At 45.6% G+C, this 286,952-nt stretch overlaps 5 protein-coding genes, 1 non-coding gene and 1 pseudogene across 22 annotated transcripts in view; 5 read left to right on the forward strand and 2 right to left on the reverse strand.

Moving 5' to 3' along the window:
* Window positions 1–9,692: 9,692 nt before the first annotated feature.
* SHB (SH2 domain containing adaptor protein B) lies at window positions 9,693–147,073 on the forward strand. Its single transcript, XM_039234747.1, has 6 exons — window positions 9,693–10,974; window positions 61,077–61,197; window positions 99,329–99,544; window positions 117,177–117,348; window positions 122,387–122,506; window positions 146,214–147,073. The coding sequence occupies exons 1-6, from the start codon at window positions 10,261–10,263 to the stop codon at window positions 146,395–146,397; spliced, it is 1,527 nt and encodes a 508-aa protein (XP_039090678.1). The 5' UTR covers window positions 9,693–10,260; the 3' UTR covers window positions 146,398–147,073.
* Window positions 14,704–14,787, forward strand: TRNAR-UCU. The gene has a single exon. It is a non-coding gene; the product is annotated as a tRNA-Arg (tRNA).
* A 15,340-nt stretch (window positions 147,074–162,413) lies between the features above and the next one.
* On the forward strand, window positions 162,414–179,522 carry SLC25A51 (solute carrier family 25 member 51). Of its 11 annotated transcripts, none has more exons than XM_039234804.1 (5): window positions 162,420–163,086; window positions 166,184–166,267; window positions 167,227–167,352; window positions 167,450–167,507; window positions 175,282–179,522. In XM_039234804.1, exon 5 carries the CDS (start codon window positions 175,323–175,325, stop codon window positions 176,214–176,216), a length of 894 nt encoding a protein of 297 aa, XP_039090735.1. In that variant the 5' UTR covers window positions 162,420–163,086; window positions 166,184–166,267; window positions 167,227–167,352; window positions 167,450–167,507; window positions 175,282–175,322; the 3' UTR covers window positions 176,217–179,522. The 11 variants fall into 11 exon arrangements, with proteins under 11 accessions (XP_039090744.1, XP_039090735.1, XP_039090737.1 ...); XM_039234806.1 differs by lacking the exon at window positions 167,450–167,507 and adding an exon at window positions 170,934–170,978; XM_039234805.1 differs by lacking the exon at window positions 167,450–167,507 and adding an exon at window positions 170,937–170,978.
* Window positions 179,523–190,531: 11,009 nt separating this feature from the next.
* Window positions 190,532–233,497, reverse strand: DCAF10 (DDB1 and CUL4 associated factor 10). Its single transcript, XM_039234769.1, has 7 exons — window positions 232,896–233,497; window positions 222,141–222,254; window positions 209,701–209,898; window positions 200,694–200,896; window positions 198,082–198,192; window positions 195,254–195,399; window positions 190,532–194,517 (listed from the first exon to the last, which is right to left on the reverse strand). The coding sequence occupies exons 1-7, from the start codon at window positions 233,438–233,440 to the stop codon at window positions 194,149–194,151; spliced, it is 1,686 nt and encodes a 561-aa protein (XP_039090700.1). The 5' UTR covers window positions 233,441–233,497; the 3' UTR covers window positions 190,532–194,148.
* Window positions 233,498–234,414: 917 nt separating this feature from the next.
* LOC120233500 lies at window positions 234,415–236,087 on the forward strand (annotated as a pseudogene).
* Window positions 236,088–258,000: 21,913 nt separating this feature from the next.
* EXOSC3 (exosome component 3) lies at window positions 258,001–264,006 on the forward strand. The gene is made up of 4 exons (XM_039234824.1): window positions 258,001–258,719; window positions 259,450–259,599; window positions 262,035–262,186; window positions 263,255–264,006. The coding sequence occupies exons 1-4, from the start codon at window positions 258,390–258,392 to the stop codon at window positions 263,454–263,456; spliced, it is 834 nt and encodes a 277-aa protein (XP_039090755.1). The 5' UTR covers window positions 258,001–258,389; the 3' UTR covers window positions 263,457–264,006.
* A 1,043-nt stretch (window positions 264,007–265,049) lies between these two features.
* TRMT10B (tRNA methyltransferase 10B) overlaps window positions 265,050–286,952 on the reverse strand; it is a 27,841-nt gene continuing 5,938 nt past the window's right edge. For 3 of the 7 annotated variants that reach the window (XM_039234817.1, XM_039234820.1, XM_039234819.1), the window contains exons 2-9: window positions 275,366–275,568; window positions 274,596–274,704; window positions 273,864–273,988; window positions 271,865–272,017; window positions 270,657–270,735; window positions 269,950–270,017; window positions 266,297–266,420; window positions 265,050–265,511 (exon numbers count right to left, since the gene is read on the reverse strand). In XM_039234817.1, the coding sequence (XP_039090748.1) occupies window positions 265,405–265,511; window positions 266,297–266,420; window positions 269,950–270,017; window positions 270,657–270,735; window positions 271,865–272,017; window positions 273,864–273,988; window positions 274,596–274,704; window positions 275,366–275,551 (951 nt within the window). In that variant the 5' untranslated portion in view covers window positions 275,552–275,568 and the 3' untranslated portion in view covers window positions 265,050–265,404. The remainder of the gene's footprint in view (window positions 265,512–266,296; window positions 266,421–269,949; window positions 270,018–270,656; window positions 270,736–271,864; window positions 272,018–273,863; window positions 273,989–274,595; window positions 274,705–275,365; window positions 275,569–286,952) is intronic. The other 4 variants (XM_039234818.1, XM_039234821.1, XM_039234816.1 and 1 more) reach the window with 2 other exon arrangements.

Genomic DNA, 286,952 nt, shown 5'->3' on the forward strand with positions numbered 1-286,952 from the left:
TGTAGGAGAGAGAGAGAGAGAGACAGCGTGAGCAGGGGAGGGTCAGAGAGAGAGGGAGTCACAGACTGAAACAGGCTCCAGGCTCTGAGCTGGCAGTCAGCACAGAGCCCGACGCGGGGCTCGAACCCACGAACCGTGAGATCATGACCTAAGCGAAAGTCGGACGCTTAACCGACTAAGCCACCCAGGCGCCCCCAAAGCATACTTTTAAAAAATGTGGAAGGAAGTATGGAGACATATAGAATTTTCCCTTTTTTGATAACTGTACCTGGTTGTAAAAGGCCAATGGTTAGTTATGGATATTTTGAGGTGGGGGGCCTGATGAACCTGACTGTATTCAGCCAGGGGGTCACTGTGGGATCTTTTGCCTTGAACAAGTTTCCATTGTTCAAGCCTGTTGTCTAAAAGCAGCCTCTATAATGTGTTAATGTTAAACTTCCCAAGTATGATCATTTCATTGTGGTTTTATGGGAAAATGCCCTTTTTCTTCAGAGATGAGCTAAACTACTTAGGAGTAATTCAACACTATGCTTCAAAATTCTCAAATGGATTAGCACAATTAGATAAGAGTGCAGATGTGGAAAAATGCTAACAATTAAAGAATCTGGGATTGATTGTATTATTCTTGCAATTCTCTGGTAGTGTGCAATTTTTCAAAATAAAAAGGGAAAAATTATAAATGCTTCCATTCCTCCCAATCCCCAAGAAAAAGACAAGAAAAGAGGAAGGCCTTTAAGTTCAACATACCTGGGTCTACCACAACTAGCTGTGTGACCTCAGAGCCCTTGTCTCCTCAGTTGGAAAACGGCAGTGTTAATGCCCATCGTGAGTGTTTCTACAGGATGTTGGCAGATGTCATTGGTGTGAAGCCTGGAGCACAGTGGCAAATACACTGTCCTCTGTATTCTCAGTGTTCACATATGCCCTCCCTTCTTCCTCCAGCCTGGCCACTGAGGGAGATTTGCTCAGGATAAATAGGAGTGCACAACCGGAGGCTACATGGTGCCCTGCAGAGACACTTTCCACAGCCAACCTGCCTGCCTGAGTGAGATGCAGGCAGGCTGACCCTCTGAACAGCAGACCACAGGATGGAAAAGTCAGAAATGGCTCCATACACAACTTGTTGGCCCATGACATGGATTGGAGCTCAGAGATGAGCTGGAGCTTCTCAAAGTGGGGTTCTTGTCCCATCTGAGCAGAATCAGCTGTGGTTCATGTAAAAATGAAAATTCCTGGGCCCTAACCACTAGGATCTGAGTCAGCTTCCCTGCAGTGGTTGTGGGACTGTACATTCTGACACTGTTTTCTAGGTGCTTCTCAAGCCTGAGTTACCGGACCCACAGTGTGGCCATGGTGGATGTGCTATGTTATAGCAAAAGTGGTCCACTGGAGAAGGGAATTCCTATGGTGAGAGCCTAACAATAACATAAAAAGGTCATCCACCACAAAGATCTCCACAAATGGGAGCAAATGGAAATACAAAAAGAACTATAAAGATAAAAGCTGGAAACTCATGAAGAAAGCAACAGTTTTCTCTGGGTTTGCTACCTCCAGACCCAAAGTATATGAATGAAATGCTGCTCCAGCCTTGAGGGTGAGGTAAGCCCACAGTCTAGAGCCCCCAAATTCATCACTGTCTGAATATTAGGACCAAATAATCAGAGTGGGCCCTGAGGACTGGCCAGAAGGATCCCTTTCACTCACCATGACTCTGGGAAGCTGAAAACCAAAAGTTTCCTCCAATGAATATGTGTAATAAATAGTGATACTACAGCATCTTGTAAACTCCAAGAGCTCCAGAAATTCCAGTGACTTAGAGACTCACTGAGATTTTGGCCCCATCTGTCATGCCTCTCCAAGCTGTGCCCACTGGCCTTAAGGGACTCTATCTGAGTATGATCATTCTCTTGGATGCCAGCTGGGTGACAGAAGCTGATACCCGGGCTCCCTGTGACTTAGTAAGGACTGGTTAGTGGATGTTCAGTGTAGAAAGTGGCTGGGCTCCTCTCTCTTTTAGCCCAGATCAGATCTTTTGGCTTTGAAAGTTCCCTTCTGATCTAGAGAATCCCCTATTCCCAGCAGGCACTTACCCCCAGGGTCTGAGTTATTTTGGGAGACTCAACATCCTGCACTCAGCCCTTGGGAGGGAAAGAGAAGGATGTACAATTGGGCAGTCTCCACAACCCAACCCCCAAACTGAGACAGAAGACAGACTGCCATTTGCAACTTTAACTCTTTCCTGGGTTTGGCTAAGACCAATGTATTCCACTTAGGAAAGCCTCAGATGGCAGCATGGTAACCACTTTAATTCAAGAAAAAAATAAATAAATAAAGTGTAGTGGGAGAAAACTATGCATGGAAAATGACTTTCAAAAATTGTCTGTAGGGGCGCCTGGGTGGCTCAGTCAGTTGAGCATCCAACTTCAGCTCAGGTCATGATCTCATGGTTCTTGAGTTCAAGCCCCACATCGGGCTCACTGCTGTCACTCTTGTCAGCACAGAGCCCATTTTGGATCCTCTTTCCCCCCCCCCCCCCCGCCCCTTCCCTGCTCATGCTCTCTCAAAAAAGAAATAAAACATCAAAAAAAAATTGTCTTTAAATGTTACAGCCAGAGTGAGAGGATGGAAATTGCATCAAAAGAACATTTTTTTGCGCAGGTTATAAATCACTTTCCCAACTGTGGGGCTTAAAGCAATAAATTTCACCTTTTCAAGAACTCTGAAGTTTACTTTGGAGATGAGGAGAAGCAGATTAAACTCGTCAGATTTACAGTTGTACACACTAGCACAAAGTGATTCACATTAGAACCCAGGTAAGTGTGATCATGGAGGTTTCAATGTTTGCTGCCTCTTGCCTTCTTTTTTCAGTTGTTCCCTATAGAGCAAAAAGCCCTCATGGCAGAGCTGGTCAGTAACATCTGGCCTTGCACAGGGGAGGTGCTCAGTGGAAGGAAGGGAGAAAGGAAGGCAGCAAGGAGGAAAGTATGCAATGATTCTCCAAGGATGACAAGTGCCCTTTTGCATGTGGAATGTCTGGGCTCTCTCAGTGGTGTGGTTTATTAGGGCCTGAGGTGATAACTCATACTTAAGAACGGTGATTTGTTGGATCTCTGTTGGATTCGATTCCACACACAGTCATTCAGGGTCTAGCATTTGGCAGGCACTGAGCAAAACCTGGGGTAGACAGAAATGAATAATGCATAGTCCCTGCTACCTGCCCTCCAGATGTCTCTCAAGGACAAGAGAGTTACATATCCTGGGCACCTGGCATCCCAGAAGTAAATAAACCTGACTGTGAGACCCCCAGAGAAAACCTGGTATGCTAGTGGGCTTGCATTTAAGTCCTCCTCCACTGCAGCAAAAAATGCTGCTCTGTTCTTTAACACCACTTGCCTCTTAACACAGAACAAAACAAAACAAAGCAAGGATAGCCTCCCTTCTCCACTTCTGATATCCACCTGCTCCAGTCTGCATCAACTTTGCCCTGCCCTGGTGCTGGTTCCCCCCAGCAGCAGTGTGACTTGGCCTAACCAGCTCTGGAGATACTCTTGATGTTCACTCCTCCAGCCTTCTTGGGACCTGGGCTGACACCACCTGTGGTTTTTTTTCTGCCACACTTTCCACTTCCTCCTTGCCCAGGAGCTCCTCAGCCCTCTTCTGATGGGCCTTCAGGTTGCTGTACTCAGACTTTACGCCCTCAGACACTTATTTTTTTTTTAATGTTTTTTTTTTTTTAATTTATTTCTAGGAGAGAGAGAGAGAGAGACAGCGTGAGCAGGGGAGGGTCAGAGAGAGAGGGAGTCACAGACTCCAAAACAGGCTGCAGGCTCTGAGCTGGCAGTCAGCACAGAGCCCGACGCAGGGCTCGAACCCACGAACGGCGAGATCATGACCTAAGCAAAAGTCGGACGCTTAACCGACTAAGCCACCCAGGCGCCCCGCCCTCAGACACTTATAGTCCATTTCTGGCTCTTCCTGGCCTAACTTGTCCTACTGGCAATAAGCTCCAGGTGCCAATGGTAGCCTTCCCTTCAAGACTGCCATCAGACTGATGGTTGGGACTGAAAAAGCTATTGTACCCAGTGGGTTTGCAACCTCTATAATTTATCCTATAATTGCCAGAAGACAGGCAGTTTGACCATTAGGATGCATCACGGCAAAGCAATTCAACTAATTTGCTTTCCTAGCACCCACATGCAGATCAGGCCCCAGAAGACAGGGTCCTGCTGTTATCTAAGGAACTTTCAAACTGGTTCTCAATCTTTAGCTACAGCAGAATTACCTGGAGGGCTTGCTGGGCTACAAGGCCTAGCTTCTAATTCTGAAGGTCTGGAAGTCAGAATGACAATTTGTATTTCCTTGTATTTTTTCTTTTTTCCCTCCCCTCCCCTCCCCTCCCCTCCCCTCCCCTTCCCTTCCCTCCCCTCTTTCTTCTCCCCCTTTCCTGCTAATAATTTGTATTACCAACAAGTTCTCAGGTGAAACTGATGCTATGGCCCAGGGACCTCACTTTGAGAATCCCTGCTCCAGTCCAGTGGTTTTCAAACTTGGCTGCACATTGAACCCACTGAGGGAGGTTTTTGTTTTTGTTTTATTAAAAAAATACAATGTCTGAATCCACCACCAGAAATTCTGATTTAACTGGTCTGGAATATAGTCTGGTCACGGGTACTATATAAGCTGTGTAGGTGATTATAATGTTCATCCAGAGTTAAGAACATCTGCTCTTGTCCATTTCATTAGTAGAGGCTGGGCTAGGGGTTGGGAGCCTTTTTTATCTCCCACATGGACAGATAAATATAGGACACCAGTTAAATTTGAATTTCAGATAAACAATGAATAATATTTCACAGTAAGTATGTCCCAAATATTGCATGGATGTCCTTTTTTGCTACTGTTTTGTTTTTTCTAAATTTGGCAACCCTACCCTTAGACATTTCCATAACACAGAATGAGAAACAATGATCTGCCAGCTCCTATTTTATAAATAGTAACAGCAGGCCTCACAGGTCACATAGGAAGTCAGAAGACAGCCAGGATAAGAACCCAGGAGTCTTGACCTCAGTCCAGAGCTCTTTTCCTTCCATCACACTTAACCGTGCTAAAGACACTTGTACCTTTTCTTGTTAGGAGGTCATTGTCAGTTGCCTGGAGGTGACTTCAAAGGAATCAGTATGATTTATGTTCTCTTTGTTCCCATGCCAATCCTCACCTCCACCCCCTTTCCACTGCTGCAGGTATCACAGAGGCTATCCTAGGATGTGGCCATTCTCAGAGTTCTATCTTTAATGGCCACCTCAGGGAGGAAGTAGACTGGAAGTGGTACCGGCGGAGATAGTCGTGAGCAAGAGTCTATAATTGGGTAACACAAGGACAAGTGGGATTTGGCACGGGGAAACTACGGGCAAAGCATGTTGGGAGAGGCCCACTTAATTCGCAGAGACACTCAGAATTAGTTGTAAATTCTCTGGGAAGAGATCAAGGCAGCGGCATAAACAGTTCAATTAAACTGTCGGCTCAGTGCTCAATGTGCAGTAATGGTCAAAACACAGCCTTTAATCTAGATATAGAGGATTATCTTTCGACCCATAATGAGATTCCTAAGATTAGTTGTACCCGAGGTGGAGAGAATAGAGCTGGCTCAGTGACATGCAGACAGGCTTGTATTTCAGCATGACTGGGACTCTTGTGGAAGAGGGCTACCTGGATGCCACAACCTTCTTGGAACCCCCTTCAGATGCTGGAAGACAGGCATAAACCTCATTCTGCTTCCTCCGCTTCAGAGACACAGCCTGGGAACAGAACACAAGAACACACCAGTTTCAAAAACGCAGCAAATCTGATATGCTCCCACCTCCAGGTCAAAGTTAATAGCCTCTAGCACCAGGTCAGAGACGTCAAGCTTCAGCTCTGCCATTCTACCCTTAGTGATCCCTCACTCACATTCATTTGTTCACTTGAACGAATATTCATTGTGTACCTACTAGGTGTCAGGCAGTGTCCTAGACACTGGAGATATGCAGCAAATAAAAGATCCCTTTCCCATTGTGGGGCAAGACAAAGAATAAACAAACAAAAATAAGTAAAATACACTGTGTATGAAATGGAGTTGAGTGATTATTGGAAAAATAAAGCAGGGAAGGATAGGAAGTGTTGAGTGGGGAGACAATTCTAGAAATGGTGCCCATGGGAGGCCTCACTGAGCATGTGACATTTAAATACAGACCTGAAGGGAATGAAGGATGACCCATGTGGACAGCTGGGAGAAAGCATTCCAGGCAGAGGAGATGTAGTAGGAAGGTTCCAAGGTGAGAGAGTGTTCAAGAAACACCAGCAAGAGGCAGCCTGATTGGAGCAGGAGAGAGGACAGTACAAAATGAAGTCAGGAATTTCAGGGGACTAGGTCATATAAGGCCTTGTGGGCCCCTATAAGAATTCTGGCATTTACTTTCAGAGACATGGGGATTTAATGAGAGATTTGAGAAGAGGAGGGACATAACTCAGATTCAGTTTTAATAGGATCACTGGCTGCTGTGTTGAGACAGAAGCAGGGAAATGGGTAACAGATGCCTCTGAAGATCCAGGCAAGAGATGGAGTGTTGGACTGGGGTGGAAGCAGTGGAGGATATTCCTGGCTGAAGGTTTGGATGGAGCAGGGATGAAAGGAGGTGTCAAGGATGACTGAAGGTTTTGCCTCAGGTCTTCTCAGAGCACTACTGGCTCCCAAATTTATGCTTCCAGGCCAGACTCCTGCCCTGGGGCCTGGCTCACAGCAGGAGACTGACATTAACATTTGATGGCCTGAACTGAAAGAAGTAGAGGAGTCTGTTGGGTTGGTGGCATCATTTTTTCCAGGCCTCTATCAACGACATTGCTACTTCCAGATACCAGAAGGAGGATGAAAAGAGCTGCCACGTCCCCAATTTGGCCTGAAGTGAGAAGTTGAGACAGGGCAGAAACAAAAACAGGATCATATCCAACCCTTCCATTAAGTAAATCGGGAATAAGTGTTGGTGGGGATGGGAGAGCTAAAAGTAAAAAATGTCAATGACAGGCATAGTGTTGGGTTTGTGATATCAAGAGACTGGGTACCAACCCCAGATGTGCCTCTGAATTCAATGGCTTCCCTTCAGTCATTTGTTTTCCCTCTGTGAAATGGGGTGGCTGGCTCTCTGAAAGAAGAGTCTGTTTAGCTCTAACCCCCTATAGTGCTCTGATCCTTTCCCTACAAGTTCCTGTCTCCTTGAACCATTTGACATACTACTTCCCCAACATCGTGTTTAGGAAACTTCTCTTTCCTTTCAGAATGATTATTTCTGACTCTGTCCTTTAAGTTGTGTCTACATTAGTTCTCAAAAGAAAACACTTATATGTTTTTGAGTGCTTAAAGTAAATACTACCTTAGTCCAGTTACCCCATCTGTAAACTGGGAATAACACCAACTTGCAGGGCTGATGACTAGGGTTAATTATATACAGAATGTGTTGGGGTTGAGCAGATACACAAGTGCTCTGGAAGTTCTTGGCATAATACTATAGCATTACAATAATTTTTGGCTTGCAAATTATACCCCAGCAGAGGCATCACATGGAAAAGCGGGTCTAACCCCATGGTCTGCTGAAAGTGAAATGGAAAAAATAAGTTGTGAAATATAACTTCTCTTCCTAAACCTAAAGGCAGAGATAATTTTTCCATGTGCAACCCACATGTAGGCAACAAGTTTCCAGATCCTGGAGAGGACTTTCTTGTCCTGAGTGGCTTGGCCCGTTGCCAGAATCTGGCTGCTCCTCCCTTCTGAGCCTACAAGCCATTTAAATGAGAGGGGGAGGGAGCCAGAGAGGATTTGTGTTTGGTTGAAAGGTGGGACTTATAAGAAGGATGTCCTTGCCTTTCGGGGTTTCTTTGTGTGGGCCTCCCTTACTTGCACAATAATTAAGTGTTTATACAGCAGATATAGCAGAGGAGTGATTTAAAGGATAATTTGAGATATTTAAGTTTAGGGTTACCCAAAATAAACATCTTAGCCCAAGTCAATGTCTGGGTCTTCCGCCATCCCCCAGACACATCACAAACATACACACACATTCACAGATTATTTCCTGAGAAATTTCAAGTAGGTACATCTCGGGCAATGAAGGGGCTGCATAGGTGGTGTTTATGACTGGGGGTGCGGGGTGGGTTATAATGGTGGGTTTAAAAAATTTAACTGGCTCATAGAGGATGACGGTCCTGTCTGACCAAAAAGGGAAAGAGCAAATGGCTTGATCCTGAAGGGATGATTTGCAGTCAATTGCATTACATCCCTGTGTGCGGCTGAGTGGCCAGAGCACAGCCTTTAGGGGATCCAAGTTGGAGTGTCGGTTCTGCCACTGTCCTATTGTGGCCTCAGGCAGCGAGCAGGCGACAGCTCTCAGACTGCCAATGGGACCTCCACCTCCTGCACGACCAGGGCTGTGACCTGGCCAAAAAAGCCTCTGGCCTTCCACCTGCCCTAACAGGTCCCACTTTTCCTATAGGATATAGAAAAAAACAAAAAACAAAAAACTCTCCCAAAGTCCATCTAGTCGTACAGAGGTAGCAAGTAGAGATGATTAATAATTTGGGCTATTGTCCTAATAAGTCAGCTTTCCTAGAGAATTCCTCCGACTTCGGGTCTCAGTCCTCACACCTCAGAGTTAATCATACTCTGGGGCTTGGCGGCCAAACTCAAAGGACCACCGGCTCTTGGGGCAGTTACCTCGTTTCCAGGCAGCTCCTCTGGCGCCTCTCAGAAGCTTCACCGGGCAAGCTGGTCCCCTCCCTCGGCCTCAGTTTCCTCGGCTTTAGTCAATAATCAAAGGACGATCTTAAATTGCAAAGTAGAGACTAGTGGAGATGACACCAGACTGGGAGGTGGCAGTCAAGCCCACCTGGGTGGCCCTCCTTTGGTCCTCAGGTTGGCAGGGCGCGGGGTTAAAGCCCAGACTTCCTCAGAGGTGAGAAGGTAAACCAACGTCCGGCGTCCCCTGGGCCTGGCGCCGCGATTGGTGCCGCGCCAGCCCGCCGCCCCTCCCGGCCGCAGCCGTCACCCGGAGTGCTAACAAGCTCCTTAGCATAGAGACTCCTCCGAAGATGTGGCGCGTGGGGGCTGAACCGGAGTGTCTGTCCCTTCAAGAAGGGGATTGGGGACCCTGTCCCAAGGGGTCCCGGGCTGCACTTCCCTCGTGCGGGTCATGCTGTAAACTAGAAATGTCCGGGGATAATTCACCCCCAGCGGTCCCCCCAACAGTGGGTCTCTGAGGTGCGCAGCGCGCCGGCACCCGGAGAAGCCAGCGGTCTGGCCTCTGAGCGCGGCGGGCCCCGGCTGGCAACCTCACGCCCCAGGCGGCGGCGGGCCGCGAGCGAGGCGGAGCCGTCAGCGCCGCGGGACCCCGGTGCCCTCAGGCGCCACCCCGGGGCTGGCGCCTAAGCGGCCGCGGGTGGCGGCGCGTGCTGAGGTGGAGAGTTGCGCCTGCCGAAGACCCGGGCACGAGGAGGGCGGGGCTTGGGCTCGCGGTCCGGCGGCCTGGCTCGTGGGGGTGGGCGGGGCGGGGCCTGCGGGGGCCGGGCGCGCGCAGGCCCGGGGAGGGCGGGGCCGCGGCGCGGGGCGGGCTCTGGCGGCCGGGGTGTCACACACGCGGCGGTTCGGGAGGCGGCGGAGGCAGCAGCGGCAGGCGCCGCCGGGACGGGCACCGGCGCGCGGCTCGGGCGGGCGCTGGCTGCCTTCCTCCGTCGCTCGTCCGCTCTCCCTCCCGCTTGCTCGCCGGCTGTGGGGCCGGGCTTCCCCCAGCGCTCTTGGGAAGGAAGAAGGGGGGCTGAGGACGCCGACAAGTTCCCGCAGCAGCCGCAGATCCCGGCCCAGGCGGAGGCTGCGGCTCCGACCCGGCAGGAGCGCGCTCCGCGGCGGAGCGCACAGCCAGAGTGTCCCAGACGGGGCGCCCGGGCCTTTCGCTCTCTGCGGGGCGGCGGGCCGGGATCCCATGAGACGCGCCCGTGAGGGGCGAGAGATCCGAAGCCGGGGCGGCGCACGGCAGAGGCGGAGGGCGGTGCTGCAGCTGCTGGAGGCCAGGATCCGCCGGCAGGAGGCGGCGGAGAGAACTTGAACTTGGCGTCGGGAGCGGGCGCCCCGGACGCCCCCCGCCGGGGCCGGGGCGCCGAGGGACCTGGGCCGCAGCGCTGCTCTCCGAATGGCCGCGGCGGCGGACCGGGCTCCCGCGCCGCGGCCCTAGGCGGCCTCTCGCCATGGCCAAGTGGCTGAACAAGTACTTCAGCTTGGGCAACAGCAAGACCAAGAGCCCCCCGCAGCCGCCGCGGCCGGACTACCGCGAGCAGCGGCGCCGGGGCGAGCGGCCCTCGCAGCCCCCCCAGGCCGTGCCGCAAGCCTCCGCGGGCGCCTCGGCGTCCTGCGGTCCGGCTGCCGCCTCTTGCTTCTCTACCTCGTCGGGATCGCTGCCCGACGACAGCGGCAGCACGAGCGACCTCATCCGCGCCTACCGCGCACAGAAGGAGCGTGACTTCGAGGACCCCTACAACGGGCCCGGCTCTTCGCTGCGCAAACTGCGCGCCATGTGCCGCCTGGACTACTGCGGCGGCGGCGGGGAGCCGGGCGGGGGCCAGCGCGCCTTCTCAGCCTCGTCCGCGTCGGGCGCCGCAGGCTGCTGCTGTGCCTCCTCTGGCGCAGGCGCCGCCGCGTCCTCGTCCTCGTCCTCCGGCTCCCCGCACCTCTACCGCAGCAGCAGCGAGCGGCGGCCCGCCACCCCCGCCGAAGTGCGCTACATCTCCCCGAAGCACCGCCTCATCAAGGTGGAGAGCGCCGCGGGCGGTGCCGGAGACCTCCCGGGGGGGGCCTGCTCTGGCGGCCGCACCTGGAGCCCGACGGCCTGCGGTAGCAAGAAACTGCTCAACAAGTGTGCCGCCTCGACCGCGGAGGAGAGCGGGGCCGGCAAAAAGGACAAGGTAAGGGGTCCCTTGGTCTCACCCCAGGCTCCTGAGACACTGTGCGTACAGGGAAACGGAGGCAACGCTCTGGTTCCTACATCAGCTTGGGGCTAGGACCCTTAGGTCAGGGGTCCCACGCTATTGGCCTGTTCTGCCCCCTCGCACGCGCTTAATCCTGGATCCTCGGCCTCCTGACACAGTCTCTTTAGCTGCTGTTCCTAAAACGTTCTCTCTCTGGGCCCACAACCAGGTGACCCCTTCGGAAGTAGCCTGACGAGAGCATCCTACCAACCTAGACCAGGAAAGACCCAGCCAGCCCTTCCGTCCCCCAAGAACTGAAGTCTGAAAATCAGAGCTGGCACGGAGTTAGAAGAGCATTTATTCTTCTTTACCCCGCCCGCCCCCACTCCCCCATTCTGTGGATGGGAAACTGAGGTCCAGAGCTGGGAAGGGACTCGCCCGATACTAAACAGCTCTCTGGTGGCAGATCCGGACCGGCTGTCTTTAAACGTGTATCTGTAAATCACTCTAAAAGCCCTGCCCTCCCCACGCCTCGCGCCAGGTTGCCGAATCCGAGCGGCCTTTTGTACTGGTGCTGCACCGGGAACCCCCACGCGTGCTTTTCCTGTTGAAATGCGCTGCCTCCAGGATCTGTCCACTTCGACCCACCAGTTCCTCCCACCAGTTCCTTCCACCATGCACAGAAGGAGATCCTGTCAGTCAATCTGTCGGGCTGGAAGGAGGCTCACCTCTCCATTCCTCACCCCTTTCTGATTCCACCCCCACCCCCATGCTGTCCCAGGAATGAAGGGGATGCGTTTATGACAACTCCCCCTCCCTAACATACTAGGCCATTTTGATCCCTCTCTTTGAAGCAGATCAGTTACAGCCAGACTGGGCCCCTCTCCTTCCCCTTCACACTCCTGTGACACCCTCCCTTCCCCATAAAATAATACTTGTTCTGTCTACTTATGGTGGAAGGCAGTGTTTTGATTATATCTGAGGCCCAGTGCCCTGCTATGTCTGTCAGGCTGACGTCCCTCTTGTTCTCCTCATCACCCCCACATTTTCCCAAAGGTAAACTTTTGCCCAGGCGTGGGCTGGGGAAGACTGATAGAGAGTCTGAGCTCCTTTTAGGACTGGATGTCCAGACAGAAGGGAGACAGGCTCCTACCTGCCAGCTGGTGCTTGGAAAGGGATCTTTTTGTTTTCTAGGCGGGAGGACTAAAGAGATATCCCTCTTTTAATTTTTCTGTTTGGCTTCTTCTCTCTGAGGTCCCAGGTCCTGAGAGTCTCCCCTCCCACCTGGGTCTGCTAAAGGGATTCCACCTCCCCCTGGGACCACTTAGGGGGCACACTTCCACAGCATGAACTCTGGGCTTCCTACCAGAAGCTTGGAGCCAGGTGGTCTCCCCAGGTGCTGCCTTGGAGGAGGGGGAGGTTTCTCTAGAGCCCCCAGCATCAAAGGCTTATGGCTGATCTGTGAGGAAAACACCAAAGAGGCTCCCTGCTGCCTTATGTATGGCTTAGGCTTGGTTAGGTGCTAGCTTGGGAGACTGAAGTTCCTGGGTATGGTTGGTTTGAGCAAGGCCCCACCTATGAAGGTGGAGAGATTCCCAGCAAATAGTGCTGGACTCCTGTGTCCCCCTTGCTATTCCGTGACCACCTCCCAGGTGGGCAAATCTTTCTCTCCCACTGCTTGTGGTTCTGCTGCTTGCGAAAATCTTCTTTAATGGCTTTCAAAACTTTAGTAAGCATTTTTCCCCCTAATCACAATTAAGACTATTTCAAATACTGAGGGATAATGTGTTTTATAGCTGGAATGTCAAGTGTATTTAAGAGTTGGCTTCGTTCACCATCAAATATTTTTAATGGGTCTTTTCTGTGCCTTCCCCTACTGAGTGCTGAAGCAGCCCCCCCATGAATTTTATGGCCCAGGCTGCAGTGTGTATGATGAGTTCTGTGATGGGAGTGCTGTTATAGCAGGGGTGAAGTGGGGGTGGTCAGGGAGGGCCATTGTGTGTGGGAGGGGTGGTAACGATAGCTGGCTGCAGAAAGCCTGGCACTTTAAGGGATGCAGGTAAAGCTCTTGTGGCTGGCATTGAGGGGTTAGAATTGAGCAGGACCCCAGAGGGGCATCAGGGCCCAGTTAGGAAGGACCCTGTAAGCTGAGCACAGTGAGGACCCATGAAGGGATTTAGCTGTTAAGTGAGGTTAGCAGATAGTTGTTTTTTGTTGTTTTTTTTTAATCTCTCTTGGCTGCATTTCACCTACTAGGTTGTGACTTTGAGACCTTTGATCTTTTGAGAAATTGTTCCGATCCAGAGACAGGAATTTCAGCTACCAGATGTTCTTTTTATTTTCAACAAGAAAGAGAGGAGGCAGCCACAGAGGTCACTCTCCACAGTGGTTCTCAAACCAGAACTTGGAGGGCTCTCTAAAACACTGATTCATCAAGCCTGCTGTGGGTCCTGAGAATGTGCATTTCTAATGGGTTCCCAGGCGATCTTTGCTGCTGATCCTGGTGTCACACTTTTGAGCACCACTAATGTAAAGTGACTTCTTCCTAACCCTCCCCCTGGGTCTTCTGTTTGGAACTGCTTTGGGATGCAGAGACTCTAGATCCCCTTATCTCTGCCCTCTGTGTGGGGCTGTCTCCCCATCTGGGGCAACACCCCCCCCCCCCATTCCTGTCAGGCAGTCGGATTGCAGCCTGGTTTTGGCGTTATTTTCAGCCAGACAGCTTTCGGAAGGCTGGGTGTACTGTACATAAGCCCTGAACACCTCAAAGCCTTCCTTCTGCCTCTCCCCCATGGATCCAGGAAAACCCGCTTCTAGTGTCCCATTTAATCTCGGGCGCAGCTTCTTTTTATCAGTTGTTGGGGATAAGACATGAAACCATAAGGCTGTTGAATGCCTCCTCGCCCCCCCCCCCCCCCCCCCCCAATCTGCCAGGCCCTGTGTTTGTTTTTAACATCAGGTCTCAGTTGCGAGTTACTGTGGTGTGAAGTAGAAGCTGTTGGGACACAGATTCTCCTTTTTGGTGCCTCCAGTGCCACTTCCTACCATAGTTTATCTTTGGGGGCCCCACCTCCTGCCTCCCTCAGTACCAGCTCCCTGTGTCACACACTTAGGCATCATTTTATTCTCCCAGTGAGTTCTGTAGCACTCACGCACGCACACACACACACACACACACACACACACACACACACACACCTGGCCACACACACACCCCCCGCACCCCCCTTCCTGCCTAAGCATCCAGTCTTGGGCATTTTCCCTTTTAGAATCATGTGGAAAAGGGGAAAGAGTGAAGGCTGCAGAAGACTTGTCAGTAATCTCTAGCCTAAGTCTCTGGAGGAGATTGTCATACATTGTCTTCATCATTTGTTTCCTAGGGGTTTTCTTGGGGGAATTTCATGAGGACTTTTCCTAGGAAGTAGCTTTGAGCTCGATCTAGAGATAGAAATGGAATTTTCTGTGTAGGGGAGGGGGTGATTGCATCCTGCAGCACTTCTGTGTCAGTGCTGTGTGTACGCATGTGTGTGGAAGTTTGTATATATAAATGTGTATGAGTATATATGTGTGTACCTGTTCATACAGAATCTCAGCGTGGAGTATGTTCTTGAAAATCAAACCTTTCTTGCAGTGGGCCTCCCTTGGTGAATGGGAGATGATGTCACATGGGCCCGGAGCTGAGTTTGGACCCCGCAGGGAGTCCTTGAAACTGGTGAGCTAGGGGGCGCCTGGGTGGCTCAGTTGGTTAAGCGTCTGACTTCTGCTCAGGTCATGATCTCACGGTTGTGGGTTCGAGCCCCGTGTCGGGCTCTGTGCTGACAGCTAGCTCAGAGCCTGGAGCCTGTTTCGGATTCTGTGTCTCCCTCACTCTCCTTGACCTTCCCCTGTTCATGCTCTCTCTCTCTCAGAAATAAATAAAACATTAAAAAAAAAAAAAAAGAAAAGAAACTGGTGAGCCAGGAAAGGGACAGACTCAGAGCCATGATTGAGCTGCCACAATGGGGGTTGGGGGCAGGTGGGAGGGTGGGAGAGAGTGGGATCAGAGTTAAGGGACAATTATAGTCTGGGTGAGAGACAGTGAGGACCTGAGCTTCCTGGAAGAGAAACAAACTTTAATAGATAGAAATATTATTCCTTCAGGTTGTCTTTATTAAAAAATAACAATGACAGAAGAAGCCAGTAACTTGGTAGATCTCCCTTTGTGCACCCAAACAGGTCTCATCCCGTTATGTTTTCTGCTGAAGTCTTGTTTCTTTTATCATAATTAAGTAAATGTTTCCACCACAACTGAGAAAGTCAAGATGCACGATGACATCAGTTTCCCAAGTTTTAAGTACATGCTAATATGTACCAACACTTTATATTTTGTCAGCATCCACAGGGTTGAGTTAAATAACATGTTTCCTAAAGAATAATATCATGTCTGACCTTCTTCTTCTTCTTCTTCTTTTTTTTTTTTAAGATTCAGCAAACAGTTTCTGAATGGCCTGCTAGACAAGGGATAGTCAGAGAATAAATGATGGTCAGCTTTCCAAGAAGGAAGCTTCTCAGTTTGCAGTTGAATCCCAGCTTTGCAAAGGTCTAGTCTGGGAGACAGATACAGCTAGGGAGACCTGAAGAATGCCAAGACAGAGGTGTGTGCAAGGGACTGGTAGGGCCTCAAGTTCTGGGAAGTCAAAGAGAGCTTTCAGGAGGAGGTGACATTTGAGCTGACTCTGGAAGGATGAGCAGGAATTTCTTAGGCAGGGAATTGGGGAGGAGGGCTGTCCACAGAGAAGGGATAGAACCGCTTGTGCCAGAGCCTGAAGGCTTGGGAAAGAATGGATGGAAGCTCAGCAGGGCAGATGTTGTGGGGGATTGAAGAGGGGGATGGAGCCACAAAGAGAAGAGAGTGTCTCCTGTGCCTTGCTGGGGAGTTGTGACTTGTTTCTTTAGGCTTTTTCGCATGAAATCATTGATGTGTGGCTTGGCTGAAGCCAGAGTCACACATGAGTTGTCAGTTTCCATTTGGTTAACAAATACATTCTCCAGTTTTTAGAAATTAAGTGATGGAAAAGGTAAGAGCCAAAGTTAGTGTCTGTGGTTTGGCTTGGGATACTCTTTTCTTTTCTTTTAAATTTTTTTTCATGTTTATTTTTTATTTTATTTTTGAGAGAGAGAGAGTGTGTGTGTGTGTATGAGCAGGGGAGGGGCAGAGAGAGGGAGACATAGAATCTGAAGTAGACTCCAGGCTCTGAGCTGTCAACCCAGAGCCCAACGTAGGGCTCAAACTTAGGACTCATGAGATTGTGACCTGAGCCGAAGTTGGACATTTAACTGACTAAGCCACCCAGGTGCCCCAGGCTACCCTTTTCTTTGAAGTCCCATCCCTTGAAAGTAGTGTGAGAGAGATGATGCATATCAAACCCATTTTTCTCCATTGAGTCCCCAGAAGAGAAATCTGTTCTCTAGGCTTTGTGCTCACCATTTAATTGGTCATTTAATCCAATCACCTTATAAGAGGTTTAGATACTGTATCAGTTAGCTATTGCTGCATAACAAATCACCCCAAACTCAGTGATTTTAAAAACTAGGGGTGAGCAAACTTTTCTTAAAGAGCCAGAGGGTGAGGAATTTAGGCTTGAAAGCCAGACAGTCTCCCTTACAACTGTTCAACTCTGCCCTTGTAGCTGGAAAGCAACCATAGGTGATATAAAAAACAGCGTAACTGTGTTTCAGTAAAATTTTATTTACAGAAACAGGCAGCTGACCTATGGTTTGTAGTTTCCAACCCTCTCTTTAAATGATAAGCCTTTTTTATTGTCCACAAGCTCACATGTCAACTGAATAGTTTTTCTGGTCTCAGCTGGGCTTATGTAGGCATCTGTGGTCCTTTTGGGATGGACGTGCAGCCCTGCTGTTCCTTGCTAGTCTCTCTTACATGCTTAGGGGTAGCTAGTTTAAGATAATCTTGACTGAGGCACTCAGACTCTGTTCTATGTGGTCTTTCATCCTCCAGCAGGCTAGCCTTGTTCATACGATTGTGGCAGGGCTCAAAAAAAAAAAAAAAAATGGAAGCCTATGAGGTTTCTTAAGGTTGGAAACTGTCACACTGTTTCTTCTACTACATTCTGTTGACCAAAGCAAGTCACAGTGCCAGCCAGGATTCAAGGAGAGAGGAGGAGGGTGGCTCAGTTGGTTAAGTGTCCAACTTCGGCTCAGGTCATGATCTCACAGTTCATGGTTTCGAGTCCCGCGTCCAGCTCTGTGCTGACAGCTCAGAGCCTGGAGCTACTTTGGATTCTGTCTCCTTCTTTCTCTGCCCCTCCCCTGCTCGTGCTTGGTCTCTCAAAAATAAATAAACGTTAAAAATTAAAAAAAAAAAGAGAGGAGGATCTGCAAAGTCTCATGGCAAAGGGCAGTGATACAGGCAGTCATTAATTGAGGCCTTCAATGCTAATCCATCTGCTGCAGGTACTATTACTCTTATTTTATAGATAAAGAAACTGGAGGCTTCAAGGTTAATGACTTGCTTAGTGTTACGTAGCTACGAAGTGAATCAGGATTACATCTGTGCAATCTGAGTTCCAAGTTTATATGCTATTTATCAATTTGTTGTACTATTTTCTGTGATTTAAATGGAGATAGTAGGGCTCTGACATTTACTGAAATAGACGTTATGTGTCTCCTTCCTTCACTTAATGTTCCTTTCTCCCCTCTGCCCTAATTTCCACCCTGTTCAGTCTCGGCTTTGGTGGTCCCCAGAAGAGGCTCCAGAGCTGGCTTTTCTCTCTTCCTCCTGTATCTGCCTCCGAAGTCCATAAATGAGGTGTTAATACAGCCCTTGAATTATTTTATAGAGAAATTCTGTGCGCAGAATTGGTGCTTCTCAAGGGGTAGGTGCGCAAAACGTGTGTCTTGTAACTGTCATGACTTCTTGAATGAGAAGCACCAAGCATTCCTTTCCTCCAAGGATTGGTGAGGCTATATGTGCTATTTTATGGGGGAGTGAGGTGGGGGGAAACACGTACTGGTACCTTGTACTTATCAACACAGAAACTAAGTTTCCTTAAAGGAGATCAGATGATTGTCCTCTAATATGACAATCTCAGAACAGGAAGGATTTCCCCTGACTTAACCCCCCAAGACTTGACCTTGTCCTCTCCCTGCCCCCAAAGCATTTCTGACCCATAAAATAGATGTTAAAGGGCAAATTTGAAACACGTGTGGCTTCCTCTGGTCATTTAGAAAAGCTCAACTTGCCTGTGTCAAGGGTTCCCCTGGGCAGTTTATCTTGGGCTGACTTTTAGACCTTGCGCTGGCAGAGCCAAGAGGTAGTGGCCTATGGGGGGAGGAGGAGGAGGTCAGGCTTGGCCCTAGAAAATAAATTGGGGGGCACCTGGGTGGCTCAGTTGGTTAAGTGTCCGACTCCAGCTCAGGTCATAATCTCGTGGTCCATGAGTTTGAGCCCTGCATCGGGCTCTGTGCTGACAGCTCAGAGCCTGGAGCCTGCTTCAGATTCTGTGTCTCCCTCTCTCTCTGCCCCTCCCTCACTCATGCTCTGTCTCTCTCTGTCACTCAAAAATAAATAAACATTAAAATTAAAAAAAAAAAGAAATTGGGATTTATAACTTTGAAGCAGAGAACTGGGATGCTTGCTGGCCAATGGCAGCTCCTGTTGGCATTCTGAGTGGTTGTGGTGGGCTTCCTGCTGGATGGAGACAGGATGCAGTGGTCTTTGCCATCCTGACTTCATAACTTCTGTGTGGCCTATGTTAATGAAGGAATTGCCATATGCAGGCCACTGTAAGGAGCTTTGTGGCTACAGGGATAAGCCAGGGGGTATGTAGTGCCTGCCCATAAGGAGTTTCTAAGTGAGGACACAGAACTAGGTGAGAATACAGATCTGTGTGGCAGAATTTATCAATAAAGTGATGTGAGTGAGCTGAGAACTAGAATAGCCTCTGTGCCACAACCTTTGATTCCTTGGAGGCAAAGGAGAAGCAGGGTGAGGATGAGAGAAGTGGAGAAGTCTTCTTGGAGGAGGAGGCATTCAAGTAAAGAAAGAGTAGTCCCTTCAACTGAGGGAGCTTTCCGCAATAGTAGTATTAGCCAGTGCGTGTACTCTGAGCCGACACTGTTCAGTGTGCTTTATAGGAATTAACTCTTACTGCACACAAAATCTTCTGAGGTAGGTGCTACTGTCATTCCCATTTTACATATGAGAAAACTGAGGCACAGAGCTGTTAAATAACTTGTCTAAGGTCCTACCACCGGTAAGTGGCAGAGATGAGATTTGAAACGGGATCCAGTGTTTTTGTTTTTGGTCACTGTGCCTCCCTCAGGCTGCACAGTCTCACGTCTGAATTTCCTCTGCCATATTTGTGGATAGACTTTATAAAAAGCCCCTCTGTTAGCCTTGTAGGAGCAACTGATTCCTACGTTTATGTAAGTATTCCATAACTTAAGAGCGCTTTCATACCTGTAGTTAATTTGCTTCTTAGAATCAGTCTGTAAGGAAAGTACTATAACTCTCATTTTACATATGGAGAAACTGAGGCTCTGGGGAGGTGTGGAGGTACTTCACAGCAGGTACTGGCTGAGTCCCAGTGGCCAGGCTGTGGACCTTCTGTTCTGAGCCCAGTGCCCTTTGTGCTGCGGGTGTGGAGGTGGTTTGGCCAAAGTTCCAGTCCACAGGAAGGGTGACAGCCTGATTGATTTCCGGTTCTTTCCATGTTTTGATTCTGAAATACTTTACTGAGACCATTAAGGAGCATCGACAGAGGACCTTGCTTCCACAATGGAATTTTCCTTCTCTTCCTGTTTGGTATTTTCCAGTAATATTTCTATTAATGTTTCACTTTCAGAGGCACTAGCTTCCTGAGACTTTTTCGCTTTCTTAACCACTGAGCCAGGAAGAATTGAATTTTCCTCTAAATCATTCAGTTCCTTTCCATTTTCTCCAAGGGGAGCCCTCTCTGGATTTCCCATTATGCTGTAGAGGAAGGATCTTGGAGGTGGGTCCAAGGGATGGAGAGAGAATTAGTCAAGGCCCTGGGGAATGACTCACACCCTGTGTTTTCCAAGCAGGACTTAGGAGTAACGGTCAGAAAGGGGCTCTCTGAGGCCCACGAGGGGAGAAGAGACTTGACAGGTGGGTGGGGTGTGGGGAAGTGGATATCACTGGCGCACTGCTGGGCCTTCACTTACAGGCTGGACCCCGAGTCCTCAGCAGAGCCATGAGAGCTTATATCAAGATCTTTCTTCCCGTTCATTCATTCAACAGATATTGTTGAGCACTGCAATGTGCTGGGTATTGTTCTATTGAGGTGCTGGGGATAAAGCAATGAAAATACAGATAAAAATTTGTGCTTCCTGGGGTATATGTTTGGCTCAGTAGAGCATGTCTCTTGATCCTGGGATTGTAAGTTTGAGCCCCACATTATACAAAGCATTTACTGGAAAATTATGAATGAATGAATGAATGAATGAATGAATAATAAAATCTAAAAATAAAGTTTGTGCTTCCCTGAGTTTGTTCCCTCATGAGAAGAGTCAAGCAAATACAGTGTTTCAGGTGGAAAGTGTAGAAAAAGGTAAAGCAGGTTAAAGAGGCTAGGGTGGGCCAGAGTTTGGCATGTGGTACAGTTTTAGATGGATTCTCAGAGGGTTTTGCTGAGGATGGGAAGGCAGGATTCCCTGGCTCCGAGGGAAGGGCATTCTGCACAGAGGGAGCAGTCAGGGCAGGAGCCCAAGGCAGGAGCAGGCCCGGGGGCAGTCAGGGAAATGAGCATGACTGGGTGGAACAGGTGGGGAGAAGGGAGCCAGGAGGCTGAGTGTGGTGGGCCTTGGGGGCACTGGAAGGGTCTCTCACTTTCAGTCTGGATGAGACCATGAGACCAGAAGTGAGTGGAGGGTTCAGAGCAGAGGAGTGATGGGCTCTGACTTGCGTTTTGAGAGGATCACTCTGGCTGCCTAGTGGAGAACAGCCTGGCGAGGGGTGAGCCGAGAACAGCCTGGAGGGGGGTGAGCCCGAGGCCAGCTGGGGCACAGAGGTGCTAATGGTAGGTGAGGAGAAGACACCCAGCTCAGGACACATCCTTCAGGTAGAGCTGTGGGATTTCCTAACAGATGGATTCCATGTGAGGTGTGAGGGGGAGGAGAGTCAAGGGTGACCCCAAAGTTAAGGCCTGAGCAATAGGGAGGATGGTGACTTGCAGCAAGCTGAGATGGGGGCGGGGGAGACACCAGAGGAGCAGTCATAGTTCAGCTGTGAGGTTCCTGAGAACCTTGAGGAGGCACAAGTGACCTCTGATCTCTCCCCGCTGGGGAAAACCACCCTGTATGGGAGGGAGGTTCAGAGGAAGGTGCAGATGGGACATCCCAGACAGAAGGCATCCTGTCCACAGTGGTTAAGCTCAGACGGGGAGCACTGCTGGGTGCATACAGGTGTGGCCATAGCCTGGGGCTTGCCTTGGTAAGTGACTGTGAGTGCAGGTGATGGAGGAAGGTGGCAGGAGTTGTGTGTAAAGGGCCTCACCTGCCGCTGGTCTGAAATTGCCCCAGTTCTCCAAATTGAAAAGAAGCAACCTGCATGCCTGAGCTGGGCACTATGGAAGGGTAAAGATGAGTGCCATGGTTGTGTCTCCAAGGACAGGGCTGGAGCCTGCCTGCTTTGCTGAGCAGAGCATTTCATTGCTGAGCATTTGTGATTGTTGGGAAAATTCTCCCTTCTATGGGGCCCAGCGGAATGTGGGCCACAGGGAGGAGGCAAACAGAAGTAGGAGGAATGGGACTTTCCTGGTTTCTGCAGGCCATGCCTAAATACTGAAAATGAAAATGACTAGAAAATTCTTTACAGTGAAGCTTCACTTTTTTTTTAGATATGCACTCCCAGAAAGCCAGACAGCCCCATAATCCATCTGGTGCATTCCAAAGCCACGCATGTGACTTGGAGCTTGCGTGGCATCTGTGGAATGGTGCAGCCTCTACCTGCTCTCCTGCGGGGGCACACTTGTGAGTTGGCAGTGTGCTGAGGCAGTTCCTTAGAACCACAGCTTGGATTCTTAAATATGTTTCAATGTTTATAGCTGTGAACCTTTTCTCCCCCTTTAAACAAAACTAAGACAAGTTTGGTGTAGAAAATGCAGATAAGCAAACCTGAAATAGAAACCAACTCAAATTCTATAATTCAAAGACACCATCATTAGCATTTCACTATTTTTCAATTAGCCATTTTTCAGTGCATCTGTATGCATTTTTCCCACCACAAAAACGTATTTCTTTGCTTTTTGTTTAGAGACATGGAAAGATGTCTCCATTATCTTAAACATTCAACAACAGTAATTTAGTATCTGTATCGTATTCAGCTAGGCTTTCCATAGTCTTCCCTAATTTAATAGTGCCCTAACAACCATCTTTGTAACGGAATTCTTAAGTCTCTGATGATTTCCCTGGGACCGAGTACTAGAACGAGGATTGTTGGGTAAGAAGGGGAATTTTTTGATACGTGCTTTCAAACTGAATCCTAGAAAGATTTCACACATTTACGCCTGTTTTACTCTAATCCAATTTAGTTTCACTTGTAATTTTTTGGTTACTGGTACCCATGTGCTTTGACAATTTATGTTTCATTTCTAAAAGTTTATACTTATATCTTCTGTCTGTCCTTTCTACTGCAGGGTTTATCTTGATTTTGTTTTTGTTTTTGAGAGAGAAGGAGGGCAGAGAGAGAAGGAGATAGAATCCCAAGCAGGCTCTGATGCTGTCGGCACAGAGCCCAATGCAGGGCTTGAACCCACGAACCGTGACCTGAGCTGAAATCAAGAGTAAGCCACTTAACCAACTGAGCCACCCGGATGTCCTTATAGGGTCTATCTTTTTATTAACTTATAAGAGCTCTTTGTGGATGAAGGATGGCAGCCCCTTCCTTACCTGCCATTTGGGTTGTAGAATATTTTTTACAGATTTATAATTTGTGTTTCAGTTCTGTGTTTGGTGATTGCTGTTGCTTACACCAAATTGTTTTCTGTTGGTAAATAACTCTCAATGGTCTTCATGATTTCTGGAGTATGCTGCATAGAAAAGTCTTCCTTAGTCCAGTGTTAATCTATATTGTCTTCTAATAGTTTTTTGTTTTTGTTTTTTTTTAAATACTGAAGTCTTAATCTGTCTGGAGTGTGATTTCAGGGTATGAGGTAGGGTTTTAATTTTGTTTTTCTGAATGACCAGTCTGTGTCGGGGCATCTTCTCCTCGTTTCTTGCTCTATGATCTGTATTTCTTCAGGTGCCTTTTTAGGCTTAAATATTTTGACTGTCTCACTGTGACTGAGTTTAGGTCTGATCAGCTATTATGATAATGATGATTTCACCTTGTCTTCATAAAAATGACACCTTGTGCCTGCAGATACCCATGCGCTTATTACACATTCAATTCCTGACACCTGAGGGAAGTAACTGGGTATTAGTGCTTTGTCTTTGGATGCAAGTGTGACACTGAGGGTGGGATGAACCCAGGAAAGCCTCGACTGACCTCTTGTGGAGTCGGCATCCCCGTCCAGGATCAGGGGACTGGATGTTTGTATATATTTGGGGCGACCACTTTCTGTGTTCTGCCCTACCTGGCCTTATCTGGGTGTGTCTGCTTCAGCTTTCACATGGTGACTTGTGGAGAAAGGGATGCAAACTCAGTCATCTGTGCAGTAAACATACCTACCATGTTCCAGCACAAAGCTAAGCCCTGCGGACATTCGGAGATGAGTGAGTCCCATGCTCTCCCTCAAAGCCCAGGAGGGATATTGGAAAGGCCCAGGGCTCTCTCCAATGCAAGGCAGAGTTCAGTGCCAGGATAGAGAGAGAGGTGTAATGACTGCGTGCAGAGGAGAAGCATTGGAGCCCAAGGAGGGCATAGGCAGTATTGGAGCTCGCTGTGGGCAGAAGAGCTCAGATTTGGGGCCTGGCTAAGACTTGAAGGTGTGGCACATGAGGACTACATTATTTTGGTCACTTGGATGCTTTTCACACCCGCCAAAATCCAATTCAAGTGACACAAATTCACAGAGTTCTCCCTCATCCCCAACCTTTCCTGGCCTCCTTAGCCCAGGTGTCCTGTGTCTTTAATCAGCAAGAGACCCTTTCTGACCCCCTGCTGCACTTTTCTCTTTCTCTGGCTCAGGTTGTGTCAGGATAATCCATCTTGTAGTGTCCACTGTGAGGTTTGTGACATTAATGAATTGGTGCTGATGGCACAAATTAAGTCCAGGAGTATTCACTGGGAATAAACCAAGAAAAAAATGCAGATTTTTGAAGACTGGTGAACATGTTTATGGTCTTGAAAAGCTGAGGGTATCTACCTAGTTCACTATATTGTGTGCCATACAGCATCACTGAACCCTAGACCAACCCTCATAACACATGAGAATCACCTAGGGAGCATTTTTGAAAATTTTCAGTTCCCCAGGGTAACTACCATCACGGTTCCCTGGGCATCAGTATTTCGGGAAGCTCCCCAGATATTCTGATACTCAGCCAAGGTTGAAAGCTGCAGTCCTGGACCTTAGTTTAGAATTCCAGGGGAGCCTGGGGATGGCTCATCCAACCCTTTGGCATCCACGCCTGAAAACCTCCAGTGATGAAGAGATTTGTCACCTCCCAGGCCACAAAACTACCCACCCCTTTGCACAGCTGGGCTTGCAAGGTTTTGTTTTGGTTTTTGGCTTTTTTGTTGTTCACTCCAGTTTAGCACAGGTTTGTTGAGTACTTCAGTGTTACAGGAGCTCTGCTGGTTGACTTCTTTCTCTCTGTAGATGCTCCTGTTTTAGTTGGACTCTTTGAGGTCAAGTAGAACCAGTCTAACCTTACTTCTTCCACATGATGACCCTCAGATGTGTGAGACCCTCAGATGTCTGATCATATCTTCAAAGGCAGAAGGAAGCTGCAAGTTGCAGCAGTTCCCCATAGAGCCAGGTTCCAGGCAGCACACCCACTGCTAAGGGCAAGTACCCTCCAGTATTATAAGTGTGGAGGGTACTGATGGACCCCAAGTCCAGGACATCCCTGGGCAGGAAGTGGCAGGCTAGACCAGTTTCTGAGTGGGTGGGCTGAGGTTAGCACTGAGGGGTAAACAGTGCCAATGCATGACCCCATGGGGAGCAAGGTTGGAATTCCAGGTAGATTTGGGGGTCCAAAGCAAAGAGCAGAGGAGCAGTCAGGAGTAGATTCCAGGGTAGCAGGTAGGATCTTGCCACCAAGGACCTCCATCCCAAACACGTAGAAGTAGAGCGGAAGTTGCCCAGCTGAGAGTGACATTGTATAGGAGGCTAGGCATTCTCTGTCCTGGTTCTTCGTCCTTTGTGGGGGGTAGCCAGCAAGGCCACGAACCACAGGTGCCCAGAGCTGTTGATTTAAACACCGTGGAACCTTAATTGTGTCCAACCGTGGTGGCATGAAATGATACCAGCTTTAGGGTCAGAAGTCTGTATTCAAATCCTGGCCCTGATGCTTGAAAGCTTAGTAACTTGGAATAAGTGATTAAGTTCCAGGCCTGGAATGCCGCATCTGTCCTAATGGGAGTTTAACAATGATAGATGGCATTTCCTGACTGCTCACTCCATGCCTCGCAGCTATGTGACACTTCCCATGTATGGTCCTCACGGCAGGTCTTTGATGTGGTCCTGTTAGAATCCCCCTTTTTAATGTGAAACATTCTGGAGATGAGGTCCAGGGGCAGTACACGGGGTCATTGTGAGGCTTTAATAAAATCATTTGTTTAAATGGCTGTCCACAATGCCTGGCATGTAGGAAGAGCCTTATGACTGTTTTCATATTCTTTTGGCCATAGTCTATCCTAGGCCTCAGCCTAGAACTCTGGGCTTTCTATAGTCACAGTCAAGCCAGTGGGGCTGCCCTGTCTAGCTTGGTAATGGTGTCCTCAAAAAGTATCCCTGTCCTTATTTTGATGGTCAGTTTGTATTGATCCATGATTCCTTACAGTGGGAGAGTAAAAGTAAAAACTGTCCCTGAGTCATCATCCTTTTCTAAGTTCTTTATATAGATTCATTCACTGAATTTCCCTACAGCATTCCCTAGGATGTAAATTCTATTAACTGTCCCATTTTAAAAATGGGGAGACTGAGGCAAACAGGGCTTTGTTGTTTGTTTGTTTGTTTGTTTGTTTTTAGTACCTTATCAAAGGTGATGCAGCTAGGAAGAGCTGCAGATGAGGGGCCCCACGCAGTTAGTCCAGCTTCTGTCTACCCTTAATCTCTGTGCTACGCAGGTATAGGGCACACTGACAGAGGTGGTAGTTCTCTATCACCTGGCCTCAAAACCATGATATCAAATCCATTAAAAACTAGAAAGTTGATAAGCTTCTGGTTTGGACCAGGTACTCTTTCTATGTGTTCTCAGGATAATGCTGCTCAAGGAGAATCGAGAAGGCTTCATGGAGGAGGTAGCATAGCACTGGGCCTTCCTGGAAAAGGGAACATTTGGATATTTGGACATTGGTGGATGTGAGGAGGGTGTCAGGGTTGGGGGCACTGTGAGCAGTGTCAAGTGACAGAGGGAGAGGCTGTGAGAAAGTGCAAGGGGAAAGACAGCCAGAATGGGAGCTGAGGCCAGGTGTCCGAAGTCCTGAGGGCCAGATCACAGAGCGTAGTCTTTATTTTGTAATGGAAAGTGGTAGAGCCAGGGAGTAACAGGGTCAGATCTGTGCTTTGGGAAAACCTGTTTGTCTGCAGTTTAAGAGCATTGGTTGGAGAGGGTGGGAAGGCGGAGGCCTAAGCAGAGCTAAGAGGTGGGGACCCCAGTTAGGAGACCTCAGATACCTCAGGCAGAAGGAGTAAGAGCCTAACCCCATTCTGCATCCTTAAGCCACAAAATACCACTGTGACTGACTGCTCAGGCAGCCTGCGATGACACCGGTCAATGGAGGACAATTGAGCACTTGTGAAGCACGGGTTTTCTTGGATCATCTCGTCAGAGGCTGACATGCCTCCTATGAGAGTTTGTGAGTTACCCGCTCCACCAGGGCCTTTGCCTGCATTCCGTCCGTCAGACACATGTTGTGCCAGGGGGTCCCCTGGGCCTCGGCTGGAAATGGAGGTCCATCTCCACGCGTGGTCCTGCTGGTGGGAGAGTCAGGCAAGGGGGTCTTGTGTGAGTCCGGCAGCACCTTGGCTTGTTGTTGCTGCAGAGCAGGCAAGGGCAGAGCCACCATGTGGGCAGCCTATCCCTGAGGGAAGCTGTGCAGGTGATGGAGATGGGGAAGTGGGCAGTGTTTGTCCTGGGGGGTCACAGAGCTAGTCCCCCGGTCTTGGGCTGAGGCTTACTCTGCCATCGGATGGCAGCACCTCATGGAGCTCGATGTTGGGGCTGTCGATAGGAGGTAGGAGGCCACGATAAAGCTGCTCACTGCTTGTGGTGTAGCTGGAACCTTCAGAAGAAGGGAATGCAAAAGAGGGAAGAGAATGCTGGGGCTCTGGCCGATGCTGGGATGCTGACCTTTAGAGGACATCCTCTGTGGGGAGAAGTTCTTTGAGATGCAGTGAGTGCTTAGGAGCCATCAGGTCCCCTGAGGGGAAGAAACATTAGCCGTGATGAAGATGTTTGATGGGCTCCATCGAAGGGCCCCCTGAGGATTGCCAACCAGTTCCTTCCACTTTCAGTACTGAATCAGAGAGGCCCCTCTGGCCAGCAGAACGTGCTTTCTGAGCCCAGAAGAGATGCTTTATAAATAATGATCCAGGAGTAATGTGCCATCAGTCCAGCTCAGGGGGCCTGTGCTGCACACATGGGACACATGCTTGGGGAATTCAACTGTCAGTCAACCCCTGCTTGCTGAGCTTCTGTAGGGCTCAGGAGCCATCTGAAAGCCATCTGTGGTGTGACTGCCAAGTGACAAGATGGTAGGAATTGGTGTCATCACTTCCTAGTCACCCACAGGATGGCTGAGAACATTGTCAAGGCCCAGATCACACACATACACACAGGCCTTGGGCCTGAATGTTGTCAAAGTGCAGACACCAAACCCAGGCTTGCTACTGGGGTCTGCCTTCCTTTCCCTTGTCCCACCCCATCCTGATTTTTGTCTGCACCCTTGTTCTGATTCTTTATCACCCACACATGAGGACAGAAGTAGGCCTCCTCGTGAAAGAGCCGAGGAACTTATCTCTGTCCTTTGTTTTGAGAAGGCCTTAAAGATTATCAGACATGAAGTCCCCAGAGGAAGCAGAAATTGTTGAATGTGACAGCTCGCAGAGGGATGCTGATTAAGCAGCTTGGAAGTAAGAAGCTGGAGTCAATGGATAGGGTGAGGCCTCATTCTTGATTTTTTTTTTCGATTCCTCTCTTCTTAAATTAGAAATGCCCTTTTTACACCTGTCTGATCCTTTGGGGAATGGTTATCCCAGAAAATCTTGTAACCCTTTGCTCTTGATGGTTTCTTCTGCTTTTACCTATTTCTCCACAACCTCATAAGCACTTTATAGTATTGGATTCCTTCAAGTTCAACAGCTCGAGGCTCTGTTTGCACTCAAACATTTCTTACTCAGAGTAAATTTCAGTTGTACACTTAAAATTCAGAGTCATCTTATTTTGGACATTTCTGATGGCTGCCTTATAGTTATGGATGGGAAAAGGACTTTAGATCTGTAAAGGGTACTGAAACAAAAGAAGAAGTTTATAAATTCTTGTCTTCCCCCAACCTTTTTGTTTAAAAAATTCAAAAAGGGAACTCAGGGCTTCCCTTGTAGGAAGAAGTAAGGCTTCCTTAGAAGATCTGTGTATTTGAATTTCAAAGTCTTGTTTGAATGTGAAATTTAAGGACATCTTGCCTTCACAGTCTAAATATCAGAGACTACTGAGTTAGATTGTCATTATAAAGTTTATTCCTATAGCATTAGGGGCATGACCTGTTCTACTCTTTAGTTCTTTAGTTGTAAACGAGAATTGTCCCCATTGCTGAAATAAAGAGCCCTTTTGTTGAAGGACTGTGGCATTTCCCTGCATTGGTTCATGGCTGGATGGTCAAAACATTGACAAACATTCACAGGTGGATCCAAAGTCATGGGGTGTGTCTTGGGGATTTGTAACCAGCATGTGTGTTGCAGATTCATGCATTGATTTTAAAATACCCACATAGTACCTGTTCAAATGCTAGCCTAGGGGACTGTGAGAGAAGTCATATAGGACAGTGAAGGAACACTGCTCAGGCTTCGTCTGATTCGGAGTTGAGGGTCTATGACCTTGGGCAAGCTGCTTGACCTCTCTGTGCCAGTAGTCCCATCTTTAAAATAAGAGTGCTCATCCCTATCATGAGGTCAGCTGTTAAGGCTGCTGTGAAAGGACTTAATAAATCAAAATTACCCTAAAAATGTTGTATACTCAGTTCCAGGTCAGAAAGAGTGACAGCAAACAGTGAGGGCACAAGACAGAGAAGCTGAAAAGTGGCTGCTCCGTGACCCAGTGTGTGCCCTGGTAGGAATATATCCTGAGGATAGAGGAAAGAGATTCACATGATTTAGTTACTGGTAACCAACAGCAATTGGGAAAATGAAAACCTGGAAATCCCCTAAATACCCAGGCGTGAGAAATGGCTAGCATGCGGCACATGCCAGGGCAAAGGGCCGCAGCCAACCAAAGCGGAGCTGAGTGACTCAACTGCAGAATAGTCAAGAGGGGAAGGGGTCAGATATAAAAAATTATTTGTATTCTCCCCCTACCCCATTCATACATATTTATGTAGAAAAAAAGACTATAAGTAAATAGATCCAAATGTGAACAGGGGTTGCCACTGGAAGATTGGGTATTTTTCAGATTTTAAAAACAAACATTATTTAATGGCAGAGATACTTTGTTTTTTGTTTTTTTACAAGCTAATGATATCTCAAGTGCAAAAGAGAATGAGAAGGTAAGCCAGTGCAGGCTCTCTGCCTCTCAGCCCTGCCATCTGAATGAGTTGTTGAACTTCAAAGTCAGGGCTGAGAGTGTCTCATTGTGTTGGAATGTGGGCAATGAGGATCACAGGAAGTGGTGACAAGCCCTTTGTTATATAAGCTCACCAGGCTTGCTCGGTGCCAGCGCTGGCCCTGCTGGCCCTTGGTGTTCCATTGGGACATCATCTGTCTGTGTCCGTGGTCACAGCCAGAGCCTGGGCAGGGACCTGTATCAGAACTGTGCTGCCAGGCACAGGAAGCCACAACTGCACACCATCTCTCCCTTAACTGCCGCTGATGCGTTGGGCTATTATTCCATGAAAGGAGAATGACCATTGTGGAGGGATTTTACTGGCTTTATTCTAGACCTGTGAAGGTGTGAGGATTTTCCTTGCCCCTTTGGAAGGAATCTGCCCTGGCTGCCTCTAAAAGCCCAAACAACCTGCTTTTTTCATCTGCTTCTGTTTCCATGCTCCTATTTGTCTGTGCTGTGTTTACAACTGTGGTCAACTCAAGGAGTTAGCCGGGAGAGGGGACCGTTCCCTTGGGCTGGGAATGTTGCTGCTCCAAAGGCAGATTGCAGTTTTTCCCCTCTGTTAACTTCCCTGTAGGAGGCAGGCAGAAGCGGTCCTTGCACATGACAGGTGCCCAGTGAAGCCTTGCAGTCTTGAAGAGTTTCCTGTATAGAAGAGGGTGTGTGTGTGTGTGTGTGTGTGTGTGTGTGTGTGTGTGTGTGTATGCGCACCTGCACTTGTGGGTGAGGATTGCAGAATATTGCAACAAGAAAATATCTCACTCTTGTGCCTGAGATTATGAGCTGCTTTTTTTTTTTAAGACTTTATTTTTTAAGTAATCTCTACACCCAATGGGAGGCTCGAACTTACAACCCCGAGATCAAGAGCCTCATGTTCTAGCAACTGGAGCCTGCCAGGCAACCTAAGCTGCTTTGTTGTTGTTGTTGTTGTTGTTGTTGTTGTTGTTGTTTTTAATTTTTTTAATGTTTATTTTCAAGAGAGACAGAGCACCAGCGGGGGAGGGGCAGAAAGAGAGGGAGACCCAGAATCTGAAACAGGCTTCAGGCTTTGAGCTGTCAGCCCAAAGCCTGACATGGGGCTCGAACCCACAAACTGTGAGATCATGACCTGAGCCAAATTCAGATGCCTAACCAACTGAGCCACCCAGGCGCCTCCCCACAAGCTGCTTTTTATTGAACACTCATTGTATGCTATACTCTGTTGGGTGCTTTAGGTACATCAAATCACTAATCTTCCCAGGAGCTCTATAAGGAGGACATTATCTACTTTTCACATAAGGAAACAGATTTAGGTCAGGGGGACATGGCCAAGGCCTATCAAACTTTCTTGTTTTTATTGACATTCCCATCTTATTGTATACCAGGGACTCTGTTCCTGGAGAACATGTACTCATTTTTTTTTAATGTTTATTTAATTTTGAGAGGGAGCGTGCAAGCAGGGGAGAGGCGGGGGTGGGCGGGGGACAGAGGATCCGAAGCAGGCTCTGTGCTGACAGCAGACAGCTGGATGCCAGAGTGGAACTCACAAGCCATGAGATCATGACCTGAGCCAAAGTTGGATGCTTAACTGACTGAACCTCTGTACTCATTTTTGATGTATCCCTGAAGCTCCTGGCTCAGAACCTGGAACACTGTAGATAACTGAACCTCAAATTTCTATGGCTGAGTGACTTTGGACAAGTCCTAGCCCCTCTGTGGCCCACAGTGTCTCCATGTATAAAATAACCAGGTGTTCTTCTTTGTCACAAGGCCCTGTCTTTTTCAAAAACTTTCTAGGACAGCCATCCCCCCTGTAGGTTTCTGTGGAATGCGGTTGGTCTTGTAAGAAGTAGTCACAAGCAAATGAGGCTTTTTTACTTTCAGGCTCTGGCCCAAACATCAGATGACTGTTGTCCCCAATTAATAAGACACAAGGAATAAAGTTGCATAACTTTATAATGAAACCTCATTTCTCACTGTGGTTTCAGTTCATCCAGCGTCTAAGACACGCGTCCTGCCCCTGGCAAGCTTGCACGTTTCATTTCTTGGCACAAACGCCCACCTTTTCACCTGAATTAGTTTGGAAAAGCCTTGGGCAATTTCCAGAAATTAGATCTAGACAATGGGAGGTTTACCACCCCAAGATGTTCAAAGAAACGTATGGCCTCCTGTGGGGGCCTGACTCAGACAGGAGCCCAGAGGGGCTTTGGGAATACGTATGTTGCCTCCCAGGGTGGTCACTTGTTCTGATTGGGTAAATTCCCATGTGTGTCACATAGGAGCCAGTGAACTTTCTGTAGAGGGCCAGCTATTAAGTGTTTTAGGTTTTGGGGCAACGCAGTTTCTGTTGCAGCTACTCAGTTCTGAGACAATAGATAAATGACCAGTTGGGGCTGAGTTCCAATAAAACTTGACTACAGAAATAAAACTTTGCAGACCTCTGGTCCAAAACCTTAGACATGGGGCTTCTGACTGGCTTAGTCAGTAGAGCATGCATGTGATTCTTGATCTTGGGATTGTGAGTTTGAGCTCCAGGTTGGGTGTGGAGATTCATGAAATTGAGCCCTGTGTTGGGCTCTGTGCTGACAGCACGGAGCCTGCTTGGGATTCTCTCTCTCCCCCCCCTTCTCTGCACCTCCCCCACTCATACTCTCTCTCTCTCAAAATAAATAAATAAACTAAAAAAATAGTAAAATCTTTAAAAAAAATTAAAACTTCGGCACATATCTTCATAATCATAGCCTATGTTCACTTGTTCCCGTCTGTGTTTTATACAAACCTGTTTTGACCTTCTGATTGTGTGGAAGTCCCCTCCTACCGCCTTGCTCTTACAAGCCTTCTCTGACCTACACATGTCATGAGATCTTTGATCATTACTTAGTTGCACAGAGGTTGCCCACATTCTCATGTCAAAAAGTATGTCTTTTAAAGATGCACTGTATTTTCCTACAAGTGTGTTATCCTGTGTAGCATCTCTTTTTGTATAGTCTGGTTCATTATTAATGTTTAGGAGATTGATCTATTGTCGGATTGCTTACTACTACAGCTGTTTCAAATGCTGTCAGAAGAAAAACCTCATACCTGACGTCCCATAGTGCTTAAGTCTTGACTCTTGTGGTTGGTCCTTCATCTTCTGTCTTTCAAACGTGACTCTGGTCATGTCATTTCTTAAACACTCTTCATTGGCTTCTATCATGTCTAGATTCATAGCATGAAGTTCAAGCTGACCCTCATCTGTCTGAAAGGCTTCCCACTGCTCCCTATTTCCTGCCCCACCAGTTGGAAACCTCTTGCCTTCGCCAGGATTTTACCTACATGCCCCTCTATCTTTACATGTATTGTACCTTTATCCTCTTCATCCTCCCCAGTCCAGCTCAGCTGTCAAGCCATTCAGGAAGCTTCCTGATCTCCCACCCTTCCTTTCTCTATGTACCCATGTCCACGCCACTGGCAGGAGCTGTCACACATGTCATGGCTCCAGGAGAGCTGCCGTAAGAACACCCCACACAGCCTGGAGTGGGCCCAGGAATGCTCGTCAGATGAGCGGCCTCACAGAGGTTGACTGAAGGCCCAATGTGTCATGAAACCCCAGGTCCCAGACCTCTGGTAACTCCAGTGTAGGGTGGCTCCCCGAACCCCTGGGCCCTCCAGAGCAGCCAGCACACTCTAAATGATAGGCACCTGGTAGGCCTCCAACAAGCAGAATGGCTTTGGTGCCCACTTTTTTGGTGGAGTAGTAAGATTTATAGGTGAGTGGGCAGGTGGGCATCTGGGAAGAACAGCTTCCTCTGTCCTCAGGGGTGGGTGGGAGCCATAATAGCTACCAAGTATTGAGCACCTCCTGTATGCAGAGCTCTAAGCTAGAGGCTGGTGTGTGATCTGCACAGGCTTTGGGATGGTGGAACCCAGGGATTCTTCAGCATCATTCCCAGCACATAGTAGGTGCTCAACAGAGATTTTTTGTTTTAATTTTTTTATTCATTTTTTAATTCTTAATTAATTTATTTTTGAGAGAGAGAGAGAATGTAAGCAGGGGAGGGGCAGAGAGTGAGGGGGCAGAAGATCTGGTGCGGGCTCTGGGCTGACAGCAGAGAGCCTGATGTGGGACTTGAACTTATGAACCTTAAGAGCATGACCCGAGCTGAAGTCAGATGCTCAACCGGCTGAGCCACCCAGGTGCCCCACGACAAAGATTATTTGCATGAATACATGCATTAGACCAGAAGGAGGTTTTTCTGGGAAGATTTGTGGCCAGACTGAAGGGCCACAAATGTCCTACTAAGGAGTTAGTTGAGACTTCACCCCGTAAGGAGTGGGGACGCAAGGACAGGTTTGTGCAGGGAGGGACGGCTGCATAACATGTGTCGCGCTTACCCCATTATTTGCCCTTTCCGGTGTGGCTGAGATGCCAGATAATGAGTGTTGAGCCGCACAAAGCTTCCTTGTGCTGGAGAGAGGCAGGGCTGGCCTTGAAGCCAGTTGGCCACTGGCCTCCTCCCTATAATTTATGTGCAGTGGCAGGTAGGAGTGGGCTGCCAGGCAGGGCCGGGGCTTGCCTGCCTCTCCAGGTCGCCGCCTCAGCTTGCTGGCTGCAGCATAGGGGCCGGGGCCCTGACGCGAGGCCTGCCCCTCTGAGCTTTCCAGCTTTCCCTGCGGCCGGCTTGTTCTGGGAGGATTAAAGGCGCCGGCCCCAGCTCTCCCCAGGACTTGCTGACTCAGTTGACAGTTCCTGTGGCAGGAGAGTGGGGAGTACTATTGACCTTCGGTTTCTGTCCCCACCACATTCTCACTATACATTCCCAGGTTCTGTCACCTTGGGCTTCTCCTGCCTAAAGGCAGCTGTCCCCACAGCTAAGTGGTTTTGCCCGTCTGCCCTCAGAAACCACTTTTCCAGTGAGGATGCACCTCATTGTTTTCAGACTGGGAAATACACAGTGAAGATGTCAGTCCCTGGTCTAAGTATGTAGAACTGCTAACTCGTTCATGGGGGTGAGGGGCAGTTAGTAGTTCAGTTCCCTGCACATGTACTGAGGGAGCCCACTGGCCTGGGCAGTGGAGAATGCAGAAGAGGGCATTGTGGAGTAGGTGGAGAGAAGGAAGCTGGGGGGGCAGGGCAGCAGACATCTGGCTTTCCACTGCGTGGCAAAATGGTCACCATTACAGTGGCATCTGATTGATCGATTGATTCCGGGAGGGGGATCAGGGCAGGGTCCTTGGAAGAGGTGGGAGTAGGATTTAGTCTGGCCCTGGAAAGTGGCTGGGGAAAGAATGAGTACTCCAGGCAGAGGGCACAGCTTGTCCCAAATCACAGATGTACAGGTGGGGTCTGGTGGGAAAGGTGTGGGATTGGAACTCATAAGGAGAACAGGTGGGGACTCTGGGTGATCTGACAGAGGGAGGCATTTGAGTGGTTCCAGGGGCCTGGCCAAAGAGTGGTGTGGTTCTGTGACGTTAGTAATGGGTGTGAGGGGCCCCTGGCTGGGCCTCCATTACCACAGGGCTGCAGGGAAAACCTAGGGCCTGACCCATAATGGGAATTAAGAGGAATTTGATTTCTAGACTGGGCTATGTGTCACCCCAGGAAAGCCCATGCTTGGCCAGGCTGCATATGAGCTCCTGCTGTTCTGGCTGTGACATCTGTTTCCTTGGGCTGGCCTTCGAAGAGCCTGTCACAGTGATTTCTGAGGGAAGCCAACAGATGGGCAAGTTGGAAATGCCTCTCCCGCTGAGGCAGATCCCTTCTTAGACTCCCAGCTGAAGCTGGAGACAGGGGAGCAGTGGCCCCACACGTGGGTACTTTGTAGTTTGCCCTGGGTCCTCACATTTGTATTGTCTCAGCCACTCCAGGAGGCAGAGCGAGCGGGCCTCCTGGGGTAAAGAAGTGAATTGCTGGAAATCACCCAAAATCAGGGAGCCCCCCTGAGCAGGGCTGGGCCTCCCCACTCCCAGTCCAGTACATTAGTCATCACACAGCATAGTCCCTTTGTAATTAAAGGGCATTTGCACAGTTTGGAGTTGAGGTTTGCAGCTAAATGACAACTGGAGATAATGGATGATTTCACTAATACATACTAAGCTCCTGTTTTGTGCCAGGTGCTGTGCTAAGCTCTTCTTTGCTTCCTTCTTGCAACAATCCTTGTCATAGGTATTTTTATTATCCCCAGTGAGGAGACCCGGGCACGGGAATTATTAAGTAACATGTGCAGCACCCCAGCACAAGACAGGGCATTTGCTCCCATATGGTCCAACCATGGGCCTATTTAACCCAGTGCCCCAGTGTGTTTGTGAGGCCAGACATGGGCACCATCCCTCGTCTGCCTTGGCACTCCTAGCATGCTTTATAATTAGAACAGACTGCAGCTCCTGTTAATGACTTCCTCAGGAGAACCGTACTCAGAAACTCGGGAGAAAATTGAAGAATGAGATAGGAAATAGGTAGAGAATGAGGTTGTTTCCACCGAGGCCCAAAGCACTATTCATAAAAAGTGTGTTTGAAAGCCGGCTGCGGCTGGCTACGTCTTGGTGATCCACTGGCTTCCGCCCTCTTTCTCCTCTGCTGCGCTTTGTGCATTCAGTGCCGGCCCCACCTACGACCCTGTCCTGGAGGACAGCTGACATTACATGCCTCCAGTGAATGCACAGCTCTGCTCTGGTTACTTGGCATCTCGGAATCTCCAATGGCTTCCCACTGCCTTCTGGAATAATGCTGAGTTGCTATAACCTGGCATTCAAGGCCCCCCACAAGGTGGTCCCTGTCTCCTTTTCCTGCTATGCTGGAGAACATTCTTCCCTAAACTCATTGAATTTCGACTGCTCTGCAGCTTCGTCCATGTCCATTCCTGAGGCTGGCAAGCCTGTCCTCCCTCCCACCACCTCATCCCGCCTAGCAATTGCAGGTTTAGCTCAGACCCTGTCCCTCAGCAAAACTCAGACACAGTCAGTCTCTCCTGTCCCCCCGCCCACAGGTCATGCCTCTGGGCCTTGCTTGTGTCTGCCTGGCCCTCCTCATGTGTAATTGTGCCATGTCAAGGCCGTGCCCCACCCCCATACAGAGCTCCTCGCCTGGTGGTAGACGCACCTGTGTGTGTACGCAGTGGTGGGAAAGGCGACTGAGGCAGAGCCCTTACAAGCAAAGGTAACATGATTAGTGAAGAGGGCTTTTGGGTATCAGGCACAAAGGGCCTGTTTCTGATTGTGTAGAAAAAGAACAGAACACTTGGAGTGACTGCATTTTGGCCCTCCTTCCCCGGCTGGAAGAAATGACGCTGTGGCCTTTTAGTCCGGAGAAGAGAGGACTTGAACGAGGATAACTGTCCTAACACCTCATCTGTTCTAGCCTTCCCACCCCCCCCCCCCCAGGTACTGAATCTTCGAAGTTAACTAAGCTGTGAACATCTCTGGGGTGGTGGCTTCTTCTTTTCTCTCTTTTTTTAAGATTTTATTTATAAGTAATCTGTACTCCCAACGTGGAGCCCAAACAGCCCCAAGAGCAAGAGCCGCACGCAGACTGAGCCAGCCAGGCATGGGTCAGGTGTCTTCTAGATCAACCCTGTCACCTTTCCCAAGCATGGTTACATTTCCATCCCATCCCCCACTTCCCCCACCCCCCATACTCCATCCCCCCCTCTTCCTGCTGAGCACATGGTTCCCCTCCACTTCCGGACATTGACATGCTCTCCATTTCCAATAAAACCCCAAAGCAGAGCCCTCAGAATCCATCCCAAGCTCCGTTTCTGTGTGTCTTTGCTTTGTACCCACCACCCAGTCTCTCCAGCATTATTGCCTGATCTCTTTACTGCTCTGTCCCTCACTTCCACACCTACCTCCGGATACTTTACGCTGTTGCTCCCACCTGAGCCCAAGGGAGAGCTGCCCACCTGCCCACTCTCACTGGTGGAGAGCACAGTGGCCAGAACAGCTTTTCCAGAGGTTGTGTCTCATCCCCTTCAGCAGAGTGGTCAGGACCTGTGGACTTGTCCCCTCTCTGCATCTCCTCCTCCGTCTCACATGGCATACGTGCAATGCATGTCCAAGGAGGCACCCTTCTGCAGCCCAGCTTCAGTGATGATGGCCTCCTTGACCTTTGTGTGGATTCACACATGTTCTCATTACTTCCCGACAGCCCTCAGGTGACTGTCTGTCTGTCTGTCTTCCCCATGAGGCTGCAGAGATTTGCCCAGGGTCAGACAGGTTGCCAGCCAGTGGCCCAGGCAGGATCATAACCTAGTCTTCCCTGGCTCTCTCTGCCTCTCTGAAGCTGGAAGTTTGGCCACTGTTTGCATTTCTCTGAAGGAACTGAGGCTATAGGGAAGGACTGTAGAGGTGGTTTGTGAATTTCTGAGGACAAATAACAAGTCTTGCACTCTGGGAACAATTGCGCTGCAACAGCCTGGCTGCTCTCAACACCACTTTCTGTGGTGCAGCTCTAGAGGGTGGCCCCGGAACCCAGACCAGTGATTCTGGCTCAAAATAAAACTGTGGCCCAGGGATTTGTGGAGGGCAGGGCACAGGCTGCCAGACTCCTGTTAGGAGCCCTCTGGCAAAATTCTTCCTGCTCTCCCCTGGCCGATCAGAACCATGTCACCGTGCGCGGCCCCTGCCAGGGCTTGGGGTATCTTGGACTTACAAGGTAGTTGAGCTTCCCTGAGCTGTTTCTTACATCAGAGTTGTTTCCGGACAACTGTGGGTTGTGTGGTCAAATTAAAGAGGTTGTTCAGAAAGCCAGACCGGCATCTACAGGAAGTAGGATTACAAGGGGACCTTGTGGCTTTGTGACCTCTGCTCTGTAGATGGGGGAGGGCGCGGGTAGAGAGGGGCAGAGGGTTGTAAAATCAGAGTGCTTGAGCCAAGAAGCATGGAATCCATTCATTCATATACTCCTTTGCCACAAAATAGGATGCAGTCTTTGGCCCCAGGCCATGACCCCCTTTCTTTGGGTCTTGCAACCTTGAAATCTGCTGTAGCACAAACAGGCTGATGACAGAGTAATTCCCATACTGTAATAAAGTCTTACACTCAGCTTTCTCTTGGGATTATCATTCAAAGTGCATTTTTTGGTAAAAGAGTCCATTTTGTCATTTTTCTTCTGATGTAGATGCAAAGACAAATCAATCGTGTTTTGAATTCTTCTTCTTTTTTTTTTTTTTTAAAGATGCCAGTTGCTGGGTTTGGGTCAGTATTGGAGGCCTCAAGGCCCAACAGCAGCATTTGACAGAACACTTTATCTTAAGGATGCTTTTCATCATTCTAACAACAAATTATCTACATTTTTCAGGGAAGAAAACTATGGCAAACCCTTTCCTGCACTGCATTTCCCGGGCTGTCACACCCTTCCGTCAGCTGTGCCTGATAAGGTTCAGGAGTTTAGAAACCTGTTCTTCACAGGGGCCCCTGGGTGGCTCAGTCAGTTAAGCATCTGACTTCGGCTCAGATCATGATCTTGCAGTTCATGGGTTCGAGCCCTGCATTGAGCGGTCAGCACAGAGCCTGGAGCCTGCTACAGATTCTGTATTTCCCTCTCTCTCTCCCCTCCTCTGCTCATGCTCTCTCTCTCTCTCTCTCTCTCAAAATAAATAAACATTAAAAATAATAGTAATTAAAAAAAAAGAAACCTGTTCTTCACAGCTGATAGTCTGTGTCAAAAACTTCCATCTTCTCACTGCCTCCAGTCCTTCTCCAGCCAGCTCCCCCACCCCCAACCCCCACCTGTCTTTGTTCTGTCTTGGTCAAGCACTTCCTCCAGGGTTTCATCTGCCTTTCCTCCTTATCACCTTCCAGTCACCACTGCCCATGGCCTCTGCCCACTGTCACTCTCTACACCCCGCTTCTCCTTGTTCCCAAGCAGACCTGTGTTTCTCCTCATCTTGGGCAAGTTTCTTAATCTCTCTGAGCTAGTTTTCTCACCTGTAAAAAAAAAATTTTTTTTTCACTTACTGAGCACCTTATTGTTTGCCAGACCCTGCATTAGGCACAGGTACCAGAAAGATGCATGGATGTAGGCCTTGCCTTGGAGCCCCGGTTTAGGAAGACTTACTAACCATGATGACTTCGTGGGTTATTGAGAAGAGTAAGAGACACTCTAACCTGGAAAGAGTTTTGGTTACTGGAGCTCCTGGGTCCATTGCTTTTATGATAGAACAAGGCCTGCCTTGTGGCCTTATTCTGGAGGCTCTTATCCTTGCGGCTTTTAAGTCTGGAGATCCCTTCCAGCCTGGTGCCTGTGTACCCACCCTATTCTGTGGCTGCTGAGTTCTGATGTGCTTGGAACACATGAATGGGGTGCACATCTGTGGAAGTACAGGGTGGGAGAGAGTGGGAGCAGGACAGCAAAACCCAGACTGCAAAGTAAGGGAGGGAGAAAATTCTGGGAGCCTTTTGGAGCTCTCCAAATGTGGTTTGACCTGATTTTTAAAAACTCTTATATGACTTGTCAGGAGTTAGTGAAACTGACTGTAGTCAGGGGGAAAAGAGCCAGATTTTTAAAAAAATCTTGGGAGAGTGTGACAGGATATGAAATGTCACTTCTAAGCCCCTCACAGCTATTTGTGAACCTGTGTCTGCCCCCCTGGCTAGCCTGGAATTCCTGCAGGACCCCAGTAGTGTCTGGTTCTGCCTCATGTCCTGGAGCCCAGCACGGGATCTGCCCCAAGGACAACCCAGGGAGGCTGAGTGGAGGTGCAGACAGAACTAAGATAATACGCTGAGCCACTACTGTTGCCAGGCACTGAGGCAGGCTCTGTCTCTGTCCTCACTTTCTAGATGAAGACACGGAAGCCCAGAGAGGTTGAGCAAGTTTCCCAAGGTGGCACAGGCAGAATTTGAACTCAGATCTAAGTCCAGAGCTCATGTTCTCAAGCACTGTCCCTTAGAGACTGGGTGGAACTTGAATGTGCAGTGATTAAAGAAGGGAGCAGCCAGGGAGGGCGCGGCTGGGCAGAGACCCATGGTGGGGAAGCTGAGGGCCGGCAGCTCTGCATGTGAGCTGCAGGACTCTGGAAACAAAGCATACAGCCCACCCCAGAGGTGGCACGAGAGGTTCCTGAATGACAGGGAGTCTTCTGGTGCTGGTGGACAGAGCTGGCTCACTCTCCAGCTGACCAGGTCCTCAGCACCTTGTGCGAGCCCACCGCTATGTGTCGTCAGAGCTGGCAGGCCTCTTCTTGGTGAAGAGATGGCTCTCTGAGGGGTGGTACGTAGACTGGTTTTGCCCAGCCCCTGACTTTCGCTGGGTCTGTTTCACCATCCCTGCAGGGAGGCTGTGCATTGGTAGATTCACTTTGAAGTCCTTTGAGCCTGAATCTGGGACAGAGCAGCTGAGCTTAAATCCTGACTAACTCACTGACTCCCCTGCCACCGTGTGCGTCAGTTTGTTCATCTGTAAAACAGGGACAATATGAGAACCCACTCCATAGGGTTGTTGAAAGAACTGAACATAGCCCCTGGTAGCTGCTTATATTATTACAGTAATAATTAAGCCAAATGCTTGCTCTCTCCAGCCCCTGACTGTCCCCGTGGCTCCATGGAGAGGGGGGAGGGCCTGGGGCTCAGAGGCTCCCTGGCCACCCGCAGAGCTCCTGCAAGGCCAGGGGTGCCTGGGTTTGCCCTGTCTGCCTGAGTGCGTTTGCTCTGTAGATGTTGAGATCATCACTGCCAGTGGCTGCCCAGCCTCAGCCAAGCTCTTGCAACATTCCCCAGGGCTCTGGGGGTTCCTTGTGCCCAAATCCTGCGTGGGCAGAGCTCTGGGCAGGCGGCACGTTTTGGCAGGTCCTTAGTGGTGTCATTGGTAAAGAGTTTCCTGTAGCTGCACTTCTTAGGACTGAGGAAATACAGTTTTTACAGTCCTCTTTTTGTTCCTCCCAGATGCCAATAAACTGTTTAAACTTTGGTTAAAATGGTGTTTCTCAAAGGAAAGGGAGATGTTTTGAGAATTCTGCCCCCGAGTTAGTATGACGTCCCTGAGGTTCGACCTAGGGAGAGCATAGGTCCCATGCATTAGAGTGGGTTGGGTGAATGTGGTTGGTATTCCTCCTGGGTCCTCACGGTCCTGGAACGAGGAGGCCTGAGCTAGAATGCACCTGCATCCCAGGCTCTGGGATGGGAGTGTGAGCTCATCTCTATGTCTGCTGCGGTACAGGGGAATGTTCATGGGCTGGGAATCCTTGCCTCTTGACTCACTGTATGACCTTGAGCGAGTCACTTCCTCTGGGCTGGGTTTGTGAAATCCTGTGGATTATTGAGATAATAGTTGGATTACAAGTGCCTGTCTTCTGCTAGAGACCAGTGATTCTCAGTCTTGGCTCCATGTACAGTCACCTGGGGGAGCTTTAGAAAATGCAGATCTCAGACCCCTGCCTCTGACCACTTAAATTGGAATTTGGGGTGGAGCTCAGGCATTCCTGTTTGTGAGAAGTCCCGCAGGTAATTCTAATGTGCAGCATGTTGAGAACCATCAGACTAGACCAAAGGTGGGTGAACTGTGGCCGTTGGGCCAAATCCAGCTGCAGCCTGTTTTTGTAAATAAAGTTTTATTGCCACAGAGCCACACCCATTTATTTCATTGTGTGTATGGCTGCTTTTACATTACAGTAGCAGTTGAGTTTGAGTGGTTGCCATAGAGACTGCAAACCAAACTGTTTCCTATTTGGCTCTTTATAGAAGAAATTTGCTGACCTCTCTTACTAGACTCTCCCTTTCTTGAGGGCAGACATTGAGCTATATTTATTCTTCTGTCCCCAGTACCTAGCCACCATGGGCATTGCTGGATTCCAGTACGGAAGTGTTCTGAGTGTGATTCTGTGCCTCTCCCACAGTACCCACCCTATCAGATGTGGTTAGAGGAAGAACCTGTCTTGGCTTAGGCTGAGACCCTCCTTCCACTGAGTGGCCCAGGGGCCCCTGCCTGGGAGATCCCTAGAGATGCTGAGCTCATGCTCACCTCCTGTGTCTCCTCTTCACCTAGATGGTGATGCTGCCTCTTCGAAGACAGGCTTATCTAGCCTCCCACCCTCACATGCTTTGGGGGAATGAGCCAGTACAACTGGTACTGCAGAGCCAGAATGCTTGGGGGCTTTTTGTGGATGTGAGAAAGATACACTTTTATAAGGTTGGGTCAACCCCTTCAACACTGTCTCCCATGCCCTCAGTCTCATGCTTTGGGGGTACTATAAAAATCCCGGGTGGTGCATAGAGTTTCCAATGGTGAAGAATCTTAATCTAGGTCCTTCCCCTGGCTGAGTGCTCAACCGGGTTCTGCCTAGAGAGTCCTGTGGCTGGGAGCTTACTGTGTCTCAAAATACTCTGTTCCATTTTGATCAGCTCTGTCTGATCAAACATTCTTCCTAAAACTGAGTTGAAACCTTTTCCATAACCTCTGCTGTTCAGCCCTCATTCTGTCCTCTCTGACCCCACAGAACAAATCTACATCCTGTTCTAGGGATTAACTACCCATCTTGCACCGTGCACACATATCCCTGAATATTCTCTAAAAAAATGCGTGCTCCTTGGTCTCATCCACTATGCCCAGGACACATGGAGGCCAGGCTCCTTGTCCTCCCAGTGGCAGCTCTTGATCTGAAGTGCAGGGCCCAGAGCTGCATGTGATGATGAGTGGCTCTTGGTTTGTTCAGATTGAGGGAGACCATCTTCCTCCCCAGTAGCACAGGTCATACTGTCACACACCTGTCAACACAGCCAATGGGCAGGTTTTGCCTTTGGGAAACCATGTGAGCAAAGCATCACTTTAATAAAGGTCCCAGCCAAAGGACCTGGGTTCTTGCACACCTGTGGCAAGTTAAGGCATTATTTCTCCCTCCTGCCCACCTGCAGTTCTGTGGAGTCTCAGTGGCCTTTCCAAAGGGCTCTGTCCCTTTCCTGGCCTGCCCCGAGGGTGTACTCACCCCCCTCACCTGGCAGATGGGAAGTGTGGTCATGAAAGAGCTTTGTGGGCCCTAGTTTTATGAGTTTATCACTAGGCCAGGAACAAGGTTAATATTTTTAATGACAAAGGGTAAACCCCATTATTACCCCAGCTCATTAATCAATGGCGGAACCCGTTTTACCTGTCAGGTACCATTGGAATGGGTTCATGAATGGGAATCCAATTTCTCTTTAAATCCAAGCCACCTCTCCCCTTCTTAAATCTGGGAGGTGGTTCTGGGGAGGGTGTTGGTATTTTACAGCAAATTTTTCTTGGGTAGAAAAGGTTGGGGGCAGCCTTTGAGGACCCTCTCTGCCTTTCCATGCCAACTCTCCCAGCCAAGGGTTCAGGGAAGGTGTTGGGAGCTGTACAGCCTGCCCAAGCCAGTCCATATGCCCGTGACACTCCAGTTATGGGGTCCAGGATGGATGGGGATCTCAGGACCGTCTGTTTGGACCTGATGTCCACGGATCAGAGAATGGGCATGATGTTAATGTGGGGAGACAGGGAGTGTATCCAGACCACTTAGGTGGGCCCAGTCCTGGTCCTTTCAAAACTGCTAGTCAGCTGGAGCACTGGTTTAAATGTCTCCAGGAAGTGCATTCTTCTTGCGGGAGGGAGGGGGGTATTGAGAGGACACCCCCTCCCAGCCAGGTTGCCCACATCACCTGTGTTATCCCCAAGAAATGGGCATTATGGAGCTCCCATAAAGATGATGGGGTGCTCACTTTATTCCAGGGGAGTGCCACTTTAGTTATTCCTAGACTCCCTCTTAGGCACCATCTCGATCAACACCTCTGGGCTGCAGCAGCCAGTAGGGATTTCAGGCTGGCCACCTTGATCCCAGACCTCCATAGATGGAACACCTCCAGTTCCTCTGGTCCTCACGGTATGTGTGGACACTTGGTTTTTTCAAATACAGCTGGGCTTACCCTAACAAGATGAAAAATGAACCAACTCTACCATAAATTCCTTCCCACTTTACCAGGAGAACAATGAGGCTTACTTTACAGGCCTCTTTGAAAATAACAATAACTTAGTGCATGCTGGGCACTGTCCAGGTAGTAACTCTTATTAATGAAGCAAGAGGCGAGGTCACGTTCACCTTCTGGTTCTCCTTCCTCTCCTGTGCTGAGTGAGGCTTCCATATTTAGGGTTCGGGGACGTGGGGAGGGAGGCCCCAGGACCTTATTCCCTCTAATGTAAGGACTCCTGTGTTGTACTGTGCTATTTTTGGTATTGGTGGGGGGGGAGGGGAGGTGGGATCTTTCTGGCAGGAAGGATGAGGCAGAGGGATGGAGGTATGGAGGGAGGAAATTGCTGAAAGCAGAACGCAGAGTTCCAGGCTGCAGGCAGAAGCGGCTGCTTCCGCAGGTGTGGCTCAGGCAGGTTGCAGGTGTGCTCCAGTCAGTCATGGGGCGGCTGAGGAAGAGGAAGGGAGACTCCCGGCACTCAGCTGACTGAGGGAGTGTCAGGGGTGGCCCTTGCCCGAGGTTGGCACATCAGAGCCAAATTGGCAGAGCTTCCTCCTCTTCCTTTCAAACCTCCCTTCAGAGGTTTCCTCCTGCTACCGAGAAGGAATCCAGGATATTAGAAACTCCTGCAACAGGCCATGGGTGGCATAGAAGAGCCAAAGTTTTGGAGTGAAGCCTCTACCACCTTATGTGGTCTATGGCCTTGGGGAAACTACTAAACCTCTCTGAGCTTTGATTTTGTCATCTGGATGGTATAATTAGCAAGATGAAATAAGACCCTGTATGGAAAAGCACATAGACAAGTGCCTGGCACATAGTAGGTACTTTCATCAGCAACATCACCTCTGTAAGCCTCTTGCCAGTTCTAATGCTTTAGGATGCTCCAGCTTTTGGAGGGTCTAGTCTGAGGTTCTTAGGTCCTGGCACCAAAGGACCCTCATCTCCGGGAGTCAGTCAGTCCCTGTGAGTCATGCATGACTTTAACATGACTCTACAGAGAGATGTGTGAAGAGAGAAAGTAGAGGGTTGGGGATGCCTTGGGACAGGGACGTTATCAGCGAGGGGCTGGGCTGCCCCAATCACTCGATTAACACAGCAGCAGTGGATCAAAGTTCGCTCTTTTGAAATTGATAACTCTGGGATTCAGTTCAAGATACCTTTGCCTCCCTTTAAGGATAGGACATTTCCGGCCGCGGGTGATTTATGACATTCCATTTGGAAGGTAATTTTACCATGTGCACCAATAAATTAGGGCCAGTTCGTGCCTGATTCATGAGGCTACTGTCAAGCACTGTGTTGGTGTTTCAGAGGCTAGTCCTCAGTGGTGGTCTAGAATGTGCCATTGGATTGAGCCAGGGGCGGGGTGGGGGTGGGAACTAAGCAGGAAAAGCGTGTCCCCTTAAGTCATAGATATACACCAGACCTTTGTGTACTAAAGGAGGACTTGGCTTTCAAAATAATGTTGGAAGAACTGAAATGCCCATGTGGTCCAGTGCTTTCCCTGAAAGTAATTAGAAAAGTGAAACGTTTGGGAGTTTTTTTATGAAGTTAAATTCATTCTTTAAATAACTGTACTTTATTCTCAATTTCCTTTTTACTATTGTTGTTCTTTCCTTTAAATTTTTTTTAACGTTTGTTCATTTTTGAGAGACAGAGAGAGACAGAGCGCGAGTAGGGGAGGGGCAGAGAGAGAAGGAGACACAGAATCTGAAACAGGCCTCAGGCTCTGAGCCATCAGCGTAAACTGTGAGATCATGACCTGAGCCGAAGTCGGATGCTTAACCAACTAAGCCACACAGGCGCTCCTGTTGTTCTTTCCTTTAGAAAATGTCAGTGAGGACAGAGGGTAGTTGGGTTTTAGTGTTGTGATCCTGTGTCTTTCCCCCTCCCTCTTTGGTAATTATAGTGGTCTGTGAAATCCAGAATACTGGCCCTGAGGTTTGCTTTCTCCTTCCCATTTTACAGATGGGGAAACTAAGGTCCCAACAGGGAGTGTGACTTTGCCAATGGTGCCCAGTTGGAGAGAGGAAGGGATTAGAGTTTGGGTCTCACAATCCCCAGGGGAACTTCTGGATGTGGAAGACCCATCAGGATCAGCAACATAATTCGTGGGACCCACTCCACTAAAAAATAAGAATTCACATGGGCCTTCATTCAAAAATTATTGACAGTTTCAAGATGGCAACAGACTGTGAAACCAAGTACAGAGCCCTGTGTGATGGCAGAGGCCACACGTATGTGTAGCTGGCCCTGGGCACCATATATGTCAAACTCCTGAAGTACTAGCATGTAAAAATAAGAACCTGTCATACTAAGCCCAACAAATAGAGTGCTTTGGACTGGGCCTTTGAAACTCCCTGAAATCCTCACTTAGGGCATCTTCTCTGCTCTCCCCAGCCCTTTGCACAGAAGCTTGAGGTCAGATATAAAGAAGCCCATAGGGAGGATTATAGAGGTGAGGCCACCTATAAACCTACAGGAAGGAGGCAAGGCAGGCGGAGGTTATTTGGGCTTTCTGTGTGTTCTTGCCCGCCAGTGTTTGCTCTGGTAGCTCCATATCTCCAGGGAGAGATGTCGTGTGTGGCTGAGGTCCAGTGGGTCTGGGGCCACCTGTCACAGGGTTGGGTGGGGCAGGCGTTCTGACTGGAGCGGCACGCTGGTGTAGAAAAGCCTGGGCCAGGCGGATAACTGGATTGGTACAAATGTCCAGGTTTCTCAGTCATGGCTGTCAGTCAATACGCTAGCTAGACTTTGCTCAGTGGGTTATTTTTGTTTAGGGCAGGCTGTAACCCTTCTCTCTCTGCCCATTGGCTGTGGTAGAGTATACATATTTGACCTCGAAACATGTCTGGAAAAAGCAAATCAAAGACTGCTCTACTGGAGCACATGGAAGTGTGGGCATGTGTGTTTCTGGGGACATTTGTGTGCATGCATGTCTAGGTGCAGATGCACGTGCTAGGCATTTATCTGTATATCTACTAAATACTTCAGTGATGCTTACCTTTGCTGTGTGCATGGTTCTAAGCATCTGACAATTTTTTAAATGTTTTTATTTATTTTTGAGAGAGAGAAAGCGAAAGAGAGACAGAGTGCGAGTGGGGGAGGGGTAGAGAGAGGGGGAGACACAGAATCCAAAGCAGGCTCCAGGCTCTGAGCTGTCAGCATGGAGCCCGATGTAGGATTCAAACTCACAACCTGCAAGATCATAAGCCAAAGTCAGATGCTTAAGCGACTGAGTCACCCAGGTGCCCTAGCATTTTATAGCTACTGAAACAGTTTCCATAGTGAACTCCTAGGGGGACATCTTAGTATTATTCATGCTTTATCAATGAGGGAAACTAAAGACAGACAGGTCAGGTAAGTCATATGGTTTGCCTAAGGTCATGCAAGCCAGTAAGTGGCCAAGCCAGGAAGTGTGCTTGTTTATAGTGCCCTACTGTGAGAGGCCCCTTATGGACATGGACATTAGGCTTCCCTGTGGAGAGAAATGGCCTAGTAGACCCTCCCTGGATTCATTACCTCCCTGACTCATCTAGCATTTGCTCGAACCCCTTTTTGCTATGACTAGACAAGGGAAGGGTGGGGATGGAGAGAGCCAATCAGGCCACCTTGCTGTTGAAAGCTTCTGGCACTGTGGCAGCACTTGAGGGTTTTCAGGGCAAAGGCCACAACAGTCTGAAATCATCACATGTTCACAAATTAGGCATCTCTGGTTAGGATATAGCAGGGCGTCCAGGTCTACAGAGGGGAGACTCTGAGGCCATGGAGCATCTGTAGAACAATGTGTTCCCTGAGCGTGAAAAGCTCAGTGGTCCTGTGTCTTCTAGTGCATTGCCCAGGTCCTGGAGGGCTTGATCAGAGAGAAGCCTTGTGGACCAGCAGGTGACAGGTGCTGTGTTTTACTGTATTTTTCTAGTCCTTTTTCTATGCACATAAGCACATTTCTCTTTCTCCCTCTTTTTCTTTTTTTTTTTTTGGTGTTATATTTTAGAAAAATGGAATCCTCCTAAAAGTACTCTTTTGAAATCTGATTTTTGTCACTTGCTGAGATGCCAAAAAGAATTTTCTCTTAATCCATAAAGATTCCATAACTTCTTTGCTTGCTGCATAGTGGGTGTCCTCAGGTAACTCATTCCATCCTAGGATGGGCATTACCAGGTCAGAGTTTTTTCCCTTCTGCACTTCTGGTTGTGCCCTAAGCTATATATGTGTGCACACAGGAGGAGATTCATTTTTAGATTGTCTTACTGGAGGCCACTTCTCTGTCTATGGGTGGGAAGCCAGTACCCCGGCTGCGGGGTGAGAGATGCGGGCACGCTGTAGTGCTGTGATGCCCCATCAGCCAATCGTGAAGAACTGCGGCCTGTCCACACACGGGCTCACTGTGGTGCTGTTGCCCCGTGTGGCCTTCTCAGGTACTCATGTGGTTCACCAGCCTGCCCATTAGACAACAGCTTTTCATGGACAACAGCTGCCATGGCGGCATTTGGTTCCTCAAAACTGGTTTTGTCTGGGTGCTTCTTCGGGGAGCTGCCTGCTTGATCTCTGGCCCAGGAGAAAATGACCCATGGGACTTCATGTAGGGGGCTACCTGCACAGAGAAGGGCGGCTTGTGGGGATAGCCTGATTCCTAGATTCAGTAACAGTCCCCATTGTATTTGCAAAACTATTGTCTGCTCAGAATCCCCAGAGGGAGATGGAACAGGGTGATCCTTCTTCCCCATTACACAGATGAGGAAACTGAAACTCAGAGGAAAGCAGTGAGCTGGGCAGGTGAGGGGCCAAGTGGCATAGGAGCCTAGGTCCATCTGACTGGCCCTCCTATTACTTCAGTTGGGTGAACTTTCCAGGTGGGACCTCTCCTCTGATCTCACTCTTTCTCTATGAGGCTTTTCCCCAGCCGTAGGCAGCTAGCTGATACTGTCAGGCCGCACCAAGTCCCCCCAGCCCCTCCAGTCTGACCTTCTCCAGCGGGCTTGAACCCATATCTGCCCCAAGTCTTCATGCAGAAGCTGGGATGGGGATAGCCACCCTTCCCACACACACCAGAGGGGCCAGGGCCAGGGTCCCAAGAGCAGCCTCCAGTGGTGACTCCAGGAGTTAGTGGGTGTTGCCCCCCACCCCCCCCAAGCTCCCTCACTCTCGGTAAAGTAATTCTGAGGAATACCTTGTGCATGATTTCCTTGTTTCCCTGTTGGATGAAGTTCTAGTTGCCCACCTTGGTAGTTGGCTTGATTATCCAGCTTCTCTGCTGCCTTTCCTTCCCTGGCCCATTTCCATACCCGTCATAAGTTTCAGGTCCCAGATAAAGGGCTTGCACCAGAGTCCTGGCTTCAAGGTCTGTGTCTGGGGGAACCCAAACTAAGGAATGCGCCCTGTGGCATCTCAAAGGTGAGAACGGCATCCTTTTCATGTTCTCCATTGCCTCCCACCCTTGCCGACAAGATGTGCCAGCCATTATGTTACCGTTTGGTCCATCGACTCAATCTCCTCCTGCTCCAGGAGGAAGATGTTCTCCCAGGGAAGGAGGGTGAACTCAGTCTGGGAAAAGGTAGGCACCTGCCCAGAGCTGGTGAGAAGCCAGGAAGCACTGAAGCTCGAACCTCTGAATCCAGTACCTCCCTCAGCATCCCTGCCTGCCCTGGCTCCTGCCTGGCACACCTTGCAGGGGCCCTGCTGCACACCAGGGCTGACTGTGGTATAGAGGGAACCGGCTCCAGAACCTGCCTCCCAGGTTTGGCGAAGCAGACAGGTGTCTGCATAGCTGCAATTCAGGGCAGGCTATGAAGGGGCCTCACCCGTGCACATACTCATCTGCTTTGAACAAGCCTGCTGACTATCTCCTGCCCTCCCCAGGGAGGTAAACTGATTAGTACTGCCCTCCCTGGGAGATTGGAGGCTCCATGAGGCAGGGGTATAGGCCTGCCTTTGCCCCTTGCTGCATCCCAACTCAGGGTTCATTGCCTGGCAGATTGCGAGGATGGGGTAAATGTGACTGAATGAGCCCTTGACACCATTACAGACAGGTTTGTTGTTGTAAAGCTCTGTCCGCAATACCTTTCCTGTACATTGGAAAGTGCTGAGTACATATGAGAAGTGCTTTGGGGTTCAGGGACAGTTTCTTAGCCTAGAGGTCTGCATGTGAGAAAGAGTTAATTGAGGCTTGATGGCATCATTTTAAAAAGTGAATCACCATTTATTACTGAGCACCCACTATTAAGCGGAATATAATTGGGAACCCTCAAATCTGGTGGTGGTAATTACGGCCGAGGCAGCATGTCTTCAATAAAAAGGCGCTGACTTTTGGGGGAGGGCAGCTGTTTAGTGCTGCTTGTGTTTTAAGATGCTCTGGCCTGCCTTGTGGCTCTCGTGTTAGAAATGTGCATGCATCATCCTAATGGGATCCATTCAGAGAAAAGTGCCCCTTCATTTAGTATGGATCCTGAGGCCACTGTTGCCAATCATATGGGCTGCACCTGGCCTGAGCCCCTTCTCTGCTTAATCTCAGCTCTGGGAACGGAGCTCACACAGGCTGGAATGACACCCCGCCCCAGCCACTCCTGCTCATCTCTACGCCCTGCATGGCGTTTAAAGGTACCATAGCTCTTAGGAAGGCCTTTGGCTTCTAGGCTCTGCTGTTTTGCTTTACATACTTTTCCTGTGAGAACATTGGAGAAGTTGTTCTTAACTGTACAAAGTCTTCTGTTACCGTGAGAAAGCCTCACGGGCATTCCTGATCCTTTCTCAGGAAGGGAGCAGCAGAAGGGACGGACCTATCAGAAGTGGAAAAATAACTTAAATTCAGTTGTCCGAACCCATTTTAGAAGCAGATAGGTTATACGTACATAGGTCACCAACTGACAGGTTCTCCTGTGGTTAGAATTTGGCGGGAGTTTGGTTTTTGCTACTCCAGTAATGAGCATTCTCTTCCTGGATATCCAGGTGACCTCCATAAGCCCCTTCCCCTCTCCAGGCTCAGTTTCTCCCCCCATAAGATGAGGAGATCCATCAGGCTAGATGACGGTTGAGATGACAATAATCACACCTGACATTTCTTGAGCACTTGCTGTGTGCTGGCCCATTCTAAGTCCATCACTTAATACTGGTCCATTTAGTCCATATCCTGTTGTCAGTTTAGAAACAAGGCAGCTGAGGCATGGAGCGGCAAAGGACTTTCAGAGCCATCCCTGTGTCCCTGCTCCAGATGATATGTTCTCCTACCCTAAGTGTCCTGCAAAGGAAAGAAGAAACTCCTGCTCTTACCCCTCTTGACCCAGGGCTGGTCTGAGAGCATTTTCTAGGCAGTGACCCCAAACCCTAGGAGGAGCGCTTGTCCCACCTGAGCAAGAAACTTGCAAGAAAGGACTGTCTGGGAAGCTACGTGGAAGCTGATGGGGTTTGTCAGGGGGCTGGGAAGTGCTGAGCCAGAGCCTAGGGGAGGACAAAGGGAGGCTCAGTGGATGCTGCCCGCCTCCCACAGGGAGCTGTCTTGGAGGGGGGTAGGGAGATGATGGATGGATGACATGGGTGTTGGTCCTGGCAAGAGGCACTAAGCTTTTCCTGGGGGTGGGGAGAGTGATTGTGCAAATTGACAATGTTAGGAACGATTTTTTTAGTGTATTTATTTTTTTAGTCATCTCTATACCCAACATGGGGCTCAAACTCAAGACCCCGAGATCCAGAGTCATATGCTCTTCTGACTGAGCCAGCCAGCTGCCCCATATTAGGGATGATTTTAAGAGAAATGTTAGATAGCCGTATAGGTACTGCAGAAACAATGTGGACCTGTGTGTTAGGAAACGCTGGGTTGCCTGTTTGGGGCACTGACCTTTACCACCCCTTCTCCCCAGGGTCTCCTGCTCCCCAGTAAATTCAGTGTTTTTAGACTGTGGGTACTGATACATATTGGGATTCCATGTGAGGTTTCCCTTACACAGTTCCACACATACAAATTTGAAACCCATTGGACTTGGAATATCTCCCAGGGCTCTTTCCACTCTGACCTCACATGTAATGACACTGCAGACCCCTGGGTGCTTCTGTCCTCAGAAGGGATGCAGTGAATTCTCTGTCTCTGGCACTAGCTGAAAGCAATGAAGAAATTCTAGGATTGAGCTATTTCCGAGTTCAAAATAGAACCTTCCACTGCTGAGAGATGCTGAGAAGCCAGTCCCTAGCACTTATCAGCAAGCTTCTGAGGTAAACACAGGGCTGAGCTGGGCTTCACTCCAGCAGCCTCCCACCCGGGATGCAGAGCCTTCTCGACGGGGTTAAACCGAGGGAGGGTGAGGAGTGTGTATGTGACTGTGTGTGTGTGTGAGAGAGAGAGAGAGAGAGAGAGAGGGGCTGAGCAAGCAGGGCTGAGAGGAGCTGACAGAGGCTGTAATTTGAAATGCGTTTTTCCCAACAAGTTGGAGCCTGCAGGTGTCTAGGCAAGCAGCTGTGGCCGTGGGAGGGGCAGGACTGGAAAGACCAGTGGAGACCACTTGAAACACCCCTGGCCTCCTGACATGCGGTGCAGGTAACCAGCTGGTCCATAAAGAAGCGTGTATAATAGAACCCCCAAGGTTTGCACAAAGCAATGGGTGGCACCTGCTGGAGGAAGACTGCCCAAGTGACTGATTTATGAAGTCATGAACTCCCTGCCTCTGGAAGCACTTGACCTCCAGGCATGAAAAGAGGGGCTTAGAAGTTGGGGGTACTAACTCTGCATGGCTGAGTCGGACCTCAGAGGAAAGAAAGGGAGCCAGTCCTCGGTCGTTGTGAAAAAATGCTCCCCTCCATCTGACTTCCAGGAGTTGCTGCTGAGTACTAGAATGTAGCTAATTAATCTTCCTCAAATTAATTTCTTTACCATGTCAGAAATGATTTATTGGTACGTCTGTAAGGAGAGTTGTCTGTGATGGTCAAAGCCAGGGACCAGGAGAGGCGAGCAAGGGGATGCTTGCTTACGTCTCCACAGCCCCGTGTGTGTCCCAGTCTGGTTCTCTGGACCGCTCAGAACTCTGGACATGGTCTAGAGACAAGGAGCACATTCCTGCCTCCCAGCACACAGGTGGGGTGCCCCTGAGGGTCCCAAGAGGTTCTCTTCTTTATAGCCAAGTGCCACCAACCAGGAGGTACATCTTACCCAAAGCATAAAAGGAGAGAAAAGGATTGTTCACAAATATTTTTCTTTTTGTGGTTGAGAACTCTGACAGCTGTTGTCCTGCCTAATTGCAGCCAGTTTTCTCTGTCACCATTGGGGCCTTGACGGGTTCTTCTCAGGTCTCTGTTTTGTCGTCTTCCCTAAATCACCGCCGCTTGTGAGCGGAGACTCTGCCCAGCACTTAGCACCACCCTGGGCCCCCAGAAGGTGCCCCCATAGCCTTTTCTTTATAAACTGCTGACACATTCCCAAATCATCTTAGTGTTTTCTCTTCATAAACATTCGTGTGAAGCTGAGAAGGCAAACCATCTTGCTCAGTTCCACAGGTGAACTGCTGAAGCTGAGAAAGAGAAAGCAGGCTGCCCAGAGTTACCCAGCAAGGCTGTGGCTGAGCCAGCTCCACTCCAGAACTCTGTAGGGCCATCCCTGTTTGGTGGTGTCCTTCCTTTCTGAGGTGCCACTGCCTTGTCTGTATTTCCATAGCCCCAGGCAGCTGCCATTGGTTAGCCTGGAGCTTTGGAAATACCGCCTGTCTTGGTCATGGTGGGGGTTCTGTAAACAGCCACCTATCTAGGCGGTTCTGCAGCTGAACTTCTGTGGGACAGCTGAATCTGTGCTAAGAAAACAGAGCAGCTGAGCTCTACCCAAAGCAGACACCCACCTTGGCACCTCTGCTTGGACACTGATATGATAGGAAGTCTGGTTTTCCACGCAGCATGTCCCTTTATGGCTGTTAGATGTCCTTTCTGACTCCCTGAGCTTGCTTCTGTATAATTTCTGGGTCTCTGCAGAATTTGTCCACTGCCTCTTTCCTGGACAGCCTCCTGGTCATTTGAAGCCCTCTGCAGACCCCCACATTCCTGTTGCTTTACTGTCATCTCTTAGGTGGCATGGCAACAGAGCCTCCATCATGGGGGCATCATACCTGCCAGGGTCTGTGTCATGGTGAATCTCAAAGGGGAACCAGAACTACAGTCTGCCCTGTCCCCTACTGGGGGACAGAGGCATGGAGACTTCTGGCTGCTGCTACCATCTCATGTCCTACATTCCATTTGGTCACCTTCAAAGAGCCCTGATCTCCACAGTGAGAGAAGGAGCCAGGTTGCCTTGGGTGCTATGTGACTGTGAACCAAGACAAATGGCCTCAGGCTGTCCTTTCCTGTGCCCCCCACTCCTCACCCCCAAACGAATGGCAGGCCAGTCACACACCACATTGTCTTTTCAGCCAGGTGAATGATGTGTGTTGAATTTTGAGAGTCTGCACCCACTGCCTATAAAAGGCACAAGAGTATGTCTCCTCTTAGCTGTTCTTTAAAGTGGCTCAAATGCTCAGGGACTTGGTCTTAATATAGTACTCCTGACCTTTCTGATGCTGCCCTGCACTTTGCAGACATATATAAATGCGGTGGAGGGAGCCACAACTTCAGCCATCACATTTCCAAAGAGGTCTGTGGTCTCCCAAACTGTTAAGAAAATTTGTATAGTTTTAATGGCAAACTGATGAGGAAATGGTCCGACTGGGACCAAGGGAACCTGTAGAACATTCCCAGGTGTATTCAAATACACTTTGCTCTGGGGTAGAAGTCATGGGCCTGGAAAGGACCCAGGACCTCATGGGGTGCTGCCCCCCTCACTTCCCAGGCAGAGAAAAACCGCACAGAATGGGGGAGACTTACTTGCCTCATCCAACAAGTGGTTGAGCTGGGGCAGCCCAATGCCGCCAGTTCCCATAGGCAGCAGAGCTCGTGGAAATGACCATAGGCTCGGAGGAGGTGCCTATGGGGTAGAGGGGCAGCACAGGTCACCCCCTCTCAGAAGGTGGTGGCTATTCTGCCTCTCTTATCACTCCTTTCTGTTTGTTTGTTTTTAAGGCAGGGATGCCTCACACATTTCAGCAGTGGCTACTCTCCGCATCCAGTCAGCCTTTCCTGGGGTTGTGTGATCTCCTGGCAGAGTTTGCTGAGAACCATGTTGACGCAGCCTAAAAGGGTCTATTATGCTCTGAGACAGAGAACCTTGCACATCCTCATGACCCAATCTCCCCTCATGGGGTGGGGCAGGGCAGGGTCTTGCCTGGTAACCCTGCCCCCCAGGCTCTGTTGCTTAATCTGGGGCCAGCCCTCAGAATTACATGGGGAATGCCATTACCTATACGTCTTAGATTTTGGAGATGGACCAAGGCATGTTGGGTCATCTCTTACTCTGCTTAATCCCCAGGGAAGAAAGCAAGAGAGAGCTGCATTTAACATTGACTTTTTGCCTCAGTTTAATGAACAGGGCTGAGAAATACCTGGAGAAAGTGAAATTCCAGAGTAATATCTGGAGGTTTAGTTTTAAGTTGGTGGGGGAGGGGGCTGGCTCTAGCTTAAAGCCTCTCAAACATTCCTGGTAAGAATCACCTGGGTTACTTATTACATATACAAGATTATTGGGGCTAGGGATCTGTTTTTTTTTAACAAGCATTCCAGGCCATTCCTATCTCCAGGCAAGTTTGGGAAACAGTTTATCTACTGTACCAAAAATAGCCTATGAAAAGAGTGCTTTTTTTTTTAAGTTGAATTTTGCATATAACACATTAATAAGTTTTCCTTATTTGAAAAATACTTTAACGTTACAGACAAATCTCCTTTGATTTCCTCTAACCACTCAATCTCAGGCCTTCCCTGTCCCTAGAGGAGGTATCTGTTTAAAGTTTATATCTCCCTGGGGATGCCCAGCTGGCTCATTCCGTAGAGCACATGACTCTTGATCTCAGAGTTGTGAGTTCAAGCCCCAGGTTGGGTATACAGATTACTTAAAAAATAAATAAATAAAATCTTTAAAAAAAAAAGTTTATATCTCTCTGGATCTTTTCTTTACATCAACAGAGCTTTCTGTTTCATTTTTCATAAGCAGGTATCATGTTATATTTATCATTCTACAACCTGCTTTCTTTCCATTCAAAGCTATATCATAGAGAACTATGTTAGTGCATATAGAACAACTACTTTTTAAATTTTTTTATTTAAAAATTTTTTCAATGTTTTATTTCTGAGAGAGAGAGACAGCATGAGGAGGGGAGGGTCAGAGAGAGAGGGTGACACAGAATCTGAAACAGGCTCCAGGCTCTGAGCTAGCTGTCAGCACAGAGCCGGATGCGGGGCTCGAACCCATGAACCGTGAGATCATGGCCTGAGCCGAAGTTGGACGCTTAACCGACTGAGCCTCCCAGGCGCCCCGAACAACTACTTTTTTTAAAAAAAACCTGTTGCATAATATTTCATAGTATGGAACTAGCACAGTTTATTTAGCAATTCCCCTATTGATGGCTATTGCAAGTGCTTAGAGTTTCTCATTATTATGTGCTCCTGTGAGTGTTCTTGCCCAGCTCCTTGTGCACATTTGGGAATAAATGCCGAGAAGTGAAATTGCTGGGTCAATCCATGTGCAGTTTTGGATTTTCATGGGCTTTGTCAATAGCTGTCCCTTCAAAGAGGCTCTGCCAATTTACCTATCCATTGAGAGCCTGGGGAGAGGACCCAGCTCTCCCCACAGGTGTGGCTGTCTAAGCAAAGCATATGGCCATGTGTGGTCAAGTGGCAACACCCATCTTCCTCTAGTGTTTCCCTTTGGGTGTGAACAGGAAGACTACTTCCTATCACAAAGCAAAATTCCCAAGATAAAAACACCCAGGCCTCAGACTACTGGAAGGGAGGGACCAGTTTCACATAGCAGTGTGTGCAAACCAGAAAAGAGGCATGTGGAGCCAACTGCCAGTCTGCAACCAGCTCACAGAGCCTTGTCAGAAAGGCAGCAAGCATGGTGGGATTCTGAAACGCTCTGGGTTGCAGTGGGCTATTACAAAATGAGAGTTTAAAGCAGGTCTCTCAGGGACCCCCTTGACCCTGCTGCTTTATGAGCCTGTGAAAGTCCTTTGGGGCACTGGGCTGACCTGAGGTCTCTAGTTTTGTTTGAAAGCAAGAAAAGCCTTGCCTAGGGTTTAGCCATAACCCTCTTCCTTTTTCGGAGATGGACCAGTACACCCATCCCGGGAGGCCAAGAAAGCGAATGTGGCCTGCTGGTTGGACAGGCTCCAACAGCCAAGCCTTTCTGCTGCTACTCAGTGTGAGACCAGTAGGTTGGCCCCCTCTCAGCTCTGTGCCTGTGGGACCGTGAGCAGGCCACATGAAGGGGTCCGATGCCAGTCAGGCCTTTGCCAATCCAAGATCAAAATCAAGGAAAACTTCTCACGTGCCCAGGTGGCCTGACCTGCAGAGAAGTCCCGACTGGCTCCCTTTGAGTTGAATTGTTCTATTAGATTCAAGGACATTTTAAAGCAAAGTAGCATCAGCCCCAGTAGGAATCCAAGCCCACATCTGGGGCAACTCCTTCCCTTTTTTTTAAAAGAAAATCAGCAGCCTTCACCCAAGCCCCCTCCCCCCCCCCCCCCCCCCCCCCCCCGACTTGCAGTACATGGTGGTGGGCAGCTCAGACAGCAGTTACGGTGCCCAGGGCCTGTGGCAAGTCGCTCAGGCCCTCTGGGTAACTGCCTGCTCAGCTCTCCCAGCACCTGGTTAAACTTTTACTCCAAAAACCAGGACATGATTTTGCAAAAGGTCAGACAGCTCAGTTAAGTGTTTGCCAAGTTACAGGTTGCTCAAACCTCAAATTCCCTCCCCTCCACCATCCTCACTTTGAAGTTGGAAAGCAAATTGATTAAATATACATTTTAGGAACCTTCCGATTTGCTTCTTAAACTAACAGAATTCTAAACTTTTTTTTTCTAATGGAAGGATTTTCAACTGTCAGCAGGTATAACTGGAACCATATGTCAGCAGAGACCAGGGGCTTTTCCTGGTTTTAGGATTTGTAAATTCTTATTGAAACGGAAGTAAGCAGGGCAGGCAGCTGGGGGCCCCCTTGACAACCTGAGCTCAGATCTCATTTTAATTAGAAAATACAGATAGTGTCTGCTGAACTGAAGGCCTCCCAGAGCTCCTGTCCCTGGGCGAACAAAGATTTGGTTTATATCCTGCAAGCCTTCCCCGTTTGCAAATTACAGGGCACTTCCGAGAGGAGCTGGAATGTTGATTTCTAGATTACTGAGACTTGCAGCCCACCCCCTCCCCTGTCTTCCCCTTCCTCAGCTAATACCTCCAAAATGATTTGGTTTTCTTAGGGAAATATTTGCTTCCTTTCTGGACTAGACGGAGGATGTTCATGTTTAAAAGAGACAGCAAGGCCGTGTGGAATAGATGTCATCCACAGCAGGCTCATGGTTTTCTGCATTTGGACTTCTGGTCCCTTGAACTCTGAGACACAAATACCCTCCACCAGATCAGCCTCTGAGCTGTTCTATTTGACAGTGGTTCACGTGTATAATTTTCTCCCTAATGTATTCTGCAAATGGTAGAGTAGAAATATCAAATGAAAGACATTGCCAGACCCAGTGTTCTCCCCACCCCCATCTTTCCCCTGCCTGGTGTCATTTGAGCCCAGGGAGTCTCAAGAAAGGAAGGCCACGATTACAATGTCAGCATCTGGAAGTGTCCCCGCTGGGACTCTAAGCCTGCCCCACAGCCACAACGAAGTGGTGGCAGAGCAGTGGCAGTGGGGTCACATATACTCAGATGTCAGGCGCTCCAGCCCTGGGTCATTCACTGATAAGCTTGCTCTTGTTCAGGGAGCCGTGACTGCTGTGTGCCATGCCTCCCTTCAGCCCCCGGCCTCACGCCAGTGACAGTGCTGTTGCCTGCTGTCCCTCTGCGGGCATCACATTCCTGGCAGCCAAAGGTCACTTGCTCACTCTGCCAGGGCTGCTGCCACAAGCTGCCATTTACCAGGCAGACAAAGGGGGATTTTCCCTTCCCCTGGGTTTATAGGCCCCTCAAATGCCTTACATTCCAGGAGCCGGGAGAGAGAAGAGGCTCCTGTGGTTTCTAATTAAACCCACAATTTAAATAACAATTCATGTAACCCCAAGGGTTGAGAGAAATGCTAACTTATCCCCTCCCCAGAGGCAGCTGGGTGGCCCTGGCTGGGAGGCTGAGGACTCACCCTTTGCCAGATGTGACCAAAGGGGCAAAGAACTCCACGGAGGTCACAGCGAGTTTGCAGTGGGGCTAGAGTGCTGTGACAGGGAGTGGGTTTCCTCGCTAGTAAGTGTGCCCCTCCATGAAGCTTAGAAAGTAAGAAATAGGAGGGAAAACGGCTATGCTTACTTTTAGCCCAAGAATTTTTACCCTCCTCTGGGGAAAATATGGAACTTTGTCTCTGAAGTGTTCAAATCCCAGATTCTCATGTGCTCCTAGGACTCTCTTCCCTGCCCCCACTGCCTACCCCAAGGTGATTTTGTCTGTCTGTCTGTGATGGAACATTTATGTTTTCTGAAATGCTGACAAGTGAGGAGCCAAGAGAACAGACCTGGGAGGCAGAGGATGAGGTCAAGGGTCTTAGTCAAGCCCCTTCCCTTACTGGACCTCAGTTTCCCCGTCTGTTATAGAAGAGTCTCCCAGTTTATTGCTTCCAAGCCCCTTTCTGACCATGGCAGTCTCTGGGTCCTTGAGCTGCTTTTGTATTTTCTTTGGGTCCGCCTGGGGCCACGGTCATGTTTGCAGTGCGTTGATCTCACCAAATTGTTGTCTGATTACCCAAGGCATGCTTGTGTTCCAGATTTGGGGAAAATGGAACGCTGAACGTAATTATCTCTAGACAGGCTCTTCTAGGCCTCAGCCAGCACCAGGAGCATGTCAGCATCTCTAGGCTTTCTGCTATCTCATTTCCAACTTTCCTCCGCTTCCATTCCATTAAATTGAGCAACTCACATTCCCCAAAGACGCCCTCCAGGACCTTGCCTTTGTGCTTCTCTACGCAGATGCCCTTCTGTTCTCACAGCTGTGCCCGGAGTAGTGAGGCTGCCTGCTCAGAGGCCCCTCCCTTGTAAGGAGTACTGCCAGTGTGGGTCTCTTTGTTAGGGGTACCAAAATTGGAGCTCCCCAAGGGCAGACACCAGCTCGTTCCTGTCTCCACCTCCCCCCTTCCTTGCTGGTATGATGCAGGCTCCGTTTATGTGTGTTAGAGCAAAGCCTGGTTGTGAACAGAAGTGAAGCAGAAAGCCAGAGGTGGACTCATGTTCCTGCCATCTTACTCCCTGCAGGTGGCCATCGCTGATGACTATTCTGATCCCTTCGATGCCAAGAATGATCTCAAGAACAAAGCAGGAAAGGGAGAGAGTGCTGGCTACATGGAGCCCTATGAGGCCCAGAGGATCATGACAGGTAAGCAGAGCTGCTGGCATGGGGACTCAGCAGGGAGGCAGGGGGGCAGCTCCTGGGCGGTGCCCAGCCAGCCCTCCATAGGAGAAGGTTCATGCTTCCACCATGGTGGCTAGAGAATAGTGCTATGTTGAATCTTTACTACAGTTTGCCAGCTCATGTCTCACCTACATCTGGAAGAACCTGGCAAGGCACCGTGAAAGTCCCAATATAGGGCACCAAGTACACTTACCCAAGGTAAGAACTAAAAAATACATCGGGAATTTCTGCTGAACAAAACTACAGCACTTGAGATAGAAAACGTAGCCTGGAGCTTCCTAGCAGCCAGGGCAATCAAAGAAGCAAGCTGGGTCACCTTACTTTCAATACTTAGTAGAAGAAGGGGGTTAGATCGTTGGGGACAAAGTTATCCCTAGCCTCATACCAGGAAGTCTTTGGCTGGAAGCAGCAACAAGTCCCCTGGTCTGCATGGCAGGTTTATAGAAAATACAAAGACTTTCCCCCCTGTGGCTGTTTTCCTATTGGCCCCAGATGACAAAACTTTGTCCAAGTAGTTGTGTGGGGCCCAGAAGAAAGTGTTCATGTGTGTAGTTATCCTGCTTAGGGCATCTTTAAGGGTTGAATGGTTATGAGGTATCTGCCATCTCAGACAGACCCTTGGCATGAGCAGGCAGCGAGGAGAAACTACCCATGTGGGTCCTCCTGGCTCAGCAGGATGGTCCAGAGACAAAAGAACAGTCATGTGGGTTGGCCCCTCTGACCCCACACAAGGCAGGAACGCGAACAGGGCAACACGTGGGACCAGAGTGCAGGGGGTTGGCCAGGAGCAGGTTGGGAACCACTCTGACTTTTGAGACCTAGTGAATTGGTGCCCTGTGTGTCTTGGGACTTGGGATATAGATGCCACTTTCTCAAGTGGCCCTCTTATTGTTTTCTTGGTGTTCATGCCTTTGCACACGTTCTTTTGATTCCTCTTGAACTGGAAGAAGGAAGGGAAAGGAAGCAACAATGAGCACTTAGGGTATGCAGTGTCCATGCCAAGTGTCGCTCATAGGGCTGAGGAGATGGCATATGACAATTGCTGAAAGATATGGGTATAAATCCAGACCCTGCCTCTAAGACTCTGCCTCGTGCTCTCCCGTTCCTGGGTACTGATTCTCTGGCTGCCAGTGTGGCCTCCAGAATGTGTGGCCACTTTGCAAAAAGCTGAGGCAGGGAGTGACTAGGCCAGACTTCTCTAGGGCCCCCTGCTCTCTCCTGCTCTCTCTTGCTCTCTCCTGGCAGAGTGGCTGCAGGAGGCAGAGAGCTGCGACTGACACCTGATGAAGGGGTAGCCTGCTCTCCAACGACTCAGGGAAGCAGGTCTGCTGGTGGAGTCTTCCTCACCCCAGGACTGTAGTGATATCCACTCCCACTCACTGCCACAAGCCATCACCTCCACCGGGCTTGGTAAACTGTCAGCTCTGTGGGACAACTGGGGGCATGTTGGCCTGGGGTTAAAGGACTGGTGGTTACAGGAGAGCCTTTGGGACACTGCCACATTCGGAGGTCAGGCAGCAAAGGATCTTCAAGGTCACTGGAACCCAACAGCCTCATTTTATAGATGGCAAAACTGAGGCTACAGAGGGAGAGATACTTGCCTGAAGATACATAGTAAGTTGGTGGCAGAAGTGTGGCCTGTGCTTGGCAGGGCAGCCTGTGGGGTGGAGTCCTGGAGGAAGTGTATGTTTGTGCTTGACGCTGGGGTATCCGGGACACAAGGAAATGGCAGGAGCCATCTGAGGCTCGAGCCCCCACCAGACTCCAAGCTCTGCACTGGGCCCTTTGACATACATACTTTTAAGCCTCACTATGTCCCTGCAGAGGAAGTGGTGTCTCACTTTACAAGTGAGGGAAAGAGGACAAATGGCTTCCCTGGGTTCACAAAAGTACAAGTGAGGGGCTCAGACCTACATCTGCAGAGCATGGGACCGGGGTGGAAGGGGACATCTGGGAATCCAGACATTGTGGACACTGCTGTCTTTGGCATGGAGCCGGTTCCTCCTGGGCACATCCGTGGACCTCGGTGTCAAGTAGCTGCTTAGCTGGATAGAAGTGTCCTGTGGGACTTTAGCTTTTTAATGAGACACACCCAGGGCGGCCAAGTCCAAGGCAGGGCAGTTTGATTTAATTAGAGATCTGTTAAGATCTCATGCATTCTGTCTCCAAAGAGGCATGCTAGTATTTGCTGCTCTGGGCTTTCTTCCTGGCTTACAGGCTATGCCCAAATTTACCCACATTTTCGGTTTCTAAGGAAATAGGTGGTTAAACAGGACATTTTCTGGCTGTAACGACCTCGCTGCAGCTCCCTTTGACTCAGAATTCTTTGTGTGTAACGTCATCGCTCTGACTGATGGAAGGGATAGGGGGCTGGGGAGAGCCAGCGCCGTGTAAACATTCTAGGAAGCAGCTCCTCAGGGGAGAAGGGGGCAGTGGATCATGGGATGGCATGCTGTAACATTTATGTGTGCATGCAACTTCTAGGAATAGGACGAGTGCCTTTGGGAGATAAGACTAACGCTGCTGGGAAGAGCGTGCCCTCTCTGCCTGAGACAGCATACCTCTCTGTACTACAGAAGGAACCCACGTGGAATCAAGCAGATCTGAGATGGCCGCTTGCCACCTGAATGACCTTGGGCCTCAGGTTCCCCTGCAAAGCCTTCGAGCCTTAGAGCAGGCAGTTGGTCATACTTCTAGCTACTTTTGGTTGCAAAGTGGCCATTTGAGCTTCAGCAACACATTTTGTGCCTCTGTTTTTACCTATTTGCGGAGGTAGCTGCTAGGCTCTCGTACTTCTTTAGAGCACTTGATGTGAATTCTTGTTGGGTACTCACCATCAACCTTTATTTATTTTTAAAAAATGTTTCATGTTTGCTTATTTTTGAGAGAGAGAGCACAGACAAGTGGGGGAGGGAGAGAGACAGACAGACAGAATCTAAAGCGGGCTCCAGACTCCAAGCTGTCAGCTCAGAGCTCAACATGGGGCTTGAACCCACAAACCATGAGATCATGGCCTGAGCCGAAGTCAGATGCTTAACCTACTGAGCCACGCACGTGCTCCTCACCATCACCCTTTAAAGTGTAGCTGCCCGTTTTTACTAATGCAAAAACTGAGGCACAGAGAGGTTAAGTAAGTAGCTGGATAGTGAATTGTGGGGCTGACTATTGAGGCCCTATTTCAGCTACTGTGCAGGACATTCTGTCCAGGGCCTGTGTGGCCCTGGGGTGCTGCAGCTTGATTTTCAGAACCCACTCCCCCCCCCGTTTCCCAGGGGTGGCTGACATGACCTGTGATTAACTGATGAAGTTTTGTTCTTGCCTCCTTGACTCCATGCATCAGGTGGACAGAAGGAGGCTTTGGGGAGGTGTGCTTTTGTGAACAGAGAACTCAGCTCAGCCCCACAGGCTGTGGCTGCAAAGAAGGATGAGGAAAAGTGTACCTGTTTCCTCAGGGGCTCCTTTCACCTATTCCCTCTGTCTGCCTTAGTTTCCCTCTCCATAGATTCACCTTTGTGTCACCCATAGGAATTAGGTTCTGGTTCAAGATGGAGGTGAAGCTCTCCACAGAACTTCACAACCCAAATGCCCATGAATTGCCTGGGCCTTGCTCTCTGTCCCCCCCTTTACTTCTCTCATCCCAAAAGCAGCTTCAGGGTAGCTCCTGAAAACCCAAAGGCTCTGTGGAATCCAGTGGGGAAGCTAGTGACCCAGTTCAAGCTTTCCTTTTAATAGGTAGAAAAACTGGGGCTCAAAAAAGTCATAATCCTTTTGAGATGTTTTTGAACCCACTGATTAAATATGAAGCTGTCCTGTGAGGCAATGTGTTGCCCATCCCTAGAGGTATCTGGGCAGAGGTAAGACATCCCACATTGAGAGATGCCATAAAGATAGTCAAGTTGCAGATGGGCGGTTGGCTCAAGCCACCCCTGGAGTCTGTGTCAGCTGTGAGTTCGGAGGTGTCATGATTCACTGCATTGCGTCACCAGTAGACACCTAAGACCAGGCCCAAGAAGGGAGTCCCGGAGACCAGCCCTGAATAGGAAAGGATCTGGCAGCTTCCTTTATCAGTGCCAGCCTGGTGTGCGCTCACTGTTCAGTCCCAATGCCCCTTTTCATCTTGCATGGCCCCTCTCTCACGGTCAGATTCTGGTCTTGGCCTTCTCCATACCATCTGGGCCTCAGGTTCCTTCCTGCACCAACAATGTCTCTGGTGTCCCCAGGCCAACCCCTCTGTCCAAAGCCCTACCCAACAGCCCAGTCTTACCCTCTTCCTTGTGTCTTAATCCCAGGCTTGAGGGCCCCAGGCACGTAGAGCCTGCCGATTTGGTGAGAAGGGTGCTGAGCTCCCAGTCAGGCTGACTCAGGTGCCTGAGTCAAGATGCTTAGCCTCTTGAGGGCCACGGTGCCTTCACTGTAAAATAGGACACACAACACTGATGTGAGTCTCAGGTAGAAGACCATGCTTTGCACATGTGTATGAGAGTATTGTCATTGGGGAGCAAAGGGCCTATTTGGGCCTTCACTTGATATTATGTACTGTTGAGTTGTCTGGCCACTCCCTCTGGGGCCCCTGCCCACCTGGAGGTGGGTGGCCAAACCAGGACAGTGGAGCAGGTGGTTCTCAGGCTCTGCAATGCATTTGTTCAGCCAGGCCTGGTGCCCTTGCCCTGCCCTGTTGTGGTGGAGACTTGATCATGAAAACTAGGCAGATACTGTCACTGCCTTCAGGAATATCTATGAAGAAAGGAGACAGGCATGGACTCGAGTGGTCAGTGGTAGGTGCATGGGGATGAGTGGCTCAATCCCAGGAGCTCAGAGGAGGGGTGAAGGCTTCCGGTTTGGGCAATCCAAGTGAGGTGGGAGGGTAGAGGTGGAAGGAGGTAGTGATAAGAGCTGGGTCTGGCAGCCCAGGCAGAGGGAAGGGCTTGAGCCAAGGCATGGAGGCGTGGGATCTTTCTGCTGGAGAGGAGTGGCAGGAAATGAGGCTTTCGATAGGATAATGATAGGAAAAAGCACATGGAGCAGGAGCTTAGTATAAAGACTGAGTGGATTGTGAAACTCTAGTTGATCTAAAGGATCGGAATATTCTCAACTGGGACCCTTTCTCCCTAGGCCTTCAGCCCAAAAGTTCTCAGAGATACCCAAGGTAGTGTTGGTGATTGGGATAGATGGTGGCCATTTATTTTTAAGGAAAGGCTTCTCTGTGTGCCAGCCACTTCTCCAAGGACTTAACTATGATTAACTAATTTATTTATTTATTTTTAATATTTATTTTTGAGAGAGAGAGAGGCAGAGTGCTCCAGAGAGGGCAGAGAGAGGAGGTACAGAGGATCCAAAATGGCCTCTATGCTGACAGCAGAGAGCCCAATGTGGGGCTTGAACTCACAAACCATGAGATCATGACCAGAGCTGAAGTCAGATGCTTAACTGACTGAGCCACCCAGGTGCCCTCCTAACCATGATTAGCTCACAAGGAGCCTGTATTCTGGTATCCCCATTTTACAGACAAATCTACTGAGTCTCAGAAAGGTTGGGTAAGCAGCAAAAGTAGAGCTCTTAGCTGCAGCTAAAGCTCTCATTTCTGCCCTATACTCCCAAAGCATCTACAGAAATAACTGGGAATTGTACTGTTACTTAGGCCCCTTTTTTAGGTCTGATTCCCCCACCCCAACATCCTTTATAAAATTGTTCAAAGTATCATTTCACAGGATGAATCACATAAACATTACTTGAAAGCATTTTCCCATAATTTTTATTATTATAAGCAATTACACATTAAAAAGTCTTTAGCATGTTTTTATTATTAAATCAACTTTATAGCATAATAAGAGGAATTTAAAAGAAAACCATTTCACACAGAACCCTGCTGTCCTGAGGTGCCTGGGTGGCTCAGTCAGCTAAGCGTCCAACTTCGGCTCAGGTCATGGTCACACAGTTCGTGGGTTCGAGCCCTGTGTTGAGCTCTGTGCTGACAGCTAGCTCAGAGCCTGGAGCCTGCTTCAGATTCTGTATCTCCCTCTCTCTCTGACCCTCCCCTGCTCACACTGTCTCTCTCTCTCAGAAATAAATAAAACATTAAAAAAAAAAAAAAAAAAGAACCTGGCTGTCCTGACACAGCTGTTTTCCTTGCTCACAACTTGCCTTCTGCCCATTTTTCTCCTATGTGCTAGTAGGTACCTTCAGGTAAAGCTGGTCACAAATTTTAAAGGCAAGGGGGGTTGGGGGAAGGGACATCCTTTTGTATCTTCTCAGCCTCTGGTACAGTGTCTTCTAGTGGTAGCACACTTTCTGAGAATGGTGGTATGTACCAAGTTCAAGTGGCCTGTTTCAGGAGGAAGGAGGCAGACAATGTGCATCTGACTGCCCTGGTCTGCTGTGTGACCTGAGACAAGTTGCTTTCCCTCTCTGGGCCTCCATTCCTTCATCTGGAAAATCAGATTTTGCCTTCTTCCCTGAGTGTCGTGAGGGCCTTTATAAATTCTTAGGTTCCCTGCTCCTGTGGTTGAGCTGGGCTTCTCCATCTTGGTCAGGACTGTACGTCCTCTCACCCAACCCCCATTACTTCCACATGGCACCAGCCCAGATCTTGCCAGATCTGAGGAAGAGCTGGCCCTGACACACTCCCAGGAGCGTGCACACTTGCCCTCTCTGCTCTTGGGACAGACAGCTGAGAGCTACAGGTCTGCACCCTGAAAGACCAGCACACGCTTCTCAGACTCTTGCCTATGTGTCCATGAGGCCATTTCTGGCCACCCGACCTGAGATTTCCACCTTCCTCGTGTTTGACACCATCTCTGCCCCCTGGTTCCAGGCAGTGCTGTTCTCCGTCCCTGTCCTCCCAGTGGCTGAGAAAGCACAGGGCCTTTCTGTCTGGGCCCCTGAGTCCAGGCCCTTCCCAGCTCTACACCAGCTCTGCAGTTCCTGTGGACTCTGCTCCCAGAATGTCCGCGTCCTGTGTCTTCCTCACCTCACCTGCGCAGCTGCGCAGCTCTGCTCACCAAACCGTTCCCTTGGCCCCTCATTTTCACTCCCCTCTCACCCACCTTGCCCCCTGCAGGCCCTGTGCTTCACACCCCACCCCGCTGCCCTCTCCCCATGCTGCTCCAGTCTTCATCCTGCCCTGGTAGTCACAGCCATCCCTGAGCTGGGGACATGTCAGGATAGAACTTTCCTTGAAGATCAGTCCTTTCCACCCAGAATCCTTTTTCTGCTTGAGGCCCAGAGAGGTGCACAAGCTGGCCAAGGTCACACAGCAGCAGACTGCAGAGTGGGTCTCCTGACTTCTAACCTAGGGCTCCTGGGCCCTATTTTGAAATGTCTTAAAACCTGCCCTTCCACCCTCTTGCCTGGCTTGTCATGGATGGTGCAGAGTTCCCTGGCTGGTCTATCATTTACCAGAATGACTTACCTACCGGACAGGAAGGAGATAATCAAGTGTAAATAGATTTTGTATTAGTCACTCAATGACTTTCCTGTTGTTGAGAAACAGCCGGGCTCATACACCCAGCCCAGTGGTGCTCACCTGCAGAGCTCGAGCAGGGAGCTGGGGAGGAGAATGCTGAGCAGAGCTGAGAGCTGAGAGCAGGGAAGCCTGGGTTTCCATGGTGATCACTGGGCCCACTCCGGCAGCCACTTTCCTACCCAGCACCTCTCTCCCTTTTGGCACTCCTCCCCTACCTCCCAATCCCCTCACTCCCTAACCCCCTACCCAGAACTTGTCCATCTTTTCAGGAAAGTTGCAACAGGACTGGGACAGGCCTCAGAAAACTGACATTCATTGGTAGCACACCTGGTATGTGCCCGACATTTGTCCCTGGTGCCCCCTGTCACGGGGGGAGGTTGACAAGGATTGATATCTGTTGTATAAAACAGGCAGAGAAGAACATCACTGGTAAGAGACAAAGGAAGGGGTAGTACTGTCTCCTGAAGACCAGTATAGACCGTACAGAAAGGGTGGCATTGAGCATGGCCACACTTAAGGTCTTGACTCAAAATGACCTTTGCTGCAAGGCCTTCCCTGGCCACCTATCTTAAATTTCGACCCACCCTCAACATTTCCCACCCCCTTTCTCTGTTTTATTGTGTTCCTTTATGCTAGTTACCATTTAGCATACTACATATTTCACTTATCCCTCATCTTGTGTTTATAGTCTGTCTACCACTAAGATATGGGCTTAACGAGGGCAGAACTTTGTTCTCTGCTGGAACCTCAGGACTAAAGCAGTACCTGGCACAAGGTTGGTGCTCAGTAAATAGTTGTTGAATGGATGAGCATGTTAATTAATTCCAGGGACCCAGGACTGCTGTGAAGACATGCTGGGCACCCCCTCAGGATCCCAGAGACCTCCCATCCTCCTCTGAAGATTGCCAGATCTGCAAAGTCTGAGTTTAACCAGTTGCTAAATGGGTGGGGAGTTGGGGAAGAAGCTGGTTTGGCCTTTGGGTGGAAGTCAGGCAGGCAACCCTTGTGCCTTGCTCTGTCTTAGAGACCAGTTCTGTGTCCATGCTGGGGGACTGCACAGGGATGCCTGGTTGTGCCTCTTCTCCCCACCTCCCTCCCGGGCTGAGAGCTCCTTGAAAGAAGGGACTGACTCTCACCCATCTTCATTTGTCTTCTGGGCCCAGTGAACATTCACCAATAGAGTGACTGAGTGTAAGAATAAAAGTCTATATGGAGAATAAATGAAAGAAAAGGAAGCAAACAGTAAACAGTTACTTGCTATAAACAACCTTTCCCAATTTGCCGAGAACCGCTTGCCTAAAGTCACGGGACCTTAGGGACCAAAGTGTGATGCAATCAGTCACTGAATGGCTGCTTGTGAGTATTTGCTGTGTGCTGCTGTGTACATGCTCTGTGTTCTGGGGGCTGTGCAGTGAACAGAACAAAGTCCCTGTTCTCATGAAGCTTACACTTCAGCATCAAGGGGGAAGTGTTCTTGAACTGTAATTCCTATAAACTCATTTCTGGGAGTGCTGGGACAGGAAGGTCTGTATCCAAGACACTGCTGCCTCCTCTGATCACAGCAGCTCTAGGTTACTGAGGCCTAGAAGTTAGAGGCTTGCTTAAAGTCAAGTGCAGAGTAGACTGGTCTCCAGGGCCCTGGCCACCCTCAGGAGGCAGGATGGTCTCCATGCTGTCTTTGAGGGATGAGGGGCATAGCCTTGGCCCAATGGCTGGCAGCTGTATTCCTCTCTCTTCCTAACTTTGGTGCAGGCCAAGACTCTGGGGGTTGCCATGGAATTTTCTAGAGCAGTGAACGTCATCCTGTGCTGTGGCACCCAGCCTTGCAGGTGTGAGGGCCCACAATGCTAACTGCAGTATCCTGCTGGGCACTTGGCAGTGAGGGCCCAGACCCCCAGGAAATCAGCCCCGAACGCTTTTTCTTTCCTGGCAGCTCTGAAAGAAGCCAGCACTCTCCCAAAGGTAGAAATAAAGGAACAGGAACTGGAAATAGAGGCGCTCACCTCCCCACCTCTGCCCTTTGTCTTTCAGGATCCCGGAGAGACATTAAAGGATCTGAAGGCACAGAAACTGTTGATAATGCCTATCCAGAACTAGATTCAGGGGGACTCGTGTGGATCAGCAGCCTAGCTCCTGGCTTCTTCAGCCACCCTACAGCACCCTGTGCTGGGGCCAGACTCCGGAGGCTGTAGGCAAGCACCGCCTATTCCTGAGCAAAGGTGTGAAAGTGTTAGGAAGTTGTTCAGGAAGTCATGCCTGCTTGGGTGTGGAGGATGGGTTAGAGCCGAGAGAAGCAAGAGGCAGGGGGACTGGTTCTGAGGCTGTGTGGCTACAATAGTCATCTAGGCCAAGGGGTGGAGTGAAAGAGTTTGCCAGCCATTGAGGTGCAGTGGATGAGAGAGAGGGAGGATCCTGGTGAGTGATGAGAGTGTCAGTTACCCCAGAGGGGGAAGGACAGTTCCCGGGGAGAAGTCCGTGGTTCGTGGTTCGTGGTTCAGATGTGGGCACTTTTGCATTCAAATATTCAAGAGGCTCCTGGAGTCAGGTCAGAGGGGGGCCCTGGAGTGCTCCCAGTATCCTGGGGAGAGGAGCTGGTTTGCAAGGGCTGTCCAAGGAGATCACAGGCCACCGTTCCTGCCCCTTCAGAAGTCTGAAGAAGGAAATTCAGTGATTTGCCCCACACTCTATTATTTGACTAATTAATTAGTACCCTCCTCTAACTCAGGCTCTGCCTGGCTTTCTGGAAGCTTATAGGGATAACAGAGGGCTGTATTTAAGGGCGCTTTTGTAGATTATGCCAGGAATCTCCCTAAGGCTCTAGGAGGGAGCAGTATGATTATTTCCATTTTGCAGGTCAGAAAGCTGAGTCATGGAGGCTGATGGAACCGTGCCCCATTCTGGGCCCCCCTCTCCCTGCAGGGCTTCTGCCTGGATGATGAGGGAGGGATGCTAAGCAACAACATTTGCTGGGGGAGTTTTATACAGTCCTTCCACCTCTGGGGTAATTTGGCAGGTGTCTGAGGTTCATCCCCCCACCCCCGCCACCTCCTCCCTCTTCCCCTCCTCCTGCCTTTCAGCTCTCTCTCACCTGGCTTGGTCCAGGTGTTTTAATGTGGTACACTGCCTCAGGTCCTTTCCCCTAACAGGCAGCATGAGCATAAATAAGGAAAATGCCACTCTGTCCCTTCCAGAGCTCAGGCTTGTAATTACACCTGGCAACCTAAAAAAGGATGCTGCACTGGGAGAAGGTCATCTCCCGGGGCCCGAGCTTCATTGTGGGTCCTCCCTGTTGTAGCTACCACAATCGCTATCCACACAGTTACACTGATACAGCACTCTGTGTGCTGCATCATAATTCATCTGCCGGACGGGGGTCCCCTGGAGGGCAAGGACTACAGGGCTTAGAACTCTTGCCCCCAGACTGTCGGCGCCCAGTGTTTGAGATATTGGCCCGGACCTTTCCAGCAAAGAATGTCCCCAGGTCAGAACTTGCTGGTTCTGGTGGAGTGTTGTGTAAATGATCGTAAACTCTTCCCTGAAGATTAAAGGCTCTCCAGGACTTGAACTGGGTGTCATTGCCTCCCTACCCAGCTCACCTCCCAGCCCGTGCCAGCAGGTCCACATGCTCCTCCCTCGGGTCCTGGGCTCACCTGTGCCTCTGTAGGTTCTCACCTGTCACTGGGCCTCAGGTTCCCATGAGCGGACTGGCACATACCCACATGTCCCTGAGCCCCAACCACTGAGCCTTCCGCGAAGCCACCTTATCTAGCATCCCCTTACCAGATTGGGGGTCCTTTCAAGTCTTGGTTGCGATCCTCGTTGCCCTCCTGTGGCCCCCGGTGTCACCACCTTCCCCTCCATCTTCAGCTGTCTGAACCCTACTCATCTTCAGCTGTCACCACACCTTTCTTCAGACTAGCATCTTGCCTGCCAAAGCTGGGACAACCTCTGATCTGACCCCACGTAACCTTTCCAACCAACGGTCTTGGCACATAGTGGGGGTTGGGGAGAGTTTCTCCTGTTGATTTCTTCCTCTCTTGGCTCCATCTTAGTATCTTTGCTCACATTCTGCCCTTCCCTTCTAAAAACTGCCTGGCATGCCAGCTCTGGGTCACCTTTCCTTAAAGCCCTTCTGCATGCTTCTGTCCTCACAGCCGTGCTTCTTTTTATTATTATTATTATTATTATTATTATTATTATTATTTTAAATTTATATCCAAGTTAGTTAGCATATTGGGCAACAGTGATTTCAAGAGTAGATTCCTTAATGCCCCTTACCCATTTAGCCCACCCCCCTCCCATAATCCCCCCAGTAACCTTCTGTTTGTTCTCTATATTTAAGAGTCTCTTATGTTTTTGTCCCCCTCCCTGTTTTTATATTATTTTTGCTCCCCTTCCCTTATGTTCATCTGTTTTGTATCTTAAAGTCCTCATATGAGTGAAAGTCATATGATATTTGTCTTTCTCTGACTAATTTCACTTAGCATAATACCCTCTAGTCCATCCACATAGTTGCAAATGGCAAGATTTCATTCTTTTTGATTGCCAAGTAATACTCCATCATATATATATAGCACATCTTCTTTATCTATTCATCCGTCGATGGACATTTAGGCTCTAAATGTCCCTTTGAAACAGCATACCTGTATCCTTTGGATAAATACCTAGTAGTGCAATTGCTGGGTTGTAAGGTAGTTCTATTAATTTTTTGAGGAATCTCCATACTGTTTTCCAGAGTGGGCTCACAGCCCTGCTTCTTGCCGCTATGCTCCCGCAGTTCCAACCAGAACTGGACTGGTTAGCATTCAGTCATGAACCTGGCCTCCAGAGCACCGTCCTCAGCCTCCCCAAGGCCCAGGCAAGGCTGTTGCTGGAATTGTTAGCATTTCACCAATGAGAAAGTAGGATTAGAGGCCTGAGCAACTGTTCTGGTCACAAGGAAGGATTTCTGGCATCCTGGGAGCTGTGTTCCAAAAGCCAGGCAGGAGCAGGTCACGTGGTCAGTGGGGTAGGGAGGAGGATCCCGGGCTGAGGGAACTCCATGGGTCTGAGCATGGTGGAGACAAGGATAGGCAGCCATAGGGTCAGATGAGCTGCGTCTATGGGGGCCAGATCCTGCCCTCCCGAGTAACAAAGAGCAGAAGCCTAAAGTGGGACAGGCGCCACAGTGACAGTAACTTCACAACCTAGCTGAGTTGAAAAATAGCGAAAGTAGCTCTGCTCAGCATCTGTTGAGCCCCTGCTATGCCAGGAGGTGGAGCCCACCTGGACCTTGCGCCTAGGAGTGTCATTCTCATAGAAGGTGGCCATGTGATGTGTAGTGGTAGTCAGTCCCTGAGATATGTCGGGTGTGAGCATAGGAGCCTGTACCTGGGGACTGCAGGAGCGGGCATGGTCTGGGGTCATGGGTTAGAAGAAAACTTCATCTGGAGACTGGGCTGGTGAGGATGGTAGGAACAGAGGCAGTGAAGGGCGCGGCCCAGCCCCATGTTCTCAGGGTAGACCTGGAAGGAAGAGCTGATGGACTGGCCTCAAAAGGACCCAAGGGGGCCGGTGTTTTACTGAGGAGGCCTTATCATTGCGAAAATCTCCCACCTGGGACAGGTGCTTATGAGGCTGTTGGCTCATCCACCTCTGCTCCACCCCCAGCTCTGCCCAGGCTGCCATGGAAAGGAGCCTTGTCAAACTGAGTCTCAGAGGAAACTAGGTGATGTTTCCATTATTTTCATAATTTATACTCCGAGATTAGGAGTAAAGATTTGTTTGGTATTCTTGTACTCGGCCTGGTTACTTCCTAGGCTTGAAACCAATCATCTGGACCAAGATTTGCTGTAAATTCCCAAGGCTCCCAGTGCTAATGAAATGCTCTGGGCTGCCTTTTGGGCCCCAGCCCTATGCCCCATGCTCAGTCCCAAACATCGGCAGAGGTAGGGAGTCTTTGGCACTAAGGCTGAGGTGGAATTGCCTGTGGGTGGTTCTATCACACTTTCGGGCCTCACAGCCTCCACGGGGACTTAATGCCATGTCCTAGGGTCCCCCGAACTAGCGTTGCTGACTTTGGCCTGAACTGTGTGTGGTGCTGTTGGGAAAGCTTGCACTCAGGTGGTAAAACCTTTCCACTCTCCGGAAATCTTCCTTTATAGAGTGAAGAGTTTGGAGCCGGGACTATGTGGCCGCTCCCTTGTTTTATCGCTGAAGAAACAGAAGGCCTGGGGGTGTGGTGGGGGCTGCCTGGGCAGGAGTGGAGAGGGCAAGTCCTCACCCAGGCCTCTCTCTGGTCCTTACCACGTGGTTCATAACCGTTTAAGGCCTCCTGCAGCTGGTGTCCCCTTGCTTCTGGGGAGTTCATTACCTAGAAACAACCCATCTTCTCTCCTTTGTACACCCCTGGGGCTTTGCAGCGGCTCACACCCTTGGGAGTTGTCACCTCTGTCCAATCACATGGGAGCATGAAGCAGGCCCTCCACCTGCCTCCCCTCCATGGACGCCCCATCTCCGTGGGTCTCTCACTCTGGCGCCAGGGCCTCGTCTGCAGAGACTAATGTCTTTTCCCTCTCGAAGGCTTAAGAGTCCAAGGAAAGCATTTTAGTTTCAGGAAATCTGTTGGTCTGCACATATTTCTAATTAATATTGTAAAATTAGCTGGCCTTTCTCTAATTTTTCCAGGACTTCTGCTATCAGTTTTATGTGTGGAGTTATTGTCGTAACAGTTAATATTTACTTTTCCTTTTACCGAGTGCTTTCTTAGACATTATCTCATTTCATCCTCAGAACAACCCTGGAGGCAGCCCTGTTCTCCTTGATTTTAAGACAGATGAGAAACTACAAACCAGAGCAGCAGGGCAGCCCGCCCATGGTCACCTGGCAGCGGGGTCAGGGTGTGAGCTCCAGTCTTGGGACTCCCAAGTCCAGTGCTCGTTTGGTTGTATCACCTCGGTCTCTGAGCCAGATCTTGCAGGGAGGAGTCAAGGGAGATTAAAGACAGTCACAGAAGCTCCTGCCTGCCCTGCAGAGCTCACGGAATGGAAGGGAACCTCTTATCTACAGAGGCTTTGGTGCCTATGTGTGGGGGACTGCCAAGTGCTTGAGTCCTTGGTGGACCCTGGGAGAGAGAGCCCTGTGAGCCTGCCAGTCCTTTATCCTGCTCCCAGGTCAGAGACTATCTGTTGCCTCTGTGTCCCCAGCAGGGGAGGACTGCAGGGGACCCAGCTCAGAGACCGTCTAGCCCAATGCTCCTGGACAAGGCTTTCAGGTAAAGCATTCAAAGAGCTAGGCCCCCACAAGCCACCCTCTGCTACAGGATGGAGCTGTGCCGGCTCTTCCCGTCCACAAAGAGCCTTGTGTCTTTTCGCACACAGGGCAAGAAAGCCGCAGTCGTGTCTGGAAAGAGCCCCGGGTTTGACACTAGACGCGGAGCTATAATTATCATCTTTAATTACACGACAGAGCCTCTGCCAGGGAAACGTGCTTGACGATTATCTCCTCTCCTGACAAGGGTGGTTCCGTCTGCCTTTATAAGTACTGACATAAACATACATGCTCACTTGAGATTTCAGAATCATAAAGGGCCATTCAGAGTTGCCTGCCGAGGACCCCGGGTTTCTTTTCCAGGAGAATTGGATGAGCCAGGTATAAGCCGTGCAAGTGCTCTCTTGCCTACTGCTGAAAAATAGTGCCCGTTTGCCTCTGAGTTGACTTGATCTCTAAAACTGGAAGAAAAGAATAAACCTTTTCCTGAAGCCTTAAAAAAAAAAAAGGAGAGCAAAATCTGTGTAATAGCAATGCTGTGTTCACGTTGACACACTGAGTCAATCTGTGCTGCTTTGATTTTCACACCCCCTGGGAGGTAGACCAGGCATGTGGTACCATCCCTGTTCTGTAGGTGGGGAGAGGAAGGCTCAGAGAGGGTAAGGGACATCCCTTTAGTCCCTGTAAGCCAGGCTTCCATGCTCATGGGATGGTTTTTGTGGTTCATTTTTGAGCTCCCCCTACCCTCGACTTACTCTGGGGCCCAAGTATGTGAGTAAAGTTTGAAAGGCAAATGGCACTTGAGTCCCCAGGTGGACTGCACAAGTTAGCCACGAGTTGGTCTGCTGGGCTTCAGAGCAGGCCCACCAGGGCAGGGGACACAGTGCAGGGGATGTGGAGGCTCAGTGGGACACCTGCCTGTGCCGTCTGTCCCCGACTATTCTCCCAGAGGCTCCTCACCACAGCCAGTCTCTTAAAACTTATGGAGTGTCACCTGCCCACCACCCCAGATCAAGGTGAAAGGCAAGCTGCCCTCAAGACCCATGAGTACAGGACCTCCCAACATCCATTTGTAACATAGTCACATAGGGAAGTGCGGATGAGGTGGGTAGGTAATGTTGAGAATGCAGGTCCCTAGGCCCTGCCCCTTACAGGCCCTCAGTGGAGCCTAGGGACCTGCGCTTTAATACAGGGCTCCATGATTATGGGATGGATGGTCCCATGGTTTGAAAGGCCCTACTTTAGCCTGAGGTCTCCTTAAATTCTTGAAGCCCTGCTCCATCCTGCCAGCTGCATCATTCTCCCTGACTTCTTGGCTCATTCTCTTTCTGTCTCCATCACAAGGGCATGGACATCTGTTCTGGTGTCACCTTGACATTCTGCATGTACATCCTGAGCACCTGGGGCTGCAGAGAGGTGCAGAAACCCCTCACCCTGCGAGTGTGGGCCGGGAGTGCGGGAGTGAGGGCCCAGCTTTGCAAGATCATCTTGTTAGCTTCACAGAGCTGTGATCTTACAGCTAGAACCTTGTAAATCTTTGAATGTCAAACAGAGCAGGGCTGGGTGCAGGGTGTGGTATGGTTAGGGGTAAGAATCTCACCATCTCAGCAGCTCATCCCAACTCATCCACTGATTTCCTGGTTTGAGCGTGGGTAAGGCACTGCCCATCTTGGGCCTCAGTATCCCCATCTTTAAAGTCAAGGCTCCAACCTGATTCTGAGGTGACTTTAGTGCTCACTTATTCCAGTGGTGTCAGTAATAGCAATAAGACACACTGGAGCCCTCAGATCCTACTAGGCTCAGGGACGGGAACTCCCACAAACAAAAAGCCTGTCATGTTCTGACCATTGGGTTTGGCTAAGTCTATGGGTGTCTTTCTGATCAGACCTTTGCACAGGTGACACTTAGTATTGGCAGCTTCCACTCAGCACCCTAGAAACCTGTTTCTGAGCTAAAGTCACACTTGACTCCCTGGGGGACCTTTTCACAGAAGCCTGCTTCCAAATGGAATATAATTTCACTGTGCCTACTTAAACAATTTTTTAAACATATTTTAAAGAGCTGTCATTTTGCACGTGCACCATCCTAGTAAATAGGAGCAGCCCTTGAGCTCCCGGGTACCCCATTAAGTGCAGCACAGTGTCTTTCATCCTCATGGCGGGGGGCGGGGGACAGCTCTCAGAGAAGGGAGCAAAGCCAGATAGGGGAGGTTCAAGGACCAAGTAATGGGCCACGTGCCATTGCTTCCTCTCACTGTCACCAGATGATTTTCCCAGGCATGGTCTTCATTGTTTTCCTGCTCAGAGACCTTCAGTGGGTCCCACAGATCCAAGTGCAGACTTTCTTGACCTTGCTCAAGACTCACCTTGCTCTGCATCCCCGTTGGGGTGCCCCAGGCTCCAAGGTTCCTGGAGTACCTCCTGCTTCCTGCTCTCCTGGGTCAATTCTCAATGTCAGCTCCTCCCAGGAGCCTTCCCCAGACTCCTCACTCCCATCACTTGCTGAGTACTTTTCTTCCCTCTCTCTCGTTCTCATTCTTTATTCTGAGTCCTGAGCCAGCCTGTCTCCACCAGCAGCATGGGCAGAGCCTAAGTGACTCAATCGGCTCCTCAGAGCCCAGCACAGGGCTTGGCACTTGGGCAGAGCTCATTGAAACAGGATGAAATGAGCCTCTCCTCTGCATCCATCTTAGCCTTGCCTTTGAAGTTGATTTAATAGCTGCCAACATAATAATCAGTTGGATTGTTGGATCTCCTGTTTGTCCCTGAAAAATGAGCCCCTCCCCCTTCCAACACACACAAAAAGGAATGATTTTGAGGCTGTTGGAGCACGTGCTCTCCTGAATTTGAAAACAGTTAATGCAGTGATAGTTTGTCTTGTTCTGGGGAGAAATGTTGTGAGTCTTTAGGGCGCCTGTGGTTCTGGGAAGTTTACAGTTTATGGAGCTATTCGTGGTCGGGAAGCTCAGGCCAGCAGGGTAATAGTCTGGTCTGGCCCTGTCTCTAGTGCTTCCCTTTCCTCTTTCCCCCTCTCTCCCTCCCTCCTTTCTTTTTGCTCCTCCCTCCTGCCCTCCTTCCTTCCATCCCTCCTCCCCACTCCCTGCTTCCCTCCTCCCTCTTTTCTCCTCCCTCCTGCCCTTGTTCCGTCCTCTCTCCTCCCTTGAAGCTGGTCACTGGTGCCTTGGAATTATACTTCTGAGATCTTAGAGTGATAGGAATGCTGTAAATCCGCATCACCTTTCCCTTTACAAGAAGGCAGGTGAGCAGGGTGTTGCTTTACAAGGGAAAGAAGCTCTGCCACAGCAAAATGCAAAGTGCTTGTCACACAGCTTTCCTGCCTCCTGTTTCTCTTTGCTTTGTTGTATTCAGTGGTACCATGAGCCAGGAAGAAACATAGCTCATCTTTGTCCCCACCCTTGTTTTAGAGCCCTCTGTTCCTCAGCAGGGTCTCCGAGGCCATGCTCCCTCTTGCCCCTGTCACAGTGAGAAACTTCCGTCCACCATGGACTAACTGACCAGCAGCCTTGGGGTGAAGGAGCAGAGATGCCTCTTTCTCTCTGTGTGGAGTGAAAGGCACAGGACTTCAGGTACTAGACAAGAGGAGGATGGAGCTGGATATCACCTCTGGGGCTTCTCAGGCTGGTCACAAAGATAGACGATTTGGAGGTATCCTGGCAGTACTCCAGGTGAGCTGTGTCCATTCAGTGGTCATTTTACAGCCCCCCACCCCCACCCACACATGTGCCAGGCACCAAGGATGCCAACATAAATGAGACCCCAGGAGGTAGCCGTGAACTGGGTCAGGCACCGAGGTGTCTCAGACTTCACTTCATGGGGTGAAGGTCCCCACAGAGATGGCACGATCATACAGATTCCAAGAAAAGAGGCAGGAAAGGCTTCCCAGGAGTTGAAGCTTTCACCTAAGTCTTTAAAGACCAGCAGTCCAGGAGGAGGGTATCAACATGATGGCTCTGGCAACCCACCAGCAGGTTTCACAGGTGCTGAGCTGGGTCCTGAGGAAGCTCAGAGGTGGGTGCTGTGTGGCGAGGAGGTAAGGGATGACCTTGTGGGGGAGAGCGAGACAGCCTGTGCCATGCCCAGAAGGGAAGAGAACAACCCAGTAGCCAGTGTGGCTTCAGCATCAAGGTATGTGGGGAGATGAGCACCTGGCAGGTTGTTCGACGGCCAGCTCCTGGAGCCCTCTAAGTCCCTGGAAGGAGTTTGGGCTTTAACCTAAGGACTGTTAGGAGTTTTTGAATTATAGACTGCCCCCACCTACTTCCCATCTATCAGCTTATCTTTTCCCCAAATCAAATCATGGAGCTCCTTGAAACCTTGCTGGTACCACACAAGCACTGGGCCACTGGGGCACACAGATTGATCCCATTAGAGCCTCTGCTCTAAAACTGAGGTCAGGTTGGAAAGTTAGTCCAGGATGTGAAGTTGAAGAAACAGAGTCACATAGCAGTTAAAGCCAGCACTGAAAGAAATATCTTAAGACTTTGCATGATTAATTGCCGTATGAATTGGACAAATAATCAATGCAAGAATGGGGAGCAACAGGGGCAAAATGCCTCCCCAGGGTGGCTAGGGTCATTACTTAAAGGAGGTAAGATCTAAGCCTGGCCCTGAAGGCCTTTGGTGTCAAAAGGAGGAGCTAAAAAGAAAGGCCACTGCTGGTCAGGGGGGTGGGGAACAGGCTCTGACCTTGGCCAAGGGCCTGACACAGAGTGACGTGATGATGTTTATGACTCTGAACCTGTATAGCATTCAGGGTTTGGGGAGCTAGCCAGTGTTGGAGACATGAGGGTTTTAGACTCTCACCTAAGTGTTAGCTGAATTATTTAAGAACTGTTTAAGTACTTAAAATAAGTCTATGCAGTCAAGACACCGTGTGCATTAATCATAGATTCTGCACACAACCCAAGGCTTAGGATCTGGTTTAGGGACCCTGCATCCAATGACTGGCATCGTCCCAATATGCTGCTTCTGCCTCGTGAGCAGGCTTCTCCTGGGTGTCCCAACTGGGCTCAAAGGTTGTGGTGAGATCTCGCCTGGGACAGAGCGGGCCTTCAGATCCTCCTGCAAATCCAGATGCTCACCCAAGCCTATGGATGGGAGGCCGCCCCATGTCTGCTCCGGCGCCATCTGCAGACCATGGTTGGCTGTGGGCTCACAGAATGGCTGCAGCCATGGTCGCTTGGACGCTTTTCAAAACAGCCATTTTGCATTGTCTACCACAAAGAAAAATCTTCATAAAGCACCCCAGTATGTATTTAAAACAGCAGGAGCTTCCTGGTGAACTCTGTAAGAAGAATTAGTTGCAAATTAAACCCCCAGGAAACAGAATGATTTGACCTATTGTATGGAACTGTTGGATGTGAGCCAATTAGGTGTTGAAAGACAACTGCCTAAGATGATGATTTGGCTCTTGGAGTAACTGATCTTAAGCCATTCCTTCTGGTAGATGTAAGGGAGTGCAATTGAGGGTCCTAGCAACAGCCACCTTCTCCAGAGTAGATAAGAACGACAGGAAATTAGCCTGCCCCACTTTGGTGTATAACTAGGCCCCCTGCAGGTCCTGATGGGTTTTCTTAGTACACTTGTTCTCCTAGTTTTGAGCACCCCTCTTCTCTCTACTACCCCTGCCCTGTCCCCCACAACGTTACTCCTGCTATTAATTGTACTCGATGTTGTCCCTGAGGAAGACAAGATAGGCAGAGGGAGCCTTCTTCCAAGTGGAGATGGATGAGATTTTAATGGACTTCGTGACAGAAGGCTCCTCAGCAGGACCCCTGAGGTCCCATCCTGCCTCAGGCTTGGAGCACTCTGTGACCACTGCCTTTGGAGGGACGTTTTTACCGACCACAGCCAGCAGCCAGCCCCGCTGAGTTAGTCGTGAGGCTGAGCACAGCAGAGCCTTCTCCCAGGAGGCAGTGGGGCAGGTGGCTGACACATCAGGCCCAGAGGCCAGCAGGTGTAAACACCAGAGGAAACCTTGCATTAAAAGGGAGTTGAGAGATTCCTTGGGTGGGTGGGACATCGCTGGGGAGGCACAGCCTCTTTGTCTCACCAGGAAGGGCAAGTGTGGAGTCCCCAGTCATGTGGCCTGTGGCTGTGCCTCGTTAGGGGGACGTGAGTGAAATCTGAAGTGTGTGTCTGCGTGGTGCGGCTGTAACGTGACAGCTGCCACCCTCCCCCCACTCTTCCTTCTTCCCAGCTCTTGCCTCCCCCACCCCGTTTCCGAGCGAGGAAGCCTGTCTGGCAGCACCGACTCAGCTGTCATACCACATCAGTTTTTGTAGGTTCTCAGCTAGTGGAAAAGTGCCAAACACGAGCAGATGATCTACTTAATGAAACGCTCAGGAAGAAAGCTTCAGTTCCAGTTATTAGGGGGTTCACATATGACATAAAGGCAGTCCTTTTCCCAGAGCTTTACCGAATTGTTCATGCTAGATGCCACACAAAAACTATGTGATGTTTCTGAACCCTGGAATCCTATCGGGCCTTCCCAGAACCTTGTCACACATTGCAGCATCCTTCGCTTTGGGGGCAGGCATTGAAAATATTGAATAGTGAGAAGAAGAAGTTGATTCTATTTGTTCAGCATCAGTGAAAGGCACTGTACACCACTGATACCACAGAGGAAAAATGAAATGAGACATCTCCTCGTGGACATAAACCAATTGAACAGCGAGTCATTTATACCAGATGTCAGCTCGAAATCAGGTTGTGTATCTATCTGTGCACATGTATGCGTATGCCGCCCTAATCTGTAACATCTGCATAGGGTTTTATGGTTTACAAGGCTCTTTTATATCCTTTGTCTGGTTTTATTTTATAACAACTCCATGGAGTTGATATTAGTATTCTCCCCACCGCACAGCAGAGGCTGCCGAGGCTCTGCTGGGGCAAGTAACTCTCTCCAGGATGTGAGCTGGTAAATGGCAGGCAGGGCCTGAGCTTGAAGTGAAATCTCCCAAGTCCAGTTCCAAAATGTGCATACCAGTACCAGAGTTGCCAGTGTGTTTGGTGCTTGGAATCGAAGCACTGTGTTATTGGGAAAAGTAGGAAGTTAATCACTTGCATCACATTTGCATTTATTCCAAGGTAGTCAAGACCCGAAACCTACTGGAGTGAGGGGTGGGGCAGAGGACAGCATTCACATGCACAGTGCTCTTGGCTTGTTACTCATTGAGATCTAGTGATGTCATTTGGCTGGTGAGCTGGAGGCCCAAAGAGGTTGGAGGACTCACTGAGGTCACCCAGTTCAGAGGTAGCCATCTGGGGGTGCCTGGGTGGCTTAGTTGGTTATGCATCCAAATTCCGCTCAGGTCATGATTTTGCGGTTCTTGGGTTCAAGCCCCACATTGGGCTCTGTGTTGACAGCTCAGAGCCTGGGGCCTGCTTTGGATTCTGTGTCTCCCTCTCTCTCTGCTCCTCCCCTGCTCATGGTCTATCTGTCTGTCTCTCTCAAAAATAAATAAAAAACAAACATAAAATAATAATAAATGCTCTGTTTCCTAACTTCATGTTTAAAAAAAAAAAAAAAAAAAGAAGTGGCCTTCTGATCCCGCGGATACTTCTCCTCCCCTCTGGTAGTACTGGGTTATGAGAACCACATAGAAGTATAGAATGGAAATACATTTTATATGAAGAAACAAAATGAAAAAGAGGGATTCAGTAAATGAACGAATAGCTCAGATCAGTTGGCCACCTAACCTGGAGCCCCTTTGCGGATGAGGAAGCAGCAAGGAGAGGCCTGCTCAGGGTCTGCTAGCAGTAAGCTCAAGACAGGCACCTGACCCCCAACCCGAGTTTGGCCTGTTGACACCACCCCACCTGTGTCCCAGCTTCAGGCAAGCCGTTGGGTGCTGAGTTTTCCATCTGTCTTTGAGCTGGTGGTAGGAAGGGTCTTGGGGTTCCTCCAGTTCTCTGTCTCCAGCTCCATAGTTGGAAGTGAACCTTACGTTCCACGCTGCAGCAACCCTCCCTGACAGGTGAGATGGTAATCTCAGGCTCCCATCAAAAATTCCGTATTTCTCAATGGCGAGTCCACACTAGGACTCCTGGTTATTTTTAGACAGGAACTTGATATTTTCTGTTCTGTCCCACTTTGTTTTCCCGCCTAGCTGGGGTGATATTTTCTGTCTAGCAATAATTTGGAACTGCCTTATTTTTAGCTTTGCTTTTCTTCCTGCGACTTCCTTTCTCTTCCAATTTAATGTACACTCAAATAGGCTCCCTTTCCCACCCCACCTTCCCCCAGTCCTTGTTCCCTGGGTCACAAAACTTCATCCAAACGGCAGGTGCTCAGCCTCCTCTTGTCCTAGGCACAAGCAAGAGGGAGAGTCTTCCGCAAGCCCTGAGTAGCTACTTGTAACCTGGGCTGCTGCTTGTCACTTTATGAAAGCTTCGTCACCTGTCACTTACCCTGTGTGCCCCCAACTCCTTGCGTGGGTACATACCTGAGAAAAATATGCTTCTAACCCATGCACCCTGCCCACCTCCAGCCCACCTCCGCAGAAGAACTGGCAGACCAGGGGACCTGAGGGGCTCAGGCACTGGGCTGCTAGAGCGCCTAACACATGAACATACAACTCTGTGTATGTGTGTCCATATATAAATGCACACACACCCATGCACACATACTCTCGTGCTGCAGGGGACCCACGGTTGTTACAGAGCATTGCCGTGTTTACTTCATATACACTGCCCCACGTGCAGTGGCAAAGCAGCAGGGAAAATCTAGTTTAATACTTGAGGAAACAGGTCCCAGGGGACCTGACTAGACCAGCCCAGCCCCAGGCATAAGCTAAGGACCCGAGGCCCCTGAACACTAGTTAGCGTCCTCAGAAGCCTTTGATGGCTCCCTGTTGCGTCACCACTAAAATGTGAGCCTTTTAGGCTAGCAGTACTTGAGCAGATGACACACTTAGGTAAATAGCCCCAGAAAAGATTGTGTTTTAGGCTGTAAGCTGCTTCTTTAGGGAAGGGACCAGGTTTGATTGATCAACATGTTCCATCAACCAGCGGCACAAATGCTCAGTCAGGTGAGTGAGTAAAAGAATGAACTAGTTAAACTAGTTGCCATATCTGGCCTCCCTGTCTCATTCCCTCTTGCCGCAGGGATTTCCAGCGAATGGGCTCTCAGTCCATTTCCCAAAGTACACTTCTTATGTTGGAACCTAGAATCCTGTGAATAAGAATTTTTGTACAGTTTGTAATCCCTTCTGATCCCCTCGGCAAGGAGTCACCTTTCAGGAGGCAGCCACTTCTAGAACTAGGTGTCAAGGTGTAAACCCCATTCATCCCTGAGCACACCCCCTCCCCAAAGGGCAACCTGTTTGCTTATTGCCCATCTTAGGTTGATTTTGGTTCACGGCTTGCTGATCAACGTTGGTTGATGGGAAGTACCTTGACTTGTGACTTAGAAGAACAGATATGAAACTCCTGGGAGAGTGGGAACCCTTGGCAGTAAAACCATGAGCCCCCAAAAGTGATCGGGCTCCCCCCGCAGCTGTGTGTCTTGGGAAAGCCTTCATCATTTGTGGTGCCCAGATTGTAACTGCAAATCTTTCACATGTCTTTAACACTCCCTGGATGACCAGGGCTATGTTTGGGGGTCTTGTTATAATTAAAATGCACATCTTAGGGCTAAAAACCAAGACAGAATTTCTTCTGAACTCTGTTTCCTAAACTTCAAGTGTGTAAACATGACATGAAATGGAAATTGTTTAGAAACAGTTACAAAAGCAGAAGCTGTTGATCTAAAGCCTGTTCCACCGGAATGTTAAGTAGAAGATGAGGGAATTCCACAGCCGGTGCTTCCCGAAAGCAGCAGGGAGTGTGAGTGATAAGGACAGAGCGCATTGGCTCTGACAAAAGCAGATGGAAGCAGATGCGGCAAATCCCAGCTACCCAAGCAGCCTTAGTTTCCTCCCTCTCCTGACACAGCCTCCATTTCCTCATCTGTCCAGGGTTAATCTAAACTTCCTGGCACAGAGCCTAGTGTAAAGCAGACCCTCAACAAGTGCCATCACCACCATCACTAACAACAACAACAACAACAACAATAAAGAGGATGGTTTCATGTGACACATCTAAACATGAAACTTCTTTTTCTTAAAATTTTTTAACATTTATTCATTTTTCAGAGAGACTGACACAGTGGGAGCGGGGGAGACGGAGAGGGAGAGGGAGACAGACACAGAATATGAAGCAGGCTCCAGGCTCTGAGCTGTCAACACAGAGCCCGATGTGGGGCTTGAACTCACGGACTGTGAGATCATGACCTGAGCCAAAGTCAGACGCTTAACCGACTGAGCCACCCAGGTGCCATGAAACTTCTTTTTGAAGTTTTTTTTCCATTTTTTTTTAAATGTCCATTCTTGAGAGAGAGCATGCACGCAGGTGGAGGAGGAGAGAGGGCTTGAGCCACCCAGGCGCCCTCAGCTTTTAAAGAATTTTAAATTTAGAATCTTTTATTACATTAAAAAAAACACATGCTCTGTGCAAGAAGATTCAACATGCAGCAGCACAGAGGAAGTGAAAGGTGAAATCTCTCTCCAGAGATAAGGATTGTTAATAATTTGTGTATTCATTTGGCCTTTGCCCATTTGCTTAGAGAACTACACATCTCCACGTATTACAAGCATGTTTTCTACATAAACGCTCTCCTACTAAACATCCTTCTGTGTCACAGACCTTGTCCAAGGCTGCCCATTCTCTTGAACGGTTCTATCCTGGACTGTGGCACACTGTATTCTTCATCTCCCTTATTCATAGACTTTTAACTTGTTTTCGGTTTTTCCTTCTTACATTCCATAGCAACCATCCATGTACATATACTTCTCTACGAGGGTCTGGGCATTTCTGTAGGATCGATTCCCAGAAGTGGAACTTGAAGACGTAATACTTAATTCTTGTTAAGTCTACCAATTTTATCTCCGAGAAAGCCATTTCCCAGTTTCTGCTCCCTCTACCAGTCTATGAGTAACATTCCCTTCCTCGGGTAGACAGATATTTTTAAAATATTTTTTTCTGTGCTACTGTCTACATTTGCAAAAGCCTCTTTGTTTCTGTTCCTTCAACCAGTATTTACAGAGCATCTGCAGAGCCAGGTTCTGTGCTGGGAATTGCAGAGGTTGTGTCTGGATGGCTTGAAGTTGAACTTGGCTCTCAGAAGCTGGGTGATGAGGCACCTGGGTGGCTCAGTCAGTTGAGCATCCAACTTCCGCTCAGGTCATGATCTCAAAGTTCGTAAGGTCAAGCCCCCACGAGTCTCACTGCTCTCAGCTCAGAGCCTGGAGCCTGCTTCAGATTCTGTGACTCCCCCTCTCTCTTCTGCCTTCTCCCCACACCCCCACTTGTGCTCGCTCTCAAAAATAAATTAATAAACATTAAAAAAAAAAAAAAGAAGAAGAATAAGCTGGAGTAAGCCTGGGAGCTGAGCATGCAAATGGCTAGAGCTGTGGTAGAGAGGCCTGGGTCCCTGGGATGACTGCAAACATTGAGAAGGTGGGCAGCAGGAGGCAGCAGTGGGGGTGGGGAGAGAGTGGTAAGAGATGTCAGGACACCTTCCCGGCTTCTTGAAGGGAAGTGCTAGTAAGGGTGTCGGCTTTGTGCTTTAGCTGTTAAGCCACCACCGACATATTGACGGGGTTCAGTACATGGTGTCCCAAAGTGAACAGAAGCCTGAGACTTGGGGCTCTGGGACAGCAGTTGAGGCCTGTGTACCATGGAGGGAGCCGGGTGGAAGAGGCAGCAGTGGTGAGGTGGCTGTGTCCACCAAGAATTCGAGGTGCCTTTGCTTTTGTGTTCTAGGTGTTGATGACGCCTTTCGCCTGGCATGGAGTCTCTTTAGGACACCTTTTTAGGGTCCTGAAGAGGGGCTGTTTTTGTGTTTCTCAGCACAAAAATGTTCATCATCCAGATGTTTCTTTCCAAATACTTCTTGAGATGGTTGTATGGATGGTGTAATCTGTAATAGCTGCAAATGGGAAATTGCTGCTTGAAGGTAATTCTGAACAGTGGCAGTTTTCAGGTTCCTAATTCCTGTGCATAGCACCGCCTGCACATCTTCCCCTTCCCCACCCTTCTTTCAGACAAAACAAAAACTACTTCATTGGGTTTTTGTGTTGTGACACCAAGAAATACAAGATGTGACAGTAAAGTTGAAAAAACCAGTCGGGTGGCAATTGTGTCGATTTCTTATTCTGACTTTGGCAAAAACCTTTCTGTTCTGGGTTTACCATTTGCCCCCTTATGTGGGGGCCCTGTTACATGCCTATAGGATCTGTCTGCAGTCCAATGATTATAAGAATCAAGTAACACAGAGGGCTCTGATGACCAGAAAGTACTGTATGGAAGGAGGGAGTCTTGCTGTTGATCTTTTTATTAAATTTGGGTTGGTCCTTGGCAGATGGTCACTCCTGGGCCAGGTAGGGATACCTGCCAAAATTCCCAGTCTTGTGGTCCAGGATTCTCATTGTATATTGTGGTTGAATTGCTGAGGAATTTCTGGAAGTTAGTTAGGATGCCACGGTCTTGTATATGTCCCCTTCTTCTTCACATGCCAAAGCCACAGCACTGGAACAGGACGCACATGTGAACATCCACTCTTATAGAAGCAGATTGAGGGACTCTGGAGCCAAAAAGTCCTCCAAGGCCTCTGCTTCACCCCCTCCCACCTTACCTATAGGAATCTTAGCCCCCATGGTTCAGGCCGCTGGCCAGGATCACACAGCTGGTGAGCGGAGGGCCAGGCTGGTCCCAGGCCGGTTGCCTCGTCATCACCATCCAGAAAGCTGAGGTTGTCTACAAGTCCCCTGAGGGATCAGTCCCTCTTGAAGCAGTTCCAGATTGAGGAGGGCTGGGGCAGAGAGTTTGCCAGATCTCAGCAAGTTGCTTCCGGCCAGGCAGCTGCACTGGGCACAGGGCACAATGCCAGCAACACCCCTCAGCGTGAGGCAGTGACCCCATGACTGGCTTCAGGGCTGCCATCACCACCAGATGGGTCTGGGTGAGATTTGACCAATTTGGCTGCAAACCTGGCATGGGGCAAGGGTGCTGTCAGGTAGAGTGGAGGGAAGGGTGGTGCCTGGAAGATGTCCCCGCTCTGCTCTGGGAGGCTGGCACCCCATACCTGATGCCAGTTTGTAACCCCTTGTTTGTGGCCAGCCAGATCAGAACCAGCAATATGTGTTGGTTAATCAACCCACTAAAGATTAGAATGCGCCGGGGGCGCCTGGGTGGCTCAGTCGGTTAAGCATCAGACTTCAGCCCAGGTCATGATCTTGCGGTTCATGAGTTTGAGCCCTGCGTCAGGCTCTGTGCTGACAGCTCGGAGCCTGGAGCCTACTTTGGATTCTGTATGTCTCTCTCTCTGTTCCTTCCCCTGCTCATGTGACCTCTCTTTCTCTCTCCTCTCTCTTTCTCAAAAATAAAGATTAAAAAAGAAATTTTTTAAAGATTAGAATGTGCTGGAATACCTCTTTGATGGGCATTTCTCTTCCTCATGACACGTCCCTTTGCTTTCTTCCCAAAATGCCTGACCACAATGATTACTTTAGGGACCTGGGTGTGTGGTCCTAGTCAGATAAACCCTGCGATGACCTGAGTTACCTTTCCAAATGAACAAACTGATGACCAGAGAGAAGCAGTGACCCACTGGCATCACTTGGTACACCAGAGCCAGGAATCTGCGCTTCCAATCCTGGCTTCCTTTGCTGACCTGAACTCATTCATGCAATTGTGGTGCAGGGTGCACCGACCTGGGTTGGAAAAGCAGTGTAGACAGTCTACATGGTTAAGAACATGGGCTTTGGAGCCAGACTGTCTCCATCACTGGCTTGCTGTGTGACTTCATTTAAGGTGGCAATGCCATCACCACCCCCTAGTAGAGCTATTGTGGGAACTAAATGGGGAGCCAGGTGTAGCCCCACACAGAGTGTGCACCCGTCACTCAGCCACTAATAGAATGCATTATTAAGAGTGGAGCCTTTGTGACCATGGCTGAACCACTCAGCTTGTCTGACCTGCAGATTTTTCATCAGTCAGGTGGGGAGGGGGCTTGGGTTTGGTCATGGCCCTTCCAAGGCTTGCTCTGTGTGAGGTTCCATGAGAACGGGCCAGTGACGCTGCTCAGTGAGGGCTTATAACCATGACTGGTCTGGCATGAAAGTCTGTCCCCTGTGGCTTTATCACATTAGTGTGTGGCCAGAGGCCTCTGTGGAAGCTGGGACCACACTGTGCCCAGCGGAGTGGAAGACTGCACCAGGGGGCAACTGGTCCTCTTGTACAGTCCATCAATACTGGGAAGACACAAGATGGGACTTGCATTTGCCTCTATTTGCTGAGGCCCTAGGCAGTCCCTGCAGGGCCCTGGTCTCTGCAGCACAGGGGTCATGGGATACTTGCCCCTCTTAGGATTGACCAGAGGATCCTGGTGCCCCTTATCCTGATGGAAATGCTTACGTTTGGGTTGTTTGCTGGAGTGTATCTGTCTTTCTGGAGCACTGGGCATCCTCTGTCCACTTCTTGAAAGGGTGGAGCCCTAATTGTTTGGAGGGTCAGACCCTCAGATCATCAGCAGAACCCTGGTGGTTACCGTCAGTTTCTGAAAAAGGCTTTTTGGGTTAAAGTACAAACCTGATCAGAGCTCCTGAGCCACTTTTCCCGGTTTCCTCCCCTTTCAAGTCTGCACCCCTCCTCCTGACTTTCAGGGCCCTCCACAGCCCAGCTCCAGTCTCCTTATCCAGCCACTCCATGTCCCCTCTTCATGAACACCGAGCCCAAGGCAGCTCATGGTATTTGGTTTTATCTCGGGACCCCTCAAGCTTTCCTCTGTCCATGTCTTGGCTGCTGCTTGACCTGCCTGGGTTGTCCTTCTCCTGGTGCCCCTCATCTTTACCTGTCTGTTTTTTCCTTGACTGTATTCTACTCAGGGCCTGCCACCCACTGTGTGTGACACAAGGCAGGTCCCTGACCCTTGAGGGGCCTCCTTGCACTAGGACTTGAGATTCTGTGAAATGCCACCTCCCTGAAGTTTTTCAAATTCCCAGGGACAGCATTTGCTTTCTGCCCCCACTAAGCTGCCATTGTGTGTACCAGTTTAGGGTACTCGGGGCCAGTCAGAACTGGGTAAGTCCCAGCTAGGCCTCTGAACTCATCTAAGCCTCAGTTGCTGCACCATAAAATATAGTCACACTTGCTTGTTTGTGCGACTCATAGGGATGAGGAATGATATACAGCCAATACCCAGGTTAGTGCCTGGCATAGGCAAGTGCCCACTAACTTGTAGCTGTTATTATTAGCTCAGTGCTTATGGATGTTGGCATCTCGATTCTCCTGCTAAACCGTGAGGTCTCCTGGGGGCGGGAGCGTTGTCCAGTGCCATGTGAGTGCTCAGCATTTGGCCTGCAGCCCACCTTAGTAAAGTAAGGACTCAGTGGACATGCTTGAGAAAGAAAAGCAGGCAGACTCCTTGATTGCCTGTGAATTGGGGTCTTGCAGTTGACATGGAATCAGAAAGCTGTCTCTTGAGAAAGTTGCTGCTCTAGATGGAGACTTGGTTAGGCACGGCACTGAGTCCAAGGGCCGCCAAGATCCTGGAGCAGCAAGTTCGCCTCAGTGAGTCTCCACAGGGGATGGCGACAGAACTCTGGCCTGCAGCCTCTCAGAGGCCTCAGCACGCCAGAGTAGTCCCCTGGTGTCGAGTGACAGGCAGGGCTGATGGACTCGACCATAATTGCAGAGAGGGCCTGGGAGCTCTGTGAAGAGACCCGCATGGCTTCTTAAATCCTGAGGAAAGCATAGTTGGTGTCATCGGGTATGCGTGCTTGTCTCCCCTCTGGTGCCACAGAGCAGGGGGGCTCCAGGGAAGACGCCATCACTGCAGATGACGGAGGGAAGGGAGCACACTGGGCTCCCTGACTCGGACGTGGGCCTTTCCTTCGCCCTGGGGCTGAGCACAAAAGAGCAAGTGGTACAGGTTCTGCCGGCCAGTGACAGGCCCTTCTGCTCCCTCCAACATGACCATTGTTCTCGTTCCACACCCCCTGCTTCCGCAGATCTCACCCCCCGCTTCTTGGGTGTTTCTGTGCACGCCTGGAAAAGATGGTAAGAGAACTCCAATTAGTCAGTCTCCTGGCTTCTAGACAGCTCCGGAAACCAGACTAGATAGAGGAGGAGGTGGAGCCTCATGCTTGTGTTGCATTGAGTTTATCTCCAGGCTTTATCTTCAGATCTCCCTGCCCTGCCCTTGCTGGCCTGCAGTGTGCACCCAAGAAGTCCCCTGCAGCCCCGTGCCGCCATCTCGGCCTCTAAGGGATACCTGAATTCAGATGTCCGTTGAAACACCTCAGTCAGAAGTCGGGCCTTTTTCCAGGGAATGTTTTAACAGTTCAGATGGGGATGAACGTCCCCTGTCTTCCCTTTGATGTGGTGCCCTGGAAGTTGGCTGATTTTCAGCTGCATGCCTAATTAGGAACGGCCACCCGCCACTCCCATGCAGTTCCTCGCTTGCTCTGTGGTGCTGGGTGTGATTTTAACACCTCAGACCTGACTGAAATAGATGCCCCTGCCTCCAGAAGATTAAGAACTAGACAGTCTGATAAAAGAGATGTCAGGAAGCGTCTGGGAAAGGCAGGAGGAGGAGTCCCAGCCCAGGCGTGAGAGAACTCCAGGCCTCATCCCTGCTACTTTCCCCCCTTCCCCAGCTCTCCGGTTCCCTGATCTGTACAGTGTAATGACTCGCCTGCTGATCGTTGAGAGCTTCACGTTACACACAGGAGTTGATCCAGAGCAGGGCTCCCACGTGAAGGCATGAGACAGCCCAAGCAGCAGAAGGAATCAGAAGTCTGAGATCCAGAAATGAAAGTAGGTTGAGAGATTGGTGTTCAAACCCTCCATTGCGAATGCAGGGTTGGCCTGTCAGATTTCCATGAGCAGGCCTTTTGTGGCTCTGGGAAATGAAGGATCATCTCAGAGCAGGAAGGGTCTTAGGATGATGGTGTTCCCAGGAAGCCCAGCAGTGGCACCTGAAATGACAACAACGTCCACAGAGTGCTTTCTGTGCATCAGGCACTGTCCTAAACACGGAAGGTATATGAATTCATTTAACTCTCCTAAATGGCCTTCCAGGGTGGATACTGTTGATCCCCCATCCAGAGATTCGGAAACAGGGGCAACTTGCCCTGGGTCCTCGGCTGGAGCCAGTCCTGAGGCCCAAGCAGTCTGGCAGGACCTGTGTTTGCAGCTACCACATGGTGCTGCTGAACCTGTCACTCACTTGGACCCACAGATTTACCTCCCTCCAGGTGGGTGGTGCAGGGCAGCCCATCAGTGGAAGGTGCATTGACCTAGTAATGCAGTCCAAAGCTTCTGAGTCTAGTCTAGCCCCATCCCTGGCATCTCAGGCACGTCCACACTGGCTGAGTAGAGGTTTCTTGGCCTGGGAATGGAGACCTCCATGGGCCACATCCCTACTAGGCTCTGCCACCCTGTGATTTGGCATCTGGTGTGGATTCCCAGACAAGCCCAGCTGGGAAAATTAGAGGTGAGGGGCCTGCAGGCCAGCGTCTATCATTTCCAGCTAGGCTTCTGCACGTCTGTGCCAGCCTCTCCCTGCCCAGCTCCACCCTGCCCGGAGGTTTGGAGACACCTCTCCTTAGACACTCTTGGGGGGGACATCCAAGATCATCCAGAACCCACTTCCACCCGCCTCCAGCTTCCTCTTTCACCAGGCCCCCAGGATGGCCCACTTCTCCATGTATTACCTTGTGCATCCAGCCCCCGTGCCTTTGCTTCAGTCCTTCCTCCATCAAATGGCCATCTTCCTCACCACACCACTGTTCAATGACCTCATGTCTAAATTCCTTAAGTGTTCCCATGTTTTCTCCAACTGAGTTGTAGTATTATGTCTGCTCCCTGGTGAGGATCCTGAGCCATCTCTGTGCTGGAGACTCGGGCCCTCCCTCACCCAGGGTTTTTTAAAGACCAGGATCGCATCTCTGTCTGCCTCTTGTGCTGGGCATTCAGTAGATGCCTGGCCAGGTGTGGGAGGGGTGGATGCCAGTGCTGCTGGAGGAGGCTGGGTGGCCCAGGGGTGTACACGGATTTCCTCGGCCTCCGTCTCCCAGAGACCTCCTTCTCCTGTTCCTCAAAGGAAGGTAAAGAGGTATAGAATAGGTTTCTTTTCTTCTAGTCTTTTTATGAGTAAAAGATATTAACCGTAAAGTATGTTGCACTTTTTTTTTTTCATTTAGATGTGTATCCACCTGCTTTCAAACTAAAGGTTTGGGGCCACCTGGATGGCTCAGTCGGTTGAGTGTCCAACTCTTGATTTCAGCTCAGGTCATGATCTCAGTTTTTTAAGCTTGAGCCCTGCATTGGGCTCTGTGCTGACAGTCTGGAGACTGCTTGGGACTCTCTCCCTCTCTCTCTGCCCCTCCCCTGCTTGTGCTCTCTCTGTCTCTCTCAAAATAAATAAATAAACTTGAAAGTACAGATTTGAAGTTGTCTATAGTTTTTTAAAATGTGTATAATGAGGTCATTATTATGGAAATCAAAATCCATATGGAAGGAAGGGCGATACAATATCTAAGATAATATACTTATTGAAGTTGAGCATCAGAATTAACTCTCAGCTTCCTGGCAGCCAAACCAAAGAAAAGGGGGACGAGAGGGAAGCAGCACGAAGCTGGTAAAACCCTGGAGAAAAGTGTAGCTTGTTGCTTACGGGCTTGGGGAACTAACTCTAAACCCTCCTCGGATCCACTCAGGAGATTCTTGGTTTGCCCCAAGCTCTGTCCTGGTTTCCTCACTCAAGATGATACCCTGGCCCTTGCTCCTCTAAGCCGTAATCCTTGTGTAGCATGCCCGCCTCCCTCTCCTGGCTCTGTGTCTTTGGTGAGTGCTCCCAGGCTCCCTTCTGAGTCTTAAGTCTCTTAATTCTAGAGAAAGCACTGTTTTGATTGTTTGTTCTCTTTCTCTATATGTAGTTCCACGTGAAAACCTTTCTATTCCAGAGGTTAACAGAAATCCCCACCTGTCAATTTAATATTTCTGCTCCTGCCTAAGAGGCATGAAATCACAGCCTGCCACTAATATATTAAAGGTCATTTTCCATGAACTTATAGATGGTTAGGTCCAGATAACTTGTGACTTAAAACATATGGTCCCCTATTAGATCAGTCTCTGGACCATCAGAGATCAGTCTGGGTAATAAGAAGGATGGGCCTGGTCATAAGGCGGGAGACAGTGATGTCTGGTAAGCAAACCTGATGCAGTGGCCCTTGACTTCTGGAGCCCCTAGCGAACCTTTCCTGGGAGAGAAGGTGCTCCCTAACTGAGTATGTTCTCAGGGAAAGGCAGCTGCTTCCAAAATGCACATAGCTGCTGTAAGCCCAACTTGCTTAAAACTGTATTTACTTTCATGTTCTCCTGTCTTAATTACCTTTTTTCTTTATTGGCGTCCTTATTCATTATTTAAAACAACTTTCAAAAATAATTATGCAGTAACTCCTTCCTCCATGCACAGGAGCTGTTTACCTTCCTCTATCAGGTTTTCGGCCCTTTATTCATGTGTATCTGTAGTGACAACATTGCTGTCATCAGAGTCTAGATATTGTGGGCAAAGTGTGTGATGACAGTACTCAGCAATTCCTAAGCAAGGACTAGAATTCCCTTTGGGGCATCGTTCACATTGGCCAGGACTCGCTTAGAAAGCCCACATTATATGGTTTGCTCAGCACATAAACAATCTTGTTATTTTACTTTTTAACTTAGCATAATTTCATGCATGCTTTTCCATGTAGCTACATAATCTTCAGATTTATCATTTTAATGGCTGCTTAATATTCCATCCAGTTAGCGTGCCATAATTTACTTAACTGTTCTCAATTGTTACAGCCTTAATGAAAATTTGAATTCACCATGTACTACAGGGGGAAACTCGTTTTAATGATTACCATTATAACATCCCCTGCCCTAACTGCATGCCATTAGTAACCCAGCTTTAGGAAGGCACAGATGCTTTTGGAACAATAAATTCTGTAGGAGAGGTGTATGCACAAGTCCCTCTGATTTAATAGCTAATCTGTTCACTGCACATGTTTTCCTTTTATGCGGGTATTTGTGTAGAATATCCATCTCTTCTGCATATTGTGTAATAGTAAACTATATGCAGTTGGCATATTGCTCCAGATACTTTATCACTGCTGTCAAGGACTTCCATAAATTAACAAGAATTTGGGGATAAGGAGTGGTTTCTGGTTGTCGATTGTCATTCATTTATCCCACCCACACTCTTTGAAGATCTGTTTGTAGCCAGGCTCTGTGAGGGAGAGAGCAAAGGCACTCCTGATTATTGGAAGCTCACAAATGTGCCTCTGTAAATTGCTTTGTTGTATCCACGATTAAATGGCGATTCTCATGCAAAGTGCTTTGTAAACTGTACAGTGCATGAATGGTTGCTGGGCCTGCTGATAGTGTAGGGTGAAGAGGAAGGTGGTTTTCCTTGGTCAGTGCCCATCAGCTGTATCCCCAGTGTCCTCAGGCCTCAGAATTTTCCAAGGACAGGAGGCTAGACTGTGCTCCTCAGAACCAGTGAGAGGGACGCTGCTATGACAACCCCACAGAACAGATTAGATAGCTTGGTAGGTTACAGAGTTGTCTGTAGTACCTTACAGTTGGTGTTCACTTTAAAATGACCAAGTCCTACCTTTAAGTTTATTTATTTTGAGAGAGAGCACAAGCAAGGGAGGAGCAGAGAGAATGGGAGAGAGAAAATCCCAAGCAGGCTCCATGCTGTCAGTGCAGAGCCCAGCCCGGGGCTCAAACTCATGAACGGTGAGATCACGACCTGAGCTGAAATAAAGAGCTGAATCAGCTAAGCCACCCAGGCGCTCCCTGAGTCCTACCTTTTATAGCTCTTCTCTTTTCCTCTCCCTCCCCCATAAAGAGGGAAACATCATCCCTAAAACTAATAAACGATCCCAGTTTATTATCCCAGTTTACTCATGAGACCCAGTAAAGCCATGTTTTGCCAAGGTATGGGACATCTTCTCGGAGGGGACAGGATTTCCAGGGGCTTGAGAAGGTGAGAAGGTTTTTCCATATTCTTCCACTGTCCTTGTAAAAAGAGAAAGCGTTTGCCAAGAAAGTATCTCTGTGCACTGCCTGCTCCCTCACCGGCTCTCCAGCTCAGGTCTGTTTCCAGCAGAGAGAAAGCAAGCCTCGGGCTGGTACCTACCTACTTGGTTTTGTTCTCATTCATTCTTTTTATGTGTTATCAACTGTTTCTAGTAAAGGATAATGACTTCAGCATGGTGGTGTAAAATTTTTGTAATGAATTTACTAACTCTAAAAAGTGAGGCAGCATAAATAAAAATGGCAAGTAAGAACCCAGGTGGAACCTACAAACAACAGAATCAACAGAAGCTGGTGTGCGTGACTTAATGAAGTCTGGGAAACGCTACCGTAATGCTATTTAACATCAGCACTGGCACGGCATCAGCTGGCTTCTGTTGTATCAGGGCATGTGCACGCGGAGTTTTGCCATCCCCACGAGCTGGCCCTGGACCATGAAGCCCAGCCTAAAAACAATGCTCTTGCTTAGAAGGGCTGACGTCACCATGCGTTTTGTCTGCTGCTCTTCAAGGCACCTAAGTCCTGTGGGTTTCTGCCATGCCTTTATGCCATTGGAACTCCAATTTGGAGAATGTCTCTACAGTCCTTTTAAACAGCTTACTCTCAACGATCCTCACCCCTTTTATATCAAGCCTTACCTCTCCCCTCTCATCTCCTTGGACCCGACGCTCCAGCAAAAGTGGACAGTGGATAGGCCTATTCAGCCTTAAAAGAGATTCAACCTTAAAAGGAAAGGAAATTCTAACACACGTACAACCACATGGAAGAACCTTATAAACATTATGCTAAGTGAAATAAGCCCGTCACAGGAGGGGACAGTACCATATGATTCCCCTCCTATTGAAGTATCTAGGGTGGTAGAGTGGTGTCTCCCAGGGGGCGGGGGAGGGGAAGTGGGGAGTGGGTGTTTAATAGGTACAGAGTTTCTGTCTGGGAAGATGAAAACGTTCTGGAGGTAGATGGCGGTGATGGTCACACAACAGTGTGGATGTACTTAATGCCACTGAACTGCACGCATAAAAATGTTTAAAATGGCAAAGTTATGCGTGTTTTTTACCACATGAAACAGAAAGGCAGTGAGCTGGTCCTCTCCAGCCACGCTGCCTTGGCTCACCATGGTCCAACCACAGGGATCACTGACCCTCCTGTTCTCATTTCTCTCCCCCTACTCCCCTCCTCACAGGCCCTGCACTGAGCCCCTTTGCCACAGAGAATTAGGGCAATTTAGATGCATGTGTCTACCTCTTCGGGAAGCAGTGGGCTTCCTGAGAACAGCCTCTCCAGCAAACCCTCCCTTCCCTGTGTCCCATGCAGGCTCTTCACACGGGGAGTGTCTAGGATCAAAGCAAGCAAAGTGTCACCTCAGGTGTTTGGCTCAGAAGTACCTGATTCTAGCATCCTAGCATCCATCTTTGAGCCGCTACCGGCCTCTCAGAAATGAGCAGGAGCTGACATAGAAGCCCCTGTCTGGGGCCTGGTCTGAATAGGCAGTCACCCCTCAGCCCACAGAGGGCCAGGCCTTAGCCTCCCCTCCAGAGGATTTGGAGCTTTCCCCCCTTATTCAGAAGTGAAATTGGGGGCACCCAGGTGGCTCAATCAGTTAAGTGTCCAGCTCTTGATTTCAGCTCAGGTCATGTCTTGTGGTTCATGAATTCGAGACCCACGTTGGGGCTCGTGATTCATTCTCTCTCTCTCTCTCCCCCCCCCCCCCCCCCCCCCCCCCCCCCCCCCCCCCCCCCCCCCCCCCCCCCCCCCCTTGCCTGCTCTCTCTCAAAAATAAAGGAGTGAACCTAGACGTCTGCTCTCAAGTCCCTCGGATGTGCTATAGTGTGTTAGACGAGTCCTAGTGGGGAGGCCCCCTACTCCTCTGTAAAGCAAGGGGGCAAGGGCTCTTTGTGATGTGAGAACACACCTGCAACATCATGTGCACATCTGGACCTGCCCTCGCAGATGACAGTGCACAACCAGACGGCGGCAGTGAACCTTCTGGTTCCATCATTAGGTCCAAGAGCCTGAGATCTTTGTGAGGAAATCTTGCCCTGTGAGAACAGAGATCCTGCCTTCAAGGGGGTGGGGAGGAACAGGTAAATGCAGAAACAGGGGCCTATTCCTGTGGAGTCTTTCCTCCTTGGCTCGTGACTGAATTCCTGTGGGTGTCACCTGGCAGATACCAGGTGGGGAAGTACGTTCCGCACATCCATTACATCCCTGCCTCCTTCCTTTTTGCCTGCAGAATTTCAGAGGCAAGAAAGCGTACGGTCCCAGCACAAAGGCATCCAGTTATACGACACCCCTTATGAACCCGAGGGCCAAAGCGTCGACTCGGACTCAGAGAGCACGGTCAGCCCCCGACTACGGGAGAGCAAGCTGCCCCAGGATGATGACAGGCCCGCCGACGAGTACGACCAGCCATGGGAGTGGAACCGGGTCACCATCCCAGCCCTGGCAGGTAAGGAGCCGGTGGCCCTGCTCAGAGGACGCTGCTGGCCCGTGCTCAGTATTCAGCTTTGGTAAAGGGGATATGTGCACTGGTCCTTCTGCTCAGGTAAACCCGCAGGGCTTTGTTGGATAGTCTGGCTGGGCCCCTCAAAGATGATGAGGGTTCTGGAGGGAAGGGAGGCCAGGCCGGGTCTCCAGGCCCTCCGTTCCGGTCTTTCCTAGTCTTCACAGACAGCCCCGATGATCTCATTGTCTGACTGTGTCTTTCGTCCTGTTGGTAATGCTCTAGTTCACTGAAGCCAAGATTTCAGAAGGAATTTTCTTACAAACTAAAAGAAAACCAACCTGCAGAGTGGTTCCCACTAGGCCTAAGGGAGTTTCCCTCTAGTTGTGCGGCTGTGCTAGACCTGTGTGCACCTGGGGCCACCGCGTTTCCTGTTTCAGCTTTGGCACGAAGCCATTCACAGAGCATAGGCATGGGCGCATCCTGACCTCAAGCTGGCTCTCGCCCTGGCCGAGAATGACTCAGGTCCCCCCCCGCCCGCCTCTCTCTGACACTGGTTCTCTAGAATCTGGGTATCTGTCACAGCACTAAAACTCCTCTCCCACAGCCTTTTGCAAAGCTGCCTGCCACATGTGTCACAGGACTTGAACTTATGTGCTCACCCTCTGATTCTAATCCCAGCCTTTTGGATCCAAGCCAGGGCTATGATCTAAAACTCAGAAAAGGTATTGTTTATCATCATGAAAGGTGGCGAGCAACCTGAATGTCCAGCAAACAGGCATTGATTCAACAGAACACTGTACAGCCACTAGCAAGTGATATTGACAGAGTTTATAACAAACTCTGTTATAAAGTTATATGAGGGAAATGCTTATGTTTAATGTTAGGTGAAAAGGCAGATGCCAAAAATTTCTTATGCATCTAAGAGTTTAGGCATGTGAAAAAAGAGACATTGAATGACTCATTTAATTCTTGCCACACTGAAGGTCAAAAAGAGGGGGATGGCTTTAATTTTTCATTTAAGATTCATTTTTGCCTGAAATCTTTCTTTTTCATGCCCACTGGACCCTTCCTTTCTAGCCCCCAGCAGCGAGGCCTCTGCACTTCCCCCATGCTGATCCCCTCAACTGATGTTCTAGCTGCTTGAGCACATACTACTCACAGTTCCCTGGACATGGTGTGTGTCGTGCAAATTCCATTCTTTCTCCCTAAATGCCCTTCACTGCCATGGAAAAAAATCCTGTGCCTCCTTCCAGGCCCAGCTCACACGTCACCATCTCTGTGAGCCCTTCTTGGGACACAGCTGTGCATCCCAAGGGCTTTCCTACTGGGTCTCTGGGCCGGTTGAGCTTTTTTTTTTTTTTTTTTGACACTTTTAAAAAATATTTTATTTCTGAGAGAGAGAGAGAGAGAGAGACCGTGTGAGCAGGAAAGGGTCAGAGAAAGAGGAAGACACAGAATCCAAAGCAGGCTCCAAGCTCTGAGCTGTCAGCACAGACCCCAACACGGGGCTCAAACCCACGAACCATGAGATCGTGACCTGAGCTGAAGTCGGATGCTTAACTGAGCCACCCAGGCACCCTTGGGATGGTTGAGATTCTTGCACTCAACCCTGGCAGGACGTTTTCCTCATTGTATGGTTAGCCCTGTTGGTGGTGGTCTCCGCCTGTCAGGCCGGAGTGCCTGGCTGAGAGCCAGACACAAGAGTAGTCATGAGGTTGAAGGCCAGGTCACCCCCGTGCATTTTCACAGTCCCCTGTCTTCCCTTGGCAGAAAGGAATCCAAGGGCTCTCCCTATGCCCTGGCATGGCCAATAAGGGGCTGTGCTCCTCCTCCTGGCCATGAGAGGAGCTGGAATGGGGCCGTCGCCATCCAAGAGCTCACTCCCTGCAAACACCAGTTTGATTAAAGGGCTCGTGTGGCAGCTCTCCCAGACACCTGGGACCTATGGCATGAGATAGCACTGAGACAGGTGGAGGGTCTCACACTCTCCTGGACTGACCACCTGTAGGTCCCTCAAAGGTCGTGTTACCTTTGATGCTCTAGTCTGGTCTGGCACCGTGCTGATCACCATGAGTTTTCTGGACCAGCAGCATTGCATCCCCTAGGAGCTGGTGAGAAATGTGGGGTCTTGGGCCCCACCCCATACCTACAGAGTCAGATCTGTTTTAACAAGACCCCCGGGTGATTTGCGTGTGCGTTAAAGTGAAAAGCACTTAACCTATAGGACCTCAACTGTTCTTAAGAATCTCAGACCAGAACTTGCCCACTTCTGCCCAAAGGTGGTCTTAGAACTCCTGTACATTCTATACAAAAAGATCATAAGCTCTCAACTAGAACTATCTCCTGCTAAGTTTCTGGGCCGCAGGTGCCCATTCTGGACATGGCTTTATGTCACTGAGTTACTATCACAAGCGTCATTATAGGTCTACTTCTTAGGCTGCCGAGAGAAGACAGACTCAGAATCAGGTCCCTGTCTGTGTCTCATCAAGTCACTTATCTCCGCGTGGTCTGCCCCAGAGTTAAACCAGCTGTTGTCTACCAAAGAAGCTTTTGGCTTCATTCTGATTTCTAGGGCCTACTCAGAAAGCATTTTACTCAGGCAGGAGGGACGCTGGGACCCATCATTAGTCATGACCAGATGCCTCCCCGTGTCGCAGACAGAGCCCGTCAGGGCAGTGTTCATAGGTGAGGGGCACCCTCTGGTATCCTAGCCCAGAGTGAAGACGGAGTGAGATGTGGATGGGCCACTTTCCAGGTAATGAGGATAAGTTGAAATGGCTCGAGTAGGTAACTCAGGCGCTGCCATGGTCCCATGTGTACACCCAGAAGTGTGGCTGCCTAGGACTGAAGGCATTCCTGGGTGAGTCAATAGTGCACATGCATGGGTACGGCCAGGCACACACACTTTATCAAGTCATTGGTGTCGTTGGAGAGGAAGGCAGTGCTTGGCTAGGTCTTGTCCTCCTAACAACACGCATTTGAAATGGTTTCTCTAGACTCTCGGGAAGCTCTCTGACGCTCCCTGAAAGCCTGGGGTGCAGGAACTTGGGAGCATCTGTGTGCAGGATAGAGTTGGCTGGGAAAAATTGTTACCGTCTCTTTCCTCCCTTTGTGTTTTCTGGTTCTGTATTTTTGTCCTGGATGAGGGAATCTGGGCAGTGTTTTCAAATTTCCAAAGGGTATGGATTGTGAGGGAGCCCCAAGGGCTGAGTAGGGCCCACTGGGGAGTCACGGGCATTTTGGGTCCAAGTGAGTGGTAAGAATTTCATTTACACCTGGAAGTATATAATGAGCTTCCCCTCGCTGGGAATTTGCAGCCAGCAGCTCGGTTGAGGCAAGAATGATGATAGAGGCTTTGCCCAGCAGTGGGAGGTTGGTCTGTCACCTCAACGGCTGTGTCCATCCTTCAGCACCCCACCATGCTGATCAGAGACTGGGAGAAGGGAAGGCTTCCAAATGATCTCCATGATTCAACCTATGAAGCCAAAGTGCTTCCTGCCTTTCAGAGTGCTGTCCTGTGTTGCATTCATGGAAAGAGGCACTCTCAGAGGAGTCCTTTGGCATTCCCCAAGAAGTAAACCTTCTCAGCCGACAGCTCCAGATCAGCCTTTATGGAAGTCAGGCCCTTCCCAGCTCAGCCACACTCTGACAATCTGGGGGCTGCTGCCTCGGGAAGGCTCGATTATCACTGCCCAGTTGTCGTGAAAACAGCTATTGCAGGATGTGAGGTGGTCTTAGCTTCTTGGGAATGAAAGTCTTCCCTCCTAGAATTTTCTGGCCAGATGAGTGAGAAATACAAAGCTCTCCAGAAAGCCTTGGGCCTTCATTGCCTACTTTTCCTCCGGGAAGCTGACTACAGCCTCAGCCAGAGCCTCCACCCGCCCAGCACTGGAGTCCCTTCCCACATGTGTGGCCTTTGTTGATCCCAACCCCCAGGATAGATGCCCAGTCAGGCTTCTTGCACCACCAACTGCAGGGAACAGGCAGACTGCAGCTCTCCCTGCCCCTCCCATGCACGGAGAGATGGTGTGGCTTCCACCAAACCGGCAGCCCCCTTCACCCCTCCGCAGAGACACCTGCCTTCAGAGCTGGCTACAGTCAGTTCCCAGCTGGCTTTGACTCCCCACCTTGGGAGTCTTTACAGCAACAGATTGCAAGGTAGCAGGTGGGTCTAGAAATGGCCTGTGGAACTCCCTGCCCAGTGGGGCAGGAAAAGCAGCCTAGGGTGATTCCACAGTCTTGGGGTGGCATGGATTGGTCCGGAGGGTCTAATCAGCCCTGGGCCTTGTGGCAAGGATTGTGACATGGACAAATGGAGCCTGCACAGGAGGTGTCCACACAGGGGAGGGCAGAGGAGCTGAGAGGATAACCTAGAGAAACACATGGGCTCAGGGTGGCACAGATTAGGTGTCTTCACATATCTGAGTGGCCACTGGGAGGACGAGGATTGAACCCGTCTTAGGAGCCTCCGTTTTCTCACCCAGGAAATGTGTCTGCTGCAAAGGGTCCTAGTGAGGCTTAAGGGACACAGCGCCAGGAGAGTGCTGGCATCTACTGAGCACTTTCTGCCTGCATTATCTCCCCTAATCCTCGCAGCCACGCTCTGGGGGATTAGTTTCCTCATTTTACTGAGAAAAAAGACAGGCCCAAAGAGAATAGGCCCATAGCTAGTCAGCCACAGAGCTGGTATGTGAAGCCCACTTCCAGAGCCCTAGGCCTAACCCAGTGGATGTCTGGGCTCCCTGCTGCCATCAGAGATGCTGCCTAAAATATGGTTGGAGCCCATGGGGAATGTCACGTGCCTTTTGTTGCCCTTGTACAGATTTCTCCCTGTGTCTACATCTGGGAGGATACTCTGTTGGGGTGTGTGATCCCCTCTGGAGTGGTTCCACCTGAGGATTCTGTAGGAGCCCAAGTTCTGGAAGTTCGTGCCTGCATGGGGGCTGAGCAGAGCCATCCCACCGGCTGGCCGTGCTCTGCCACCTCTCAGCTCCCACACCATGGCATCCCACTCCCTCTTATCCAGCTGGGGAAATGAGGCCTGGAGAGGAGAAGAGAACCACCAGAGACCCCATAGCAGAGCTGGTCAGGCCATACACAGAGGATAGATCAACATTTCCTTTTAATCCAATGAGAACAGTTAACAGCTATATTCTTAGTGATTTGTAATTGCCTCTGAGAAGCAAATGATCAGAGTGCTTGCTCAAGGAGCCAGGTGGCAAGGAGTGTGAGAAGGGTGCCCTTGAGATCTTTTAAAGGAACAAAGTCATTTCATCTTTTCATTTCCGACTCATTGTCTAAAGATTTGTCTCCATTGAAGCTACTTTTTGGGCAGTGCCCTGGGTTCAGCCAGCAACAGGTCTGCCTCCCAGCAAAGGTAGAAGACAGACAAATGACTCAGTGCTTAACATAGTTATTTGGGTATTTGTCTGTCTTCTCCACTAGCTTCTCGGAGAGTTTCTCTGCTCTCAAAAGCTCAGGACAGTGTTTTGCATGTCAGGAGTCAGTGGGGCAGTAGAAGGAATCAGACAATCCCAGGCTCATATACCAGCTGCACCACTCACCAGCTGTGCGACCACAGACAGGCCGTTCAGTCCCCTCAGCCTTAGCTTTCCCATCTACAAAATGGGGATACTCACAACCCTTGTCACACTGGATCCCTATAATGATTAAGGGAAAAGATCTGGATAAAAAGACTTGTAAACCCTAAAGGGTCACACTTAAGAGCATGGTTATTGGTGTTCAGGGAAGGCTTACTGTACTAGACAAAATTCAATTTAATATTAAAATAGTACCCCATGAAGAGGTACTTGGAAGGCTCAGAGGCCCCACTTACAAAGCTCATTCCTCATTACACCCAGTAATGAGAAACATGGATGTTGTGGAAAGCAGTACTTCTATAGGAAACCCTAATCTCTAATCCTACAATAGTTCTAATGAGGAGCCACCCAGTTTTTCCATTCTTCAGTCCTTCCCAAGGATTGGACTGCTGGTCTCTGGGGGTGAGAGGGTCCCTGTTGCCTTTCTCCCCTCTGTCCCCCTCCCCATTATAGCCATGGCACACTTGTGGATTGGTTGGCTTGCCCAGAGCGAGCAGGGGAGTCACCCAGAGGAAGCATTAAATAGATTGTTGGGTTGCACTCCTGAGAGTTCCTGATACGGTAGGTTCTGGGGATGAGGCATGAGAATTTACATTTTTAACAGTGTCCAAGTATTACTGATGCCACTGACCTAAGGGCTTCACTTTGAGAACCTACAGTGTACCCTATATATGTTACATGTTAGGTACCAGGATCAGGAAGAGTTAGAGAGGGGATATCACAGCTCAGCTCAGTGGTAACAACACCACCTCCTCCAGGAAGCCCTTCCTGGACATGTACAGTCCCTTGCCCACCCTCATCCCAGGTTGGGCTGGAACCTCTGTGCTCCTACCACAGCCTATACGGGGTACATTGGTTTATTCTGGAGTAGCCAGATACACACTTGCAGGGGAGGTGCTAATGCTGTGTTGGTCACCCCACCCCAAAACCCAAGAGACACCCTCTTGAGTTCTGACACCTGCCCAGCCTCATCAAATAAGGCTGAAAGGGCAGAGAGAGGGCAGGTAAAGTCCTGGATAGGTCTATTTCCTCCACAATTCTGAGTCATCTCTGAACAAGCTCAGTTGGCCAATTTAAAATAATCCTATTAAGGTAAAGGGATAAATGGGGGAAGGACAGGAAATTCACATTTAGAGAGCACCACTTAAGAAGCCCTGCAAGGTAGGTGTGGTTTCCCTGTCCTCACACAGGTGATAGCACTCAAGCTCAAAGAGTAAGAGCAGCTTGCCCACAGTCGCACAGCAGATGAACCTAGGTCAGTCTCACTGCAAAACCTTTACTCTTTCCACCACTGCGCTGACCTCTCGAGTGAGGGAAAGGCAGGTCTGAACGTTCCCTTTACCTTGTGCTGGCGTGGTGTGCCTTTGGTTGCCGTGGAGCAGTTGCGCCCACTCCATGCTGACCTCCTGACTTGTCACTGTCAAGCGCAAACGCTCTGAGGCTGGTAACGCTGATATAATGTGGAGCAGACACTTCCTCTGGGCTTGCTGTTCCCACCAAGCCCCGTGACTCATCCTCATGCACTCAGAATAAACAGGCTCAGCCCCTGGAGAAGGTGCCTTGGGGAATCTTAGACCTGCCACCATCACCTGGCGCACCAAGACACATGCCACCTCCTGCTCACCGTGGGCCCCAGTGGGGCTCTTTTGATGCTTCCTGTGCCTTGCATAGCTTCCCAGAATACCTTGGGCCTGCGAGGAAATTAAATTTTGTTTGTATGGGGAGCTTTTTGCGATGTAATGAGTAACAGTTGTAATTAATGTTTAACACATATGAACAGCAGGTCTGCAGAGAAAAGGGGGGTTAAATGACGACAAAGAGACCTGGGATCACTCGCTTCCTTTGGCTAATATGTTACTGAAGGACAGGTTTTTCCAGTTGGTTTTTCTACTTGACATATGAATGAATTCATTTAGTCGCCAAAAAAAAAAAAAAAAAAAAGAAAGAAAGAAAGAAAGAAAGAAAGAAAGAAAGAAAGAAAAAGGAAAACACTATTGTTTAATAGCTTTGGTTTGTCTACTGATTATATTGATAGAAATGTTCCTTCTAGTGCCTTTGTCTCCTGTGTAACAAAAAACACAAAGATTTGATAGAGTCTTGCTCTTCTGTTTGGCAAGGCAGAAATCTTAATGTGGGTAGAGATTTTTGTAGTCTCTCTGAGGTCAGAGACTCTGCCTGCTTTGTTCACCCCTCTGGGGTCCCCACCTAGATCCATGCCTAGCACATAATGAACATACAGATATTTGTTAAATTACTGACTAAATCATGGCTCAGGAAAACCAACCCCATGATTTCTTCAGCTCGCTAGCATACCTAGGTGATCATGCAGCCTGCTCACACAGGGATGGTTTATTTTTGCGTCATTCTTTCATGCGGAGAGGCTGAGGGATCTGTACCTGGATAGGCAGTTTTTCCTGCTGTTAGCTGCCGCGGTTGCTACCTCTGGTCTGAATTCCTAGGAAGAAGCTGAGAGTGTGTCCCTGCCTGTCTGAGGATTGACCCAGGAGTTCCCTGACCAAGTTGGCAGGTTAAGAGAGTGATGTGCTAGTGGGTGGTACACAGCCCCCTGAGAGCCATGCAGCTGGCTTGTCCCCTCCTGTCACTCTTCCTTTTCCTCACTGCCGTCTGCAGAGGAACAGCAGCAGAGACATATAAACAGCTTGATGCAGGCTTTTGGGCTCCTGGATGGGGAGGCTTACTTCCACAGATGCCCACTCTGCAAGTCCTCTGAGGCTTGTGGATAGGGGAAATAGTCTCTTTGCCTGGCCCTAGGATTCCGCCTGAGCCTCTGTGGGTGTCTGTACATGTAAGCATCAAGGAACCTGCTGCATCAGACGAGAGTGGGCATTCTCCATCTGACAGGTAAGCCTGGCTCAGAACTAGTAGAGCACACATGACTTCAGACGCCAGAGCCATGGGGTTTGAATTTAAAGCCCTGTGCTGCCACTTGCTAACAGGGTGACCTGGGGCAAATTGCCTGTTTCCTCGTCTTTTTTTTTTTTTTAATGTTTTTTTATTTATTTCTGAGAGAGAGACACAGCATGAGCAGGGGAGGGTCAGAGAGAGAGGGAGACACAGAATCTGAAACAGGCTCCAGGCTCTGAGCTAGCTGTCAGCACAGAGCCTGACACGGGGCTTGAACCTACGAACTGTGAGATCATGTCCTGAGCCAAAGTTGGACACTTAACTGACTGAGCCACCCGGGCGCCCCTGTTTCCTCATCTTTAAATGGGGTGGCAGTTAGTGCTGAGAGTCAGAACACAGCGAGTGCTTGGTGGATGCCGGCTTTTGGTATCACTGTCATTGTTAACTACTGTTTTTGAGAACATATTACACTGTGGACAAGATTTGTGCTGACCTTGTTAGAGGCCTCTGGGATTGAGAAGACTTGGGTTGGAGTCCAAGTTCCAATCTAGCTATTGACTTGGGGCAAATCATTCTCATTTCCAGCCCTCCAATTCTCATGAATAAAATGAGTTACAAAAATAAAGATGGCTTGCTTCAGCAGCCATAAAGGCCTCTGCATTTGGGTCATTCCATCATTTTCATCAAGAGTTATCCTATTTCCCAGATAATTGCAAATGACATATCAGATAAAGGCTAGTATCCAAAATTTATAAGGAACTCACCAAGCTCCACACCCGAAAAACAAATAATTCAGTGAAGAAATGGGCAAAAAACATGAACAGACGCTCCTCCAAAGAGGACATCCAGATGGCCAACAGACACATGAAATGATGCTCAGCATCCCTCCTCATTAGGAAAATACAATCACAGCCACACTGAGATACCACCTCACATCGGTCAGAGTGGCTAAAATGAACAAATCAGGAGACTCTAGATGCTGGTGAGGATGTGGAGAAAAGGGCTCCCTCCTACACTGTTGGTGGGAATGTAAACTGGTGCAGCCCCTCTGGAAAACAGTGTGGAGGTTCCTCAGGAAACTAACAATAGAACTCCCCTATGACCCAGCAATAGCACTGCTAGGAATTTACCCAAGGGATACAGAAATGCTGAGGCATAGGAGCACATGTACCCCAATGTTCATAGCAGCACTCTCCACAATAGCTAAAACATGGAAAGAGCCTAAGTGTCCATCAACAGATGAATGGATCAAGAAGATGTGGTTTATCTATACCATGGAATACTACATGGCAATGAGAAACAATGAAATCTGGCCATGTGTAGCAACATGGATGGACCTTGAGGGTGTTATGCTGAGCGAAATAAGTCAGGCAGAGAAGGACAAATATCATATGTTTGCACGTATAGGAGGATTAGGAGGAACTTGACGGAGGAACAAGGGGGAGAAGAAGGGCGGAAATGGTGGGGGAAAGGGAGAGAGGCAAACCATGAGAGACTCTTGAATGCTGACAAAAACTGAGGACTGATGGATGTGGGGGGGAGGGGGGATGGGCATGGAGGAGGGCACTTTGGGGATGAGCACTGAGTGTTATGTAGAAATTAATTTGACAATAAACTATTTGTAAAAAAAAAAAAGAAGAAGATGTGGTTCATCTATACAATGGAATACTACATGGCAATGAGAAAGAATGAAATCTGGCCATTTGTAGCAATGTGGATGGAACTTGAGGGTGTTATACTGAGCAAAATAAGTCAGGCAGAGAAAGCTACCATATGCTTCTATTTATAGGAGGATTAGGAGAAACTTAGTGGAGGACTATGGAAAAGGAGAAGGGGAAAAATGGGGAGAGGGAGGGAGGCAAACAATGAGAGACTTTTGAATACTGAGAATAAACTGAGGTCTGATGGGGGTGGGGGAGAGGGGAAGGGGGGTGATGGGCATGGAGAGAGGCACTTGTTGGGATGAGCACTGGGTGTTATGTGGAATCCAACTTGACAATAAAGTATGCAAGAAAAAAAAAAAGATTTATCCTATTTCCCATAGCCGAGCAGCAGCCCTTGGGGTGGGGTCTTTACACCAGACAGTGGTGCCTATTTCCTATGGGGGATGCAGAGTAAGAGGACGAGGACCACCACCCCCACCCCCACCCGCCATGTTCCAGGCCCCTCCCCTCCAGCCCAGGCTTGGGTCTACATGCATGGACAGCATTCTGGAACCCAAGCAGCACCCCAGAGCCTGCCTCAAACCCATCCAATGCGCCGCTTCTTGGGGAGTCACCCCTGCCTCCCTTCACAATGGAGACTTCTGTTCTCAGGCGCTGCCCACGAGATGTGGCTGCGTGGTGCCCTGGGGCTTGCATGTGTCTGCCGAGGTGAACACAGAAGTCTCTTGTTGGCAGTCCTGGAACCCAAACCAAACATTTGCTGAGCCACCTGTTGTCTCACAATACCTGGAGTTGCAGCTCTCACGCACAAGGCAGGTGGGGGAGGGGGAGGCAGGGAGCCAGGCCTTCTCTTAAACTGGAAGGGGACGAGAGCCTCCTCATCTCTCTGGACTTTAGTTTCTCCGTTTGGGAAATGGGAATTCTAATACTGGTCTTGCCGGGAGGAGCAGATGAGGTAACCTAGAACGTGTGTTTAGAAAGTTGAAGCGGCAAAGACCATTGTCATGGGAACAGAGTTTCAGTCTGTTGCGAGTATTTACACATTGTGAAAGTCTAGGGTGTTTCTGGAGGCTCCAGGGGTCACGTGGTCCACCCCAGCTCCCCAGACCACTGCACTGCCTCTTCCTTGCCCCCTCTTGAGGGCTCACGTCTGCCTGGGAAGCAGCCCCTTGTATGCTTCTCCACCCCTGCCCTCCCTGCTCCCTTCTCCCCTCACACACACATATATTAGCATTGAGGCCCAGCTATTGGCAGAATGGAAGCATCAGTGCCAAGACTGTGCAGAAGGGGTGCCTTGGACACATTCATTCTATTCCCTGTGCCCTTGTGTTTTTAGGGCCCTGTATTTCCCTGAGCCCCTTGTGGTTTACAGAAATGACCCATATTCATTTCCCCTTCATCCACTGAAGGCCTAAAGATGCCTCTTCGGTGGGCTGAGAACTCCTCGCAAGGCCTTGTTTTCAGTTGTCTAATCCTCATTGCCTCTGCTTACCAGACTGTCCAGCATGGATAACTGGGAGGGTCAGAGACTGCTACTACTACTGACTACCTCCACAGTCCTTTACAGTATAGGTATTGTCAACCCTGTTTTACAGAAGAGATAGCTAAGGTTCAGAGAGGTTTAGAAACTTGCCCAACGTCACACAGTAAGGGCAGATTCAAACATGGGTCTTTCTAACTCCATAGTCCACGCTCTTTTCATGATGCCGAGCCGCTATCGTTCCTCCATTCCCTGGCCTTGGGGCAGCCCATCAGCCGTTCTTTAAAGTCAGCCGCCACATGCTGGCTGTGCAGAGGTCCAAAGGAGGCTGAGGTATGAGGCCCAATCTCCATCTGGTTCTGAAAAGACACCTACCCACCATACTACTAAGAGACTGGGGTGGGATTAGACAATGGCAGAGACTGGGGTTGCAGGGCACAGAAGAGGAGAAGGGAATACTACATGGAGGGTCTAGGTCAAAACCTCCCCTAGGAGGTAGCATTGGAGCTTTAAAGAATAGCTGGGATTTGTGCATCTCCAAATGGTGAAGAAAGGGATTCTAGAGGGCAGGCAAGGCAAGGCAAAGGTCTAGGGGCAGATGGTGGATTTGGGAATTGAGAGAGAGCAGGGGAGGGGCAGGGAGAGAGAATCCCAAGCAGGCTCTGCACTATCAGCACAAAGCCCAACATGGGGCTCAATCTCATGACCTGTGCCGAAACCAAGAGCCAGTCACTTAACTGACCAAGCCACCCAGGCAACTGTAGGGGACTAGCCTTTCTCTGTGACTGGAGCCAAGGGCTGGATGTGGATCCCAGAGGGAGTTTGTAGGGGGAAGATGGGTCCAGAAGGTTGGACTAAAGTCCAAGTCACTGAGGATCTTGAGCACTAGAGTGAAGTGTCTGCCCTCCATCCATGGGCACTGGGAGCCAGCAAGGGTTCGTGAGCCCGGCAGAGCTGCGCTTTAGAGACTTACTGGCTTTTTGGAACTTGTTTTCTTTCTCTGTCCAGCCCTGAAGGATAAACAAGAGGGAGCTGGACCCTGAAGGAGCACATTTATTTCATCTAAGCAAACATTTACTAAATACCATCTCCTTAACAAGCACTACCTTCGGGTTAGGGGCAAACGAGATTGGAGAGGGAAAAGAGAAAGAAAATAAATCCCAGGCGCTCCCCACAGAACACCCATGCTGACTGGGGAAGAGTGGGAGGGGTACCCATGGAGCTGTGCCAAGTGCTTCTGGGGAGGAAGGGTCTCCCAGCAGGCAGTATCACAGGAGGCTTTGTGGAGGGGTAACCTTTTGCCAGGTCTTGGAACCTTCTAGATGTCATAGAGATGGAGCAGGGGGGTGGTCATCCCAGACCTAGAAGTGGAAAGCACACCACAGACTCATTGAAGGAGGCACAGCCCCTGCCTGACCACAGGGAAGGAGGACTGAGGGGGCCAAGGAGGGGCTGACAGTCATGACTCAGAGGCCTGGGCTCAAGCCTTGCCTCCCCCAACCTCATCCCACCCTTTAGCTTTGAGACCCTTTTAGGTGAGTTCTTCCTCACCTCTGAGTCCCAATCCCTCACCCATCATCACACACAGGGTAGAGGGGCTATTGTGAGAGTCAGAGCCAACGGGGGTGCCTGGGACGCCATCTCGGTTATTGGCAGTGACCAAACACAGGACCAGTTGGCATAAAATCTGTAATGCAAATAGGAGGGGACCACCAGAGTTGGAGGCTAATGCAGAGGGAGGAAAGGCCTCCTGGAAGGGCAGTGCTGGGGGTACCTGAGCTGGGCCTTTAAAGACTGAGACCTGTTGTTAGACCGGAATTTTTGGAAGGGCATTTGGGGCCTCCTCAAATCTCCCACTGCCTCCCAGGGGCTGGTCGTGCCCACCTGAGCCTCCTCTGTCTCCTGCACAAGTCTGACTTCCATTTGTAATTGCCTATAGGTGCAATTAATTAGGTTCTGTCGTTCTAATGACTCACAGGAGTGGCATATTTTTCCTCTAAATGCAGATATTCTTTTGAGGGTTTGTGTCTTTATCTTTTGCAGAAAATCACTAAATTAAAAGAATTGCCATTTTAAATTGCAGATTAAAGAGAAACTTAATTAGAAGGAATGAAAGCAGTTGTGTTTGGAGCTTTTGTTCTTAACATTTTTTTCTTCTTTTGCTGCTGAATCACTGTACTTGCAGTTTGTGTATTTTATTTTAGGTGAAATGATTTGCCTAATTAAGCCTGTCATTTATCACCACCTGTTCCCTCTAAATATATGGCTATATTATTAAGCTTGCAGGCGAATGTATAAATTAATTCAGTGGGGAATTACAGTGTTGACTGGGATGTTATTAGGTTTTATCCAGTTTATCTGGTATGAAAACCAATATTTTTTTCCAATAAAGTGAAACAACAACTCATTAAGCTTCTTCATTCATTAATTGGGCACCGGTTATGTGGCAGGCATGTGTACGGGATAGGAAACAAGGGTAAATGTGGTACAGCCCCTGCCCTTGAGGGTCTGGACACCAGACCAGTAAACTGGCCAGTAGGATGCCATAGACTGAAATCAAGGTGAGTCTGGAGAGGGGATGAGGTCAGAGAAGGCTTCCTGGAAGAGGTGGTCTCTGAAGGCCAAATGGAGTCGGTTAGGTGGAGAGGCTGTAGAAGGTTGTGGGGTTGTGGCCATTTAGGCAGAAGAATGGCCTGGAAGTGGTCGTGGTGCAGACTGAAGCTGGACAGGCAGCCAAGTCAGTGGCTGTGCTGAAGGGCTGGGGTTCTTTCTGCGATCAGTGTTCCATACTCCATGCCTGTCCTCACTTTCTGTGCCAGGGGGTATGTGGTGGGATTTTATATTGACAGAAATCTCCGGATTCTAATTTTAGTCTGAGGTGAACATGTCTTAAAATTCATCGGGTCTCTCCTTCTCTTTAGCCTGTGGCAAAAGTAAACCTAGAGTGTCATCTTCCCCCCAACCTCTTCCCACATCATGCCACTTCCCTGCCCACCTCAGCACTCATAGCCCCCATGGGACAGAGGTCTGCTGTGCGGCCCCCTCTCCATTCCTGACAGTCTCAGTTAGCAGAGGGGAGGACCGTGGAAAAGGTCACACTGGTCCTGTGGTCCCTGGCCCCCCTCTCCTGCTGTGCCCCAGGTCTCCTGTCAGTGGAGCGTCAGAAAGAGGTCTTTGCTGGCTCAGCCCATGAGTAGTCAAGTCCTAATGGAGTCATCTCTTAACATCCCTCCCATCCCTGAGGTACTCAGCCTCCCTGACTTTCCCTAACTCATCTCCCTGCCTCCCTGTTTGCCCCCCACATCCCTTCTCTAAAACTCAATCTGAGAATGGCATTCCCTGATTGACACATCCATAGGATCAAGACCCAGCTCATTAGAAAAGGGCTGTGTGACCAGGTACTCACCCCTGCCCAAGGTCACCATCCAGAGCTCTGCAAGGCAAGTGGCTCACGTCTTCCTAACCCCTCCACCCAAGAACACATACACCATTTGACTAGTTGCCATGAGGGCTGGAGGGTTCAGCTAGAGCCCTGGTGGGAGAGCCAGGTGCCTGGAAAGCCAGGCAGAGGCCCATGGTGACATGTGCCAGGACCCCAGCTCTGGGCTTTCCCCGCTTTACTACCACTACCTGGGTGAAAGTCCAGGCTATTGGCCAGATGGAAGAGGATTCTCTCAGACACCCAGCCCCAGGACCTGTTCCTTAGAAGAGCCTTGTCATTGCTATCTGTCCCCTCCCCACACTGCCAGTCCTGGCCTCACAGCCTGTCAGTGTCTCTAGGTTAGAGTTTGGCCTCTGTCCTGCTTCACGAATTTTAATTATAATTTTCTGTGAGTCCTCACCTCCTGGAGAATGCCAGCCCTGTCCCTCTAGTGCTCAGCCCAAAAGCCTGTAGCCTGTCGGTCCTCTTTCCCCCACACTCCACTGGGAACACCACTGGGAACACACAGACAAGCCCTGCTGGCCTGGCCTGCAGTAGTGTCCTCAATGCTCTCCTTATGCACCTCTCTCTCTCATTTATAAACTTTTTAAAGAGCAGTTTTCGGTTCACAGCTAAATTGAGCAGAAAGTGCAGGGGGTTCCCACAAACCCCCGTCCTCCATCTCTTCAACACAGCAGTCCTATTCAAAAGTGCCAGGTCAAAACCCTCCCCATCAAAACATCAGAATGACTCTCCATTTCTCTCGGAATAAAACCAAAGTCCTTTGCAAGATGCCACCCTCCATTCCCGCTGGCCTGTGTTGTTTCTGTCGCCCATGGCATGTTCCCACCTCAGGGTCCTTGACCATGCTCTTCCCTCTGCCTGGAATGTCCTTCCCCCAGGCTTTCTTCATGCAGTTACAGCAGCTGGTAGGCATGCCGTAGCTCAGATGTAGCTCCCTTATCGTGTCTCTTTCTGCCGGGACTCTAAAATCCTCCGGGAGGGATTTCTGTCATTTGCTCACTGCTCCTTCTCCATCTCTGACCTTGCCTGGCACATGATAGTGAGTGTTGAGGAGTGGGGTCGGTTGATGGACAGGCTGCCGGCCTCCCCTGCAGTCATGATGTGAGTGAGCACGCACACATGGGTCCAGCATGTCCAGAGCCTTCCATAGGCAGGAACCTCCCTTCCCATTGTTTTCCATAGTGGTTAATGCAGAAAAGTGTCTTGGAGTGTTGGAAATGCTTTGCAGTCCTGATGGAGGATCTTGTGGAGACCTAGATCAAGTTCATCCACATTCCACGCCCCCACGGTCAGAGCTGGGGTTTCCCACCACCCCCTGTGAGTGATTGCCATGAGTCTGGCCAGGGCAGAGGATGGCTCACTACATCTGTGCTTGCTCTTTGGAGAGGAGGTTCCCCCACTGTGTGTCCGTGGGCCTGCGGCTTGTTCGCCAGGCCCTGGCCCAGGTCACTCAGCACTCTGTGTGCTAGGCCCTTAGGAGGTTATTCTGTCATCTGGTGTTCACAGTAATGTGGTGAGATGGGAAATGGGGCCTCAGAGAAGTTGAGTAACTTGGCCAAGTCACATAGCTAGCCACTGACAGTCTTGGGAGAGGAACTCAGTTCGATTTGGAAGCTTATGTGAAGTACCTGGTACGGTGTCCGCACTGAGCAGATGTGCTAATAATAAAAGTAAATATTTATAATAACATTGAGCATAACTACATGCCAGGTGCTGTGCTAAAATCTCAGTGATACCACCTGCTTGAACCCTCACAACAACCCCATGAGGTAGAGACAGTTACCATCCCCTTCAGAGAAGGAAACTGAAGTCCGGAGAGATAGCTTGCAAGGTGGACTAACTGATCTCTCGGAACACTTCTGGCAACTCCAGGTTCAACTCAGTTTTTTCTTCCCTTTGTGGGGTATCTCCAGGGTCCTGCGCTTGAGAGGCATCCTCCCCAAGCCTGTGAGGGTGCATGATGCTCCCACAAGGCCCAGAGCTGGGAGGAAGCATACGGCAAGGCTGGCCCCCGTGCTGTGTGCCTCTTCAGCCTCGCCTGGCTGCTGGGTGTGGGACAGGGCTCTCTGCGTGTGGGCCCCATGCAGAGGGCACTGAATGAAGAGGAGCAGACATGGGGGATGGTCCATGACCCTTGACTGGAACTCTGTAGGGTTATCCCGGGAGAAAGGGAACAGATGTGGCCAGTGTGCCCTGAAGGGGATGGGAGTATAGGAGAAGAGCCACTGGGAGGCAGAAATAAGGAACCCTGCCCCCCTGAGAACTATCCAGGGGACTGAGCCCTTGTGGGAGTGCCATGTCCTCTTTGCTGGGGATTGCAGGGATGTCCTTCGGGGATAAGGCTGAGCTCAGTGGCCTCTGGAGGGACACTCAGCCAGCCCCTTGAATGCACCATCTGGCTCTGACAACACCTGTTGTAGGAAAGTCAAGTCTCTTGAGCCATGTTCGTTCATTGCCTGGAGTTCTTCCCCCTGTGAATCGTAAAGCCCCAGTGAAAGCAGTAGACTATTAACCCACTGTGCACCTCCCAGTAAACTCGGATGGCACTCTGATGACCATGCACTTTCTTTCTCCCCCACAGCCCAGTTTAATGGCAACGAGAAACGGCAATCATCTCCCTCGCCTTCCCGGGACCGGCGGCGCCAGCTTCGAGCTCCTGGAGGGGGCTTTAAGCCCATCAAGCATGGGAGCCCTGAGTTTTGTGGGATCTTGGGCGAAAGAGTGGATCCTGCTGTCCCCCTGGAAAAGCAAATGTAAGTTCTAAGGGAGCAAGGCACAGCCTCAGTCATTGTTCATACAGTCATTGTTAAGGCTGAGAGAAGGTCAAGGCCACCATCAAGCCAGTGGCTGATGGGATTAGGATACAGGTCTCCTGATCCTTTAACCCATGCTTTTTCTCTTCATACCATATCACTACCTTTCCTTTGGATAATTATACATTAGATTCATTTTCTAGCTACGTTGATAGTTTTGCCTCACATCTGCTTGGCATTTGTTGGGCAAGGATTTCACACTCTAGATTTGGGTTTTCTCAGCCTCTTTGCCTTGAGATTTCCCACCTCATGACCCAGTCCCGTCCCTACTGACCCCTTCCCTCCCTGCTCTTCCCCAACACTGTTACCCCTCCCTCTGACCATGGTGATCACCTCCCTTCTCACTGTGTGCATGCCCCTGCTCTGCTCTGCTTTGCAACCTTCAGTGGCTCCCCCTCACCTCCAGGATAAAATCTCAGCTCCCTAGCCTGCCACTCACTCTGTGAATTGCCCCCAGACTGCTTCTTCAGTTGCTCGCCATTCCATATACCTGGACTAAAGCGAGTTTCTCCAGGTACTTGCTAAATCAGGTCCTGGATCTTGTGTTGATACCTTCAGGTGTATCATACTCTTAACCAACAAATGTGTGACAAAGGGGGTTATCCCCATTGCATAGATGGAAAGTCAGGACTCCAGGAGGTACATGGCCTTGTCTGGATGTCACAGCTCAACAGTGCAGAGGCAGGATTGGAACTCCAGCCCTGTAACTTGACCTCACACTCTCCCCTTACTCACCTCTCCTCGGACACAGACTCTTGTCCCTCAGCACAGCCTGCAGTGCGTCCCTCACAGGAAATGCTCACTTGGTGAGCAGGATTTTCCAAATGATGTCATGTGCCGTGCGCCCCCTTTTCAGCACATGTTGTCATCTGGGAGGAGGTGTGCAGCCTCCTCTGTGACCCCCCCCCATGCCTGCTGTACCGAGCACGTGAGGAAGCGCTCCCAGTGGGCATCTTTGCTAACTCTCACAGCCACCCAGATTGGGTGGTAGGTTTTGCTTATTTCTGATCACTGTGTACTTTTTAATCAACAAGCAAAATACTATTCAGAGATAGCTGGGCTCTATTCAGCCTGCATCCTGACCGTTTCCACCTAATGTCCCCTTCTAGCTCCCGCCCCTGTCGGAATATAAGCTCTGTGAGGGCACTGCATCCTCAGTGCTTTAGAACAGCACCTGGCACGTAATAGGTGCTCAAAAAATAGTTGTTCAGGAAATGGATGAAGTCCCCAAAGAGATGTCAGTGCTGTCTCTTTCCCTTCCATCACCTCCCATTCTCTCTCAACACAGTAGACGGCTCCCTCCTTTGAAGATAGGCTCTGCTCCTGGTTTTCCTCCTGCCTCCCCTGGCCACCTCTTCTGTCTCCCCAACCGGCTCCTCGCCTCACTCAGCTTGACCTGAGGGTGGGACGGTCTGGGGCTGGGTTTCCAGCTACATGTTCTCCCTGGGTAGTCTCCTCAGGATCCTGGTAGTGAGTCAGCAGTGCCACACACCTCCTGGAAGTCCCGACTCCTACATCCAGCTGCCATCTTGGCATCTCCACTTGGCTGACAAGTGGGCATCTCAAATTTAGTATGTTTAAAACTGGGCTCCTGATCTTCTCCGGACACTTGCTCCTCCCCCAGCTTCCCCACCTCCATAAACAGCATCATATCTACCTACTTCCTCGAGCCCCCAATCTGGAGTCCTCTTGGATTCCTTGTTTGGCCTTACGCCAGCATCTAATGCATTACTGAGTTCTGCTAGTTCTACACCCAGAATCACAGGCTGAATCCATCTGTTCCTCTTTGTCTCCGAGCCACCTCCCATCGGGACCACTGCGGAAGCCCCTACCTTGTCTCCCACTTCACTGCCCCTCTTGGCCCCTCTTCAGGGTAACCCGGTTGGCCTTTTGTAAGACCATCGAGAGCAAGTCTCAGCCTCTTTTTAAAACACATTGCCCTCTGCTATGCTTAGAATGAAATCAGACTTCTTCCCTTGTTCACAAGGCCTCGGGGAATTAGGCTCTGCCTCCCTTTACACTCTCATCCTGTACCACTCCCCATGCTCACAGTGCTGGGCTGGGCCATTCTTGCTGCCTTTCTGCTCTCTGAACTCCCCAAGCGCCTTCCTACATTAGGACCCTTGCACTTGCTGGTTCCTCTGCAGAGGACATGTTTTCTTTGGCTCCTTACGTGATTGGCTCCTTCTCACGATACAGATTCTCAGGTCAGATATCATCTCCTTGGGAGCCTCCCCTCTCTGTTCATTCTAACTTAGGCACTTCCCGTGCCCCGGTCACTGCCTATCACAAACTCAGGATTCCTACATAGCAGTTGTCACTTTCTGAAATTGTGTCCTTAATCTGTTTGTTGGCTCTCCCTCTTTCCTCCATCAGCCCCATGAGATCAAGGATGTAGTCAGTGGTGAGTAAATATTGGATGAGCTAATAGGTAATGCATAGGCTGAATGGCAGTGGTTGAGTCTTCTTAATCCCCCGGATTCTGGCATGACTGGCCAGCCCCGCAAAGTCCTGCACTTTATAGCCTCCTGCCTAGATCCTGTTTGCAATCCAAGCAGAGCCTGCTTGGGCCCAGCAGTTGGCCCTCAGCCCCCCATGGGACTACCCAGGCCCACCCTGTTTCCTGGTGGCCAACCTCATGCCAAAAAGGCTGGCCAGCGGCTGGCCCTGATCCCGATTGTGTCCTTTGGCCCTTCATTCCAAACTGCCTGGGTCTCCTTTGAATCTCGACCCGAGTCCCTGCCTTTCTCTCAGCGTGTGGTAGCTGGGGCAGCCGGGAAGGAGCCAGCAGCTCATCCTGTTTACCCACCAAGGATTACCTTTAACCAGGATCCCGAGTCCCCGGAGGCCCATCGGTTATCAGCTCAGCCCCTGTGCTCAGCCAGGGGCGGAGGGTGGGCGGCACTTCCCCGGAGACTTCATCTAGGCCTTTCCCTGAGGATGGCTCTGCTTCACGTGGCTGGAACTTGTTTTCCTACTAAAACAACATGTTTGTCAGATCACTGAGGGAGTGTTACACAGGTGAAATTTCCTGGAAAATGACTTTGCCAAGTCTGTTAACTCTTAGTTCTAAAGTCCATTCCATCCTTGTCTGGCCATTTCCCCAAGCTACAGTCATGTATCCCTTCCAACGTGTGGTTTCAGCCCTCACATCCCTGGACGTGCTCTAATTACGGGAGCCTGTATTCCTCTTCATTTCTCTTTACATCTAGAAAAGAAGGTGGATCTGTGCTTCCCCTGCCCCTTCCCTTGGTGAGTCTCCCCTGCAGATATCCAGCCCCAGAGCTGACCTGCTGTGAGTGATCGCCTCCTCAGTGGTCAGTGACTCACTCACATGCTCATTGGGCAGGGACACTCGGCATCTGCTCTCCCACCCTCGCTTTCCTGAAGCAGGTTGGGTCTTGAGGTTATAATTATGTCATCGCCACCACTGCAGCTAACCATTCAAAACTCTGCTTTGTAAATGGCAGAAAGTGTGCGGTGAAAGGCAGTGCCATGTTTTTCCCTCAGCACAATGCCTGTAACAGAACTCCAGAGGCACTGTTTGCAGGGCACCCCTGGGCCAGGACCAGGAGGCAGCAGCATCCCTGCTTACACCCGGGAATTTGAAATGCAGCCTACGGGTGGGCAGCAGCCTGAATAACAATAGTTGGGGGAGTTCCCCATGGCCAACTGCAAGTTCAGTCTCTTTCTGCAGATGCTGGAAACTGCCATTTATTGAGCCTCACCCCACACCAGCCTCTGCATAAGCCCTCCTATGCATCATCTCATTTAATCCTCACCCCCCAAGTGACCCTAACCCGATAGAGTAATGAGGTGCAGCCAGGTTTGGCCACTTGTCCCTGACTGCCCGACTGGCGAGTGGCAGAGTGGTCTGTGCCTCTGTGCCCATCCCGCACCTATGGTTCTCTTCCTGGTCCTGTCTCCCCACCTTCCCACTGCCCCTGCCCCTTAGAGACCGTGATGTAAGCAGAAGTGCATTCTGGGTAGACCCACTGACGACCCATCTTGTGATCTTCACTCTTCCTCTAAAATTTTATTTTCAAATCTCCCAATCTCGAAAATCAGTTGTTCGTCTTTTGTCCTGCAGCCAGGGGCCTTAGTCAGGTTGTCTGCCAGTCCACCCCTCCCTTCTGATTCTGCCCCTCACCATATGATGTCCAGAAGCAGTGATGCCAGGCTTCCCACTGCCCCAGCCGATGCCAGATTTGCTTGACAGGAACACTGGTGTGGCTTCCCCACCCAACTGTCTGCTGTCCTGAGTGACAAGCGCCCCCCACTTGTCCCGCAGATGCCACAGAGAGTCAGCATGTGTCCCTCCTGGCAGTATTCTCTGATGGTCTCCATGTCACTCAAGATGAAGAAAGCCAGGGTCCTCTCATTGCACACAGGCCCCAAGACCAGCCCTGCCTGGTGGCCTCGTGGGTCGCACTGCCCACCCCTCCCCTTTGGCTCTCTGCAGCTGTGCTGGCCTCCTTGCTGTTTCCCAAGCACATCGGGCATTCCTGCCTCGGGCCTTTGCCTTTGCCACCCCTCCCTCTGCCAGAAACTCTCTCTTCCAGTTACCATCCTTTGTGGCTTCCTCACTTACCTCCTTCAGGTCCACACTGAAAATGTTGCTCTCTCCGGAAAGCCTCCCTGTCTCCTGCTTAAAATAGCAGTCCCTACACAAGCTCCAAACCACACTGCCCTGCTTCATGTCCTCTGTAGCACCTATACTGTTGTGCAAGCCCCGTGAGGGAGGAGGCTGCAGGCTTGCTCACTGCTCTCTCCCCAGGGTCAGGCGTGTGGCACATACTCAGCGGTTCCGTACCGAATGACTAAATGCACAGTCACCTACCTGCCTTGTGACGAGGGGGCTGGGACATGCCAGCTGCCCTCTAACGGGGCTGAGCCTCCCCAAGGAGGAGTTTGCGACGGTGTCAGCTCTGGGGGGTCCCTGTCCTCGCTGGGTTCTGACCGTCTCTCTTCTCTCCAGCTGGTATCACGGAGCCATCAGCAGAGGAGACGCCGAGAACCTTCTGCGGCTCTGCAAAGAGTGCAGCTACCTTGTCCGGAACAGCCAGACCAGCAAACACGACTATTCCCTCTCCCTGAAGTGAGTACAGCCTCGCCCACCCCCCTCAGCCCTCCTCAGCAGCCTCGAGTGAAGCGCTGATTTGGGCGGGTCTGATTTTTACGTGTGTCACAAAGGTTGTGAGGAGTGCTGGGAAGAGCCAGGAAGAATCCCACCGGTGTTCTCATCTTTGGCTGCTCTGTAAACTGTTGGGCTTTCTGACCCATGAAACATCGCTGTTGAGATAGGCAGCCCCAAAACAAGAAAAGGGTTTTTTGCTCGAGTGCTTCCTCATTCAGTGCTGTTGCTGAATGGGACCCAACAGATTATCTAAAACCCATGTTACAGATAGGAAAACTGAGGCCTAGAGAGGGGAAGGATTTCTCAAGGAAATATAGAGAGCTAGTGATAGAATTGGGGTTTAAGAAACTCAGGCCCATTTGCCAGCACAGACCCCTGGGAACAGTGAAGCCCTCTGCGTGGCTGACTCTCTGCTCTGCTCACCGTTCTTAGAGCATGTGATAGAGAGAGGGCTTGCTGTGACGTGGCTGTCAGCCATGTGGACAGTAGCAGCAGTGCAGCCACAGAATGAGAATGAGAGACTGGCCTGCACTCTGCACTCAGGACGGAGCCTACCCTGTCTGCTGGGCTCTGCCCTGAGAGGGACCGTGACTGGATGCAGAGCACAGCAGCAAACAGAGGCACTGAAAGTCTGCCTGGGGAAAAAGGATATGTGGGCACATGGTGGGAATCACAAATCTCTCAAGGATTATCAGGGCAGAAGGAGCCGCTGTGGTTGGGGGCCCCCACATGGCAGTTATGGGCAGGCAGATTCCAGCTCAGCAAGAGGAAAAGGTTTCTAACCGTCAGAACTGATCAAGAATTAGATCCATCCAAAGCTGCCTCGAGAGGTAGTGCATGTCTCATCACTGAGGGTGTGCAAACAGAGCTGGATGACCCTCGTCAGGAAGAACATGGAGGGAATTTCTCACCAGCTGAGAGGGCACTTGGGACAAACAGCACCCACATACTTCACTGTCTACCATCAGATCTGTTGGCATAAAGAATCCGTTCAGTTATCTCAGCTGAGAAGATCTCAGTACTAAACTGCAGGGCTGGGAGGCTGGACTGGCAGTGAGCACAGTCAGAGACCCCTCTGCGGAGGGCAGGGGGGCAGGTGCACATCACCGGCCATTCTGACAGGGACCAGGGTCCTCACCTGTCTGCTGCTGCATGCAGCCCCACTCCCTCCCTCACTGTCCAAGGTAACTGAGCAACCCAGGTGCTCTTAAGTGATTCTTCCAGATCTCCACACCCCACCCCACTTCCTACCCCCTGCCTCAAGGTGAACTGTGCTTTTCTGGGCTTCGAGAGGTAAAGGTGGCAGGTGACATCAGAGATGGGATTCCCACGTCACTGCCCTTCCACGCTGACCGAGGCAGCCCACCCACCCCCTGTGCTTCCTCAGTGCAGCACTCATGGCGCTGCCAGTCTGCGTTCCTCTGTGAATCTCTTCCCTCCTGGAATCTGGGACCTGGCCAGAAGGGTGTTCCCAAAATCACTGATTGAGTGCAGCCAGGAAGGGGGGTGGGGTAGAGCACCCCATACCAGTCCCAGCTAAGCCTCTGCACTAGGCGGGCCGGACCCCTTGGGGACTCCAGCACAGCTCTGCCTACACAGGAACAGTAGCCTCCTGAGTGCCCAGGATGTGTCACAGCTGAGGCACCAACATGGGGCCATATAAGGAATCTCAAGCCAGTTGCAGAAGTAACCCTACCAACACCTGCAGGATCCAATTCTCAGTCTCCTGTGAAGTGTGCCCAGTTATGCAAACGGGCCTAAAATCCACCTCCTGGGTGGGTCTTTAGAAGAGTCCCTCACGGCCCCAAGAGTGCAATTCCTTGAGACCGTTAAGACCACTCCAGAGGGATGGACGGCCCCTCGCTTCTGTTTTCACAGGCTTATCGTCCTGTGTGCAGGGCTACGTGCAGTGGAGAGAGCAGGGGGCAGGCTTCCCCACTCCACAGCTTTATGGCCTGGGCAGTCGTGTCACTTTTTCAAGCGCTCTCTGTGCACAGGGGATGACGATGCTCTTCTTACAGAGGGGAAGCATCTCTAACCCAGCCAGTGCGGTGTCAACATCATCTTATATTATTCTCACCCTGCCCCTGCTTTCCCAGGCTGACCCCATGGTTTCATTGAAAGCTGCTTTTAAGGGCAGCGGAGAGAACCTGTTGTCCAGAGTTCTGGACAGGAGTCCTGACCTGCCACTCACTGTTCACTGTGTAACCTTGGACAAGTTCCTTCCTTCTGGGACCCAGCACCCACATCTTACAGTGGGATGATGTCTGATGGTTGCTGAGGACACCCCCACCTATTACACTGAAGTGTCTCTGACTCCCCGGATTTCCTGTTTCCATGGGCTCAGCCTCCCTTTGTCTTTGGAGCACTTTGGAGAGATCCCCTGCCCCTTTCAAGCCAGGGAGAAGGTGGAGGAGACTGAAAGCCAGGCCAGCACCCCACATAAGAACACTCTACCATCAGGTCTGAGGTAGGATGACTGGTCTCTGCCCACAGGTGCTGGAAGTTTAGCTTTGCATGCTTGTCTAGAACCGTAAGATCCCAAAGGCCAGATGAGTGGTCTCACTTGGCCAGATTTCCCTTGAAGAAGCCCAGAAATGAGGAGGTGAGCTGGGCTGTCCCGTGGCTGGGCAGGGCAGCCTGCTAAGGGGAAGTGAGCTTGTTTTCCAGAGTGGCCCTAGTTCACAATAACCAGTCCGGGAGCCAGCCAGGGGGTGACACCTGGCATTAAGCACCTTGACCACAAATTGAATGGCCCTGGTACTGAATGTCACTGCTGCTTGGGACAGGTGCCAGCTTTGCCAGCCACCACGTGAGGTGCCAAGTCTCTCAGATCCCCAAGGCCTGCCTCGTAGGGGCAGGGTAGGATAGGCCTTTCCCATGCATGGTGTTGTCAGGAGCATGGTGGAAATTGACTTTGGAATTCCAGCTATGTCTTCATGTGCACCTTGAGTCCTGCTGTGAGGATGTTCTAGTGTGGAGAAAGGTTTTGGGGGAATCCAGCCTCAGATGACAGCCCTCCACCTCTTCCATCCTTCTCTCAGCAGATATTTACCAGAACCCACTGTACCAGGCACTGGGCAGAGCAGCATAGAGAGCCGAAAGGAGAACAGCTCAGCTTAGGCCACAGGAGCTCACAGCCTGGGCCTTGTTACAGGCAGGTTTGCACAAAGGGCCTTGGGGACCTGGAGTTGGCACAGGGGTGGGCAGTCCTGCCGTGGAGGCGGTTAGGAGAAGCTGCAGGTGCACTTGAGCCTTAAAGAGAGGGTAAGTGGTCCCCAGGCAGGGGCGGCTAGGGGGATCTCAGGTGGCAGGGGCAGCCCAGGCAAAGCCCTAGAGATGCAGAAGGCAGCTATTGGCAGGCCTTGTGCCTGCCTCACAAAGGAGTTGAGACTTAATTTTTAGTGATGGAGTCACTAAAGTACAGAGTCCACTCTCAAGGACCTGCCTTTATGCTTTAACCTCATTTCTTGATCCTGTCTCCCTGCGTATCTGCAGCACCTTACATCTTAGTAGGCCTTCATATTTGCCTTAGAACAGCCCCACAGGTGGCTAGGGCAAACAGAGAGCATCATCCTTTTCATTTTAGGGTAAAGGCAGCTGAATGAACTTCCAAGACTAGAGGGGAGCCCACAGACCCCCAGTCCAGTCTCTTCCCACCCTTCTCAAGCAGTCCTTATACCAGGTCAGAGGTCGTCTGGAATTACCTTAGAGGCCTGTCTGGTCCAGCCTTTCCTTCATGGGTGGCGAGACTCAGACCCAGGGGGGGTTTGTGATTGACCTCAAGGCTACCGAGGTGGCAGTTGACCACACCGACAATCGAGACGGTGACTGTTTCCCACAGTGGGGACCGGCTCAAGCTGCCACCCATCTGCCCCTCAACCAAACGCTCCCTGTACTCACAGCGATCCAGAATGGCGCTTGTGCTCCCCACCTCACTGCCTGTAGATCCCCGGCCTGGCAGACATCCCCTACCTGTGGCACAGTCTTACAGAGATCCTGCCTAGCTGCTTTGGAGCACGGCCCTTATCCCCTCCTCCCAGCGGAGGCCTCCCTCTTCCCAGTCTCCAGCCTGACTTGGAGGCAGCGGGCCCTTAGGCTTCTTCCCAGCTGCTAGCAGACACATTGGCCTTTCAGAACACTCACTCCACCCTCAGGGAATCAAGAGGTTGAACGTTTAGATATTGGTAAGAAAACACCACACTCTAACAACTTCCTGTCTGGAAAGGCAAGCAGTGGGGGAAAGGGATGAAAAGTCAAAAAATCTCATTAAAAAGGTTCTTCAGGCACTTTGGACTACGAATGACTTTTTGCAAGTTCCAGTTTCATGAGTTTTTGCAAAGGAATCTGGACAAGATGAGGAAAATGGATCTTCAGAGACTGGAGGGCTTGCAGCCAGTGGGGGCAGGGAGGCAGGATGAGTACCAGGGCTCCCCTCCCCATGTGCTGGGCAGGTTCTGCCTGCACTGGGCCCATCCCTGGGAGCGGGCAGACTGGCATTTCAGGGCCTCACAGGGATGTCGCTACTCCTTTGGCAAGGCCCTGGCCCTGGCTTTCTATAGGCAGTGAAAGTCCCAACTCCAGTGGGGGACATGACCCCTAAAAACCCCCACAAGCAGATCATCAGCTTTCAACTCCCCAGAGGCAAACCTCACAGCACCCTTGTAAAAGTGGCCCAGATTCTGACCTCAGGAGACACTTCTGGGGTCTGGCTTATTTCCATCAGGTTGCAGCTCAGTCTTGATCGTTCAGGAGCCTTCCTCATCCCCTGTAAGTTCTGCCCCACTGAGCATCAGTTATGTACTGGACTCTAGCCCTCCAGGAGTTCATAGCCAGAGAGGACAAGATATTTACACCTATTGACTCATACACTCACGGGACTACTTGAGGGCCACCCAAGGCAGAAAATGCTCAGGGTTGTGAAAGGGAAGGCACCCAAAGAACGGGGTATTTGTAGGACGATCAGGTCATCCTACAGACGCGCAGAGAGGGCGGCCCAAGCAGAGGCTGGGAAGTGGAGACTTGTGTCAGAACAACAAATAACACTTCAGCGGGAGCTGAGAAGAGAGAGACACAGTCGTAGTCGCCAAGCTGAGGAATTTGAGTTCCATTCTCTAAGGTAGGGGGCATCATCCCTGAAGGTTTGGAGCAAGGTGCAGCCATGTCCTCAGCTTTATTCTAGAACCATTTGTGAACCGGGATGCACCATGAGCATTGTTCAGGAAGGGCCACCGCTTCTGCCTCCCTCGGCCCTCCTGAGCCCTCCTTTCCCTCCATGTCCCACACACATGCCACTCAAGCTAACATGATCCAGCTCTTTTCAAGATGTAGAGGGAAGAACATGGGCTCTGCAGTCAAAGAAACTGAACAGTTTAAAGATTCAAAGAGTTTGAATCCTGTCTCCATCTTTTACTTGCTGTGTGATGCTATGCACGTGACATTTACTTGTCTGATCACTGCTCAGAAAACCACGTGGGCCACTCTCATAAAGCTGTTGCAAGAAGTAATGTGGCTCTGCAGTTTCACCCTATGATGGCCCACAGCATGTATTCGTATATGTCTTCCTCCTGCCACCGCTAAACGAAGGACTGGGATTTGATTCGTACATTTGCTTCCAGGTTAAGGGCTCCACAGTTAGGGAGAAGTACCTTTCCCCTAGGTTCCAAGGATGATGGGAAGACTCAGCCCCATCTCCTTCTCCAAGGAGGAGAGGAGGAAGTGGGACAATTTATCAAGAACATACCTCTTGCGCTTATCGCTTAGGGACACCCGCCTGGTTCCTGCTTGGAGCGGCACGTTTGTGCCGATGGCTGGGCAGCCAGTCCTCACCACAAATGCTTCCTGGGGCTCTGGCGTGGGGTGTTGGGTTTAGCAGGGCCAGGAGGAGCCAATGGGTTGCATTTCAGGGGTGCTGGGGGCACATTGCTATTAGAGTTGTTTTTCTTTCTTCTCTCCTTTCATTGATTTATATAGTAAAGGAGAGAGTTTTCAAACAGTAGGCATGTCTGGGTCTGGGCAGGCAGGCGAGTGATTAATCTTCGTTTGTTGCTGCTGACAGCTAGGAGCAAGAAATAATAAAGGTTTGCAGGGTGAGGAGGGATGGGGGATGCGGAAAGGCTGCTAACTCTTTGGCCTTTGGCAGGGAGCACGGACTTCACTTCCCTCTACCATCAAAGCACCCCTTGTTGGTCAACATCTGAGGCTCCAGATACTTCAGGGTGGCTGCCTGCTCCCAAGGGCAAGGCCCAGGGCATTCCCCCACTACCACGGCAGGGCCTCCCCAGTGGCTATTAAGCTCTCCGTACTGGGTGACCTCCAGCCCCAGAATGCCTGGACTTCCTTCATCAATGGCCCTTTTCCCAGCCCTGCTTCTGAGGGTGAGGCCTTAAAGAAAGGACTGCCTGACTCTGATGTGAGGGACCCTCTGACTCCATGCCTCTCTGAGCTGCCGAGTGGGTGCAAGGGTTGCAGGAGGGGCTCACAGAAGGGAGGTGAGGGTGGGGCAGACCGTGACAGCAGGAGGTACTGGGGACCCTGAGGGTGGGAAGAAGGAGGGGCTTTGACATGGCCCGAGTAGGATTTAGGCAGTTGTGAGCGGGCAGGGTAAGGAGCTGCTCTTGCTGGGGAAACAGCAACACAGGAGTAGAAGCTTCCTACTGTCTAATCCACAGTTACCATCATGAGCATCCTCTCCACCCCCAAGGGAGGCAGCTCTGTGCAGCAGAACACATGGGCCTTTAAACCCAGTTCTGCCTCTTGATAGTAGGGTGGCCTTGGGCATAAGGATCTTAACATTTGTGAGCCTCAGTTTCCTCATCTATAAAATGGGTTTTACAGATGTATTAATGAAGAGACAATGTGTGAGGCGCTTATCATGTGCCCAGCATGCAGTAAGTGCTCGGTCAATAAGTGAGTGGTAGCTCACAGTCTTTGTTATAGACTTCGAAGAACTACAGGTTGTTGAGGAAAGAGCTCAGCATGGTCCAAAGCCTTGTGGATTATCTCTGGGTCTGGCTTAGAAGTCTCTGTCCATGCCCACATCTGCTCCCCGTTACTAGAGTGGGATTTTAGTTTATGCAGGCTGCAACTCGAAACCCTGCATTGACTTCGAATCACAGAGCTGGAGTCAAATTCAGACTGCCCTCTTCCTAGCTGTGTGACCTTGGGTAAGTCACTTAGCCATTGTGATCTCCCAGCTGAAAATAATGAGCACCCCAACAGGCATTTCCTCATGTTCTCACAGGGAAGCATTTTTGTGGCAAGCCTGGGCAGCAGCTCTGGGACACAGAGTATGCTAAGCAGAAATCTTGGGATTTAGGGAATGGAAGGCAATCTCTTAGATCACCTGGCCCAGTGCCACATACAGGTGGTGAAACGGGCCCAGAGGCAGCAAGAAGCTTGCTCCCTCCTGACTTCCCGGCCAGACCCTGTTTTCTGGCAGCATTTGAGTTGGGCTGAGACAGAGGGCAGGGAAGACAGGGCTGGAGCTGTGTCAGGTCCGTGTCTTTGCTCCCACCATGTGAAGGATTTCACATCCTTTCAGGGCTGATGGAGGAAAAATGAACTTTTTGCTCAATTAGCGTGCAGTGTGTTTCCTCCTTCTAAAAGGTTTAAAGGAAATGTCACAATTAGCTGCTGCTGTAGGCAAAAGGTTCCTCAAATGCTCTTCGCAGGGGACTAAACAACAGTGAACTTTAGAATGTGCAGATGCCTCGCAGGATGAAGGGACATGCCATCAAGAGGCAGTATGAGGAGTAATAGACACTTCCCTGTACTGAGAATTACTGAGAAAATATGCCCTGCCAGTGGTAAAACATTTCCAAGGATGCTGCCCTCACCACTAAAACAGGCTCTTCTCCTGCATTCCATACACGGTGCTTTGGTGATTCTGGCTTGGGCCCGGAAGACCTGGGTTCAAATTCTGGCCCTGCCTCTGTCTAGCTGTGGGGTTGCAGACCAATCATAAGCCCTTTCCTTTCATGAGGGGCACCTTGATTTGGGAGGATTCCCTGTTACAGTTGACATTTTCAGAGCTGTGAGGCCTAGGTTTGGGTTGCGGAAATGCTATAGTGAGGTGGTACGTGGCAGGGCACCTCGTGTGGTTGCTGATACTTACAAATATGGAGTCTTCCCATCCTGGTAGTCTAGTGTGTGGGGAGAAGGGAAGGAAGGATTACCTTTATCTTAACACATGCAGAAGCTGGGGCTCATGTCGCTGCAAATGAGTAGAGAGTTGGGCTTAAATGCAGCCCAGTTCCCCCCTTATGCCCTCTTGAGCCTCTCTGAGCAGAAACACCCCCAACCCTTCTCGTACAGCCGGGCCCAAGAAACCCAGCGAGGGCCCAGGGTGGTGTCTGGATAGTATAACCCCAGGACCACAGCCCGATTTTCTGAGCAGGACCTGGACCACAAGCCTTTTGCCAGGCACATGTCATCCCCGGGGTGACATGTAGAAGTCCAGAGACCCCAAAGCTCCTTCCCTCAGCTTGTAGGAGCCTAGAACATTGGGATTTTTCTGGCTCTAAAGTGACAGTATCAGGATACAGACCCAACTGTAGAATACACTTTTCTTCTCTGGGACCAGCCCTCAAGCAGCAGAAGCTGGGAGCATCTAGGGATCTGGTGGCAGAGAGGGAGGTTGAGGCAAGTTCAAAAGGGACAGTGGTGGCCTCCAAAGCTGGCAAGACAGGTTTTCAGGAGCCCCCCAACCATGGATGTGTCTGGAAGGCAGATCAGGGTTGCAGGCTGGCTGCTGAGGAGGCAGGATGAAAGGGAGGACATGGAGGACATGGGACTAATGAGGGCGAGAAGGGCGGAGGAGCCAGGACCTCATCCAGATTTCTGAATGACTGGTGAGTGGTGGCATCGCCAGCTGGTATGGACCTAGAATGGTCAGTTTTGAAAAGACTCAGGAAAACACGCTCTCCGTAACTCAACTGCCCTCTTTCCACTGGTGCCCAAAGCTCAGAGGCGACAGACACCTGCACTCACACTGCCAGCCCATTGTCCAGAGCACCCACTGGCCTGGCAGTGCCAACCATGCCCACTGACAGGCTGGGGTTTCCCTTTCCGACCTGCTGCATCTCCCCTCCCAGCCAAGCATGCAGGTTTTGCTCCCCTGAGAGCTTCCTGGTCCCCTCCAGCATCTTAGCCACCCCGATTACATTTCCAGCTGGTTTTTAATTATCTCCTATCAGCCCGCATAAATCTGCCTGTGTGGCACGCCCGCCAGGGGAGGTGTTCCAACTGCCCATGAGTCGCCAGGAAACCCCTCATGCCCCAGGACAGCTTCTCTTCGGAGGTCTCTTCGGAGGCCCTGGGTGGTCTCTCCAAATGAGAAAAACATTTCCAATCACATTTCTATCATCTTGTTAATAGGACTTATTTAATAATATTTTTGTGCAGAAGCCATCTGGGAATGGCTTGGTTGGGAACTTGGGGAGGGCATATGGGTGCTGCAGGACGGCCCTGGTGACCGATACAGACGCCGTTCTGCCGTCAGCACAGGGGTTAGAAACACGGAGAAGGATGCAGCCCATGGCCAGAGGACCAGGGCCTGAATCCCGCTGCTTCCCCCTACGTGAGGATCACCCAGCAGCTGGCTTCATCACATCTCTGAGCCTCTTAGCCTGGAGACTCAGGAATACAGTGAAAGGAAGGAAAGCCCTTTGTAAACTTGAAGAGGCTGTGCTAGTGCAGGTGGCGGTACTTGCTTGCCCCAGGGAAGTATTGTGGTCTTCCTCTGCTTCTAGCTAGGCAAATAACTCAAAGGCCCCCAGAGGAAATACTTTGAGCCCCCACCAGAAGCATTTGGCAGGGCTGGAAGCAAACAGCTTTGTACCGTGAAACCCTAAGATGCAGGATTGTTCTTCCCCAGACATTCAGGCTCTTAAAATCAGAAAACGTGTCTTGAATCGTCCCAGTCAAGACCCTGGCTTTGGGATGAGAGAAACAGGCACAGGAAGGGGAAAAGACCTCCCCAAGGTCCTGTGGCAAGTTGCTGACGGAGCCCCAACACTATTACCCTTCTGAGCCCCACAGCACTATATTTTCTTCTCCCATTTTCTGCATAAACCTTCTTAGAATTTGAGGCAGATTTATAAAATCGGATGTCAGAATTTATAGCTCTCATCTTTGCTCCCACAGTTCAGATGCTATAACCATAAAAATAATATTTTGCTGCCTATGAGTGTGTGTGTGTGTGTGTGTGTGCATGAGTGGTGTCACCCTCACACACATACACACCCTTCCACTTTGCTGGGGCAAGGGCTCCCTACTCCTGCTTGTTGGTACCTCAAACCTGCGTTTTCCTGGGCAGCTCCCCTAGTGAGGAGCCACCGCCGTCTTTCCAGACAGGGGTGATTTCTGCCATTTTTAATGCCTTTTTTTTTTTTTTTTAATAAGATTACTTTACCCAAGAGGAATATCAGAAACAATTGGCTTGGCAAAGCTGGCTTATTAGAAATGCTTTAATTAGAACTTTTTTTTTTTTTTTTTTGCTATTTTCCTTTTGAACATCCTCATGCTGCTCATGGTCCTAGCCAGCGTGGGAACCAGCCCACTCTCAGGGCAGGGCCGACAAACAAGTCAGCAGTGTGGCTATCACTGCTGTGTTCCTACTGTGTGCTAGGCCTTTAACTGGGCAGGGAGACAAAGACACGTCAGATTTTCAGCTGGTAGTCCCAGCAAGGGGACAAGCAGGTAGATGAGTACTGTGCTATAGGGAGATATAGCAGAGAATAAGCAAGGGAGGAGAGTTAAGTGACCAGGGGCATCTTGGAAGCCTTCCTGGAGGAGCTGGCATTTGAGCAGGGCTGGGGAGATGATAATTTATTGAGGAGTAATAGGAAGGTAGAAGGATAGTTAGTCTTGGGATTGAAACAGAGGTCTCTGCAGGATCCCTTCTTCCTCTGGTTCCAGCCAGAGTTTTCAGTTGTCCTAACACATAAGTTCCCCCCTTGGCCCAGGTGACCAATAATAATATGGACAGAGACATGCCTTAAAGACTCTGAAGTCCCAGTCAGCCCTCTCCGGCTCTTCACAGCATCCCTACTTCTCCCCCAAGGAAAAGGGCTCAGCAAGACATGCGCCTTACCTGTGGCCATGCCAGCACTCCACATTCCCAGCTCTTCATTCTTTTGGCCTCCCGCTTTGCCAAGGAGCAGGCCACGTGCCCTTCATTTCTACTTGACCCTCAAGGTGTATACCCCGCCCAGGCTGGACAGTGTCTCCCAGGGAGAAGTGCATTTATACAGTGCCCACCAGGGCTCTTTGCAGGTTACTGGGAGAAATTGATTGGAACAGGCCTCTGCAGAGTGTCTTGTGAGGTGGGTAGAATTATACCAAAAACAATGATTAAAAACATGGGGCGGTGTACAAGTGCAGGTAAAACCATTGAGGTGGCAAATGTAGGACATCGAGTGATCTGGGAACGCCGATTCAAATCCACAGTCTCCAAACGTTAGCATAATCTCACTTGGAGTTCATACTTGCAGGCCAGAAAAACACCTTTTCTGTCTTGAGTTCTTCTCATCTTAACCAAAAATATATTCTATGAAGAAACTGGGGTTGACTGTTTTACTTTTTGCGGGAGTTGTGCTTTTAAAAAGCAATCAGTTCCAATAGTAAGTTAACTTTTTGAAACTTAATTACTTGCAGCCATGCTGAAAAAAAAACTATAATTAATGTGGTCAAATCCTAGCCAAATAATAAAATGAAAGCTTTGTTGTGTATCAAGGCAGAAATCAATTTCATTAGGGAGCAGAGAGCTGGAGATTTAATTTTGAGGAAATTCTCCACCCTGTGGACAGAGGTTGTCAAGAAGCTGCCAGAATGAATGCCCAGCACAAAAGGACTTGCCCTCCAGAGCCCAGATTACAGAGGGCTGACTGACCTTTCAAATGGTATTTGCATACCTTCCAAGTGTGGCCTAAGCCAGTGGGCTTTTGCTCTTTAATGTTCTTGGACCTGGTGCCCCTTTTTGTTTTGGTCAAGAGGTGAATGTTATCCACACCCGATGACACTGGCATGTCAGTAAGATCCTGTTCTTTGGAACTTGGGTGGAGGTGTCCTCGGCAGGTCAATAGACACCAGAAAGGAGTTTAGCAAAGACTTAGGGTGTGCACATTGATGGTGGGGTCATTTCCAGACAGCAGGGCTGAGGGCAAAGCTGGATAGACCCACTAGGGACAATGCCCACTTGCACAACCCCAGTGCATGGGGGATAGTGAACAGCAGGTATGACCAGAATGGGAAAGGACAGGAAATTCTGCCCTATGAGGACATCTGAAGAAAGAACAGTCTAGGGTCCACTCCTGCTTCTGTCTTCTGGTCTTTATGAGACCTTTCCAGGGTGGAAGGAATGGGCTGTAGCCTGCAGGAACCAGAGCTTGGAGCTGAGGCTACTACCATCAGTGAGCTGTGCTGAGTCCAAGAAGGACTTCCCTATGATCAGAGCCATCAGAGTTTGGAAGGGGTTTTCCTGGCTAGGGAGTAAGCTCCCCCATGCTGGGGGTAGGCAACAAAAGCTGGACACCAAGTATTGTGAATATTACAAAGGTTTCCATCGTGGGACCACACTAGAATGGGGGTGCTCAGACATGCATGTGCATCGGAAGCTCTTGGAGAGCATCGTAACAGCAAATCTGATTCCAAAGAGGCCCAGGGAGCCCCAGGTTTGACAAATTTCAAGGGACTCTGATGTGGGCATTCTGAGGCACATTTGATGAAACTATTTTTGATGAAACTATTTTTGAGAACACGTACTCTTCTCCCGGCCCTGAGACACTGGGGCTCTGTAATGCAGGTTGAGTCCTTTTGTTTATAGCCAAGCAGTCATTCCTTCCTCGTCATGTGGTGTGAGCATCTCTTGTGTGACAAGCTTCAAAGGTTTACAGGTTTGCAGGATCTCAGGGGTCATCTAGTCATGTCCCTTTTTTTATAGGTAGGGGCACTGAGGCCTGAGAGGGCAGGAGCCAGGGCTGGGACCAGGCTCCTGATGTCCAGTGCAGAGCTCTTTTCACTTGCTTTCAGTGGACTTCAGGGAGCATCGAAGACTATTCCCATTTCACAGATGAAGAAATTGAGGACTAAATTCCAAGGACTGTTGGGAACTTTTCCACCAATAACCACTGTCATTCACATGATTTGCAAAGGCCCTTAGCTAGGGTGTTTGGGTGGCTTACAGTCAGCTGTGTTCCTTTGAAATTCCAAAGAGGGGAAAACTACCCTCGGGTTAGATACAGGGTCACTGAGCAGATAGATCTGTTTTAACCCAAAGTCTTTAAAGATCCCTGTGCATTTTCTTTCTCTACTTTTTTATTCTTTTTTGAAGCAAAAACCACGTTGGGTCAGGTGCTTTGTGGGCAAGTCCCTTCCTTGCTGTGTTAATGGATGCCCCCGTTCAGTTAGCAAAGGAAGCCTACTAGGACAGGAGTTAAGCGGGAGGCTAGGGGGGCAAGCCCTGTGATCTAAGGTGAAGGATGAGATTTGGGGTGTGGGAGATTGCTGCTCCCCTCCTCTCTGCACACCCCCCCCCCACCTTGTCGTAACCCATCCTTGCTAACGAGACCTTATAAAGACTACTGGTAGTGGCCAAGAATCCCCTACAACTGATAACATGGGGGGTAGGGGCACTCTGGCCCCTGATTCGCTGAGGAATTAGAACAAACCTCTACCCCCTTTCTGGGTCTCAGTGTCATCTGTAAAATAAGCAGGGAACCATATAGTCTCAAAAGCCTCTGCTTGGTATCTTAGCTGCCTCAGAAATGGTGAGTACAAGGGCACCTGGGTGGCTCAGCTAGTTAAGCATCCGACTCTTAGTTTCAGCCCAGGTCATGATCTCACAGTTTCATGGGTTTGAGCCCTGCATCGGGCTTTGCACACTGACTGCTTGGAGCCTGCTTGGAGCCTCTCTCACTGTCCTTCCCCCATTCACACTCTTTCTGTCTCTCTTAAAATAAATAAACTTTACAAAAAGGGCGGGGGGGGGCACCTGGGTGGCTCAGTTCGTTAAGTATCCGACTTCGGCTCAAGTCATGATCTTGCAGTTTGTGGGCTCAAGCCTCGAGTTGGGCTCTGCTGACAGCTGAGAGCTTGGAGCCTGTTTTGGATTCTCTGTTTCCCCCTCTCTGTCTGCCCTTCCCCTGCTCATGCTCTCTCTCTCTCTCAAAAATAAGAAACATTAAAAAAAATTTTTTTAATTGTTAAAGACATGGTGAATACAGAGCAGTATGCACAGTAGGTACTTAATAAATGCCATAGAATCATGTATGACCAGTATTTTTTAAGCAGAGAAGCTTCTTTCCTCCTCTTTCCTATTCTGTTTTCACGTGGAGCCCTATGTGTAACAATGTACTTTTAAGAGGATCCTGAAATACCGCTTGATGTTTGGGGAAATTTTTTTTTTAATGTTTTATTTATTTCTGAGAGAGAGAGACAAGGGTGAGCAGGGAAGGGTCAGAGAGAGAGGGAGACACAGAATCCGAAACAGGCTCCAGGCTCTGAGCTAGCTGTCAGCACAGAGCCCGACACAGGGCTTGAACCCACGAACTGTGAGATCATGACCTGAGCCAAAGTCAGACGCTTAACCGACTGAGCCACCCGGTGCCCCGATGTTTGGGGAAATTGATGTCAGGGAAGTAAACACGATTCCCAGTGTCACCCAGTGCCAGGGCTAGGGCCAGACCCTAGGCCTCCCTACCAGCCACGGGGACTGCCCAGCTGGAGGAGATGGTCCTACAGCAAGGAGTCTGCCTGGCCATTCATGGTTTCTAGGCTGCCCGCGTGGCCATGAATGACAGACCAGACAGACGGGAAGACACATTCACTGCTCAGCCCAGACTGCACGGAGGCAGCAAAACAGACCAGATGGGCAGCAACTTGTATGTGGGCTCCTGCAGAGGGCTGGAAACAAAGCCATGTCAGAACCCCAAGCCTCAGCACCCGCCAGACTTGCTCATGCGCTGCCCAGCTCAGACCTCAGACAGCCCCTGTGGGAGGGGAGGGGGATATGTGAAAGCTCCCTTCCCCAGATGAGGAAACTGAGGCTGAGGAAGCCACACCTCGATGTGGCAGAGCAGGGACTCAGACCCAGGTCTGAGGGACCCTGAGTCCACAGGCAGCGGTTCCTTTGGGAGTGTTTCTGCTTTCCTTGCCCAGGCACCCCCCTACCCCAGTCTCAGCCTCTCCTAGGTCAATCCTAGGTTTCCAGCTCCCCTATATCTATAAAAGCCATTCTGCCCCTCAGAGTCCTCTCAGCCACTGGTGCTTAGCACCACTGCCGCATCTGCCCGGCCTGTTCTGGAGCTTCCTTCAGTGTGGCCTGTCCCTCCCCCCCCCCCCCCCCCCCCCCCCCCCCCCCCCCCCCCCGCCATCTGCTGGTTGTGAGGAGGGTAGGAGGTTCGTCCTTAGAAACAGCCTGGAGCCCTTTGCAGCCAAGGGGTTTGGCAGATTCTTTGTGTCTCAAGCCCTTAAATGTGGAGCCAATGACCTAACCTTTATCGAGCATTCACACTTCATTCATTCACAACTACATTCTCACTTGCCATCATCACTACTGTGAGGGTGGGCTCTTGTTATTCCCGTTTCTTGGATGCAGATTTTTGGGCACTGGAGAATGTGAGTGTGTGACTTTAATGTCAGTGCCACTGGAAGTTGAGGCTAGATTATTCTTTGTCGTGGAGGCTATCCTATACATTGTAGGTTTGTTACACCCTTGGCTTCCACCTAGATGCAAGCAGCCCCTGAGTTCCCAGGCACTGCTGAAGACCCCCCAGAAGGGACTGACTCACCCCGAAGGGAACCACTGCTCCAAGGAGTGAATGGGCTGGGAAGGGCTTGGCCCAGTACGTGGAGACCACTCTGGGCCTGAATGCGTTTTGTCCATCTAATAGCACAAGTGTTAGGACTGCTCTTTTTTTTTTTTTTTTTAAGTGTTTTATTTGTTTTTGAGAGAGAGAGATAGAGACAGCATGAGCAGGGGAGGGTCAGAGAGAGAGGGAGTCATAGACTGAAACAGGCTCCAGGCTCTGAGCTAGCTGTCAGCACAGAGCCCGACGCGGGGTTCGAACCCATGAACCATGAGATCATGACCTGAGCCGAAGTCGGACACCCAACCGACTGAGCCACCCAGGTGCCCCAGAACTGCTTTTATCATTGTGCCGTCCCTAAGCCTGGGGATCTGCTATGCCCACTGCTCTACTTGTCGTTCTTCCTGCACTGAGGATAGCCATCCTGCCCTGCTCTCGTGCTCCTGGCTGGTGCTGGGGTGGCCCCTGCCCTCCTTGGGATGTCCTTCCTTGGCTTGAGAACTTTAGTGCTGGAAGGACCCCCTCCACCTTTCCCAAATGAGAGACACTGAGACCCTGGAAGAAGGTACTTGCCCCGCTAGTGACATCATCAGTGGGGTCAGAGTTTGAACTCAGGCATCTGACTTCAGTCCAGCCACCACCGCCAGCCCCCACCTGTCCTAAACACAAAAAACTCGCGTTCCCAGGAGAGTCCTTATTAGAAGTAAAGGGGGAAACAAAACAAAACACGCTAGACCCTCTTGACTCTTCCCAAAGCTCTGACATTTCACATGCCACCTCCACCCCTCCCCTTGCAGTTTTCGTGTGCACTGAGCCTGAGGACTGATGGGAATCCCAAACAAAGGGACTGCAAAAGTCATCCAGGCTGACCCCAAGCATCATTACCTTCTGCTTTCATGCTTCCAGTAATGGGAGGCTCACTCTGCTGTCAGCCTTAATCATTAAAATCCTCCTGTCTAAAAGTTTGTTAATCTTCCTGAGAAAATTGCCTAAAATAGACTCATTTTGACCTACCTGCTGCTCTATGCGACACAAAACAGACCTTATGCCTCTCCATGTTTGCTGGGAGAGGCATCTGCCAGCTCTCCTTCTACCTGGAAGATGGCTTTTTGTCGTGATTTACTGAAGGCCCCCACCCCAAGCCACCAGCTTAGAGCTTGAGAAATGCCCGAGCGTCTCAGGAAGGCTAATCGCTGCCGATGCGTTTATTGAAAGTCCAATTATTTGGTTGTAAATCAAGTCGTTTGGCTCAGCAGTGCTTACATGTAGACATTTGTTCGCAATAACTGGGCATATGCATCTTTGGTTTACCGCTGTGAAGGCCATTTCAGAAGGCAGTGGGCAGCATACAAGTTTTTGCCATGTGGACTTATGAGCCCCTTGGCCCAGCTCCCTGGAGTCCTGACCATCTCAGCCGAAGGAGGCCTCCGTACCTCCAGCTCTACGCATCACAGTTGCAGAAGCCCAGCACAAAGCTAGAACAAGTTGCCACTCCCTCCAGCCCCTGGTCCTCTCACCTGTGCCGTGGGTGCCTTGCCGATAACGTCAGCCCTCCCTGCGTCTTTGTGAAGCCACATGTCGGTCCGGTCGTGGGCCAAGGGTTGTGGCTGTCACTGTTGTATATCTTTAGGTCCCAGGTTCCTGGCCCCTTCTCGGGAAGTTCGCAGCATGTACAGCCTGCGTGCAAATAGGGCCTTGGGAGATGTCAACCAGGTTGACAGGTACCTGTCTCCTGAATGCCCCCGGCACTTGTTCTGGATATTTCTTCTCCCCTATCATGCTTCTTGCAGGGACTCGTGAATGTTTCCAGGGTACCTACGCATTGCTCACAGGTACGGTGAATTTCTCTGTAGACATACACCCAGCCTAATATCCCATCTCACTGGAGGTCAGAGTGAAGGGAGGAGGGGGTCAGACATTGTGAATCACAGAGCCATCCGCTTAAATGGGCGGTGTTGCCAACTGAGGGGCGGAGTTAGTCCGGAACAACATTTTTGGCGGGAACCTAGGTGGCCATGAATGTAGGAGGTGTCTTGCCACGGACACCTCCAGGCCGGCTCCCAGGGGGTGTCGGGTCCCAGGGTCATGACAGGTCAGAGTAAGGGCCAGGCCTAGAACTGCACCTACCCCCGCATTGACAGCACAAACATCCATGTCCATCTGCACTCCCACAGAGGGTTGGGCTCTCAGAGGGAGCACTGGGTGGTGTTCTTGTGTTCACGGAGGATGGAGGAACTGTGACACTTCGTCCCCTGAGAATCATCCTGCAGCCAGCTGCTGAGGGCACTTCAAATGCTCAGGAAGTCCATGGCTCTAGGAGGGAACCTGTCTCATATTTGTGTTTCATTTCTCTAGATCTGGGCAGGGGGTATTGACTGGCTCAGTCGCCCCACCAAGGATTTCTTCTAGAAATCTGAGGAAAGAGGGGCTTGACCCATTCTTCCTTGTGGTCTCTCTCAGGCAAGACTTCTCTTTCTGACTTGAGAGGTGCACAACTTTGTATCTCCTAAAGGAGTGACCCTCTGGGTGCTCCTCGTGACTCTGCCCCTCACTAAGCTTGCTCAGCTTGTCCTCACTGGCTGTCCTAGGACCAGGGCTATCCAGACAGAGCAGCTGCTGTATCTGGCCTTTGGAGGAGGTGGCTTCTACCCTGGCTGGGCCACACTAAGGGACAGGGTGCAACAGCCACCAGCCTGCCTTTAGGAGCTTATAGACCAGAGAGGAGGATGTGTGGGGCCTCAACTGCTGCTCAGGGCAGACCCTCACCAAATAGCTGATGGTTGGATGGATGGACGGATGATGGACAGATGGACCAAATGCCCAGCTTTGGGCCAGGCTTATGCTGAGGGCCCAGAGGAAATAAGGCTTGGCCTGCTGAGAAACGTCACAATTTAAGTTTATTTCTTTATTCTGAGAGACAGACAGCATGAGCAGGGGAGGGACAGAGAGAGAGAGAATCCTGAACAGGCTCCATACTGACATCGTGTAGGCTGATGCAGGGGAACTCAAGAACCCGTGCGATCATGACCAGAGCCGAGATCAAGAGCCAGACACTTAACTGACTGAGCCACCCAGGCACCCCTGAACAGGTAGGTTGCCTGAGCTCGGGAACTCACAGAGCTGCTAGGAAGCCACGGTCCCAGGACAGAAAGAGTCCAAAAGCCTACCTAGACACCTAGATCCATCAGGTTAAGTGGCTGAGCAGGGAAAAATGAAGCTGTGGAATCAGCCATAGTGAAATCCTAGCCCTGCCATGTACTATGAGACTTGGCACACAGCCTCCCTAGCATCAGTTTCCCATCCGTAATCAGTGGTAGTTATACCAACTTAGCTGCGCTGCTGTGGGCTTCCATGCGATAATATGTAGCAACAGCCCAGCTCCCTGCCTGGTGCACAGTGGGGTTTGAACAGTGCAGGTGTCATTCATTGTGCAGTGGTCACGGGGAGCCCTGGATGGTTTTGAGCTGAGAGACAGTGCTCTGGGGCATCTTGCCATCAAGAGAGCAGTTCCCTAACCACTTTTCAGTAGAGGCGGACCAGAGATCCTTGCTGTGTGTGGATTCCTGTAACCAGGTCCTACACGTTAGTCCCCAAAGGCAATTTCCTCGCCTTCTCCTGCATAAATATTATATGCAAGTATTTTTAAGTCATTTCATCATGAAAAGAAGCGATTTAACATAACTATTACCCAGGATTCTTCATGAAATATGCATCAAGCAATTAGGTCTAAAAGCGAGAGGTGAGGCCTTGTACCCTGCTTGGGCCGGCAGCTGCGGGCTGAGTGATGTTTTATTAAAGCCCATGATTATGAGACGAGGTAGGGCCTGTTATTAGGCCCGGCACGCCAGGCACGTTTGATAATCCTGGTGATGAGGAGGTGCTTTTTGTGATGATAATGAGCAATCTAAACGCAGTGACAACCCCAGCACCCCCAGCCTCCACCAGCCTTACATGACTCATTAGACAGGTCACCCACCGGAGACACCCTTAATTGTGACTTTGCTCTGGCAAGATGTCCTATCAAAGGAGACAGGGCTGACACAGGAGCCTGGCGGGCGACAGCAGTCTGTCCAAGCTTCCTGGGGACCAAGGCCCTCCCAAAAGTGATGATGGCGAGGCGGCGTGGCCTGGGACCTGGCCCACCTGGTTCTGGCTGCAGCCAAAGCCCACTTTGCCATGTGCCTTTGCCCAGAGTGTTGGTCTCTCCCACCTCAGTTCTCCAGGGCACCCCCAAGAGCAGCTCTGTCCAGAGCACCTGCAGCCCTCCCTGGGCATGCTGCTTATCTGAGGCACCCTCTTTTCTCGCTACATAGTCTTTTTTTTTTTTTTTTTTTTCCTCTTCTTAGGCTAGATATCTTCTGTATTGAGTTGGGAGTTATTAAAGCCATCCCTTCACAGCTATTTTTCAATCTTCAGCTGTTGGAAGGTAGCATCTCACTCATGGGGACCTTGTGACCACTCTGGATGTATTATTACAACACATCTCTTGGGTGTGTGTTGACAAGGTTTTACCTGACCTGTTTGTGAGTCAGAGTTTGGCAGATTATTTCAAAAAGCAAGCTCACCTCTCAGGGCCTGCTGACATGATAGGTCTCCATAGCTGGGGCCTTTGCCAGTCAGGACAGACCATCCCCAGTGCCTGAGATGAACTTTCCGTGCCAGCCCTGTGCTGTCTCTGGCCCACCGTCAGCCCTGTGGGGTAAGCACCTGGGGACTGAGGCCAGAGTCAAAGAATCACTTGCACACAGGGTCTAACATCTCTCCCCTGCCACCTTGCCTGGCCTCGTGGAGTGTTGAGGGCTAAGTCAGATTCTCTCCTGGAGCTGGCTGTCCTGAGATCAGGAGCATGGACCCTGGGAAAGGCCCACCAGGGAGGGAAGCAACACCACTGCCGATTGCTCTGTGACCCTGGGTCGGCCACCTGACTGAACCTCAGGGCTTGGCACACAGCCTGGATCACAGGAAGTACCTGGGAAACATTGGCCATGAAGACCATTATGGCCAGTGCCCCATGAGAATAAAGACTGGGGCTGTGGGTAGCAGTGGAATGGGGCATGAGTCTGCCTCCAGGCCTCTTCCTGCAGGAAGCCTTCACCAGTGGGCAACAGCATATGCTTATACACATAGAATCCAGGACCTTAGGCCCGGAAGCACCCTGAGGGGTCATCCACTTACCCTCCCCATAGATCCACTGGAGCCGAGGACAGAACCCAGCACAGCCAGAGGTCCGCCTCAGGTCCAGAGGACCACGTGCAGTGCTTGAGCCCGGGGGGAGGGCCACTCCCATAGGGGATTCCTGCTGTGGGAGCCAGCTCAAGGGCCTGTATCCCTCTGCCAGGGGATGGTCACACTGTGGACGGGGGGGGGGGGGGGGGGGGGGGGGGGGGGGGGGAGGGGGGGGGGGGGGGGGAGGGGGAGGGCCATAGGGCCTGAGTTCTCTGCCATAGTCTGGATTTTGTGACGCTCAGCCTAGCTCACAGTTATAACCCGCGTGTACTGAAATATGTGTGCCAGAGGCACTTCGGGGAGGTGCTAACAGCTGCCTGCCTCACCTGTGTCTGTTGAGGGGGAGGCATCAATGTGGAGTTTCTAATAAGCCGGTGTTGAGGGGAAGGCATCATTGTGGAGTTTCTAATAACCTGGTGGCTGTTCCGAGCCTGTGGCCTGGGAACAGAGGGGCCTTCTCTCCCTCTGGCCCTGTCAGCTGTTTTCACCATCCTGCCCACTTCCCTTGCTGGTTGTTTTAAGAACAGCCACTGTAAAAACGTCCCATTAAATCATATGAGTTACTTCTCTTCACCTCCTTAAATTAAATCAGCTCCTCCTGCAACTTCTTCCTGTGTTGCCAGCGCGGCTTTGACATTCTGGCCTGGCTCACAGCTATAGCTGCTGTGATCCAGTCTTCCACATCATACACTCTGCGCCCCAGGCGTGCATCCGTGACAGTCATTCAAGCCTGGGTGGTCTGGCACCCAAATCATCACCCCACCCCACTCACAAAGAGGGGCACAACTGTCCGAGGCTACGTGCCCTCTGCACCATCACTCACCTGCAGCTCCAGCCAGTGCTCTGCTGCCCCCTGCCCCCACACCCGCCTTGTCCAGGCAGAGCTTTTTAACTAGTCCCAGTTTCCTTAGCCATACAAGCTCAGCACTTCCTTCAAGCAGTTAGTACCCTATCCAGGCCGGCACAGATTCATGCTATCTCCAGTGTGGTGGGTAGCCAGTCTTCGCTTAAATGGGCTTGTACATTTTCTCACTCACTGCACACACTGTTCCCTTTCTAACAGCTTAAGCGAGTGCGCCTCCTGCTTCTCAGATGTGTCGAGGCAATTCTCCGATGAAATGACCCTTCACTGAGGAGCAGAACTTGCCACAGGCTCTGTAATTAGAACATTGTCAGCCTTAAAAAATCTTGATTTAAATTTTAGTTCTTTACAGGAATTATTCTCTCTAGAAACATAATTGCTCTCTGAACGATTTCCTTTAAGCTGAGGGTGACATCTCTAAATACATTATTATGAGCAGATATATTGCTCGGTGCCCGCACTTCATTAAGCATTTGCTCTGCCATTTGAAAATGGTCCTGGAGTCCAAATTGATGCATTAATAGAGTGGGTGTCAGTGAGCATGGGGAGCCCAGCCCTGACTGGGAGAGATGTGTTAAGTCCTCCAGTGCCCCTGTGGGAGCAGCTGGAGCGAGAGGAACTCAAGCTCACAGGCTGCAAGTTTGTGTTCACATGGAGCTTAGTCTCACCAGGGGCTGGGTCTTGGTCTCCTGGAAGCAAGGCCCCTAGGCTTGGTCACAAATTAACCAGTGCCAAGAGAAAGGCTCTAGAGAAGGCAGCAGGAGGTCAGAGTCCCAGCTTTCTCACTAAGTGGCAAACATGAGGGAAATTGGGCAGATTGACAGAGGAGTGAGTGATCTGATGTGGCCAGAGCCCTGGGTGGAAGGTGGGAGGGGTCTGCTAGGGCCAGGTGGAAGCAGCATGGCCATCACCATCTGAGAGCTGTGCCCCAGCCAGTGCATGCAGTGTAGCTTCTACTACACAGGCTTCTACTGTGACCTCTGAGGGCCCCACCCACTACCCTTTTCAGCAGAGGCCACGCATGGTGTACCTGGGGACTGGGCCCTGCTCTGTGGAGCTCCCTGGGGAATTGGGAAAGTAGAGAAGTAATTGCAATTCAAGGAAGCAAGTGTTGATGGAGATGTGAGTATCTCGGTACAGTCAGAGGACGGAAGGAGCTGTGCTTGTGGGAGCCTGGAAGACTTCCTGGCAGAAGAAACACTCAGGTTGGGCCTTAGAAGAGGAGGCAGAGTTCACTGAACAGAGGGAAGATGCACAGAGAAAAGAGTGCCTGCATGGGGGCAGAGCTGGGGAAGAGCACACATTTCTCCCCACGTTCCATTGGCTAAAACGAGTCACATGTTTACAGAGGTGGCAAGGGAGGCTGGGAAATGTAGTCCCTGGCTGGGCAGCCCCTTCCAGTGACAGTAAAGTAGTATGGAAGGGAGAGCATCAGGTTTTGGGAAAGAGCTCACTGTCATCCCTGCTACACTCTTTTTCCTCATCTGTAAACTGGGGGTGATAAGACCTGTCCTGCACACTTGTCACAACTTGTCTGTGTCAGCAATAGGAGGAGGAGCCAAGTCTGGGGGCTTGTTTTCCTGAGGAAGCCTCCAGAAGCTCTCAAGATCCAAAAGACTCTCCAGCAGTGTTTGCTGCTGGTTCCTGGTCTGTGCTGGGCTTGGGGGAGCCCTGGGGTGCAGCTGCATTTCAGTCAGGCCTGAGCAGCATGGCTGTTTCAGCCATTGTCACTCTGCATATCCTAATAGTAACCTCCATGTTTTGTTCACAGGAGCAATCAGGGCTTTATGCACATGAAACTGGCCAAAACCAAAGAGAAGTACGTTCTGGGTCAGAACAGCCCCCCATTCGACAGTGTCCCGGAAGTCATCCACTACTATACCACCAGAAAGCTGCCCATCAAAGGGGCTGAGCACCTGTCCCTCCTCTACCCGGTGGCTGTGCGGACCCTCTGAGCGGACAAGCGCCACCCTGCCCTGTGACAGGGCTCAGACTTGGAGGAGCCGGAGGGCCCCCCACCACCGCCCACCAGCCCGGCCGCTGTTGCAGGCCGGATCCAGTTTGTGTCGTGTGTATGGTACTAGCACACCACTGCATGTCTCTAGAATGCTGTCCACTTAACGGGGGCTGGAGAAAGCTTGGATAAAGACAGAAGGACAGCCATCACGCCACCCCAGCCCCCACTCCCACCCCATCCTTGAGTTTCTGTGAATTAAAATATTTGCAAATCCAAAGAGATGCCTTCCAGGATGAACAAAGGAGAGCAGCTCCGGAGGGGCGAGGGGCGGGGCGGGAGCTCCCTGGGTTGCAGTTCTTTGTTCTCCAGCTGTCATGAATTCACACCTGTGGGGGTGGAGTGGGGACACTGCAGCTTTCCACCAGGGCCCCCCGCTGGTGCGGGGAGACAGACGGGGATGCCCTGAGAGCCCAGAAGGCCCCAGGAGTCCGGCTTCCCCTCTGGTGTGCGTGTATGTGTGAGTGTGAGCACATACATGAGCGAACACAGTCACACACAGATGTGAATAAGCCCACTAACCCACTGTTAGTCACTCAGTGTAACCATTAGGAGATCTTCAAGGAATCATTGTGCAGTCACAAAGAGGATTCAATTATTTATGAATAGGGTGTGTAAATAAAATAGTCATTTAATATATATTCTTATCCCTTTTTTTATATATATACATATGTATACCACAGAGGGTCTCTGAGGAGGGCAGGGTTTACCTGCTGGTTTCATTCCCAGAGCAAGGTGTGTCCCTGGGCATGTGTGGTATGACAGGCCCCGGGGAGGGAAGGAAGCAGAGAGGGGTTTTCTTTGCCCCCTGAGGGCCAACCTCAGGACCGTGCAGCAAGGCCCTGCATTCAGGCTCCCGCAACAGTAGCCTCAAGTGTTGACCCACCAGCCAAGCTCTCCCCTTCTGCCTACAGCAGCCCAGTGATGGCAAGTCTGTGCACAGCACCCAGCAGTCTACAAAGGGTTCTCCCATTATCTGCTCGGTGCTGCCCTGTGAGGCATTTAATGTGGGGAAAGGGAACAGAGAGGGAAAGTAATCTGCGCAATGTCACATAGCTCCTAAGCAAAAGAGGCTCTTGGGTCCAGATTGGCAGGCTCCGCAGCCAGCGCTTTGGCTCTCCATGGCCTTGCTTTTACCTTCCTCCTGAGGGAAGACAAATCCTAACCTCCCGGGGGACACGGAGTTCTCGGTCATGAACACTGCTTCTCCACAGGTAACACACACGTTCCCACAGTTCACCTCCATCTTGCCTCTGACCTTGACTGGAGCAGGGATTTTCACCACCCCTTCAGGGCAGATTCCTAAGGCTGTGAGGTTGCTATTACTGGGTGCCCCCTCTGTACCTTCCCACTCACCCACCACAGCGCTGTGGTCAAATGCTGGCAGAAGACCTAGAAGAACACCCCCCAGCGGCAGGACAGATAACGGCTTCCATCTCCTGAAGGAGTTGCAAGGATCCAAATACGGCCCGAGTTTCGGTGCCTTCACCAAGCACTCGTCTTCCGGCCTGCCCCGCTGGCCTGAAGGGAGTGGAAGCTTGGTGACCGTCATCCCCAGTACAAGGGGCTGAGTTCCGACGTCACCAGCAGTTCAAGACATTCAGCATTACCCAGGCTCCAGAGATGCTTCAGGCTCAGAGGTGGTCTCAGAGGCTCAGCGAAGGAAAAGGACTTGCGGCTGCTGCCCGTCAAGCCTGGCAGAGCAGGACTGAAAGCCGTTGCACCTCTTTAGGGTGCTGCTGTGGATTTCCCAGGTTTGTGGCCAAAGCTGTTTCCTTGGCAACCGGTCTTTCTGCTCAGGCCATCTCGGTTCATCCTCCAGGGCCCCCTCCCCCCCCACCTCTCCCACCCGAGGATCCCACGGGCTGAGCTGCCTCATGATTACCACTTAGGCCATGGCCTGGGTCTGGTCTCCAAAGACACTGTCCTGACCTTTTGCCTGTTTTGCATTTCCCCAAATGTCCTTTGAGGCAAGAGATTACCTGAAGTGATTCACGTCCCGTCCCGTCCCCTCCCCCGCGCCTTTTTTTTTCTTGTGAATGAGAAAATGAGTGAGGAATTGGCACTTGTCCAAACAGAAGTGCCAAAGGAGACTGGATCCCAAGGATCAACTTGGGGGTGTGGGAGCAGCCCCCACCAGCAAGCCCAGATGCCCCCAGGGCGCTGCTGCTGCAGGCTGGGACGTCCAGGAGCTGTGTAAGCCTTCTCAGGAGACAATCTTCCACCACACGTTCCTCCTCAGGAAAGGCTCTGCCTGTCTGAGGAGGAACTAGGTTGCTTCCCTGTTGCCTTTGCTCTTTTAAGGGATTCCTGGGCCCTCCCTCCATCTTCCTGAAGTTTCCAGGGAGGCCCAACCTCCAGCTGCCCTTAGGGACAGAGGCCTGCCGAGGAGCCAGCTTACAGGATGGGAGCCGCTGAAAGGAATTTTTGCCTTAATTTTACGAACCTCTCCCTCTTCTTCCTCTAATTGTGACCGTTTCCTCTGTCGGTGTGTATTCATGTTTTCTTGGATATCTAACAATTGAAACGGCTTTTCCCTTTCACAAACACTTACATTCAGGTTACTGGCATTGGTTTGGTTTTTGTTTTGGCTTTTTTTTTTTTCATCTGCTGCCAATTAATGGAAAAAATGAGCTGGGTTTCTTTGAGGAAAAAAAAAAAAAGCTCCCTGCTGCACAATGTCTCGCCCTCAGCATTTTGTCTCCACACAGCCTCCAGCCACTAACAGGCCCCGTTGCTCAGAGCCACTGGACTGTTTTGTTGTGGGGTTTTTTTTCTTCCTTTCTTTCCCTTCTTTGCTGGCCTCATTATTGACCATAATGCCCCAACCACTTCAGCAGCTCTGTCCTTGAGCCTTGAAGAGTCAAGGACCTTTTTGGTAAACCCCCTCTCCCCAACAAGATGGTGGCCACAGAAAGAAAGGAGGCTTTGTGGGGAGAGAGGGCCCACCTGCCTGCAGGAGAAAGGTTCAGGGAGCAGCCTTTCTATGGAGAGTGGTGAAAGGGTCTGGGTCCTCAGGAAGGCTGGGCCAATTCAAGCAGAGGGCTTCCAGAGCGGCTTGGGGCTGGCGCCCCTCTGTGGCCAGTGAATGAGCAGAGAGAGATCCTGACCTAGCTTTCAGCAAGGACCTCATGTCAACAGGGAGACCCCGTGGCAGGCATTCTGCTTCTACTACAGTCACCGGACCTAGAGGTTCCCCTTTTAAGATTTAAAAAAAAATTCTTTTTAATGTTTGTTTATTCTTGAAATAAAGCAGGGGAGGGGCAAAGAGAGAGAGAGAGAGAAAGAATACCAGGCAGGCTCCATGCTGTCAGCACAGAGCCCAACGTGGGGCTTGAACTCAGGAACTGCAAGATCATGACCTGAGCAGAAATCAAGAGTTGGCCACTTAACTGACTGAGCCACCTAGGTCGCCCCCTGCCTTTTAAGATTTTAACCCCAAGCTCTGGCCGGCTCTCCAGGACACTATCTCAAAAGTGGTTGATGTCACTTGACCAAGGGCCTAGCAGGGACAGACGGTCTCTTACCATTTGCTCTCACAGACTTGAGGGACGGTGTGTGCAGAAAGCCGGCAGACGGGGCAGGCTGGCATTTGGAGTTGGTCCATGGGTGCCTACGAAGCATCCTGGCTGGATCAGGCGGCCAGCCAGCCAGCTGCCACGTCTGTCTCTTCACCCTTCGAGAATCACTTACCAGCAAAGACCACATGGGCCAAGTTGTCCAGAGGGAGCCAGCAGAGTCCAGAACCTTAGCTGTAGGAGCACCTTCCAGAACCCCACAGAGACCCATTCAACTGCCCCCTGGGCACAGGTGGCAGCCCCCAGCCTATCCTTCCCCTTGCTTCAGAGCTGTGTGTCACTGCCAAGAGCCCATGCCAGCCACCTACTGCTAGAAAAGTGTCCTGTAAAGCTTTGATTCTGTGATAAGCTGTTTGATAATGCATATTTAATGTGCAGCTTTTAACATGCAGTCGTCTTGTTTAAATGTACCTCATTGAGCACACACGTGGTATTTCTTTAAAATGTAACCGTGAAATCTAGTTTATTGCCTTTTGTTTACAGAGGCTGAGGTTCTGCCATCATCCCTCAACGGTGGATTGTTCCAGGAGAAACGGAACCTCCTGCTTCCTAATTAAGAGGAAGATAGAGCTCTAATGAGTTCGTTAAATGAAAACAAATTAATTTGTTCAGCAAACATTTGTTGGGTGCCTCCTGGTCCTCGGACCTGGTGGATACACAGGAGAATGAGACCCGCGTCCTGCCCTCAGGAAGTTTCCAGTGTGGGAGGAAACAAACAGGTAGCTACACATGGTGGAATGGGGGGGGGGGGGGGGGGGGGGGGGGGGGGCCCAGATGAGGGAGTTGAATCTGTCTGCTGTGCTCAGGAAAAGGGCCTTGAAGGATGAGGGCTGGGTGGTCCAGGCAGAGTAACAGGTGCTGGGTTCATCAGGGGGAGTGGCACAGGTGTGGCATGGTGGAAATGGCAAGGCTGCTGGGTCTCTAAGGGCTTCATCCCATGGAGGCAAAAGAACAGGATCACCATCACTTGCCCTCACTCTGTCATCGTGATGACGTCATCCTGCAGCCTGAGGTAGGAAGGGAGGGTCTGCAGCCCAAGCCCACCCTCACGCACAGATCAGCACCCCAGTTTGCACTGGGTCCCCTCAGCACTCCAGGAAGCCTGCTGTGGAGTGACCCCTGACCCCCACCTCACCATGGAGGAACTCCCTGCCTCTCCTCCTCTCTCCCAAGAGCACAGCCTTCTGCTCCCCCCGCTCCTCAGAGCACACCCCATGACCACATCACACACACATACCCAGGACTGGGGCAAGGGCAATGCCAAGTGCTTTGCAACTAGCAATTTCCTGTGGGGCAAGGAGAAAATGTCACTGGTGGTCGTCTCTAATCTGTTTTCTGTTCTAGGCAGGGTTTTATTTCTGTTTCAGTTCAACTTAACAAACATTGAGCATACAAAAGGGTCTATGTATGACAAGCTGGTGACCTGAAGCAGGAAGCTGGGCACAGGAAACATCTTCAACCATAGTCTACAGGAAGCAGTCAGTGAACAGCCAGATGCCTGCCCCACTGCATTCCCTGCACAGAAACCCAACAGTGCAGGCTGGAAACAGAGGCCCAGAGAGGGGCAGGGACTTGCTCAGAGTTACACAGCAATTCCATCTCAACATGCCTCAGGTGCTTGAGGGGGACCAGTTCAGAGAGTCACCTTGGCCAGTGTGGCTCTGGGAAGACTAGGGTGGGGGTGAGGATTCTTCTTGGACAGAGTTTCTAATCCAACTCTTCCTAGCTGGCTTCCTCCTGAGTGGGAGCATCCCAGACCCGCAGTGATTGGTGTCCTCTCTAACTCTTGGAGACAATTTTGAAGGGGCCTTGGACTGACTGGGTGGCAGGCTATCACCAGTGTGGTTCTGGCGCCCTCATGTGGTTCCCTTCAGCATTGCAGCCAGGCCCAGGGGGAGAGTAAGACTGCTCCAAGTCAGCGGGCTTATAGAAACAGAAAACAGGAACTTAACGAAGGACCATGCGGAGAAGAGGGGGGAAAATAGTGGGGGAGAGGGAGGGAGGCAAACCATGAGAGACTCTTGAATGCCAAGAACAAACTAAGGGCAGGTGGGGGAGGGAGGTGATGGGCATGGAGGAGGGCACTTGTGGGAAAGAGCACTGGGTGCTATATGGAAACCAACTTGACAATAAACTATTTAAAATAATAAAAAGAAAAAAGAAAAAAAACAGAAAACATGAGGGGTGACTGACTGGCTCAGTCAGTTAAGCGTCCGACTTCCGCTCAGGTCAAGATCTCACAGTTCGTGGGTTCGAGCCCTGTGTCAAGCTCTGTGCTGAACTCTTGTTCAGAGCCTGGAGCCTGCTTCAGATTCTCTGTCTTCTTCTCTCTCTGCCCCTCCCCGCTCACGCTCTGTCTCTCAAAAATAAATAAATATTAACAAAAAAAAACAGGCCCAGAAAAGGAATAGGCAGACATGTAAATAAACAGCAGGCCAGCAGAGTGGTGTGTGATGAGTGCTGTAGCAGAGGCATGGCCAGCAGAGGAAGTGACAATTGAGGCGGGCATTACATGTAGGGAGTAAGTACATCCCAAGGAGAGGAGCCAGGAGTAAACAAGAAATGGAAAGGAGGCTTCCTCTGACTCCCAATCCAGTGTTCTCTCAACTGCCTTCTACTCTAAATTCATGCTAACTGAGAAAGAAGGTCGGGCAGAGTTAGAACAGCTTAGTACAAAACAATTTTATGCAGTATTTTTTTTAATTACTGATTTTCCAATGATAATATTTACTCACTGAACTAGATTTGTATTTGAGGAAAATGTGAAGAGGAAAATTAAAATCACCCTAAAGGCAAAGAAAAGCACTGTGAACATTCTGAAGTATCTTCTCCGTCTTTTTTCTATGTGTACATATAATTTTTTCCAGCTTTATTGATGTACAGTTGACATACAATACTGTAATTTTAAAGTGTGCAAACGTGATGATTTGACATACGTATATATTGGTAAGTGATTACCACAATTAGATTAGTTAACACATCCATCACCTCATATAATGACAAATTTTGTCATCTGTGATAAAAAATATCATATATATGTGTAATAAGAACATTTAAGATCTACTCTCTTAGCTACTTTCAAGTATATTATACAGTATTGTTAACTATAGTCACTATGCTATTATATCCCCAGAACCTACTCATTTTACAACTGGAAATTTGTGCCCTTTGACCAACACCTCCACATTTTGCTTCATCTCCCAGCCCCTGGCAACTACCATCTACTCTCTGTTTCTAGGAGTTGGCTTATTTTAGTTTCCAAATATAAGTGAGGTCATGCGGCATTTGTCTTTTTCTGCCTGACAGTTCACTTAGCATAATGCCTTTAAGGTACATGCATGCTGTCAGAATGGCAGAATAGTTTCTTTTGATGGCTGAATAGTATTCCATTGTATTTATATACCACATTTTCTTTAATCATCCATCAAAGCATAAGTCTAAACTTAGATTGTAGACATTGTATTTTTTTAACTTTTTTGATTCATTAAGTAATCTCTACACCCAACATGGGGCTCAAACTCATGACCTAGAGATCAAGAGTTGCCTGCTCTTCCAACTGAGCCAGTCAAGTGCTTCATAAATAAAATTAGGTTCATGCCACATTTATATAGTTTCATGCTTCATTTTCTATTTAAAATAGTGTCTTCATGGGGTGCCTGGGTGGCTCAGTCAGTTAAACGTCTGACTTCGGCTCAGGTCATGATCTTGTGATCTGTGGGTCTGAGCCCCACGTCAGGCTCTGTGCTGATAGCTCGGAGCCTGGAGCCCGCTTCAGATTCTGTGGCTCCCTCTCTCTCCACCCCTCCCCCACTCGTGCTCTGTCTCTCTTTCAAAAATAAATAAACATTAAAGAAGTTTTATTTTTAAAAGTATAGTGTCTTCCTGTTATTAAATCTGTGATATGATTTTGTTTTCTTAGCTGAATGATATTCCATTTTCACTCATTCAAGTTTTTGTATAACCAGCTCTGCTGGGAAAATCTTTGTTCAGAAATCACTGTCAAATGAAAAATCCCTGTCCATGTCTCTGTCTTTTTTCTTAGGAGAAACTCGTAGAAGTGGCATTCCTGGTCAGAGGCTAGGTACATCTTGAAGGCTTCTTGTCTTCCAGAGAAACAAGTTTATCTCCCACTGGTGTGTCTGGGAGTGTCCTAAACCCTCCCAGTTACATTAGAGGACTTTAAGCAACTTAGACTTGCCTAAAATGTGAGACCTGAGCTAAGCAGTTACCTTTCATAAAAGACAGCCTGAGTTCTGGCATGAGGCCCACCAGGGGCAGGACAGGAGGCTGCCTGGGGTCTGCTTGTAGGTGACAATCATCCCCAGTGGCCAGGACTGTGAAGCTCTCCAGGATGCCAACACTGGGCAGACCAAAATGGTTGGTCACCCTAACTACCAGCTTCTGACATAACCCACAGCAAGCCCCTTACCCTCTGCCCCTGTGAAGGTGACTTCCTGGGCTGGGGGCCAGATGGGAGGCACTGAGAGGCTGAGAAGGAGCCCTGCCCTCCTGGAGTTTGGGGGGCAGACAACAAGAGGAATAGCTGTCACCCCTATGGAAGCACTGGGGGACCCAGGTTCACATCCTCCACTGTAAAATGGCATGAGGGATGCAGGTGTGTGGGTGGCTCAGTAATTTGAGTGTTCAACTTTAGCTCAGGTCATGATCTCAAGGTTCATGAGTTGGAGCTCGCTACTGTCAGCACATAGCCCATTTCTGATCCTCTGTCCCTCTCTCTCTGCTCCTCCTCGCTTGCGCTTTCTCTCCAAAAGAAGTAAACATTTGGGGGAAAAAAAGATGGCATGAGAAGTGACTTCCGGGGTTATTGCAGAGATTACAGCGTTAAATGAATACCCTTAGCTTCAACCCTCAGATCATGTCAGCCAGAGCAGGTGAATTTTCATGGGAAAGGCTGGGGCTGTTACAGCCACAGAATTTCAAAGGAAAGAGGGTCTGGGGTTCTGGGAGGGCCTCCTTTAGGAGGTGAGAATGGAGTACATTTTATAAATTAAAAAAGCCCTAGCTCTACATCTGCGAAGTAAGAGGCAGAACTCAAGCTCCTTTTCCTCTTCAGACTGAAGTCCAGGGTGGTACTTGTCACTCCCCTATCCAGGCATCTTTTTTTTAATTTTTTAATTTTTATTTGAGAGAGAGAGGAAGAGGGAGAAGGGTAGGAGGGTGGGAGAGAAAGGGTTGTGGCGGGGGAGAGAATCCCAAGCAGAGGCTCAATTCCATGACCCTGGGATCATGACCTAAGTAGAAATCAGGAATGGGATGCTCAATCAGCTGAGCCACCCAGGTGCCTGTACCCAGGTATCTTCTAACATCCCATCTTTGCTATTTTAACTAATGCTAACACACTGTCGTTGTCACTTAAACATTAAACATCTGTTGTGTTTACTATTTAAACAACTACCAGATTTGTTGTTGACTTCAATTCTACCTATTTATTGTCTTTGTTATTTATTTGTTTATTTATTTATTTATTTTTAATTAAGTAGGCTCCATGACCAACATGGGGCTTGAACTCAGGAGATCAAGAGTCACACACTCGGGGCACCTGGGTGGCTCAGTCGGTTGAGCAACCAACTTTGGCCCAGGTCATGATCTCACGGTTCATGGGTTCGAGCCCCGCGTTGGGGGCTCTGTACTGACAGCTCAGAGACTGGCACCTGCTTCAGATTCTGTCTCTCCCTCTCTCTCTGCCCCTCCCCCCCTCATGCTGTGTTTCTCTCTGTCTCAATAATAAAAAAAAACACTAAAAAATTTTTTAAAAAGTCACATACTTACTCTACCAACTGAGCCAGACAGGCACTCCTTGTCTTTGTTATTTAAATATCAAATCTATGCAGTGTTTTTACTGTTTTAATTTTTTTATTCTTTCTTTTATTTTTTTTAAATTGTTTAATTATTTCTGAGACAGAGAGAGACAGCATGAGCAGGGGAGGGTCAGAGAGAGAGAGAGGGAGACACAGAATCTGAAGCAGGCTCCAGGCTCTGAGCTGGCTGTCAGCACAGAGCCCGACACGGGGCTTGAACCCATGAACCGTGAGAGCATGACCTGAGCCAAAGTCAGACGCTTAACCAACCGAGCCAGCCAGGCGCCCCTCTTTATTTATTTATTTATTTATTGAGAAACAGAGAGAGTGCAACCAGAGGAGGAACAGAGAGAGGGAGACACAGAATCCAAAGCAGGCTCCAGGCTCTGAGCTCTCAGCACAGAGCCTGATGTGGGGTTCAAACTCACAAACCATGAGATCATAACCTGAGTTGAAGTCGGATGCTTAACCAATTGAGCCAACCAGGCACCCCTTGTTTTTACTGTTTAAATATCAAATATGTATCATGTTCATTATCTGTCCTTCTCTATCCACAAGATTGTACCTAGGATGTAGACTCCACACAAGCAGGGATCTAGGGGAGTCCCTGGCACATAGTAGGTGCTCAATAAGTATTTGGTAAATGATATAACAATGATAAAGTCCCCAAGGAAGGTGGACTTGCTTTATGTGCCCTTCATGTTGTGCACACGTTGGTTTCCCCTGATGAGATCCCCACCTTACAGATGAGAAACAGGAGAAACAGGTGAAGGGAATATTAGGAAACACAGACATTTGATTTAGCGGTGGCTGCCCAGAGCTCGTGCTCTGTACCTCTCACCCCACAGGAGGGTCATGACCCACAGTGAGCAGAATATAAAGGGAACCACATAATTCCTTCTTCTCAGGAGCAAGAGAAAAGGGTGACATTTTGAGCTTTGGGTGACCCAGTCCCTGAACTCCAGTGTTCCCCTTCCCCCCACCCTTGAGAATGAGCCATTCTGGGAAGCCTCCCTCAGGGACTCAGAGGTGGACACCAGCCAGGACCGTCATTTTGAAGAGGGATATTGAGGCTCAGAGATGGGGAGAACTTTGCCCCGGGTACGCAACCAGGAAGTGGTGGGTCTAGGATTGAAACTCAGGTATGCTGACCTTGCAACATGCTGCGTCTCCGGTAAAATACAATTCCTAAGTCCTTCCTCTTGGAAATCTTGATTCAATAGATCTTGGGTGGGTGCCGGAAACCTGTATTTGTGACAAGTTCCTCAGGGAAAACATATGATCAGAGAGTCCTGGGTAAAGGGCCAGTCTGCCAGTCACCATCCACAGATCTTTTTTCCAAATGCTAAGCACCAGCTGCTCAACTGTGCTTCTGTACTCAAAAATGGTGGAGGTGGTAGGGTCCCAGCCTCACTTTTCACTAGGTACTAAACTCAACCAGGTCACAGGGCTTTTCTGAGCACACAAATTATGTGAAAATCAGAAGAAATAACTATCATGTAACTGCTTGGAAAACCTAGAGAGTATTGTGCAAGTGTTTGATGTTATTTTATTGACTCTGTCCTTGCTAGATAAAAACGTGTTTGTATTGCACAAGTATGTGTCACTTAAATACCAAGTAAGGTGTCCCATGATCCCACGCAGAGGTCAGCAATCATTCTGAGCCCTGAGAGCTACCAGGGGGCATAAGCTCTGCCAATAGGTGTGTTTGGGACAAAGGCAAAGTTTGGGGATATGAGCAAGGTCAGGGAAAATGGGAAGCCTGGTGTCTCCTTCCTTACACACTCCCCCCCCCCCCCAAATCCTATGCTTATTCAGGAGCCTACCTTGTTTAAATCCTAATCATGATTTGTGGATCACCTCTTCCAGGTAGTTTTCCCTGATTGCAGCTAGTGCAATTTTTCTCTTCTATGGACACTCACTGCACTTGGTATGTGCCGGTCTCAAATGCTGTTGGTTTCTCCTTAGGGCCAGACCCCAGTTTCCCCCCTGGGATGCATGCTCTTTCACTCATACATTCTTGAGTCCTGCAGTCCCCTGTGTTTCAAACTTTAGGTCATTATCATGCGTTGGGATATCCATTTAGAGCTGTTATTTCCCAAAATTGCCTGAGAAAAATCATCTGGATCTTGTGTTAAATGTACACGGCCAACTGGCTTCTCACCTGGAGATTCTGATTTTGTAGTATGTCTGAGTTGGGACTGGGGATCTATGTACCAACCTTCGGGACCTAGAATCTAGCTTTTCCATCTGTAAAGTGCATACACATCACTTGATCTCGATAATACAGACCCTAGTTTAGTAGGTCTGGGGCAGGCTAAGAAGAATAATTTCTGGGGCACCTAAGTGTCTCAGTCAGGTAAGCATCTGACTCCGGCTCAGGTCATGAACTCACAGTTTGTGGGTTCAAGCCCCACATTGGGCTCTGTGCTGATAGCCTGGAGCCTGCTTCAGGTTCTGTATGTGTGTCTCTCTCTCTGCCCCTCCCCTGCTCATGCTCTGTCTCTCTTTCTCTCAAAAAAAAAATTTTAAATAATTTTTAAAAGGAAGAATAAGTTCTAACAAGACCCCAGGTGATGCCAATGCTGCAGATCCAGGATCATAGGCTGCTTGGCCAAGTTCAGGTGATTCTTATCTTTAGGCCCCACTGGAGAAGTCAGGATTTGGTGCTGGTCTCGACATGAGCACACCTGGCGAGATTTCAAAACACACTAAGGTCCAAAAACCAACCAACTAACCAACCAACCAACCAACCAAACATACTAAGGTCCAGATCCCACTAGAGGCCATTTTAAATCAGAATCCCTCAGGTTTTTTGGTTTGGTTTTTCAAGCTTCCCAGATAATTCTGATACGATGATACACGAATTATCAATTATCACTGATTTAGTGGGTCCCCATCAGCATGAAAATAAATTCATGAATAAATGGATAGAATAGACCATCTCATGGACTTGTGGGGTAAAACCTTTGACTTCATTATGTGCACGGTGTATGCAAATCACAAGAGTTGCTAGATCGATGTAGGTTTGAGAATGAGTGAAGGAGAAATGAGCACGTCCTGGAGTTCACAGACCAGCCACAGGGACAGACTGAATGAATTCAAGGACACCCAGGCTTCCCGCCACTACCACCCAGGGGGCCGACAGTGGGGAACAATGAAGCATCAGGCAGAGAGGTCACAGTCAGGGAAAGCAGCAAGAAGCCTCTGTGTAAGCTAAGCTAAGCTAAGCAGTGTAGGGTGAACAGGACTTCCCCATGAAGCAAGGCAGGGCCTTCAAGGCACAGAGGACAAAATGTACACAGTTTGGAGGTACGGAAGAGGACACAGCAGGTTCAGGGAAGGGAACTAGCAGCGGCTGGCTGTGTGTCTGGAACCTGGGGGTGTGAAGGGGAGGAGCAGAGATAGGCCCAGAGGATTGCAGAGGCCACCTGGGGAGTGTGAGCTGAAGAGAAAAGAAGGTCACTGACCCTTTGCTAGGGAATGACCACAGGTGACTTTTCTTGGCTCATAGCAGCCAAGACTCCACTGACAGATCGGGTAAAGCTGTTTTTGTGTGGGTATAAGGGCCCATGGAGACTGAGGGCCTTAGACAACTTTCTAGAAAGCATTTGGCAGGGGTGGGGGAGTCAGAGGTGCTTAAGCAATGATTCACCAGCGACATTCCTATGTCCCTTTTCCCAGACCCTCTTGGGCAAACACCCTTTTTGTCAAGCACTGAGTTGGAGCGTCAGAAACAAGGCAGGCAGTGCTGCCCTGGTGAAGCGGTGGTGAGAAAGTGATTCACCCTCATGAATTACTATAACATACGGCACGGATTTAGAACTGCCCCAGACTTTGTGCTATGGGGAAGCAACAGCAAGAGCCATCAATTTTGCCTGGGTTGGTCAGAGAAGGCTCTTCTGAGGAGGCAAAGAGCCTCGAAACGGTTAACATGTTTAATTGGAGAAGAGTCGATGGTGAAAGGGGGGAAGAGGCTTAAGGAACCAAGGATTTGCAAAACACTGAGAGACTGCACATGGCCGGAGCACAGAATGTCATTGGGCACGAGAGGGACAGTAAGGCAGAGCAGCCAGGACACAAATGGTCCTCATGCCAAGTTAAGAAGTTTGGACTGATTGGGGTGGCAAGAGAGAACCATTGGAGGTTTTTAACCTGAGAAGTTTTTAACCTGATTATCAAAGGTGGGTTCTAATACCTTCTAGGATATTATCTGACTGCTAATATGGAGGGTGGAGGTTTAAGGGCTGAAGAATGAATGAAAAAGTGGGTAGGTGAGGACCGAGGAATGAAACGCTAACTCTGTTTATTCACTTTTTTAATGTTTATTTTTGAGAGAGAGAGAGAGAGCGAGTATGAATCAGGGAAAGGCAGAGAAAAGAGGGAGACACAGAATCCAAAGACAGGCTCCAGGCTCAGAGCTGTCAGCACAGAGCCCGATGTGGGGCTTGAACTCACAGACCATGAGATCTTGACCCGAGCCCAAGTCAGACGCCTAACTGACTGAGCCACCCAGGCGCCCCCAAAGCATTAACTTTATGCTGAATCCTGAGAAAAGAAAGGGTTTGCAGTTCCAACCTTAATATGCCCCAAAAGAGCCAATCAAGGGCCTGGGGGCTTCTGACCAGGAACTAAGACCTGGAGGGGTAGAGGCCTGCGCTGTGGCCTGCAGCATGAAAGAAATACACCGGCACAACTCCAGACATGGGTGTTCTTGTCGGCCTGGGATTTCCTCTCTTTTGAGTCTGTCGTGCCCCAACTGTCCATTTAATTTCAATCTTTTTCCTACTCTCTAGGTTTTACCACAGGAGACTAACTCCATCCTAATCTGAAATGAATTATTTATGCTTCTGAAAATGCTGGATGCCTGCCTGATTTATTGATTTTTCAAATAATACATCTGAACAGAAATTCACGCAAGAGGGGATAAACAGAATTTTGAGTTGAATGCCCTGCCCCAACTGTTGCCTGATTTATCATTTCAAACCAGTGTGTGGCCTTGGGCGCCTGGGTGGCTCAGTCGGTTAAGCCTCCGACTTCGGCTCAGGTCATGATCTCACGGTTCGTGAGTTTGAGCCCTGCGTTCGGGCTCTGTGCTGACAGCTAGCCTGTTTCAGATTCTGTATCTCCCTCTCTCTCTGACCCTCCCCTGCTCTCGCTCTCTCTCAGAAATAAATAAAACATTAAAATTTAAAAAAACACACCAGTATGTGGCCTTGTCATCATCCCGTGGAGCCCCAAATCTACCCCTGTGCACTAATGAGATGCCAAGTGCCCGTGTCTGACAGTCAAGATTTGCCTATCAGACCCTGCCACCTGACCTTTATATCTTATCTTCTGCTACTACGACTTTCTCCACTAGTCCAAATTCCAGTCATTCAACCCAGGCCCAGTTCAAACACCTCCTACCCTCTGAAGCCATCCCTGGTTCTCTCCCAAGGGGAGAAGCCCCTCAGGCTTCTGAATTTCCAGACTCTTTTGTTTTTTATATCCTTCATTAGACTCTCAGCTCCCCCGGGGTAGCTTGGGCATGAACACTGGCACACAGCAGGTACCTCGGGAGAGTCTGCTGACATTAGGTGGCACGGTCTCCTACATCTGAAGCAGCAGTTAAACAGCCCGCCCAAGCGGACCAGACAAACTTTTGGAGTCTGTAGCTACAAAGCGCGCTCTGGACAAGTGGGCAGGGCAAGGCACCCACCTAGAGCCAATGCCTGACTGATGCTTCCATCCGGTGGCAGTTGCCTCTTGGACTAACCCACATCCTTCACACATATTTCAGCAGCCTCCTGAAGCGCTTCTCCTTTCCAGGCTGACCTTTCTCCTTTCCTTCAACCCCTCACACCTGTCGTGTTGCCTTCACGGTTTACAAGTTAGAGCCACGCATAATTCGTGGTGATTCCTACAAGAGCCAAAAGATGCACGCAAGGCTGGCATTACTTTTCACACAGGGATTGGGAGCTTAGGAACCAGTGACTTATCCAAGGTCACTCCCAGAAGTGTCAAGACTATTGATCTACTCAAGCCTCCTATCTCCAGGTGCCATAGAGTCCGAGACCTGCAGTTGTCTGAGGAAACCGTTTAAACGTGACTTGTATGTCCTAAAGCACACACAGGTGTTTCTCTGTGGCCTGCGGTATCGGTAGCTGACAAAAGGCCCCCCCGAGGGTGTCATGAAACCTGACAGAGGCTACAAAGGGGAGCCAGGCGGGCACTTTCAGCGCTTGCCTCTCACAACTGTCAATTCCCACTGATCCTCCCTTAGGCTGTACGCTGGAGAACGCGCTGGCTGCTTGTGGCACTGCAAGGCCACCGTATGGCGCCAAGGGAACGGGGTTCTCGCTAGGGGAGACCCAGTGCCTTACGACAGGTGTGGTGGATGACCCTACACCTGCCCGGCTGGTGCCAAGAGTACTTGCTTGGGGTCACCTGACTCTCCGCGGTTTTAGGGAGGAGCCGCGCGGCTGCGACTGCCTCACGTGACCTGACTCGGGCGGTGTCGAGCACGTCACGCCACGCCCCGCGCGCCGGGTCGGTCAAGGTCTGCGCCTGCGCGCCCGCTGGTTCGCAAGCTCGCCAAGCTGCGGGCTGGCGGCTACCGGGCGCGGAGCTGGATGCCCGCTGCAATGGGTGAGTGCCGGAGGCTGGCGAGTGGGCAGCACAGGCCTTCCTCCCGGCCTGTGGGTTGAAGGAGTGGAAGCACGAAGGACGGTCTGAGGAGGCCGCCCGGCCCCGGCCCTCTGGCGCAGCCGCTGGGGCCCACCCCTCTCCGCGCGCCTGGTCGGTCCCGCGCGCGCCCTCCCGGGTGGGGCCCGAAGCCGAAGGAGCCGGCGGAGGCGCCGCGCGCGCGCGCGCGCGCAGGGTCGGTTCCTCGCCCACTCGGCTCCCGGCTTTCCCGCGGGTCCCCAGACTTCCCGGGGCTTCGCGGGGCGGGGGGTGCTGTTTGGCTTCTGGAGCGAGCCTTTCTGACGGAGGAGACTGCGTTCTTTCGGACGCGCCCCGGCCAGGGAGGTGCCTCCAGCTGTAAAGCGGGGAGGAGCTGGGCTTTGCAGGGCCAGGGGAGAGCGGCGCTGGCGGCGCTAGGACGCCGGAAGGGCCCCTGCCTTTCGGGGTTTGGGATTCCGGACCGCCGGAGACTGTTGACTGTCGGAGACGGAAGGGCCTTCGGTGATCCTGCCCAGTCCCCAACCCTCCCCCTTATCCCGGATTGGGGATATGGACCCTCAGAGGGCGGTAAGTTCAGCCACAGGCAGTGCTTATTTTACGACTCCATGTTGCATCGTGTTGTTGTACAAGGCTTTTGGGGGGGTGGGGGGCGCTGGCAGGCGGGCGATGTTGTTCATTGTGAATCTCTGTACTGATTATTTAGCCCGGAGCTTAGCTAGGTGGAGCCTATCGGTGCCTCAGCTGTATTTACCCTTTGGACATAACCTTTATTTTGCCCCGTCAGCTATACACAGCTGGTCTTAATTCCCACCCTCTGTTTCTTTAACAGTCAGCAGTGAAACAGAAGCCCTGAAAGTATGAGCGTGATGACCTTGCGGGTTCGAGCCTCCTCTGCCCTTGCTTGCAAAGGGTTCAATAAAATTAAAAGGTGCCAGAACTGGTCAGGTTCCCTTGTGGTTTCAGAGCACAGGTTAGGCACTTTGGATCTGGAGTCACCCTTAGTGCATCTAAAGAAAAAAATCATAAGCTGTTACGCTGACTGAAGGGATTTGGTTTCTCCTTTGATAAAGTAAGACTAGAGAATTGGATTTTTAAATTAGGGACGTTGCTTTTTGTGTTGTAGCAAGATCTTGTCATGACTAGGACTGGAACCCAGACTGTTCTTGTTCTGAATGCTGACTCAGACCTGCTGACTTGTGGGAGTTCACATCCTTCGAGAATTACACTTGCCTTTCCCCCAGTTTTTGCACAGACTTTTGTGCTGGGATCACATCTGGGTCCTGCTTATCCATGTGGGCTGTAAATTACAGTAAGTGTTTACACTGCTGGATTCTGCAGCAGAAGTTTGACACTTGTAGTTGGCTTGAAAGTCAACTGTGCTTCCTGTTGATCAGATAGGTTAAGTGCTTTGGGTAGCAAATAGGATAACATTATGATAAATAAGTTTTACAGGAAATTGCACAGAATTATCCATGTTAAGGAACTGAAGTATAGAGATTAGTTTAAAGAAATTTGGCCATGTTTGCAATATAGATAAACATTGTAAAATTCTAAACTCCATTGCCACAGAATACTGTGTTCGCTATCCTTGCTTGTATTGCTAAATTAAGAACAACTTCATACCATCCTGGTGTGTAGGGTGAAACTAGAGGGAAAGCTTTAGTTTTATTATTTTTCTTTTCCCATGTACATCTGTGGTTTCTTTGAGGACATCATCAGTCTCAGGAGGTTAAAGTTTAGAATGAAAGTTTTAAATCTGTGAAGTCTAGGACACTTTCATTACCTTCCTTTTCCTTTTCCAGGTCTGCTCATTTGAGATTCTAAATGTACAGTGATGTTCTTAAAATAGTTTAAAATAGTGAAATACAGTGGTCAGTAAATGGCCAACTTCTGCGAGCCATAGTTAATAACAGTCTCCATTATTACAAAGAGCTGTGACAAACTAGATGACGTAACTGTAATTTGCAAAATTTTAAAAAGTAAATCATTCCAGGGGCACCTGGGTGGCTCAGGAGGTTAAGTGTCTGACTTGAGCTCAGGTCGTGATCTCGCAGGCTGTGGGTTCCAGCCCTTTGTAGGGCTCTGTGCTGACAGCTCAGCCGCTTTCGAATTCTGTGTCCCCTTCTTTCTCTCTGCCCCTCTCCTGCTCGCACTCTTATCTCTCTCTCACTCGAAAATAAACCAATGTTTTTTAAAAAAAAAAAAAAAAAAAAAGGCAAATCATTCTAGTAAAAATTAAAAGTGAATGTGGACAAAACTTGGTTAGTCAGGTGTACAAATAACTTGGTTTGTATTATTAAGAAACAGTAAATTGTTAAACAGCTTGTAGGTGGTGACTTTAGAATTTGAAATCTATTATTATATATATAGTATATAAATGAAATTTTTTACACTCATACATTGTCATAATATATAATCATATATGCATTAATCTGCATATTCTTGTTGATTTTATTTTGTTTAGTCCTGAGACTGAATAAGAGCAAGACATTATATGGATGTAAAAGCATTTATAGGCTAAGTTGTTTTTTAAAATGTTGGTTGATCTTAGATTGGCAAATGTAGTACTTACAAGTTTTTAAATTCACATCTGTCAGCTAAAACAGTAAGAAGTAAGGATGTAGAAGACTAAGTGATTAATAATTATGAAACTCTGTACCCTGGCAAACTTCTTCTCAAGCATCTTTAGACTTTAAAAAAATTTTTTTTAATGTTTTAATTTATTTTTGAGAGAGAGAGACAGTGTGAGCAGGGGAGGGTCAGGGAGAGAAGGAGTCACAGAATCTGAAGCAGGCTCCAGGCTCTGAGCTAGCTGTCGGCATAGAGCCCGACATGGGGCTCGAACCCACGAACTGTGAGATCATGACCTGAGCTGAGGTCAGTCGCTTAACCGACTGAGCCACCCAGGCGCCCCTAGACTTTTCTTTTTTTTTTTTTTTTTTTTAATAAAAATGCCATTGGTGATAAATAGAAATAGATTAAAATGCCATTGGTTTCTTTAACTGGTTAAGAGCATAAAATGTACAAGGCAGAAAGTGTGTTTTAAACAAATTAAAAGGCTGTGGGTTGTTTGCTTTTTTTCTTTTCAGTTCTCCCCAAGTCCTATAAGTACCTACAAAAATAATGCATGATGGAAAGCTGCCATATACAAGAAGTTGTGTCTTGAATTCAGGGAAACCGCTATTGAAACGGGAATTAGCATAATAAAGTCATCAACAGGTTAATAGTTTTAAAAATTGTCTTTGGGGCACCTGGCTGGCTCAATGAGTGGAGCATGAGACTCTTGATCTCAGGGTTATGGGTTCTAGCCCCACATTGGGTGTAGAGATTACTTTAAAAAAATAAAATAAAATCTTAAAAAAAGTTGATTCTTCAAATGCTGCATGGCACGATGCTATACTAAAGATTGATGTACTGCTACATAAGAAGGACAAAGTCTGGAAGGAGGAAGTCTGTATGGCTTTTAGCAAAAATGCTTTTCCAGAAAAGCAAATCGAAACAATGCAGTCATCAGATCAAGGAGGCTATAGTTAGATATCAGAGCTATGGCTAGATATGCTAGAAGATCCTATTTCTCCAGAATGTACCAAAACAGGGACTTTTAAAAAACATTTCTTTATCCATTTTAAGTTCTGTGTTTCTTTCCCCTTCCCCTGCATTTCAGCATGATCTAGCAGAAAGATGGATGCCAGTGGCTATTTTATTTTTCTTTCTTTGGCAAGATTGTCACGGAGCCTGGATATTTCAGGTTTGTATGTATCTCTTACCTTTGCCCTGCTGTGGTCAAAAAACTTAGTAATGGACTTCATATAGTCAGCTTGCCACCACTGCTGCTTTGTTCTCCCACCAATGAAGGTCAGCTTCAAGGGGTATTTATCATCGAATCTTTTGTGACTGGAGGACAGTTGCCAGATAGTGAGATCTATCCTTGTCTTTACTGTGGGCCACAAGAAAGATGCTCTTCTCCTGAGCATAAATACAGGATATCAGATGCCGCAGAGCTGAAACAGGCTTGGATTCTGGAGCTGGGTGTGTATAATCCCAAATCAAAGCCACTGTGTTGAAGAAACAGGACGTGATACAGATGAGGCAGCCATCAATTAGACCAAAATCCTCCACAGAGAATCTTAAAAAGTAATATTAGAAAGTTGTGCTCAAAGGAAAATGTGTCGCCTTAAACACCCAGATTATGAAACGAAGAAATAAAAATAAGCATCTAACTTGAGAGATTAGAATACAGTAAACCTAGACCAAACAAGAGAAAAGAGATAAAGAGGAGAAACATTTAAAACCTGAAAAATAGTAAAACTGGTACGTCTAAGAGCTTGTTTCTTGCTGGGATGGGAGGAATGTAAATTTGACAAACTGCATGCCCCGGTCAAGACTAGAAATATTTTTTAAAAACAGCAAGTACTAGTGGCACCTGGGTGGCTCAGTTGGTAAAGCGTCTGACTTCGGCTTAGGTCATCTCTCTCATAGAGAGATGTCATCATCTCTCTCTATGAGTTTGAGCCCCACATTGGGCTCTGTGCTGACAGCTCAGAGCCTGCAGCCTGCCTTGGACTCTGTGTCTCCCTCTCTCTCTGCCCCTCCACTGATCATGCTGTCTCTCTCTCAAAAATAAATAAACAGTAAACAAAAAATTTAAAAACAAAACAGTAAGTACTATATAAGATGATCTAAATAAACCAGAATTTTTTTTTAAAGGGAATCCAGTTACCAAAATTGACTCCAGAAGAAAGAACCTAACAGACCAGTAATAATGGAAGAAATTTGAGAAAGTTACCAAAAAGCTACCATCCCCCAAAACACCAAGCCCAGATGATGTTACAGGTGAATTCCTTTAACTTTGAAGGAAAAGGTAATTTTGATAAGATTTAAATTGTTCACCAGCATAAAGAAGGAAAAGTGACAGATTCTTTTTACAAAGCCAGTGGAACACTGACACCTGAACTTGGCATGAAGATGGCACTAAAATTGGAAACTTGGTATGTTCTAGTGATGTGAAATTTTAAAATATTAGTGGATGGTATCTAGTGATACATTTAAAGTATTTCATCATGTCCAAGGAGGATTCATTCCTCTATTAGAAGGGCAAGTAATTAACAAGAAATATACTAACATTTACACCAAATAAATCCATCAAAGAAGAACAATAATAATAGTTTATCCATGTTGAATACCTCTGGTGCTCTAGACTACTCTCCTGGATACTTTACATGCAGTAACTTAATTAATTGAGCCAACCTATAAGGTAGGTAACATCCTTATTTTATAAATGAGGAAGTTAAGTCATGGAGACATTGAGGAGCTTGCCGAAGGTCACACAGTAGGTACGTGGTTGAGCCAGGCTTTGAACCCAGGCAGTTAGCTGCAGCTCTTAAATGTTATACTGGCTATGTCTCTAGTATTCATATGATCATCTCAGTAGCTCCCAAAGTTCCTGATTTAGTGGTGTTGGGAGGGGTTGAGGGTGGTTGAATTTCAGTAAAACAGGAATAAATATATTCCTTTCCCATGTTTGAAAACCCTCTAAGCCCTTACCAGTTGATCATTAGTACCAGAAAAGTGGAATCCAGTTTTAATGGGAAACAATTTCCTAGTAAATAGTGGGGTAAAGGGGCTTATATAATTAAAGATCTACTAATTCTTAGGATGAATACAGGATGAAGTTTTGGGGTTTTTAATGTAATTTATCTGATGAAATGTGATAGTTGTTGGAAAGACCTGCTTCACTCATGTTTGCAGCACAATCCTAAAGGTGGTTGGGGAAAGAAGACAGAGAAGGTTACTTGAGTGGGTACAGGTTTTATAGGGGCTAGTTGGATCAGTAAACATTTTTGTGTCGTGGTGATCTGTTTCCCTGTAAACTGTTAGGACTTGGATTATGAATACTCTGATGACAACTTCTTGTGTCTCACACAAAAAACTAGTGTCGTGTTTAACATTAATTCCTAGCAAAGTTCCCAGAAATGTCAAGAAAAATATAAAGAGGGGGTGCCTGGGTGGCTCAGCTGCTTTAGCATCCAACTCTTGATTTCGGCTCAGGTCATGATCTCACAGTTCATGAGATAGACCTCTGCATTGGGCTCTGCACTGGCAGCACAGAACCTGCTTGGAATATTCCCTCTCCCCTCCCCCTCCTCCTTACCCCCTCACTTTCTCTCAAATGAACATTAAAAAAATATATGGGGCGCCTGGGTGGCTCCGTAGGTTAAGTGTCCGACTTCGGCTCAGGTCATAATCTCCTGGTTCTCAAGTCTAAGCCCCATGTCGGGGCTCTTTGCTGACAGCTCGGAGTCTGGAGCCTTCTTCAGGTTCTGTGTCTCCCTCTCTTTCTCTGCCCCTCCCCTGCTCACGCTTTGTCTGTCTCTCTCTCTCAAAAATAAACATTAAAAAAAAAAATGTAAGGACATTCACTATTATCATAACTTAATTTTGTTCAGGAAGTATTTGTGAATCTAATAAGATAGAAAAAAGTCACATAGAGGAGAAATAAAAATAATTTGTGGTATTTTATATAGTGGAAGCTGAATCAAATCCAGTCCAAAAAACTGAGAATTTGCAAGAGGATTCTGTAAATTGGCTGGTTCTGACCTTAATACACAAGAATTGGTAGCTTTTTCGTATGCAGACAAAAAGCAGTCTGAAAATTAATTGGAAGGAATCAGCCCATTCATAATAGCAACGAAAAAGATAAACTAGACCTCAAAAATATTCAGTATCTGTATAAAAAAGTGTAAATGCTAATAAGGTTTGTAAAAAGACACAAGTAAATAGGAAGACCTCATATTCCTGTAAAGTATAGTTTAATTTTGAAAAAGTGACAGTTCTTTAATCTGTAAAGTCACTTTCTCTGTAAAATACCAACAAGATTTTTGAGAGGAATGTGACAAACACTAAAGTTTACCAGGAAAAGCGTGAGAGCCAGGAAACTGAGAATTCTGAGAAGGGTATGAGCAAGTCCTACCAGATGGTGACACGTGTCCTGCCACCACTGTGGGTCACAGCAGGTTGGCACTAAAGAAGTGCTGGGCTGCTCCCGGGGCAGAGGTAGTGTGGCGGGAATGTGCACATGCCTGTGGGCATTTAGTTTCTGCTCCCCAGTCACTTCCAGAGGTATCTCTTCTCTGCCTCGAGCCTTACTCTGCCGTTCCACAGGTCACAGGATGGATGATAAAGCCAGGAGAGGGAAGCAGCGCATGGGTTACTCGTTCATAATTTTAGAGTAATGATGGCCTTCTGAGGGTATTACAAAGCCTAGAAGCCAAGATGAATAGATTTAATACCCAACTTGAGAATTTCAGTACCACAGAAATGATAAAGCAGAGAAAGTATTTGCCACAATTTGGTAAATATAACTAGGATTGATTTTTTTTTTAATATATAAAGATTTTACAAATCAGAAAAATTTTTGTGTACAGGAAAATGGATAACATGAAAATTTAGAGTAAAAGAAATCCAAATGGTCAAAAATGAAAAATGCTATATTTTAATCAGAAACTTTAAATGACAGGTGCCTGGGTGGCTCAGTTGGTTAAGCATCCACCTTTGGCTCAGGTCATGATCTCACGGTTTGTGAGTTCGAGCCTCACATCAAGCTCCCTGCTGTCAGCACAGGGCCCTCTTTGGATCCTCTGTTTCCCTCTCTCTCTGCCCCTTGCCTGCTCATGCACTTTCTTTTCTCTCGCTCCCAAAAATAAATAAAACATTAAAAAACTTTTAAATGACAAAATGAGATTTTTTTTTTTACCCAGCACATAGGCAGAAATTACAATTTAATACCTGCTACTGGAAATGGTATCAGAACTGGTACTGGCATACACATAATTTAAAGTGTAAATCATAATTTTTCTAGGGGCAATTTGGAGTAGCTGTCAAATTGAATTTGAGCCAGCAATCCCATTGTAAACATTTACCCTACAGATAAACTTGTAAGAGTTCACCCAAGCAGGGGGTATGTCCAAGGCTGCCCAATGCATCATTCTTAAAAAAAAGAAAAAAAGAAACCAAACCTAAACAAAAACCAGGGACTAAAATAGGAGATAGAATAAGTGATATGTAATACCTCCAAATGATAGAATACTGTACAATCATTCAAAATACTGGGGTATCTCTGTACTGTTGTTAGAAGATTCTAGAACGCATTGTGAGTATCACTAGTGGCAGGCTGACTGGTAAAGAGGCCCTCGCCTGAGTCAGACAAGACCTAAAGAGCCCTGAGCTAGGGCAGTGAGCCTGGAGCATGGATATGTCAATTTATTTAATTGACTTACAACTTTTTCTCTTAAAAAAATAAATATCCTTTTTTAAATGCTTAATTTCTAATGTGTACTTTTTTCCTAAAAAATTAATACGTGTTTCTTTTGTGAATTTTCATTTAAATGATTCATTTGTTTTATTGGATCTACAAGCAGCCCAACTCCAAGGAACCCAGCCTTTCTCAGTTGAGCATACAGGTGACTTCATAATTTAACTGTTTTATTACCTGCCAAAATTAGAAATATTCCTCTCTGAGCCAGGCTGTACCCTGACTACGTTGCAGTGGAACACATTTTCCTGCAGCGTTGAACCGATTGACCGTAGTGCTTAGCAGCGTTCACATGCGTTTCTGCTGCTTCCAGCGCCCCACCTGAGGGGGTAGTGTGGCTCCCCCGCTTGTGGGTGGACCGTGACGGTTGCGCCCCTGGCACTGTCAAGGAGGAGATTTTAATGGCAAGAAAAGTTTCCTGACCGCTTTTAGGACCTTCCTTAAGGGCAGAGTTTGGGCCTGCAGTGGTGTCTAGTCACCGTTTTTCTCGGCCGAGGGCAAGTTTATCTTTTCTAATAGAAACATGGAGCAGGCCAACTGGAACTCCAAAACAAAGAGACTTTAGGCCAAAGGTTGACTGTTACATATTCTTTTTAGTGTAGTCTGTCTTGTGGGGAGAGGACACACAGACCCTGGCAGCGAAGAAAAATAGCTTGTTTCCGTTTGCTTCACATGAGAAAGGGAAAAATAGTACTCCGTGTCAGAGGGTCTTGAGATCTTCCTGAGGGTCTCTCATAACACAGGTCCAAGCCTGTAAGCCCGCTTCCCCTTCCTCTGCCACCCACCCATCTTCCATCCACACGGTGATCTAGCAGAACGTCCTTGAATAATTTCTCCAGAATGTGATGCTGCTGCTCCTTTGACACAGGACCTACACCTTAGTCTGTGCTGCTTTCTTTTGCTGAATGTGCTTCACCCTATTTGCCCACATTTCCTGTCCTGCCCTGTCAGACCAGTAGTTAATGACCCCTTCCTCTGTTGGGCCTTTATATACCTTGTGCATATTTCTGTGCTTGACATTCATCACACTGTAGTCTAATGGTCTGCATGTCTTACCTGTCCTGGGGCCAGGGTTCTACCTATCTTTAGTCTCTCACATGTAGGGCAGTACCAGGAACATGGAAGGAGTTGAATAAGTTGGTTGAATTTAATTTTCTTAGTATGCTAAGAGGCCAATTTAAAATCAGGCAAAGAAAAACTTCCCAAAGAAAGTCATCTTGACAATGTTCTCCTAGAAGTCTGAATGAAACAAAATACATTCTTATTAAAAATGTAGGGAGGAGACCACTGGGAAGGCTGACATTTGTTTACTAGACCCTAAGTGCATTGCTCACAGTGCCCCCAGCATTGGGGTTAAGACTCTTTAGTTGACATTCACTTGGATTGTGCATGGTGGATGACACTGGCCTCAGTTTAAGTGTGGAAACTGAGCCTCAGAGAGATACTGTAATTTGCTTACTTTGAAACTTTGTCTTCTTGGTCTGTCACTGTTGGCCTTTTGTTATTCTGATTAGAGCTTTATTATTGTCATCTCATCTTTTGAAAACCGTTGAATAGATTGACACAAATTTAACTTGAAAAATATAGCAAAGAGGGGCACCTGCATGGCTCAGTTGGTTAGGTGTCTGACTTCGGCTCAGGTGGTGATCTCACGGTTCATGGGTTCAAGCCCCTTTGTTGGACTCTGTGCTGACAGTTCAGAGTCTGGAGCCTGCTTTGGATTTTCTGACTTCCTGTCTCTCTGCCCCTCATCCACTTGCACTGTTTTTCTCTCTCAAGAATAAATAAACATTAAAAAAAAAAAGAGAGAGACCTAAATGGTTTATCTAGCCAGTTTTTAAAAATTTATTTACCATTAAAATCCTTACATGTAGTATTTTTATGTGTGTGGTAAAAAAACACATTATGAAATTTACCATCCTAACCAATTTTAAGTGTACAGTTCAATAATGTTAAGTATTTTTATACTGTTAAAGAGCAAATCTCCAGAACTTTATTGTCTTCCACAACTGAACCTATACCCATTAAGTAGTAACTCCCTTTTCCCCCTTCCCCAAGCCCCTGTTGACCAACATTTAGTTTTCTGTCTCTCTGAATTTGACTACTTCTTTTAGGTGAAATCCTATAGTACTTGTCCTTTTCTGACTTTTTTTTTTCCAGTTAATATGTGGTAGCATGTGATAGAATTTCCTTCCATTTTAAGGCCACGTAGCGTTCCATCATATATATGCACCACATCTTGTTTACCATTCATCCGTCAGTGGATGTTGTGCTGCTTCCTCCTCTCGGCTGTTGTGAATAGCACTGCTGTGGGTGTGCGCACACCTCTCGGAACCTGCTTTCACTTCTTCGGGATTCATACCTAGAAGTGCGACTGCTGACTCCTGTGTTCTATTTTTACTTTTTTGAAGTTCTGCCCATGCTGTTTTCGTGGCTGCAGCATATTACATTCCCACCAACAGCGCATGGGGGTTCACATCTCTACCAACACTTGTTATTTTCTGGGGTTTTTTGAACAGTAACCATCCTAATGGGTGAAGTGATCTCATTGCTTTGATTTGCATTTCTCTGCTGATTTCGATGTTGAGCATCTTTTCCTATGCCTGCTGGCACCTGAGGATGTTCTACAGTTTTGTAGGTCTCTCATGTCTGGCTTAGAAGATGGATGGAGTCTCCTATCTTGTTTTATATCTCCTTTGGAGAAATGGCTGTTCAAGTCCTTTGCTCATTTTTTAATTGAGTTATTGTTGAGTAATTTCATAAGTGTGGTCTCATACTGTTGAGGAATCAAAATCAATTTAAAAGTATTTTGCCTTTGGAAGTGCCTGGCTGGCTCAGTTGGTGGAACATGCAACTCTTGATCTTGGGGTTGTGAGTTGAGCCCCGGGTTGGGTACAGAGATCACTTAAAAAAAATAAAATCTTAAAAAAAATTTTAGCCTGTTAATCTAAAATATAATAAAATTGCCATGTAGTCCCCCAGTCAAGATTATTTCTGGGCTGTAGGATTGTTCTGGATGATCCAAATATTCGAATCCTTTTGGGAAAATCAAACTTAGATGACTGGCAAGGCACATTTTAAGGAAGCAGGTGTGTTCTTGAGGGAGGGCCTTACCTTAGTTTTACTTAGTGGGCTAAGCCTGTATATTTAGGCTTCACATCTGCAGCAGTCTGATAGAGCCACTTTTTGTCCAGGGCAGCCTCCCAGAGTCCTTGTCATCCTGTGGTATGATAGCAGGCACATGAGCTCTGGAGTCAGACTTATGACACCAGCTCTACCAGTTACTTTCTGCACCTCAGACAAAAGAGAATATTGGTTATTTCATTGGTAAAACTGGGAAAGTAATGTTTACTTGCTGCAATTGTTTTGAGAATTAAATACACGAAAATGCAGTGTATAGTACATACCTGTGGGCCATCCATGACCCTGTTCTTCCAGCCTCTACCTCCCAAAGTGCATGCTCAGTGTCCCTTATCTAGAGCACCTTTTTATCATACAAGGTATTTATGCTATGATGTCTTTATTTTCCTTGGCAGTCTCTTGTTACATTGTGAGCTCCTTGCTTTTGTTTTCATTTTTTGGTTATGTTTTTGTTTAAGTTAGGCTCTATGCCCACTGTGGGGCTTGAACTCACCACACTGAGATCCAGAGTTAGATGCTCTACTGACTGAGCCAGGCAGGCACCCCATGAGTTCCTTGCTTTTGAATCTCTAGCAATTTGTACAGGGCTTAGTTCAGATTAGACACTAATTAAAGTGTTAGTGAACAGAAAGAATGAATGCATGCTTTGCTATTTTATTTCTCCGCGAAGGACTTTGAATGTTTTCAGAGGGATAATGGTATATTCCCTTATGTAGTTGACAGCACATATGAACTAGTCCAGGAGTTCTCAAACTTTCTGGTGTCTCAGGACCCTTTTATGCTTAAAAAGTATTGTGGGCCCTAAAGAGTGCTTATTTATGTAGATTAGTACTTACGGTCTTAGAAACAAAAAGAAAATTTTTAAATATTCACTTTAAAATATCAGTGATAAACCCATTGCACATTAATATAGACAACACGTTTTCGTGAAAAAATAACAATTTTTCAAAAAAAGTTAATGAGAAGAGTGTTTGACAGTTTCGTAGGTCTGTGTAAAAGGGCATAAAAGGTAGGTGGAGTCTTCTCTCTGCATCTGCTTTGCGTCTGTTGGGAGAAGTTCTGGTTGAAGTATAAGCAGAAAATCCCACTTCCCACAGATACGTGGCTGGAAAAGGAAGGACCTCCTGGACCCCTGCAAGGGTCTGTGGGACCTCCAGGGGCCCTTGGCAAGTACTGGACCAGCTACTCATCTGGCCTAAAAGGAGGGAAATGTAGTAGTGTTCAAGAAGTTAGAGAAAGGGTTATGGAAAAGTTCCACGTTTTTAGCCCTATGTATAATGGTTTACCTATTGTCATTTTGTTATTTGTAGGTTAAAAATATCCTTCATGAAGAAGAAAGATCTTAAGCAACATGGTGGATTCAGAAGCTCATGAAAAGAGGCCGCCCATCCTGCCATCTTCCAAACAAGACCTGTCACCTCACATTGCAAATGTGGGTGAAATGAAGCATTATCTGTGCGGCTGCTGTGCAGCTTTCAACAATGTAGCAATCACATTTCCCATTCAGAAGGTGCTCTTTCGGCAACAGCTGTACGGAATCAAAACCCGGGATGCAGTGCTTCAGCTGAGGAGGGATGGCTTTCGAAACTTGTACCGCGGCATCCTTCCCCCACTGATGCAGAAGACCACCACACTGGCGCTTATGTTCGGTCTGTATGAGGACTTATCCTGCCTTCTCCGGAAGCACGTCAGTCCCCCTGAGTTTGCAACTCGTAGCGTGGCAGCGGTACTTGCAGGGACAACAGAAGCAATTTTCACTCCATTGGAAAGAGTTCAGACATTGCTTCAAGACCACAGGCATCATGACAAATTTACAAACACTTACCAGGCTTTCAAGGCACTCAGATGCCATGGAATAAGAGAATATTATCGAGGCTTGGTACCTGTTCTTTTCCGTAATGGATTCAGCAATGTCCTTTTCTTTGGCCTTCGTGGCCCCATTAAGGAGCATCTGCCTACCGCAACCACCCACAGCGCTCATTTGGTCAATGATTTTATCTGCGGAGGTCTGTTGGGTGCCATGTTGGGAATCTTGTTTTTTCCAGTTAATGTTGTAAAAACTCGCATGCAGTCTCAGATTGGTGGGGAGTTTCAGTCTTCTCCCAAGGTGTTCCAAAAAATCTGGCTAGAACGGGACAGGAAGCTGACAAACCTTTTCAGAGGTGCTCACCTGAATTACCATCGGTCTCTCCTCTCTTGGGGTATAATCAATGCGACTTACGAGTTCTTGTTAAAGATTATATGAAAGAAACTGTCAGTTAAGTGCCATTTATTAACTGAATAGACCTAAGAAGAATGCAATTTGGCCTTGTTCCTAATTGGCCAAATACAGGTTGGTGTCACAAGTTCAGGGCGTGATGAATTATGGGCAGAGCTGTTCTCTTTCAGCAGCAACAAATTCAGAATAAAAGGTTCTAATAGGAAAATTTAAGGGTTTTTTTATTTTGTTTTGTAATCATTATCTAAGAACTTTAGGCTAGTTGCCTGGTTAATAGCCGTCTGTCTGATGGCTTTTGACAAGGAAAGCTAATAGCCAAGATAATGGTTCTTTTCCCCAAAAGTCTTTAAACCTTCTGTATTGAAACATCAGTGGCCATAACCAGCCAGAGAAAAGGCTCTTCTTAGAGCCCTGTGAATTCTCAGGCTTCCTTCTCTTACTCCATTTCTTGCTTCTCTGCTTTTAGGAGGAGCTGCAGAGGGTGGTCTTTGTTAAACATAAGCATAAACATGGTAGGACAGAGAGGAGCAAAACACCTTATGAGGTGTAGGCTTTTCATGATCCATGGCTTGTGTTAGTTTTGAAACTAAGTACCTGTTGGGATAGTCATCATCCAGACTGTTCAGGTGTGGTAGGGCAGACCCAAGTAGCTGGTGAAAGCTCCCATTTTGCTTTCTGAGTTGGAAAGTGTTATGTTCAGTTCTGAATGTGACCTTAAATCCTTTGAATGCCTTTATGTTAATTTCACTTACTTCATTGCCAAAAGATGGGGAGACTTACATTTCGTTACAGACGTTTCATCTTGTGAAGAAGTTTCACATTAATTGCATATGGATCAAACTCTGGCTAGTTCAGTTCTTTGATTAATTGTTGCCAACTTAGTGAAGAGCTTTGGGAGTTTGGAGAGTGTTTTCACTTTGAGTCCTAGTTTCACATATTGAAGTATCCTGTTCTCGAAACTGTCCTTTAAAAAAAAAAAAAAGATAAATACTTGCATAATACTGTATTTTTGAAGTCTGTTAATGGGATTCTGTAGACTTTTCCCTCCTGGTTTCTAAGTGTTAAAGAGAAAAAAAAAAAACCTCAGGATAGCTTTCACCCCACAGTGTTAGTTATCTTTTTTATTTAACTCTTGGAATGGAGACTTCTATTAGGATTTTTACATTTTGAGAACTCAGTTTTACATTTTATCATTAAAGCAGTTTGAGGTGATAAAATCTAAATCAAGATATTTAGAGGGTTAGTTTTAAATGCTAGAAGTTCGTAATAGCTGGATAGCATACTCCTCCCTTAAATAACAGAGAAAAACTTACTTGTCAAAGGAATCAGATTTTAAAATCTTTCGCCCTGATCAGTAAGGCAGAATGCCTCCTATTTACCAATTGAATAACTAATAAAACCTGAAACATCCTAGAAAAGTGGTTTATCAATCTTAAAAATTCCCGTCTGTAAATAATGTAGTTAAAATTGCTTGCCAACATCTGACACGGCAGAGTAGTTAGGTTTCTCATGACCAAGCTGTCCTCATTCTGGGTAACTGCATATGAATATGTGCATACACTGACTAAGACAAAATCTGCGTCTCCACTGGTAGTTTACTCAGTTTCCGGGCAGATAGTCCAAAAGAGATGTTTACCTCTCAATGCACTGTGGCTGGTCACATGAACATCTTCCACCCATAAAGGATTGGGAAGCATTATCAAGCATTTTCCAGGCAGTAATGAGGCCCAGTAGCTTTACAACAGCCCTGTTTGAAAATACTGTGTTGGAAATGGCAGTTTACTTTGAAAACCAAGATGCAGATGTGAGGATTTCAGAACACAAGGATTTGACATCGAATAAACGTGAGTAGCATCTTTGGCTTATTGAATAGAGTCTGGCTTTGAAGCGGGTTGAGTTTTGGGACATGAATGACAGGCACTGGTGCCTGAGCACCAACGGGTCTGTGTAGGTGCTCGGCATCCACCTACATGAGGCAGCTGGGGCCACGGCCTGGCAGCCGGCTTCCTGTTTGTACACTCCAGTCAGACCATAGATACCCACGTTCTGAAGCACTTTTGTGAAATACAAGTGAAGTGAGAATTTGAAAAGGGGATGCTTTGGTTTCTGCAGTCTCAAACTTGTGGCATTTAAAAACAATAAATATTTTTAATGATTTTAACTCATAGTACATTTGGATTTCTTTGTCACTTTTGAAGACCAAACTGCAAATACATTACCAGGGATGGTTTTGTGTTGTCCTGTAGACCTTTTAAATTTGACAAAGTTCAGCAGAACTTGCTTATGGTAGCCAACAGCTTTGAACCTTAAAAGAAGTCAAAGCGTGTTATTAATAAGAGATTCTAACTATTGTTTTTTTACCTTCAGTGTGAACTCATAGTAGTTTTGAAAAGGCAAACATGATTAAATAAGTTTATCCGAAGAGCTTTAAAAGTGGCCTTTTTGTTACATAGGTGGCACAGACGGCTTATGAGCACAGGGCCCTTCTGGTCCTGCCTCCCATACTTGAGCTCTGATGCCACCAGGAATATGTGATGGATTCTGTATTTAACATGCTTAGGAGCCCTCAGGACTGCATCACAGAGTAAACACAACCTTTCTATGGTGGCAGATTTGTGTGTCTTTGTTTCATTTGTGGTTGGAGACAGTTGATGTTTTTGTCTCAATAATCAATATTCTTACCTTATGGTTGGTTATGTAATCACCTGCTGTATATTGTAAACTGTGCAATAAAACAGAATTGTGTACATAGAATCATCTTTGGAGACCTGAGCTTTCCTATTTCCTAGCTCGATGACAGTGGTAATACTCCGCTCTAGTGCTGTGCAAACACATAAGGGAATCCTGGGTGGCAGACAGGATGTGTGCAATGGGTCACCTGATCACGCTGTGCTGGAAATGGCAGGTCAGTGCAGATAAAATTGTGTAGTGAGGAATATGCAGGCAAAATGAAGGCGAGACAGGCCATCACATGTGAAGAAAGGGTGAGCACTCAGATTTTATTTCCTTTAAGATACTGTTTTCTCATGTGCATATAAATACATATCAAAGACTTGAAAAGGCATTCTCTTTAAATTTGAGGACTTTTCATTTTTAATACTCTTTTTTGCTTAATAGTAAGTAATTGCTTGCCTGAGTGACTCCCAAATTGTGGGGGAGTCTCCACAGGCCTCTTAAAGTTTCATTATTAAAAGCGGTTAAGCACACAAAGCTGTTTTTGTTTGATATTTTGAGTTTTGTGACAGTTTAAATGAAATCTGTTAAATGTGTCAAAGTTAACATTCTTCTTTTGGTAATTCTGTTTGGAATAAAGTTGTTTGTTTTTTTTAAGTCCATTCAATTTGGTCTTCTGTTGTGGTTGGGTTAGGGTTACTGGCACAACTTTTTTGTGGTTCAGGCTTGTCTCTGTTGCTAACCATTTAGCGTACTGCTTTGACTAGCACCTTTACCTGTTAACTTTGTAGGTAGAACAGTCCTTCATTTATCCGTCTTTGGTCAAGAAGAGTTCCAGATAACTTAGTTTTCCAGATAACTTAATTGCAAAGCATTTTTTAAAATGGTTTTTCTCAAATAAACATTTCCCTACTGAGTATAAACTTAGTAAGTTCAGCGTATCAGTGATTTCTATGGTATAGCGTGCCTTCATGTCACACCTACCCCCATGCTAAGCAGTCTGGACCTTTGTACTGAGTTTTTTATATCTACTTTTGACTTCACAGCTACGCATTTCTGTTAGGAGATTGTGAAATTATTTTAGGTGCATTGTTTTTTTTTTTTTTTTTTTTTTTAAATTTTTTTTTTTAAATGTTTTATTTATTTCTAGGAGAGAGAGAGAGAGACAGTGTGAGCAGGGCAGGGTCAGAGAGAGAGGGAGTCACAGACTGAAACAGGCTCCAGGCTCTGAGCTGGCAGTCAGCACAGAGCCCGACGCGGGGCTCGAACCCACGAACCGCGAGATCATGACCCAAGCGAAAGTCGGACGCTTAACCGACTAAGCCACCCAGGCGCCCCTTAGGTGCATTGTTTACATGTTAAATTTTAAGGTCCCCTCCCCCCTGTCTCTGGGGACAGTTGAAACTGCCTGGCGAGGACCCCAAGGTAAGGGAGCAACTGCCATAATGCTTCTAAAACTCCAGTATAGGGTTGGAATTCATTATAAACGTGGATATTCTGAACTTGCGAACTGATAAAAGGGGAGTTGTGCCTGGCATCTGATGCGATGTTGTTTTAGCCTGGCCGCCAAGGCACTGTTGTAGACCACAGAGCAAGTTTCTCAGGGTGTGGTCGGGCGCGAGCAGGGCACTTTGGATCCCTAAGAGGTGGCTGCCCAACTTTGTTTAGCATCTGAAACTTCCAGTGGGGACCTTTTTTCTAGTGAGCATATCTGATTTTGAAGTAGAAAGTTTTTTGGGTGTATTTAATCCATTTACATTTATTTTTTTATTTTGTTTTATTTTTTTAAAATAGTTTATTGTCAAGTTGGTTTCCACATAACACCCAGTGCTCATCCCCACAAGTGCCCTCCTCCATACCCATCACTCCCCTTCCCTTCCCCGCCCCCCATCAGCCCTCAGTTTGTTCTTGGCGTTCAAGAGTCTATCATGGTTTGCCTCCCTCCCTCTCGCCCAGTATTTTCCCCCTTCTTCTCCCCCATGGTCTTCCGTTAAGTTTCTCCTAATCTTCCTATACATGCAAACATATGGTGTCTGTCCTTCTCTGCCTGACTTATTTCTCTCAGCATAACACCCTCAAGTTCCATCCACGTTGCTACACATGGCCAGATTTCATTCATTCTCATTGCCATGTAGTATTCCATTGTATAGATGAACCACATCTTCTTGATCCATTCGTCAGTTGATGGACACTTAGGCTCTTTCCATGATTTGGCTATTGTTGAGAGTGCTGCTGTGAACATTGGGGTGCATGTGCCCCTATCCATCAGCACTCCTGTATCCCTTGGGCAAATTCCTAGTAGTGCTATTGCTGGGTTATAGGGGAGTTCTATTGTTAATTTTTTGAGGAATTACCACACTATTTTCCAGAGGGGCTGCACCTGTTTACATTCCCACCAACAGTGTAGGAGGGTGCCCGTTTCTCCACATCCTCGCCAGCATCTAGAGCCCTTTTATTTGCTCATTTTAGCCACTCTGACCGACGTGAGGTGGTATCTCAGTGTGGTATTGATTTGTATTTCCCTGATGAGGAGGGATGCTGAGCATTGTTTCATGTGTCTGTTGGCCATCTGGATGTCCTCTTTGGAGAAGTGCCATGTCTTCTGCCCATTTCTTCACTGACGTAGAAACTGAGGATAAAATGGGATTTATCTAAATTATCTCCCTTCAATCCATTCTGCTTATTTCTTTAAGAGTAATTCTTTAGATGAATGGATCCAGGCCCCCCTTGCCTGCCTCCCTGTCTTCGCCAGCTAAAATGGTCCTACTCAGGGGTGCCTGGCTGGCTCAGTCGGTTAAGCGGCCAACTTCAGCTCAGGTCATGATCTCATGGTTCGTGGGTTCGAGCCCCGTGTCGAATTGGAGCCCTGTGTCAAATTGGAGCCTGCTTCGGATTCTGTGTCTCCCTCTCTCTCTGCCCCTCTGCCACTCATGCTCTGTTTCTCTCTGTCTCCAAAATAAACAAAAAATAAAATAAAATGGTCCTACCTAGTCCCCACCTTCTTCCACAGGAACTTTGCCCGGGCCATGTCCCCCTGCCCTGAGCACAGCACTCTTCCCTGATCGCTCAGTAACTCCTGCCGAGGACTTCAGATCTCCACTTGAGCGTCACTTCCTGAAAGAAGCTGGCTCCCACTTTCAGGACTAAGGTTCCCCTCCTCTATGTTCTTGTGCCACCACGCTCCTGTTTTTCATAGCACTTCCTTGTTTTAATTGGACTGTGATGATTGGATGTTTCCTGCCCCTTTTGCATGGCAGCTGCATGAGGCGGGGGCTCTGCTGTAGCTTCCCGTTTCAAGTGCCCAGCCCAGCGCCTGGCACCTGGTGGAGGTCTGATGAACATTAAAGAATCAGCCAAGAGAGTGAAAGGACATGTGGATATCCAGAATCATTGCATTCTGGAATATCCCGTCTGACCTTCCTTCCTTGATGGGTCATGGAGGTTGTATAAGTACAAACCTTTACACTGCTTGAGCTGCCACAGTGAAATACCACAGACGAAGTGGCTTAAACAAACATTTATTTCTCACAGTTCTGGAAGCTAGGAAGTCCAAAATCAAGGTACCAGCAGATTTGGTTCCTGGTGAGAAGCCTCTCCCTGGGGTGCAGACTTCTCACTGTGTCCTCACATGGCGGAAGGAACTTCAATGAGCTCATCTAAACCTAATCACCTCCTGAAAGCCCCACCTCCAGGTACTGTCACATTGGGGGGTTAGGCCTTTAACATACAATTTTGGGAGTGGGGTGACCCACAGACATTCAGTCCATAGCATGTATAAGCCTAAATGATGAGCCTAATGATTATTTCCTTAAAGTAATTAGTGTTGCTGACTGCTGCTTTGTTGCTCTCGAAGTGCCATGAAGGCAGTGACTTGTTTTAATTGAGAGCAGATCGCAAACCACTTCTATAGTTTCATCGCCAACAGAAATAAAAGTTTTGGGGCACCTGGGTGGCTCAGTTGGTTAAGCATCCGACTTCAGCTCAGGTCATGATCTCAGGTCCGTGGGCTTGAGCTCCACATCGGGCTCTGTGCTGACAGCTCGGATTCTGGAGCCTGCTTTGGATTCTGTGTGTCCCTCTCTGCCCCTCCCCCACTCACACTCTGTCTCTCAAAAATAAAAAAAAAGGAAGTTTCAGTTCAGGCCCTCTTTGGGGGCACCAGTCATTATTAGTTAGCAGTTGCTTGTGGGTAAGGCGATGACTTGCTCCTAATCTGAAGCACACCAAAAACTGGCGACCACATTTAGATACATGGAGATGCTACCTTTTTGTTTCATACGACACTAGGGGAGAACTTTGTCTTTCAAGGGTCATGATAGCTACAGTAGATAGGTGGCTCCTGGTATGTAGCTTCCTCCTTTCCCTTGGGCTAAAAGCAGCTTTGGAACTTTTACTCTTCTACAATAATTGAACAAGAAATTTCCAGGTTTTGGGCTCCTCACTCCCCACTAAAAAATAGCCATAGAATTTTGAGGACAGATGGTAGGGAAAAGTGTGTATGTATGGGAACCAAGTACTTTTCATTTGTAATGTTGTGCATAAACTATGAAGGTAAAGGGTAAAAAGGAGGCGAGGGCCTGAGTTTCGAGGTGTCCTAGGTTTCTTGGGCCTTGAGAAAGCGGAGGTGAAGTCCAAAACCAGAGGTTTGCTGGTTGTTTTGAGCTCTTCAAAGTTTCTGCTCCCTGTGGTCCGGGAACAGAAAAGCATGTTGTTTTTGTGGTTGAGGGCAGTACTACATGTATTTGATTTTGTGTCAACTCAAGCTAGAGAAGAACAGAAGTCCTAATAATTACAGTTTGTCTATTATAATTTTTCCCTTGTTTATTTTGTGGAGTAAATTTGCCATGCACCCATCTGCTCAGTACTGGAAAGCTACCCTTTTAAGGACAATCCTTTTGAGTTAGAAGATTCTAGACTTGTGGAAAATACAGAGCATTTTGGCTGCCTGAAACCAATTCCAAAGTAAAAATGTAAAGCCCCGTTGATTCCCTGCTGGCTCCCAAGCTGGATTAGGTCTCCTTCTGTGACCTGTGATGACTCTTTCACCCTGGTGCGCTCTCCATGGTGTGTGTGCTGTATCCTTCAACACAGCGTGAAGACTCACTGAGGGCAGGGACTCTGATCTTTGTATCCGTCCGTGGACTAGAGGTTCTCGTAATAAATACCTATTCAGTGAATGAATCCTCTGATCCCAGATATTGTCTTTATCACTATTGTTCTCCCTGTTTCAGAGACACTTTGAATTTCTTAGGAATATCTTTTAAAATCATCAAGGAAGAATGCATATTGTATGATTCCATTTATGTGAATTTCTAGAAGAGGCAAATCTGTGCTGGAAGAAAGAAAATAGTGGTTGCCTCTGGGAGGGAGGGAGGGGAAGTAGACTGGAAGGGATGATGGTAGTAACCTATATCGTGATAGGGGTTTGGGGTACACAGGTGTGTACATTTGCCTAAACTTCGTGAATGTACCATTATTGTGCACTTCGTCATGTGGAAGATTTAAGAACAAAAGAAAAAGATGCTAAATGTTAATGATAGGTATTGCTGAGGATTTTAGGAGGACGGGTACAGAGAGCTGCAATTTATTCAAAATACCTAAAAAATTAAGATGGATTGATAGAGTATTAGACAAAGCAATAAAACAGGAAAAGATTAATGGTAGAATTGTAGTAAACAGATGTTCACCGTAAAATTCTTTCAACTTTGCTATATATTGAACATTTTCTTTTTTTTTTTTAATTTTTTTTTAATGTTTTATTTATTTCTAGGAGAGAGAGAGAGAGAGAGAGACAGCGTGAGCAGGGGAGGGTCAGAGAGAGAGGGAGTCACAGACTCTGAAACAGGCTCCGGGCTCTGAGCTGGCAGTCAGCACAGAGCCCGACGCGGGGCTCAAACCCACGAACCGTGAGATCATGACCTAAGCGAAAGTCAGACACTTAACTGACTAAGCCACCCAGGCGCCCCTGAACATTTTCATAATAAAATGCTGAGACCTATCATTAGGGGCTTTATCACAGAATCTGCCATCCCCATTTATGGACTGTTTAGTTGTTTCTGCGTGTGTGTTCTCAGACTTCCATGAGGCCACAGGATTCTACAGCCCTCCTAGCTAGAGGGGAGCGGCGGCCTTTGGCAGTCCCCACTGATCAGAGTATGGTGGCCACCTTGTCCACTGCACACAGGTTGTGCCAGGGCCAATCATCTTACTTTTTTCTTAAGCCTGCCCCAGAGGGAGGGGTCTACTCACCCCTTTAAAGGATAAGCAGAAGGATCATGATATACTTGCCAATGCATTGTAACTTTCCATAAATGCCAGGAAATCCTTTTAAAAACATACACTTATTTTTTGTATTGTGTTTTCATTTTTTTTTAAATCTTAATTTTTGAGAGAGCGCACATGCACATAAGGAGGGGAAAGGCAGAGAGAGGGGAACAGAGGATCTGAGCAGGCTCTGTGTTGACAGCAGAGACCCTGATGCTGGGCTTGAACTCATGAGTCATGAGATAATGACCTGAGCCAAAGTCAGATGCCTAATCAACTGTGCCACCCAGGCCCCCCGTATATACACTTACTAAGTGTGCACCCAAGATTATGTAATAACTGCTTAAACATAAATGCATTTTCAGAATAGATCTGATACTTTGTATTTAACTTTTAAAAAGTAATCATTTAACAATAAAATTTGTATCTTTGATTTTACCCCAAAATGAATCTTTTGTCTGGTGAAGGACTTTTTGCAAATTAATGTCAGTGCAACAGTCTAGTGTACCTGTAATTTAAATGACTTTCTTAGAGAAAGACAGATATCATAGGACTTCACTCATATGTGGAATTTAAGATACAAAACAGATACAGAACATAAGGGAAGGAAAGCAAAAATAATATAAAAACAGGGAGGGGGACAAAACATAAGAGACTCAACATACAGAGAACAAACTGAGGGGTGCTGGAGGGACTGTTGGGGGGTGTTTCTAAACGTGAGGGGCATTAAGGAGGACACCTGTTGGGATGAGCACTGGGTGTTACACATAGGGGGATTCATCCCTGGAATCTACTCCTGAAATCATTATTGCACTATATGCTAACTAACTTGGATGTAAATTAAACAGTAAGTAAAATTTTAAAAAATTACGTGGCTTTAATTGGAGACTATTTAAAAAAACTTTAAAGATGTTTTGAGTGGTCTATGCCCTGGTTAGAGTTTCAGTTGTTCCTTTTCTGGATTGATAGCAACAGTTGCAGCCGTCTGTAGCTACACCAGAGAGTGCGTTTCTGTCCCAGAGCTCCTCTTTTTGAGTTAGAAGATAAGCCACACAGCACCGAGTCTGTTTCTGAGAAGGTAAGATGATGTTTAACTTACTGCCCAGTAACTTAAATATCGTGTTAAATTAGGGAAGTTGTAGCTCTCACTGGTGGAGCCAACCTGACAGTGTCCAGGAGAATGGCATAGCTGATGGGACAAACTGGTGTTCATAATATATACCAGTCTCCAAAGTCACAATGTGCTCTTTAAAAAAAAAAAAAAAAAAGGAATGGGGCGCCTGGGTGGCTCAGTCAGTTAAGCATCCAACTTCACCTCAGGTCATGATCTCACGGTCCATGGGTTCAAGCCCCACGTCGGCCTCCATGCTGACAGCTCAGAGCCTGGAGCCCACTTCAGATTCTGTGTCTCCCTCTCTCTCTACCCCTACCCCACTCACACTCTTGTCAAAAATGAATAAATGTTAAAATTTATTTGAAAAAAGTTCTCTAAACTGGCTTCCTTTATCTACATAGAGCTCCCTGGGATCTGTCATCCATGAAAAATTAAACCCTAACTACATTTTCTGTATTTGTAGTTCTCAAATTATGGTGTCCAGATAAACAGCATCAGTTGGGATTTGGTTAGAAATGCAAAATGGCAGCTCCAACCCTAGACCTATGAAATCAGAAACTCTGGGTGTGGACCCAGCAATCTGTGTTTTCACAAGCTGTCCAGGTGACTCCATGCCTGCTAGAGGCAGAGCACCACTTTTCATGTCCTCTGCCAGAAGGGAGGGGTTTGGAGGAAAGATCAGTGGACGCCAGTTTGTGTTTTATTTGATTTTTTAAAGTAAGCTCTATGCCCAACATGGGGCTGGAACTCATGACCCTGGAGATCAAGAGTTGCATGCTCCACCAACTGATGAGCCAGTCAAGTGCCCCAAATTTGTGTTTTAAATTTGTGGTATTTAATTTGTGGTAGGTAATTTGTTACATCAGTAATAGGAAACTAAAAGAAATAATTCATTAACATTAAAACATGCCAAATGTTTCCTTAAAAAAAAAAAAACCCACTTTTAAAATAGCCCAAACCATGACTGTCAGAGGAATAACTGAAAATAGTGGTAATTAATGCTATGCTTAGCTGCAAATCAGTTTATCCAATTTCACAAAACAATCTGAATTGAAAGAGATTCACTGTTTTTCTCTTCAATGAGTTATTTAAAAATGAGTGAGTGTCCTAAATATGATGGTCAGTTTTTTAGTAAGTTAAAATAGTGTGGTAAAATGACCCATCATACTGTTAAATGATAAAAAAAGGGCATTCAAGGTAACACTGAAAAAAGGCATGTTCTAAGTGTATCTATATGAAAACAAAGCACTGTATACAGTGTGACAAAAATTTATCAAGTAGTCTGCTTATTGGTAACACTATTTTCATGGAGTAAAGAATTTATAAAGCTCTGTAAAACTTGACTAGTACAGAATAAACTTGTAAACATCTAGCACATTAGTTAACAGATGTGAATGAATCAGCTCTTAGTAAATGTATTTTCAGTGTAAAATGTGAATTCTATGTTTTAGAATGGTGGCCTTCACGAAATGAAAGGTGCATATACCAGGGGAAGCATAAGGTGATCCCAGGAAGTATAGGAGGTAATGTAGAACTTTGATATTTAAAAGTCCTATCCTTTTAAAATACTCTTTTTCTCTTTGCATGTTTTATAATGTACATAATGGATCAGTACAGTGTTTTATATATATATATATATACACACACACACGTGTAACATATATAAATATATATACACTTATAATCAAAATTTGAAGTGTATTTAACTTTTTTCAGGTAAGGGTTATATGATTGAAAAAGTGTAGAAAATTCACTACAAGAATCATTATACCACTGCCCCTGTCACAGCCTTATGCTTCATTCCGGTCTAAAAATAAGCACCTAAGCAATTTAAACAAAATTTTCAATACTGCTGAATGCAAATTTGCCATTAACTTTTTCAGCAGGTTAACTGCACAAAAAGTGTGTCACATGTTTCAAAGCATCATTTATTTTGTAGAAGCACATTATGAGGTAGACTCACACCAGAACACTCAGTGCATATGTTAATAAACGATTTATTGAAACCTTAAAATTGCATGTAGGTATGTATGTATGTATGTATGTAGATAAAATCACCCACAACTCTACAGTCATCAGTGAAAACCTCAAAACAATTCAATTGAAATGGTAAAAAGCCAATACACTTGTAGAAAGCTTTCCTAATGCTGAAATGAAGATGTGTTCAGATGTTTGTGGGAGGGAGGTAGTTGTAATTTTAGATTTTAGAAATCATTGAACTAAATCATTCACTTTCTGGCTAGCTTTCAATGGATGGGAACATCTTTACTAGACAGTATGTAAAAGATACTATAATTCTTCTTGTTCCCACCATGTCACAATGATAGTATTGAAACTGGACCAGCTGTAGAATTTGGAAGCCCAGTGCAAAATACGGGCCCCTTGTTCAAAAAAATGCCTCCGGCAGCACATTACACCCACATGGGGCTTAGCGCAGGCCTCTGTAGAACCACCTTAGCTGTCTTTGTCCCTTGAGACCCTAGTACTGGACAAGGCATATAGATGGATTCAAATGTTTGTTGAAAAATTGAGTTTCGCAGTTTCCCAAATCAGTGAGAAAGTCTTACTCTGAATGAAAGTCTGTTCATTATAATAATAAATGATAGATTTCTCTGTTTGCACATCACATTCTGGCTTCATGGGAATTTGAGGCCACATATGGCTATGGTTCATTTGATTCATACAACAAATAAATTATTGAACAGCTACTCTGTCAGATCCTGTATGGGGTACTGGGGATAAAAGAAAAGTAAGACGGTCCCTGCCCTCGAGGAGCTTACAGTCTATTGTAAGAACTTAACAGAACCCAGTGAGAAACTTTCTGGTGTCTAGGATATTATCTGGAATATTTCCAACTCCCCAAAAAATGTGAATCTAAAATGAACAGAAAGCACATTTGAGAAATGAAGTGAAATTTAAAAGAAAATTCAAATATTCAACCATTAATGTAAAAACCATGAAATTAAAATGAGGAAGAAACTTAGGAAAGGTGAACATTCTACTTTAAATACTATGAACAAGATTTAAATTTTAAAATTATTTTATTGTCTCTGGGTGACATTTTCATTTATAGTGACATTCATATACACATACATATATGAGGTGTGCATATGTGAGATGTGTTCCTTGGAGCTTTTGATAAAACCCATATTTCCATTATTAATTCATTTACAACTAAAGAAGCAGCATACAGGTAAATCTGAGACATTCCTTTCAATAATTTCTGTTCTTATTTGAATGGGAGAAATTCTTAGGAATCACCCTAAAGATGTATAAATTCTGGTATGATCTTACTCTGCAATGAGACTAAAACTGTCTTTGTAACAATGTGTGATAATTTAAACAGGTATTTTAATGGTTATTGACAAAGCTTAATGGCATCAAAAATACTCAAGTCTATGTGGATTTTATTTTCATTGTTCCCCTACCCCCACCCCGGATTCTTCTTTTTTCTTAAAAGCATGAACGATCCCTGTACAAATACAGAGCCTTTGTTGTTACTTGGCTATACTTTGGTATGTTGCTTAATCTATTATTCCTTAATTTAGCAGCATCCTTAGTTTATAGTATTTTATTTAGCGGCAACGGAGAAAATACCTAGGCTAGGCTTTCACTGGGAACCTCTGTTATTGTTAATCTGTCAGAAAGCTGGTAAGCAACCAAAAGAGCTAGCTGTCTCGAAGCCTGTGCATCCAGGGCTTATGCAGCTCTTCAGACACCAAGCAAGCTTGGTCATCTCGTGTCCCAGCTCGTAACAGATGAACACAGCACGTTAGAGCAAGCCTGTTAGAGGCGGGCATGTGGATACTGTCATAGGAGACACAACAAACTATTCAGCAGATATAAAAATTTAAAAATGAAAAACTGCCCCCAAACACCAACAACCTGAGGCAAATGATTATATATACCTCAGGGCTGAGGGAATCGCCTTATAATAATTGATATTAACTCATATTTGTTATAGCCCTTTACATTTTATGAAGTATTTTACATATATCAGAGCTAATTGGATATTTGTGATAACACATGAATATAACTTTTACTTCATCATGAAAATGTGAATTATGCTGAGCATGCAGTTTAAGAAGGCAGGAAGGTATACTAACATCATCTGAAAGGCTTACATCAAAAATAATTATAAGTTTAAAATTTTGGCACTTAAGAGATAATGCATTAGTTATCCAAAAATTCATATACTGTATATGCTTTCTTTTATGACCAACATAAGCTATTACTGAGTGAATTTTCGTAACTCTTCATGGCTGCTAGTCATTACATGGGGATGATTGTCATTAGTTATCAGACTACGTCCCCTGCTAGACACAAGTTTTAACAGATACTTATGGATGCCAATACCATATATTCTAATAGCGGAAACACTAGGTTTCTAAAAGTTTCTCAGAGTGTTTTTCCTATATTGCACTTTCTAGAAAACAAAACTTTAGCCATGATATAATGTGATCTTGGTTCTAGACACAGTCGTAGGGAACCTTTTCCTTGCTTGTTTTCCTAAAATTTTTGGTATAGCCTCATCTCAGATGTTAACAAGGAGAAATAACAAAATACACATGTTCTTTGGGCTTCTGAGAAAAAAGGTCACACCTGTTCTCAAAAGATTAAGATAGAGGTCTCATTTGCTTTAGCCACTTCATTTTCCTAATTAAAGAAACTACTAAATATTTGAAGTTCCTAATTCAGCAGCACTGCCATTAATATACTGTTGTGTAGGAAACGTTTTCAAGACATTTTTAAAGTACAATCAACCCCCTCCCCCAAGGTGGGGCTCAAACTCTTGACCCTAAGATTACGAGTTGCATGCTCCACCCCTGAGCCAGTCAGGCACCCCTGTAGAAAGCTTTTTAAAACAAGTAATTTATACCATGTTTACCAACAATTATACCACATTACCAATGATAATACACTCACCAATTATCATGAATAAAAACGACTAGAATTTAAAGTAAAAAACACCAGATTGGATTTTATACTCTGAAGTGAAATGAGATCTTGAAATTGTACGCTGCAGTTTCCTCCAAGAGTCTAGCGTTCCTGATGCCCTGTAATTCCTGGATTAATATCCCCCTCATGATTTTTTGATCACGACTATAGCTCAAAGAAGATAAGGATTGTTTTGTTGAGTTTGCTGGCTAATTTTTAGTTCTCACCTTGTGGCTCTCTTTTTATACAAGGCTATATACATTTTCCTTTACTTCACAGATACTTATCATGTTTGCAGTTTTCCAGTTAGGAATGGACTGTATGTACGCCCTGCATTTTATGGTATTAATTCTAATGGAAATTTCCAGTCTTGTAGATGTTCTCGTACATGGTGCAGAAGGTAAGCCAGCTCTGTAATAAAGAATTTACAGAGGATGCTAAACATATTAACAGGCTAGTTTCCCATCCTTTACAAACAAAAGGGCAAAACGGTAGAGTAGTAGGCACAGGCTTTGGACTAAAACAAACCTAGGTTTGAATCCCAGCATTCCCACCCGCTGCCAGCTCTGTGACTTAAGGGAAATCACTTAACCTGACCCTCCATTTCCTCCAAAGTCAGTTGGTGATCATGTCACCTACCTTGCAAGGTAGTTTGTGGGGGTTAGTAGTAGAGTGTGGACATTATTTGACACCACAGAAACCCTACAGTGGTTAATGAATCCTGGACTGAAATTCAGAGCTGGGTGACCCGCATCTGACCTGCAACTCCCTCCAAAAGGGATGCAATTTATGGAACCTTTTTAAAAATATTAATTATTGTACTTAGTAGCTGATTTTTAATGTTAACATTGGGTGCTTTTATCTCTAAAACTTTAAATATGTGGATTCTTTAAAAAAAGTTTATGGCAAACCTGTTTTCATTACTTTGTGGTACTTTTCTTGCTGGCTAAAAAATTCCAATTTGTTTACCATCCATGGTGAAATGATCTAATTTTACAAATCTGTCCTAGAGTCGACCTTGTTCCAAGTGAGATGTAAGCTCTGTCCACGTGTGTACATGGCTGTCTGGTGGGTCCTACAAAGAAATGTCAGTTTTATTCATGTATTTGGGTTCATTTAGCATTTCTGTAAGATTTAAGATACTTTTCTTCTCACGGCTGTAATTCTCGGCATCTACTTCCACACTTTTTTCAAACTATTGGCCAGTTTAAGGGTAGTCAAAATAATACAACTTAAAGACAAAATAAAAGTGTTCATAAATCATTGATTTGACAGCCAGCAGAATACAGTAGAAATTGCCCTGAGCAAGGAATTAGGAGACTTGAATTCAAGTTCTGGCTCTGCCACTAATTTTTTAAGATGACTTTAGGCAAGTCACTTAACTTTTCTCATTCATCAAATGAGATCAAATAATGAGACTGATTGCATTTTCTACCTCTAAAATTGGTTTCATTTACTTTTTTTTTTTTTTTTTTTTTTAAATCAAAACACCTTCGGGAGTCAAGCACCTGAGAGGCACAGAAGTACTTACTTATGTTTCAGGTAGTGCTTTTCAAACTGTGACCCCGGGGACCACCTGACTAAAGATTACTTGAGGTTCTTGTTAAAAATACAGACTCCTATCCTCTCCCTGGCTGAATCAGAACCTCCTAAGGTAAGGGCCAGGTTTCTATGTTCTTCAGAAGCTCCTCAGTGACTGTAATGCACCCTGATGTTTGAGAACCACTGGCCTAAGAGAATGTGATCTGAGACGGAAAGGGCTAGTGTGTGGCTTCAATTACTCCACTTCTGGCAGATTTCTTCTAAGAGAATACTATCCAAAGTGGAGACCAGAAGAAAGCTGCTTACTTCATCAGAGCAACCGGCCCGGTGACTGTCCCCTGCTTGATGCCTTTTACTTGCTGTGTTCCATAACAAAACACAAGAGGTCTTTGTGTGGGCTCTTTGCTTTGACATCCAAGTTACTGACTACTGTAGTTAGGACACGGCTTGAGAGGACTACAGCTCTCTGCTCCCTGACGCTGGGGGGCTGCGCTCCTGCCACCTGCTTCAAGGAATAAAGAGTAAAACACAACCTCTTTAAGTCCCCCCACACCGATACCATCACGTGTCACCCTGTGTGAGTCCAACAGCCTGGCAGAGAACACAGAAACTCCGAGCCACGCTGTTCTCATCACTCTGACCAGATGGTGTACTAACCTAATGAATCCTCTTCAATGTAACCAAAATGACCAAAGCCCATTCCTTCTCTTTTCCTTTCTAAATCCTATTGACAGGAACAAAATACCACGTAAGGGCACATGCTAGCGATTTTTAAATTAATACAAGTAAATTACAAAGAGAGGTGGTAGTTATTTTTTCCAGCATTTCACAACAAAGTTCTCCTCACGGTGAATAAATATGTATCATTTTAACAGGAAACTTAAAAGACATTTTGTTGTAAGACTATCTAACAGTTAAGAGAATAATGCCATTATCTGTGCTCATTATAGAGAAACATAACAGCAACTTTAAAAGGCCAAAGTATACTAAGTGAAGATGGAATTCCTTTTTCAATGACCAGTATGCTGACATCAGACATCAGGGTTTTATTCAATACTAGTGCCACAGGTTTCTCCTAACCCAGCCAAAACTCCTGCCAGATGTCCACGAAATTCATCCCAAAATCAAAAAACAAAGAAAGAAACTTGACCAGAACTACCATGCAAAAGCAGAACGGAAGTTCGGGCGGCACAGATGAGCAGGACAGAGGAATGCGGCAAAAGATGCTGGGGCAGAGAGTGTACCTTGGTGAGGCCCCTGCGATGCTGGACGACCAAGTACTCAGGTCACAGGTGTGTTCATGGACCCATAAGAACTGGGATCTTGACCCAAACTTTTAAGATCTTCTAAAAAGAAAATACTTCACCTAAATTGAAGTAATTTATAAGTCAAACACCAGAAGAGTTCCTTATTTGATGTAGGTTGTGCCTAAAACTTTGGCTGATACAAGGAAACCCGTCCACTAAGGCACCCTGAGGCAATCTGACAATGTGTTGGAGAGAACTTTGTCGTCAGTACCACATCGTTATGAGAGTACAGAGAACGGATCACCCGCAGGGGACTGGCTTCTTTGGGCAAACAGTCAATAAGTTCACTGCACTGTTTGTCAAATCCCAACAAGCGGATCCCGTAGCCATGTGGGGAAGAAATCATTCGCCCGTCAGGGCTGAAGCAAAGTTCTTTGATATAACCCCTGCCTACATTGGCTTCTTCAATGTAATGAGTCAGTCGTAGAGAACAGCGAGGGGAGACTGGTCGCACGGGAGCTCCTTCTTGGAATTCATAGACACAAGTCCACTGGGGGAGAGAAGAGAGACAAACCAAAATTACAGAGGCCCAAACGATGCTAGATATTTCTTTTAGTAAAAAGCTCAAAAGACTGCCCAATTCACAAAATTGTTGCTACCGTTCTCCCAACTAATAAAATGTGCAGGCAGGCCCCATTCCTTCTTATCGTCATAAGCTAAAGTCATGTGACACGTTAAAGCCTGTTATCCTCTCAGGCTACTTTTGTAAAAGTAACAACAATCTTGACATTTAAAAAATTACAGAATTTAGACCCCTGAGCCCTAAAATACGTCTCATCCTACACACTTCAAAGGCTCTTCTCTCCTTTCCTTCAGTTGTGACTCCCACAGCTATTGAGACTCTCAAAAGGCTCCTGCTTTCCAGAGAGTCATAGGTCCTAAAAGGCCTTTTCCCTTAGTCATCGGTTTAGTCCTTTCCCAGTTTCCGCTGGTTTTTAAAAGAGCAAATTATAATACTCAATTGACTTAGCAAAATCTTACATTTAGCTAGCTTGGCTGACGCATCTCCATCTAATGTTTCCTATGTAAGGGGGTCTGTGACGAGATAAAGGCAAGAATTCACAAGCTGGCACAAGCTGAACTGATACTGCTTTAAAGCATTTCCCAGTCTGCCACACATACTGGAGAGAAGGGAGGGGTTCAAAGGACAAAGACACCACGGACACACATGGCCATGGCTGTTTGCTCAGGCAGCCCTGCTGAAGGCGACGTGCTGCTGCTCCTACCTCCTGATCATCAGTGTTGCTTGAGCACCGAAGGAGTGTGGCCCAGCCTTTTGGGTGCAGCTGTAAGGATGTGATGCAGTTTCCACGATCTCTTTCACCGGGAACTTCTGGGGTTAAGACTTCAAGACTATTTCGTGGTGAAACTCCTGGTAAGAAAATTAGGGTGTGGGATGTGTATTATCAAAGGACTGAGGCAGCTCATCAAAGCTTTGATTTCTGGCAGCCACCCCTGCCCCCGGTCTTCATTCCTTCATCAGTTCTGTGCGCTACTACATGTAAAAACAAAACAAAAAACAAACCTGTGGTGTCCCTCCGTGTATGGGGTGGAGGTATGACTAGAACTAAAGAATCTAAGTTACTGCAGCAAGAATCAGTGACCTAAGACTAAGGCCTTAAAGCTGACTAGAGGTCCTTTTCATTAGGATCTATATCTCAGAAAACTTTAAGAATCAAAGTTATGTTATCTGAAAGGAACCTGGAAAAGTAAAAGATAATTCTCTTCCTTAGAGGAACTGGTGCTCTCTAATCCAACAAAGGATCCAGAGAAGGAAATAATAGGAAGCTATGAAGACTGCCTTTAATATAAATAAAAGGCTATTATGTTTGCAAGGAGCAGGACTTCTGTCCCCAAGGACAGTACTCTAAATGACAAACAGACCTATAATTTTGGAGGTGAGGGAGGATATTTCACATAGAAGGGGCAGGGACACCCCGCCAGTCATACATATGCCTGGTACTCTGTTACGGCCCCTCATGTCCTTCTGCCCAACGCCTGATCAAAGTGACTGCTGTAGTCACTAACAGTTCTATCCTCTTCCTCAGGTATGTGGACAACCACTTTCATACACATTATAAAGCAGCAGTTTAGAAATTTAATATCAAGAGAACTATTTCAACACTTTTCTACCTGTGGAAGGAATTGCTTTGAAGATTATGAGCTCCCTGTCAGACCCTTTGTGAACTGTTTCTCAAACAGATGGGTTATCTTCCTTAAAAGATTCTCTTTAGATTGTTTCAGCATTGATGGAAACTGCGAAGCTCTAAATTACATTGTTACAACCAAACTATTCCTAAAATAATGATTTCACCTGTGACTGAACTTTAATAATTTTAGAGAAAAACCGCTATTCAAGAATCCATTTTGAAAATCTAACAAATGCAGAAAAGAAACCCATCTAAATAGGTAAGTAGTGGTTTTTGAGCTGTGCTCTTTGGAGGTTCCTCCGGAGCTGGCAAAAGGAGGGACCACGTGGGGAAGGGGTAGGGAAGACTGCTCAAGAACCTCCTTAATTTCACCAGAGTGTCTGCACTTTATCAGTGCTACACTCTACAGACTTCATGTCAAAAATAGAGTTCTTGGGGTGCCTGGCTGGCTCAGTTGATTGGCATCTGACTCTTGATCTCGGGGTCCTGAGTTCAAGCCCCACATTGGGTATAGAGATCACTTTAAAAAAAGAAAAAAGTTCTAATCCTGAATTGAGCCTGAGAGCCTCCGCTCCGTAAAGCTACTGTGTCGGCCAAAGTGTGGTGCTAACATATCCTGACACCCTGAAGACACAGGATTGCCAACATTCAGAGCACCCTTATGTATGAGCCCCACCTTCTTCTCTATACTGTGTCTAGGCTCTCTATACACTCGCTCTTCTCCAGATGCCAACTTTATATCATGAAACTGTTGTGTAGTTTGGTTTTGGAATTTACCACTGCAATAAACAAGCATGTTAACTATTCTTAAGTTTCTTTTTCTCATGGATGGTTTAATCAATAAAGATTTTTCTCAATGATTATTAAGAGCCTTTGCTCGTTTCCCATAGGCAAAGTAGAACAGGTAGAATTGATACAGTAAGTTTCAAATCAAAGGAAAAATATTTCACATCTGGGCATAAATCTCTAAATTTAACAGGAAGAATTTTTAACCTTAAACATCACAGTCTTGACTATCTGGAGAAGCAGATAGGCTACAGGTTAGTTTGGAAAGGGCTCTCAAACCATTCTACAAACAGAAGAAGTCGTGCAAAATAATCAAGTATGCAATTATCAGGCATTACCTGGTGAGGCTGCCCAGGGAAAACACAAAGTAGAAGTCTAATGAACAGTCCCTCCCCTAAAGATCTAGATAGAAGCCATGCTCTTCTCCAAAAGGTGACCCAAATTACAAAAAACAACAACAACAAACCACCCTCACATTTGGCCATCAGTCCACAAGGAGTAAGACAAACAAAAAGTGCTGTAAGAGCTTAGATGTGAACTGGTATGGAGAGGCAGGTGAAGTCTGCACAGGTAGTAGAAAGCATTTCCGTTAGTGGGTGGAATGAATATGTTATACAGCTAGTTCTGCCAGAGTGGTGGGGGGAAAACTGGCAAAAGCAGAGTGGGGATAGATTGTAGCTCACTTTATCCCGTACCCCCTCTCAGGCTATCAGGCACTGCTCAGATGAAGAAATGGCAGAGCAAAAAGCCTAGTGAGCTGGAACCAAGCAATTTTCACAAGCACCTGACAAACTCACTACTTCATATTTATACAAGACCATCACATACATAATCTCATTTAATTTCCATAACAACCTTGATTGGAATCTACATGTCCTATTTTTTCTCCACTTTAGACCAAACTAAGTCCAGTAAATAAAACCAAAGCTCAAATTCTAACAAAGGTTTAAGCCCAAGATATTCAACCCTAGAGACTCTGGTTAGACTTTTGAAAATTACTGAGGGGCAAAGAATAGCCTCCTCTTTATTGACTTTTATTTGTATGGATTAAAACTAAACCAAAGAAAGCTATTTGATAGAATCTGTTGTAAGATTATAAAATCCAACTGTTAACCTACCTTCTCTTTGTGAGGTTCGTGACATGTGTTTCTCAGAAGATGAATTAGAATCACTATGATGACAAGGTGAACCAGAAACTCTAGGACCAGATGAACTTGAAGTGGTCAGATCTTGAAAATACAAAAAGTTCTTACAATAAACTTAGCAAAACTTGAGTAGTGTCTCTTAACTTTTTAATCATTTAGTTGAAGCATACTGTTAAAAGTCCATCTGAAACAGATCAAGTACATGCCCACTTAACAGCTGGCCTATAACTAAGACTGAGGTAGGGAGGGCAGCTCTGAAGTGTTCTAAAGCCTAGCCCCTTTCTAAAATCTCTTCTGCCAGGGTGGCTGGAGGGCTCAAGTCAATTAAGCATCCAACTCTTGATTTCAGCTCAGGTCATGATTTCACAATGAGCACGGAACCTGCTTGGGATTCTCCCCCTCACTCTCTGTCCCTCCCCTGCTTGTGCATTTCCTCTTCCTCTCTCTCTCTCAAAATAAATAAATAAACATTAAAAAAATAAAATCTCAGGGGCACCTGGGTGGCTCGGTCGGTTAAGCGTCTGACTTCGGCTCAGGTCATGTTCTCATGGTTTGAGTTCGAGCCTCACATCGGGTTCTGTGCTGACAGCCTGGAGCTTGGAGCCTGCTTCGGATCCTCTGTCCCCCTCTCTCTGCCCTTACCCTGCTCACTTGCTCTTTCAAAAATAAAAACATTAAAAATTAATAAAAAAACAAAATCACTTCTACCAATGACTTAAGTGGAATAAAAATGACAGACCAAATAAACATAGGAGCATATCTGGGTTCCCCATCACTTCTGTAGTAAAATGGAACAAGAAAATTCAATAAACATGGGAACAGAGCAAGAGCAGTTCAACCTGGTTATTTAATCTTAGAATAGAGTCCAAACACGAGGTCCACTACTGAGAACATTAAATGATCCTTAAGCATGTCAAAAAATTCGATTATCATTCAGGAAATCATGTGATACTATCTATGAAATGCAATACAAACTTTATACTGAAATCTGTAGAAGAATCATCAGACAGTTGGGTTTCATGTATTACTCCAAATAGCAATGTCTACTTCATCACACTCTTTTACTGGCTCCCCACTTTTATGAGGACTTCTTAATCTTATTCCCTTTGATGTTATTATCAGAATTAAACTGAGAAGACAAAACATTCTTGGTTTTTTAATTTAAAAAATAACCAACTAGACCTTCTAAATCACTACTTCTCACTAAGCTGAAGTTGATTACTAATGTTTAACCTAAAAATAAATTTCTGAATGTAAGAGGACTCTACTCACATACTTAGGAAATGCCTTGCTTTGCAAATAAGTGGGTAAAAAAATTTCTACTTTTAGCAATAAATTGGGCAAATGAAGTATAAAGAGGCCCCATTTTCCCAAAGGAGTCTTCAAAAGTGTCTCTGTATATATAGACAGGAGAAAGAGTCCAACCATCTGAAGCTGATTTTAAAAAGCAATTTATAAACAGGTGTTCCAAATGCTTAAGGCTCGGTAAACACAAAATTATAAATAGGTATGTTCCTGGAACAGCCCCTTTTTTCCCCAAAGGTAGTAAAATATAGTCTCTATCATATAATGTAAATGAATTATGGTGCATAAGTTTTTCTGAGCCCCAATTTCACTGAAGTCTAAAGGAATCAGCAACAGGAAAAAGAACAGGCTTTAGCAATAAGATTTTTAGGGGCTCTGATTTAGGATGGCACCAGCTACCTGGGTATGGACATCTGGAAGCCTAGGATATAATAGAGACTTAAAGCTCTCTATTTTTTTAACGTTTACTTATTTTGGAGAGACAGAGTGCAAGCAGGGGAGTGGCAGAGAGGGAGACTCAGAATCTGGAGCAGGCTCTAGGCTCTGAGCTGTCAGCACAGAGCCCAACGCGGGGCTTGAACCCATGAACCGTGAGATCTGACCTGCGCTGACGTCGGATGCTCAACTGACTGAGCAATCCAGGCACCCCTTAAAGCTCTATATTGAATGCATCTTTTTCTTAATGTTTATTTATTAAATATCTTGAAAGAGAAAAACAGAGTGTAAGCAGGGGAGGAACAAAGAGAGAGGGAGACACAGGATCTGAAACAGGCTCCAAGCTCTGAGCTGTCAGCACAGAGCCTGATGTGGGGCTCAAACCCATGAACCATAAAATCATGACCTGAGCCAAAGTCAGATGCTTAACTGACTGAGCCACCCAGGCGCCCCATATATTGAATATAACTTAAAAGCTCTGCTGGGTTCCAGAAGAACTTAAAAAGATTGATACTACCTTGGGCTACCACTAATTTTTGAGATAGTGATGATTTAGAAATACTGATGAGAGATTTCTGGATAGCATAAAGAGCTAAAGAAATTATTTTTAGAGTTAGCAGTTCTTTGCCCTGGATCATTTGTGATACAGAAGCATTAATTTATGCTATGTCAGAGATTTATATAGGTCATACTTCCTTGGGAAAAAAGCTCTCACTGTGCTTTCCAAAGAATGTCTTCTAATTTTCTTCCCTTTCTGCTATCATTCTCAGAATGGAAACATATGCCATCCCTTTGTGTGAGATTCTTTGGAAAATTTTCTTTGATCAAAAAAAGGAAAAGCTTACCTGAACTTGATGTAGTTCTTCTTGCTCTCAAAATAGGATAGCTGCCTACTTCTAAAGACTTGGTTAAGTCAAGATCATGCAAAATCAAGAGATATCCAGAGGACGTGGAGATCAACATTTTGGAACAATCTGGTGTTAATCTCATTCTCATGAGAAAACGTGTATGAAAGAATTTCTTATGTGGACACCCATCTTCTGTACACCTACAAAAGAAATCAAACCAACAAAACCTAGAATTATCATACATAGAAGGATTTGGTTAATAGCTATAATTTTGACCGTCAAACTAGAATTTACAATTTGTACTTAGCTTTATAGACATAAACAATTAAAATTTTGGTTGTTTTGCTCACCATTCCTTATCTCCAACTTTCCATTTTATTCTTTCTTTCTGAAGTGTGTGTGTGTGTGTGTGTGTGTATATATATATTTAATTTTTTTGAGAGTGAGTGAGCAAGCCGAGAAGGGGAGGTGGGAGGGAGAGAGAGAATCTTAAGCAGGTTCCACATCCAGCATGGAGCCTGATGTGGGGGTTGAGCTCATGACTATGAGAGTATGACCTGAGCTGAAACCAAGAGTTGGACACTTAACCAAATGAACCAACCAGGCTCCCCCTCAAATTCACGAACTATGAGACCATGACCTGAGCTGAAATCAAGAGTTGGATACTTAACTGAGCCACCTAAGGCAACCCCTGCAGTATGTATTTTTAAGTAGGACTTTGGTGAGGTAAACTCTCACTTTATGTTGTTCTGAAAATCTTTATTTTCCTCTTTTGGGGGGAGGGAGTGGAAGAGAGAGGAAGAGGGAGAGAGCATCTCAAGCAGGTTCCTCACTCAGTACGCAGTCTGACACAGAGCTTGATCCCACAACCCTGGGATCATGACTTGAGCCAAAATCAGGAGTTGGCCACTCAATCAAACTGAACCACCCATGCTCCCCTACTCTTCTTTTATGATTAAAGATTTAGCTGAGTACATAACTTCAGGCTAATAGTTCTGACTATTGGGGATAATATTCCACTGAATTCTGGCTTCCTAACCCTAACCCCATTGTTAAGTCTGCTACTAGTCCAATTGTTTATTTGGATAATTCCCCCCCACCCCATCCCCCTTTGGGCTAACCTTCTCTTTGTCTTTGGAGTACTGGAGCTTCACTCTATTTAAATTTGGATTTCTTTCCACTTTATTAGGATTAATTTGATTTTCTAAATTGTAAGATTAATATTCATATATTCTGGGAAATTATCCATTATTATTCCAGTATTACCTCTCTCACTTATTTTCTCTATTCTTTTGGAGCTCCAAATAGATGTTCGAGACATTCACATTTGATTCTGTTTCATAACTGCTCTTTCATGTATTTTATCTCCTTTCTGTTGCATTCTGTATAGTTTTTTAGTATCTATCTTCCAATCTGTTTCTAAAGTTGTGTCTAATCTGCAACTTGACCATCCTGGTTTTTCAAATTCTTTTTAATTTCTGGAGCACCTGGGTGGCTCAGTCAATTAGGTGTCTGACTTCAACTCAAGTCATGATCTCACAGTTCACGAGTTCAAGCCCACCTTGGGCTCTCTGCTGTCAAAGCAGGGCCCGCTTTGGATCCTGTCTGTCTGCCCCTCCCCTTTTTGAGTATTTGGCTCTTTCTCTCAAAACTAAACATTTAAAAAATTTTTCTTAATTACTAAAAACTATATACTTAAATTTTTAAAAATATTTGTTGTGATGATTAGGAACACTACTGATTTTTACATTTTGAGCTTATGTCTTGCAATCTTGTTTAACTCTTATTAATTCTGATAATTTGTCAGAATTTTTAAGGTTTTCTATATAGACCAGGGGTCAGAAAACTGGTCTATGGGCCAAGTCTGAACTCTTGCTTGTTTTTATATAGAAAGTTTGATGGAACACAGCAATATCCATTTATGTAGTCTATGGCTGCTCAGAAATCATATAGCATACAAAACCTAAAATATTTATTTCACAATCCTTTACAGAAAGCTTACCAACCCTTCATACAGACAAATATCATCTGTGAATGCTATTTTTTCAGTTGTTCCTTTCCAAACCTTATATATTTATTATACTGCACCAAGTAGGATCCTGCCTTCTCCCCACCCCAAAACAATGGTAAACAATAGTAGTAACAGCAGACATGTTCCCCCTTCCTGATTTTATAAATTGTTTTTTTTTTTTTTTAAAGTAAGCTCTACATTCACATGAGGCTTGAACTCTCGACCCTGAGATCAAGAGTCGCATGCTCTACCAACTGAGCCAGCCTAATCCCCCTATAGAGAAAACTTATACAAGTTCTACCACTGAAAAATGTCATGTAGGTTTAGTATATACTTTTGAAGAGTTTCCTACTATTTCTAGTTAAGTTTTTTAACAGCTTTATTAAGATGTAATTTACATATCATAAAATTCACTCATTTTAAATTTACAGTTCATGATATTTAGTGCATTTGTGCAATCATCAAAACAATCCAATTTTAGAACATTTTCTTCATTCTAAAAACCCCACTCTGTCCATTAGCAATCATTTCCAGTTCCTACTCCCAGTTGCAGGCAACCACTAGCCTACTTCTGCCTCCGCAGATCTGCTTCTTGTGGACATTTAATAGTTACAGAAGCATACAATAAGTTGTCTTATTGTTTAGCTTTTTTTACTTTTTTTTGAGGTCCATCCATGTAGCACATTAGTACTCTGTTTCTTTTCATTACCAAATTGTTTTCTACTGTATAGATATACTACATTTTGTTTATTTACTTACTAGCTGATAGCTATTTGTATTTGTTCCATTTGGGGGATATTATGAATAATACTGTTACAAGCATTCATGTAGAAATCTTTGTATGGTGATATGTGTTTGTTTCCCTTGGGTACATACCCAGGAATGGAATGGCTGGTCAGATGATAACTCTATGCTTAACATTTTAAGAAACTACCAAACTGTTTTCTGAAGTGGTCGAACCATTTTACATCCCTACTACCAATCTAGGAGGATCCAGTTTCTCCACATTCTTGCCAATACTTGTTATGGTCTTTTTCCATTAAAGCCATCTTAGTGGATGTGAAATGATTCCTCATTTTGGTTTTGACTGGCATTTTCCTTATGACTAATGATGTTGAACATCTTTTCACATACCTATTAATCATTTGTATATCTTCCTTGGTGAAAGGCCTATGTAGCTATTTTGCCCATTTTTAAATTGGGTTACTGTGTACATAGAAGTTGCAAGAGTTCTTTATATATTCTGGGCACACATCCTTTATCAGATATATATATTCTCTCCCATCCAGTAGTCTTTCTTTTCACTTTCTTAATGGTGTCATTTGATACATGAAAGTTTTTAATTTTAATGAAGTCCATGTTACCAATTTTCAAAATCACTTGTACTCTGGTTTGCAAGAGACTTGCTCCCATGTTTTCTGAGTTACATGATTGTAGCTCTTACATTCAGACTGAAATCCATTTTGAATTCTTTTTTTTTTTAAATATAAGGGTCTAAATTCATCTTTCTGCATATGGATATCCAGTTGTGCAGACATCATTTTTTGAAAAAGTCTATCTTTTCCTGAACCATTGAATTACCTTGATAACTTTGTTGAATATAAGCTCATCAAAAATGCAAGGGTTTATTTCTGGACTCTCAATTCTGTCCTTTGATTTATGCCTGTCCCATGCCAGTTAAACACAGTCTTGATTACTATGGCTTTGTAGTAAGTTCTGAAATTGAGAAATGTATGAGTCTTCCAATTTTATTCTTCTTTTCAAGGTTGTTTTGGCTACTCTGGGTCATTTGTATTTCCATATAAATTTTAGGATCAGTTTGACTATCTGTCCAAAAAAGGCAGATGGAATCTTGATAGGGGTTGCACTGAATCTATAAATTAATCTGGAGAATTTCCATCTTTTAAAAAATTTGTATTTCTTTTTTTAATTGTCCTCTGTAATCTTATTTATTTAAATGTTTTATTTATTTTTGAGAGAGAGACAGAGAGAGAGTGTGAGCAGGGGAGGGTCAGAGAGAGGGAGTCAGAATCCGAAGACAGGCTCCAGGCCCTGAGCTAGCTGTCAGCACAGAGCCCAATGCGGGGCTTGAGCCCACAAACTATGAGATCATGACCTGAGCCGAAGTCAGACGCTTAACCGACTGAGCCACCCAGGGGCCCCTATTTTATTTATTCTTTAGGTAAGCCCTGCACCCAAAATGGGGCTTGAACCCTTGACCTCAAGATTAAGAATTCATGTCCTACTGACTGAGCCAGCCAGGTACGCCGGGAATTGCCATCTTAATGATGCCAAGTCTTCCAATCCATGAAGATGGAATATCTTTCCATTCATTTACATCTTCTTACATTTCTTTCAGCAAAGTTTTTTACAGTTACAATGTACAAATCTTATACATCTTTTGTTAAATCTACTTCTAAGTATTTTGTTTCTTTAGATACTATTAATGAATGGAATTTTCTTCATTCATTTTTGGATTTTTTATTGCTTATATGTAAAAATACACTTGATTTGTTACATTAGTCTTGTAAATCTTGTGACCTACAAGAAACAAAAAACAAAAAACAAAAACACAAAGAAAGATTTTCTATATACAAGATCACATTTACATATGAAGAGTTTTACTTCTTCCTTTCAAATCTGGATGCCTGTTATTTCTTTTTCTTGCCTGACTGCATTTCCAGTGCAATTTTACCTCTAGTACAATGTTAAACAAAAGTGGTGGGAGCAGACATACTTGCCTTGTTCCCAAACTTTGGGGGAATGTCTTTCAACATCATGATTTTAGCCACAGATTTCTCATAGATGTCCTATATCAGATGTCTAAGGAATAAAAGCGCCCTATTATTATTACCAGTTTTATCACAAATGGGTATTGGATTTTGTCAAGTGCTTTTCTGCCTTTCTTGAGGTGATTTTATGCATGGGTTTTGACCTTTATTAATATATTACATTAGTTGATTTTTGGATATTAAACCAACCCTGTGTTCCTGGGATAAATTCTACTCAGTCATGACATATAATCCTTAACGCATGCTATGTTTGATTTGCTAATATTGAGGATTATTCTGGTTTTTTTCTTTTTGTTTTTGAGGGATATTGGTCTGTAGTTTTTACTCTTATGATGCTTGTGTGGTTTGGTATCAGAGTAATAATACCAGCCTCATAAAATGAGTTGGGAAGTGTTCTCTATTTTCTGAAAGTTTGTGAAAAACTGGTATTATTTATTCTCTAAATGTTTAGTAAAACTCACCAGTTTTGGGACTGGGCTTTTCATTGTGGGAAGATGTTTAAATTACCATTTCGATTTTTAACTTGCTTTAGGTCCGTAGGTCTATAGATTTCTATTTGTTCTTGAGTCAGTTTAAATAATTTGGGACTCTCTAGCTATTTGTTTATCTAAGTTATCTAATTTGTTGCCATAAAGTTGTTCATTGTATCACTTTATAATCTTTTCAGTCTCTATAGTGCTGGTAATAATGGGGGCTCCTGGGTGGCTCAGTTGATTAAGCATCCAACTTTGGCTCAGGTCATGATCTCGTGGCTTGTGCGTTCAAGCCCCACGTTAGGCTCTGTGCTGACAGCTCGGAGCCTGGAGCCTGCTTCAAATTCTGTGTCTCTTCTCTCTGCCCCTCCCCTGCTCACTTGCTGTTGCTCTCTCTCTCTCTCTCTCAAAAATAAATGTTAAAAAAATTATTTTTTAAAGACTGGTAATAATGTCCTCTCTTGTTTTTCATTATGAATGAATGCTGAATTTGATTCCTTGATTAAAACAATCATATGGACTTTCTGTTTAACCTATCAATGTGATAAACTATATTAATAGAGTTTTAATATAATTTCTATTGATAGATTTTTTTTTTTAAAGATTTTAAGTAATCTCTACACCCAACGCAGGGCTCAAACTCATGACCCCAAGATCAAGAGTCACATGCTCTACTGACTAAGCCAGGCAGGCGCCCTGTACATATCATCTTTTCATGCCTTGAATAAACCCAACTTGATCATGATATTTTGATCATAGTATTTTGATTCCTTTTGTTTAGAATATTTGCATCTACATTCACATCGCAGACTGACCTTTCCATTTTTTTCTTCTAATATTACCTTTGTTGGGTTTAGGTATTAAGTTCATTCTAGCTTCATACATGAGGTAAGGAGAATTCCTCCTTTCTCTGGAATCTGAACAACTGAATAAAGTTGGGATGTTCTGTTTCTTATATTATCTGGTAAAAGTCACATATAAAACTGACAGGCCTGCTGTTTTATTAGTAAATTTTAATTGATACTTTCTTTAATGGCTGTGGCAGAGGCAATGTTCAGAATATTTAAATAACCAACAATGCATAAAAACTAGCCAGTCAGAATTGATGTGGTTGGCAGTGTTGAAACTGGGTCCTGGAATTACTCTACTATAATATCTTAAAATTCCCATTAGCAAAAGGTACCTCACAGCAGTCTATAAACCAGGGTTTGACTCTTGGCTCATATTTCACTGTCTTATTGACAGTCATGTGGGCAAGTTACCCAAATTCTCTGACCTTGTGGCTTCCTTAGCTTTAAAATGGGATAATAATAGCTATCTAATTCATGAGGCTGTTCTCAGAATTAAATAAGATGCTAAAAAAACCCTACCCCAAAGAGGGAGAGGTATTTTAAGGGGGACTTTAGCTACTAGATCATAGGAGGATCTTGAGGGAAGTGTCCCTAAAAGGGCCTGGGTAACCAGATTTGACAGATTTGAAAGTGACAGGATTTGACCACCTGGGGATAATTCAGGATAGTGGCTATTTATCATTTAATACAGAAGAAGTTTAATATTTTAACAACTACTTCAGCTAAATCAGTACATATTGGTTAAATATCAGTCCAGGTTATAGGTCTTGATTTTTCTTGGTCAGTTTTGCTAAAGATTTTGAGTAAACTGTCTATTTCAACAGTTTTCAAGTATATTGGCATAAAAGCGATCTTATTATCTTATTGTATACTTTTTATTGTCTCCGTTTTTAGGGTTAAGATTATCTTTGGTCTGATTTCTCTTGATGACTCTTATCAGATAATTGCATTTTCAATTGGCGTTTTCAAAAGGCAGGTTTTTAAAAACTTCATGTTCGTTTTCAATTTCATTAATTTCTGCTTTTATCATTTCCATAATCTACTTTAACTGGGTTTACTCTTTTTAATCTTTTCCCAGTTTTTTTTTGATAAAATGCTTAGTTCACTAATTTTTAGTCTATTGATTTCACTATGAATTCTTCTTCAATCCATGAGTTATTTAGGAAGTGAGTTTATAAATCTCCAAATATGGGAGTTTATACTTATCTATGTTAATTAAACTCTGAGGTCAGGGGAAATGATTTGTGTGATAACAAGTCTTTGGTATTGGTTGAAACTTACTTTGTAGTTTAGTACATGCTCTCCTTTTGTATATATTCAAGTTTGCTTCAGAGGATGTATTCACTCTGTGATGGGGGAATTCTAAATATGCCTAATCAAGTTTATTAACAGTAATATTTCCTATAGGCTTACTAATTTTTTGGTCTATTTTATCTATTAGTAAATGAGAGAATAATATTTTCCACTGATATGGAAAATATTTTTTTTGGAAAGCATTTTTTTAATAATCTGTCCATTTTTGGTTTTTATGGTTTGAGGCTACGTTATTAGATACATATAAGAATTTTATGTTCTAGTGAAATAAACCTTTTAATATAGTACCTTTTATCGCTAATTCTGCTTTATGCCTTAAGCTCTCTTTTTGTCTGCAATCAATGGAGCTATAACTGTTTTTCTTGGATTAGAATTTGCCTGTTATTTTTTCCCCATCCTTTTACTTTCAGATTTTTCCATTTGTATGTTTTAGGTGCATCTCTTACAAAGAACATATAGTTTGGCTTTCTTTTTTAATCCAGTCTAACCCTATCTGTCTTTTAACTGGCTACTTTAGTCCATATGTATTTATTGCAATTATTGGTATTTGGATTATCTGCCTAATATATTTTTGTGCTTCCTGATTTACCTTTCTTAAATGATTTTTCCCATTCTCTGCCTCTTTTGGATTTTAATAGCTTTTGTCCACTAATTTAGAAGTTCCATTCATATTTCTATTCAAGTTTTATTTCTAAATTAAAAAAATAAATTTTAACAGGTATGTGTGTCTCAAAGATAATCTGTATATCCTTTGCTCAAACAGTATGCATAGTTACAAATCTTTAAAAATATCCCCTTTTTACAGATGACCTCTGAAAAGAATTTTTCAGAAATGGTCCTGGTATATTACTATATTGTCATTTCACCACAGCTAGCAACAGGTATATTTTAATTATTTTAAAATAATTTTATTTTAAATTTTATTTAATATTTTAATTATTTCTCAAATTTCAACTCTTTAAATGATCCATTTCACTATAAGGAGATATTTCACTGAATATTTCACTGTGTAGACTGTCCCATGCAGGACGTTTAGATACTCTGATCCCTACTGATTAAATGCCAGTAGAAATCCTCTCTTCTCCCATAGTGACAGCTAACACTTCACCACACATTTACTTCCAAACATCCCCCTATGGATCAGTACTAGTCCAAATGAGAAACTAATCTTTAATGCATGAAAAAAAGGTACACAAATTACAAAATAAGTAGGTTTAGAATCAAAGGACCAAAAAATGAAAAACATTTCTGTTCCATAGAGGAAATAATAAAAATATTTTTCCTTGAAGTTCCTTTAGTAGGAAACTCAACTTGCAAACTAGTTTTCATCATTAACTATACTACTTTGGTCTCCTTTCCATTAGTTTCCTCCAAATTTTATAGTTACAACATATGACTAAATGCAAGTAACAAAAGATGGAATCATTTTTTGATTGTTTTCCCCAAAGGCAAGTTCTTCATCCTAAAGAGATAGAAAAGCTAGGACAAATCACTGAATTTAGTTACCATCATAAACAAATACTTTTTTGTTCACAATCCTAACATGGTCTCCTATTCACAAACCTGTTTGTGTCCCAAATAATGACATTTCCATCAAATCCTGATGTTACTAAGAGTCTTGTATTAGTATCATATTCGATGTTCTTCACCCAGCTAGTGTGACCATGTAAAGTGCATACTTTGGTGTTCAATTTTCTCAGATCCCACAGTGCTATTGTAGTGTCATCAGAGCAGGTAGCAAACAGCCGGTTATCAAGAAATCTACAAAGCAGAAAAGAAAAACTGGTTTATTTAATCTCTTGTTAAAGAAAATTTGAGAAATAGTCTATTATTACCTAATCAAGAAAACAAAAAAGGACTACAAACTTACTGGATAAACCCAGTGATTCTGATATAGAATAAATTGTAAGTATAATTCACATAATCACAGGGAAGGATACTATTATTTAATGAGGACCACAATGCAATTTTATCCACCTGCTTTGTATTACTGATTTTTATTTGGAAATGGAAATAGGGGTGGGTGTTTGGAGAACAGTGCTAGAGAGCAAGAACTTTAGAATCTGTATAATAGGAAACACAAATGGTGAGAAACAATAGGAGACAGAGATTTTAAAGACTTGATTGCAGAAGGAGATATGTTAAGCTATAAAAGGTTCATAATTGTAACAAATATTTACTCTGCTACAAGTAATGTCTTCCTGTTTAGAACACATATACATATAAGAACTGCAGTTAAAAATGCCGTATTTTTAATCTATTAATTCAAAGGCATCCTCCAAATAATCATACTTAGCAACACTTTATTAGGACTAGTTAAGATTACAAGGTAGATTATTAAAATACTCTATTATTCAGACTTTTAATTTTACACTGATTTCTCAATCCTTAGAATATATTTTATATAAATACTTAAAAAATAACAAACCTACCAATTACCCTTGAATTTCTTTTTTTTTTCCACTCTTGAATTTCTGCCTAATTCAACATTAAGGATGCTCTAGGTTTGCTGTTATATAAAACTTCCTAATCTCTTGCAGAAAGAAGAAATGAGTTCTGGAGCTTCTTCCAAGATAAAATTATATGTAATTATTTCTTATCAGAAATCAACCCCAGGATCCATAATATAATGACCTTCCTAAAATTTAACACGGTTTTAAAATTCCAGAATTTTGTATAAACTGTGTCTACTATTTGAAACCACCTTCCTTCTACCCCTTGACCTGGCTAACGCTTGTTTTCTTTTTATTATTCAGCTAATTCCTCCAGGAAGCCTTATCTCACTATCCAGCCTGGAGTAGATTTACCAATCTTCTCCTCTCCCAAAGTACTCTAAAATTCTATCATAGCACTTAATGTTACAGTGTAAGGAATAACTTCATATAAATTCATTGAAGGCAGGAGGAACTGTCTGCAGTTCATTGTTAGATCTGCAGTACCCAACACACACAGTGCCAGGCACAAAACAAGCACTCACAAATATTTATTATTAGTTAATGAGATAGGAGTTCACTGCCTAGGGGGAGGAATTATAAATACATAATTACACAAAATAATTGTGTGGAATAAGCAAAGAAAAGGGTAGTCAGCAAAGACCTCCTGGTGGTGTCATTTGAACCGACTTTAAAAGATGAGCAGGCAGGGGCACATGGGTGGCTCAGTCAGTTAAGTGGCTGACTCTTGATTTTGGCTCAGATCATGATCTTATGGTTCCTGAGATCAAGTCCTGTATCAAGAACCGGGTTCCCCCTCTCCCTCTCTCTTGTTCCTGTTCTCTCTCTCAAATAAAGATTAAAAAAAAAAAAAAAAAAAGATGAGCAGGCATTCCCTAAGTGGCCAAAGGGGTAAGCAAAGGTAAAGAGGCATGTAGGCAGATGGTATACTCTGAGAGGCAACAGTTAGTTAGGAGTGCTGTGTGTGGGAAAGTAGAGATAAATAGAGAATATATCATGGATTTATTCTATAATGATTCCCAATATTTTTAAAGTATAAATACATGCCCATTAAACATATTTTTTAAAGGGAAAAACATCCAGCATAAAGATAACCACGGTTATTGATATGTAGCCTAATTCTTACATTACAAGCCTAATATCATGTCATAATTATTTTGCCATGTTATTAAAGATTAACAAAATCTTTTTTTAACGTTTATGTATTTTGAGAGAGAGACAGAGGGAGGGAGGGAGGACGTACAAGCAGGGGAGGGACAGAAAGAGGGAGAGAGAAAATTCTAAGCAGGCTCTGCGCTGTCAGCACAGAGGCCAACATAGGGCTCAATTCCACAACCATGAAATCACGATTTAAGCCAAAATCAAGAGTTGGATGCTCAACCAACTGAGCCACCCAGGCACCCCAACAAAATCATTCTTAATGGCTGAACAGATTCACTGTGTGAATGAACCATTTATTTATTTACAAATGACACATTATCCTTAGTTTTATTTATTTTTAAATGTTTGTTTGTTTGTTTATTTATTTATTTATTTATTTTGAAAGAGTGAGAGGGTGAGCAGCAGAGGGGGAGAGACAGGAAGAAAGGGAGAGAGAGAATCTTTATTTATTTTGAAAGAGTGAGAGGGTGAGCAGCAGAGGGGGAGAGACAGGAAGAAAGGGAGAGAGAGAATCCCAAGCAGGCTCTGCACTGCTATTGCAGAAACCAATGCAGGGCTAGATCTCACTAACTGTGAGATCATGACCTAAGCTGAACTGACAGATCCACCAGGCCCCCGTTTTCTTTTTTTTTTTTAATATTTTTATTTATTTCTAGGAGAGAGAGAGAGACAGCGTGAGCAGGGGAGGGTCAGAGAGAGAGGGAGTCACAGACTCTGAAACAGGCTCCAGGCTCTGAGCTGGCAGTCAGCACAGAGCCCGACGCGGGGCTCGAACCCACAAACCGCGAGATCATGACCTAAGCGAAAGTCGGACGCTTAACCGACTAAGCCACCCAGGCGCCCCCCCCCCCCCATTTTCTTTTTTAAAAACCAACAGGGGTACGTGGGTGGCTGAGTCACGGTTAAGTGTCAGACTTTGGCTCAGGTCATGACCTCACAGTTCATGAGTTCAAGTCCTTCCCCCCCCCCCCCCATTAGGCTCTATGCCCACAGCTCAGACCCTGGAGCCTCTTTCCAATCCTGTTTCTCTCTCTGACCTTCCCCCACTCACACTCTCTCAAAAAAAAATAAATAAACTTTAAGAATATTTTTTTAAAACAAGCAATTGTTGGATATTTACATTGCTTCCAATGTTTTTACTATTAAAAAACGCTATGATGAGCACCCCAACGCTTATATTAATCACATCCTTAGTTATTTTTCTAAGTACATTCCCAGAAGTGTTATTGCTAAATAAAAAGGGATTTTAAAAATTATAAGGCTTTTTTTGATACATACAACCAAACTATCCTCAAAAGTACATAGCAATATATAGTTCCACCAGCAGTTAGGGGTATCCATTTCTCTAATTTTTAATTCTCTTAAGTGCCAGGGAAAAAAAATCTTAAGTTGAAACTTTTATTTTTAGTAAAGTTGAACATTTTGCACACTAACTGGAAGATTATATTTCTCTTATGAATTGCTATCCATGTTCTTTGCTGATTTTCCTATTGCTGTATTATTTTTTAGTTCTCTATAGTAAAGATAATATATCTCAGTTTTTCAAAGACAGTATGTTGAATACATTTTGCACATATACTTCTTTGAATTTTACAGCATTTTACTTTCTAGGTAGGCTCTATGCCCAATATGATCCTGAGATCAAGAGTTGTACAGACTATCGACTGAGCCAGCCAGGTGCCTCATCACATATATATCTATTTTTTTTTAAATGTTTTTTATTTATTTCTAGGAGACAGAGAGAGAGAGACAGCGTGAGCAGGGGAGGGTCAGAGAGAGAGGGAGTCACAGACTGAAACAGGCTCCAGGCTCTGAGCTGGCAATCAGCACAGAGCCCGACGCGGGGCTCGAACCCACGAACAGCGAGATCATGACCTAAGCGAAAGTCGGTCGCTTAACCGACTAAGCCACCCAGGCACCCCTATATATCTGTCTTTCTATGTGATTTATATAATTTCTGATTTTATCAAAATTTTAGTTTTTATATAATCAAGTCCTTTTTTTCCCCTATGATTTGATCTTTACTGATTAGGCTCTTTAAAGTAAAAATATTTTAATGACTTCTTGACAGGAATTAAATGATTGAAAAACCTACACAGTGACAAAAGGCTACTGGAGAGTCAAAATAAATTGATCATCATCATAGAGCATCTTCATACATTTAAAAAATTTATGGGATGGGGCACCTGGCTGGCTCAGTTGATTTAAGCACCTGACTCTTGCTTTCAGCTGGGGTCATGATCTCACAATTGGTGGATTAGAGCCCCACACATTGAGCTCTGCGCTGACAGTGCGGGGCCTGCTTTGAGATTCTCTCTGCCTCTCCCCCACTTGCACTCTATTTCTCTCTCAAAATAAATAAATAAAAAGTTTAAATAAGAAATAAGAAATGTAAGGAAAAGATATATTATTTTATTTAGTCTATAGAAAATACTTAAAGCACATATGTATTTAAAATCCCAGTGGGATGATACTGCCTTTGGCTACAGTGGTTCATTCACCCTGAAGGGTTTAGGCAAGAGAATGACACGATTAGTAAGAGTTTCAGAAAGATCTCTGGGGGGCTAGTTTTCAACTTGGATTTCCATAAAAAATGAAGTGGGGGATCAGTTTTAAAATTTTTATCAAGAAGACCACTGAAAAATTAGGCCCATGAAAAATTATCTACGTTATGTGAAAGATATTTTAATACCAAAGATGTACAAATAATATAATCTTGGAACAAAAGCTAACAATTTGAATTGAATAAATTTATCTTAATGAAAAATTGAACACTTTGACTTTAGTTTTCTCATTTTGTCTCAAAGTTTTACCTGTTAAAAATCTTGGTATTGAAGAATCATTGGTGAAGAGTATAGATAAATTATAGAAAATTAAGAATGTAGATTTGGAAGCCAGTTAAAGTACCCATAATTCTTATCCTTAAAGCAGGCAGATGCAGAGAATGTAAAGTATTAGACAAATCCTTGGAGATCTGGCTCAAACTTCTCAAATTAAAACTCCGTCTAGCCTAATAAGTTAAGAAGTATATTTTTAACTCCATAGTCCCTAAAGAATAGGAGACACTCCACACACTGAAACCTATGAATTTATGAGTCAGAAAACTGCCCCACATGTCCCCATCAAACACCAACATATGACTATAACAATTCTGGATAAACTGACATTTGGATAAATTGAAGTCTTCATTATCAGAGGTTAAATGGTAAAGGATAAGAGCAATTGAAATAGAATTTTCTTAAAACAGGTACCAGCATTTCATTGTACACAGGAAAGAAAGCGTTGTCTAAAAACCAAAAATCATAAAAATGTTTAATATTTATTTTACATTTATTCAATCAAGTGTAAATTCTTAGAATAAGAATAAATAAAATATTTGGGTTTTTTCTGCATAATCTTTCCAATGAAATTATGACAGCAAAATATGACACCTTACTTAAAATCTGAGTTTTCCCAAGGGTCTTTCCTTAGTCCTATGAGATATTCACATAATTCTCTGAAGTATCTACCATCATTTCCGTTATTTCCTTTTCTTTAATTGATAACTAGTCTAACTCTCTCAGATCCTCATTTGCCAATGATTTTATGTGTAATTGACCATTTTTCTAATACCACTCTCAGGGTTTTGTGCAATCCATATCCTTGGCAAGATAAGAAATTTCATGTTCCCAGTGATGAGCATTGCATTTATATTACAGTGTTTGAAATATACCAATCAGGAAAAGACCAACAAAGACAGTGGGAGGGAAAAAGTAGATCCTGGAATATTTAAATAGGTCCTAATTTTTTAACTGCAATACCACTAAGTGAATATTCTTATGATAATCTCAGTTGCCCTTGTAACCTCATAACTGGGGGGACCTTAATTATTAAACAGACTCTTAAATTGGCATACAGAGTCCTCATGAATAAGAAGTAAATCTGTATAATGGGATTAAGAATTTAAATTCAATACTTTTCTCCTAACTTTCCCTAAATATGAAGAGAAAATACTCTTTACAACTATCAATACTTTTGTTTTACAAGATAAGCAAACCTTAAAAAAACTAATGAATGAACTAGAAGACATTACTAAGTATATGCAAAATCACTATCTAGAACCAAACCAGGAAATGCATGCCCACATCTCTGAACAGTACTCAGAGGGTCTAACTGAACTGAGCATGAATTTCAGCTCTACCACTTGCTACATATAAAAGATATTGGACAAATGTCTTTAACTGAGTTGCAATTGCTTCATCCCTTATAATGGATACAGTATCTGTTCCAAATCAGTATGAAAAGTGTTTCACAAAGGTTTGGCACATGGTAGGCACTCAATAAAAATGGAAGTAAGTATTATTAATAAGTAATACACACTTAAGCTCGTGCCAGAGGACCCCTCAGATCCTCACGCAAAACTCTTAAGTGATACGTACTTCTAAAAAAACCTTCAAAATCTGTTTTTCTAACCAAGAGATAAACAAATTCAAATCTGTAGGTGTGGAGTACTTAAAGCAGATACACTGATAGCAGCTAATGAGAGCTGACATTGAAAAAGAACAAATTCTAATAGCAGATTAATCATTTTGAGTAGGGGCAAACAATTCAACACATCTTTCTTTTTGAGGTAAGAAACTTTTAAATTGTAAAATATTTAAAACATAGAGAAAATTATGAAGAATATAACAAAGACTTGTGATACCCACCACCCAGCTTTATCAAATTTTAACAATTTGTTATCTTTCAGATTTCTCTGAACATTAGAAACACAACTGAAGCACCCTGAATATCCCTCCCCAATCCCATTCCCCTCCCTCCCTCTCCAGAGGGAACCACTATCCAAAATTTGTTTGTCACTCCCCATGCCAAGATTTTCATACCATGAGTACCTAAGTATGTATCCATAAACAATGTATAGTTCTGTTTTGCATTCAATTTATTCTGTAAATATTTAATTTCTGTAAATATTTAATAGGCACAGTTCTAGGTGCTGGCAATAGAGCAGAGAACCAACAATATGCTTATGTTTGTATATTTCCAAACTTTACATAAATGGTATCACACTGTACAGCTCATTCTATAATTTGCTTTTCTGGCTCAACCTTGAATTTCTGAGATGTACCTCAGATGCTGATGCTTCTAGTTCATTTATTTTAACTGATGTATAGTATTCCATTATGAGTATACTGGAATTTATCTTCCTCTTGGAGATTTGTTTCCAACTCATATTACTAATGATGCTATAATGAACTTTCTTTATACATTTCCTTGTTTACATGTGCTTTAATTTCTTAAAACAATTTTTTTTTGCTCTTCAGTCTTACCAGATATTGTTGCTAAATTGCTCTTCAAAATAATTTTATTAATTATACTCCATCAATGATGTCTAAGAGTTTCTACTTCTCAACATCTTAGCCAATACTTAGTATTTCATTGTTTATTTTTATTTATATTTTCATAACTAGGAAGCTTGGAAATTTTTCCATATTTCTGCTCATTTTAGCTTCTTTTATATGATTTTCTGCCTGTTTTGCTCCAGGGTAATTGTCTTATATATTCTAATTCTCTCTTGGCTACGTGCACTGAAAATATCTTCTCCCACCAGCCTATATATATAGCATATCCTCTCACACTGTTGTCTTTGGTTAGAATGAAGTTTTAAATTTTAATGCAGTCGAATTTAGCGATCCTTTAATGAGTTTTGTCTCTTAAAAACTCCTTTCTCATCCTTAGAACATAAATATATTCTATATTTCTTCTAAAGCTTTAAAGGTTTGCTTTCATAATTAGGTCTTTAACTGGCAGTTATATTTAGTTATGGTATGAGATAGAAATCTAATCTTACTTTGTTTTTTTCATATATATAACCAGTTCTCTCTTTTCCATTTCCCTGCCACTAATCTGTAATGCCCTTACTGTTGTATACCAAATTTCCATATATGCATGGGTCTGTTTCTGGAAGTTCTACTCTATTCCATTAGGCACTTAATCAATCCCTGTCCTAAGACTGTATTTGATATCAGGAAGACTACCATCTTAGCATCCTTCAAAATTATCTCAGATATTCTTGGCACTTTGTTGTTCCATATGCATTTTTAAGTTAAAAAAAAAAAAACCTGTTGGTATTTTGATTAAAACGGAACTAAATTTATAGCCTAATTTGGAAAGAACTGACTTCTTTATGATACTGAGTTTTCTCCTTGAGAGAAGATATGTGTTTGTTTTTGCAAGTACCTGGCAGTACTATCAACTTGGATGCAATTTTGAATTACTGGCTAGATGGTTCTGAACCATATAGTAGTGTGAATTTGAGCCCCATACACACATGAAGGCTGACCTGTGGTTAGAAATTTGCTGAGGAGATTTTGTGACATTCCTCTACCAAGGTCATAGTCTACATGAACAGGGTGGTATATTTCTATATCACTCTTATGCTGTAAGTAGAGCCCTGGGAGTCCTAGCCTTATGCAGGGTTTTCCACTAGATTCCTCATCTTGAACTGGCCATAGAATTAACTCTCCTATTCACTGTACATACATATCCTTATGCATATCAAAACGGAAGATCAAAGGGGTGCTTGAGTGGCTCAGTCGGTTAAGCCTCCGACTTCAGTTCAAGTCATGATCTCACAGTTCGTGGGTTCAAGCCCCACGTCCCGCGTCTGGCTCTGTGCTCACAGCTCACTTGGAGCCTGGAGCCTGCTTCAGATTCTGTGTCTCCCTCTCTCTCTGACCATCCCCTGCTGATGCTGTCTTTCTCTCTCTCTCTCAGAAATAAATTTTTAAAATATTTTAAAAAATAATTTAAAAAAATTTTTAATTAAAAAAAAAAAAACACCAAAAAACACAGAAGATCAAGGTCACTAGCATTTGGCAAATGCCTCCAGGGTAAAAGCCAGCTGAATACCAGTTTACTTCTTCGCATTCCTGCTGCTTTTTCATTTTTGGCCCCAGGATTCCTTTCTTTCTTATCAGCTCAACTATACATTAAAAAAAAAAACAACCAAAAAACAAAAAAACCCCCAACATTTTAAATACATCTTATTCTGCATTTCTATTTCTAGTAGAAACGTTGTTGAAGATATTTTAAAATCTTCTATAGCCTAATTTTTATCTACTTGATTTACTAGTTTGGGATGGAAGTGTATTAAAGTCTTTCACTATGATTATAGACTTGTAATTCCTTATCTGTTTTGTTTTTGTGTTTTTGTTTTGTTTGTTGAAATACACAAATTTTAAATTCTATACAAGTTCATAACTATATGCTCTTAGTTGATTTTTCCTTTTATCAATATGTCTTATTGTACTTCATCCTTATTAAAGCTTTTGGTCTTCCATCTGTCCAATAATGATAATCTATATTATATTAGTTTTCTTTTCCCATTTCTGGGCAACTATTTTTTAGTATCTCTATAAAGAGTATATAGAAAATTTCAGTTTTTATTCAAAATTGTGGTATCTGTGTCTTTTAATAAAGAAGATCAATCCATTTATACTTCCTGTGATCTACTCCTATATTTGGAACGAAATATACTTCTTGTTTTCTACTTATCATCCATTTGCTTGCTTGCTTTATTTATTTAGTTTTATAAAACTTTCCTGTTTTCTGTTAAACTAATCAAGTTTTCATTATTTCCTTCCCCCCACTTCTGATTTGGAATCTGTACACTGTATGTCTACTATTTTAGGTACCATTAAGTTTCTTTTTCATTGCATATATTTAACTATACACTGTTCTGAAAGAGTCTGAACCTGACATGAGCCTTACCGTATTACACACAATCTATTTGTTGTTACTATCCAAAGCTACACTGACCAGTTTGGTAGCCATTAGCCACCATATGGCTTTTGAGTCCTTGAAACGTGGCCAGTCTGAATTGGGATGAGCATTATTTTCCCTTAGTATTTACGATACTACTTCATAATCTCCTAGCATCAACTGTTGCTGCTGAGAAACCTTCTGTTATAACCCTGAATTATACCTCTATACATAATCTGGCTTCTAACTTCGGTGGCTTTTAAGATTTTGTCTTTATCTTTGATACTCTATACTTTATCTTTGATACAACTTGTTTCAGTGTAGATTTATCTTTATTTAACCTCTGTGACATTCTAGAGCTTACTTTTGATCCAAGGATTCAGGACCTTCTTTAATACTAAAAATTCTCTCCCTTTGTGCCTTCTAAAATTAGTTCTCCACCAATCTCTGCATGTTCTTTTTCTATAACTCTTATTATACATATATTGGAGTCTCTCAGTACTCTATGTCTTTTAAATATGTCAGTATTTCCCAACCCATTAATTCTCTCATCAATGATGTAAAGGATAAAATTTACCCCATCTTGAGTTTTTTATATACTAACTATATTTTTTATTTCTAAGAGTTGTAGTTGGTTTTTTCCCCACATTAACCTGTTCTTGTTTCATCTCTTTTGTTTCATAACTTTGAGTTCTCTTTAAATGGAAAGTATTCCTTATTTCTTTGAGCATCCTAAAAATGCTTTAAAGTTTCTCCCAATCAATGGAATACTATGCAGCCGTTAAAAAGAATAAGATCACCCCATGGCTACTAACATGGAATGATCTCTAAATATGTTATTAAATGGAAAAGCCAAGGTATTTAATAGTGCGTGTAGTATGCTACCATTTATATAAAAATGTATGTATGTACGTGTGTGTGTGTGTGTACGCTTGTACATGCATAGACTACCTCAAAAATGATAGCAAGAAATTGGTAATAGTGGTTGCCTCTGGGGAGGAGAACTGGGTGGCTAGGGGACAGAGGTGGGAGACAGACTTACTTTTCACTGTTTACCCTTTTGTACCTTTGAATTTTGTACCACGTGCATGTATTACCTAGTCAAAAAAAAATAAATAATTTATTTTTAAAAATAAAGTCTTTGTTGGACTACTCCATAAAATTAACTTCATCCAGAAAAAAATGCTTGTTTTAGTTGCTGATTTTATATATTAGATGTCTTCATGAGTTTTGGAATTTCGGTTATAGGCTCATTTTGAGTAAGAAAGGTTTTAAGAAAGGTTTTTAATTACTTTTTTCTTCTCCTATTTAATGGTTTTATACTTGCCCCCATTTTAATTTCTGAACCCCTAATCCACAATTAGGCCATATAATGACATTAAGGCCTTTAGTTTCCTGATTATATTGGAGCTATCACATATATACATTCAATCACTGACTCAGTAATGGCTTCATTTAATTCCTGGCCAGGAGGATGTATCTTAATCAGGCAAAACCCATAGCCTCAGGTACTGAATAGCTTTTTTCCTTTTTTTCAGCCTTTTACAAATGGGACAAGCATTCAGCCTCTCACAAATGGCACAAGCATTCTAGTCAAACGGCTGGCTTTGTGCAGTAATTCTGGCTCTGGTTCCTATATCACATGAAGCACTTGAGTACTTCACATTCTTGACAGGAACTAAAACTACTACACATAAGTACCAGTACTGAAAACCCAGTGGGCTTGCAGTTTCAGACCTATTAACAGCTTGTGTCTATGTTCCATTTCTGGTCCACGAAAATGTTTATGTTGTTTCAGAGCCTGGCTGTATCTTTTGTGCTCTTTAATCTATTGCTCTATGTGTTTGGAGGATAGAGTTTACATCAAAATTCAGTATGTCACTGTGACTAGAAGTAATTTCCACATTTTTTTTGAACATTAACAGTAATCATTATAAAAGGAGTATAATATTATACATAATGTTTAGAAAACAGAAAATTACTCATTATCCACTCATTCTAACCCATCTTATGTTAACACTGAAAAATATTTCCTTATCTTCTGTATGTCATATTTGTAAACAATTTTAATCATGATTTTTACCTATATTGTCCCATGCATTTGCCCATGTTGATATGTAGTCCCTATGACCATCATTTTAATGACTGCATATTAATCCACCAAGCTGTTCAACTGTTATTTACTTCCCACATTATTGAAAATATAAGGAGCTTCCAACATGGTTTTATAAAGAAGTTTCTCTGAGTAGATGTGGTTTTTTTTTTTCCCTTCAATAGTTCGGAATGGGGAGGGGGTAGGTGAGAGAGGCTAAGCAATGGGATTGCCATAATTCTACACAGATCATTAGCCCAAAGACATTGCAAGACTATTGTAATACATGGCTGAGGTTCATAACGACAACCCTAGTATATGAAGATAAAAGATAAAATCACACGGAAGTGAAAAATGAATTTCAGAAAAATTCGAATCCAAAATGATTAATAAGTTTTATAATTAAAGGGATAAGTTTCACAAGGGATAAAATTCACAGTTCACAAATGCTTATCATCTAGCACTGCTGGGTAAGATACTAGCAATTTTCATTAACTTCCAAAACAGAGTATTTCCGGTCACATTAATAAACTTCACTATTTCACTAAAATACTGACCTGATATTATTTACACAGTCTTCATGAGCTTCAGAAAGTGTTTTTATGTGCTTTGAAGATATAGGGTCAAAAAGCAGAACTTCAGTCTGTTCACAAGCAACAGTCAACACTGACCTGAAAGCAAATGACACATTTCTCTTTAGCTTTCTAGCATTCTCTCATTATTGACACTTATTTATAATCATACAAACTATAATGAATAACTTTTTTACCCATGTTAGTAGCAAGTATTTTTTATTTTTAAAGTTTTATCTCTTTTGGGGGAGGAAGGGCAGAGAGAGAGGATGGAAAGAGAATCCCAAGTAGGTTCCACGTTCAGCACAAAGCCTGACATGGGGCTTGATCTCATCATTGTGAGATCTTGACCTGAGCTGAAATCAAGAGTCAGATGCTTAGCCTACTGAGCCACCCAGACACCCCAGTAGCAAATATTTAAAAGACTGAAATTATCTGCTGTTGGCAATAGTAGGAAACGGTAATCTCCAACATTATGGTGGAGCATAAACTGGTAGTTTAGGTTCTGAGAGTACCTGTATCTATCAAACTTTTCTTTTAGCACCACATTCTAACCAGCTGAGCTAACCAGACAACCCTGTATCTATCAAACTTTTAAGTGTGCATGCCTTTTGACTCTGCAATTTTTTGTGGGAATTTAATCTGAAGAAACAATCATTTATATATAAAAGAAACATATATAAAGATATGCTTCATTGTAATGAGAAATTGAAAGTAAGCTAAAAGTACATGAAAAGAGGAATGATTGGTTCTATAAGCCATGGTACATAATAGTTTACAATATAGTGCAACATTTAAAAAGAAAGGAATAGTTTTATGTGGATATGCAAGAACTCCAAAACATATTTCTAAACAGGAAAATCTGGTTGTAGAAAAGGATGCAGAGATGAGGCAACTTAGAAAAAAAAATTATATATAACAAAATTATGTATTTATCAATACCTATTAAAACATACTGAAAGTTCTGGCATATATCCTACCATCCAGTTAGACAGAGTCAAACTTAATCTTTTCATTTATGGTTTTTAGTATTGTCTCTTGTTTCAGCCCTTTCTTATTACAAAGTTATCATAAACCTTTTATAAGCCTCATTTTGATTTCTGAAAAGCAAACTTTTTTTATTTGATTAACTCTTAGTTTCCTTTGGGCACTGCTCTTTCAGATTCAGACCTAGCAAATGAAATCTTAAGTCTCTGAAACTGCAGGCCTGTTCTCAATGTATAGTTCCAGTAATAAATAGAATTTGTATACTTCAGATGAAAATACATAAGATAAAATGTCTTTAATTTTTTTAAGTAATCTCTACACCCAACATGGGGCTTGAACTCATAATCCTGAGATCAAGAGCCACATGTTCTACCAACTAGGCCATCAGATGCCCCAAGATAGAATTTTAATTTAAAAATAATTTTTTTTATTTGAGAGAGAGAGCGAGCATGCGTGTGTGAGTAGGGAAGACGGACAAAGAACCTCAAGCAGGCTGCAGGCTCAGCACAGAGCCCAATGTGGGGCCTGATCCCACAATCCTGGGATCATAACCTGAGCCAAAATCAAGAATTGGACACTCAACTGACTGAGCCACCCAAGTGTACCCCCAAGAAAGAATTTTAAATAGCCCAAATTTTCTGTTTAGAACAAACTTTTTAGATAAAGTAGGACAGGGAAAAATCTAAATTGAAATCTTTTCCATATTTAGTAATCATGAAATTGTCTTTTAAAGGGTGTCTGCAGAAACCTCTTTTTAAAAAAAATTTTTTTGTAAATGTTTATTTTGAGACAGACCACAAGCAGGGGAGGGGCAGAGAGAGACAGAGGGAGACACAAAATCCAAAGCAGGCTCCAGATTCCGAGCTGTCAGCACAGAGCCTGATGCAGGGCTCAAACTCACAAGCCATGAGATCATGGCCCGAGTGGAAGTCAGATGCTCAACTGACTGAGCCATCTAGGCGCCCCTGCATAAACCCTTTTTGGAAATATCTGGACTTAAGAATTTTTCTACTAGTTGATCAGCATGAGTAAGAACAGTCAAATTGATATCTGTAATTTTAAAGCTAATATAAACAGCCTTTTTTTGTTGTTATTCAGAAGAGTTATGGAATGAACTTTACTCCTTTTTGTGCATAAAAGTAAATGAAACACTGATTCTTGAAGAGTCTTCATCTTAAACACTGTAAATAAGATATCTATAAAACTGATACTCAATGTTTTGTTTCAATACAATCTATTTTTACGCATGGCATGATTTGTAACTTTTTAAAATGCATATCATTTGCCCCAATATCAAAGCCTACACTTTTCTCATTGGTTTGAAATGTGATCTTTATCATGTATATATTTTGTTGCTGGATTCTATACACTATGTAACACCACCATATTACAATTTCTAAGTGGCTTTATATGTGGTAGAGCAAGATCTCCTCACTGCTTTTTTTAAAAATTTATTTATTTTGAGAGAGCAAGACAGCCTGTGCACAAGTGAAGGAGAAGCAGAGAGAGGGAGAGAATCAAAAGCAGGCTCTGTGATGACAGCTCACAAAATGTGAGATCATGACCTGAGCTGAAATCAACAATAGGACGCTTAACCAACTGAGCCACCCAGATGCCCCCTGCCCACCACTGCTTTATAAGCATTTCTTTGCTTCTTTGCAGGGGAGGTGGCTAATACTGTACTTTTTTCTTCCAAAGGAATTTTAGATACAACATGTCAGGTCCAACTAAAAAACCTTGTTAGTATTTTCACTGGGATGCACTGACTTTACAAATTCAGTGGAATCTGTATTATTCAGTACTGAATCATCCCATCAATAACACGTACACCTTCACACATATTCAAGATTTTCTTAGCAAGAGTATCTTAGCAATTCTTGGATCTTTAAACATCCTTATACATTTTAAATCAACTAATCAAGTTATGTATACACACTCAAGTCCAGCTATGGATTTTCAGACTATAATAAAACTATAGAAAAGTTTGCACAGAATTGAGAGCTTTACAACATGGAGTCTTTCAATCCACGAACACAGTATACTTCCATTTACCATGGAGATTTTTTCCATATGGCTCATACTTATCTTTTGTTAGATTTATTCATGGGTACAATTTATTTGTGGGTACTTGACATTTTTTTCATGCTTTTATATTCTTTTTAAAATTTTGGTTTGTTTGTTGTTGGTATACAGAAGTGCGACTGATTTTAAAATGATTTATCCATCAATCTTGCTATTTTAATACTTTACCTGTAGGTTACTTTAGGTTTTGTCGATAATCATATTGTCTACAAACAAATGTTTTATTCTTTTGTAATACTAGTGTCCTTGCTGCACTGGCTAGACCTTTCAGTTAAATGTTAAATAGAAATGTTACTATAGCAGGCACTCTCTCATTCCTGATCTTCAAAAATAGATTCACTGTTTCATCATTAGATACAATGTTTGCTATAGTTTTTGTTATATTTTTCTTTTGTGGGGGACAGATTTCTATTACTGGATTAAGAAATTTTCTTCTACTTCAAATTTGGTTTTTTCATTAAAACATGTTAAATTATATAAAACAAGTTTTCCAACATTTACTGAAATTATCCTGTTTTTCCTTCAATATGTTAATGTAGTGATTCACATTATTTTACTTTCTAAACCTTTCATTTCTACCATATTGCTTATTTAGCTCTATTGGCTAAAGCTGTGGGCCCACATTCCTGGCTTCTCTTCCTTTTATGGCTCTTAGCCCTGCAATTTACTTACTGCCTTAATTCTCTAATCCCTTCATATACAAATTTTTTATATCTTACATTAAAATTTTTATAATTTTTCTAGCTTTTCTAATTATTCCCTGTTGAAGGGTTGGGCCAAACCACCTACTCTACTTCTGGAAAGCTATAGTCTCTACCTCTTGCATCTGAAGTCATGTCACCCTTTCATTCTGAATATTGTTTACTTGGGCATTCTCTTAATCAACATGAACGTTTTTCATTTTTGTCTTTTCAAAGACAAGGTTTTCTCTCTGTTGAGTATTTCTACTGAATTTTATTTTATTTTTTAATGTTTTATTTATTTCTGACAGAGAGCGAGAGACAGCATGAGTAGGGGAGGGTCAGAGAGAGGGAGATACAGAATCTGAAACAGGTTCCAGGCTCTGAGCTAGCTGTCAGCACAGAGCCCGACCTGGGGCTCGAACCCACAAACCATGAGATCATGACCTGAGCCAAAGTCGGACACTTAACCGACTGAGCCACCCAGGCACCCTGATTTCTACTGAATTTTAAAAAGTTCACCAATTCCACTCTGTTCCTTTATTTCCTTCCTTCTCCTTTCTCTGCTTACTTTGCTATTATTTGCAGATAATTTCGCTGTTTTTTCTTGAGATAGACACTTAGCTCATTTTTACTTGTCTTTCTTTCCAGCTTATTAATGACTATTATTTTCCTAGTAAGTACTGTTTTACACTTACCTTACAAGTTTTGAGACATGTGGTACTTTCATTATCATTCAGTGCTAAATATTTCTAAAGTCCATTATCATTTCTTCTTTGGCCCATATGGCTATTTATGAATGTTTCTTCACTTGAAAACACATGAAGTTTTGGGGCGCCTGGGTGGCTTAGTCGGTTAAGCATCCGACTTTCGCTTAGGTCATGATCTCACGGTTCGTGGGTTCGAGCCCCGCGTCGGGCTCTGTGCTGCCAGCTCAGTGCCTGGAGCCTGTTTCAGAGTCTGTGTCTCCCTCTCTCTCTGACCCTCCCCTGCTCACGCTGTCTCTCTCTCTCTCTCTCCGAGAAATAAAAAATAAAAACATTAAAAAAAAAAAAACATGAAGTTTTTCTAGTTATCTTTTTGTTATTCATTTCTATTGATCACACTGTGCTGATATACTGTACTTCTATAATAATCTTTTGAAATGTGGCCTTGTAAGTGAATATTTTGTAAATCTTTGTGTGTTTGGAAAAAAAAAACCAGGAGTCAGCTGTTACATATAGTCAAGTGTGATATTAAAAAATGTTAAATATTTAATAGTAATATAAATTAACATGAGTAAAAATTTGTAAACATTTAAAAAATAAACTAACTTATAAATTATAAAAATGCTTTCCAGGTGATAATTCTAATTAAGTTGCTCATATTATTCTAGTAGTTTCAATTATTTATTAATTTTTGGAAATTGTAGCCATCTTTTCTTTGATTGAGATGCCCTTGTCTGCACCAGGAACGGGCATAGGGAATTACATAAAGCCCCTCCAAGAATGTCCACATTAAATAGGTAGTCATTATACGCTATGAAAGAAAAAAAAAAATAGGTAGTCATTAACTTGTAGTCTTCGTAAGTAATGAAAAAATTATTCAACATCAACAGATTGTTCATGGGGCTAGATCCTCTTTTTAGCTTTTGGTGAAGTATATTAAAAAATTTTAGCACTTATGCTTGCTGTTAATTTTGTGTGTATTAAATATGTATACAATTATGTTAACAACTAAGCCACAAAAAGAATCTGTTGATATGTTTAATTATAATCCTTTAGCCCAGATGAGAATATAATATAGCAGTTAAAAGCATAATAAGCCAAGGTACAAATCCTTTGTTTAAGGACCTTTCTGCTTCTCAGTTTCCTCAACTAAATGTTTCTGGTACTGAGATTTATGCTGGTGGTCAGTTTCACTAATGAGTGTTTACTCATGCCCATGGTGGGCCGGTATTCTGTGGGTTTTGGCAAACTTAGCCCAGTAAATAATGGTGAAATTCAATAGGAATAAAATTAGGGATCTGCATCCCAGGAGTAATGAAATCCATAAACCATCCATATAGGCCTCATTCATCTGCTGTGGATTCTGTGCTGTCACGGGAGTGCATACTATGCCAACAGAGTTAGTATGTTTGGATGGTGCCTGCAGTAGTCCTATTACTTTTGTCTTACTGACTCATTCATCTCTCTGGATCTCCCCGGAGGATATAGTTCTCACAAATAACTATGTGAGAATGGCTGGGAAAGTGCCAGAGAAAGGCAGGCAGCCTCACACTAAGGGAAGCTAAATGGTCACTGGGCATTTGCCTATGGATTTTTGTGTGGGGAAGGGTATCTGACATGAATAAGGAGCAGTTTGAACTGATGCTGCAGCTCTCCACTGAGATGCTGGTTGGTAGCTTGCTGTGCCAGCTCTTACCTCTGTAGTTGTTATATAATGGGTTACTCTAGGAGGTCCATGGAAGAAAGTACTCAATAGGCTTGGGGCAGTAACTATTCAACCACTATGGACCTATATCAATATTTTTATAACTGGTACAGCTGAACCAACGTGTACTAATGGATGATCAGGCCTGGACGCAGCATACTGCCCTTTAAAGCAACATTTTAAGTGGTGTTTTTATCTTATGATTGTGTCTGCCTAACTGAAGTATACTCTAATGTACACTAAAATCTTTCTTCACGATGATAAACTTGTCTGTTTTCTCCTCGAAGTTATCAATTTTTGATACATATATTTTAAATCTAAAAGACTCATCCAACTTCAGAGTTCTTTTATTTTCCATATGAACTGAGCTTTTATCAGCATGACCTCCTATCTCTAGTAATTTTTTTTGCCTTAAAGCATAGTTTATATATTACTATAGCTCACTAGCTTTTGTTTAGAATGTTTGATATATTATTGTCTATCTTTTTGAACATTTAGTAGTATGATATTTATTAAAATTAGTAATATTTGGATTTATTTTCAGTCACTTTATGCTTTCTTTTTTTTAATTTTTATTTTTAAGAGAGAGAGAGAGACACACAGTGCTAGCAGTAAAAGGGCAGAGAGAGAGGGAGACATAGAATTTGAAGCAGGCTCCAGGCTCTGAGCTGTCAGCACAGAGCCCAATGTGGGGTTCGAACTCATGAACCACAAGATCATGACCTGAGCCAAAGTTGGACACTTATCTGACTGAGCCACCCAGGTGCCACTTCTTTTTTAAAAATTTTTAATGTTTATTTACTTTTCAGAGAGAGACAGAGCATGAGTGGGGGGAGGACAGAAAGAGAGGGAGACACAGAATCCAAAGCAGGTTTCAGGCTCTGAGCTGTCAGCAGAGCCCAACACAGGGCTCAAAGTCACAGACTGCAAGATCACAACTTGAGCCAAAATCAGATGCTTAACTGACAATGCCACCCAGGCACCCCTGTGCTTTCTATTTATTATAGCTTTACTACTTTTTTCCTTTCCCTTTCTTGGCTTTTTCTGGAGTATTTTTTTCTCATTCAATATTTTTTCTTCTACTAGTCTGGAAATAATATATTCTTTCTTGTATTTTAGTGTTTACCTTGCAGATTTTAATATGCAAACATTAAAACCTAAAGTTATGATGTCAAATTCTCCCTCAAGAAAATTTTCTTCAATTTTAGTTCCATCTTTATTAATTCCAAAAGACAAAATTGAAGTTATATTTAGTTTCACATGCATATTTCCCACTTTCTTTATTCATTTTTTCTACCATCTCAGATCTTCCTGTTGAAAATTCTTCTCTTTGAACAACTTCAAACTTTATTATTGAAGGTCTGGTGGCAACTCACTGACCTTTGCTCGTGTATGTATTTATTTCATATTTGTTCTTGACAAAAATGAAGACTCCATCTTTGCTGGGTACAGACATCTAGACTGGCAGGTGTTTTTCCCTAGCGTACTGAAAATAATCACTACTGTCCTCTGATTTACACTATTATGGATGATAACTGGCTATCACTCTCATAATTAATCCTTTGAAGGTATTTTTTCTCTAGCTTTTAAGATTTTCTATTTGTTGTCCTGGAGTCCCTGTATGTCTAGATTCCTATTTGGGGTCTGCTGGGCATCTTAATCAGGGTCTGGTGACTTTCTTCAATTCTGGAAAGTTCTCAGCTGTTATTTCTTCAAATGGTTTTGTTTTTTTTTTTTTTTTTTGCCCCATTATCTCATTTTCTTCAGGAACTTACCAAATATGTATTGTGCATTTTCTCTCTACGCAACATGTCACAAAACCTCCTTCATATTTTCAATCTCTGCATCTTTTTTGTATCCATTTTAGACAATTTCTTCACTTGTTTACAATATACTAATTCTCTCTACAGCAATCCTACATATTATTATCTAATCTATTAACATTATCAAATTTCATTTTTCAAAATGTCATCTTAGAAGATGTCATTGTAAAACATTTTGGAATTCTTTAAAAATTACCTCTACTCCATGTATCCTTTCATTTCTTTTTTAGTGCCAAATTCTCTCCAGTCTGGTCTCTATTAAATTCATAATTTTAATTTTTACTTTCTGGGTCACCTCTCCTTCTCTGTACTGAGAAGTCCTTATAAGTGACAGGGTAATGTACGTAGAAAGCTGATTTAACCCATCTAACTGAAGATTATGAGAAATTATCTCCTTTAACACGGATATCTTTTTTCTATAAAATTATTTTAAGCCTTATGAAAATCTGGAGCATATTAGTAGATGTAGTAAGAATACTAACAAATTAAAACACAACTATTTTTACCTATCACCTTGACATAGATAGAAAAGAATGGCAATGTGCAACGTTGGCAACAGTATGGAGAGACAGGCACTTTCAAATGTGTGCAACAGGAATGAGAATTAGTAAAATCTTCACAAAGGGCAATTTAATAATGGTATCCAAAATCTTCACAACCTTTGACTCATTCTAGGGAATTATCATGAGGACATAAATCTAAAAATTGTATTTATAGAAGTTTTATTTAAATGAAAAATTTTAAGTAATACTGTAGAAATATATTAACATAGGTAATTCACAACACACTATGAAAAAAAGGAGACAACAAAATGACTCCATGTTTATATTTAAATGAACATACACAGGGGCACCTGGCTGGCTCAGGTGGAAGAGCATGTGACTCTTGACCTCGAGGTCGTGAGTTTGAGCCCCATGGTGAGCACGGAGGTTACTTAAATAAATAAAAACTTTTAAAAATAGGTAAACATATACAAAGAAAAAAATTCCCTGGATAGCCATTCAATCTCTGCAATTATAACTGCTGTTCAGCTTCTAATTTTGCTCATTTATTGCCTACATTTTCTAGAATGAGTATATATCAATTGCAAATTAAACAACATTGAATTATTTTAAGTACCAGAGGACCTAACTACTTTTTTCAAAAATGTCTGTATGGAACACTACTGTCCACATTCAAACAGAACTATCAGTAATATACTCCTCATTCTAATAGCACTGGCAATGGGAATTCCTTCTTCATAATTCGTTCTACCCATCAACCTGTACCTAAAATCCCACTTCCAAAGAGTAGAAACGGCTGTTTCTGAAAGCCTGAGAGAATAGGTAGGGGGGGTGGGAAGAGAGAAGTTGGGGTATGGAGAAAAAAGGAACCAAATGTTTATGAGGAACAGATTATCGGTATTTTAGGAGGAGTTTTAGGAATATAGCTTGGGTGGAGAGGAATGGGGAAAGGCAGTTTCATGAATAAACTTCAGCAATAGCTTCTCCTCTCCTCCCTGTACTCAGGTGCACGTTCATTGCTACAGGTTCCACCCAACTGCTATTAGTAGAAACCCCAGAGATCCTAGCACCAGGCATAATTAGGAAGAAGCATCTGCATCAGTGAAATGGAATATGGCGTACCTCCTCACCAAGATTTCAGACTGTGCAACTTTTCTCCTTTGTTAGCATGTTTTAGGTTTTTCTTTAGCAAAATATTTTGCTTTGTTAAGCTATCATCTTTCAGCTTCACTAGCATGACAACTGATCCTCCAACCACAGGTCCTCTAACATACCATTTCCTCCATCCTATCCTGGCTACTTTAACTTCTATTCATGTTTCTGTTCTTGATCAAATGTTATTTCTTCAGAGAAACCTCAAACACCCTAGTATACAACAGATTCCTTCAAGCCTTTATCTCAATTTATAAATATACATTACAAATTATTTAGTGTGGTTATTAATAATGTGTTGAACTACTATGTCTCAGGCTTAATAAAGTGGTCCCATTAGCTGGTTTTGCTCACCACTGCAACCCCTCCATCTAGAACACAGCAAATGCTCAACAAATATTTGCTGAATGAAAGAATGAATAAATAAGCAACTGAGCAAATGACTAGGAATCCAGAGGCCTTGATCAGGTAAGTTAAATTAACTATGTCCTCTCAGGGTAGAACTGTGTGTCAATTTTTTCCTTGGTTCCTTGTTGAACTTGTTCGTGTACTCACCAAAGTTTAAAAAATACCTATTATTTTGAAAATTCCCCACAACCAAAAAGTAAACCGAGGCCAAACATGAAATATTCACTCTGCCAGGAAAACGGCCGGATACCCTTAACAGACGCACCCTGTCTAGCCCGGGGACTTCACAAACGCCCCACATCAGAAGCCGCCTCTCCGCCGCCGCATCCCTTGTCCCCTCAGGGCAAGTCAGGCGTGGAGCGCGTGGAACCCGCAGGCTCCCTTCCCTCGCCAGAAGCTTCGGGGAGAAAACCGCAAGCCCAGGGTGACAGGGAAAGAAGGCGCATCTGCTGGGTACGTATCCGCAGGTCACGTACTGCGTACCAGAGAAGCAGGCTCTGGCCGGGCTCGAGCCCCACGGCGCGGCGTCCCGAGGAGCACACGCGAGGCCCCGGGCCTGCCTGCCCCCAAGAGCCGGGAGACACCTCCGACAACCACTGGGCGCTTCACCCAGTGCCGGTGTCCCGATCCCCGGCCGCCGCCCACGGGCGGCAGAGGCAGGCGGGCACCCGCCCTCCGATGGGCCGCGCTTACCCGTCGGGGGAGTACTCGAGGTTGAAGACGGCGCCGTGGGTGCGGGTGCTGAGGTACACCGAGTCCGCGGGATGGATGGAACCATAGAGGTTAGTCATGGTGCGGAAATTGTCCCGCGCCGGGTCCACGAACAGCCCGCGGCCCAGACTGCGTTCTCTCAGCCACCCGAATAGCCGCGCGCCGGGGCCGCCCAGGCCGGCGCCGAGGCGGCCCCGGCCCCCCGCCCTGCAGTCGGGCCCGGGTCGCCGGCGCGGGGGGGAGGGTGGTGACGGCTCTCCCTGGGCGGAAGCTGCCGAGGAGTCCAGAGCTCCGGGCGGCTCGAGCTCCCCGACGCGCGCGGCCAGGGACAGCGAGGGGGCGCCGGGACGGCGAGGGCTCCGGGAGGGCGACGGGGGAGGGGCTGCGTCAGCCTCTGGCTGCGGCGGCGTGGGCGGGGAAGGGAGCGGCCCGGTGGCCGCTGCCTGCCCTGCACGGGGTGCCGGCTCCTCAGCCCCGGTTCCGGCTGTCCCATCCCCTCCGGGACTACCGGGCCCGAAGGTAAACATGACCAACGCACCCGCCCCCTGCTCCCGGCAGCTGCCCCGCCGGCCGACACCTCACCGCTCCCGCTCCCGCCGCCACTTCCGGCGTGCGGCGGCCTAACCGCGCCGGCTGGGAAACACGTGCCGCTCCTGGCCACCATCCGTTGGGGACCGCGAAAGCGGGGACACAGCCGACGGCTGGTGTTTCAGCCCTGGAGGGAGGGAACAATTAGCTGTGTTTGAGCGCAACTGAGAATGCCCAGGGTGCGGGCTGTATGGGAGAGTGTTTTCGCATCAGGGTACTGTGAGCGACAGGATCAGTCTGTAATTGTGCCCAGGGATGACTGGGCCTGAATGATCAAAGGGGTGGACTATGATTATGCACTGTTACCCTCACTTTACGATAAGGTCACAAGGGGAAGAAATTACCATATTGTGTGCAGGCCCCACATATTTAGGGGCATGGTGTACTGCCCACTTGGTCTGGGAGTCTAAGGACACAGGTTCACGACTGCACTAAAAGCCCAGGTCTGTACAGGGCCTGGAAAACTAGGGCCTATTGGTGCCCTGAATAATCTGCCTAACTCCCAGCTACTGCCCAGTAGGTCAAGATTTTATCAAGGCCAATGTCTTCGTCTCCTCAGGAAGGAGAATATATCCAGCAGGAGTCACGGAATGGAGCTGGATCAAATCAACCTGACAAGCAACAGAGCCCAAGATCAATCCTGCTTACATGTGCCAGGGCACAGATGGCATGTCATGATGCAAGACCCTGCACCAGTGCTGTTAAAGATGAATATATACTACTCCTTTGTGAAAAAGAGTTAACAGGAACTGCGGCATTTCTTCCAGAGGGAAGGAGAGTCTTCAATAAAAGAAAGCTTGAGGTACAAGGAAAGATAGATATAAGAACGGACAACTCTTCTAGGTATTGACAACTTTTGAAGGAGAGCTGTGTTGTAGAAAGCTCACATTTGCTGCTCTTTCCCCTGCAGGAAATGGCAGTGAAGCTAGAATCTCAGAAGGCCAGTCATCCCCAGTTGCTGTACGAGAGCAAACTCTGTAAGATTCTTCAAGGTGGGGTTGGCATCCCCCCCATACGGTGGTATGGTCAGGAAAAAGACTACAATGTGCTAGTCATGGATCTTCTCGGACCCAGCCTCGAAGACCTCTTCAGTTTCTGTTCAAGAAGGTTCACAATGAAAACTGTACTTATGTTAGCTGACCAGATGATCAGTAGAATTGAATATGTGCATACAAAGAATTTTATACACAGACATTAAACCAGATAACTTCCTAATGGGTATTGGGCGTCACTGTAATAAGTTATTCCTTATTGATTTTGGTTTAGCCAAAAAGTACAGAGACAACAGGACAAGGCAACATATACAATACAGAGAAGATAAAATCTCACTGGCACTGCCCGATATGCTAGCATCAGTGCACATCTTGGTATTGAACAGAGTTGCCGAGATGACATGGAATCATTAGGATATGTTTTGATGTATTTTAATAGAACCAGCCTGCCCTGGCAAGGACTAAAGGCTGTGACAAAAAAGCAAAAATATGAAAAGATAAGTGAAAAGAAGATGTCCACTCCTGTTGAAGTTTTATGTAAGGGGTTTCCTGCAGAATTTGCCATGTACTTAAACTACTGTCATGGGCTGCGCTTTGAGGAAGCCCCGGATTACGTGTATCTGAGGCAGCTATTCCACATTCTTTTCAGGACTCTGAACTACCAGTACAACTACACGTTTCATTGGACAATGTTAAAGCAGAAAGCAGCACAGCAGGCAGCCTCTTCAAGTGGGCAGGGTCAGCAGGCCCAAACCCCCACAGGCAAGCAAAGTGACAAAACCAAGAGTAACATGAAAGGTTTCTAAGCATGAATCAATGAACAGAAGAAGCAGAGCAGATGACCAGAGCAGCCTTTGTTTCTCCCCAGATCTAGGAATTTTAATTCATATGTACACTAGACAGTGGTTGTGAACAACCATTTACTTGGTGTAAAGAACTTAATTTCAGTATAAACTGGCTCTGGGCAGCATTGGTGATGCCATGTCCCGAGTTGTAGCCGCTGTAATTGTGAATATTAACTGAGATAGAGAAACATGGTGTCCAGTTTTCTACTGCATTTTTTCAAGTGGAAAAGTTCACTAAATGGCTGACACACACAAATTGGTGGAGAAATTGTGCATATGCCAATTTTTTGTTAAAATCTTTTATTTTGAACTATACTGCTTTGAGATCTCATTTCAGAAGAACAGCATGAACAGTTTTCAGCCACAGTTGTGATGGTTGTAAATGCTCACAATTGTGCGTTCTTAGGGTTTATCCACCCCTGGGGTTTGCAAGTTGTTCACTTAAAACATTCTTAAAAAGGTTGGCTTCTTGTTTGCAAGCCGGCTTGATATGGTAGCTACCAAAGATTCCAGTGTTTGAGCGTACGGAAGACTCTGCCTGCTTACCTGTGCTAGAAATAACAGCATCTAAAGTGAAGACTTAAGAAAAACTTAGTGACTACTAGATTATCCTTAGGACTCTGCATTAACTCTATAATGTTCTTGGTATTAAAAAAAAAAAAAGCATATTTGTCACAGAATTTTAGTTAACATCTTACAACTGAACATGTATGTATGTTGCTTAGATAAATGTAATCACTGTAAACATCTATATGATCTGGGATTTTGTTTTTATTTTGAAATGGGAGCTTTTTGTTTACAAGTTCATTAAAAACTAAAAACCATTTCTGTAAAAAAAAAAAAAGAAAGAAAGCTCACATTTGCTGACTGAGGATAAACCTGAAGGATCTTTGTAGGAAGAGCTATCTTGTGAGGATAGATCTGAATGATCTCCAGTGTAAAGGGAATGAGATTCATAGAGCTGAACATTCAGCAGATCCTCCTACCAGAAAAGTTAGTTATTCAGCTCTCCTGTCCATGAGCTGATTGAAAAAAGAGCAAGAAGCAAGCATCCTCTGAGTTTAGAGATCATAGCAGCCATTCCTCTGGGGAAAGTCTCCATGTTGCCCACATAGAGCAGAAGGGGTAAAGGTCTGTTTGTGATTAACAAATTATGTCCCTTAATGACCCCCAACATTTGGCTGCAACAAATAATAGAGGCCCTCTGCTTGACCCCTAGGTTATGGTCAATGGCTAAAATTTTATGGTCTATAAAACACTGACCATTTACCAATATTATTAAGTTTTTAATAGGTAAAATAGAACAGTTTTAAAAGGTTACATATTCCAAGGTATTTAAGATGCAGTTTCAACAGAAAAATATAAGCTCTGGAATGAAAATTTGTGCTGCCTCAAGATAATCAGATTTCACAGTTCAGGCAAATCAGAATTAACACGCTATAGTCCCAAAATTGATTAAGAAATGTTCACTAACAATTTAGAGAATCTAGAGAAGCCAAATGGAAAGAAAAAATTTTGTAGGTTTGCAGGTATCTCAGGTAGTTAGATAATGAGAAAATTCAGAAGATGGCCAAAAAAGGGAACGGTGGCTGTAACACACAGAACAAGTCATTCATTAATGCCAGGGTTTGCTTTTTTCCTTTTCTTTCTTATGCTTCTACTTAAAATGGGAGCCCTCAGTTATTCCAAATAATTTTTACTAAAACCTAAAATAAGAACAAATTACATAAGGACTCAAAGTCTATTAAGAGGGCCATGATTTTACAACCCATCAGTAGAAAAAAAAATTACTGGAAGTTAATTGAGAAGGTACTAAAGATAGACTAACTGTGACTGTCCTATTTACCCACTGCCTTTGTGTACAACCAAAAGGCCTTTAAATACAACCATGTCCTGTTAACAAGGAAAATGACTGCAAATCACAGGCTATATAAACCAATTTTTGTAACACTATTTTCAAGTGCTAAAAATTTTTCAACTTCAACTGCTCAACTTCACAGATACCAGTTCTTCAGAAATGCCTAAAGCATCCTCTGAACCTCTTTGCCCTGATGTTCCTTTTAGATCACAACACAAGGAAATAACCGGCAAAGGTTTCCAAAGGTTTCCTAAAATTAGCTAACGCTTCCTCTACACCCGGGTATCACACGCCCCTGGATACCCCCAACACTTGGGATCTATCTCATTCAGCAGGCAGGGAGCAAATTCATTTTCTTTCTTCCCTATCCACTGACTAGAGGTTTTTTAAAAAATTACTTCCTAAGGGATGTGTTATAATGCAATGTGCCTGAAAGATAAACACTGGTCTTTCTGTTTAGGCTGTTATACTTTTGGAGCAGTAGGTTCAGTCCTGATGTCTTTGACATCATTGGTTCTGCCCATCAGATAGAATTCTTTGTTGAGAACAAAACTGACAAAATGAGCAAGGCAGCTGGACATGGCAACAAACAAACAAACAAACAAACAAAAAACCCAAAAAAAACAAAAACAACCCTGAAATGGAAGCAATAGCTCAGGCATCTTCTCAACTGAAGCCATGTACTTCAGCTTTTTGAAATGGTCATCTGTTATATGATCAGCTTGGAAAACAGCAAGTACAAACTCCAGCACTGCCTTTTTCTCGAGCAGGGAGATCATACTTACTCCAGTTCACACAGACGTGTAAGAAAACACAGCCAGAAGCAGAATCTGTTCCTCCCAATATAGCCAATAAAACAAAGGGCCTAAGAAAATGAAAAAAAAATCCAAGGTTGGAGTAAAGGGGCAAAGTCAGGCCAAAATAAACTTTCCAGTTAAACTTGATCAAGCCCAGTGGGATGCAAACCTGAAACTGTGGCTCAGCACCACCTCTGCCAGAAGTCTTGTTTGCTCACTCCAGCTACAAGCACCTCCTCTTTCTCCTCTAAACACTATGGCATCAAAAATCTCAGAACCAAGACTCAGAGATTCTAAATAAGGACCCTAAATGCAAACCTTTTCATATGAGTAAAGTGAAGCTCAGATCATTTTCCCTTTGCATCCAATTAACCCCAAACAAGACTCAATATTTGCAAAATTAATAGCCGACACTTAGCAATTACTATGTGCTAACAATGTGCTCAATGCTTCCTATTATTTTACTTCTTCCTTTTTTATGTTTATTTATTTTTGAGAGAGTGTGAGCAGGGGAGGGGCAGAGAGAGGGGGAGACACAGAATACAAAGCAAGCTCTAGGCTCTAAGCTGTCAGCACAGAGCCCAATGTGGGGCTCAAACTCACGAATTGTGAGACCATGACCTGAGCCAAAGTCAGATGCTTAGCTGACTGAGCCACCCAGGCACCCCAATATTATCTTATTTCTTATAAAGATCCTAGGAAGTAGTATTTTTATTATCACCCCATTTTATTGGCAAAGAAACTAAAGTTCAGAGAGGTAAAGTGACTTCCCCAAGGTCACACAGTTGGAAAGTGGTAGAGCTAGGATCTGAATCCAAGTGTATTTGATTCCAAAGATTATACTTTTAATCATTACCCCTTCTCAGGCAAAATACTGAAAACTACTAAACACCTAAAAATAGAAGAAAAGTTCAGCAAACCATAGTGTGACAGCATACTCTATGGCCACTAGGGAAGCAATGCCTAGAGAATGATCTTGAAAGAACAAGAGTCTGGCAACTAGGCAGGAGGCTCTCAGCAGGGCAAAGGGGAGAGGATGTACCTGTCCTGAAATTATCTTCAGGATGGCAACAAAGGCCCTTCAAGAACAGTTTGCAAGGTGAGATCAGGAGGGTAAGTTGGGGGGTAGAAGACTGATGACCTTCAACCACAGGAATAAATACAGAGAAGAGATGTTTCTTTCCCGGCCCAGAGGATCAGGAATTTCACTGTAGGGATCAGTAGGACTTTGTAAGCTTGGTGACAAACCCATGTTTGCTGTGTCTTTATCCTTGGTCCATTTCTCTGGGAAGAATTAGCATGACCTCTGATACCCAAAGGACCTGACTTTGGATGGAGATAGTAAGCTGTTGGCTGGGGGATTGAGACTCATTTCACAACTAGTCTTGGTAGGAAAGAGACGATGGAGGCAGTTCTAGAAATGAGAGAGAGACAAGCATAGGCTTGGGGCCAGCAGCAAGAAATAAATAAAAATGTAAGAAACTGTTTTGGGCCCATTAGGGATAATTAATGGCTAGACTAAATTTGCACTGGCAAATGTAAACCAGTATAATGTAGCAGAAAGAGCGCAAGCGTTGAATATGGACTCTGCCATATTCTAGTTGCATGCCCCATATTAAGTTACAGCTCTGATCCTCAAGGATAAAATGGTTATAATAAGGCTCAACTTTGAGGGGAAACTGTGCATTTGAGAGAATGTATGCCAAGTATCCAGGACCAGGTCTGGCACAAAGCAGGGGCAGAGCTAATCCCTAGTCCCAAATGTCATGCATACACAGAAGCAGGTGGGCACAGTGATGGGACTGGAAGGGAACTCAAGCAATGAGAAGAGCAAGGGGGGCGGTGGGGAGGGGTTCCCTGCACCATACAGTGGCATGGACCTTTCCCTTTCCTCAGGTATGAAGAAGCCCTGAGACTGGCACAGGGGAGGTGGGCACAAACCTGGTCAGAGAACACTGGGTTTTTTGAGAAGATCCTGTACCAGGCACTGTGGACAACCATGCAGTATGGGCACCTGTTGGCCAGGATGGTCACCATAATAATGAGTTCCTTGTCAACTCTGCTGAGCTGCCCAAAGGAGGGAGAGAAGAGAGCAGTTCAGAAGCCCTGGAGAGCAGCTTAGGATAACCTAGACAGGTTCAGCCATACGTCAGCAAGAGTGCATCCATTCCCAGTCTCTTGCTACCAGCTATTTCATTTTCTTCATAATACTTAACACTTCTGAAGTTAACCTGTTCTTTTATTTTGTGTAGCTGTTCATTCTTTTTTCCTCTCTAGAATATGTTTGAAAGTCTAGAAGTTTTTCTGACTTATTCACCACCATATCCCCAGAGGAGTGGCTGTCATATAGAGGTTGCTCCGAAAATATGTGTTGAATATATTACTAAAATTCCAGAAACATTTTCTGAGGTACATCAGGTATTGGACTAACACTTTCAAAGGAGAAGGGAGAAGAAGAGACTTCCTAACATTAGGGGACCTACTCTATGGGGACAGGGAGAGGCAAAGAAGGTGGGGATTCATTTTGGGACTGGGTACCATTCTGGTAGATATGTAATCTTATTTCACCCTCATACCAGCACTGTGGAGTAGGTATTAATACCATTTTACTAGTAAGGAAACCAAAGCTTTGAGACATTTAAGTACTTTGTTGAAGTTCATGTGCAACCTCTATGGCAGAACTCAGACATGAACATAGGATCTGTCTCTTCCCACTAGGACAGAGAAGCTGTGGAAAGATAAGGCAGATAGCACTCTGTATGCCACTGGAAAAGGACAGATGAAGGATGCTGGGAGCTGAACAGGAGGAAGAGTCACTTGTAAGTAAAGGCAGGTGAGATGGACTTTGAAGGAAAGATCAGCTTCACAAAGCACAGACAGAAAAAAAGGTATCTCAGAGGCGTAGCAGAGGGTGAACAAAGGTGAAGACTGGAGAAATCAAGAGATCTGAAAGCTTCAGAGTTAAATGTAGCCCACCTGGATTCCAATAGATAGAACATAAAGAGGGGCCGAGAAGAATGAGGCTGGGAAGGCAGGCTGCTGTCAGGCCACAGAGAGTCATTGTGACACACTGTCTTCCAGTACCTACTGTCTCCTCTTCAATAACAGAATCCCTTCATCTTAGCCAGGCACATGGCATACACAGCTTCCCTTGCAGCTGAGTGTGATGATGTGATAAAGTTCTGGCCAGTGGGACATAAAGAGAAGTGATGTGACTTTCATGTCATGACTCTAAAGGAAAGGAATGTGTACCCACAAATGCCCCTCCTCTTTCTGATGGTAGCAGTGGTGAGTCAGCATGAGCATGTAGGCAAGGGCAATCCCAGACAGTAACCAACACTACACTGGCCCTTAGCAGCTCACATGGGGACTGTTAGGTGAGACAGAGAAAAATATCTTGTTTAAACCAATGTATCTTTGAGTCTGGATAACAGCAACCTAACTTGAATCCTAAGTAAGAAATCCATGACTGGCAGGCTCAAGTCCCCGAGCTTTATTCAGGGGACTATATGGAGCCAGAGGACTTTTAAGCCCAAAGTAAGAAAGATGAGCCATAGTCATCACCTAACTTATTTAGAGTCTGTATCTATAATTACATAGTTACATTCAGAACCCAGCTTCAGAATCCAGAGGATATCTCAGCCAACTGCAGTCTTTTGGAACCTCTCCCTAGCTCCACACTGATATGGAACTATATGGGAAGAACTCTAGCAAGCAGGCACCTGGATCTCATCCAAAAACGATTTAGCACTGTTTTTCTATTTACCTGTTTCCTTGTTGCAGATGACACTGTAATACGCAAAGAAGGCTCTGAATTCCAATGGCCGGTGAGACATTACTTTAGATACATTTGGTAAAAATTCTGTCTGCAGGGAAGAAAGAAAAAAAAACAGGGAAACATAAAATGAAAATTAAGAGCAGAATAGGTAATCAGTAACTGGGATCACCATACGGTCTGCTGAATGCTGAATGCAATCATAGGAAGGCCACAGCCTTGGTGTCAAAGTACAACCCACACATACCTCCTTAGGGTATTTATAACTTGCAGTGTTTCTTCTAAAGGTATGTGTGACTTTTTTGATATGTCATTTTATAAAATTTAGATTTTGAATTTTATAACTGAACCAAAAGACACTTCTCAGAATTTATGTGTTACTGATTTCCTACCTTTCCACAAGGGGCTGGTGGTGCTTATTTATTTATAAGAATAAATTAATAACAAGCCTTAATGTTAGTAAAGTACTTTGTAAAGTTCTTTCATACATCCTTCTCTGCAACTCTGTAAGGTATATAAGGCAGGTATCACTACCACCAGTCTACAGATAAGGAAACTAAGGCCCAGAGATGTTGAGTGACTTGGTCAAGGCCATACCAAAAGTAAGAGGCAGCCCTGGAATTCTGACATTGGGTTGTCAGTATATTTCCTAATGAGACATTATGGCAGACAACTATTGGCTGCTACCCAGCAGCCATTTCTTCCCTCCTTCCTTGACAACAGAACCTGTATATTGTTCAGATACCAGACTGCCATGGTTTTCCAGTAAGGATAAGCCCTTCCCCAACTCTAGTGGGTGAATCTTGATTTGTCTAAACCAATGATGGTTATTCAATTCCACTTCTCAGTGATTGGTCTAGGTAGGCATATGACACCATCTTGCCCAGTAAGAAATGAGGGGAAATTAGCTGGGAACTTTCTTCTCCCTCCAAAAGGAATATGAGGAAGGGATGCACCCTCCTAACCCCTCCCAGGGGTTGTGCAAGGAGGTAATGTTTGCTGCTGCTTCAGCCATCTTGTGATTGGGAGGGGACAAGTGTGAGCCCAGAATCATCACACTGAGGAAGACAGAACCAAAAAAAGCTAAGAGCCTCATCCTCACTGTATCACTTAGCCACTGGACTTAACAACCCAGGAATCACCCTGTCTCTGGACCTGCTGTTATGTGAGACACTGAACTTTCCTTATAGTTACATGAACTGAATTGGATTTTCTGTTACCTGTAGGGAAAAGTACCCTGATAACAGATGCTGACAATTCATTAATGGGTGAGAAAACATAGTTTAAAGAACCATATAAATCAGCCAGAGGCCGGGGCTGGGGAAGAGGTGGGGAAGTGGAGAGGTATGGACAAGTGAAGATGATACTGAGGGAGAGGCTGAGGGCTCCAAATCTTTCCCTGCAGAGCCAGGTGGATTTTTATCTTTCTTATATAATGGATTCCATACAAGATTTTGTTTGGAAAAAAAAAATCCTCTAAGTTCTACCACCAAGTTTGAAAAATAAAAGCTTAAAGCAAATGTCTGTGCTCAAAGAAGGGTCTTATAATTTGGCAACATGGAGTACCAACTTTCAAAAGTATCCTGAGGAAATAATTTGGGAATGTTAAAAAAGATAATTACAAGCTCTAAATGTCCAAGACTGGGAGACTGCTGAACTAAAATATTTCTAGTATGTAATACTATATTATGCAGCCACTAATTATAATGATGTTTTGACCTGTAAAATGCCCATGGTAACACAATTTCATTTTATTTTTCTAATAATTTTTTATGCTTTTTTATTTTATTTTTGAAAGTCAGAGAGTGACAGCATGAGCACGGGAGGGTCAGAGAGAGAGGGGGATACAGAATCTGAAGACAGGCTCCAGGCTCTGAGCTAGCTGTCAGCACAGAGCCCGACGCGGGGCTCGAACCCACGAACCGTGAGATCATGACCTGAGCCACCAAAGTTGGACGCTTAACCGACTGAGCCACCCAGGTGCCCCTTAAGTTTTCTTATTTTACCAACATGTCATTATAGGAAGCAGCAAGGTACCTCTCACACTTTAAGCAGCTAGCATGTATGTCAGTGGTTCTATGTCCATGTGATATTATAGTGCTAAAGGAAACTACTATAAAATAAACCTCAGAGATTTATTAGGGCAGAGGACTGAATGACAAAGAACAGTCCCAGAACACAAGGGCCTAAGAAGAAACAAATATGTCCTTCTGATTGGGTTACAACTGGCCCCCAAAGGGTTTGTCCAGAGTGGACGCTGGGGCAGACAGGGGCAACATGTCCCAGGGCTTCCTTTCTGCCTGACACAGTCCGTACTGGCTGACTCCCTGCACAAGGGAGCGTCTTACCTCCTTTTCTACCTCCTCCGTGAGCTCTATAATATCAAAAGGCAGGTCCTTCTTGTAAGGAATAGGGTAACGGCTAATAGGTTTGTACTTTTCTTCCTTCTGAGTCTCATAAAGGCGCAAGTTCAGGATCACCACAGACAACTTTTCCCAAAACCTATTTGTTACAAGGTGAAGAAGAGACTAAAAGGAAACAGAGACAGGTTTGGATGGGCTACTGAAGAAATGGCTTGGATAGCTCATCTGTATATCTGGGCCTAAAGAAAAGAGTTCTACCTCCTGGCACAACTCCCACTAACTGTAAGTCCCCTGTCTTGAGTAATCATGAAAAGGATTCTCAGCTCAGTAAGAAACAATATTGTAATCAATTAGTAAAGTCTCACATGCGTAGGTAATATGAGGGCATGGTGGCCCAGGTAACATTATTTGCACTAGGTTAGATAGATGTTTGAGCCTGTGTTCCAATCCAGAACTATCTGATTCCAAAGTCTATGTTCTTCCCATTTTGTAGTCCTGTCTCTTAAAAAAAAAAAAAAAAAAAAAAAAGTCTAAATAAAAAATGTAAAAAACTGACAATATTCTAAATGAAGAGTGGGAAACAAGCAAACACATAAATTTGAATGGGCCGCCCCTATGTGCCTTTTACCACACAAAGTTCTAAGAGGTGTGCTTTTCTGGAAAGCTCAGTCCAGTTACCTATGAAAGATAATGTAATATAGGGCTGTCTGAACCCAGGGTGCCTGGATCCAAACCCTGACTTAGTGAATATGTGACAGGGGCAGGTCCCTCAGCTTCATCTATAAGGTATGGATAATAATAATACCAAATTCACAAAGCTTAGTTATGAGGATTTAATGAGTTAAGACATACAAAGCTCTTAAAACAGAGCCTTGCTCTTAGTATATATTACTTATTAAACGAGGAGTGTCTGGGTGGCTCAGTCAGTTGAGCATCCAAGCTCAGGTCATGATCTCATGACTCGTGATTTCAAGCCCTGCCATCGGCCTCTGTGCTGACAGCTCGGAGCCTAGAGCCTGCTTCAGATTCTGTCTGTGTCTCTTTCTGCCCCTCCCCCACTCGTACACTGTCTCTCTCAACTATGAATAAACATTAAAAAAATGAAATGTTACAGGTTTAAAATAAGGGTGAGATTAAAGTATATTGGGGTACACTGTGAAGCTATCAATTGACATTTGCTTACATATTCAATGCTGGACCCACAGAAAAGATTTGGAAACTCCTCTCACAGTCTCTAGGAACCCTGGATAGGCCCTGTCTACTGTAGCAGCGCACACACCTGGCATTCACACCTGACACCTCACCTCGCTACATCCTCCTGAAAGGGAAGGTCTAGGCTGTCAACCTTTGTAGTTTTTTAATTTCAGCTCCCCCTACCTACCAACTAGTATGGGGCAAGTAACTAAGCAACCAGGCCACAGACTGGCCACTGATCCATGAGGCTGCCAAGCCAAAAAGTTCTGTCCACACATATTCATGCTCTGTGGGACTTGAACTGAGAAATCAGAAGTGAATTAGCTGGTCATGAGACTTTGGGCCGAAAAGTAATGAGGTAAAACAAGGCCAAAGGAGTCGTAATGGTCATGAGCACACCAAAGGAATGAGAGAGAAATCCTGAGTAAGCAGCAGTTATGAGGGAGAGAAAAAAATCAGGGTAGAGGGTAAGGAAGAAAGTTGGTGGTAGGGGGAGCTGCAGATAGAGCAGCTGAGACCTGTCCATGGCAGAGTGCCTAGGATGCTGCTTGCAGGAGTCCCGCACAGTACCAGGATGAACTCTCAGTTTCAGTTCCCATCTGAATCCAAGCATGATTGCTTGGTTTTGCCATACTTGCGATAGGTTTTACAGAGCTTTGACAAGAAGAATCAGAATAACAACCAAGAAAGCAATTGTGTCATTTCCATCTGGGAGCCTTCTGTAACTCAAAGAAAAGAATGTAGTCAGGAGTGAAATGGTCCTACCATATAAGCTTAATAAAAAATAAAAAGCAAACACGTATATAGTAATACATGCCTAATATTATTCTGGCTGCTTTATATTAACTCAAAACTCAAGTTATGTTGATATGTTATTATCCCCACAGAAAAGTCACAGAGCCTGCAAGTGATAGGAACAGCTCCAGAGTCCACAATCAGAACCAAGTGCTGTGCTGTGTAAAGAGCTCACTGCTAAGGACGGCAGCTACTTTTTTAAAACCCCTAAACTCCAAGCTGCTCTACAAATCTCAGGTCTGGTCCTCCTTTTCCTAAATGCTTGTTAACATTTCCACTGTGAACCTCTGAATAACTAGAATACTATTAAAAAGAACAACTTCCATTTGAGTAAAGTACTACATCAGGCTTATAGGTGGGAGTTTTGTAGGCATTATCTCTGAACCTTAAGTTATTACACCACCGTATCTTTCTCCACTGGGGCAGCCAGATTCAGCTACCATGAGGGAAAGTCAGTAATGTCATTTGCTTTATTAAAAGAAGATGAGGGGCGCCTGGGTGGCTTGGTCGGTTAAGCATCCGACTTTCGCTTAGGTCATGATCTCGCGGTTCATGGGTTCGAGCCCCGCGTCAGGCTCTGTGCTGACTGCCAGCTCAGAGCCTGGAGCCTGTTTCGGTCTCTCTCTGACCCTCCCCTGCTCACGCTGTCTCTCTCTCTCCTAGAAATAAATTTTTAAAAAAATTTAAAAATAAATAAATAAATAAAAGAAGATGAATGTGGAAGTTCAAAAAGAGGCATGCTGTTAGCCTACTAAAGCAGCAAGAAATAAGACTATGTACCTGACACAGCAAGGAGGTGCCTAATGCGACTCTGGGGGCACGTTGAGTAAAGACTTAGCCACTCTGCCACCTTCCAGTTATACAGGGCACTAAGCCCTGGAAGTCATCCTTGAACTTCAGACACCTCCGAGACAGTGGGAAAGCAGCTGTATCCTGGACTCTGTGCACTCTGACAGCTTATTTGCTGATTTGGTAGTAAACTGAAGTAAAAGCAACCCAAAGGTGATACTGTTCTTGCCAATCTTTGAACCCATACTGGGTTCTGGAGTAACTCATTAAAAACTAAAAATTTCAAGTGAAATCTGATTATTAAAGGTTAACTGTTTTTCCCATGGGTGTACATGTAGCAGCATTGGTGGCCACAGAGGCTGTATTTTGGCTACATGGAAGCTCATGATACCAGTCTGTCAACTTTTATGTGGAGCCATCCATAATAAAACATTAAAAGGGACGCCTGGGTGGCTCTGTCAGTTAAACATCCAACTCTTGATTTCGGCTCAGGTCAGGATTTCATGGTTCGTGGGTTCGAGCCCCCGTCAGGGTCTGCACTGACTGCACAGAGCCTGCTTGGGATTCTCTCTTCCTCTCTATCTGTCCCTCCCATGCTTGCACACACTCTCTCTCAAAATAAATAAGTAAACTTAAAATTAAAACCCACACTTAAATTTTTTTGAAAAAACCTGTGGAACAAATATACACAAAAGTCTGCAAGCTGTTGGTTAGTTTACAAATGTTAGCTTAAAAAGCCAGCTATGAAAGCATCTGAGTTATGAACATAGGCACAGTATTTGACATTCTTAGGTGAGTAAATAAATGAGTTTTTATTATCAGAGAGCTATAGTTTAAAACTTTGTTTTATAAAAAATCAGATGTTTCATGATTCTAAAATATAGACACTGGGTTCCACTACCAATTTTCATAATACACAATCTAAAAAGAAAAAATTGGTAAACTAGATGTCATCAAAATTCAAAGTATGTTTCAAAAGACACTGTTACAAATATGAAAAACAGGCCACAGACTGGGAAATTATATAATTCAATAAGACAGGCCACACAGTTTAAAAATGAGCAGGGGTGCCTGAGTGGCTCAGTTGGTCTGATTCTTGATCATGATCTCATAGTTCATGGGTTCAAGCCCCGCGTCCAGCTCTGTGCTGACAGCGCAGAGGCTGCTTGAGAATCTCCCTCTCCCTCTCTTCCTCTCCTCTCCCCTGCTCATGTTTTCTCTCTCAAAACTAAATATTTAAAAAAATAAATAAGAATGGGCAAAAGATCTGAATAGACATTTCATCAAATAAGATCTACAAATGCCTACTAATCATTAGGGAAATGCAAATTAAAATTACAAAATATTCACACCTACTAAGATGGCTTTAATCAAAAGAACAATAATAAGTGTTAGTGAGGATGTGGAGAAACTAGAACCTTTATACATTAATGGTGGAATAAAATGGGGTAGCTTAGAAAAATTTGGCAGTTTCTTAAGAGGTTAAAAATAAATTTATCAGGAGCACCTGGGTGGCTCGGTTGAGCATCCAACTTCTGCTCAGGTCATGATCTAGCAGCTCATTAGTTCAAGCCCCTCATTCGGCTTACTGCTGTCAGCACATAGAGGCCTCTTCAGATTCTGTGTCTTCCTCTTTCTCTGCCCCTCCCCTGCTCATACTCTTTCTCAAAAATGAAAATAAACATTAAAAATGTTTACATAAATAAATAAATATATAGCCCAGCAATTCCACTCCTAGGTACCTTATCCAAGAGAAATGAACACATACATCCACAGAAAGACTTCTATGCAAACGTTAAAAGCATTATTCATAAGAGCCAAAAAGTGAAAACAACCCAAATGGTCATCAACTTGTAGATGGATAAGCAAAATGTGGTGTATCCATACAACAGAATACTATTCAGAAATAAAAAGGAATGACTTACTACTAATATGATTTACTACAGGAATGATTTACTACAAACATAGATGAAACACAAAACATGTTAAATAAAAGAAGCCAGACACAAAGAAATCTACATATTGTATGATTCCATCCATATGAAATGTCCATAAATGGCATACTAGAGAGACAGAATATAGATTGGTCCTTCCGTGGGGCTGGGGTAGATATGGGAATTGATTGCAGGCGGGCATGAGGGACCTTTTTAGGGTGACCGAAATGTTCTAAAGCTGAATGTTCATGATAGTTGCACAACTCACAAACCTACTGAAAAAAATCACTGAATTGTACAAAGTGGGTGAAATGTATAGTATTTAAATTACACCTCATTAAAGCATAAAATGCTGCGTGTAACTGGCAGGGTCGGGGAGCAGAAATCTCACATTTTGTTTTAGAGTGAGATTTGGGGAAGTTCCACAAGCATGGAAGAAGAGCTGACCTCTGTGCCTTTTCATGGGTGTTTAAAGGCTCTGACAACTAAGTAGTGCCTAGAGTCTGACCCAGGTGTGCAGATTTTGCATTTCTCCGCTTAATCAACAATAAATGCAGTACTGGCAGATTTCTGTTAATAAAAAGACAAATGGCCCATACAATGATGAACTGGCCATACACTTAGACCATAAAGGATCCACTGGACAAGAAGAGGAGACAATAGCAGATGAAAGTTTTCAACAAATGTAAGACAGAATCTGGAAGAAGTGGTAACCAGCAGAGGATAGTTTCCACCTGAAGTAGCTGCAGGTGGCCTTCTGAACACAGGTGAGCCTATTTGCTCCACAGAACCCTGCGGAGATGCAGCCCTTGAAGGCACAGACACTATGTATGGTAAAAGGCTGATAGGAGGTGGAGCAGCTCAAAGTCTGTATACCACTTGGTCCCCTAACCCAATGGCCAGGAGGCTATCCCCACCTCCACCCCCCCAAAACATGGCTAGTTATTTTCTAAAGAAATGAATTGCAGCTGAGGGTGGCTGCCTCTGGAGAGGAACTAGAGGGACTTTTTTCACATTTCCATCTGACACTCTGTACCCATTAAAGAGTTATTCCTATTTCTCCCCTCCCCCAGCCTCTGGCAACCACAGCTATTTTTCAAAAACCTGATAGACTTTTATCTCTACAAGACTTTGAAAACCAGCTATAAGCTTGTCGAATCACTATGTTGTACCTGAAACTAATGTTAACATTGTGTGTCAACTACGCTCAAGTAAAAAAAAAAACTTTTACAAAAAGTCTTGTAGACTTTTCAAAATAAATCACTTATCTCTACATTATTTAGATGAAAATTAGAAGTGAATTTTTCTGGGGGTAGTGGTGAGGTGGTGATTCATATTACTGTTTTTCCTATATTGTTTTTAGCCTAGAGAAAAAGTATGTTAAGTAATCCCTGCAGGGATCTGTGACATAAAATACTCATAAAGCTGGAGAAATATTTAGCAAGTTTATGTTAAGAGCTCTTCCAGGTAGAGAAACTCACAGACTTTCATGCAATGCATTTGATATACCAGTTTCTACATTCCAGGCATGTGTACATGTGCACGTGTATAAGTTTGGTAGTGTCAGTCTCGGTTTCCTGCTATGATAAATTATGGACAGTGGACTATGGAAACAGATGAGGGGCAGTTAACTCCAAGCCGGTATCAGAAGATATTCCCTGGACAAGCTGGCGATCCAGCCCAAATTCTGAAGGAAAGGTTAAGAAGGGAGAGGGAGATTGGTTTGTTGCAGTAAGAAGAATTTTAAGCAGAGAGCATACATGGCTTGAATGGCACAGATCAGGGCACATATGTGATAAATGTGAAAGTGACCTGGTATTACTCAGAAGAAATGAAAGTCAGAGAGAAGCAGGATAAAGGTGGCAGAGTGAGCTGAGGCCAGTTGTCAATCTTGTTTTTTTTCTTGCAAGTGACAGGATGCCCCCTGGAGTTAGGCAGGTGAAAGGCATGGTTAAAGCTGCGTTTATTTTTTGTTTTGCAATAACTTTCCATTATTTGCTCCATCATGCTGAACAGTCATTAAGAATATATCTAGATTTTATATCTCACATGATTTTTCAATTATGAAAATTTTGAAACAAAACTAGAATAGATTTTAAAAACCAGGAGGGAGCCTGGGTGGCTTAGTCGGTTGAGCATCCGACTTTGGCTCAGGTCATTATCTCACAGTTCAGGTCCTGCATTTGGCTCTGTGCTGACAGCTCGGAGCCTAGAACCTGCTCCGGATTCTGTCTCCCTCTCTCCCTCTCTCTCTGCCCCTTCCCTGTCGGCACTCTGTCTCTTTCTCTCAAAAATAAATAAACATTAAAAAAATAAATGAAACCAGGGTCACCGAGGTGGCTCAGTCGATTTAAGTATCCAACTCTGGCTCAGGGCATGAGCTCCTGGTTCGTGAGTTCAAGCCCCACATTGGGCTCTCTGCTGTCAGTGCAGAGCCCACTTCGGATCCTCTGTCCCCCTTTCTCTCTGCACCTCCTCTACTTGTTCTCTTTCTCTCTCAAAAATAAACATTTTAAAGAATTAACAAAAAACCACACAACCATACAACCATCATCCAGGTTCAACAATTACTAGATTTTTTTTTGTTACATTTGCTTCACATATCCCTCTTCTTTTTCTGTGAAAATATTTTATTGTGGTAAACATAAAATTTACCATTTTAACCATTTCTAGGCGGACAGCACAGTGGCATTAAGTGCACTGATACTGCTGTGCCACTGCCACCACCATCCATCTCCAGGTTTTTCATCTTCCCAAACAGAAACTGAACTCATTAAATAACTTTCATTCTCCTTTCTCCCTGCCCCTGGTAACTTTCTTTCTCTACAGATTTATCTATTCTGGATATTTCGTATAAACAGAAATGTAGCCTTTTGTATCTGGTTTCTTTCACTTAGCATACTGTTCTCTAGATGCAAACACATTGTAGCGTTTATCAATACCTTTTGTTCTTTTTCAGGATTAAATAATATTGCATTATATGCCACAGTTTGTTTTCCCATTTAGCAGCTGATGTTCATTTATACTGTTTGTGTTTTTTGGCTATTTTGAATGATTCTATGAACACTCGTGCAATTTCTGTTTTTTGGGTTTTTTAAAATTGTTCCCTCAAAGATATAATTTTCATTTTCATTTTATTTTTAAAAATTTTTTTCTATTTATTTTTGAGACAGAGACACAGCACAAGTAGGGGAGGGGCAGAGAGGGGGAGACACAGAATCTGAAACAGGCTGAGCTGTCAGCACAGAACCTGATGCGGGGCTCGAACCCACGAATCATGAGATCATCACCTGAGCTGAAGTCTGATGCTTAACCGAATGAGCCACCCAGGTGCCCCTCATGTGCAGTTTTTGTGTAGATTTGGCTTTCAGTCTTTGAATTATATCCTAGGAGTGGAACTGTCATGTTATATGGTACTGTGTGCTTAACTTTGTGAGGAACTGTCAAACTTTTCCAAAATGCCTGCATCATTTTACACTCCCACCAGCAACATGAGGGTTCTGATTTCTCCACAACATCAACACTTGTTATTATCTTTTTAATTATAGCCATCCTAGTGGGGGTAAAATGGTGTATGATTGTGGTTTCACTTTGCATTTCTTGGACTAATCACTTTAAGCATCTTTTCATGTGTTTATTGGCCATTCATATATTTTCTTTGAAAAAATGTTAATTTGGATCCTTTGTGCATTTTTAAGTTGGGCCACCTGTGTATAATTGAGTTGTAGATGTTGTTTATATATTCTAGATACATGTCCCTTATCCAATACATGATTTTCAAATATTTTCTCCCATTCAGTGGGTTGTCTGTTCACTTTTTTAATGGTGCCTTTCAAGCACAAAGGTTTCAATAAAGTCCAACTTTTTTCCTTTGGGTGTTTGTGCTTTTGTTGGTGTCCTATCTAAGAAACCACTGGCAATCCAAGGTCAAAAGACTCAGCTCTCTGTTTTCTTCTAAGAGTTTACTTCATTGTTTTCCAGAGTCTGGGTATCTTTTATTTCTTTTTCTTCCTGAACTATTTGTGATAGAATCTCTAGTACAATACTGAACAGAAGTGGTAAGAGCAGACTTCCTTGTCTCATTCCTGATCTGAGGGAAAAAGCTTTCAAACTTTCACCATTAAGTACAATGTTAGCTGGGGGTTTTCATCGATGCCCTTTCTTAGGTTGAGGAGGCTCCTTTCCAATCCTAGTTTATTGAGTGTTTTCATCATGACAGGGTGCTGGCTTTTTAAAATGCCTTTTTTTTTTTAAATCTATTCAGGTAATAATGTGGCTTTTGCCCTTGGGTATGGTATATTAATTGATTTCAGATGTTAAAAGACTACAATCCTAGAATAAATCCCATTCGGTCATGGTGTATAGCCGTTTTTATAGAATGCTGGATTTAGTTTGCTAATATTTGGTTGAGGATTTTGTGTCTATATTCATAAGGGATATTAATCTGTAGTTTGCTTTTCTGGTGGTATCTTTGGTTTTGATACCAGGGTGATACTGGCCTTACAGAATGCATTGGTATGTGTTCTCCCCTTCTATTTCGAAAGAGTTGGCAAACAATGGATATTCTTTAAATGTTTGGTAGAATACACAAAAATAAACTCAAAATGGATGAAGGACCTGAATGTGAGACAGAGAAACCATCAAAACCCTAGAGGAGAAAGCAGGAAACAACCTCTTTGACCTCAACTGCAGCAATTTCTTACTCAACACATCTCCAAAGGCAAGGGAATCAAAAGCAAAAATGAACTGTGGGGACCTAATCAAGATAAAAAGCTTCTGCATGGCAAAGGAAACAATCAACAAAACTAACAGGCAATCCACGGAATGGGAAAAGATAGTTGCAAATTACCTATTGGATAAAGGGCTAGTATCCAAAATCTATAAGGAATTCACCAAACTCCACACCTAAAAAACAAATAATCTAATGAAGAAATGGGCAGAAGACATGAACAGACACTTCTCCAAAGAAGACATCCAGATGGCCCGACAGACATATGAAACGATGCTCAATGTCACTCATCATCAGGGAAAAACAAATCAAAACCACACTGAGATACCACCCCATGCCGGTCAGAGTGGCTAAAATGAACAAATCAGGAGACTACAGATGTTGATGAGGATGTGGAGAAATGAGTACCCTCTTAAACTGTTGGTGCAGCTGTTCTGGAAAACATTGGAGGTTCCTCAAAAAATTAACAATAGAACTCCCCTATGACCCAGCAATAGCACTGCTAGGAATTTACCCAAGGGATACAGGAGTGCTGATGGATAGGGGCACATGGACCCCAATGTTCATAGCAGCACTCTCAACAATAGCCAAATCATGGAAAGAGCCTAAATGTCCATCCACTGACAAATGGATCAAGAAGATGTGGTTTATCTATACAATGGAAAGGCAATAGAAAGAATGGAATCTGGCCATTTGTAGCAACGTAGATGGAACTCGAGGGTGTTATGCTAAGTGAAATAAGTTAGGCAGAGAAAGACAGATACCCCATGTTTTCACTCATATGTAGAACAGGAGAAACTTAACAGAGGACCATAGCGGAGGGGAAAGGAAAAATAATAGTTAAGGAGAGGGAGGGAAGCAAACCATAAGAGACTCCTAAATACTGAGAACAAACTGAGGGTTGATGCAGGATTGGGGAGAGGGGAAAATGGGTGATGGGCATGGAGGAGGGCACTTGTTGGGATGAGTACTGGGTGTTACGTGGAAACCCAACTTCACAATAAACTGTATTTAAAAACTAAAAAATAATTAACTGATTGATTAAAAACTAAATTAAATTTAATTTAAAAATAAATGTTTGGTAGAATTCATCAGTGGAGCCACCTGGTCCTGGGCCAACTCTACTGCTGTTACTGACAAGTTTGTGGATCTCACAATTTGATGAGACCTTGAGCCAGTAATCAAAGTACTGCCACAATGGTCTAAACTCACTTTTACCGCCTGCTCTGAGAAAATGGATCTGGGCCTTTAAAACATTTTTCCTTTCCTATCTAACATGAAGACAAGCTTTGTAGGTAGAAGGCTTTGCAGAAGCATTTCAGGAAGAATAGGTTTTGCTTCCTGGTGCCAGTGCACTCTGTGGCACACTCCTGCACCGTGGCAGCTTCTCTAGTATCTGCTCATGCTTCTCTTGGTGGCCAGAAGCACCCAGAAGTTTTCCATAGCACCTTATCAGGCAGTTTTGTAACAGGGGCTTCCAGGTGACACTTCCCCAGAAATAGCTTTCCCCAGAACCACAGAAGTGCCAGCAAGTTCTGGAGGGTGGATTTCTAAGCAAGTTCCACCGGCACAGGTTCCCAGTGACTTCTTCCCATTTAATGAGCCATGACCATGTTGTCTCCAACAAGGACTCACTCAGTCAGTCCTGGACAGCAGGGAGAGGCTTCCTGAGATGTGCTATCTCAGTATTAGGCATAATGGCTGTCCCTTACATCTGCTACTCTTACACTCTTTAAAACTCTCTTTAGTTTTTTGTTATTTGTAATTATTTGTGATTTGATTATTTGTGATTAAAAACATCTGTAGCAAGGGGCGCCTGGGTGGCTCAGTCAGTTAAGTGTCCGACTTCGGCTCAGGTCATGATATCACGGTTCATGGGTTCGAGCCCCGAGTCAGGCTCTGTGCTGACAGCTCAGCTCAGGGCCTGGAGTCTGTTTCAGATTCTGTATCTCCCTCTCCCTCTGACCCTCCCCTGCTCACACTGTCTCTCTCTCTCTCTCTCAGAAATAAATAAAACATTAAAAAAAAATACATCTGTAGCAAAAAAAGTATCTGTAGCAAGGAGACTCATTTAAAGTGATAATTGTGAGCATTTAAATTCTTTACTTGAATAACGATACTAACAATACTTACATGGGTTCTTAATCTCTGTATATAAATCAGAATGCAGTTCATTTGTAATTTTTAGAAACCAGTAAACTAAAAGAAATCTGAAAAGGTTCATTCAAATATCACTTCCTTTGGGATACCTATCCTGACTCCCACCTTTCTCCCACATACACTTAACCATTTCCCTATTTACCCTTGTGACTGACACCCTAATCAGGTTATTACAGTCACCTTGGCCCTCAGTATTTTCATGTGGAGACAGTTAGCTCCCTCAGGGTAGGGTCCATGATTCAGCTGACTCCCTGGCTCACTTCCTGGCTCAGAGCAAATGCTCAACTAGTGTTGATTGAAAGGAAAAAACAAAAATGGCCCAATTTCACCAGTCAACAAACAAAAGCAACCATGACATGTTACTTTTCCAGCTTCTCAAGTCGCAAAGATTTTTTTTTTAAACCTCTTTAATACCACCACAGGGATTTGGGGGCATTTCTGTATACCTACTCTTCAGCATGAGATCCCTGTCATATAGTTATACTTGATGAGTAGTAGTCAGAACAGGGAGACCTGCTAAGTCGCAAAGATTTCTAAAGAGGAGGTTTTGGGAAATCGTCGAGAAGGCTGTCAGGTCCAACCTTTCCAAAGATCAATTTGATAACTTAACGGATGAAAAGCCTGAGAAGTGGAAGGCGGAAGCCAGAGCTAATCGAAGGCGGGGCCGACCTTACAGTACAGGCTCCAAGTGGGCAGCCCCCGCAACAGGGAACCGACCTAATCAGCCTGCGCCGAGCTGCCGGGAAGCCCCCACCTAGGGGCCTACAGCTAAGGTTGCTCTCGACACAGGAAGGCCTGCGTTAACTGCACGGGCCCGGCCTCCTATGCATTCCCCAGTCCCACGGCCATTTTTACATCCAGAAACGACAGCACGCGCTATTTGGAAACGCGAACTTCGTACCCGCGACCCGACCGGACCCCAAGGCCAGACCTGCACGTCACGGAAGTCTGTGGCCGCTGCGAGGACCCAGGCTCCCCATACTCGCTGGAGGTCTGGACTCCCCACTCGCCCGCACGCGACGGACCTCAGCATTCCGAGGGCCCTGCCCACCGCTCTCGCTCACCAGCGGCCGCAGAACGCCGAGGCAGCGAAGCACAGCCATGGCTGCACGCGGTTCAAAGCCCGGCGTCCTTCCCGCGCGCCCCGCCCCCTGGATCCGCCCTCCTGGGGCGTGTCGGGAGGGCCCCGCCCAGAGGAGGCTGCGGCCTGCCCCTCCGCGTCCGGCTTCCGGCTTTCAGGCCACGTCCAGGGTCTCCGAATTCTTCTGTTGACTTAGGAATGCGCCAAGAGGGTACCCACGTGAATGCCTTCACAGGGTAGTGGACTCTGAAGACTTCTTTAGCCAGGTTTGGGCCAAGTTTTTTTCCAGAGACTTCTTTGTCAACATGGGGTGCGCAAGGGACAATCTTGGGTTCGTTTCCCGAATTCTCTCTCAGCCCGGCCTATACCGGAGGCCATTGACCTCACTTTGAGCATGGTCGTGGGCCAGCCGCGGGTCAGGTGCTCTTGGTCACCGGATACCTACTGATTCCAGAGCCTCTAGAAATGGGTTGGATTGGGGAGGAGAGAAAAAACAATCTACACCATCCCCGCCGCGGGGGTAACCGACCAAGAATGTTTTCTACAGTTTGCGAAACAAAAGCTACATTTCACTTGGCGTTTTAATTCTCTTAATCAGTTGACTCGTCAGCATTTTGGAGGGTATGTTAGAGATGATCTGTCTTAAACATTCCCCCAAATTTAATAACTCATGTTGGAAGCCAATCCCTCCCAGTCCTCAGCTCAGCCATGCTGCGGAGTCTGACCAAGCGCAAACTGGAGGTGCTTTACAGAGGAAACAGTTTACAGAGGAAACTGATTTCAAGCAAGAACCTAAAAGTAGGAGCAGTCCTGATGTGCTATGGATTTGGAATTCAGTTGTACTCCATGGAATGTAGCCTCAAGGACTTAATCGCAGTTACTAATTCCTTGGACCCTGTAGGGGTAGCCCAATTATGTGGAAATGCGCATGGGCATCTGTATATTTGCAGGGGAAGAAAGTCTGGGGAGAAATACACACCAAAGTGTTAACATGCATTCATTCATCAAGTACTAGCTGTTTAAGACCCTGGGCTACAAAAAATGAGAGAACTAGCTGACAGCCTAGCAGAGACAAATGGGAGCAAGACAAATACCTTTTTTAAATTTTTTTATTCTTCTCTTTGTTTTCACAGACTTGATATCTAGAAACCACCTTTTTTTTTTTTTTTTTTTTTTGAAAAGGAAAATACTTTTCCATCGGAGGGCGGAGTCGGAAGGAAAGGACCAACCCACGAACCTCTCTGCTCCGTCTCCAAGGTTCCCACGGAACCACACGTAGGAGCGTCTTGTAGCCTGCGGGACGACCCGAGACATCGGAAGTGAAGGATCTGCCATCGACTCAAGCTGCGTGTTTCGAGTACCGATTTGCAGAAAGATTGCAAGATAGGTGGCGGGTTAGAGACATAACTGCAGCCACCTTGGCGGGACCCTCCAGCCCACAGCTAACAGGTTTCGTGGACCTAGGGGTTCGATTCCGATAGACGTCTGCTACCGGAAACGGAAAGCCTTGGGCAGGCTGGAGATTGGACGCGGAGCCGGAAGCGGAAGCTGGAAGTTGCTTTCGGTGGCTCCGGGTATGGCCGAGGTGGTGGCTGTCTCGACCGAATCCCTCGCGGGAGGCAGGGCGCGGGCGGCGCGCACTGTGCTAGGTCAGGTGGTGCTGCCGGGTGAGGAACTGCTGCTGCCAGAGCAGGAGGACGCAGAAGGCCCAGGCGGTGCTGGAGAGCGACCGCTGCGCCTAAATGCGGGGGTGCGCTGCCGGGTGCGTGTAGTGTGCGGCCCCGGCTTGCGGCGCTGTGGCGACCGCCTCCTGGTCACCAAGTGCGGCCGCCTCCGTTACAAGGAGCCCGGCGGCGGCGGCGGCGGCGGCGGCGGCGTTTACTGGGTGGACTCGCAGCAGAAACGGGTGAGTTGGTACTCTGGAGAGGTGGTACGGCCGTGAAAGTGATATCCCCGCTCTGGAAAGAGGCAGGGATGGGGCCCTGGACCCCTCTGTTAATGCTAGTCTAGAGCCACGGTAGGTTTGTACCCACCTCTGCGTCCCCTTTAGAGGGACTCTGAACAAATGGAACGTGGCCCGAGAAGAGCGGCCAGGAGAGAAAGGAGACTGGAAGTCTTGGCGTGTAAGAGGTGTTAAGACACCCGTCATTGCCTTCAGAATCAGAGAGGAGCACCAGGCCTATCTTTTGGGGTCCCAAAGGGCGAAACCAGGCCCCAATGCGTGGGTGTCACAGGGAGTTGAATTTCTCTTAGAATAAGTAAGGACTTTAATATGGGAAAAATTGTCTGACAATGAAATAGCCCTCTTTGGTTTTGAGGACGCCCTGTAGCGCTAGACCATGTTGCTTTGAATAAGGATACAAGAGGTAGGTATGGGATACTGGCTGATATGAACAGAATATTAGAAGCGGTAAACCTGAGAGTTTATGATTGATTTTCTTTTACTGAAAGTAACATATGATGAAGTTTGTTGTAGATTTGTATTAATTTGTAGACTTGAATTTCACAATATTGTCTAAATATCTCTAATGACAAACAGTGAAGTAACCACTAAGGGCTTGCTGAAGATATCTTTTAAGATATTGTGGAAATGATTGTCGTTTATGGCTGTCCCTTCATTCTGTTTTCTTCTGTAGTATGTTCCAGTGAAAGGAGACCATGTGATTGGCATAGTGACAGCTAAATCTGGAGACATATTCAAAGTTGACGTTGGAGGGAGTGAGCCAGCTTCTTTGTCTTACTTGGCATTTGAAGGTGCAACTAAAAGAAACAGACCAAATGTGCAGGTAATGATGGGGGACCTTTGCTTTCAAAGTAAGAAAAGCATCAAAATATCCAGCAACACTCAAATATCTAGAAGGCTACCTGAACTGTCTCTTAAGCATGACTTACTTTCTCACTTTGGGTTGATCTCTGAACATCTGTGTAATCACTTCAGGCTCTAAGTTTTTTCCAGTACTCCACCTCTAGGACTAGAGTCACATGCTTATTTTACATTTGCTATATTGGGGGCTGTTTCATCTCTTCTCAGTTGAAAGTCGCTGTCTGTTCTCTCTGTTGTTATTTGTCACGTCCATCCACGGACAAGGAAGTAGGCCATAGGCTTGAGAAGGAAGGAGGATTAAGTCTTCTAGGTTGCCCTATCTACCACCCATCCATCCTGATTATTAAGTCCTGGGGATGCCATCTCACCACTTCAAACACATCACTGTTTCCCCACAGGCTCTGCTTGGAGCTGGCAGAGGAGCAGTCTTGTTATCTCAGGCTTTCAGTTTGGGCTCTTCAGGCAGTATAGCCACACTCTTTCTATCCACCCAAGCCAGGAATCTGGTGGTGTCTTTGCCCCTTTTCATTAACGTCTTTAGTTGCTTAATCTTACTGATCCTGTTTGATTCTATCTCTGATCTTCTGCACATTCATTCCTGTATCCCTCCACTTTGCAAGATCAGACCTTAGGTACTTTTTGACCAGAATTGGTTAGCAATCTCTTTAAAAAAAAAAAAAAAAAAAATTATTTATTTAGTTAGCGTGAGAGAGAGAATGCATGTGGGAGTGGGGGAAGGACAGAGAAAGGGAAGGAGGGGGAGAGAATCCCAAGTAGGCTCTGCACTACATTTTTGCTCTTCTATCCAGGCTTTTGAGAGCTGACAGCCTCATACATTCCCCTTACCAAAAAAAAAAAAAAAAAAAAAAAAAAGCATTCTTTAAAGCCTACAGATTTCCTTGGCATTATACTCCAGAAGTCTTCACGTCTTCACGTATCTGTAATTCTGTCCTCCACACAGCCATGCTTGAACCACTCCGAACTATTTAATAGCACTACTGAGGGGTGCCTGGGTGGCTCAGTTGGTTAAGCATCCTACTCTTGATTTCATCTCAGGGCACTATCTCATGGTTGGTGGGTTTGAGCCCCATGTCGGCCTCCACACTGTGCAGAGCCTGCTTGGGATTCTCTCTCTGCCCATCCCCTATTCGCACTCTCTCTCCCTCTCTCAGAATAAATAAATATATCTTATTTTAAAAAATTCCGCTACTGAACTCCTAAGTCCCTGCCCTTGTACCTTTGTTCATGCTGTTTCCTCTGTCTGGATTGCTCTGTCTGTCTGATCGCTCTGTCCCCTTAGCCTGTGGACACCCTCATCTTTTGAGACTCAGGCTAAACACCACCATCTCTGTGAAACCGTTCCTCATCTACAGTCACCTTCCTTATAACTTTACTCTAGCGCTTACTGGATTAAGTCTTCAGTGAACTTTGTTATTTATATGTACATCCCCACTGCCCTCCAAGACCAGATGCTTCTGAAATGCAAAGAATGTTTTGTTCCTCTTTAGTTGCTAGTCACCAACAAATAGTAGATACAGTAACAGAACAAGTTCATTCTTCTCCATTCCTTTAGTTTCATCATTTTGAAGTTCAACTCTAGGAGATTAAGTAAATCTTGCATGAAGTACCAATGAATTACCATTGTTCCATGTTGCTTTGAATAATTTACATGCCTGGAGTTTCTGCTATTAATCTTCTGTAACTCCCTAGAGTAGTGCTTTCTAAGAGAACTTTCTGTGATGCTAGTGTTTTACATCTGTACTAATATAGTAGCCACTAGCCACTTTGGCTGTTGAGCATTGAAATGTGGCTAATGAAGGGCACCTGGGTGGCTCAGTGGGTTCAGCCATGGACTCTTGATTTTGGCTCAGGTCATAATCTCAGTGTCATGAGATTGAGCCCTCCCTGCATCAGGCTCCATGCTGGGTGTGGAGCCTGCTTACAATTCTCTCAGTCTCTCTCTCTCTCTCTCTCTCTCTCTCTCAATCTGTATCTCCCCACCCTCACGCATGCATGTGCATTCCCTCTCAAAAAAAAAAACTTTTTAAAAAATGTGGCTAATGAAACTGAGGAACTGAATTTTAAAGATCTAATTTTAATTAATTTAAATGTAAGTTTAAATAACTACATATGGGTAATGGCTACCATATTGGATGGCATAACCCTAGAGGATGTTCTCTTGTCTTTGAGATAGCTCCCAGTCTAGGGAGGACACACTTGGCTAATGTTGCCTTTTTAAAGAGTCAACTCGAGTGACTGGGTATTCTGGAGGATAGTTGGTCCCTTAGGCACAGAAGTATACATGGCAGGCATGCTGCCAGTGGGAAAGAACCGGTAGCAGCACCTATAGAATGATTTGTTGAGAGAAAATGAACTGTTTTTAAATCATCATTTTAGGTTGGAGATCTCATCTATGGCCAATTTGTGGTTGCTAATAAAGATATGGAACCAGAGATGGTCTGTATTGACAGCTGTGGACGAGCCAATGGAATGGGTGTGATTGGCCAGGATGGTCTGCTTTTTAAAGTGACTTTGGGCTTAATTAGAAAGTAAGTCCTACTGCTTTCTGCCTTGACGGTCTTCTTTTATAATTATACCTTGTTGGAAAGCTGACTGATTTTTGGAATTGGATTCTTTGTAACGATGTCTGAATCTCCTCAAAGTTGAAAATCAGTATCCGTTTTAACACCATTGTAAATTCATGCATTTAGTCCCATCTTCCCTTCATGTAAATACATTAAATTCAGATGTATCTGGTGGTATAGTTTTTGTGTTAATATGGAGTCTTGGGCTTCTTTCCCAGAAAATCAGATGTGAAAACTGGCCTTTCCTCCTTCTAAGTCATTTAAATTAAATCATCATTTTAGGTTGCATATAGATGCAACCTACAATTGTACAAAATCACCAGATTTCTCTAGTAAATGGGGGTCAGATGCAGGTAGGCTGATGTACTCTTTAAGCTTATGGAAGCATTCCCATAAGGGTCCTGTTGTTCTGTCCTGATAGACTTAATAGTTCCCAGAGGTAGATTCTGTTAAGTGTTTAGACCTTTACCTACCCAAAGTGATGTCCTATTAAAGAGTTTTACTCCTAGAACCACTGAGCTTCAGAACTCAGTGTTACATGCCAGTCTTTGCTACTTACTCTGCAGATTTGGACAAAATTCAAGACAGACAAGCAGCACCCTTATGGTTTGAAAGTCAGTGCTTCTCTCCCAGTACTGAATTCAATACTGGGAAATACGTGGTCTACGTGGTCAGGAAAATAAGCTGGTTCTTTTAGCACCAAGATAATACAAAAGCTGCAGTTCTAAAGCCTAGAACTAAGGTGCTCTGATGGTGTAGAAGAACTTCATATAGATTTTCTGTAAAGTTGGTGACACAGGGATTTTGATTTCTTTGTAGAGGATATAATCCACTATTGTGACCAATGGTAAACTGGTAGGTGTGCGTGGATGAAAGGGGACGCAAATATCATGTACCTTTTTCTTGGACAATATTGATGGGGATTTGCATAACTATGGAGAACTGTCCAGAAACTAAGTCTTCTTCTAAAGGACAGTCAGATCACATCCTACCACTTTATTAAGTTTCATTTTCTTTTCTTTTCCTCACCAGGCTGCTGGCTCCAGACTGTGAAATCCTACAGGAAGTGGGAAAACTCTACCCACTGGAGATAGTATTTGGAATGAATGGAAGAATATGGGTTAAGGCAAAAACCATTCAGCAGACCTTAATTTTGGCAAACATTTTAGAAGCTTGTGAACATATGACATCAGATCAAAGAAAACAAATCTTCTCCAGACTGGCAGAAAGTTAGATGGAATTTTTTATGGGTCAGTTGACCTAAGAGACTATGGGTTTCCTAGGGAAAATTTTTTTCAGGTGAACCTCTCTCTCCCCATTAAACCTTCAGAAGGCAAAATGTGAATGTACACATTGTGTTATTAAAGTCCTAAATAAAATATTTTTATAAATATGTTACTAGTTGCCACCCTTGTTCTTGTGGGTGACAAAAATCATTATAAAATAATGCATTTTTTCTTTACAGTAAAGTTTACTAAAAGCATTATGGTTTATTTGGTGTTAACTCCTTTAGTTTTGCTGAAGTGCAGCTTTTATAATAAACTGGAAGCATTAAAATAACAATTATTTTCTGATAAAAGTAAAACATGTTCAACATAGAAAATTAGAATACATAGACTATAAGAAGCAAATGCACTATAGACATAGTGTATGTGAATATTTTTTAAATTGAAATTATAGGATTATACTTTATATACTACTTTGTAATCTACTTAGTCCACTTCAACCAACATTTAATGTATTTCTTACATGATTGCTATTAAAAACGAAATCGTTCCAGAATATTTCATTTTCATGTTTTAGGGTATTTTGGGTATCTCCAGCTTTTTGTTCTGTAAATAACACTGATAAGGATTTCTGAATCCAAGTCCAGCACTACCTGCCTAGGTTTTTAAAAAAAATGGTAGAAGTGATAGAGTTGGAGAGGAAATTCTTCCATGTTGTTTGATATTTTAAGGAAAGCCTTTAGAGGTAACAATGAAGCCTGGCAGAGGAGCCAGGCTAGGGTTCCAAGGTCAGAGACCTCCCTGAGAGTCTAAGAGTCATCCCTGAAGCCCAGCCATAGGAGGTCTCTTCTGGATGACAGAGATTATAGAACTCATTCAATACGGTGATAAAGACTAAGGAGCATTATATATTCCTATATATAATATAGAAAGACTGGGCTGTTTTTAATACAAAGACACTGATGTAATTTATCAAGTGATCATAGCTCCTGAAGGATTAAATTATGAAAGGGAGGGGAGAGAGCAGAGAAATAAGCTTTTGGTTCTTTTGAGATACAGAATACATTCTCTGAATTTGCTAAGAGCTTAGCTTTCAAGTTTACTAACCCAAGCTGGCCAGAACTGAAGCAACTGTATGTAACTAAGACCTGAAAAGGGATCACTGAGATTGTGTAATGAAATGTTATCCAACATGCTTGTGTCAGACGCAACGTATCTTGTTTTGTTTTTTTCTTTTCTGGTTATTTTTAAGTTAAGACTTGCCAATGTGTCTGTGTTTTTGCTCTTCAATTCTGCCTGTTGGTTATAAATATGTATGAAGAAACTAGTTTGTACAAGGCTCAGAAAGATACTCCCACAAAGTGTCCTGTTAGGAAGCTACCTTTAGGAAGAGAGAAACCCTCCACTCCCATACTCCGAGCAGGAGGGACACAGTGGGAGCCACAAGTGGGAACAAAGTGCTATGGGGGCTTAAAGCAGGGCTGGGTTAGGATCCTGCAGAACACATAGAGTGAATCACTGAGTTGGGGAAAATCACCAGGAACACAGGAGGCTGGAGAAAGTGCTACAACTTTATGATACCAATTGAGTGGAAATTAAACTCTTGACGTAATAATAATTATTTAATTATTTAAGCTATCTCGAAAGCGTAGGTATTTCACAAATAGGTATATAAAAGATGAATTAATACATCCAAAGCCATGTAGTTTTGGGCTAATTCCTGGTTATGTAAACTTTTTACTTAGTCATATATCTGGGCTCTTCCTGTGAGCCAGGCACTCTGGGAGATAGAAAAGAGCATAAAATGTGGTCCCTGTTATTAGTAACTTATATTCTAGTGAAGATCCCAGATGTCAAGTAAAGGCAAGTGTGTGCCATCATTACCCTCTGCTCTGCTTTTCATTCAAGGCACCTCCAGCAGCTTCCCCTCTTACAGCCCCTTAGGCTGTCTGTCCATCACTCCACTGAGTTCTGAAGAACGTAGCCTTTTCTGGAAGAAACTCCTTTCTTCAATGCTTCTGGCCAGTTTTGAGTCTCAAAGTATGCAGATAGGATATCAAAGACTGTTAGAAGGGTAAAAAGAAAATAGTGACCACACTGAGGTAAAAGAAGCAGTAAATGACTGATGAGGGAAAGGGTGTTCGGGAATATTTACTTCAACAAACCTACTCTGCACCACACACGGACCTTCTTGTCCACAAGGACCTCAGCCTACACGGAGAGATACGAGAGAGGACAGCGCCGCAGCACTGAGAGGAAAACAGTAGGATGGGAATGCAAAGGAGGGTCCTTGAATGGCTGAGAGGGGGAAGGGAGCTTCCAAGATGCCCCTGGACTGAATTCTGAAGGACATATAGGAATTCACTGTTGAATGATGGGTTGAATACAGCGCATTGTAGGCCAAGGGGACAATTTCAACTATCTTTAACATAGTTGGGATCCAGGAAGAAAATGCAAAGTGCTTCTGAGAGGCCAGAATACTGGTTACAAAGTGCATGCAATAAAAATCTGAGCAACATTAGTCACAGCGTACTGCTTCGAGGGCCACTTCCATGTAAACATAATGCAAAGAAGCAGCACCAGAATTAACATGTGTTAAGTGTGGGCCATGTAAGGGGTGCCTGGGTGACACAGTCGGTTAAGTGTCTGGCTCTCGGTTGCGGCTCAGGTCATGATCTCACAGCTTCATGGGTTTGAGCCTCACATCAGGCTCTGTGTTGACAGCATGGAGCCTGGTTGGAATTCTCTCTCCTTCTCTCTGCCCTTCCCCTACTCACGCTGTCTGTCTCTCTCAAGTTAAATAAGTAAACTTAAAAAAAAAAAAAGGTGTGGGCCATGTAAGCAGTACCTTGATTGATGGCCAAGATCTCTGAATGATAGTTTTTCCCATTCTGGCATCTGACCATGTATTCCTGGATTGGCAGGCGGGCTGTCTTGACAGAGTGTTCTTGGGCTTTTTGAAATGTCACCTTCTGTAAATCACAGTTAAATTTATTTTTCTTGTGAAAATGATAGAGATATTCTCATTGTAATATGCATAGCAAATTATGAGAATCCCCATTAACCACCACTCCAATTTCTATCTGTAATCATAAATGGTAAGTATTAAAAATCAGTAGCCTATGGAGAATGGAAGAAACTGCAAAGAATGAAGAAATGTTACCTAAGTAAAAAATGGCTTGTGCAGCAGACAGCTCACTTACTTGGGAGGCATCTATCTACTAGCTTCCGTTTACTACTATTTACAACCAAGAAGGAAATAAGTAAAAAGAGGCATATTTGCAGCCACAGTCTGCATCCAAAAGTTCAAGCAACCTAATCAACCAGAGGAGAACACTCCTGACCCTAACTCAGTAAAGATGTAATTCTGGAGATCTGGAGTTTTCGGCCCGTAGCCATTTGGCAGCAGCAAATTAGAGAAAAGGGAGATAGGATTCAAGTCAGATACAAAACAGCATTAAAGTGTGAGAGCACTCAGCCCAAGTAAAAGGATGGGATCTGGAAACTGCAGAAAGCAGTCATAAAAACTCAAAACCCTCAAAATTATGAGGCCATTTAGGATCAGAGTACAATACCTAATATCCTTTTAAAGATGTCCCTGAGTCATGAATGCAAATTTAAATTCTATTTGCCACTTCATAAGAAGTTCCGGAAAGATCATCTACCTACTCACAATTTCAGGATTAAAGAGAAAGCTTTAGATTACTGGGAATAGTTAACTACTGGAAGGGACCTCAATAGTTAACTATTGTATTCTGATCATCCATCCAATGCTGCTCTATCCTCTATGGCCTTTCTTCCAAGTGGCCTCTGTCCTTAAATGGACAATCCTTGTGACAGGGAGTTCCATGCATCCTGGGGAAACCTATTCCAATGTTGACAGTACCGGTTGATAGGAAATTCTTGATAGTGAGCCAAATTTTCTGTTCTCCCTGAGCCTTCCACTCATTTGCCCTAGTTCCTTCCCCTAGGACCACACCAAGCAAGTAAAATGTCTCTTCCACAAGACGGCCATTCAGGTACTCCACAGCAGGGATCATGCCCTGTGCATTCTTCTGGCAGTCTCAGTTCTGTCGCCTTCATCATTCTGGCCAAACTCATCTGAATTTGTTCCAGCTTGTCACTGTCCTTTCCCATGGTGTGATGATCGACTGGCCATGGACAGTATGGTCTGACCAGCTGAACCAGCATGAAGCAGGCCTAGCACTTGCCACTGGACTACCTGCTTCTCAGACTCACATGAAACAATTCCAAGAGAGATTTTCCAAAATGTGTTACGTGATACAATTCAGGTAAGATAAAGGTACGGCTGCTCAAAAGACTTCTTTGAAGAATTGCATATAGGGTCTATATATTTTTTTTTAAGTCTCCTTTTTTACAATCATTTTGAAATAGAGTATAAGAATTCAAAGTTAGTAAGAGACTTGGATGCTGCTCTGGAAGAGCTCACAGTCTAGTTTCTGTTCTCTGAACGTGTAAAGATAAAATGATTCCCCTCAAAGAAATGTTCTCAGCATATTTTCCGTGAGGAAGCCAAACTCTCCAGTAACAACCAAAAAGTTCTATACATCTGACAAACCATTGTGCCAATTCTTTTTCAGTTTAAATACTACTGGAGACATAAGAGAAGACAATGTGTTAAAACTGCATATCTATTATCATACCCTGCTCACTGACCTTCTAGACTTTTCTGCTTCAAAAAAAGGAGCTGACACTCTGCTGTGGGAGACTGCATTTGGCTGTTATGTCTCTTTAATCTCTTTGAATCTAGAACGGCTCCCTAACTATTTTAGTTTTCATTACATGGGCTTTTTGTGAAGATGTGGTCCAAGCGTCTTGCAGAATGCCTCTTATCCTGTTTCTTCATGATTAAATGCAGTTTAAACATTTTTCAGTAAGAATATTTTCCGGGTGAGATTCCATCACGTTGGGAGGCACATAATGTCACCATTAGTGATTCTAAGTTTGAACATTTGTAAAATGGTGACCTCCATTGTAATGGTACATTTTTGCCTTTGTGACATGTGGGGTGACACTTGGGAGACCACGTGAATAGCCAGTCCCCCTACACTTTTTGTTCAATCAGTTCTGTGAATCAGTGATTACACTGGGAGTAACAAAATAAAGATTTTTCAATGCTATTATGTATTTTTCATTTAACAGCTAGCATTCTTTTTTTTTTTTTAATGTTTATTTATTTTGAGAGAGAAAGAGAGTATGTGCAAGCAGGGGAGGGACACAGAGAGGGAGGGAGAACCTCAAGCAAGCTCTGCATTGTCAGCATAGAGCCCAATGCAGGGCTCCATCTTACGAACCATGAGATCATGACCTGAGCCAAGATCAAGAGTCAGATGCTTAACTGACTGAGCCACCCAGGTACCCTTAACACCTAGTCTAGCATTCTAGCATTCTTCTATCTCCATCCCACAACCTATTTTTTAGATTATCACTACAGAATCATGGAACACTGGTCTTTTTTGTTTTTCATTTTATTTATTTGAGGGGGGAGGTGGAGAGAGAATCCTAAGCAGTCTCCACACTCAGCACAGAGCCCAATGCAGGGCTCAATCCCATGACCCTGGGATCATGACCTGAGCCGAAACCGAGTCAGATGTTCCACCAACTGAGCCACACAGGCACCCCAGAACACTGACTTTTTTTTTATAATAAATGCAATTCAGTTACATATCATCTGTATTAAATATGTATGTATATCTCTACAGATATGAAAAAATAACCAAAATATACTCACGTATCTTAAAAAATACACATACATAATATAACCACAAATACTTGTGTGATCATAGGTTATATCAAGAAGGATACACAAGAAAACAGCGGCTGGCTCAGGTTGGGGGGACTATAGGACAAGGATGGGAGGGAGACTTATTTCTCACTGTAGTTCTCTTCATACACTTTATTATATCGTTATTTATTGTATATGCAATATGTTAGTTGGTAATATAAGCTAGTAACAATTATCTCAACAAATATATGTATAATAGAAACATATTTCAAAACTCCAATTGCTCCAATAAAATTCCAACTCAACAAAAGAAATCTGGACAGTCTTATTGACATTGAGATTATAGCATAAAACTTATGCCAGGAGAAAAGACGGCCTTAAGAAGGAACAAACTCCTCTCTCACAAAGAACAATTAGCTGGCAAGAATGCTGAATCAATGCTTCCTTGGTCAAGATCAGAGTTACCCTTGCAGAACTGAAGAGAGGAGAAAAGAAAGGAGTTCAACAATAGCTCTTTCTGTAATTACCAAACACTCTCCATGCCAGTTCCTGACTGGACTGCCAGGTCAGGGTCGCTAACGCTGATTAGGAGAGAGGGAACTTCACAAGCAGGAGGGCCAACCGAGGCAGGTGAGGCTCCTTCTTCCTATTCTAAGTTTTTAGGCCTTTTGGGTAAGATTATGATAGGGTAGCTGCCTCTGAAAGGAAGCCCCGCTTTTTAAAATATAGCCGTTAGGTCTAAAATGTACATTTACCTTCTGAATGCTTTCGTCCACAAGTCCACCAAGGATGTAAACTTTGTTTAGATCAACATCTTCAAGAGCTAATGAAAAAATGAAGGCCATTGAGATCAAATCTGTTTTATAATTTCTAAATCCAAAGAAAGTAAAAGGAAAGAATTATTAATGATAAAAGTAGAAATTTAATAAAATAGAAAACAAAAAGGTAATAGATTTTCTAATTTTCTCAACAGACCAAGCTTTGGCATATCTAATCAAGAACAAAAGGTAGTCGATTCAAATCAACATTACGATTCAGAAAGGAGACAAAATTAAAATTACAGAGGAATGTGAAATAATTATGAAAGAATACTAAGATCAACTTAATACCAATAAATTTGAAAAGTTTGTGAAATAGTTAATTTTCTGGAAAAAGTACATATCTAACATTGATCCAAGAAGGGCCAACGAGGGGAGCTGACCAGGGAAACTGGGAAAGACTGCCAGGGAGCTCACAGGTTCCAGTGAGGCTGCAGACCCTAAATCTGTGCAGCTGTGCACACACAGTAGAACATATGCAAAGCATAGTGAGGTATACATCCTTAAGAGGTATGCAATTAGTGTTCATTTCTTTTGGTTTTTTGATATACCTTGGGTGGCTTTAATAAATTCTGACACAGGGAATAATCAAACACAGGGCTAAGAACAAAGTGCTACATGAATCCATGCAGGAAAGTACATACCATGTTCTGAGTCAGGAGTCAGGTACACGAGGGTTTCCAAAGGAAATAAACTAAAGCAGTCTTCCTCTGTTATGTCTAGCTGAAAAACGTAAATAACCCAATGTAGTGTGAACTAGGTTAAGACACAGCCCACACTGCAGCAATGAGTTACCAGGCACCTATTCTCTGTTAGGCATGGCTCTCAGTGCATCAAGGGGGGATACATGTCTGACAATCGGTCTCACAAAGTGCTTCGCTGGGGAGAGGAAGTAGAAAGAACATTCAACCCTAGAAAACGAGACAGAAAGTAATAGGACACCCTAGCAGATGTACAGGAAGCACGCCCCAGGACAACAGATGAGGGAGTGACACCACCAGTGACAACCTTCTAGTGAAGGGAATGCCGGAACTCGGTTTCTGAAAGGAGGTGAGACTGACACATACAAAAGGAAGAGGCAATGAAAATGGGGAAAATCACCTATAAAAGGCATGAAGATGGGAAAGCAAGGGAACCATGTGGCCCTGAGAGGGGGTCTGTTGGGCTCACATACAAGAACCACAAAACACGCACGGTGAAGAAAAGCTGGAATTGGCTGTACCGGAGGAGGGACGCTCAGACAGTAACAGCGACAACTAACTGCAGGACCACACAGGGACGTCCCAAACTCACTGCCTCTGCAGACCTCCCTAGGGAAGTCCACACCGCCTAGTCCTAGCTACCTAACGCAAACACACAGGACATTTTTAGTGGCGCTTCTTAGGAAGGGTTCTGGATTGCTGCCTGTATTACAATCATTACATTCATGAGACCCTAGGGAAAGAGATAAAAAGTAACTCAATGCTCCCTAAAACTTACCTTGAGTCCACATTACTTTCATGAGGATTTTCTCTTCCCTTACAACTCACATTCCCTAATTCTGCACTACTGTGAACAAGAAAGGATCACAGTATTTCCCCCAAAACATTCCTAGACTAAAGAGTCTAGCATACAACACACGGAATACAAAGTACAGTCCTAGATACCTGGTAATACTAGTTTGCCAATGCAGTGGAAGGATGAAAGTTTAGAAATATAAGAACTGATAAGAGATTCTAAAGTTTTTTAGACTGCAATAGTGAAAATATAGAATTACTGTATTTTTTTTAAAATATGAAAAAGTAAAAAAAATTTACTATTACCAATCTACTTTTCAAATGACACTTCAAGTAATATGCAAAATGAGGCTTACCAGGTAACTAGAAAATCCATCATTCATCCTCAAACACTCTTCATACAGGGGACTGTCTGATGGGAATCCAGTGAGGTAGATCCAAAATGGCCTGTCAGCTTTTTTATTTGAACCATACAACCTTCGGATCTGTCCAGCCAGTCTACTTAACTCCTTCAAAGAAATAAGGACAACTTAGACTGGAAGCATGCCCACTGCTTCTAAATTCACTACCAACAAATGGTTAGGGACGCCTGGGTGGCTCAGTCAGTTAAGCGTTTGACTCTTGAGTTCATGAGTCTGAGCCCTGTGTTGGCCTCCGCACTGACAGAGTGGAGCCTGCTTGAGATTCTCTCTTTCCCTCTCTCTCTGCCCCTCCCCGGCTCAAGCACTCTCTCTCAAAAAAACAAAACAAAACAAAAAAACCCATAACATAACATAACATAACACAAAATAAATGGTCACTCATTAAGTTCACAGAATGCTACTCTGAGAAATCTCATGAACTAGCATGGCCCCTTTTACTCCAGGAGAGAGTATGGGTATGCGTGCGTGTGCATGTTACACTCCACAGTGCACACACCTTATCGATTGAAGTTAAGGTAACGATACTAGCCCCAAAATAGTGAGTTAATGGAAAGACTGAGAACTCCCCCCTCCTTCCTTATATACATCTAATATGATATATGCAATTGTTCTTTTAGCTCATATCTAAAATCTTACCATGTGATATTTACTGTTTATTTTTAAAAGGTTAGTTCACGACACAGACATGTTTTATACTCCATCAAATAAAATTGGCCCCTTCTCCCTAACTCTAGGAGATATAAGAGGGTCAGAAGTTTTAACTTTCCATCCTGATTCAGAGGCATCACCTTCAGAAAGGTAGTTTCGCAATGTGGCCTGATTTGGATCAGGAGAGAAAAAACACTTTGGATTTGATTTAATCTGATATCTCAATTAATATAAAGAGTAGAAAATTCTTGGTTGACCATTTCAGAGGGCTACACTTAGAGGTTCGTGTACAAAGCCCAATTCAGTCTCCTACTTTTTCTGAAAAACACGCAAACACCAGCATATATGACAGAGGTGTTGGCAAACAGAAAAATCTGGTTGGACCAAAAATTAAGGCCCAATACTGTGTGTTTCCTAGACATCTGGTGAAACCAGGTGGGCCCTGAAAGGCCCAAATAAATGCAAGTTCTTCTCTCAATTCTGCTCCCTTAGATAAAGTCCCCCAGCTAAACAATCATTTCTGTCAAAGGGACCAGGCTTGGTTCCCGCTTATCCTCTAGTAGTGGGTTTCAATTCCCTGCCGGCCCATGGAGTTAGTCCCAGCAAATTAATCACATCTTCCTGCAGGACCCAGGGGTACCCCACCTTCATGATACTACAAAGCCTGCCTCCTACAGCCCCTGGTTGCTCATTCTGTCCTCAAGTGTAATCCCATGTGGTCCTGCATGGCATGCAGTGTCATCCTCCCCCGGGCTGAGTACATGTGACTAATAAACAGCTATCATTCTTATCTGTCCAACATCAAGTGTGTTTTCTTCAGCCATCCCCAAAACCCTAGGGTGGAAGCCCTCCTTTACCAATGGGGTGAGTGCAAAATGATTAAAACACCTATGTTACAGGAAGACCTCCTACCAGGTCATCTCATCAACATGCAACTAGGCAAATATTCCTCCCCCCAGTAGAGATTTCACCTCTGGAGGACTGAACATGAAAGGCTCCATCTAGACCGGGGACACCATGAACACCGAGACAATGAGGTGGGGCTCAAAACAGAAGATCAGACAAAACTTTGCAGACTAAACCAAAGGGAATCGATTCCCTTCCTGATTCTTTATAACAGACAATTTGGAACTGAGAAGCCCTGTGTAGAAAACTAAACACTTTTGCTGGTTTACTACAGAATTAGTAATACAGAGGCTGGAAGTGGTCATGCTCTTTGTCAAAGCTGCTCCCTTCTGGACCTCCCTTGTGTGAGCAGGAATTCAGAGCTTCATGGATGTCCTACCTTCTTAGACATGTGGTGGGTCATACTCAAATCAATACAGAGTCTTGGTCCTGAGTGTTTGGCTTCCAAAAGTCTCTCCTTGGTTAAGGATCTCAGAAAACGTTTGCTGTGCTGGGGGCAGATGCCTGGAGTAGAAATATCAGAAAGGAACAAAAGTGGGAAAACAGAGGAATACATTCAGTAGGAAAAGTATCTCCCTAGCCAAGTGAGTACTTTTTGCACCTAAAGAGAAACTTGAAACTCACGTGAGGTATTCATTCATTTGGGTGCAGCAGAATGGTGAGTGGTGTGGGCTCTGGAGCACACTGCTGAGTCTAAATCACAGTTCAGTTCATTTATTTATAACTATATGATCTTGGGATGTTATTTAACTTCTGACCCTCAGTCTTTTCACCTATAAAATGGGGATAATAAAAGCACCTACCCCTCAGGGTAATCCATGTAAAATTCTCAGCAATGAACCTAGCACATAATACTGAATAAATGTTAGCTGGTGTTGTTATCATTCCATCTACTTCTGAGCATATAAACACCTATGTTCACTATGTGTTTAAGGGTAGCCTTAAACTCTGCTGCCTTTGAAACTTTGATTCCCCAAAAATAGAACAATAGGTCCTCCCTCCAAGATGTTTGTTTTACTTAAAAACAATATTCCTACTCTCCTAAGAACATGCAGATACTAGTCCGTAAAGAGATAAATATGACTACACCAGCAATCTGATTTATTGTTACCTGAATTCTCTACACGATTGGCCTTTCTTCTTTCTTTTTCTTGTTTTCTTTTGCTCTTCTTTGCTGCAACTATCTTTTCCCAGTGTCTCTGTTTTCTTTGGACATTTTTCTTATGTTATCCAGAAAACAAAATTGTTTTATGAACTTGGTAAGCAACAACAACAAAAATGAATATTCAAAAACAATTGCTTATTTTTTTAATTAAATTTAAAGTTAGGAGAGAAAAAAAGATATTAGTCTTGAAAAAAAATAGACTGGATTGTGTTCAGAGAAAGCAGAGTCCCAGAAAAGAGGTGTGATATGCCCAAAGCAAATGTACTAGGGACAGGGCCTAAAGCAGAGTTTAGATTTCCTGATCCTTCTAAGGTGTATCAAAAATTCCTCTTCCGGGGTTGCCTGTGTGGCTCAGTTGGTCAAGTATCCGACTCTTGGTTTCAGCTCGGGTCATGATCTCACAATTTATGGGTTCAAGCCCTACATAGGGCCCTGTTCTGATAGCGCAGAGCCTGCTTGGGATTCTCTCTCTTGTTCTCTCTCTTGTCACTCCCCCTCTCGAAATAAATAAAAACTTAAAAAAAATTTCTCTTGCAATTTTCTTATGACTCAAATGGAACTGAAACTTTACACCAGTTAGTAGGAAATTCACACAACTTTGGAACACACCAAACTCATTCCTAGTCTTTTTGTTGCTAGTACCTACCCTCAGAACAGGGGTCTCTGGGACATAGCATCATCGCAAAGCCCACGGCCAGGCAACTCGCTGCACTTACTGAGCACCACACCGCACTGCCTGTGGGCAGCGTCTCTCTCCCCCGATGCTCGCATTCCACATCAATCTGTAGAAGCTGGAAGCTTTCAGAGATGCTGTCTTCGCCTGTGTCCTCTAGGACGACCTCCTGCTCCTGTGGCACGCGTGAGTCTGTTTTCCGAGCACTCCCTTCCAATTTCCAGTCCATGTGCTTAGTCTTCTGTCCTTTTCACCCAGGTCAGAAAAAGGCACAATTACATGAGACATCCCATTATTTCACTTACAGAGGTATTTCCCTGCACCCAAATGTCAAAAAGTGTCACCGTGTTGCTGAAGGAGTGGACATGTGGAAAATATTAACACAGACTTATTGAACGGAGACAAGCGTCTGTGTCTTCTGGAGAAATGGGTCAGCCCAGAAACGTTTCAGTACCAAGGAGGCTAAAGCTACTTCTTAGAAGACAAGCACAGCTCCTGGCAGCTCCTGACAACTCCTAACAATCACCAGTGATTCACTGCTGCAGTGACACAGATGAGCAAGTCATTTATTGTGTTCTTCAAAATGCATGTAGTAGGTGAGGGTGGGACAGAAATGGCAAAAGCCACCTCCTCCATTACATTCCAGTTTCTATTTAAAACTATTCCTTTAACAAACATTTTTTGAGCACCTACTCTATGCAAGTCCAGTACTAGAAATATCCTAGGAAGGTAAGAGCTAGCCAAAAAAATATGGTGAAGAGTTACCCGAAACCAACCAAGAATTCTTGTAGGTTGCTGGTGATATATCACAATTTGTTTTTCCAAACTATGCATTCCTTCTCCAGCCCAGTTAAGTATCGTTGGAGCTGAAAGCAACAGTCACCAGTGAGAAAACTTAATATCCATCACAAGGGCTGAGGCAGGAAAGCATGGAGAACCCACTGCTATGGCACACTTAACAGGTGCCATCATTTCAAAGTGTTGTTCAAAATCCCCAGGAAGGTTATGAATAAAAAACGCTCTAGCCACACCTGGGTGGCTCAGTTCAGTTAAGGGTCTGCCTCTTGATTTCAGCTCAAGTCATGAGCTCACGGCTATGAGACTGAGCCCTACATCTGGCTCCGTGCTGAGTGTGGAGCCTGCTTAAGATTCTCACTCTCTCCCTGTGCCCCTCTCCCCCACTCACACTCCAGCTCTCTCTAAAAATTAAAAAACAAAAACAAAAACACTCTAGTCTGTAGTTAAGTGTTACAGACAAAGAATGCTATGTCCATCGTTTATGGTTGGTTACTCCTGAGTCCAGTGCACTTCCACCATCTTACGAAAAATACATCTTTGCAAAAGCAAATCTATGTAATATGAGCCATACATATGGTAAAAAAAAAATGACTTATAATGAAAATCTTTATAATTTATAATGATCGTCATTCCAACCCCTTCCACCTCTAGTGGCAACCTGTTAAACAGGGCTTTTTAGTTCATCTGGTGATTAACTACTCCTTAACCTGAAATCACAGGCCTTCCATTTCTCCTTGAATCACCAACTTTAAATTGTATCGACTCCGTATGAAACACTAGAATTCAAATCACTTAAATTATCCCCTCTTATTTTTATTTTTGTTATACTGACTTTTAATATTTTTTGAAGTATAATTTACATACAGTAAAATGCAAAAGTCTTAAGGGTATAGCTCAATAATGTGTGTGTGTGGAGGGAACATAGTTTAAGGAGTTTTTGACAAAAGCATAGGTGCATTACTCACACCCTCATCAAGCTATGGAACATTTCTTTTTTTTTTTTATGTTTTATTTATTTCTGAGAGAGACAGAGAGACAGCGTGAGCAGGGGAGGGTCAGAGAGAGAGGGAGACACAGAATCTGAAACAGGCTCCAGGCTCTGAGCTAGCTGTCAGCACAGAGACCAACACGGAGCTCGAACCCATGAACTGTGAGATCATGACCTGAGCCGAAGTCAGATGCTTAACTGACTGAGCCACCAAGATGCCCCTGGAATATTTCTATCACTCCAGAAAGTTTCTTTCCTTCTGCACTTTGCAAGTCAACCTCCATCCTATTCCCACAACCAGACAAAAGCAAATGCTGTTTTTTTCTATAACCATAGATTAGCTGCCTATTATAAAGCATCATACAAATGGATTCAAACAATAACGCTGACATTTTCCCCCCTCAACATGTTTGAGAATCATACATGTTGCTTCATGGATTAGTAGTTTATTCCTTTTAATTGCTGAGCAGAATTCCACTGTATGAATACACCACAATTTGTTTATTCTCCTACTGATGAACATTTGAGATTTTTTCCAATTTGGGACTATCATGAATAAAGTTGCTAAGAACATTCTCACACAAGTATTTTTGGGGACAAATGTTTTCATATCTGTTGGCTAAGTACCTAACAGTAGAGTTGTGGGGGCATAGGACAGTTGCCTATTTAACCCACAAAAAGACTGCCATCAGTTTCTCAAAGTACCTGCACTATTTTACAGTGTTGTCAGCAACAAATCAGATTTCCAGATCATCTGCACCATTACCAACACTGGCTGTTGCCATTACTCTTAGCCATTCTTGTGTAGTGGAACCTCGCTGTGTTTTAATTTGCATTTATTTGATTGTTAATGATATTGAGCACTTTTTCACGCAATTTATTGGTCATTCATAATATATCTTTGTAAGATTTCTGATCAAGTCTTTTGCCCATTTTTAAATTATCTTTTTATTAATGAACTGTGGATGTTTATCATATTTCTGGATACAAGTCCTTTTTCAGACATGGGTATTGAGAATACGTTTTCCCAGTGTGTGGCCCGCCTGTTCATTTTCTTCACAAGGCTTTTGCTAGGCAGAAATTTTAAATTTTCATCAGGTGTGATTTATCATTTTTTTCTTTAACTTTTTAACTTAATTTTTTAATTAACTATAAAAGTTAATGTTTTCTGTGTCCTCTAAGAAATCTTTGCCTACCGTAAAAGCTCAGAGATATTCTATGTTGCTTTCTAGAAGCTTTATAATTTTACTTTTTACATTTAGGCCTATAATCCATCTCAAATTCATTTCTCTCAAGGATAACAGTCTTGTCCTGCCTATTGTCCAATGCTTGAAAACCGTTTCTTCATATAATCTGTCCAGCTGTACAGCTTTTTTATCAGAAGATAAGTCCAATGGCCATACCTCTGTCATGACAACTACCAGAAGACATCTTTACTATGTTTAAGAATATCCTGCTCTTTGGGCAAGATGGCAAAGAAGTAGGGAGCTCCGTACATTTCACTCGCCAGCCTGAAGCCGGGACCCAGAGACACAGAGGGAGGGGAGGGAGCCCCCTATGCGGGGAGCCACAGGGAAAAGAAAGAGCGGCTGAAACTGCTCAAAGAACTGTCCCTGTCCCTGGAGAAGAGAAAAACCTCGGCTTGGGACAGAGAATGATCCTGTTTTCAGCTGTGGAGCTGACTTAGAGCTGGACGCCCCAAGCCCAGGCAGCACCAGGAGAAACTGTTCCTCTGCTCTCCAGCTGGATCAAGAGGGGAAGTGGCGTGGCCTGAAACCGCTCCGCCGGTCTTCCGGCTCAATCCCCAGCGGGAAAGCGGCCTGCTTGAAATTGCTTGGAAAGACTCAGCCTGCAGGTTTATATTTCGGGCGGTATCAATGGGGCGCGTGGACTAAGATCTGGAAACGAGGCATGGCTTGGGACATAGAACACAGCCCACCTCAGTTACGCCTGCAGCACAGGGAGATGGGACCCAAAACAGTGAGTTGATTCAAGAAGGACTGGGGTGCAGCCACTTTTCTTCCTACAACCACCAAGGTGGGACCTCAGGGAGAGGCTTGCTGGAGCAGAGGCTAAGAGCATCCTACACCAAACCACACCCATCCCCGCTAGAGAGCTGGTTTGTTTTTTTTTTTTTTTTTGAGCCTGGGGCAAGATCCAACATGGATGCACTGCCATGATTAATTCTAGATCAATTCCTTCTATTCATATATATTCCCTTGTCTCATTCGTATCCCTCCCCTCTGCTGGACTGGACACTCTGGTCATTGGTTTGCTTAAACAGTTACATTTAAACCATTTTCTAGATGTATATTCTACATCTCCACCTCTGCCTTTCTATCTCTCTCTCTGGAGTGATCAGACTACATAGTTTCTCAGAGTAACATTATCTTTGTTTCTTTCTTCTCGCCTCTTACCATATTCTCCTCTTTCTCTCTCTGAATTAAGCCTCTTGGTCTTTCTGCCTGGTCATTTCACTTCCAATTTAGCTTTCTCACTGCTCTGTCAGGGAGAAATACAGAACTCTCTTTGTATATGCTCTTCTATCAGCACTGCATACACCCTGCTCTTTATTTGTAGCTGGGAATTCTGGTTTTATCCTTTTAGATTGTCCTTCGTCTTTTGGGTGTTTGTCTTTTTTCTTTTCTTTTTCCTTTTTTTATTTTTATTCTTTGTTCTTCCTCCATCTTTTCTTTTTTTCTCTCTTTTTCCTTTTTTTTTTTTTTCTGGTTCCCTTTCGGTTTGCTTGTTAGATTTGTTGGTGCTTTTGTGTGCCTATGTTCCCTGTGTGTTCATCTGTTTGTTTTCTTTTCCAGAGCTACCTCAAGAAACAAGCCAAAGTACACATGGTAGAGAGTCTCAGATACCACTACAAATAGGGAAATAAAATAACCAAAGTCTCAACAAGAGAGACCAACAGGCACCATTCAAAGAACAATTCCGGAACAGACAGGCCCTGGACAGTCAAAGAGCCTTCTTTAATACAGCAGTACTCACAGGTGTAGAGTGCATAATAAGCTTTTAAAACTAACAAGAGACAGAAAGGCAGCCAAAATGACAAAATGGAAGAATTCTCTAAAGAAATTCCAAGAAGAAATGACAGCTAAAGAACTGTTCAAAACAGATATAAGCAACATGAATAAGAATTTAGAACAATGGTCATAAAATTAATTGCTGGACCTGAAAAAGACATGGAAGGGGCACCTGGGTGGCTCAGCTGGTTAAGCATCTGACTTTGGCTCAGGTCATGATCTCACGGTTCATGGGTTCAAGTCCCATGTCGGGCTCTGTGCTGACAGCTAGCTCAGAGCCTGGAGCCTGTTTCAGATTCTCTATCTCCCTCTCTCTCTGACCCTCCCCTGCTCACGCTGTCTCTCTATCTCTGTCTCTCTCAGAAATAAATTTAAAAAAAGAAAAAAAAGAAAAAAAATTTTTAAAAAAGAAAAAGACACGGAAGACATCAAAGAAACTATTGCTACAAAAACTATGGAGCTTAAAAATAATTGTGATGAACTACAAAATGCTATAAATGAGGTGCATAATAAAATGGAGGCGTCCAATACACGAACTGAAGAGGCAGAGAGAATAGGTGAATTAGAAGACACAATTATAGACAAAGAGGAAGCTGAGAAAAAGAGAGATAAACTGATCCAGGAACACGAAAGGAGAGTTCCAGAGCTGAGTGATACAATCAAATGAAACAAGAGGAATTCCAGAAGAGGAAGAATGAAGGAAAGGCGCTGAAGGAGTCCTTGAACAAATTATAGCAGAGAACTTCCCCAATCGGGGAAGGAAACAGATGTTGAAATCCAAAAGGGAGAGAGAACTCCCCATAGATGTAACTTGAATTGATCTTCTGCATGACATATCACAGTGAAACTGGCAAAATATAAGGACAAAGAGAGAATTCTGAGAGCAGCTAGGGAGAAAAGGGCCCTAACACACACAGGGAAACCTATCAGAGTGGTTTCAGACCTGTCTACTGAAACTTGGCAGGCCAGAAAGGAATGGCAGGAAATCTTCAATGTGATGAACAGAAAAAATATGCAGCCAAGAATCCTCTATCCAGCAAGCCTGTCGTTCAGAATAGAAGAAGAGATAAAAGTCTTCCCAAATAAACAAAAATTGAAAGAATTCGTCACCACTAAACAAGCCCTACAAGAAATCCTGAGGAGGACTCTCTGAAGGAAATGCTGCAAGGAACACAAGGTCCCAGAGACACCACCACAAGCATGAATCCTACAAAGAACACAATGACTCTAAACCTGTATTTTTCAATAGTAATACTAAATCTAAATGGACTAATTGCTCCAATTAAAAGACACAGGGTAGCAGAATGGATAAAAAACCAAAATCCATCTATTTGCTGTCTACAAGAGACTCATTTTAGATCTGAGGACACCTTCAGATTGAAAGTAAGGAGGTGGGGAAATATCTATCATGCTACTGGAAGTCAAAAGAAAGCTGGAGTAGCTATACTTATATCAGACAAACTGGACTTCAAAGGAAAGGCAGTAACAAGGGATGAAAAAGGGCAGTATATAATAATTACAGGGTCTATCCATCAGGAAGAGCTAACAATTATAAATGCCTACGCACCAAATATGGAAGCACCCAAATACATAAAACAATTAATCACAAACAGAAACAGTCTTATGTACAAGAATGTGCTAATAGCAGGAGACTTTAATACTCCACTTACAGCAACGGACAGATCAACTAGATAGAAAATCACTAAAGACACAATGGACTTGAATTTCACATTGGACCAGATGGATTTGACAGATATATTTAGAACTCTACATCCTGAGGCCATGGAATTCACTTTCTTCTCAAGTGTGCAGGGCACATTCTCCAAGATACATCACATACTGGGGCATAAAGCAGCCCTCGATAAATATAAAAGAATTGAGATCATACCATGCACACTTTCAGATCACAAGGCTATGAAACTTGAAATCAACCACAGGAAAAAGTCTGGAAACCTCCAAAAACATGGAGGTTAAAGAACACTCTACTGAAGAACGAATGGGCCAATCAGGCAATTAGAGAAGAAATTTAAACATATATGGAAACAAATGAAAATGAGAATACAACAATTCAAACTCTATGGGATGCAGCAAAGACAGTCCTAAGAGGAAAGTACACTGCATTCCAGGCCTACTTCAAGAAATTAGAAACAGTGCAAATACAAAAGCTAACAGTGCTCCTAAAGGAACTAGAAGGAGAGCAACAAGAGCACCCCAAACCCAGTAGAAAAAGAGAAATAATAAAAATCAGGGCAGAAATAAACAATATAGAATCCAGAATAACAGTTGAACAGATCAATGGAACCAAGAGCTGGTTTTTTGAAAAAATAAACAAAATTGACAAACTTCAGACCAGGTTTCTCAAAAAGAAAAGAGAGAGCACCCAAACAGACAAAATCATGAATGAAAATGGACTTATTACAACCAATCCCTCAAAAATACAAGCAATTATCAGGGAATACTATGAAAAATTATATGTCAACAAACTGGACAACAAAGAAGAAATGGACAAATTCCTAAACACACACTCACTACCAAAATTCACATGGGAAGAGATAGAAAATCTGAACAGACTCAACTAGTGAAGAAATTGAATCAGTTATCAAAAATCTCCCAGCAAATAAGAGCCCTGGGCCAGATGCTTCCCTGGGGAATTCTACCAGACATTTAAATCAGAGTTAATACCCATTCTTCTCAAGCTATTCCAAAAAAATAAAAATGGAAGGAAAACTTCCAGAGTCATTCTACGAAGCCAGCATCACTTTAATTCCCAAGCCAGACAGAGACCCAGCAAAAAAAGAGAACTACAAGCCAATATCCTTGATGAATGTGTATGCAAAAATCCTCAACAAGATACTTGCAAATCGAATGCAACAACACATAAAAAGAATTATCCACCATGATCAAGTGGGATTCATTCCTGGGTTACAGGGCTGGTTCAATATTCTCAAATCAATCAATGTGATACATCACATTAACAAAAGAAAAGATAAAAACCATATGATCCTGTCGATAGATGCAAAAAAAAAAAAAAAAGCATTTCATAAAATACAGCATCCCTTCTTTTTTTTTTTTTTTTTTTTACGTATAGTTTATTGTCAAATTAGTTTTTACATAACACTCAGTGCTCATCCCCAAAGTGCCCTCCTTCATGCCCATCCCCCCTCCCCCCCACACCCATCAGTCCTCAGTTTTTGTCAGCATTCAAGAGTCTCTCATGGTTTGCCTCTCTCCCTTTCCCCCACCATTTCCGCCCTTCTTCTCCCCCTTGGTCCTCCGTCAAGTTCCTCCTAATCCTCCTATACGTGCAAACATATGGTATTTGTCCTTCTCTGCCTGACTTATTTCGCTCAGCATAACACCCTCAAGGTCCATCCATGTCGCTACACATGGCCAGATTTCATTGTTTCTCATTGCCACAGCATCCCTTCTTAATAAAGACCCTCAAGAAAGTCAGGATAGACTTTCTTAAACATCATAAAAGGAACTTACTTAAACATCATAAAAGCCATTTATGAGAAGCCCTTAGCTAACATCATCCTCAATGGGGAAAAACTGAGAGCTTTCCCCCTGAAATCAGGAATATGACAGGGATGTCCACTCTTACCACTGTTGTTTTAACATAGTGCTGGAAGTCCTAGCATCAGCAATCAGACAACAAAAGGAAATAAAAGGCATCAGAATTGGCAAAGAAGAAGTCAAACTTTCACTTTTCACAGACGACATGACACTCTACATAGAAAACCCCACAGACTCCACTGGAAGTCTACTAGAACTGATCCATGAATTCAGCAAATTTTTAGGGCACAAAATTAACATACAGAAATTGGTTGCATTTTTATACACCAATAATGAAGCAACAGAAAATCAAGAAACTGATGCCATTCACAATTGCATAAAAAACCATAAAATACCTAGGAATACACCTAACCAAAGATATAGGAGATCTGTATGATGAAAAGTATAGAAAACTTATGAAGGAAATTGAAGAAGATACAAAGAAATGGAAAAACATTCCATGCTCATGGATCGGAAGAATACATATTGTAAAATGTCATTACTACCCAAAGCAATACACACCTTCAATGCAATCCCAATCAAAATTGTACCAGTATTCTTCTCAATACTAGAACAAACATTCCTAAAATTTGTATGGAACCACAAAAGACTCCAAATAACCAAAGTCATATTGAAGAAGAAAACCAAAACGGGAGGCATCACAATCCCAGACGTTAGCTCTACTACAAAGCTGTAATCATCAAGACAGTATGGTATTGGCACAAAAACAGACACATAGACCAACAGAATAGAATAGAGAACTCAGAATTGGACCCACAAATGTATGGCCAACTAACCTTTGACAAAGCGGGAAAGAGTACCCAATGGAAAAAAGACAGCGTCTTTAACAGATGGTGCTGGGAGAAGAGGACAGCAACATGCAGAAGAATGAAATTAGATCATTTTCTCATGCCATACACAAAAATAAACTCAAAATGGATGAAGGACCTGAATGTGAGACAGGAAACAATCAAAACCCTAGAGAAGAAAGCAGGAAACAACCTCCTTGACCTCAACTGCAGCAATTTCTTACTTGACTCATCCCCAAAGGCAAGGAAACAAGAGCAAAAATGAATTATTGGGACCTAATCAAGATAAAAAGCTTCTGCACGGCAAAGGAAACAATCCATAAAACTAACAGGCAACTGACAGAATGGGAAAAGATAGTTGCAAATGACATATCAGATAAAGGGCGAGTATCCAAAATCTATAAGGAACTCACCAAACTCCACACCTGAAAAACAAACAATCCAGTGAAGAAATGGGCAGAAGAGATGAACAGACACTTCTCCAAAGAGGACATCCTGATGGCCAACAGACACATGAAACGATGCTCAGCGTCCCTCATCATCAGGGAAATACAAATCAAAACCACACTGATACCACCTCACGCTGGTCAGAGTGGCTAAAATGAACAAATCAGGAGACTATAGATGCTGGCAAGGATGTGGAGAAATGGGCACCCTCCTACACTGTTGGTGGGAATGTAAACGGGTGCAGCCCCTCTGGGAAACAGTGTGGAGGTTCCTCAAAAAATTAACAGTAGAACTCCCCTATGACCCAGCAATAGCACTGCTAGGAATTTACCCAAGGGATACGGAAATGCTGATGCATAGGGGCACATGGACCCCAATGTTCACAGCAGCAATCTCAACAACAGCCAAATCATGGAAAGGGCCTAAGTGTCCATCAACTGACAAATGGATCAAGAAGATGTGGTTTATCTATACAATGGAATACTACATGGCAATGAGAAAGAATGAAATCTGGCCATGTGTAGCAACATGGATGGAACTTGAGGGTGTTATGCTGAGCGAAATAAGTCAGGCAGAGAAGGACAGATACCATATGTTTGCATGTATAGGTGGATTAGGAGGAACTTAACAGAGGACCATGGAAGAGGAGAAAGGGAAAAATAGTTGGGGAGAGGAAGAGAGGCAAACCATGAGAGACTCTTGAATGCTGAGAACAAACTGAGGGCTGAAGGGGGTGGGGGAGAGGGGTAGGGGGATGATGGGCATGGCTGAGGGCACTTGTTGGGACGAGCATTGGGTGTTATATGGAAACCAATTTGACAATAAACTATTTTTAAAAAAGAGTATCCTTTAAATTTCTATCTTATTTGACAATCTTATGTATTATTCTTTGACTCCTTAAGGTTAGGCTCTGAAAATAAACATTCTCATCTTTCCTTCTCTCTCTCTCCCTCCTTTAATTGCAATTTTGGTAAGCTGAGGCTTTAATTTTACATATTCAAGACAGGTTCTACATTGTGATATGTCATCAACATTAACCCTTTTGGGCTCTGTCTATTCCCTTGGTTGCTGCTAAAATTTGTAAACCAATAAACTTTACATTAACTGTATAAATATTACCCGCTACAGAAACGAGTAGTGTCTGAGGATTATGCTTTGTTCTCTAACGCTCTGACTCCTGTTCCCAGCGAACATTTCTAGTGTTGAGCTCATACTGTTTTTTTATACTCCATCAATTGCTCAAAAATGAGGCCAAAGTTTAGTTGTTTTTCTTTGAGACATAATAGGCTGTTGTAGTGGAAACACAGCAGTCTCAGGAGTTAGCCATGCTTCCCAGCCTGCTCCCTGTGAGCAGTGGGAGAGCAGCCAAAGCACTTACCTTTTTGTCATTGGTTCTATGAGATGGGATAATACTACATCCCAGGGCTGTTGCAAGAACTAGACTCATGGAGTAACTACTCATGAAATACAGGCTGTACAATCCCTTCTAGTCCTGTTCTTTTAGGCTCTCTAAAAAAGTAAGTCTTCTGAGCAGTTTTGGGGGTATTCACCACACATCATATAAACATGTGACCACCCGATATATTCCTTTAGATGGCCAAGTGAATCACATCCTAGATTTTCAAAATTACAGATTAGAAATGTGTGTTCATTTTCCCGCACAGGCTAAAGTTTACTTGTGCTCAGAAATCCTTTCTTTAATACTCAGTACAAAGTTTAATATATTTATTTATGCCATTCACTGTGTCACTATGAATTTATGGCATGCACAAAATTTAGTAGTGTACACATTATTTCTAGAAAACTGAGGAAAAGATCAAGTTATTCTTAAGCGTTTCAGAAGCACTGCACTGTTCACATACGAATGGCAATGTTGATTATAAATATCTTTAAGAAAAGACAGCCAGTCCCATTATATCCGTCCCTTTAGATGACTAAAACAAGTTTTGTTGTGCCAATCATCAGAGCCATTTGCATTTTTCTGCATTTATGCATTCAAAA

Source organism: Hyaena hyaena, unplaced genomic scaffold (genome assembly GCF_003009895.1).
Source record: "Hyaena hyaena isolate Hyena2069 unplaced genomic scaffold, ASM300989v1 scaffold_93, whole genome shotgun sequence".
Classification (NCBI taxonomy): Eukaryota; Metazoa; Chordata; class Mammalia; order Carnivora; family Hyaenidae; genus Hyaena; species Hyaena hyaena.

Bases quoted from the DNA above. Each gene is read 5' to 3' on its own strand.
- SHB (XM_039234747.1), top strand. From the start codon at position 10,261: ATGGCCAAGTGGCTGAACAAGTACTTCAGCTTGGGCAACAGCAAGACC. The intron at 10,975-61,076 runs GTAAGGGGTCCC...TACTCCCTGCAG, and splicing joins GGGCCGGCAAAAAGGACAAG to GTGGCCATCGCTGATGACTA. The intron at 99,545-117,176 runs GTAAGGAGCCGG...TCTCCCCCACAG, and splicing joins CACCATCCCAGCCCTGGCAG to CCCAGTTTAATGGCAACGAG.
- SLC25A51 (XM_039234813.1), top strand. From the start codon at position 175,323: ATGGTGGATTCAGAAGCTCATGAAAAGAGGCCGCCCATCCTGCCATCT.
- DCAF10 (XM_039234769.1), bottom strand. From the start codon at position 233,440: ATGTTTACCTTCGGGCCCGGTAGTCCCGGAGGGGATGGGACAGCCGGA. The intron at 209,899-222,140 runs GTCAGTATTTTA...TCTGCTTTGTAG, and splicing joins GACTGTGTAAATAATATCAG to ATTTCTTGATAACCGGCTGT. The intron at 195,400-198,081 runs GTAGGTTAACAG...TTTTCTTACCAG, and splicing joins ACGAACCTCACAAAGAGAAG to GAGTTTCACCACGAAATAGT.
- EXOSC3 (XM_039234824.1), top strand. From the start codon at position 258,390: ATGGCCGAGGTGGTGGCTGTCTCGACCGAATCCCTCGCGGGAGGCAGG. The intron at 259,600-262,034 runs GTAATGATGGGG...TCATCATTTTAG, and splicing joins GAAACAGACCAAATGTGCAG to GTTGGAGATCTCATCTATGG. The intron at 262,187-263,254 runs GTAAGTCCTACT...TTTCCTCACCAG, and splicing joins ACTTTGGGCTTAATTAGAAA to GCTGCTGGCTCCAGACTGTG.